Genomic DNA, 231,406 nt, shown 5'->3' with positions numbered 1-231,406 from the left:
GTGGGTCATTATTGTTCACCATAAATATGATCGACTTTAAAGTTCTCTTTAGAGTTAATTCGTTTTCCGTGTCAACTCGCATCCAAAGTAAACATTGAGAAATTGATCGAAGTTATCTAACAGCCCTGTTTGTTGTTCTTATTACTTAAGTCAGCTTAATTAGGAATGAACTATGATCAATCTTTTGGCGTGATCTAATGGAAACATCTTGCAAATGTAAACACTTTAAAACTTATTTATTTTCCAAACTAATAGTCGCATACTCAGGATTTGACGAAAAAGAATGACGACGCAAAAATATAAATCGTCGTATTTTGTTCTGATTTGCTAAACATTGTGTCATGCAAAACCACAGGGCTTAGCATTGGTTAATATTTGTCATCTGAAATCACGGTATCTCATTTTTGATTGGCTGGACTAACGTTTTGTGATATTTTGGGAGAAATGGTGCTTTTCAGGGTTGTTCATGTTTCTGTAATTGGTTGCGTGATTCGTCAATTATTTCGTCATGCAAAGGACAATATTTGCTTGATTGGTTGGTCGGATCATGGTGTGTGAGCTGAAGGAGGGGTGGTATGTTTTCTAGGTTAGGAGCGATGAAGAGGTAGCTAAGATGAGGATTATCGATTAGCTAACGGGTGAGAGAGGTCGAACTTCTGATGATATAGTGTCCAGTGATGTCTTCAAAAAACACTGGGAGAGTTTGCATTTAGGTGCAAATATGGAGATTGTGAATTTGGCTGCAGAGTTTGATGTCGGCAGTCAACGACCTTTATTTTCGTCTAGAGGACACCCCCTGTTCCTTTTGGAACACATTTCATATTAATCATTTAAGCAGTTCTTATTAATAACCATGGTGAAATGAAGTCGTGTATTTACGTCACAACAAGTTACTTAAGTTATTAAAACCAGTAAAGCATTGCTGAACTTTTCAAACTAAATACTTTTGTAAATTCGAAAATGTACCACATCAGTATTGTATTTTTGTGGTAGTAAAGTGAAAAGTGCTACGACCGTATACCTGGACTTTGCGTTGGAAGCTGCAGGACATTAAAGCGGAGACACAAAGGTACCTAATTAATGTTGTATTTATTTGTATTTGTGGACAATACCTCTTAAATGTAAAACCAGAAAGAGGTCAACTTTAACTTCTGTTTTAATAATTTTTTGTTTAATAAATAGTATTAATTTTTAATAATGTTGGCTTGTAAATAATTATCCATCTCCCTTCTCTCTGGTCAAGTGAGTAAGAAACAACCAGGTAGGTTTTATTTATCTTTTTTATCTTTATATACTTTATATTTATCTTGAAAAGATTATTTTTATTTAGTTGCCTTTTAATTTGTTGTTTGTTTTATCTAAAGAGTTTTTCTTTGTCTTCCCTTTTAAAACTAAAAGATCAAAGTGGCGCCCTTTTGGCTTAATATTGATTCATTGTTTATTTAATCCTTTTGTCCATTGTGTCCTAATTTAGCTCTAGTAGCTATTTTCCTTTTTTTAATTTTTTTGTCTATTATTCATATATTTCCCAGCTAATAAGAAACTATAAAGAACCACCCCACACCTCTAACCGATTCTGAGCAACGGAGCCTTCGTTCATCCCATATGTGTTGACAACTTCTTCTCCTTTCCATTTTATTGCCACAAACAATTAAAATTTAATCAAAAATGAATAACCATTTTAAATTTCGTTGCAAAACGAAAACACAGCCGAACCATATTCTAGTCCAATCAGAGAGTGCTGCAAGCACCCCTACCGGTTTCGAAGCTTATTAGTCTCTCACCAGGAGGCACATATGCTGCTCTCCCTGATCCAACCAAAACAAACCCCAGCGTGCAGTCCCGGATTGCAACGAACGAAATGGCATAGATGCCCTAGCGGCAACTGCTAGCAAAAAGACTAAGTTTTCACTCTAATGGCATATAAAACAACATAATGCTATTCTACATCCCACCAGAATGAAAACAATGGAAACCTTCTCTGGTTACACCTCCGAGGCTTCTACAATTTGCAAGCCATATGGATACTGAGACTAAGGAAGATGAGGGAATTCTACAATTTACAATTCACGTCCCATCTGCTCAGCGCGGTAAAGTTCCAACGAAAATGGTTCCCTTCATACTCCACACAGAGTAAATGTAAATCAAAAATGAATAACCATTTTCAATTTCGTTGCAAAACGAAAGCACAGCCGAACCGAAAATTTAATCTCTCTAATGTTCGATTACAAGTTATTTTTACCAACATGAAGGATCTACTAAGGTGCCAGTTCAACCAGTTGCTGAAATATTTGAAAGACATTAAATTTTACAGTGTTTAATAGAATATTTTTAAGTTATATACATTGTAAGAAATTGAATACTTGTAATTTATGTTTGTACCCATTGCTAATATAGTCCAGAAAGCCACTGCGCATCCGCTAGGGAAAATATTCTAATTCGGATTTTTTGCACAATCTTACTCAAAAATTTAACAAATTTGCATGTTTCCAGGACCAAAAGGTGGTCAAAAATTTTTTAAACGTTTTTTCTTGTTTTTTTCCTAAAATTATTTTTTTGCATGGAAAAAAGTCTTTTTTAGGTTTTTTGGATCATTCCAAACAGAAAAGGTCTTTAGTGACTTTTCTCTAAAAATGATAGTTTTTGACATATAAGCGATTAAAAATTAAAAAATTGCGAAATCGGCCATTTTTAACCCTCAAAAACTATGTGAAAAACAGAAAATTTGAATATTGCCAAGGTAGGTAGATATTCTTTAAACATCGATTGATGAAATCCCGAAGAGTTTTTTGCAACACAATATTCAAAACTCCTTTGTTTTTTAATTGCTAATCAAGCGTGCGAGACACTATTTTCCACCGACAGTATGGTGCAAATGAAAGGAATAAATTCGTTATTTCGTAATCCGGCGACTTTAAGGAAAAGTCCCGGAACAGGTCGATTTTTATTTTTATGTTATGATATTGTGGCATATATGGTATACCAGTGACGTCATCCGTCTGGGCGTGATGACGTAATCGATGATTTTTTTAAATGAGAATAGGGGTCGTGTGGTAGCTCATTTGAAAGGTTCTTCAATTCTCTATTCAGTAATATAAACATTTATATAATTATTTATACAGGGTGTCCAAAAATTTTTATTAAATTAAATTATTTGACAAAAAAAGAACTAGAAGGACACCCTGTATAAATAATTATGTAAATGTTTACATTACTGACTAGATAATTGAAAAACCTTTCAAATGAGCTACCACACGACCCCTATTCTCATTTAAAAAAATCATCGATTACGTCATCATGCCCAGACGGATCACGTCACTAGTATACCATATATGCCACAATATCATAACATAAAAATAAAAATCGACCTATTTCGGGACTTTTCCTTAAAGTCGCCGGATTACGAAATAACGAATTTATTCCTTTCATTTGCACCATACTGTCGGTGGAAAATAGTGTCGCGCACGCTTGATTAGTAATTAAAAAACAAAGGAGTGTTGAATATTGTGTTGCAAAGAACTCTTCGTGATTTCATCAATCGATGTTTAAAGAATATCTACCTACCTTGGCAACATTCAAATTTTCAGTTTTTCACATAGTTTCTGAGGGTTAAAAATGGCCGATTTCGCAATTTTTCAATTTTTAATCGCTTATATGTCAAAAACTATCATTTTTAGAGAAAAGTCACTACAGACATTTTCTGTTTGGAATGATCCAAAAAACCTAAAAAAGACTTTTTTCCATGCAAAAAAATAATTTTAGGAAAAAAACAAAAAAAAACGTTTAAAAAATTTTTGACCACCTTTTGGTCCTGGCAACATGCATATTTGTTAAAAGGAGTCCTTTTTGAGTAAGATTGTGCCAAAACTCCGAATTAGAATATTTTTCCTAGCGGATGCGCAGTGGCTTTCTGGACTAAATAACTCTTAGTAGTTGGTGCAGGGACATTTTTGTTTAAATAAAAAAAATATTATTTTTGATAAAATCGTCATCTCCGCGCTAAAAACTGTCATAAGGACTGCTTTGCCTATGTTCCCTGTAAAGTCAATGTGGGACGGACTGATTGACTTATTTATAATATAAATTTACAATACTAACAATAAAGTAATCAAATTTAAAGAGCAATACAAAACTTTCTTGACAACGTTTTTTCTTTAAATAAACCCAAAAATAACTCTAAAATTTCAATTAAAATTTTTGTATAAACTTTTAAAAATGTTTTTACGAAAGAAAAAAATATTCAATACGTTTGTAATAACCTAAAATACCTCGTATTTTACAGTTCCTAAAATTCACTGTTGTTAAATCCCCTGTTGTTAAATCCAACTGTTGTTAAATCCACTGTTGTTAACATGTTAATAATCGCTGTTCCTCAAATCGCAATCATTGAGAATATCGTAATATTTATTAATATTATAAACATGTGTCGTGCGACAGCGGCTGTGAAATTGATATCTGATACTGATATCTGGCCACTGATCACCATTATCGAAGTTCGCCAGGAACTAGAGTTATCAGTGATTTCTAAATCACCGCGACTAAATCCCTGGGAGGTGAAGTCACGTCCCATCACTACTACAAATATGTTACCACACCTACTCTCACTTCTTCACAAGTTGTCTCACGAGATGCAAAAATCTAGATATATAAAACAATAATACGACCAGCAGTCGCATATGGAAGCGAAACATGGACGCTAACAAGAAAAGAAGTACATAAATAAATGGCTGGTGTGGGGACGTTACAAACGAAAGGAAAATATAGTCAGTTATGTAAATGCCAATAGACTAATAAGGGCAAGAAATGTGCTACACAGTAGCGACACTCGTCTTATAAACAATGTATTTTGGGAAAAACAAGATGCAGTAAGAGGGAGAAGGTCTGTAGGACTGCCTAGAAAAAGGTGGAAAGATACAGTAAGAGAACATCTGGAGAATCTACCACCACTTCATATCTTTGTTCAGGGCGAAGCCAGATCAGTGATGCACAGATTAATACCTAGTCAGCTACATAATAAGCCAGGTACATGGTGCTAAAAAAAAGTTCGTGTAACCTGCTGGGTAAGGTCCAGTGTTAGGGTTTTCAGGTCACGCAAGCGGCACTAACAGGACTTAACGACTACTTACGTAGCCGGGACCGACGGCATTACGTGCACTCCGAAGCACGGTGGCGTCTAAATTGAAAAATTTGTCGGTGCCAGGATTCGAACCCGGGCCATCCAGCTTGTAGGTCTGGATCCCACGTATAAAAAAAAGTTGATTAATAGCAAGCTGAAAATTTGTTAATAGCTTAAGGGTGTCTAGTGGGACAAACTTTGATGTATGGGAACACTGAAACAGGGAAAGTTTTAATTGTGGAACAGGTTAAAAATTTGGAACGTCAGACCACGAAAGCGTCCCAGGTATTTTGTCTGACAGAACTTCCAATTGATTTGTTATCCTTTCATTAAACTCTTATGCAAAAATCAAACTGCTATTTGTTACCTGTCATAATTCCTGTCATTTGACATGTTCTACGTGTTCCACTTATTAAAATGCCCAGTTGGTGATAAATAGCAGTTTGATTTTTGCAGAACAGTTTAATGAAAGGGTAACAAATTAATTGGAAGTTCTATCCGACAAAATACATGGCACGTCTTGGTAGTCTGACGTTCTCCAAAATTTTAACCTGTTTCACAATTAAAATTTCCCCTGTTCCAGTATTCCCATACATCAAAGTTTGTCCGACTGGACACCCTTAAGCTATTAAAAAATTTTCAGCTTGCTATTAATCAACTTTTTTTTCATACACGGGATCCAGTTGTTAAGCCAGTAATATAGCCACTGCGCTGCGGTCGCCTGCATGATGCTGACAACAGAAAGCTATTTTTTATAACTGATGAGCTAAAAGCCGATTGTGTGATGGGTCAGCCTATCGATACAACAACAACGAGATACAGCTTTGACAATAAGTTCAAAATTAATATATCAAGCATGGAAGACTGGAAGGAAGGTGTATCCATACAAGCTGCTGCTACCTGGTACACTGATGGCTCAAAAACATTGAAGGTGTGGGAACCGGCATAGTAGTGACAAATCAAGGAATACATTTCCCGGTTAGTTTATCAAAGGATGTCACAGTTTTCCGGGCGGAAATAACGGCAATCCATCACTGCGAGGATGAAATAGAAAGGCAAGAAAGAACGTTCCGTTCAGTTGGGATCTTTACAGATAGTCAGGCAGCGCAAGAAACTTAAATATACCTCCAGAATTAGAAAACAGAAAAATGCTCACGTACTTAAAACCGCAGACGGAAAAATTTGTGATCACGAACAACAGTGCAAAGAATGGGAGAGACAGATCAGTGACCTTTTTGACGATGCTTCTCGAGAAAATACTCCAAATACTACCTGTGACAACCAATTAGACAGAGGTCCCAGTATACTGAAGTCAGAAGTCATAAAAGCAATACAACAAGCCAAAAACAATAAAGCACCTGGACCAGATCAAATCCCTGTTGAGCTACTTAAACTTTTGGATGAGGAAAACATTACCTACTTGACTACTTTCTTTAACAAAATTTACAACGAAGGAAAAATACCAGATGATTGGTTGGAGTCACTGTTTATAACATTACCAAAGAAAAGCAGGCCCACCAAATGCAGCGATTTTAGACTAATCAGTTTGATGAGTCACACACTTAAGATACTTTTACGTATTATACAAAACCGAGTATTCCTTCTGTGCGAAACTAGAATGGGTAATAAGCAATTTGGATTTAGAAATGGTCTAGGAACTAGAGAAGCACTATTTTGTATGCGCGTTCTATTACAAAAAAGTTGTGAATTCCGAAAGAACGTTTATGTTTGTTTCATCGACTTCGAGAAGGCATTCGACCGAGTACAACATGATACACTTTTCAATTGCCTGCAGGCAGCAGGACTTGACCACTACGATATAAGAGTGCTGAAATACTTATATTACAATCAAGTAGCCTCTATCCAAATTGGAGACAGTCGTACTGAAAAACTACCGATAAAACGTGGAGTACGACAAGGTTGTGTTTTATCACCCACCCTTTTTAATCTGTACTCTGAAGAAATCTTTAGGGAGGCTTTGGATGAGAGACAAGAGGGAGTAACGCTAGGCGGAGAAGTAATCAACAATATTAGATACGCTGACGATACAGCCATTCTTGCTGAAAATTTACAAGATCTTCAGACACTACTAAATCTAGTCAGTGAAGCAAGCTATCGGAGAGGCCTTAAAATCAACATTTCAAAAACAAAGTGGATGGCAGTTGGAAAGATTAATATAGATCAAGGTCAGCTTTCTCTTGATGGAGAGGAGTTAGAACGGGTAAATCATTTCAAGTACCTTGGCAGCTGGTTAAATGTAAATTGTGACTCTGATGAAGAGATAATAACTAGGATCGAAATATCACGGAAGGCTTTTATGACCTGGAAACCAGTTTTATGTAATAGAAACCTGTCGATGAATATTCGAAAGAAGGTGCTGAAATGTTATGTGTGGTCTATCCTATTGTATGGTTGTGAGACATGGACGTTAAAAACCACAATGCTAAACAAAATAGAAGCATTCGAATTGTGGTGCTATCGACGAATCCTAAAGATATCGTGGGTTTCGCACACTTCCAATGAAGATGTTCTTCAAATGATGAATTCGGAAAGTCTGCTCATAAGCATCATAAAGAGGAGAAAAACAGAATACTTCGGCCATATAATTAGAGGACCTAAATACCATCTGCTTCGCCTTATAATATAAGGAAAAGTGGAGGGAAAGAGATGGATTGGTCGAAAGAAACTTTTATGGCTGCGTAATATTAGACCATGGTGTGGCTGCACAGTAGAAGAATTATTTCGCGCAGCAGCCGATAGAGAGAGATTTCAGGAAATTGTAAACATGATGACAGCCAACGTCTGAATACAGACACGGCACCTAAAGAAGAAGAAGAGGCAGCGCTTAAGGCACTAAATTCTGTAGAGGTCAATGCTAAGCTAGTATGGGATTGTATGTGTGCCCTAAATAAACTACGAGACCGTAACAAGGTTAAGGTAGCCTGGTTTCCGGGGTACAAGGGTCATAAGAGCAATGAAAAGCAGATGAAATCGCCAAACAAGGCTCATCAATGCCATTCATTGGACCGGAACCCTTCTATGGCGTTGCAAAAGTAGTAACAAGAACGGCTACAAGAAAGTAGGTAGCTCACAAATATTTGGACTGGTGAAGAAATTCACCAGGACAAAGCAGGCGAAACAGTTCATTAGAAACATTCGCCAAAGTTTACGGCAACCCTAATAAGCAAAGACATGAAAATAGCCAAAGCCCAAGTACAGAGAAGAGCGCCAAAAAATTGATGCCTTTGATGCCTTGATGCCAAGGTGCTGAAGAAGAATGCTGCGCATACCTTGGACAGCTCATAGGACAAACGTTTCCATTCTAAACCAACTTGAGATTAAAAAGAGGCTGTCCACAATATGTCTGTAACGAATCCTGCAATTATTCGGTCATGTGGTTCGCAAAGGTGAAGATAAATTGGAGAGATTAACTGTTTCTGGAAACGTTCCGGCGAGAAGATCAAGAGGACGATTACCAACTAGATGGTCCGACCAGATTAAGAATTCAGCTGGAAACTCATTCTGCGAAGCTCTTAGAGTAGCTGAATATAGAGACCAATGGAAAAGAATTGTTAGGAATATTGGAAGAAATCACGATCCTCAGTAATGGGAAACGACAAGAGAGAGAGAGAGAGAGAGAGAGAGAGAGAGAGAGAGAGAGAGAGAGAGAGAGATATTTGGATTCTGATTATTATCTCTTCATTAGGCTCACATCAGTTATTTAAAATAGTGTACACGTTGTATCTCTCCTCTATTCCGAGAAAGCATACCTTATTAATCTGTATCTATTAATTAAATATTTGCCACTTCCATCTACTTTGTCTTTTAATTTTAAGGCATCTACGATGACTTGCTTCACTGACTAATGTTTGGAGATCTTGTAAATTTTCTGCAATTATGGATGTATCGTCACTGTATCTGATATTGCTGTGATTACTTCTCCACCTAGTCTTATCCCCACTTGTCTGTCATCCAAAGCCTCCCGAAAGATTTCTTTATTGGTAGAATTAAAAACACTGGGCGACAAAACACAACCTTGTACCCCACGATTGAAGGGTAGGTTTTCAGTACGACTATCTCCAATTTGGATAGAGGCTATTGATTGTAATATAAGTATTTTAAGTCTTTTTAATTTAATTTATGGATAAGTTAAGAGAATAATAATACATACTTCTAAAATCTAAAATATATGATAAATTATTTTTAATTATAATTGATATATCCGCATATTTAGCAATATTTCTTGTTGCAGTATGAATGAGCAGCTCCTATTTCATTGTACTGAGGGATTATTACGTAATTTGTTTTTTCTACGAGCGCGAGCGTGCTTTTCCGCACGCGTTTTAGTTTGGAAAGTTTTACTTTTCAGCATTACTTTCCCGCATTACTTTTCCGTACTTAATTTACATACATATTGTGCTTTTAATGCCCAATTGCTTCGCATGTCTTCGAAGATAGTTCGAAGCTAACGTAAAACTCAAAATTACTAAATATTAGGTCATACTATTAAATATATATGGCATCAGGAGCTTCTGATAAAAATTTTGAAATTTCTTCAATATTGACATTTTTTTAATAACGCCTTGAGCATGGAATAGCGTGACCACAAAAAAGTATTTGGTTTACAGATTTTGGATAGACTAATAAAATAAAGACTTCTTCTTTTAAGCTATTTATACTTTTCTCTTTACACCAACTCGTAAAAATGTATTCTTTTTTGTACCTGTTTGCTGATTTTTCCGGTAACAGATCAAGATTATTGACAACGTCGAGAATAGAAGGGAAGGGAAGGAACGTTCTTCATCACTTGATGCCATCTATATAGGTGTGTATAATAGGTGTGTTCGCGGGTACAGTTGACAAATTTTCGCCGACAATTTCTAACCTCACTTAATATAAATAATACCGTTAATAGATAAATATACAAGGTATATTCACTTTTAATTAATATTAATAACTGATTATTAAATTATCCTAGGTAAATATACCTTGTATATTTATCTATTAACGATATTATTTATATCATTTTAAAGTGCGCATGCGTTTTGCTGCTAATTTGTCGCCGACTTGTCGCCGACAGGCACCCGCGAACGCACTTAATAACTGCTTTGTTTGACATCGTTGCTATGACTTTAAAATATTATTCATTACTGCAAAACAGGTATATATTTAGGCATCGCATTAACTTTAATTCGGGATTATTATAACTTATTACTATTAGCGTTATTTTTTAATTCAATTAATTGATTAAGATTTGGTCATTTCTTAAACGCTCGTAGAAAAAAAATTGTTCCTAACTCTTGCGGAAACTATCTTTTCCTCACTCGACTGCTTGCCGAACTCCGCTTCGCGTCGTTCGGCAAACTGCAATCACGTGCGGAAAATTATGACTTTCCTCACTAGTTAGGAAAATAACTATTATGTAGTAAAATTAAACAGTCTTTGGCACAAATGTTTGCAAAAGATTTTTAAATTTTCGATTTATTTTATAGCTTTTTATCTTGCTTAGCCTTATTCTTTAGGTCTTTGTAATACGTCACTCGTAAATATTTTTTATTTATTTAAATTACTTATTTAGTAATTATTTTAATTAGCTGTAATGCAATGCAACTTTTTATTAAATAATAATGACTTGTTAATATATTAATAATTATTCTAATTTTACAATTTTCAAAAATTCTTATATTATTATTCTTATATCTATTATTCCTAACTTTCATTTTATATTAGAAAATTTTAAAAATTAAAATGAAACAAGATTTTTAAATGATGTTTCATTGTTTGGGCGGACCCTCAAAGAAAGGGTTCTTCTTCTTCTTTAGGTACCGTCTCCAAATCAGAGGTTGGATATCATAATCACGATCTTTGCTCTATCTACCGTTTATCTAAAGAGTTGTATGGGGCCGCATTTAAACCATTCCCTTAAATTTTTTTTACATTACACACTCCTTCTTCCTATATTCCTTCCTGTTCTTATCTTTTTCTGTATTAACAATCTTAGCATTTCATGTCGCTGTCCCCTCATTACGTGTCCTATATATTGTAATTTTCTTATTTTTATTGTGTTTATTATTCCGTGTTTTTTGCTTATTTCTCGTAATACTTCCATGTTCGTTTTCTTCTGTGTCTATGATATTCTAAGCATCCTTCTATAACACCACATTTCAAATGACTGTTATTCTAGTCCAATTACGCCAGGGAAAAGCAAAATTATACCATGTTCGGGACACTTGTGCAGCCAGGTTGCAAATGGGATTTTTGGGTAATACATATATACCTAATACATTATACATACAAAAATGCCCGTCACAGTTCGGACAAGAATTTTAGTTATTAAAAATAAGAGTCAAAAATGGAAGTATTTTCATTTAAACAGCTACAACTAAAAATAGGGTAAAGAAATATCTTATTTATAGTATTTTTCGAGTTTTTAGTTTTTCGATCGGCCATTAATTTCGCGAAATATTCTCTTTTTTCTTGTGAAACTTTGGGGCTCACCCATTTCCTTACGCCCAGCTCAAATCGTCAGATTTTTGAAATATACACTCTGTTGCATGTACTTAACTTACCTTATCTTAATCTGACAATTTCGAGTTTTTTTAAGGATAGATTTTTTTTGGGCCCCCTTAACGAACTCCCCTGTGTTAAGAGCCAATATATGGTAGAAGTACATCTGCAGTGTACCAGGTTTCTCCCCATATGATAATCTGACGCGCTCGAGTAACTGCAAAAATCCCCGCTTGGGCTCCCCTACCATAATAAAAAATGTCATTTTTCTCACAGATAATTTAATTTTGTAAAGAATGACAAATTTTCTGATTCGGTTTTTTTGTGGATTCCTGTTCAAAAATGTCCCCTTAAAGAAATCAGGAGGGGCCCGGGATGCCGGGCAAAACAATATTTTTATACAAATTCAAAATTACCTTTTACCCCCGAAAATTGTATTTAAGAAAATAGTATCGTGTCATTTTTTTAAGTTGATGGTTTTTGAGTTATAAGCGATTTAAAATCCGAAAAATGTGAAAATACCTACGCGTTTTCGAGATTTGAAAACGCATATGTAAATTATTAGTTTTCAGGTTGCCAGGGTTTGTTTTCCTTATAAAAATCAACTGTTAGTGATATTTTTATCAGACTGAGAATTTTGATAAGATTCTTTTTAAGTTTCCTTTATATCTCCTGAGACTTTATCCCCAGGCTGTAGATTACCTGAACCAAAAAAATCAGTTAAAGCTGGTTAAAATTCTTAAGTAAAATAATCTGTAATAAAATGGCTTTTTATTTAAGAGTTCTTTAGCGATTCGATAAATTTTTGTAAAAAATAACCACGTGTTTTTTGCTTTTCATTTGGAAGTCTATTTCTTGAGATATTAGTTATTAGATCGTTTTCATAATTTTCCTATGGCGGTATCAGGATAAATTCGATTTTCAGCTTATAGCGCCATCTATCAACCAATTGAAAAAGAAGTTCCTAATAAAAGTTACTTATTTTGTAGGTATTAGTAAACGCTGTGTCTAGGTACACGCTAACGTGTACGCAAATAAAAAAGTTAGGTACACGCGAATTAAACTTCATCAAGCCAGTGACGTCATTATTTAGCGTGCGCAGTGACTGTATATTTTGGTACACGCTATTTTGATATGTTTAGTGTTTGTTTGATAGAAAAATATTTGTTATTAATATTAGGGGAAGGGAAGCAGAACTATTCAGATGTTTCAAATTTTCAAACTTAGTAATAATAAATCGATGTGTATATAAAAGTATATATTCAGGCAGGCAAAATAAATATTTAGTTGACACGACATGTACAAAACACTGTTGAAATAATTTTTATACGTAAGTTAATTATACATACCAGTTTAAAAACCAATAAACCAGTGTTTATTTTTATTTATACAGGGAGTTGAACTTGTTACGATTTTCATAGAAAATTGGTTATAACTTTGTAAATGCCCTATATAACATAATAAACTTTAAATTTTTGGGATGGGGAAGTTAAGAAGATTTCGAACATAAAATAAAATATAGGTTGTTCAATTTAAAAAACATAAGTTTGGTCTGCCACTATTCTATCGAACGCGCCCTGTAATATTCTAACAAATTTTGTAATATGAAGCTCAAAGTTTGCTACAATTTTTGTTACCAACTTTTATTGCTATCTATTACTATATAGCGGAGCTACTGAGCTTTATCACATTAATCAATCGCCTTGTATATTTTATCTTAATACTTCTGCTACCCTTAATAACGAATTTTTGTCTCTTATTTTTACATAGGGGAAGTATGCCTGAGACGGCATACTGGCTGAGATGGCATATCACGCGTTTTTCGTAAACTATTCCAAATTTGGTGCCTAGTTTGACAGTTTTCAGTTCCTCAAGTTAAAATTTGTCAACATTGTTGAACTTATGCATGTTAGTTTTATTTTGACAGCAGTAGCCTTTGGAATGTTAATTAAGTAGGACAAAATATTTATTGACTTTTTTTGTATCACATTATAATTCGCGAGTCTTTACACCTGAGTTAAGTGTTTAAATTTTGTGATGTTCCTTTACCTTATGCCTATCACGCCTGTATCGATGTATATCTTAAAAATGTGCTTAAGAAAAATTAAGTTAAAAAAACGGTATGATTGCAATGTTGCCTGAGATGGCATAGTAAGCAGGTGGATAAGATGGCATAGGTATGCCATCTCACCCTTATGCGTTTTTACACTGCATTAATTTTGTTATATGATTGAAATTTGTCGTTACAGTTATGGATCGTTTTAAGAGGAATTCGAACCGACAAAATCGATTCCGTCGATATTGAGACAAGTGACGAGGAAGATGCTGCTTGCATTTTTTGTAATGGCCTCTTTTCATTATCTCGTTCTCGAAAAACCTGACTAAGATGTGCCAAATGACTAACCTTGCCAAATTTGTGGCAAGTGGTCATATTCCGACTGTGCCGGTGTACCCAAGACTACAAAAAAAAAACTATTTGTGACTTATGAGTCGAGATTAGTGACTTTATTTCAAGGGTATGCCATCTTACCCACATGAATGTGGGTGAGATGGCACATGTAATACTTTACAATTTATTTTCTCAGAAAAAAACTATAATATGTACCTTGTTAAAAAATAATGTTATATTTATGTAAATGTTCCTAGCACTGACTTTGATATTTATTACATGTCTAACTCTATCGATTATCGATTACAAAACATTTAAAAAAAGTATGCCGTCTCAGGCATATCTCCCCTACTGTTTTAGAATGTTGTTAAACTCATTAAAAGAACTAAATAATTATCCACATTCCATAGTTCATTAAAAAAACACTAAACAAATAAAAGTAAGAAAACTCTTTACTAATCAATATTAAAGTGTTAAACAATTAGACAAATTCTAAGTACACTCTGACACTCGCGATACTTAAAGATACTTACCACAGCATACACGCGGCTCAAATTAGCGTGTACCAAAAAACCCAGTCAGAGTGCACGCTAAATAGTGACGTCACTGACTTGATGACGTTTAAGCGTGTACCTAACTTTTTTATTTGCGTACACGTTAGCGTGTACCTAGACACAGCGATTAGTAAAACACTTTTAATAATAACGCTACTTTTATTTCAATCTTATTTATTTCTTATCAAAAATACAGTTACAGTTATGCCAATAAAACAAAATGTGACAAAAAATACATTCAAAATACAAAACACACTTAACATATAAATAAAAAAAATAAAACACCAGTAAACCTACTACAATCACAGTTATTATTTATGCTTTTTTGTTAGTTTTCTTTATAACAATCAAGTATTAGGGATCACCTCTTCAGACTGAAAATTTGGATTGACGTACGTTTCTTTCTCAGTTTCCTTTAAATCTTCTGGCACTTTATCCCAAGGCTGTAGATTACCCGATCCAAAAATGCAGTAGAACAATCCTCCGACAAGATATATACCGCCAGCAATATAAAACATTATCCTCCATTGTTCAATGCTCGTCTAAAAATAAACAGTATTTGTTATTATTTTGTTGTCAACCGACATAAACATGAAGTTTAAGAAAATTTTAAAAAGGAAACGGCAGTTTCTCTTTTTATGCAGAAGTGGACCACCATCTCCAGATAGCTATTGCTGCATCTCATGCGCAGTGGCGTAGCGTAGTAGGGGCGGCAGGGCGGCCCGCCCCGGGCGGCACTTTTTAGGGGGCGGCAAAATTTAACAATAAATAATAAAAATATTTTGTAAATATTTGAACCATTTTATATTTTTATCGCAACTACAAATTTGGACTGATTGAAAGAAGCACGGAATTTTTCATTACTTATTTTGTGACGAATTCGGGAATTCTTTTTCTTTGAATGATATATTGTAGCGACTGGCAACAACGTCTATACTGACTTGTGGAAATTCCCCGTTTATGACTAACAATCAGCACCACTTTTTTCGGCACTTTAGAACAGCGGTTCTCAATCTGTGGTACATGTACCACTGGTGGTACATATCATTATTTGCGGTGGTACACAAAACGCAAAACTGTCAAAATCACCACTATTACAGTTAATTAGATTACCTATCTAGATAGGTAGTTATTTCAGTTAGGTGGTACCAAAAATATTAAAAAGTATTTTGTGGTACATGACTCAAAAAGATTAAGAACCACTGCTTTAGAACGTTGCTATTCTTTTTTCCTCATCGACACATCGTTGGGAAGTTCTGATAGAAGCTACAGGCAAAAGAAGGATCCAAGACACACGGTGGAGTGCAAAAGGCGATGCCGTAAATGTAACATGGCATCATTACAAAGATATTCTCGTCACTTTGGAAAAACTGACAGAGGCAGGTGAAAGCTTAAACACTAGGACAGATGCAGGTGCTTTACTAGTTTCGATGCAGTCATTTTCCTTTCTTTGTTTTTGGGCCTGTGGCAACCTGTATTACATGAAGTGAATGATGCACAAAAATATTTACAAACAAGGGGACTTGACATAAGATTGTGCGCTCAGAAAGTAAATGCTTTGCAGATGATATTGACAGAGAAAACAGAGGAATGAGCAAATGGCGCTGTAGGTTATGCAAAAATATGTGTGGAGAACTTGGAATTTCCATAAAACCTCGGAGGCGCATAACAAGAAAACATATTTTTGATGACGGAACTAGACGTGTTAACTTGTCTTGTGAAAATGAGTTGAGACGAAAGCTGTTTTCTTCGTTAGATAGAGTTATTGTAGAAATTCGTGAGCGTTCTCAACAGCTACATAATTCAACAGAAGTTTGTCTATCTAACGCCGACTATATTATTAGATCCAGACAACACTGAATCTAATCTAGACCTAGACTACGTATCTGACGAAATTGACGAGCAGGGTTTCAATGCTGGAAAAACTTCGACTGCGGACTTTTGTTGCTGCTACAGGCAACGAAATTGATTAATGCAGACTCACTTGAATTATTTAAATTTATTGTTAAATCCAAGCTGGAAGATACTCTGCCCAATATTTTAATAATGTTCCGAATATTTTTCACAGTTGTTGCTATAAGCAATGCCAGCTGTGAGATGAGTTTTTCAAAATTGAATTTGATTAAAAATTATTTAAGATCGACAATGAGTACTCTAAGACTAACTAATTTGGGTATTTTGTCTATTGAGCAAGAAGTGTGTGGTGCGATAGACATTGACGGTGCAATAAAAGACTTTGCTGTTAAAAAAAAAAGTAGACGTATAAATCTTTAATTCAGGACGGAGGATTTGTTTTTAATTCTAACAAATACTCATATTACTTTTCAATAAAAATAAAAATATAACATTATATTATCGTTCTACTTAGTTCTAATTAAAAATTGATTTTATTTAATTTTGTCGATCGTCAAGGTGTACCTAATCTTAAGTAATAGGTACCTAAGTTATATCAATGTATCTAATTGGTTAAAGTAAAAGATTTTTTGTATTAATAAACGTGATTGTAAAATTTAGATAAACTTTTTTATTTAATCCAACCTGTGTAATGCAAAATAATGATGACTGTTCTCGCCGAAAAGTTCTCTATAATTAATGTATGTAATGTATATATACACTAAATTAAATTACCTAAATAAGAGGGCGGCAAAATTGTCTTCCGCCCCGGGCGGCCGACACTCACGCTACGCCACTGCTCATGCGTCCTCGGTGGAGCTATGCAGTCACGACTATAAACCAAATATCAACAGGCTGGACCTCGATTTTTGACCCTTCGCTTCGTTATCGATCATTCGCTATCTGTACACTAAACAGATACGAAGCGAATACGTTCGATAACGAAGCGAAGGGTCAAAAATCGAGGTACTGCCTATTTAAGGGAAATCACCGCGAAGCAATGATTACACCTTTTGAGACGCAAAACAGCGACGTCTCTCATAAAACGAGGAAGACGAAAAGCCCTAGATACAAAAGTTTGCTACAATTAAAACAATTAAAATAACTGAAATAAAAATAATAAACAATATTTTAAATTCAAGACTTTTCGTTAAGAAACTGCTTTCTGGCTGCATCCCGTATCTCTGGCTTTTACAATATATAAGCTAGGGGAGTGCATTTAGATTTTCACTTCCGAAAAAATCAAACAAGATAAAACTTTTTGTAATTTCATTAAGAAATGTTTAATAAACAACATATCAAAAAGTTCTACTCGAGAAGTGGGTGCTTCATTTTTTATTAAACAAATGAACAGCGAAGTTAGATGTTTTTTTTAATAACTCCGAAAATATAATTTTTAGAAAAAAATGACTTGACCATTGAAAAATTCAGAAAATTTTACAAAAAAAACCTTCTATAAAGATTTTTCTAAAATTAAATCTCTAGCTTCTGTAATTTTTTATTTATAACGCTAAATTCACCCTTCTCACACACATTGGCGCACTGTAAACTAGCGTTGGAAGAAGTGCACGGTTGAGTTTTTTAAATGTAATTCTTTAACTAATAGATTAAAAGAAATTTTACAAATTGGACATGAAAGAAGATGAAATAAGCTACCTTATGGTTGTAATAAAAAGAAATAAAATGTATGGACATAAGTACGGTGTGGGCGGAAAGTGAGCCTTACATGAATTTTGTTTAAAAATGATTTAAAAATGTGTAACTACTACAATTTTACTTATAAAACTCTCAAACTTGCACAACTTACCTCACAATCATCTTACTAAACGATGTTTCATTAAAAAAAAAATCTCAAAAATTTAATTCAAATAATAGGATGTCTCAAAAAATGTAATTTTTGAAAACTTCGCAGTTTTACAGAATTCCCACCAATTTAAGACAGCATTACTCAAGTTTGAATAAATATAATACAATTTTTTGCTATTTTTTTAAAGCTTGGTATGTAATCTTTAAAAAACACTGAATTATTTTAGTTTAAAAATGAAATAAATAATTTCTTTTTGAGAAAACTAAGAAAGATAACAAAAATGTAATACAAAAACCGAAAATTACCTGCTGAAAAATGTAAATACAGAGTGATCAAAACTTTTTTCTGTAAAACTTACCTAAAATACATTTAATAATAAGCTTCAACAATAATAAATGTTCAACAAAAAAATTTTTTTTACCTCTTATACAGTATGTCTGCGTAACTTGGAACCTATTGATACTTTTTTAATATCAGATTAACGAAAAAAAGTTACTCTTTATAAAATACCCTCCATCGTATATAACATAAGATGCAACCATCAAATATCAAATTTTTTAAATTTTGTACGAGGTGTGTCAAAAAATATGAATTTCACTCAGGAGTAAAGTACCTTGATATTTCACAATATCGAAAATTTTTATGAAGAAAAGTTGTTTGGAATTAAAAACTATATTCCAATAAGTAATTATATCCTTCTAATCGAAAATTTGTTTTTTTTTTAAATATTCTTTCTAATACATTTTAATTTTTATTATTATTGTGAAAATTATTTGTTTATCTTTTTTTTAAGAATGAAATTCCATATTTGTTTGATTGGATTCTACTTGTTTTTCATTTAAATATCAGCCATTTTGGATCCGCCATTTTTAAATTTAAATTTTTAATCTTTAATTCAGATTCAACAACCTGTTAAAAATAAAGACAATAAATGTTTTAGAAAAATGTTCTTTTTTATGTTCTTTTTAGAAAATCCGCATTTTGGATCCGCCATTTTATAGTTTATAATGTTGACATTTAAGTTAGGTTTATCAAAGCTCTCAAAAATAAACATATGTAGAAATAAATACATTTTGTAAAGATATTATGATTTTACAACTATTTCTTAAGTTATCCGCCATTTTGGATCTGCCACTTTATAATTTAAATTATCAAAATTTGATTCAGGTTCAGCAACCTCTCAAAAATATCCACATATATGTAAACAAACACGTTTTATAAAAAAAATTCGGATTTTACAACTACTTTTTAAGGATTTTTAGGAAATAATCCACCATTTTGAATCCGCCATTTTGAATTTGCAAATTGTAATGTCAGATTCGGGTTCAGCATAATCAAAACTAAAATAAAATCATTTTTTATCAAAATAAAATGTTGAATTCACCCATATTCTTAACAATATTTATACAAAACAATTGTTATTGTTTAAACAATTAGCGGCGAAATTTGTGAGTAGAACTTTTTACTTTAACATATTTATAAACTAACAAAAAAAGTTTTAGAAAAATATAACCTTGTTTGATTTTTTCCGAAACATTGTATCTTTTCGTTCTAATTGCACTCCCCTAAGCACAGAGACGACGAATATAGAAGAAAGAAAATAAAGGACACGGTCACGTATGTGCATTCTTTTCGTTTGTGAAAAGGGCCGATAGACAGTTTCTGGTACTCAAATCTGAGTAAAGATGAAAAAGGAAAAGGCAGTTTATATTTGTATTTGATCCAGAGTTGGACCACCATCTCCAGATAGCTATTTCTGCATCTCGTGCGTCCTCGGTGGAGCTATGCAATCACAACTCTAAACCAAATATCAACACCCTGCCTATTTAAGGGAAATCACAGCGAAGAAATGATTACACCTTTTGAGACGTAAGACAGCGACATCTCTCAAAAACAATATTTAAAACAAAATATGGAAAATTGCTAAAAAAATTGTTAAATTAAAAAAAATTATTATTAATTTCAATAAATTATTTTTTTGGTACCTACATACCTACGTTCAGTAACAAACCATAAGGTAGAAAATAAATTCCAAAATATTGATTAATGTAACAAAACTTAAAAATTTACAAATTTGTTTATTCAATACATAAAGAAAACCCAATGGTCATCAGCAAAAACAAAAATATAGTTAATAACTAGGCAGATATTAGAATAAATGGAGACATGGTGCAGATAGTACAAGCATACAAGTATGTAGGCTATGGATGGGACAAACCTACCGGTTTTAACCTATAACCGGTTTTTCCCCTGCAATAATCGGTTTTCCGGTTGTTTTTTGTCTCGGTTGTAACCGGTTTTTTCTTTATAAAATAATAACCGGTGAAAAACCGGATAAGCGGAAAAAATACTGAATTCAGAAATAGATTCAGAAATTTTAAGCTGACTGAAACCAATTTCACAACACTGATGACTGATTTCTATACTGATATGGATTCGAATGAAGTGTCGCAAACTAAAGCGCGATGTAAATGTAACCTATTGGGTATTGGCTATGACTAAAAAAAACCGAAAACCGGTTTTTTTGACCGGTTATATCCGTCTGGTTAAACCGCAGGTAAAAAATACCGGTATAACCGAAAACCGGTGTTTTGTCAACAACCGCCATCCCTAATATAGGCTGCTGGGTGAATGAAAAAAGGGACTTATCACAGGAAATCAAATGCAGAATAGAGCAAGCTAAAAGATTTAGAAAAATTCAAAAGGTAATAACCAAGAAAGAGGTAAAAATTACGCTAAGAATACGCTAATTACGCTGCTATGTGTTCAGCATTTGGTTCTATGTAATGTAAGCATAGACCCTCACGTAAACAATGCGAAAAAGGATTGAGGCTTTTGAAATGTGGGCTTATCGCACAATATTGAGGATATCGTGGATGAACAGAGTAACAAATCAAGCAGTAATGCAGCGGCTAAACTTTCTTTCTCTCTCCCCTTCCTTATACCCTTTCAGGTGTTGGATTTTGGTTTAGTTTAGCTACATATTCACCCATCTGTTTCATTCTTTTCTGTCTTGTGCTATTAGTTTCATTTCTTCAAGCGTTTGCTGTTTAATTTTTCCCACATCTACTATTTGCTGTATCCATTTTTTCCTCGGTCTGCCTTTTTTCTTTTTTGTAATATTCCTTGTTTCGTGAATATTCCTTGTTAGTCTAGATTTCATTCTCATCAGATGTCCATACCAGTTTAATTGTCTTTTTATTATTTTATTCATTATTGATTCCTGTTTAGTTATCCCTCTTATTGCCTCATTTATTATTCTATCCTATTTAGTCTTTCCCGCTATAGCTCGTAGATGTCTAATCTCAATTACATTTTTATTCTACTATTATGCTTTTTCTGTAAAGTCCAATTTTCGATCTTATACAGTATCGTCGGTATAACAATTTCATGGGACAATTCTTTTTTCCTCAGAACTGGCGCTAGTGCGTAGTACAGTTTGTTTGAGTTTTTAGTTCTGTTAGTTATTTCGAGGTCTATTTTCCCGTCAGTGGTAATTATACTTCCAAGATAATCATGTGCGGTAACTATTTCCAGTTGAGTATTTTTGCATTTTATATTTTTTTCATTTTCTTTCTTTTCGCCGATGACCATTATTTTACTTTTCTCGATGTTATTTTTAATTTCTATATTTCTTCTGTCCATATGTTTATAAGTTTTTGCATTTTGTCACGGAATCTGCTATAAGGACTATGTCATCCGCATGCAATAAGGCTTCTATATTAATTTATTGGCTGTAATCTTTGGTATCCTATTATTGTCTATATTTGGTTCGTTCTTTCTCCAGTATCTCTAGTCAATTCTTATGAAAAGTAGCGGACTAAGACCGTCTCCTTGATTGATACCTCTTTCCCAATTGAATTCTTCAGATCATTCTCCTGCTATCTGTACACGTTTTTTTACTGCTCTGTATATACTTTCAATTATTTTTATCAGATTAATTAATACTTTAATGTTTCTTTCTATAGAGTCGAATGCTGCCCTTAGATCTATGAATGCCAGAATGAGCGTTCTCCCCGAGTCAATACTTCTTTCTATTATATTTCTAATGATGTAAATGTTATCGTTTGTCTGTCCTTCTGGTCTAAACGGTGCTCGTTCTTCTCCTAGTTCTTTCTCTACCTCTTGTCTTAGCCTCTTCTCTACTATTTTCGTGTATATTTTAAAACATACTGATGATAAACATAATATTGCTCTATAATTTTCGCAGTTGACGTGTTCTCCCTTTTTGTATATCGGCACTATAAGGTTACTTTGCCAGTCTTGTGGGATTTGTTGTTTTTCCCATGCCTCTTTGTATATTTTCAGCAACCAGTTTATCCCATCTTCTCCCATGTACTTGACCGTTTCCGGGTCTATGTCATCATCCCCTGCAGCTTTACCTATTTTTACGTTTGATACTTCCTGTATTACTTCTTCTCTACTTATTTGCTCTAATTCTTTGTTCTCGTTATCTTGATATATTTCATTTCTATCGTCTATTGTTTCATTTATAAATTTGTTTTCATAGTATTCCTTCCATACTTTAGCTATCTGTTCTGGATTTGTCTGGATTTGGTTTGTTGCAGCGGCTAAACAAAGAACAAGAATTACTTAATATCATAAAACGAAGAAAGCTAGAGTACTTTGTCCACGTAATGGGAAATTCGAAATAGGAAATGCTACATTATAATTATCCAGGGAAAGATAGAGGGAAAGCGCGGTTCCGGACGCAGAAAAACAAGGAACATCCGCCAGTGGTATGGAGTGAGCACCACGATAGTGATGTTGATTATAGTTACTTTCGAGTATTCATTACAAATCGTTACTTTTAAAAGTAATCATTTACAGTATTCGTTACTTTGATTACTATGATTACTTTTGTTACTTTTGAATTTGAGTACCGGTAATCATATCGAAAATCGTATTTCTCAGTAGGTAGGTATTTTGTATAAAGTAATCTATTACAGTTTTCGTTACTTTGATTACTATGATTACTTTTGTATTTGAGTACCGGTAATCATATCGAGAATCGTATTTCTCAGTAGGTAGATATTTTGTATAGATATTCCGGTATAAAAACGACCTTCACCGATCTGTTTAAGGGATAAAAATTATTTGATTACTATGATTACTTTTGTTACTTTTGTATTTGATTACCGGTAATCATATCGAGAATCGTATTTCTCAGTAGGTAGGTCTGTATAGGTATTCTGATATAACAACGACCTTCAACAATCTGTTTAAGAGATAAAAATGATTTGATTACAATGATTACTTTTGTATTTGAGTACCGGTAATCATATCGAGAATCGTATTTCTCAGTAGGTAGGTATTTTGTATAGGGATTCCGATATAATAACGACCTTCACAAAGTACGAAGTAATCAGAGTAATCAAAGTAATCAAAGTAGATACAATAGTCGTTACTCGCTCTGATACGATTGGTACGAAATAACGAAATAATCAGAGTAATCAAATTAATCAAAATAGATACAATAGGCGTTACTCGCTCTAATACGATTGGTATGAAGTAACGAAGTTATCAGAGTAATCAAAGTAGATACAATAGTCGTTACTCGCTCTGATACGATTGGTACGAAGTAACGAAGTAATCAGAGTAATCAAAGTAACGATTTGCCTCTCTGTATAGTAATCGTTACTTTCCGTATTAGTAAGTAACGAGTACTTTGTAACGAATAGTTACTTTTTCAACATCACTACACAACGACACTATTTAGGTCAGCTGTGGACACAGTAAAGATCATGCGACTGAACGCCAATGTTCTGGGGGGACCAGACACTTACAGAAGAAAGTAAATCAATTTTATCGCCAACCGTCACTAAAGTCATTCATTATTGTACTCATTTGCCCTCATTTGAGGCATTAAAGTAACACTTTATTGTACTGAAAGAAGAATTTTACTTTACCTGCCGCGATTAATCAAATTAACCGAGATTCAATGTAAGTGGTCGATAGCAGTAATCGATTATTTATTTGAGTGAACTTAAAATTTATTTACATTAATTATTAAAAATATTGTACATAATTTACGTTATTATTAATTAAATTTATGCCAAAAAGTGAAATTCTGTAGTATTTTTCAATTATATTCATATAAAATTAATCAAAACTTTACCGATTTTGTAATTATTCAATATTAATATTTATCTATGGATTAAAAATCGAAAGCGGCATGCAGAAGTCATCTGTCATCACTGTCATATTTAAAAAATTTAAATTGAAAATTGTATTTAGTGTATAAAAGTGTTAAAACGAATATCAAATTATAGTATATACAGTAGTGCTGCTTTGGAAATGGAAGAAATTACATGTACGCCACCTAAAATACGCAAGAAATCGTTAGAGGCAATTTCAGAGCTTCTCCCAGCAAAATCCATCGAAAAATACAATAGGCAATATGACATATTTGAAGCATGGCCTGAAAAAAATAGTATTACTAATTATAGTGAAAGTGTTTTACTAGCATATTTCTCTAAATTGTCTAAAGAATATTCTACATCGACTATGTGGTTCTATTATTCAATGTTGAAGGCAACTTTGACCACAAATAAACACATAGGTATAAGCAAGTTTACGAATGTCTTGTATAATTATTGTACCTATGTAACAAATGTTACAAATGTTTCTGCTAAAATTTAGGAATATATTAATTTATAAGTATGTAAGTAGTAATTTTCTTTACAATTTTTACTCACCTATTTCTTTTTTTATATCTAATATCGGCCGTGTCTAGCAAGGGGTTGCGTGGGGTAGTGGTATGCGTATCTAGTTACGGACGTGTTAGTACTTGGTTTGAGTCCCCGGTAAGGAAAAATTTTTTGTTTAATATTAATGGTTATTGACATACTTAGACTATTATAAAGACTTAAAAAATGATTAAAAATAATTAAAATAATTAATCGGGCTGTTGCCCAATGACGTCACCCGAAAAGTTACCCCAATGACTTCACCCCGACAAGTCGGATTGTACATTGTACAATAAAAAGATTAAACAAAATAATACTTATTTAGATTTTCTACGATTAAACAAGGAAAAAGCAAATTCGAAAGGCTGTTATTTTTAGTTCTTACATGCATACAAAGTACACACACTCTTTTTTCATTAGAAGGATGTAATTAAGTAAGTGTTAATGTTTTGTATGATTGGCGATAAAATCTTGTATGCACCACGTCAGTAAAGACTCTTTATCGAACTCGTCTGTTACTGGCCTCGCTCGCTAGGCTCGCTCGGCTCATAATATCAGACTCGTTCGATATAAAGAGTCACTTTACTGACTTGGTACATAAATAACCATTTTCTTCTTGGAAAGGGACCATTTGTGCTTTTCCATTTATGGCCTTTGTATTTCCAATAAAAATACTAAATAATAATAAAACGACACAGAGAATAGCTTTAGGATAATACTTTGCTAAAAATATCGTCACTTACTTCATCGGTGACCAGATATCCAGTTAAAATGGGACTAATGATTCCTGGCAAAGTTGCAAATGTATTCCCAATGCCTACTATGACACTCGCAAAATTTGGACTCAGATCCAAATTGTTGACCCTAGAAAACCATTAATATCAAAATTAATACATTATATCCGGAGAAATATAGGTCGATAGATGTATCTGAAACTGCCAAGGTCAGACGGATCGAAAACTTAAGTTAAGCGATGTTGTCAGATCAATCGGGTTTCAAAGGTTTTTCGGATTTTTATTTGTTACCTGTTTCACAGTAAAATTTCCTACTGCCTCCTCCTGCGTAAATTGTAAATATACTTTGTCTAATTTACTTATAGTCCTGTCGCCAGGGGGGGTACAACGGCCTCGTTAATTCAGATGGACTTACCCAAGTTTTTTTTATGTATTTTGACCCGTAGAACACGAATTTTTTGGGTAACAGTTGATCCGGATGTCGATAAGATTGTTATAGACCAAGAACTTGAGGAATCAAATAACAGCGATTTTTGGCAAAACAAAACAATATTTTGTATTTTTTGGGTCATTTTAAGCAAAAAATATTTCTACAAGTTTTTTAGTAGGATGCACAGTTTTCGAGATAAACGCGGTTGAACTTTCAAAAAATCGAAAAACTGCAATTTTTAAACCCGAATAACTTTTGATTAAAAAATAAAATAGCAATTCTGCTTAGCGCCTTTGAAAGTTCAAGTCAAATTATGTCGGTTTTGATTATTTGCATTGCTAAAAATTTATTGTGTTATTGTTAAACAAAGCTACAAACAACTAGTGCGTGAGTGATGTTTCTATGATTTCTCATTTAAAATCGAACGAGTAGGTAGAATAGGTACTAGTGCAATCAAGACTATTTCTACGTTACATGCGTTAAAACACATGTAAAAGCACGGGAAACCCTACGTGTTTATAGCTTTGTTAAACAATAAAAAAATAAATTTTTACCAATGGAAATAATCAAAACCGATATAATTTGACTTAAACTTTTAAATGCGGTAAGCAGACTAGCTATTTTATTTTTTAATCAAAAGTTATTCGGGTTCAAAAATTGCAATTTTTCGATTTTTTTAAAGTTCAACCGCGTTTATCTCGAAAACTGTGCATCCTACGAAAAAACTTGTAGAAATATTTTTTACTTAAAATGGCCCAAAAAATACAAAATAGTGTTTTGTTTTGCCAAAAATCGCTGTTATTTGATTCCTCAAGTTCTTGGTCTATAACAATCTTATCGACATCCGGATCAACTGTTACCCAAAAAATTCGTGTTCTACGGGTCAAAATACATAAAAAAAACTTGAGTAAGTCCATCTGAATTAACGAGGCCGTTGTACCCCCCCTGGCGACAGGACTATTACCATTGCACGTGATCCGTATCATAGCCTGTGGCGTCACATGATACCAACACGAAATATTTAGGCGGTAGGTGTGTCCTTTTTTAGAATCATTTTGCCTAGTACACTGGAATTACAGCCAATAGACATATTTTATTATATACGCGTAGAAATAATATTTGAAAATTTCTATTAATGTTAACCTAAAGGAATAGGTCTGGATCCCGCGTATGAAAAAAAAGTTGATTAATAGCAAGCTGAAAATTTGTTAAGAGCTTAAGGGTGTCTAGTCGAATAAACTTTGATATATGGGAACACTGAAACAGGGGAAGTTTTAATTGTGGAACAGGTTAAAAATTTCGAACGGTCACAGCACGAAAACGGCACATTTATTTTGTCCGACAGAACAGACTTAAACTCTCCGAACAGAGATTAAACTCTCATGAAAAAATCAGACTGCTATTTATTACCTGTCATAATTCCTGTCATTTGACATATTCTACATGTTCCACTCATTAAAACGCCCATTTGGTGATAAATAGCAGTCTGATTTTTGCATGAGAGTTTAATCTCTGTTCGAAGAGTTTAAGTCTCTTCTGTCGGACAAAATAAATGTGCCGTTTTCGTGCTGTGACCGTTCCAAATTTTTAACCTGTTCCACAATTAAAACTGCCCCTGTTCCAGTGTTCACACATATCAATGTTTATTCGACTAGACACCCTTAAGCTATTAACAAATTTTCAGCTTGCTATTAATCAACTTTTTTTTCATACGCGGGATCCAGACCTAAATACACAATAATATGTTTCATTTAATTTGTATAAATGAATTATAAAGCGTTTTTATGAAGCACATTTGCTCGGATCACACTGTAACTGTAATCGAACGAAGGTGACATTTTAGAATAAATTGGTAACATTTATTTTGACAGTTGCGGTGATGACACTTCATATTTGTTTATATTTTTTACAATAAGTATTTGTTTTATTATATTTACTCTTTTTATTATTTACTTTTACGTAAGATTATAACTAAATTTTCTTGTTCTCTATTTCCAAAGTTTTTATTTATTTACATTGAATATTAATTATTTTTTTATTTAGCTAATGCCTCGACAACTAATGGCCATTGGGATGGTAGGTACGGTAATTTTGAACAGTTAGGTACCTAGTGTCATGTGTAGTGTGTGTGTTGAGTAAGTGTCTTGTTACTTTGCAAAGTCGACGTCATTGTCTTTGCAAAGAGACGCTAATTGTATCCGAACGTCTGCGGTCCCTCCGGTGAGTACCGATCCCACAAGGACAGAAACTATATTCATTTATTAATTTATAATAAATGAAAAATTTCTGACCCTGGTGAGATTCGAACCCACAACCTTTCGGATTTTTTCGATCCAAAGGCAGGCGCTCTTACCACCGAGCCACGGAGGAGGCGAATATTAATTTGTTTTGTTGTATAATCCACGTTTACAATAATTACGTGATCTATTTGATTTAAAATGGATTCAGGATGTTTTTATACTTTGGCAACTATGTCAACTTAGACCTCTGGCGTAGATAATGACGTGCAACGGTAAGTAAATTAGACGGACTGTATGTATAATTTCACGGGATTGTGCACTTATTGTCCTATTTTTCACGACACTTGTAATATTCATGTTTATTTAAAAAATATTAAATGTGTTCTAAATAAACAACTATTCGACGATTTTATCTGACAATGTCGCAAAAACTCTGATTTCGAGCACACTGCATTTTAAATGGATGTTTATTCTTTGCACCAACGCATTCAACTGTTTGCTCCTCTCTCCTTGATTTGCTACTTAACTGACCTTCGCGGTTTCGAATATTTCTGTACGCTTGTACTTACGTAAAGCCAGCCATTGCAAAACCTCCAAATCCAATTGCCAAGACGAGACAAAAAGTCGTAGTAACTGTGGAAACCCAATGAACAGAGATTATCATGAATGTGCACTGCAGTGAGAAACCGACTCCAAGAAAAATTTTTCTTAATTGACCAACTGTGAAGAGGTTTTTAGACTGCACGTAGTCTCCAAGGTGACCTGCAATTTGGATTACAAACGCAACTGCTAAATAGGGCAATGCTGATACGAATCCTGAATCACTGAGATTAAATTTGAGAGCGTCTAAAACAATAAAAAATTTAAAATAAATATATAATTTTTAGTACAGGAACCGAAGCTTTTCACCTCGCAATTTTTACAGAATGGATCGATTTGCTTGAAAATTTGGGAATAAGTAGTAGATAGTAAAAGGATCAAAATCTATATGATGCCCAAAGGCGCTTTTATCATGGGGGTGGTTGCCACCCCATCTCGGGGGTGGGAATTTTTTATTATATTTTTTCCACAAAAGTTGATAAAAGCATTCATTCTAAGCAAAAACTGCTCTATACATTTTTTTGATAAAATTCACAGTTTTCGATTTATTCGCTATCGAAAATGTTAGTTTTATATCGAAAAAATCAATGTTTTTCGATAATATACTTATTTACGATTCACTCAATTTTTGCAGTAGAAAAAATGTTTTCACACCAAGTTCTTGGGAATTAAATAGACTACAATTTTATATTTAAACATATTTTCGTATCTCTGATGCTAATCTGTCTATTCTGAAGAAAATGGCATTTTTTACTAAACTACAAAAATTTGTTATTCGCTTTTAACTCCAGTTTTTTTAAAACTAATCATTCTAAGCCAGTCAAACTTCTAGAATCTATTATTAATACATAAATAAAGAAGAAGGAATAAAGCTAATGACTAAAAGCAGCCCCAACTTACATTATTATGCTTCCAATTGAATTTCTCCTTTTTTGAAGATATTCTTCTTTAGCGGCGAATCGATTGAGGGTAAAATTTTATTGATCCGCGCGCATGCGCATACCGACAGTATGGTATTAGTCGTTATACGGGCTCTGATTGGGTGTTGAAATGATCTATCAATAATTGTTCAATATGGAGGTTATCGGTAAACAAAAATGTTGTATACATTAGTTTTTATTGTTGTGAGGACAGAAATAAAATCAAATTTATATATATAGTGACTTTCTAAATAGTTTTGAAAAGCGGCAGGTACGTAATTCTAAATGTTTCAGTTGGAAATACCTAATAGCTTCAATACCTATCTATTTGGAAAATGTAAAAAAATAATGTAGTTACCTATTAGTAGGCGATGCTTTAATTTACATAATCTGATTACGAACAAACTTTCTACAAATCTTCATCTAATATATCGTTTTCTTACTCTATATTTTGTTGTATTTTAATGCGACAAAAATCAAACTAAGTAATAATTTTATTAAATTCATATAAGTTTATGGTGTAAACGTTTAGTTTGTGTATATTCCCACATGACGTATACGCGAATGTGGTGCAGTTTGAAATGGCTTGAACTTACCTACGGCGCGGTAGACGTGAAATGGGTTCAAGCCCCAAACAAGTTGTTGTTTTTTTATTTTCTTTTATAGATTTTATGATTCTAAGTATATTATTATATAATTTTTGAAGATATTCTAATTTAGCGGCGAATCGATTGAGGGTACAATTGTACATAAATCTGGCGCCTGCGCACACTGACAGTATGTAGTTCTGATAGTATGTAGTTCATTGCTAATCTTTCAAGATAGGTATGTATGTATCTGTAACCGTGCAAATAAGTCATTAAAAGAATATGTTAGTGTTTTTAGGAAATGTATTATTTATTATAATTCTTGTGTTTTTGGATTTGTGTTTCTCTGTAGTAAAATAATAAAATATTATGTAAGCATAACATTTTTACACTATATGTCGCCGTGTCGTGTAATTATATCCGAAACTTACATGTCAATTCCTAGGGCCTCGCTGGAGTAGTTTGTAATGCGTTAGCTCTGAGATTGGAATGACGCGGGTTCAATTCCTGGGCGATTCATATATTTTTTTTATTTTTGGTTGTTTTAATAAAAAATTTTTGAAAGTGGTAGATAAGAAAGTTAGTTTGATTTTTAAATAAAATACAAATAACTTTTTAAGTATATTTACTTCGTTTAAATTACCTATTATATAATAGAAGAATATCTTCTTACGTGCGTACAAAGTACACACACATTCTTTTTTTTTTTCAAAAAAATATATTGATTTTTTAATTGTAACTTTTTTATATTTTATCCTAGAAAGTTTGGTAAAAAAAAATTTTGTAGGTTTTTACATGATCTATAAGGCTATTAATAACAAATCCTTTTAAAATCCTCAGTAGCAAACTAGTTCAGAGAAATAAGGAAAAAAAATGTCCTGTTGGTGACACAACCCCCTCCAGGCCGGAACCAAATTTTTTGAGTAGTACGGACATCTATATTAATAACCTATATTATGTTTCCTGCAGCCGATTTTGATGATATACATAGTTATGAAGAAATAAAGATCAAAAAACCGTAAATTTCCGCTTTTTTTGTCTATAACCAAAAAGTTTAGTATTTTAAACAAATTTGAGAGTGAGAAACTCATAAATCGAATAAAAAACTTCAATACGGCGTTCGCTGAATATGTTTATCCTTATTGGTTGCTTAGAAAATTGCAAAATAAATCATAAATTTTGAAATATAATAAAGGCAGTTTTTGTTTTTATTCGACTCAGAGTTGGACCACCATCTCCATATAGCTATTTCAGCATCCCATGCATCTTCAGTGAAGCTATGCAGTCACAACTCTGAAGCGAATATCAACAACCCTGCCTATTTAAGGGAAACCATCGCGATACAATGATTCCACCTTTTAAGACGCAATCTAGCGACATCTCTCGCAATACGAGGAAAACAACGAAAAGCTCTAGATTCAAAGTTTACTACATTTTAAACAATTAAAATAATTTAAATAAAAATATAATAAACAATATTTTAAATCCAAGACTTTTCGTTAATATACTGCTTTCTGACTGCATCCTGTATCTCTGGCTTTTACAATATATAAGCACAAGAGACGACGAAAATAGAAGAAAGCAAATAGAGGACACTTTGGCCACGCATTTGCCTTCTTTCCGTCTAGGAAAAGGACCGGAAGACAGTTTCTAAATACTCAAATCTGAGTAAAGATGAAAAATAATAAAGGCAGTTTTTGTTTTTATTCGACATAAATTTTGAGTTTTTATAAATATTCATAACTTCTGTAAAAATTAACTTAGAACGTTCTTATTACACGGAATGCTGAAACTTCTGGTGCTTAAATTATACGCTAAATTTCAAAGCAATTAGTCAAATTGTTTAAAAGGTATTTGTGTGGTAATTTGTTTATCCCAAATTAATTTTTTTTGCTACGCTATAAGTCAGAAAATGATGAAGTTACACTAATACTTTGGATAGTTTATGAAAGAAGATTTATACTACAAATTTAATTAAAAAAATGACAACAAATAATTCTAAATACTGCAAAATTATTTTGCAAAAACATGTGAATTAAAAAAAGGGAGGGCTAACTTCGTCCCTAATTGTCATAGGACAATTGTTTTTCTTTCTAAATGTGTATAAAAATTCAGTCTTTCCAAATATGAAAAAATAATTTTTCTACGGGTAACGGTTAAAAAGTGATTCTAATTGTTTGTAAGTAAGCAAAAAATCGACGTGTTTTTGAAAATAATTTTACACTGTTTAAAATTTCTTTTTCTCATTTTTTTTAATTAAGTTAATAGTATAAATCTTCTTCTTCCATAAGCTGTCAGAAGTCTTACTGTAACCTCATAATTTTCTGACTTATAGTGTTACAAAAAAAAATGAATTTGGGATAAACAAATTAAATAATTTTAAACTATTTGACCAATTGCTTTGAAATTTAAAATATAAATTAAGCACCAGAGAATTTAAGTCTCAGCAATTCTTGTAATAAGAAGGTCCTAAGTTAATTTTTACATAAGTTATGAATATTTATAAAAACTCAAAATTTATGATCAAAATTTATATACAAAATCATGGAAGAAGTTGTGGCCAGATTTACAATTTGAAGAAGCTCCATTACAAGATGATCTAGAAGTCGTAACACAACTTCCAAGATGTGAAAACAAAGAAGAAAGTGCAATTACAAAATGTATTGTAGCTGATGACAATGGGCACCAATAATTTACGGATGAAGACATTTTAGACTTGGTTCAACCTTAAGGCAGCCCTAATGAAGAAGAAGAAAGCGAGAAAGAAGTTTTTCTGCCACATCGAGTGTCATACGCAGTTGCCACTAAAGCTCTGGATGTGGCTCTACGTTATGTGGAGCAGAACCCTTCTGCGTTACCGGTCGATGTAATGTTCATGCGTAAATGGTTTAACATCGCTGCGTTAACTCGCTGCACCTCCATGCGTCAGACGAAAGTTACCGACTTCTTGAAGAATACGCCTTATTAATCCTACATTGTTAAATTTTCTGGTTTTACTATGTTGTATAATAAACAAGAGTAAAAAACCGCTATACGCCGTAAAAATTAGTGGCGCACACAATATTCCAGTTACAAAAGAGCTGATATGAATATTACGTGGCGCGATAATATATTTTCCTTTTGATGGAAAATAAAATTCAAGTTTTATTTTAAAAGATTTTTCCATAATATTTGCTAAATTTGAAGAAAAATGCGATGTATGAAGTTGAATGCAATTTTATAAATAGTGTCGCATGTAGGGATATTATGCGCCACTGGCAAGAACTGCCGTTCTCTGGTAATAAGTTTTTAACGTACACCATAAAAAAACACCACTAACTTACATTATTATGCTTCCAATTGGATTTTTCTATTTTTTTTTAACAAACTTTATTGGTTTTTTAACCCTAACTTTTTTATTTTTTATACTAGAAAGTTTGTTAAAAAATTTAAAGAGTTTGTTAAAAAGATCTATAAGACTATTAATATTAAATCCTTTTAAAATCCTCAGTCGCAAAAAGAGGAGACTTTGAAAGGGTTTGTAAAGGTGGTTCTACTTTGAGAGGAAGTTCTACTGAATATAAAAAAGAGAAAACTTGAATACTTAGGCCACCTGATGAGGGGACAAAAGTACACATTCCTACAAAATATAATGCAAGGAAAAATCCAAGGACGAAGATATCCAGGCCGTAGAAGAATGTCCTGGATGAGAAATTTGAGAGAGTGGTTTGGCTGTACCACTAACGAATTGTTCAAAACAGTAAATAAAATTAGAATCGCCCTAATGATATCCAATTTCCGATAGGAGAGGCACTCAAAGAAGAAGAAGTAAAGGTGGTTTTGCATGTTATTACAAGTTCTAATTGTCTGTAGCTCACTCAATTTTTGCCGTAGAAAAAATTTTCGTAAACCACGTTCTTAAGAATTAAACAAGCTACATTTTCATATGTAAACATTTTTTCGCATCTCTGATGCTAATCTTTCTATTCTGAAGAAAAGGGCATGTTTTACCAAACTACAAAAATTTGTTATTCGCTTTTAACTCCAGTTTTTGAAAAACTAATTTTTTTAAGCCGGTCAAACTCCTGTAATCTATTAAAAATGCAAAAATAAAAAATACGGAATAAGGTCGATGACTAATTTTAATTAGGGTGGTAATTAGGAGGTTGTTTCCGATAACTTTTTGACTGAAAAAATAGGGACTGACATTCTTTTCATTATAAATCACTTACTTTTTAAGCTACAGACTTTATTTTTTATTTTTGAACGTAGATCTTTTTAAACATTTAAAATTAGTTTCTATAAGTTATCCTCGAAAATGCATAGTTTTTCCGTCTTTTGACTTTGAAACTATAATATTTAGTATTTGACGAAGAAACGCTAACATATAATAAAGTACAGCTCGATTACTATTGGTCTTAAAGAAAATAAAAAAAAAACACTTTGTTCCTTTTTTTAAAGGTATATAGTCGTTAACTAAAGTTGTTTTCATAAAACAAAAACTTTTTGAGTTATTAGCAGAACACTGATTAATAACATTGATTTTTTCGATATAAAACTAACACTTTCGATAAGATAAATTTTATAAAAAAAATGTATAAAACATTTTTTGCTTACAATTAATGTTTCACCAACATTTGCGGTCAAAATATAATAAAAAATTTCCATCCCCGAGATGGGGGGCAACCACCCCATGGTCAAAACTTCTTTCGGCATCATATGAATTTTGATCCTTGGACTATCCACTACTTATTGTCAAATTTTAAAGCAAATCGATCCATTCTGTAAAAATTGCGAAGTGAAAAGTTTCTGTTTCAGGACTAATTATACTTTTGGAGCTCTATAACTTCTGAACGGCTTAACTGATTTTGATCAATAAACATGAGTTTGAAACGTATTGACAAGTAGTATCTGATGCATCTAAGATCAAGTATAATAACTGAACGTATTACAGGAATTATTGAGCTTGAAAAACCGTTTTTCCCATAAGAAATAGATTTGATCATATTTATGAAGCCTATAACTAAAAAATTCAAATTTTTCCAGATATGCGATATACTTCGTTAGACGCGACTAGAAACCTCCTACAAACGCTCAGTTATTGGCGCAATTCGTAGGTTAAAATTTTGAGTAATTGTGGAAAACCCAAAATTTTCAAAGTTTAATTTTTTAGTTTTTCGGCTATAGTTAGCAGTGTATATGTCTCACGTTGATAGCTTAGGCTGATTAGCGTTGGTTGATAGGTTGAGTTTAACTCAACCTTATTGATTTGGCGTATTTGCGGTTTTCCTGTCTCTCCTTGAACCTAAGATATATACGCCCAAAAAATATGCTATTTTGTATCTCCCTAGCCCTCTAGCTGGCTTACGGGTAGTCAGAAGTCAAAAATTACACCGGTTCTGAATCGGCCCTCACACCGTCTTGAAACACAGAAAAAAATTCAGATCGGTGTAACTTTTCCACACACATACATACATGCGTACATACATACATATATGTCATATAGTCCGTCCGCTATAACTTTTCCCATGCGGTACGATTCAATCAAATTAAGTCAAAACATAAATTGAAACGAACGTCGATGTGTATATACATTTTGTATACTGTATACTATATACTACACACATCGGCGTACGTTTCACTTTCTGTTTTGACTTAATTTGATTGAAAATGAATCGTGCATGGAAAAGTTATAGCGGACGGACTAAAACATATCCACAAACATTTTCCCCTTGTTAAATAAAAATTGAGTCATACTTGTGAGCTCGGTAACTTTTGAATGGTATAACCGATTTTCAAAATTAGACATCTCTTGGAAAGGTAATGATCAGTATTATCAGAGTCGGTAAAGATCGGACTTAAATTTTTGAAATTTTTGGGAGTTTTGGGGCCGAGAAACAGACCCTAAATGGGAAGGGCCGTAAAATCCACACCCTTGGACCAAAATGGAAAATTTGACATATGGATGGGTGAGTCTTTTCCTAAGCTTTAAGATGGGATTTGGTCCAATTTTCAATTCAGTCAGATTTACAAAATCGAAAATTTCGTGTACATATAGTGTCGCTTGTAGGGGTATTGTAGTTGGGGTTGTGCTCCACTGACGAGAACTGCCGTTCTCTGGTAACATGTTTAAAGTTTTTGTCTTGAATTTTTAATTTTTTTTAACTTTCCGTGGGTTCGGATTTGCCGAACGTTCGGATTAGGGGGTTCGGATTTGCGGAGTTTTACTGTATACTAACATTTCATAAATTTTGGTAGCTGTGTCAGCATTGTGTAAAACCCCCAAATTTCGCTAGAAGCTGCAACGATCAAAGCCCACACCGGAGGAGATGTTAGAATTGACCATATAGGAATATTTCTATTAGTATCCGGTTTGCACCCTTCCAGAGAATTGGTTATATATTTCAGTTCTTCGCTCGAAATTTTTGGGTCTTCCGTAGGAGAGTCCTTTATTAACCATAACCAGAATACGCACCATATACAGCCGACGGCACCTGTAAGAAAGAATTATTTATAGGTTTTGTAATATTTATTTCATTAAATAAATTAAGCATGAAATCAAAAATCTAAAGGCACGTATCCACTACGTTCGTGAACCTCTTGGGCTCCGAGCTCCCTGCAACCGTTGATTGAAATATTAATATTTAAATCCATCCTATAGATTACGCCTATGGGTATTTCTAAAGTTGTTTTACTATCTAGTGCCTTACGCAGTGATTCATTATAATAGCCAACTTAGGGAACTTGCACATAAAAATATGTTTGCATAAAATTGTTAATTTATGTTTAAAAATGATAAATTCAAAATATTACGTCTTAACAAATAATAGTGTACGTACAACAACTGATTATAATTCCGCGCCCGAAATTACCGTTTCAAACAACTTTAAAAGCGCGCGCTTGGGTCTGACGTCACTAACCATGATATTTACCACTGTTATCGTTTGGCTACTGCCTAGTGCCAGACGTGCACTCTGCAGATAATATCTTGTAAAGGTTTTCATGTATTCATAATATTATTTTTAGTTTAGAGAAATACATTTTTATTTTACAACATAGGTATCTCAAATGCCAAATTATATTATAAAGTTTGAACAAAATTAAATACATACATTAATATCATATTTCTTAAAAAATGTAAGTACATAGATAATATATACTACTAAAAAATTACTTATAAAAAGAAAAAGAAAGAATGTTTTATTATAATATATAAATATATATTTAGTTTAAAATATGAATTTCATTCTCGCATAAAGAAATAAAAATATTTTATGGATGAAACTTTATTTTATCAAATTTTTATTCAATTTATTTTTAATAATTATCAGATCCAAATAGATGCGGGAAAATATTTACACTCCAAAAGTCTTGTGCTATACTAATCAAACTGTCGATAAGATCTGCGTCCTATTCTATCCAAATATAAGTAAATTTTGAATTATTTTTAAAGTGTGTATCTGGTACGCAAAATCAACACTTTTTTTTCAAATAGAAACATTATTTGCAACTGTACTTTTGCATTGTACATTGTAACATTGGTTATTTGGTTGTCTATTGGTTATTAAATGTTCCAAATATATGTACTTCTAGTCGTAATATTTTGTAATAAACAAAACTAAAACCTATAATTTATAAATATTTTAAATTCATAACAAAGAAGAAAGAAAATAAAAATAACTTAAAAATAAACAAAACTTTTAGTAATAAAAGTCAGAGTAACTAAAAACTATTGTTATAAACAATTTAAACGTGTTTATTAATAATACTTATAATAGGTACGTACTTATTTGCCTCCTCGCATTTCTCCAATAGAATAACTTTCACTGCTTTTTATAAAATTTGCCACCATGAAGACATCAACTACTGTAGATTGTCAGATTAACTTTTTGAAAAACCCTAGTCAGTCATATTATACATTTAAAAACACTACTTTATAAAGTAGCACTCAAAATGATCAATTTCAGTTTAAAACTAAATATACTCATTATGGAACTATACAAGAACACAAATACCTTGGAATTTCCAATTAAATAATATGATTAAAATGGAATTAATACAATCCCCAAAACAACCTTTTTTTGAACTTTTATTTACAATCAACTTCTACATGAGAGTTTTAAGTAAATGTGAATGAATTTGTAAATAATTTCGAAATATCCTAGCTGCTTTGTTGTCGACTCATAGAAATCTAGCAGGTAGACGTGGGTCGTGACGTCAGACCCTTTTACGCGCCTCTGAAGAAATTTGAATTTTATAGCTTTTTCAATGTCTCGTAATAAGCCTATGGGTTAACAATATTTGTTTTTTTTTGCATGCATGCGTTTTATGATCATGTTACCTTATACTTTTTAATATTATTTTAATATTTAAAAATATATGCAAGTTCCCTAAGATAGGAGGTAGGTTGTCTCGTAACTATGTGGGCGGTAGCGAGGGGGTGGGGAATGACTACGTCACTCGTACGACAAAGTCAAAGTTGACACTTGACAGTTTTTGTTTGTGGTTCAAACCTAACCCTCTTTTTAAAACCTTTTTATATACTTGGCTTGGTTGGTGTCACAGACTCCGCAAATTTTGTAATCCATTTTAAAAATAGTTCTAGGCTACCTAGACACCTGAAATTTTCAGGATAGCTTAGAACTAGCTAACAATGCAATATTTAACTGCTATTATACAGGGTGATTAACTATATAGTGGAGTAAAGTTCCGTAGATCCGTTATAGTAATGTATAGCGATAAAACTTAATAACAAAAATTGTAGCGAACTTTGAGCTTCATATTACAAAATAAGTTAGAATGTTACAGGGTGTTCGATAACATAGTGGCAGACCAATTTTTTTTTTTTTTTAATAGAACACCCTCTATTTAATTTTATATTCGAAATCTTCGTAACTTTTCGATTACAAAAATATAAAGGTTTGGTATGTTATACGGGGTATTTACAAATTTATAACCAATTTTATATGAAAATCGTAACAATTTTCACTACCTGTATAAATAAAAACAAGCACAAGGTCAATGGTTTATTGACGTCATATTTTTTTATTTATTGTCAAAATTTTCGTAAAGATTTGTTTTGCTAATTTTCTTTATATTGAATACATGGCGAGTCAAAACACGAGTACATTATTTTCTCAGTAATTTTAAATAGAACAACCTGTATTTTATATCATTATCGAAAAGTACCATTACGATACTATAATTTTTGTATAACATTCCCTATGTGTAAATTTATTAGTTTTCGAGATATTTTCATTTTTCAGAGCTAAATTATTAATAATTACGGATATAAATCTTTCCAAATTTTAAGTAAGCCATGGCTGAATAATTGTCTAAAACTTACAATTTACGATTACTGATTATCAATCTGTAATCAAAGTTGGCTACAATTTTTGTTATTAACTTTTATTACTCTCTATTACTTATAAACGATCTACAAAGCTCCACTGACCAATCTATCTGACGGATCTGACGTATCTGACCACTGACGGATCTACAAATCCCCACTGACCAATCACACTGTATGGATAAATCGATTTTTTTTAATTTCAAACTATTTTAAAAATGTGACTAATGCAATGATAGTTTAAAGTACGTTAATAAATCGATATCTACAAATTGATGGTGCCTCAGTGGCATTAGAATGCAGATCGAGAGGTCCCAGTTGGAACCCAGCTGTTGCTTATCTGTTTTTAATTGTTTTAATAAATAATTAAAAGTTTATATACTTAAAAAATTATATATACCATTTTAAACAACCGTGGTATTATAAAAAATACTATTTTATACTAGTGTAATTTTTGGAATCATAATTATAAATAACAGTTAATACACCTACTAAAAATTCATATTTTATAAGTTAATTATTCTTTCCAAACATGTTGTGTCCTACATATGTACATGTACAATAACAAAACCGTGATATTTTAAAAAGTACTTTATCTACTCTATGTCATATTATTATGTATAAGTTTTTAGTTTGTGAAAACGGTCATTATAGATAACAGTGCGTGAAGAGTTTAAAGTGTGCGTGAAGTAACAATGTATTTTAAATGGGATTTACTTTTTTGCACACTTTCAATGGGTTTTTTGGCACACTTTCATATAATCAAATATCCTTAACTTTCGCGTTGTCATGGTGATGACAGTATGAGCAATGACTTACAACAAAAATTTTGACAGTTTTGTGGTTTGAAAGTAGTTAGGATTTTTAAATGTCAAAGTTGTAAAAATTGTAGAATAGAAATGAATTCCAGTGACGAAGAGTTACAGTTTTTATATTTGTTTATCGTAGATAAAATATTGTATGCGATAATAATATGTAATACTTACGCGATGTATAAGCACTTGCTCCGTTGTCGCTCGTGCTCTAAATATCGCGCGCGTTCGCAAAAAGCATACTTCACGAACTGTTTCATAAATAACTATTTTTATTAGAGTGTAATTTATGAAATTTTAAGCATTTTATCGTTAAATCGTTTATCGTTAAATTATTTTATATTCTTTCCTATAAATAATAAAAAGGTTTTATTATAAAAAAGTTCTTTTTTATAAAAGTGTAATTATTTATGTTAATGTTGTGGTTGCGTTTCCGAATATTTCTGTATAATTTTTTTTAATATTGTTTATTTGTTTAATTTTTCGTAAGTTATTTAGTGTATAAGGACAATATTAGCTATAGGGACGTATTATTTAGTTTTGTTTAATTTTTCGTGAATTATTTAGTGTATAAGGACAATATTAGTACAATAAAGAAACATTGATATAATTATCAATATAAGAACCACTTAATATATCTACACCCAAAAAAATCTCAAAATATATTGCAAAACCTAAGTTTTTGAACCTTTTATTAGCATTGAAACTTATGACAATTTCAAGAGTGTCGTACGAGTGACGTATTCCCGCCTTTAAAAAGCAAGCATTTGATTGGTCTATAGTTACGAGACAACCTACGCCCAATCTGTTATCCTTGCGCAGATACCTATCGGCGACAATTTGTCCACGACAACGCATGCGCTTTAAAATTATATACATAAATAATATAAAGCAAATAATAGAAAAATATCAGCAACAGGAGAAAAAATTGTATATGGCTTACATAGATCTAGAAAAGGCTTTTGACATGGTACCAAGGCAAAAATTATGGGAAATATTAGATAAGAGAGGTACAAGTAACAAAATCATAAGGGTAATTAAAAACATTTACAACAATAATGTGAATTATATCATCAGCCAAAACAGAACATCAAAACCATTTACTACGAACGAGGGACTGAGACAAGGAGGAGGATTAAGTCCAACACTGTTTATAATTTACATGGATGAGATAATTTAAGAATGTAAAGTAAAAGTAAAAAAATAACAAAAACCGATTTTAATGGAAAATGCTTAAATTCTCTTGTTTTTTTACAATGTAGAAACTTGGAACTTTTACGGATTGTATGCTTCATAAATAAACAATAAACTTTCAAATGAACACTCATATATTTGTTTATATATAAATCGGCGTTTATTCGTGTCAAATTTCAATACGATACGAAACAAAACTTCACCAAAAACTCGAATTCAAAAAATTCGTGTTTTTATCGTAGTCTTAGAAAGACCACCGGTAGAGACGTTTTGTGGTACAATTAACATTAGGTTTGTTCGTAGTACGATCCAATCGATCAGCAACCGTTGCCAACCATCAGACGCATGCGCAGTGAACAGTTAGCGTTGCGCAGTTAACAGTTAGCGTTCGTAGACTACGAACGCGCATGCGTCTGATGGTTGGCAACGGTTGCTGATCGTTCTACGAACAAACCTATTAGAATTCGTTTTGTCGTATTAATTAATTAAGTAAACGTTTTTCTTTAGTTCAATCGCTTGAGTCAAATCTTTGGACGTTAATTTGACTGCCTTTTCTTCAATGCAAATGATTAAAAATTTGCAGACAATTCGCGGGAACAATACACGAATAGTCAATAAAAAATGTTTTTGTTTATTAATTGTTTAAATAAAAAAAAACGATTTTAACGGAAAATGCCTAAATTCTCCTGTTTTTTACAATGAAGAAACTTGAAACTTTTACAGATTGTAGCTAATTATATGAACTATACATAATTTAAATTTTTACGTTAATTGTTTACGTTATGCTTCATAAATAAACAAAAAAGTTTCAAATTTTTTGCCGATTCCGACTACTTTTCATGTTTGTAAATCATTAATATGTTTTATACATATTTTAATAAACATGACGATATATTTTATTGTTTGAAAAGTGTAAGACTAAAAAGTAAAAAATAAAAAAATATGAAAAAAATATTTTTAAGAAACGCTTTTCTTTAGTTACGAGTGACTAAAATTAAACATATAAAAAAAATCAACTAAAAAGCAAAAACTAAAAAAAAATTTGAAAAAATCTAACACATTCGTTAAAGAAAAGCGTGATGCGAAAACCGTTTATTCGATGAAGACGAGCCACGATTTTCTTTGACGAATGTGTTAGATTTTTTCAATTTTTTTTATTTTTTGCTTTTTAGTTAATTTTTGTTATAATATGTTTAGTTTTAGTCACTCGTAACTAAAGAAAAGCGTTTCTTAAAAATATTTTTTTCATATTTTTCTTTATTCGATTTTATAATTAAATTTTCTTACCAAAAACGTAGAATATGCTCTCCCAGCCAAGATGTGTAGAAAGTTGTGCTGACAAAGGTAAACAAATAACTGTGCCTATATAGGTTCCAGATATGGCTATTGTTATTAATCTACTCCGTTCTAGCTTTGGAGCCCAGTTTTTCCAAATTTGCTGACTACATGGTATAATAACCCCCTAAAAAAAGAGTAAAATATAATCACTCCATGTAAGTTTTACAAAATATCAATTTATCTAATGGTAGGGGAGCAAAGTATGCTAAATGTGCAGTCACTCGAGCGTTATGGGGACTTATTGGATTGTAAAGAGTAGGTCCTAAAACCAAAAAAAGTTAAGTAAAGTTTTCCATTTAGTGTGGACTTTCTATTTTTAATTTAATTTTCCATTTCCAACAATCGTTTTTTTAGATTATAGCGCCATCTGTCCATAATTCGAAAAAATGTCTCGAATAAAAGTTACTTATTTTTACGTAAGGAATCCAAATCTGCAATAAAAAATGGGGGCTCTCATTTAAGATTTCAAAGTAACCCCCCACCTCTCTGGGGGGTCGTGTTTGGTGCCATTTGATAGATTTTTCAAAAATATTGAATAAGTGTATTTTTCAGTTTTTCGATCTGATGTTCATTTCGCGAAATATCGCGGGATTCGTATTTAAAATTTTAAATTTACTCCCCACCCCTCTCCGTGGGAAGTCGTGTTTGGTATCATTCGATAGATTTTTGAAAAATATTGAGCACATATAATTTAGTTTTTCGATCTGTCATTCATTTCGCGAAATATTCGCTTTTTCCTTGTGCAAGTTTGCACTGTTTTGCGTGTAATCAACTTACCTTATCTTAATCTGACGGTTTCGAGTTTTTCTAACGATAAATTTTTTTTGGCCGCCCCCTTAACGAACTCCCCTGCATTAAGAGCCAATATATGGTAGAGGTACATTTTCAGGGTACAAGGTTTCTCCCCATGTAATAATCTGACGCGCTCGAGTAACTGCAAAAATCCCCGCTTGGGCTCCCTTACCATAAGTATTAATATATCCACCCAATAATTGTGATCCATATTATCTCTTCTTTATAAATTTTGAAGTTTTAAGTTAAGTAATAATTATTTACTTTTTGAATAATTGCATATTTTGTCGAGAACCACAATTTATTATTTTCACCCAATTTTGAAAAAATGTGAAAACGTTAAATTATCCACGTTCGTCTGTCCGTCCGTTTGTCTGCCCCTATAAAGCGGTCTATTCACATGCGTATCTGTCCGGAGGATATGTCCGACGGACAGATGCTCCGGACAGATCCGCATGTGTGTATCCGGGTATACGCCGTATGTGTCTTGCTCGCCGTCTGTGGTTCAAGATGACGAGCACATACAGCGATCCAGACATATAATACGCATGTGTGTGAATAGTTTCACGGATTTGTTCGCCGGACGAAGAGTATCTGTTAAATTTGTATCAATATTCATTCTAACCACGGTAGTAAGCGTGTATTTATATTAAATTAAATTGGCATTTGCGAATAATAAAGTATTTTGGGAAAGTTTCATTTTGTTTTATAAGTTGAAGCCATGCTTGTGGAATGTAAAAAGTAAAGAATATTCTAACAGGCAACTGCAAAAAAACGCAATGAAGAATTAGTGGAAAATGCCAAGAAATTTGCTCCAATTATTGCTAGTTGCTTTTTATTATTCATAGCACAGTGAAAAACAGATAAACACACAACGCGGGAACCAGTACAACTGAGAGATTTTTCCGTGAATGTGTATCACCAACGAATTTGCCTGGAGACACATCTGCCTGTATATAGCTAACAACGGATCTGTCCGTCGGACATATCCGCCGGACAATAGGGCCCTTGTCATTATACCAGGTAGAATGACAAATGAGTTGTCGAATGAAAGCTTATAATCCAAGGATGGTACTAAATTTGACAAATTTGACCCAGGAATTCCAGTTTTAGAAATACAACCGGAAGTACTGTTTTAAAGTCACCTCAAAAGTACAAGTGGTATATTATTCGACGCGCCTTCGCAAAACGCAACAAATATATCCTTCCGGTTTCGTGACTGTCTGTCCGTCTGTCCGTCCGTTCGCTAATATAACTCCTCCGTCACTATACCAGGTAGAATAACAAATGAAGTGTCGAATGAAAGCTTATAATCCAAGTATGGTACTAAAGGTGAGAAATTTGACCTTGGGCTTCTGGTTTTAGAAATACGACCGGAAGTACTGTTTATAAGTCACCGGAATAGTAGAAGTGATACATTATTCGACGCGCCTTCGTGAGAAGAGAATAAATATAACAAATTTATAAGTGTATTATGCTTCCGGTTTCCTGACTGTCTGTCTGTACACGAATATAACTCCTCCGTCACTATACCAGGTAGAACGACAAACGAGGTGTCGAATCAAAGCTTATAACCCAATGATGGTATTTAAGATGAGAAATCTGAATCATTTTTAAAAATTATTACTACAAATGTGACCGAGGCAACCATAAAAACGATAAATGAGCTTGAAAAAACTGTAAACAGCTTAAGTGATAAGATAAAAATAATGGAAAGTGAACATCAAAATTCTATAAAGCAGGTTAACCAAGAGTTTTCGGATATGATAACGGATAATCATAATTTGAAAGGAAAAATTAATATATTGGATCAAGCAAATAGAAAATTTAATCTCAGAATCTTTAATTTAAAAGAAAAATCAAATGAGAAGGTAGAAGACGAAATTATTAAGCTTTTAAAATCAAAAATAAATATCGATATAACTAATTATATTGAAGTATGCTACAGGGTTGGACAAAAACAACAGAATAAGGATAGAGGAATTTTCCTCAAGTTAACAACGTATGAAATGAAAAAGAGAATTTATGCAGGAAAAAAATTATTAAAGAGTACCGGCATCGTTGTTAGAGAAGATCTAAGTGCTACGAACATGCAATTATTAAACCAGGCAATAAATAAAGTGGGCGCAAAAAACGTTTGGACTATGGATGGAAAAATATACATACAAAAAGATAATAAAATTATTAGTTTAAAAGACTGTACTCATCTGGAAAAAGTATTTACGTAGTAATTGTTGTTGAGTTTGTTATGATGGTTCACTAGAAGTTATTTAATTTATGTTAAAGAGTAATATTTGTTTTAGGTTTTTAGTTACAATATAATATATTATGAATAATTAAGGCTTCTTGTCTAAATTCATTATAGGTTGGCGAGCTGGAGGTAATTAAGCATGCCATCAAAACAAATTCTATGATTGAATTCCTTAATCTACTAGATTACAATTTAACAATTGATACAAATATTATTAGTAATATGGAACAGTTTGTTGGTGAGAGAGACACGGACAAGCTATCAGGTATGGGTATTGCTCATTTTAATATTCGTGGGCTCAGAAAACATCTTGATGAATTAACCATATATGTAGCTACTATGGAAAAATATTTTGATTTAATTGTTCTCTCTGAAACGAGAAATCTTTTTGAGGTAAGCAATTACAATATTCCTGGATATAATCTGTTTTATAATGATTCTAAAAAAAATATATGTGATGGTGTTGCCATCTACATAAAAAATTCAATTAATGCAGACGTTAAAGTAATATCAATAAATGATAACAAATTTCTTAGAGTTACATATTTATTAAATTCTACTTATTCTAAGTATTCATTTGGTGTAACAGCATCATACCGATCACCTTCTAGTAAAATTGATACTTATATTAATGATTTAGAATCATATTTCTCGCAAATTCAAATGATGGATATTGAAATACATCTAGGTAATATCAATATTGACTTACAAAGTCAAAACTCTCCCGAAACAGTTATATATTTAAATATGCTAAATATGTTTGGCTATACTTCTTATATTAATAAACCTACAAGAGTAACTAAAAAATCAAGTACTACGTTAGACCATATTTATATTTATTAGACAGAATAGCGCAAGACAAAATTCGTTTAGAATTGATCCTGTAATTTTTACTACTGATATGACAGATCATTATACACCGTTTGTATATTTTAATACTGAAAATGATAAACCGCTGTCCAATTTAAACCATACCGCCCAGATAATAGATTATCAACAATTAAACGTAAAATTGTCCGGTGAATCATGGAATGACTTATATTCAAGTAATACAACGCAAATTGTTTATGATGAGTTTATAAATAAGTTAAATAATTTCATCATAAACTCAACAAAAACTATAAAAAGAAAAAATAAAGAACAATGTAAAAAAATTAAACCCTGGATTAGTTCTGGTTTAATAGTGTCTATTAAAACTAGAGACAATCTAAAGCGAAAACTATTAAAAACTACTCTATTGAACTAGACAAAGAATATAAAACTTATCGAAATCATTTAAGTAATCTAATTAAAAAGACAAAAAATGATTTTTATAAAGCTAAAATTAATGAAACAAACGGTGACTATAAAAAATGTGGTCTATTATAAATGAAATTTCAGGTTGCAAAAGTAAACAAAACAATCAACTTGAAAATATTCCGTTGATTAATACACAAGGAACTCAAATAACTAATAATATTGAGAACTCAAATATGTTTAACAATTATTTTACAAGTATTGGGCAAAAAATGGCTGATAGTATTACAAAAACTACATTACCACCGGGTTTTGAAAGAGACTTAGAATTACAATCATCAATTTTTTTGGAACCTGTAAATATAAATGAAATTATTTTACTAATATCTAATTTAAAAAATAATAGTGCGCCAGGACCAGACGGAATTACTTCGAAATTAGTTAAAACTATTCATGTGCACATTGCTTCTCCATTAGTTCATATCATTAATCTCTGTTATACAACAGGAAAAATCCCAACACAATGGAAAGAATCACTTGTAACACCTGTTTTCAAAGCCGGTAATCAATAACAAGTCGACAATTACCGTCCTATATCAGTCATTAATAGTTTTTCGAAAATTTTTGAACAATCTCTCAAAAAGAGACTAATTACATTCTTTGATAAATATAAAATTATAACCGAAAGGCAATTTGGATTTGTGAAAAAAGCTAACACAGAGAAATCGATCTTGTTGATCAAACAGTACAATGTCTAGAAGAATCAAATAAATGTCTAGCAATTTTTCTGGATCTCGCTAAAGCTTTTGATACTATATCACATGAGATTCTTCTAAACAAATTATATAAAAATGGGGTAAGAGGTATAGCTTTAAATCTTATTAGTAATTATTTATCTCAAAGAACACAAAAAGTTAAAATAGGTAATTGTATTAGCTCAACTAAAGAGATTACTGTTGGGGTACCCCAAGGAACAGTACTAGGTCCGATTCTATTTATACTGTACATTAATAGTATAACCGAAATTCACGGGTTTTCAGGGCGAATTTTATGCTATGCTGATGACACAGTCTTAGTATTTAAAGATTCAACATGGGACCGCGTATGTAAAACAGCTGAATCTGGCATAAGTAAGATACAGTTATGGCTTAACCACAATCTGCTCAGTCTGAATATAAAAAAAAACTAAATTTACTACTTTTTCTCCCACTATGTCTGATCAGCCAACTAATATTAGTTTAAAAATTCATAGTTCAGATTGCAACAGTGTGCAGGCATGTCCATGTCCCTCTTTAGAAAAAACTGAATCTATTAAATATTTAGGAGTTATAATTGATCAGCATCTGAGATGGCGTGAGCATGTGGCACACGTTGCAAAAAGAATTAGATCCTTAATGCCTAAATTTTACTTATTAAGAGACATTCTCTCAAAAAAAACCTTGAGTATCCTATATAACTCTTGGATTGAATCTATAATACGATATTGTATTGTTGTTTGGGGTGGTACATTTAGTAATACCTTACATATTTTACAGACAGCTCAAAATACACTTCTTAAAATAATATTTAAAAAAAGTAAACTTTTTTCCACATCACTTTTATATAAAGAGCTAAAACAAATGAGTGTCCGATCTATTTATATACAGCAATCATTAATTTGGGTATTTTCCAATTCAAGTAAGTTAAAAATAAATCAACATCAAAAGTATACAAGGACAACTCAACAACTTTTGGTTAAAGTACCATTTTTCAGCAAGACAATTACAAAACGATCACTATTTTATTATGATCCAACTCTATTTAATTTATTGCCAAAAAATATAAAAACAATAATAAATTATAAACAGTTTAGAAGAACCATAAAAAATATGATATTAACTAAAACAATTGAATTCAACATTTTCTAAAAATTAATTTTCTAGCCAAACTGTCTTCTAGTAAATATAGTTGCGCCATGCCGATTAGGTCTTCTCTCCTCTCACTTTCAATTGTATTTTGTCAATCATAGAGTATGTAAATTATACCAGCCACAAGTACTTACTGTTTAAAATTGTACAATTGGATTGTACACCTTCAGGGATTAAGGTTACAATACAGGTATTAAGTTGCCTAGTGTGCTTTTTCCCTGAAGTGGGTGCATTATATTAAATATAATATTATTGTTAATTACAATGTACAAAATTCTTCTTTGGAAATAAAATTGAATTGAATTGTACATTCTAATAAATAAATGCATTTAAGTTTATTATTGTTTTAATAATTTTATTCTAATAAAAATATAATTTTTTTGGCGTTATTGTGCTCCTTACCTCAAACAATCCTTCCAATATCCTTACAGCTAACAGGAGCCAAACATTTATATATGCAGCTACTGGTGTAAGAATGGTCAAAATGGATGCCATGCCGAGTCCTACAGCAAAAACAATTTTTCCTCCGAACCTGATACCCATATATGCTCCAATAAACTGAGTAAATATATAGCCATAAAAAAAGGAACTCAAGAGATAACCCTGTATTTTGGTATCCCAGTCAAAATCTCGTGTCTAAAAAAATTAAATAAATTAAACAACTGATGTTGATGATGGTATAATATTATAATAGAAAATCAAATATGTGAATAGAGGAATATAATGAGCCATGGTATAATTCTACCACGGATAAGAACAATCGTGCTCAAATAATCCAAATTTTTTATCAAAATAAGATTGAAGTAGTAAATATTATGTACTCCGTTTCACTTTTTTGGCTGATTTAATATTGAGAATGACTAAAACATAACAGACCATTTATAAAACTTGCATCAGACCTGTTAGGACCTATGGCATTGAATCAAGAGAAGACACCAATAAAACCAAAAGCATGCTACGAACAGCCGAAATGAAGACACTAAGAGCCATAGCAGGGAAGACAAGAAGAGATAGAATACGAAACAACATAGTCAGGGAACAATGTGGCGTGCAAGATGTAGTCAGATGGGGCAGGCAAAGACGAAGAGAATGGTTCAGTCATATAAAAAGAATGGAGGAGCACAGCTGGAGGAGAGATAGCTGGCAGTCTACCTCTCAAGAAATGCTTCAACGCCGGAATTAACAGATCGATAGATCTACAACAAGTATAAAAAAAATAAGATAAAACATAGTTTAGTAATGCTTATAGGCGAGGCAATGAAGCAAAAAGGCCAAATTTTGCAGTTGGACGGATCTCAATGAAACTTTGCTTGCGATTCGTAACACCCTAAAGGCACGTATCCACTAAGGTTGCGCTCCGCGCTCCTTGCAACCGTTCCAATCGATACGGCATGCTCTCATCTACATATAAACCGTCACCAATTTGAGCGCCAAGGCGGACCGCGCACAGTCCAGTAGCGCCAACGTATCCACTGTGTGGAGCAGTTGCAGGAGCGCGGAGCTCAAACATAGTGGATACGTATCTTTAGGAAGCTTTTCGAATCGAAATGATGATAATGAAATGAAAATTAAATTATTGAACAAAAAAAATGCACTTTTCAAAATGCATATAGAAGTGATCTTCTTAACCTTCTATCGTCCACGTTTGGACATAGGCCTCTCATAACTCTCTTCATCGCTCTCTATCCTGAGCAACATATTATTTCCAATAATTCTCTAATTAAATAATCTTGGTTTACAAATTTGGCTAAAACCCCAAAACAGCTCTACCAACAATTTCTATATTTATAAAAAATATATAATTCAAAAAGTTAGTAAACAGCAGTTATTTAAAAAATTATTAATAATGCTAAAATTATTATATTATTATAAATGAGTATTGCAGTTAATTGTTAAAATTAAATAATATTTGTTTCATTCGGGGGAAAAGTACAGGTGACAACAAAAGTCTAAAAAAAGCCGAGTTGAAAAGACATGAGTAAAAGAACAAGCAAAATAATATGAACTGTAATAGTAATAAGATACGGTACTGAAAAATAAAAATATTAAGGATACAACAAATAAACTTCTAGATCGGTCAGTTCTAACATTATTCTCTTATACTGAAAAATGTCAATGCCATGTTCTTAATTTGGATAAAGTTGGACTAGTGATTAACATTGACACTCACTCCACTCCATACTCATAATAAATCTCATAGCTAAACTCTAAACACTCTAGTTTTTTTGGTTGCAAAATTTTTAATCAAATCGTTAAAATCAAAGGCTTAAAAAAGCTCAGCATTGGAAACAAGACTAGCCAAACTAGACAATCTAGAATCATCGTCAGAAGTCGAGTTCCTCAAGGAGTTTTTGATTCTTTTTAACACGCTGAATGATCTTTCTCCAGATGCATTAGATGGCATCATGCATAATAGTAGAATGCGCAAAGCCGTGTCCATAATCGAAAATAACGTTGTTAACTGTTTTTCACGAATGAGTTTCAGATATTCCAAAAGTGTATTCCTCGGAGGATTGGTAAATTGGTAATCTTGTTATCATGAGATTATCTTTCTTCATCAAATACAGGGTGTCCCAGACTAATTTAGCCACGCTATATCTCTTAAACGAATAGAGATTTTCGAATGGGACAAAAAGTGGTCTATTCTACTTGTAATAGACTTTAATATGGCGTACAAAAAAATCATCCCTTAAATATCCATCCCTTAGTTACAACCCCTAACTTTGATTTTTTTAATAGCACCCTGTATATTTTTTTGTAGTTTTGGATGTGGTCTTTTATCGTCTATTCAACACATTTTTGGAAATAAAATCGGTTCGTAAACAACCAAGAAACTATCAGTTTATTTTTGTTAATTGTGTGTCCCAGACTAATTTATCCAGGCTATATTTCTTAAACAAATAGAGATTTTCGAATGGGACAAAAACTGATCTATTCCATTTGTAATGCACTTTCATATGGCGTAGAAAAAATTCATCCCCTAAATATTCATCCCTAACTTACAGGGTGCAATTTAAAAAATAAAGTTAGGGGTTGTAACTAAGGGATGAATATTTAGGGGATAATTTTTTTTCTACGCCATATTAAGGTGTATTACAAATGTAATAGATCAGTCTTTGTCCCATTCGAAACTCTATTCGTTTAAGAAATATGGCCTGGATAAATTAGTCTGGGACACATAATTAACAAAACTAAACTGATATTTTCTTGGTTATTTACGAACCGATTTTATTTTAAAAAAATGTGTTGAACCACATCCAAAACTATAAAAAAATATACAAGGTGCTATTAAAAAAATTAAAGTTAGGGGTTGTAAGTAAGGGATAAATATTTGGGGGATAATTTTTTTCTACGCCACATTAAAGTCTATTATAAGTACAATAGATCACTTTTTGTCCCATTCGAAAATCTCTATTCGTTTAAGAGATATAGCGTGGCTAAATTAGTCTGGGACACCCTGTATAGTTTCAACAAAACCTTTGAACTCTACCTACACACTCTTCTCCAAAGTCACCGTCTATGTCGATTCGATACTTTTTAGCCAAAATAGAAGCTTTTCTCCTGATTTCTTCATTGGAAATTGACGATAAGTTGTTTAAAAATCCAAATTCTTCATTAAGGCTGAAATAAACTTCGGATCTTTCCTTCAATTCTGAGTAAAGCCTGTCAATTACAACATTGAATGTATTAATTCAACATTAAGTCTTATTTGCCATTAAAGTGAGGTTAGAAGAAGTGAGGTTCATCTTCTCTATCTTCGCCAGGGAGAGCTTTTCTTTTAGGACGTTTTTTTTTCAAGAAGATAGGTTTTATTTTTAGACAACTCTTTTCCTCTTTTTTTTTTTTCATATGAATCAAAGTTGTCTCTCAGACTCAAATCACTTATGGATTTGTATATGTTGCAAGTCACATTCAAGTCTGTAGTAGTCTTTTGCATTGTTTTAGTACTCTTGTCAAAACGTTGTAAAATATCGTGTTACCACATGTTTAGTAGAATAGCATTCTCTAATTTTAAAAATTGTTTACTGATTCCATTAGCTTCAGCTCGACTCACATTTGTTTCCCCTCTATCGGCTAATATTTTTTTAATTGCATCGTAGTAGCTCCAGTAGTTAAGTAAAATAGCTTTTACAGCATGCCATTTGGCAGTCCATCTTGTAACGTTTACTCTTTTTGGAGTTTCTTATCGTCATTGCTATTTTTGACAATGTTGTGACAATTTTTTACCAAAAAAGTTTTTTTTACAAAACGCTGTGGCCCCTTTTGCTTGCGGCCCTAGGCCGCGGCCTAGTCGGCCTAGTGGTAAATCCGGCACTGTTTCCAATTTGTTTGTTCGATGTGATGAAAAATGATAAATTTGTAATTCGGAAATAATTGACAGAAATAAATTTAAAATCAAAAGAATCAAATAAAAATAGACGGTTTCGTTTTGATTCAATTCGAGTCTTTTGCCATCCCCTAACACGTGTTTCTAGGTTTACCGGTTATCAAAGAGGCTTTGCAAAAGACTGAATTGAACCAAAACGCACCGACTCGTTGGTAAATATATTTAAATATTCTACCAACGTATGCCTTTAGCGACCTCTAACGAGGTAAGATGAAGTGAGTTTCGATAACGAAGAATTAAACTGTGAACCTGAGCATTATTCATGACATCGGGCGATGCTGAGAATTCATTCCGTTAGTTTAGAAAAGTTTTTTGATAGCTCCATAATTGCATCGACTCCTGGGAACACTCACAATAGACTAGGACTGTGAGAAGAATGCCGTATTCCCGGACCATCAATGTCAAAAAATATTCCAATATTGTAATAAAGTCATTATATCATTAAAGTCATTAAAATCCTTCGAAAAATTCCTTTATGTCTAAATAAACACCCTGAATATAAATAAGAAATACATATTTATTTATTCATTTTAAATGATATTTAAACAAGATGTTCTAAATTTCAAATTAAGTTTAACAGAAATCAATATATACGAATACATTCGTATACAGGTTGAACTACAAAAGAAAATTACGATTTCCTCATATTTTTTAATATAAAACTCTGTATTATATTTTTTCAAAATATTTCATTTATTTAGTACTTTACATTATTTTTTTCTATATCAAAACTCATTACTTTCTGAGCTATTTTTAGTTTTCTTTAAATGTCGGGATTACCCTTAACTTTTGTAAGCAGAAATAATTTGGTCTTGTGTAATAATAATAATATAACAAAATATTTTTTTTGTAACTGATATTCAAATAGCCGAACCACATTTCTTAAAAGTCAATATTATTCAAAGCTTCTCTTTGATGATTATGAATAACATCAGTATGATGAATTGGAGCACCGTCGTGTAGAAATCACATTCTTTGACGAATATAGAGTGGAATATTTTGCTGTAGTAATGGCAAAGATTATTCAGAAATTCCAGATATATCAGCATTCACAACGCTATTTCAAAAATGTAGATGTAGACCAATCACATAGTTGCCAAGAATACCTTCCCAAAACTATAGTCCGATTAGTTTGACTATGATAGCTAATAAAGTAGGGATTGATTAATGTATAGTAAGGAATACTGTGCCGATATTGCCCATTTACTATTCCTTTTTTGTGAAATGTAGCATAATCTCTAAAAAGCATATATTTGAAAGAAAAAGATCGATATGCACTTGTTACTGAGACCATTTACAAAAAGCTAATCTACGATGATAATAATCGACAGTCAATTATTGATGTATAACTGTATTTGGTATGGATGCAATTTATGTTTAGGGGAGATTGTTGCCACCGAAGCTTGACTAATGTTATGTAGACAGAGTAGTAGCTGGCAGTACATCATACTCCTTTTCTTCACTTATAAAAGCTGGTTTAGACGCTGCAATAAATGCGAGCAGTTTATCGTAACGATTGAGTTGTTTCGATTTATCGTCGTGTGTAAACGGTACATCGTAGCGATTTATCGCTGCAATGTACCGTAATAAAAAAGTCGATAAATCGTTGCGATTTATAATCGTCGCATCTAAACGAGCTTTAAGGCCATTCCTTCTAAAATATAACGGTGAATATCCTCTCTCTCAAAAATTTCTTTACACGTAAACGTTTACGTGCAGAAAGCCCAGATCAAAAATTCTGTTCACCTGTTATCGAGCCGATAGACACATAGGCGTAACCAGGGGGGGGTTTTGGGGGTTGTAACCCCCCCCCCATTGGGATGTACTTTGAGCTCTCTACGCTTAACACCATAGCCCTCAGAGACCTTCCAGTAGTTGTAACCCCCCCCTTTCAGGTAGTTGTAACCCCCCCTTAGGATCATCCTGGTTACGCCTATGGATAGACAAACCGGACACCCCCTGGGTGGCAGTTAAGAAGCTAAACAATAAAACGATTAACTTGTGGTCATTCTTTTCTTCAGTGGGATTATGGGTAGGTAATTAGAATGTATTTTGTAAATTATTGTAGAAACGTGCAAAGTTATATTTTCGAGAACAATATTAATTTAGATTTCAAATTTTTAAATAAAACAAAATTAGATAGGTACAGCGTACACCATGATATTTTTAGGTCACGGTATGGCTGAGTTGGGTTTTTTTAAATATAATGTCTTATATTTTCTTTTGTTTTTAGGTCATTTTTTTAAGGACAAAGTGGCTGTCTTAACTTAAACGTTGATTAAGGCTTGGAAATGTAATACATTTTTGTGAAATGTTGAGAATGTGGCGACACGATACTCTTGCCTCTTGACATATCCTAGACATATAAGTCTTTGTGACTTTATTATTTTAACTATATAGGATCTGGTTGGTTATATAATTCTTTCAATTCTTGGTTGGTTCTCACTGTCTAAAGTTCTCTGGTGCCATCCTTAACTGCTACATATATTCCTCTTAGAATTCTTCTTTTTGCGATTTTTAAGTTTTGTTATTGTCCATGTTTCACAGGCATTCGTCATTTAGATCTTATTACAGAATGGTAGATGCTTATTTTCGTACAACTGGATACATAATCTAATTTCAATATTTTTTTGTAACGCAAACCAACAACGATTGGCACTTTGTATTTTGTTGTTAATCATTGTTTATGAGTAATGTTATTATCAGATGTGATCGTAGCTCCCAAATGTTTAAACTGATGAACCCTTTCCTTTCAAAGTTGTTCTGGTGCATTGCAACGTTTTGCCCTATTCTGTCTCGATGTCCCGTTCATGTTGTAGCTATATATTTTGTTTTATCCTCATTTATTTCTCGGATTGTTTTGCGGAATTTCTCAGTCTAATCAAAGAATACTAACACACCCACAATGTGGGTGTGTTAGTATTCTTTGGTCTAATAAAGTCTTCCTTGACACTGATCGTTGTATTTCCTACTACTATATCTATATAATCGCCTAATCGGTGAAAGCTAGTATAATGCGAAGCACTTTTGTTATAGGTATATAATGTGAGGATAATGTAATATAATGCGAGGAGTGTTTCTGTGCTCGTTTTCCTCACAATACGCTACAAAGCGATACTGAAGGGAAGTGAGGATAAGGTATCTCCCTGTTTGAGACTACCGTTTATTGTAAAGAATGTCGACTATTTTCCTTCAATTCTACAGCAATCATAACTCCGTCTACATATATATGCTTTTGTGATATTTATCGATTTCTTTGGTATTCCTAGTTCTACCATGGCATTCCACAGTTCCACTCGTATACTACTATCATATGCCTGCTTAAAATCTATAAAAAGCTGGTGTAGTGTCTTGATGCATTCCCAGTATTTATCCATTAACTGCCTAGAGGTATAGCACAAACTATACCTCTATAGTTTGTGCAATCCATCTCATCATTTATCACCTTTTTGTGTATCGAAATGATAACACTCTCCTTCCAGGAGGTTGGTAATTGATCTTCTTTCCAGTTTGGCAAATCAGCTTACGAAAGGCATGTGTGTCTCCTCTATTTTTCAAACATTCTGCAGATACAGTGTTGGTTCCTGCGCTTTGTGGTTTTTATGTTTATGGATAGCTCTAGAGTCTTCTTCGACTGTAGATTCTTCTACTATGGGTTCTGCCGTAGAATACACACATTCCTTTCAGGTTCCAGCTGACATGCTCCCAAAATTATGTCTATGAAGCATAGCCTATAATAATTATGATTAAAATTAATTTGAAATCGCTGCCTACATAACTGCTGGGCGAATTGAAACGGATAATGAATTTAGGAACATGAAATATACATGAAATAAATAACAAACATGAACTGATAGTTAAAGATATGGAAAATGTAAAATTGAATATAATATATTAAATATATGTTAAAGACTAAGTTTTCACTCTAATCTAATGGCATATAAAACAACATAATGTTACTCTACATCCCACCAGAATGAAAACATATGAAATATATGTTCTCACGGAAACAGAAAACTGCTAAGCAAGGTGATTACATTGAATCAATAGACGACGAACTGAACTCCTTATATGTGGCACCAAAAAACTAATTCGACTGATTACAAAGATTGTTAATATGTGTATAAATGGATACCCCGTTCCCAGCTAATGGAAAGCGGCATAAATTTCCTCAATGTACAAAACAAAGAAAAGCAAAAAAAGCTATAGGATGCCTTTCTCTGGAACAAGAAAATAACAGAAAAGATATAATTTAATATCTATGAAACTGGTAAAAAGCATGCTTTTATACGATTGTGAAATGAGGCGATTAACAGAGAGAAATATAAGAAAGACAGAAGCCGCGGAAATGGATGTAATAAGACGAACGCTAAGTACTTCGCTAACGTCTGGAAATTAACACAGAAAAAACAAAAATAATGACTCAGAGGAGAAGAAATATAATCCCACAAAACATTATACATGAAGATGACATTGAAACGGTTGAAAAGTTTACATACCTGGGAGTAGAAATTGAATATATGCCGACGGATCAGAAGATGGAGAAATACGGAAGAGAATAACGCAGGCAAACAGAGCTTATTTTGCCCTCTCCCATATATTTCGGTCTAAAAGTGTCCACCGAAATACAAGGATGAGAATCTATAAAACCTTAATTCGACCAATAACATGCTATGGAAGTGAAACCTGGGTCCTGAAAGAAACATCCAAAAACAAGCTCGACACATTCGAAAGGAAAGTACTGAGGAGGATACTAGGACCTGTGAGGGAAAATGGAATCTTCAGAAGTAGATACAACAACGAGCTTTCTCAACTTTATAAGGAAACACCCCTGTCAGACTTTATTAGAATACAAAGATTGCAATGGGCCGGACATGTGATAAGAATGGGAGAGGATAGGTGACCAAAAAGAGCACAGAATGCTAGAATGCTGGGAAAGAGACCGGTTGAAAAGCCAAGAAAGCGCTGGGAAGACATAGTAAACAGCGACGCACAAGTCCTTTTAGGAGTCCGTGTATGGAGAAGAGCAGCCACAGACAGGCAAGGGTGGAGGCAAAAAATAAAGGAGGCCAGGGCTCAATTTGGGCTGTAGTGCCGTAATTTCGAAACGGGAGAGGATAAGAAATGAAGAAATTAGAGCACGCATGAGAATACAAGGTACAGTCATGGATGACAGACAACGAAAGCAGCTCAAATGGTTCGAAAATGTCCAACGAATGAAAAACAGTAGACTCCCGAAACAAGTAATTACATTGTCACCTACAGGAATACAGAAGAGACAAATACCTAAGAGAACATGGATGAAAAGAATAAGAAACTCAATGAGCTCCAAATCCAAAGAACTTAGAGAAGATCAATGGAACAGCCGAATTGAATGAAAAATGGGATCGGATAACGTCGAAAGACGTTCTAAACGGATTATGCATATCATATTATACATGATAATACATAATATAATGAAAAAGTTTATACAAGTAACACGTATTATAAGAATTTGAGTAGCATCATGAGCAAGATCGATAAAATGAAATTACGTTTATAAATATAGAATTGTGTAATGTTTCTTTAGAGGGTGTTTTGAAATAAAAATTATAATAAAAATTTTGTCAAAAGTCTAAATAATCTTTGTCCATTCATAAGCACTAATTCGTTTTTGTACCTGTAATAACATTATTGATAATCCTACCGACAGGGTTCCTTTATCTGCTGGCTGGCCGCGGGCTGGATATCGACAACAAGGACAGAATGACGGCCGAAAGAGATACCTTTTAGCAAAACTTTGAGATTTATAAAAAAGTTTAAACAAAATAGCTGCTTTGTGTTACCCTTTATGTTAAAAACAAAAACAGATTCGGAAAGTGGGAAAAATTCTCTAGTGCCGTATTTAAATTTAAATTTTTTTACGTTAATTTTAAGCAAAATAGTTAAAAAAACATATTGTTTAAACAATTTAATAATTGATAAGCAAATAGTGCACTAGAACTTTTTAATACCTTTCATATAAAAAAAGAATTATCTTAATATCTGCCATAGTTTTTGCGTTATTTTGTTTAAACTTTTACATTGGAATTTAGCTATGCTCAGAATCGTGAGGAACAGCCTTAACAGTTTTGATTCCCCCAATTTTTTCATATGCAATTGACCCACTGCGAACAAAATGATTTATTAATTTTTCAAAATTTCTTTGGCAAGGTTTAAACGCTGCGATAAATGCGAGCAATTTATCGTAACGATAAATCTCTACGATTTATCGATTTTTTTATTACGTAGTAGGTACATTGCAGCAATAAATCGCTGTGATGTTTCCTTTACACACGACACACGACGATAAATTGAAACAACTGTGTTGTTACGATAAACTGCTCGCATTTATTACAGCGTCTAACTAAACCCACGGTTCTTAGACATTACTACGGTTGCCCAGATCGACTAACCAATGAACATTAAGGGTGATCTTACATCACGAGAGTACTGTCATTTGAATCGTAATATGATTTTTTTCGAATCCTGAGAAAACTAGTAAGTATTTTTAAAAAATTTAAGCTCAGAATGAAAGACTACATTATTACCGAGGGCGGAAAGTCACTTAGAATAAACAAGCAGTTTCTTTTGAATGAAATATTTGAAATTAAATATCACACTTATCTTTTATTTTCAGCCCTGTAACTTATTAAAATAAACATTATAAAAGTTTTCAGGGACTTTCTGCTCTCGGTAATAATGTAGTCTTTCATTCTGAGTTTAAATTTTTCAAAAATATTTATTAGTTTTCTCAGGATTCGAAAAACATGAATACAATTAAAACACATTGAGAATTTTGACTTGCGTCAAAATTTTGCATTTTGGTAATTCCTCTTAATCGATATTTTTATGTCTTTTATGTATGGAAAATAGTCAAGATAGTTAAGAAATAAAGATGTTTAGTGGATTATAATACCTAATTATGGAAAACTGTTGACATTTATCCATGCAATATTTACGGAAATCTAGAACTTCAATCTCCACTCTACACTGAAAATTTGTCGATGATTTTCCATTAATACTATCCTTAGAGGTCAGCTAGGATTACGTGAATTAGAATTACTTGTATAATTTATTGTAAGAATTTAAATAATAGGTACCTAATAAATTTGGCCACACTACAGCCTGTACCTGGCATTCTAAAATGTCATCAACATTATTATTATGTTAATACTTAATGAACTTTTAACGTTTTAACCTACCTTATAAATATATATTCTTTTCTAAACTCCTACAATAGGTACGATCTACAACTTTCATGAATAATTCAAAATAAGTTTTTACGGGAAACAACACCAAAATTACAAATACAAAAATATAAAGTAAACTAGGAATAGGTACCGCGTTGTGAATTGGAAAACGGGCCATAGGAAACTCAATGTAAAATTCTAAACTGTTGAATTCCAGCTTCCCTGATTATTTTACATCAAAAGACATTAGAAACTGTTAAAATTGGTCTACGAATTAAATATACTTATTCCAAAATTTTGTAAAAATGTAATACATTTCAGTTTTTCAGCCCAAAATTAGGCCACACAGAGTGCAATAATCACATGCAAATGTCACAATGAAGTTATTATTTTCACATTTTTGAACTGTCAATATTTTTATTTTATCATTTATTGTTTAAAAACAATACAATTGATAAGATACCCTCAGTTGCGGAGAAAGTATTAATAATAAAGATTTTTTATTCAGTCAATGGTGTGAGCACTGTCAGTTAAATAGTAACGTGTGGTCTAACTTTTATACACATATCTACTGTGGCAAATGTATCAAACTTTTCAAAATTTTGGAATGCATTTAAATCGTAGAACAATTTTAACTTTTGATTTTAATACAGTTTCAATTCTCTACAAGTATTCTCTCATAACTTTTGATGTAAAATAATTAGGAAAGCAGGAATTCAACAATTTAGAATTTTACATTGAGTTTCTTACGGCCTGTTTTACGATTCACCACCCGGTATAAGATAAAATGTGTATTATTTGTCTTATTATTTAATACTAACACAAATAATACACATATATACACAATAACACACATTCAATGATCGAAAATCATTTAAAAATATGGGATTGTGTACTCTTGTGACGTAAAGTCAAAAATATATGTCTCCCCACCACCGTCGGTCAAGGCAACCGTAATAAAGTCTAATAACCGTGGTCTAAACCAGCCTTTCAAAATTCGTCATTTCAGAAGTCAGAAAACGTCATTTTCAAAATTAAAGACAAGCCACGCAGATATATAATATATCTATAATAATTAAAAAGGCAAAAATAATATGAAAACTGTCTTTTTTCAAACGCTACTGTTTCACAGTTATGAAGTGATAAAAGTAGCCTTTTATTTCTTAATAATTTTGCTCGTCGTAATCGACAGTTGGGCAAAATTTAAATTAGATAATAAAATTACTATTAGTATTAGTACTCACCACAATAGTAGTACCATTTGCCAATGTGACATTGTAATACTGAGTCATAGCTACAATAGCAACGCTGAGGTTAACTCGTAGACAGTAGGTGTTGAAAAATCCCAGAAAGAGCATAAACGTCACTACGTATCTTCTTGCTCTCCAAAACTCCCATATTGAAGGAGATTTGTATTCACTAAAAAAAGTTAGTTATTTAAAACATGTACATAATATGTAAAAATACGAACATTGGGAACTCACAATCAATATAAATAAAACAGAATATCTTACAATAAAAGACGAAGAAGGAGACCCACAACTCTCGATTAGAGATATAAAAAAATGCTATAATTTAAATACCCGCGGACAGTGATAGAAAAGGAAGGACATCGAAACAGGACATCCAGCAGAAAATACAACAGGGCCGAAATGTGGTACAAACACTAAACTCGTTACTCTTAGTGCAGTCACTGAAGGTTTTCACCTCCGATTTCGTTGAACCTCCATCGATTTTCATAAAAATTGGTGAGCAGTTAGACGATACCTTAAGGAAGAAAGTTGACAAAATGCCAACTAGCGTTTTTATCATGGGGGTGGATGCCACCCCTTTTCGTGGGTGAAAATTATTTTATTAAAAATAATTCCATAAATCGATAGAGGGACAAATTCTAAGAAAAATTTGTTATATCAAGTTATTAACATAAATCAATACTTTTTGAGTTATTAAAGATCAAAGATTTTATTTTTTCGTAAAAAAATGCATGTTTAAAGCTGTTTTTCACGTATAACTCAAAAACTACGAGCTTTTACAAAAAAGTTATTATTACCAAAATTGAAGGCAATAAAAAATTTAATACACTTTTCACTTAAAGAACTAAACTAATGTTAATTCAAAGTGAGTTATGGGTAATTGAATGTATATTTTTTTCGACCAGTACTCAAATCTAAGTATTCAAGCTAAACACTTGTCAAAGTACTTGGGATTGCCTATCAAAGGAACTCCAGAAGAAGTTGATAGCATCAAATTTAAGCAAGTTATGATGAAAATAAGAGAACCCTTTCGATTTTTTTAGGAAAAAGTGAAAAATAAAACATACGCAATTTCCACAAAAATTAAAATTTATAGTAATCCTTACAAGAATTTCTTTGTATTAGCATAAGTAATGATTTCAACAATTTTCACCGGTTTAGACTGCATATTTTTGAGAAAAAGATATAATTTAAAAAAATCAGAATTTTTAAAATTATCGTCACTTTCATTTTCATTTGATAATAACTCAAAAAATACTCAATATACGTAAAATGGTATACAGTGAGCACGTAAAGGTTGGAATAAATTCATTTTCCCGAGAATGGACAATTTTGGAAAAAAATACCGAAACAGGTCAATTTTTATTTTTAAATTACGACTTTTTGGCATATATCATACTAGTGACGTCACCCATCTGGGCGTGATGACGTCATCGATGATTTTTTTAAATGAGAATAGTTGTCGCGTGATAGCTCATTTGAAAGGTAATTCAATTCTCTATTCAGTAGTATAAACATTTTCATAATTATTTATACAGGGTGTCCAAAAAAAATTTTTGTGAATTAAATTTATTGACATAAAAAGAAGAATATATGTAATTTATTTAATTCAAAATACATTTTACTGCTCTCAGAAAACAGAAAAAATGTATATTTAACAAATAAATATTGCTTTTGCTTAAATTACATATTAATGCAGCCACCCACCTGCCTCTTGACAGTTTAAACATTAAATTTAAGCGAAAAGCGATGATTATTTTTCAAATAAACATTTTTTTCTGTTTTTTGAGAGCAGTAAAATGTATTTTGAATTAAAAAATTACATACATTCTTCTTTTTAGGTCAATAAATTTAATTCAAAAAATTTTTGTTGGACGCCCTGTATAAATACTTATTGTTAATGTTGATACTACTGAATAGAGAATTGAATTATGTTTCAAATGGGCTATAGCACGACCCCTATTCTCATTTAAAAAAATCATCGATGACGTCGTCACGCTCAGATGGGTGACGTCACTAGTATGATATATATGCCAAAAAGTCATAATTTAAAAATAAAAATTGACCTGTTTCGGGATTTCTTTCCGAAATCGTCCATTATCGAGAAAATTAATTTATTCCAACCTTTACGTGCTCACTGTATAACCAAATTTTAGTTTTTTATATATAAAATATTATACCTTTTTACAATTTCTGTAGGGTGAAAAATAACCGAAATAGAAACGTTAAAAGCTTAAATTTTGCTGCGAGAACCATGTACAGTTGAGTCCGGGAATCTTTACCCGTGCGTCATCATTTAAAGCATACGAAATAAGTCGATGATAAGTCGGAAATTGAAATCTACTAAACGGAACAGCGAGTCACGTGCTTCAGGCATTCAAAGGATATTCAAAGAACACCATAAAAAGAAAAAGAGGCAGTAGGTCTGGATACCGCGTATGAAAAAAAAAGTTGATTAATAGCAAGCTGAAAATTTGTTAATAGCTTAAGGGTGTCTAGTCGGATAAACTTTGATATATGGGAACACTGGAACAGGGGAAGTTTTAATTTTGGAACAGGTTAAAAATTTGGAACGGTCAGATCACGAAAACGGCACATGTATTTTGTCCGACAGAACAGACTTAAACTCTTCGAACAGAGATTAAACTCTCATGCAAAAATCAGACTGCTATTTATCACCAAATGGGCGTTTTAGTGAGTGGAACATGTAAAATATGTCAAATGACAGGAATTATGACAGGTGATAAATAGCAGTCTGATTTTTGCATGAGAGTTTAATCTCTGTTCGGAGAGTTTAAGTCTGTTCTCTCGGACAAAATAAATATGCCGTCTTCGTGGTGTGACCGTTCCAAATCTTTAACCTGTTCCACAATTAAAACTGCGCCAGTTCCAGTGTTTCCATATATCAATGTTTATACGACTAGACACCCTTAAGCTATTAACAAATTTTCAGCTTGCTATTAATCAACTTTTTTTTCATACGCGGGATCCAGACCTAAGACCAAGAAAAAAATTATTACAACATGTAGTAGAGGTGGGAAAATCACAAAAAAAGACAAAAAGCACTCCATGAATTCAAAATAATGACAGGAAGTAGAAGAGAATGGAACAAATGGCTGAATGGAAATTAAAATAGCTAGCCCAAATCCGACACCCTGATAGGGTAAAATGAAGGGGATAAAGAAAGCAGGAAAGAAAAAATTCACTCTCTAAATTTTACGACACTTACCATTGAGTAGACTGAGCTAGCATTACGCACTTGTTTACAAATTAAGTTATATTTAGTGTAGTTATCATATAACAATTATTAATTTTAAAACAATTTTTCAAAGTTTAGCTGTTTTATCCGGTTTTATTTTCACTCTACTCATTTTTTCATTTCGTTGGATTTCGTTAATCCTTTACTAAATATAATAACATTACATCTATTACATCCGGCTATAGTCAAAAGTAGATATAATTCTAACAAAAAAAATCACAATAGTAAATAATTATAGGATGATTAGAAATAATCTACCTGCTATTAATGGTCATTTTAGATATTTCGTCCTTGTCCTTAGTTAAAAACCATATTAAATTGTTCCGCCTACTATTTTTCTCGAGATATAACTCTCATCATGATAATTTTTAATTAAGATTGCTACATTCGCACTGTAGATGATTACTTCAATTTCTGAAAAATAAAGTTGTTTGTTGTTTATTTGGGTTTATATGACTGCGGTCACTAAATCCATTCGCCAGAAAAATAAAGTTACAAACATACAGTGTGTCAATTTGAAAAGTAGCCACCCTCTATAATTCGGTCCCTATCGAAAATCTAAAAATATGCAAAAACACGTCAAACAAAATTACATCAATCCTCTAGCGGGGGCGGACATAACCCCCAAAATCTTTAATGAAAAGAGGGGTCAAGTGACACCTCATTTTAAAAGTCGTTTAACTACCTTTTTAAAAATACCACATACATTTTTTTTTTCACTACTTTTGGAAAAATCAAGTAAAAGCGTATCTGGTCAAAATTTTATTCTTCTAATATTTAGGGGGGCCAATAGTAGTGTAAATTTAAAATCGAGACTGAATCGCGGTCTAAGCAGCCATCTTGATTCTAAAGGAAAGCCAAGATGGCGGTTTTTGCTCAATATCTCCACCATTTTCATCTTTCCGAGAAAAAACAGTCCTCGCACTTTTTGTCTAGAAGTTGAAAACATCAGAGATATTGACCAAAAACGGTTCTCCTATAAAATCAAGAGAGCGGCTAACGTAACGGCAGAATTCAGTCGCAATTTTAAATCTACACTACTATATTGGTCCCCCCTAAATATTAGAAAAATAAAATTCTGGGCAGCTCGGCATGTAAGGTCAAATTATGCTATTCCGACTGGACTGTACGCTTTTACCTAATTTTTCCAAAAGTAGTGAAAAAAATATAATGTATGTGTTATTTTTGAAAAGGTAGTTAAAAGAACTTTAAAATGAGGTGTCACTTAACCACCCTTTCCATTAAAGGATTTAAGGGATTGTGTCCGCCCCCGCTAGAGGGTTGATGTAATTTATTTGAAAACTGGTCTACAAAATGGCCCCATCACAAATAAGTTTGACGTGTTTTTGATTTTCTATAGGGACCGAATTTAGAGGGTGGCAACTTTTTAAATTGACACACTGTATAATGTATTCATTAAAAACACGTAGCTGCATAACATTTTACATGAAATATTTGATTTTTAAATTTAACTTTTATTTTTATATTAAGACACTCCTTATCAAATGCGTATTACATGCCGATGACTTATTAATGTATGGCTGCGGCCATTGAATATTTTACATCCTTAAATATGTACAGTTCTTTTATCATGTCGTGTTCTTTGAATTAAAACAAATAAATGCAAAAAATATTGTTTAGTATAGAGACCTAAAGAGAGTCTAGAGTCTAGAGAGAGTTCCAAAAAAGAATTGTTTTATGCAAATTGGCAACGTATTGTAAAATTTGTCTACTGTATGGCATAGGTAATGCTGCAAATATTGTAATGGGCATGCTCTACGCAATTTAGACCTCTATGACTTTACTGGTGGTCGTCTCCGTCGCTTTTCAAACGTTGAAATGTGTGTACACTTCGAAGTGCAGTAACTAAATATTTTACAAATGGATTCTTTACCAGTGAAGGCAGCCCAGGCAATCGTATAATTACAAGAGGGCTAGAGTTAAAGGACTGTCGACCATCGCCTCCTTATGACGCGGTCTGCAGTCTCAATACCGATAATCTCGATACCAGGAGACCGGCAGCTTTAGTCGAAGACCAGGTTCAGGTCTCTTCTTCTTCTTCTTCTTATAATAGGCCTCTTGGCCTGTTCCTTACCGATTTTGACCTTGTATTCGTAGCTGTGATGTTGACTGCCAGCTATCTCGCCACCTTTTAAAGGGCCTTCGTATTGGTCTCTTGGCTGTTGGCTTCGAATCCCTGGCTATACGGGCTATTCTCTCTTTGTCCATTCTCGTCACATGCTGATTCCACTCTGGTTGTCTCTGTCTTCCCTACCGTAATATATCTTGTATGTTACAGAGATCTCTTATTCTGTCGTTCGGTATTCTGTCTCTCAGTGTTTTCCCAGTTACTGACCTCAGCGTTCTCATTTCTGATGTTCTCAATATCCTCTTGGTTCCTGCTGTGTCACATCTTGTTTCTATCGCGTACGTCATGATCGGTCTTACACATGATTTGTATATGCGTACTTTCCCTTCCAGCCTCATATCTTTGTTTCTCCAGATGACATCCCTCAGGCATCCTGACACATAATTGGCTTTATTTACTTGCTTTCGGACGCTCTCTTTACCATCTCCATAACTACATATTTCGATTCCCAGATATTGGAATCTCGAGACTTGTTCAATTAGTTCGTTGTTAATTACTAATCTGCATCTTATGGGTTCCCTTGACACTACCAGGGATTTTGTCTTGGCTGTTGATATTTTTATGTTGTAGTTCTTCGCCACTGTATTGAAAGTTTGTGCCATTCGCTGTAGGTTATCCTCGTTATCGGAGATTAAGATTGCGTCGTCAGCATAACAGAGGATTTTTATTTGTTTTTTCGCCATCTTATATCCTTTTCCAGTACCTTTAATGTTTTCTATGATTTTGTCCATGACTAAATTAAAAAGCAATGGGCTCAAGCTATCCCCTTGTCTGATTCCCGAGTTGATTTCTACTTCCGATGTTAGTTCATTCTCGGCTTTTATTCTGGTTTTGTTCTTCGTATTAATGTCTTTACCCTATCATCTTGTTGGGCTGATTTTTCTCCTTTATCAATCTTAGCACATGGGTTCATGTCGGCGACGTATAATAACTCAGAGGGATGATTGATTCATTGTCCTGAGTGCCTAGCAGAATAGGCACGCGACAGGAGTTGATCTTCAACAATCCTTGAGGAATGTCCGAGGTGTCACCGTCCCTCAGTAGAGTAGAAGACTTAAGGCTACCACTTTTACTTTCAAACAACCTAACACAGTTTTATTTTCTAATGAGGGTGGAATGTGCGTGAGTGAAGCAATGACAGAAGGCAACGCGTCTATCGGAGGCCCGGAGAACCATTGGTCCAGTACTGCGGTGTCAAAAAAATGAAATATGAAGGCGGTTCGTGTATGTTTTGGATGCTATATATTTAGAAGGGAAAACAGAGCATGTCTTCGTGTCCTGTGGTGGTCGCGGAAGGCGTTTTCGGATATTCTCCAAGACCATGTTGTTCTTTACGCAGGCTACATAGGTAAAGACTTGATTCTAATGCATGATAACGCTCGATGTCACACAGCGCAGATTACGAAAGATTCCCTGGCCAACACCAACACCAGAACAACAATGGACTGGCCTCCATTGAGTCCAGATATGAATGGGTTGGCAGGTGGAGGTGGTCCACAAGGAGGAATTCTGTCACCTCTACTTTACCGCCCTTTGCAATACTGAAAGGTTAGAGGAGGTACTTACAATTTATGGAAAACTCCAAAGGTTTCCTGTGACATTTTCCTATAAAAATTAAATTTTTCATGAAAAAAAATGAGGTGGTGCAATGAATTTCTGAATCCTGCCATGTCCATAGACTGGCAGGATACTATCGATTTTATGAAGAAATTTTCTTAAATTACATGAAAATTTCATTAGAAAATCGTGGCTGAACTTCTATTTAATATCTCCCGGTCTATTATATCCCCTTGCATATACGGAAGCATAATATAATATACTTATTATGGTTCCGTGTAAGCAGGCTCACAATACATGAGATATATACAGAGTGGGCCAAAGAAAACAGCCCGCATCGATATTTGGCAGTATTTATTAGATTTTAAGGGGGACACATTTTTACGGTACATGCATTTGTCATTTGTCAACCTTCTCCCTTCCACTTCCCCAACCCTTATTTTTAAATAGGGAATAGGGGCCGTGTGCTAGCTCATTTAAAATTTTATTCAATTCTCTATTCAGTAATATAAACATTAACATAATTATTTATACAGGGTGTCCAAGAAAAAAATATTTTAATTCAATTAATTGACACCAAAAGAAGAATGTATGTAATTTATTTAATTCAAAATACATTCTACTGCTGTCACAAAACAGAAAAACATGTTTTTTGATAAATAAACATTGCTTTTCGCTTAATTTCGATGTTCAAGCTGCCACCCATCTGCCTCTTGGTAGGTTGAATATTGAATTTAAGCAACAAACAATGTTTATTTATCAAATAAACATTTTTTTTTCTTTTCTGTCAGCAGTATTTTGAGTTAAATAAATTACATTCCTACGTTCTTCTTTTTGTGTCAATTAATTCAGTTCAAAATAATTTTTCTTGGACACCCTGTTAATGTTAATATTACTGAATAGAGAATTGAATAACCATTCAAATGAGGTAGCACACGACCCCTATTCCATATTTAAAAATAAGGGTTGGGGAAATGGAAGGGAGGGGGTTGACAAATGACAGATGTATGTACCGTGAAAATGTGTCTCCTTTAGTGCGATGTCACATTATGCGTTTTGACCGGATGCGGTGAAAACGCATCCGTTTTCAACGCAACCGGACCGAACTGGCACACTATGCGTTTTGACTGAATGCGGTGGAAACGCATCCGGTCAAATCGCAGAATGTGGCATCGCACTTAGATCAAAAATCGACCTGTTTCTTCATTTCCTTAAAATGTAATAAATACTGCCAAATATCGAAGTGGACTGTTTTCTTTGGCCCACTCTGTATATTATAGTCGAGCACCCCTTGCGTAACAAGCTTTAAAGTTATGACTAACTATGTTTCTTATTAATTAAAAACGACTTTCTTTGTTGAAGCGATAGTGGAAAAGTTTAGAAAAAGTTTTAACTACGACTGCTACCAATTATAATATATTGAGTCAAATTAAAATATATAATTCAGGTGGTTGAATGTTAATTTATTATTATCTTTTAATAATTATGATAGTAATGCTAAATAGCAATAGCAAGCAATATTTTAAATGACCAATAATAGTCACGCAAAGTAATATTTTAAGTATAGGTAGTAGGTATTTTTTTATACAACGGATATAACCTATCAAATGTCGTAAGGATCATCAAAATAATATGCAGAAATATGTGACACCTGTCGCCAGTAGTGGGGCAGTATGAAGTTATTGCTAAAAACTAAACAAGATAAGGCAAGTGCCTATGCTGGAAAAACAAAGCTCCTAGACATTTTAACAAACGTCACTGTATTCTACAGTTAACTTCTTGTCAAATTGAGTAGGTCACTTCTTCCTCAAGTCAATCTCCGTGACGGAGGTCGGCAATCATCATTGCTATTTGGACTTTAGAGGCAGCTGCTCTGAAAAGTTCATTTGATGTACATCCGTACCAGTCTCTCAGGTTGCGCAGCTACGATATTCTACGTATCCCTATGCTTATTTTTCCTTGAATCTTTCCCTGCTTATTCCCTTGTTTGACTTCTAGTTTTAGTAATTAACTGTCAATATACAGTGGATCCCAAACTCTTTTTTCAGTGCGTCATTAATTTTGACGTCATATAGGATTTTAAGAATGTCGCAAATCATTAAATGACATTTTAGTTAAGTATTCCCAGTTTTCTTGTTTTGATGGTATTTAAGATTTCCATTTTTTTACTCCTCTTAAATTAACCCTCTTGAATACAACGATGAAACTTTTCACAGGTATTCTTAAGGACAAACTGGAAAGACAAATCCCCAATGCTGAAGAACAACAAGGTTTTACAAAGGGGCGATCTATAGCAGACGCAGTATTTATAATAAAACAAATAAAAGAAAAAGCTATAGAGTTCGGCATGCCAGCGTATATTTGCTTCATTGATCTGACGAAGGCGTTTGGCAGAGTTCGCCTGGGAGACATTCTACATATATTAATAGAAAATAAAACACCGACCAGCATAACAAATATAGTCCATAACCTAAATAACAACAACGTAACCAAAGTTAGACCAGAAGACCAGTTCACTGAAAATATTCCAACACCGGGAGGAATTACACAAGGAGACAGTTTAAGCCCCTTCTTGTTTAACTTTTTCATGGGCAAAATTATAAACAAAGTAACATCTCTTAAGCTCGGATATAGAATGAGCAACAAAAGAATTGGTATGGTGTGTTACGCCGATGATGCAGCAATTATTGCTGAATCAGAAGATGATCTTCAGAGACAGCTCTTTCAGTTCTTTCAAGTAAGCCGCCAACTAAATATGAACATTTCTACCATCAAAACTAAATGTATGACAGTAGCAAAAGATCAGCTCAGATATAAGTTAGTGGTTGAGAACAACCCCATGGAGCAGGTGATGCAATTCAGATATCTGGGCCTAGATATATCAAGCACTCACGACCCAGTAAAGGACCTGAGGAGTCAGATCAACAAAGCAGCTGCATTGTCAGGATGTCTGCGAGAGATAGTCTGGTCAAATTCGTATAGGCGCACAGATAGTTAAATTATAATTTACAAGACTTGCATAAGACCGACCATGACATATGGCATAGAAATGCGCTAAGACACCAACAAAATGAAACAGATGCTAAGAGTTGCCGAAATGAAAACCCTAAGAACAATAGCGGGGAAAACGAAAGAGACAGAGTAAGAAATACAGACATTAGAGAGCAATGCAAAATTCAAGATATTTTAAGATGGGGAAGGCAGCGCAAGAGGATGTGGTACAACCATGTAAGACGAATGGATGAGAATAGACTCCCAAAAATTGCCCTAGAAACAACCCGCCCGGTTTAAGACCCCCTGAAGACCACCTAAAAGATGGAGGGATAGTTGGCAATCTACCTCCCAGGAAATTAACAAGAGGAAGCTTCAGAATTAAACAGATCGAAAGATTTCCAAGAAAAAAAGAAGAAGAAGAAGATTTCTTTATTCATCTTTCTCAGAAAGTCTTCGTGACGTGTTCTGTCCCCAATATTTCAGAATTTTTCTGTACACCCACAGCTCGAATGATTCCAGTTTTTTCATTGATGCTGCATTCAAGGTCCAATCCATTCCATAAATCTTAACTTCAACTTCAAATCTCCGGTGCAGAGACTCTAGTAGATCACTAGATTATTTCAATAAAATGGTGCGTGGTAACTCTATTGAATCAAAAATTCGTCAGTGGTCATTAAAATTTATGGCCGCTATAAAACAATTTCTAAAATAATAGTATGGTATAGTTAGACCCAAACCCAGACATCCAAAGTGAAAGTTATCCTCCAACACCAAATTGTTCTATATGGTCCACATAATGTTCAGAAAAAAGTCACACCATTTTGAGCGTCGGGTTTGGGGGGGGGAGAGGGGGAGAAATCTGCAAATTCGTAGTTTTTTACGTTTTTCGTCAATATTTCTAAAACTAAGCGGTTTAGCATGAACAACCCTCTACACAAAATTGTTCTACATTAAATTTGAAATAAAAAAGGCCCTATGCATAACCCTTCTAAAATGAACGGTTCCAAAGTTACGGAGGTAGTATAGTATAATTGGTCCAAAAAAAAGGCCTAACCCAGACATCCGACGTAAAAGTTTTCCTTCAACACCAAATTGTTCTATATGGTCCACATATTGTTCAGTAAAAAGTTACACCATTTTGAGGGTCCGGTTTGGGGGGGAGATGGGGAGAAGTCAGTAAATTAGTAGTTTTTTTACGTTTTTCGTCAATATTTCTAAAACTATGCCTTAGCGTAAGGAATGTTCTATAGAAGAATGTTCTACATAAAATTTAAAACAAAAAAGGTTCTATACATAATTGTTATAAAATCAACGGTTCCAGAGTTACGGAGGGTGAAAAGTGGAGGTTTTTGATACTTTTTATATTTACCGATTTCTCCCCCCCCTCTCTCCCCCCCCTCCCAAACCGACTCTCAAAATGGTGTGACTTTTTCCTGAACATTATGTGGACCATATAGAACAATTTGGTGTTGGAGGATAACTTTCACTTTGGATGTCTGGGTTTTTGGTATAGTTATACATATCATAAATATTGCCCAAAAAATATAAAAAGTATCGAAAACCTCGACATTTCACCCTCCGTAACTCTGGAACCGTTAATTTTATAACAATTATGTATCGAACATTTTTTGTTTTAAATTTCATGTATAACATTTTTGTGTATAACATTGTTTACGCTAAATCATAGTTTTAGAAATATTGACGAAAAACGTAAAAAACTACTAATTTACCGGCTTCTCTCCCATCTCCCTCCCAAACCGGACGCTCAAAATGATGTAACTTTTTACTGAACAATATGTGGACCATATAGAACATTTTGGTGTTGGAGGAAAACTTTTACTTTGGATGTTTGGGTTAGGCCTTTTTTTGGACCAGTTATACTATACTACCTCCGTAACTTTGGAACCATTCATTTTAGAAAGATTTTAATAAATATATATTTACTGGTACGTATGTATTTACGGTATAATTTGACTTAAACTTTCAAATGCTGTCAGCAGAATTGGTATTTTATTTTTTTAATCAAAAGTTATTCGCGTTCAAAAATGGCAATTTTTCGAATTTTTGAAAGTTCCACTGCGTTTATCTCGAAAACTATGCATCCTACGAAAAAACTTGTAAAAACATTTTTTGCTTAGAATTACCCAAGAAATGCAAAAAAAAATGTTTTATTTTGCGAAAAATCGATGTTATGTAATTCCTCAAGTTCTTTGTTTATAACAATCTTATCGACATCCGGATCAACTGTTACCCAAAAAAATCGTGTTCTACGGGTCAAAAAATACATAAAAATCTTGGGTAAGTCCATCTAAATAAAGGAGTCAGTAGCACCCCCTCCTGGTCAAATGACTAATTTGTTTATAAGCCAAAAAATTGTTTATAAATTTAAAACATTGCTGAGGCTGCTTAAACAATCCGATTTCAATTCTGTAAAGTGCATTAGATAGGTGGAGTGCTTCTTTATATGTAAAAAAATTGACAAATCTTTGTATGTTCTAGTTTTTGTTGTGCAAGATTTTAAAAAATTTTAATTTAAAAAAAAAAGTTTAGATTGCAAAATTATTATGCAAAATCTAGTAAGTAAATTTTAATGAAATTTGGTGTACGGTTTTGGCACATTACAAAAATTTTCTAAGCTAATCAGGAAAGTTCCAAGTGTAAACTAATTGATGGAAAATCATTGAATAAAGACAGGCTTGTTTTGCCCCCTTATTTTATATTTATTGCTATTTTGCGGCAAGGGTGATAAATTAAGACATTTTTAACCAATCGCATCTGATAGAAAATTTAATTATCTTTGTTTTATTCCTATACGACTTTGTTCCAAAATGAATCATTTTAAAGTTATAAGCAAAAAATTAGAAAAAAAACGAAATTTTTTGAAATTTTTAAATATTTTATTTTTTTTATTAATTTTCCGGGCACATTTGAGAAGGAGCATAAATCAATTATTATTAACGAAGTTATCACCTAACTTTATCCGCAAAAATCTGAATGCCACCTCTCACATCCACCTAAAAACAGATCCTTACTGGTTTATATACTATAAGGGGTGAACTTCATTTTCCTAAAACTACTAGTCTAAGAGCTGGGAGCGGATTTTGTGCGAGATAAGTAATACGGAAAAACTATTCGGGGATATGTTGAATTAGTTGTGTACATCATTTTCCCCAACGGGCGTAAACCAGAGTGGGGGACGAGGGTAGTTATAAGGGGTCAAAGTCGCGGTTTTTATTATTTTTTTGTGACGCTTATGATCAAGATAGTGCACCAAAATTTGGGAATAAGTAGGTCATGACGTAACTAAGTAAAATGGGGGCAGGGGTGAATATAAAAATCACAAGGGGTTTTTGTGACGTTGCTGATCGAGATAGTGCACTAAAATTTGGTAATAAGTAGAACATGACATTTTACTTTAGTAAAAACTGGCAACAGTCAGCACAAAACCGTGAAGTTTGGAAACAATTGGGGGAGACCTATGTCCAGCAGTGGACGTGAATTGGTTGGATGATGATGATGATAATTATGACGAGACTATGACATAACTAAGTAAAATCCCCAGAGGCGGAAACCAGAGTGGGGGACGAGGATAGTTATAAGGGGTCAAAGTCGCGATTTTTATTATTTATTTTGTGACGCGCATGATCGAGATAGTGCACCAAAATTTGGGAATAATAGGGAAAAATAGTTCAAACACTTATACAAAAGCAATTTTATAAATAATGTTAGATTGCTCTCGTTATCACCGCACACCACTAGATGGCGCTATATTGTTTGCTTCCTCAAATGTAATGGGAAATGTCAAGAGTTGTATGTATTACAGCCAATAGTATTTGGTATAACCGTTCAAAAGATACGAGGGGGATGGACTTTTGACTAGCACTGTATAATATTACGCTGAAAAATATTATTAGAAAAAATAAACTGTCAACTATCTGAATTACGCGTCTATTTCATTTTCTCCCAATATAATAATAAACTACATAATTTATTCACAAACATTATAACTGACCAATCCAAACAATATTATTTATATGCACCATTTTTAAAAGCTTCAAAAAGAATGATTAAAATAATGTAATTAATTATTTTAATCAAAACTGAGAAAAATATAAAAACTTGTTTAATAGGTTAATGGTGTTTTAATATAAATAAACAATTTACTTGAGACACACGAACCAAAACAAGATCTATGAACCAAGCATTATCTTGATGACCTTTAAATCAAGAACAAATACTTAATTGTTTTGAACCATATAATTGACATTTTACCGCATTTTGGTAAGTAAGTAAATTTATTAACGTATCAACGGTATAGTCTAGGGGTAAAGGGGGTTTCGAGCTGGCCGATTGAGGCCCATGTTATTTTATAACTCATTTTTAAGTCTTTTGAGCAGCTGAATCTGAATCTTAAACATGAATTTTTGATCAAGAATATTTGTTATTAACAATTTAAATGTTTAAATACTTATAACTAATAAAGTAATAAAGATATAACCATTTTTCAAAGCATATTTTGTTTCTTTTAAAAAACAAACCAAACTAACTTTGAAAAATTAAAATCGAACCATTAGAAGCAGAGATATTGCAAATTTTTTATCAAAAAATAGAAATTCTGCACTTTATCAGACATTTTTGCTTATAACTTTTCTTTTCCTACACCTAGAATAAATTATTTAATGCACCTTATTTTAAAGTAGGTATTTAAGTACTCATTGTCACAAAAACTAATGGCTATAGCGTTTATTGAAAAATATAGGGGTATATCTACATAGTATACCTATTTATCAATGAACGGTTATTGTAAAAAAGTGCAACTTCAATGGGTAATTCTGCACGAAAAAATAATGACAGTATCCTGTATAACCGTATGTCCTCAAATGCTTCGTTTCCGAGATGCGGTGTGTTGAAATTTTTCTTACAAACTTACAAACATATTTATTGCAAACTTCTTTTTACAAACTTATTTATTGCTTTGAAACCGGTTGAGATAAATATGCAAATTCAATTTTGTAGATTCTAAGAGGTAGTTATTGCGAATTTTTTGACATACATTAATTAAAAATGTTATGTTCATCATAGGCGCGCATACGGGTAATGATCTGATTAAAAGAGTACATTTAAGAAACAAACGGCTGACTGCGGGTGCACTCGAAAAGAAAAACTGGAAAACTAGAAGGCCGATGCCGCACTGCAGGAAGTTTGGTAGGATGGTGGATGCTAGATACCTGCCTGGCGACCATCCAGCTTCTTATACCACGAATAATACAACGACGGTAGCCGCAATGGCCTCCCACTACCATCTAACCATCCGGTGATCCGCCAGGCGTCTATCCACCCATATCAGTCGTGTTTGATAATCCATCCGGGTAGCCTCGCTATGGAGGAAAGCGTGATAAGTGCTGTGTATAAAATAAGGGCAATTTGGTACCTAACAAACCCACTATGTGACGAAACATGGCTTAAAATATCTGTTTTATTTATTCTTTGCAGTTGCATTAAAAAAATCCAATATTCAAGTCAGGTGAATTTAAAAAGCAATTTTTGCCTTTAAGTCTATTTTTCTCCATTTTCTGAAAAGTTTAGTGAGTGAGTTTTACCTCTAATATGACGATATGCTAAAAACAAACCAAATGTAACGTAACAAATGAAACAAACGATTCCTCAGTAGTCAGTTGGTTACTGACTTCTGACTTCATTTCACTCTTTCACTGCGTCCAGGATGCAGCGACCCTCCACCATCCATCCATCCAGTGGCACTACAGCCAAAATCGAGCCTTGGCCTCCTTCAACAAGCTTCTCAAATCATTTCGATTTACCGCTGTTCTTTTCCATGAACGCGTTCCCAGGAAGTTCCTGGCATCCTCATCGACTTCGTCTTCCCATCTCTTTTTAGGTTTTCCAACAGGTCTTCTTCCCTGCATTCTTGCATTCAGCAATTTTCTGGGGATTCTATTCTCATGCATGCGGACCACGTGCCCTGCCCACCGTAATCTCTGCAGTTTAGTCTATTGTGCTAGAGTTGGTTCGCTATATTGCTCGTATATTTCTCTATTATACCTAATTCACCAGTTGTTATTTTCACTTATTGGGCCCAGTATCCTACGTAATACTTTTCTTTCAAACACATCTAATGCATTGGCAGATTTCTGTGTCACCACCCATGTTTCGTAGCCATAACTTACTATGGGCCTGATTATTGTTTTATATACCCGGAGTTTTGTTTTCCGGTGTACGTCTCGCGATTTGAATATGTGGCCCATCGCGAATAGGCTTTATTTGCCAGCACAAGCCTTCTATTTATTACCGGTTATTCTTCATTGCTTGCAACCAGATCCATTCCTAGGTAGGTGAATCTATTCACATGTGCCTATCCATTCTCGATGTTAGCGATTATCTTGGCTATTCTAACTTTGCTTGCTGTTATTCGGAATAGTCTGATTCTCGATGTATTTAACCACTTTCTCAGGTTTTACTTACTTACATTCCGTGTCCGGAACACCAACAACTTCAAATTCTGTATTTCCAATGGTTGGCCACCTAGATGGCCCTGTCATTTGCTATAATTAGGTCTTCTTCTGTGCAGTTCTCTCCCATCTCTGTGCATGATAGTAGATGCCGGCTGGTCTGAACCGCGCCACAGTCGCAGATATCGTTCTCCTGGTATCCCCATTTTTTCAGGTTACTAGCACAACGTGAAACGCCGGTTCTTAGTCTATTTAGCGCTTTCCAAGTCAGATACGGTAAATTGTATCTAGCAGCCATTTCCTCTTGGGGAGGAAAATGTGTTGCGGTAGCTGAAGCTTGCCACAGGTGTATTCGGCGCGTCTCTGGCGCGTCGGGGATGGGTATGGATGTTTTCAGAAAGCTTTTCCGAGATCTTAATCTACTTGGCTGAGTTTGGTGGTCATATAAGGGGTATCTTCGGTCCGTGTCCTGCTGTTTTCGTTCTACCTATGAAGTGATTTTCCTCCTGATAGATGGTGGAGCAATCCCAGCTATGAGGTATACCTCTTCGATAGGTATCGGTTTCAGGAAACCCAATATTATACGAACCGTTTCATTTAGAGCCACGTCAACGTTTTTTGCGTGATCAGAGTTTGCCCATACTGGTGCTCCAAACTCCGCGGCCGAAAAACATAATGTTAAGGCAGAAGTGCGGAGAGTGTGTGGTTGTGCTCCCCATTTTGTATTAGTTAGCTTGCGGATGATATTATTTCTGGCACTTACTTTCTTCTTGACATCTTGACAGTGGTGTCGCTAAGACAGAGTTCTATCCAGATGTACGCTGAGGTATTTTGGCATCTCGTTGTGTTCCAGCATCTGACCACGCCATTCCAGCTCCAGCGGCCTTCGGGTATGCTTGTTTCTAAGGTGGAAAGCACATACCTGGGTTTTCGTGGGATTGGGGTTTTAGATGGTTTTCATCGTAGTATAGAGCTAAGTCTCCCAGGGCATCTGTCAGTTTCACTTCGACTTTAGAAGGTTCTTCCCTGAGCTGCCACAGCTGTATCATCAGCGTAAATAAATTGCCTTGTTTGTTGGTGTATGGGTTGGTCGTTGGTGTATATGTTGTGTAGAATCGGCGTGAGGACACTTCCCTGTGGGAGTCCATTTTTTTGGTCCCTCCACCGACTGTTCTTGGACTGGAGCGTTACGTAGAAGCTTCTATTCTGGAGGAGACATTTCACTAACCTTGTTAGTCGAAAATCGTTTGTAGTTTCGTAGAGTTTTGCGAGTAGCCGTTGATGGTTAACTGTGTCATAGGCGAGAGTTAGGTCTATGAACGCTACTACTGTTATTTCTTTCCGTTCAAAACCATCTTCTATATGTTCGGTGAGATTAAGAATTTAACTGCAGCAGCACTTACTGGGTCTGAATCCTGCTTGTTCTGGAATAATTTTAGTCTCCACAGATTCTCCCTGGTCCTCGCTTTCCAAATACCTTTCCCTGAAGAATGAATTGCAACAAGCCATATCTCTGTTCATTCCTCATAACATGGCCAAGATATATTCTAGTTTACGCTCTTTGATGGTGTTAATTATCTCGCTTTCCTTGTCCATTCTACGTAGGACCTCAAAATTAGTCACACAGTTCACATATGAAATTCTTAAAATGCGTCTGTAACACCACATCTCGAATGCCTCGAGTTTTCATAAAGAAGCTTCGGAAAGTGTCCAGGACTCTACCCCGTGTAATAACGTAATAATGGTATTATTATACAACATACATCAATAAGGACAGAAATCTCGAAAGTGTTGTATAATGTGAAATCAAGTTATATGTTTAGACAAACCATTAAAAAATAAAACTGTGTGTGTAATAAGACTGATTAAATTTCTGATGTAAAAATAACATTAATTAATTTCTGATGTAATTAATTTATTAATTTCTGATGTAAAATTGATGGTGATAAACAAAATATTCAAAATATTAAAGGTCATTTGTTACGTATAAACAATATACAGTGGGCTGGAATAAGAGTAACCCCCCTCTTATTAACTAATTGATTTTCAGCACATAAGCAAAACGCTAGGACAGGCCAATTTTTAAAATAATCATAGTATATTATAGCATCAATGTTTCGAACTTTACTCGATCCATCTTCAGGTGACAAGCATAACTTTGAATTTTTTTATGGGAAAGTACATCATGTGACACCTCATTTAAAAGCTTTTGAAATACTGATTACAAAAATATATAATACTTTAAGCCTATTTGATAATATAGGCGTAAAATTTCGGTCGAATTATTTTTAAACGCATTTATTTTTTTCGAATACTGAGAAAACTGATAAGTATTTCTGAAAAATTTAAACGCAGAATGAATGATTACATTATTACGGAGGGCTGAAAGACCCTTAGAATAAACAAAAAGTTTCTTTTGAATGATATAATATTTGAAATTAAAAATCAGACTAAATTTTCTTTTTTCACTCCTGTGACATAAAAATATACATTATAGAAGTTCTCAGGGACTTTAGACCCTCAATAATACTGTAATATTTTATACTGCGATTAAATTTTTCAAAAATACTTATTAGTTTTCTCAGTATTCGAAAAAAATTAATACATTTAAAAAGAATTAGGCCGAAATCTGGCACCTACGCTCTCAAAAAGGACTGAAGTATTATACATTTTTGTAATCAGTATTTCACAAGCTTCTAAATGAGGTATTGCATGATGTACTTTCCCATTTAAAAAAATCAAAGTTATGTCTGTTACCTGAAGAGGGATCGCGTAAAGTTCGAAACATTGATGCTATAATATACTATGATTATTTTAAAAATCTACCTGTCCTAGCGTTTTGCTTATGTGCTAAAAATAAATAAGTTAATAAGCGGGGGGGTACACTTATTCCAGCGCACTGTATAAACAATGTAAGATCGCTATTTTATTTTAAATACAAAAAGTAAAGACGGATAAACTATACGGAACATAAATACGATTTTGCTAAAAAACAGCATAGAAAAGTCTGTAATGAGAGTTTGTAGATATTTTTGTTAATTTGTTGCTGAATTACTGCAGACATATCTTTAAAAGTCGAGAGAGAGAGAGACATACTTTATTGATACAATGTACCAAAAGGCCATCGACCCAAGTCTTTCAGCCAAATCAAAAGTCGATTTTTGGAAAATTATTAATAATTTTTTTAAAAATGGTCAAAAAATTTTAATTTAATTTCTAGTGAGAATAGAAACAATATCACAGTATTCGGCTATACAAATTTCAAGAAGTTTCACTTTATAGTTATTGCAAAATTGAAATTGGTTATCCTAGAAAGTTTATAACGTTATTATGAGTAAGCCATTGGATCTACATGAATTCTGAAAATACCAAATTGAAGTAAAAGACCTATAGTATCACATTAAATAATCGAATGATTAAAAGTTTTATACTAAATATTGTGAAAAAATTTTTACAAAAGTACCGTGATTTTATTTTAATCTTAAAAACATTTAAAATATCTAGGAAGTTGATTTATGTTTATTGCAAATTATGGTAACGAATTAAAAAATATACATAATATTCTACGACCCGTAGAATCCGAGTTTTTTCCAAAAGCTTTTTTCGAGCTGTTCAGGCAAGACGAGGATAAGACTTAGTGGATAAAACTTAGTGGAGCCCTTTTTTCGAAAATTTGCCGAGGCTTTATTTATAAACATATATATATCTCAATTTTGCAATAACTGTTAAGTGAAACTTCTTGAAATTTTTATATTTTATGTGAAATTGTCCCTATTATCACGCGGAAATGAAGTTTTTTGTGCACTTTCATAAAATCGACTTTTGAAGCTATTTTAAAGATTTTCTATGCTTTTTTAGCAAAATTGTGACACTTTTCCATATAATATACCGGTCTTCACCTTCAGAATTTAAAATCAAATAGCCATTTTACATTGTTAATATATTCTTTATAAGTAATTAATAACGTTTAATTTAATGTTTTTCATATTTTGTTTACTATATTATATTGTTATCATCAAAATCCATAGCAGTTTTTAGAAACCTGTATCAAAGAGCATCACGAAAGGGTTTATTTGCTAATTTTTCTGGTCTAATAACCCGTTTATGCGACAGATTTGTAAAATAACTATGAAAAATTTTCATAGAAAAAATGTTTGCTATATTTATACTTACTTATTTGTTACCAAAGTGTATTACCGAACTCACACCAAACAGTTTAAAACACGTCTAAACATAAAAAGATGTAAATAACCTTATAATTTATGATAGATGCAAAAAACCATAACCAGTATAAAAAACTAACCTTGTATGTTTATTTAAACAAATGAATATTCACAACAACTCTTTACCAAAAACAAAGCCAGTGCTGAAGTATATTATTTTGGTATGAAGATAATGTCACAAGTAGTAGGATATCATCGGTTGGCTTTCTAAATGCCACCACGCCACCAGTAGCGTATCAACAATGGTATTGTTTGTTTATATTATCTATTTTAAACAAATATTATGTTTATTTACTTTTTCGGAGTACTAGACATAATAAAGAGTGTAAAACATAATGAAGCGCCCAGTCAAAATGGCATCATAACAATAACAGAGTTCCTAAAGGCAAGTGAAAAGGAAGGTTCTCAAGGAGCACATACCAAAACCGTTAAGATAATCCCTGCTATACCCAATACACAAAAAAGGAAATATTACGGTCTGTAAAAACTACAAGGGTATAGCATTACAAGACACAACGTTCTAGCTATAATATCGATCAGAAATATAATTAATGCCAAACGGAGCTAAAGATAACCGGGGTGAATTCCAAGCTGGTTTTACAGTAAACAGCTGGTAGATAATACACCAATTTTTTACAATTAAGCAGATCCTGGCTAGCTCATATGAATTCAATATATCACTAAACATGTTGTGTATTAGACAAGTTTTCAATCTAATAGCACATAAAACAAAATCAAAAAATGTTACTCTACATCCTTCTCTGGTAACACCTCCGAGGATTCTACAATTTGCAAGCCATAACTGATGCTGAGACTAAGGAAGATGAGGGAATTTTACAATTTATAATTCACGTCTTATCTGCTCAGCGCGGTAAAGTTCCAACGAGAATGGTTCCCTTCGTACTCCAATCAGAGTTAACATGTAAATCAAAAATGAATAACCATTTTGAATTTCGTTGCAACACGAAACTACAGCCGCATCATTATTTTAATTCATTCTCTCATCAGGAGACTTAACTAATAAGTTTCGAAACCGGTAGAGGTGCTTGCTGCACTATCTGATTGGACTAGAATAATGATGCAGCTGCAGTTTCGTGTTGCAACGAAACTGAAAATGGTTTTTTGATTTACATGCTAACTCTGATTGGAGTACGAAGGGAACCATTCTCGTTGGAACTTTACCGCGCTGAGCAGATGAGACGTGAATTATAAATTGTAAAATTCCCTCATCTTCCTTAGTCTCAGCATCCGTTATGGCTTGCAAATTTTAGAAGCCTCGGAGGTTTACCAGAGAAGGTTCCCATTGTTTTCAATCTGGTGGGATGTAGAGTAACTTTTGTTGTAGATTTTTATATCATTACAAAGGTAATTTTGCATTCTTTAAAAATGTGTGAAAATATACGGGCGTGTCTAAAGGATTAAGATTTTTTTTTCATTTCCGGTTCCACCGGAAGCCATATTGTGGGTAAAATTTATTGTTATAATAGACAATAAAGTACTATATATGTCAGCCAAATTTAAAATTTTACTTTCTATTACAGAGGAAGTTACGGGCACTCGAATATTTTTTTATAAAAAATACATAACTCCCCTCCTATGAGGAGTTAAGAAATCTGACTAATGTTATTCAATTTACCGATAGGATATTAAAAATATATGAAAAAATAAATAAATTCCTTGGAGCCATTTTTGAGAAAATCTAGTTCAAAGTAATGTCAAATTTTGACCCCTTAAATATAGGCAACCCATAACTTTTTCTGAAAAACGATAATATTATTGTTATATCCCCATCTTTAGGCTATATAAAAATTTTTTCAAATTAAATTTATCTTAAACAAGTTTTTAGATTGGTACGGAAATATGTCGGGTAGGCGGTCAGCCATGCTGGCCGCCATTTTGGATTTGGAAATGTCAAATTCCGTATTTCTATTTACCTATCGATGAGCTAACTTTGAGTTAAATTTCATTCGTTTCGGTCAAAATTTGCAAAAGTGGGCCGCAAATAACCCCCCTATTTCGGCCCCCCTTTGAAAGATTTTTTTCAAAAGCTTAGTTTCTCGACAAAATTCTCTTAAACTTACTCATACCGAATTTCATCGAAATCGGTCTAGTAGTTTGTGCTGGGCGGTGGCGACATGCGTACGTACATACGTACGTACATACTTCCGACATGTTTTTTTTATTTGCTTTATAGACTCAGGGGGACTCAAAACGTCGAAAAAAAGTGAAATCTGAAAATTTTTTTTTTCACGATCCTATAACTTTATCTATTATACTCATACTAAGTATGTAGTACGATAAAGTAAAAAAACTATAAAAGAAGGTATATTTTTCACATTCTGCGAATAGTTTAACTTTGTATAATAATTCCAGCCCTGAAAATCCAGCATTGTATTTTAAAGGGTAGTGACTTAGCCGCTTTTCCCCCTGTTCAATAGAAAAACAATTGCTTTATAGTAATTTTTTAATTCTCCGGATTAAAGAAAATAAAATAACATTCTGCTTATGTGGCGTTGTTATGACTGACCGTCTGATTGATACCGAAAAAGGAAGTTGTCGCGTCTCGATGTTTTGGACTTAGCTTGTTGTTTTCCTGTACCACGTGGACTTAGCTTATTTTTCTCGTGTTTGGGCATATATTTATGGGCTTTTTCTCGCGACTTGTCTTGTTATTGTCTTGTTTAAAGGTTTCAGAAAATGCAAACTGGAATTTTCTATAAGATGGAGTAAAAAATGCAATTTCTACAAAAATGGACTTAGCCGGTTTTCCCGTGTACCCTTCGCATGACATAAATTGATCGACACATTAAAATATTTTCGCTTTTTGAATAAAATAATACGATTAACTAAATCCCCTCTGAATGAAACCAAAAGTAAAGTTATGATAGAAGGTCATGTCTATGACAGCTTTAACATCACTAAAGGCCTACGAAAAGGTGACTCCTGTCTACTGTATTTTTCAATCTAATATTGAAAAGAATTTTAATTGAAAGCAATATTCACACTAAAGGCTCAATCTACCACCAAGGACATCAATGCGTAGTATACGCGGACGACCTTGCCCTAATAACAAGAAAATCAACAGAATTAAGAGAAATTTTTAAACAAACTCGAGAGAAAAGTCAGAGAGTACGGGCTGAAAGTAAATGAGGAGAAGACAAAGAATGTGGAGATGAGGGGAAATAATGAACAGTTAGGACAGTTTTGGAAAGTATCTAACCCAGACAGGAAATATCCCTAATAACACCAAACATTCCATGTATGTTCCTAGAATGTACACACATGACATTGAAAACATTCCTGGAATGTCCTCAAAAGCACAAGAATGTCCCCTAAATATCCCAGGAAAGTCCTCTATCAGCATTTTAAACATTCCCTGAATGTCTTATTGGTCCGGTTTACTTAGGTCCGGTTTCACCAACAACAAATAAATCAATGACTAGTTATTCGTCAAATAAAATTTGTTAGATGTTTATATTTTTATTTTGTTTCAATATAATTTTGATAATTTAAAGTTAAACTGGCAAACTTACTTTCTTATAGATATTTACAGCAAGATTAACTTTCCAATGTATCCGAAGAGTAATAACTTATTTGATAAATAAATAAAATAAGAAAAGGAAAATGTCAGTTTATTGGTCGAATAACTTTATTCATAGAATAAACTACTATTTGTCGTTGGTGAAACCGGCCAGAAAGGAAGTAAAAGTGCTGGAAGTCTAAATAAGATGCTAAGATCAAAGAAACTATCCAAAGTAGCAAAAAGAAGAATATATACAACAGTTATCTCACCAACGGTTCTTTATGCTAGCGAGACCTGGATCTTGGACAAAACGATAGAACTGAGGGTGGATAGATAAGAACGGAAAATACTCGGAAGAACGGAAGAATATATGGAGGTATAAAAGATAAGAATATCTGAAGAAGAACAAATAATGAAATAATGCAAATGTATGGACAACAAAACATTTCAAACATTGCGAAAGTAGTTATAATGCAGAAAGGAAGAGTCTCCGACGAATTAATAAATACTGAAGCCGGCACAAAAAGAAAAAAAACGACCTCGAAGAAAATGGATTGAATCGGTAAAGGAAGACGAGGTAGAGTCAAGACTACAAAACAGGAAAAATCTAGCACAAGATTGGATTATAACTTAGGCCGCACCTACATTGGATCCGATTTTCTCCGATCAGATCAGATCCGACGTCGGCCGACGTCGGAATAGAAAATAAACCCATAGTATTAAATGGGGGTGCCTACATTGGATCCGTTTTTCTCCGATCCGATCAGATCAGATCAGATCCGACGTCGGCCGACGTCGGAATAAAAAATAAACCCATAGTATTAAATGGGAGTGCCTACATTGGATCCGTTTTTCTCCGATCCGATATCGGCCGACGTCGGGAGTAGCTTCTCCTATTCTCATCGAGAAGTGTTTGGTTTCATTCCGATTGGTTGCAAGTTGAGTTGCAATTTTAGTTGCAAGTTGGCTGCAAGTTGGTTGCAAGTTGGTTGCAAGTTGGTTGCAAATTGGTTGCAAGTTGGTTGCAAGTTGGTTGCAAACTGGTTGCAAACTGGTTGCAAACTGGTTGCAAACTTGTTTCAAACTGGTTGCAAACTGGTTGCAAGTTGGGGGTTGCAAGCTAACGTGTTTAAATATATTCAATTCATCATCTCCTTAAATCGGAACTCATTGTCGGTGGTCGGTGGTCGGAAGATTACTGAACCAATGTAGGCACCCTCGCCGGAAAACCGGTCTGATCGGATCTGATCTGATCGGAGAAAGACGGATCCAATGTAGGCACCGCCTGTCGGATCGGATCGGATCTGATCTGATCGGAGAAAATCGGATCCAATGTAGGTGTGCACTTATTGTGATAAAATTCATTACCTCAATTTTCTAGCGTCTGTGAAAATCCAAGACTCAACTGCGTAGAACAATGTAGGGTAGATATTATAACATCGTAGTAACCTGACTTTTATAGGTATTGATAAATCGTGACATTTGAATAGCTTATCCATTTTTTTTAATGCAGATCTTACTTTCCATTGAATGGAATGGTCTCAATTTTCATTGTTCAACGGTTCAATTTTTATTCAATCTCTTAAAAGATTTTCTCAGAGCATATGAAGGGTCAGAAGGAAGAACGATGAATGTCTATCTGCAAGCATTTTTAGTAAAATGAGAACCAAAGTTACATATTCATTGTTTTCCCCCTTGCGTCCAATCTTGTGACGTGATTTTAAGATGATTATCATCTTTATTTCCCCTTGGCCATTCACAGGTTGATAGTACTCCTAAGCTAACAGATTGCACAAAAATCGCAAAATGACCAAAAATTGACATTCATCGTTTTTCCCTCTGACCCTCCATATGTTTTTTTTTATTTAATTTGATAAAAAAATGACCCTCCATATGTTAAACAGCAGAGATGATAGTATACATCCCTGTCGGACCCAACTTTTGATTTTGATATTATCAGATTCTCCTCCCTCTATACGGATCGATGATTGATTAAAGTAAAGACTGTTAATAATGTTTATTCCAATATTTCTCAATATCTCCATCAGCTACATTATCAATTTCGTGCTTCACTGTATCGCACGGTTCATAGTTGTCGAAGCATACATAGATATCGCATTTCACGTCTCTGCATCATTGAAATAGCATTTGTATGCTAAAGAGAGTAGATTTATATGCTCTCTCGTACCCACCGCATTCAGAAAACATTTAGATTCAGTTGCAATGCGAAGGCAAAACAATCTTACTTTTCAATTAGAATACGGAGTGCAGTCCAGTCCCTTGAATCGCGATTTTCGGCTCTTATTGGAGCCTTCATTGGAGCCTTTATTGAATAAAAATGATATACATTTTTATTTTATAGTCGTATTACTCCGTAGAGTAACTAAGTGCAGTTTTCCGTTGGAACTTTACCAGCTGCAGACGGGGGATGTGAATTGCATAGTGTAGAATTCCTTCCCTCTCGTCTTCACTGCATTATCCATTTGACTTGCAAATTGTAGAAGTCTTGGAGGTGTCACCAGGAAAGTGTACCAATAAGTTTTCAATTTAAAAATCTTTTAGTAATATTTTTAATATTTTCGATATTAATAATTTACTATTAGGATTGAAAACTACTTCATCTTTCAATGCCAGATGGCGCTAGCCACCTACTATCATCACTTCAGTTGCAATGGGTGGGAAAACCTCTCGATGCGAATCAGTTAAAATATGGAGAACAGTGCCTACGTTCCTTCCGATGAAGGCTCCAAGAAGAGCCGAAAATCGCGATTCAAGGGACTGAACTGCACTCCGTATTCTAATTGAAAAGTAAGATTGTTTTGCCTTCGCATTGCAACTGAATAAAAATGGTATACATTTTTATTTTATAGTCGTATTACTCCGTAGAGTAACTAGGTGCATTTTTTCGTTGGAACTTTACCAGCTGCAGACGGGGGATTTGAATTGCATAGTGTAGAATTCCTTCCCTCTCGTCTTCACTGCAGCATTCATTTGACTTGCAAATTGTAGAAGTCTTGGAGGTGTCACCAGGAAAGTGTACCAATAAGTTTTGAATTAAAAAATCTTTTAGTAATATTTTTAATATTTTCGATATTAATAATTTACTATTAGGATTGAAAACTACTTCATCTTTCAATGCCAGATGGCGCTAGCCACCTACTATCATCACTTCAGTTGCAATGGGTGGGAAAACCTCTCGATGCGAATCAGTTAAAATATGGAGAACGGTGCCTACGTTCCTTCCGATGAAGGCTCCAATAAGAGCCGAAAATCGCGATTCAAGTGACTGGACTGCACTCCGTATTCTAATTGAAAAGTAAGATTGTTTTGCCTTCGCATTGCAACTGAATAAAAATGGTATACATTTTTATTTTAAAAAATAAAACTACGTAGGGAATAATATAATTTACTCAAATAATGTACACATATATTTACAATACTTACTGGGATCATAATGTGTTTATTTTAAAATAATCTAATTCGAATAAAGCTGGTACCTAGTGAGATTATTTCAATATCATTTAATTTTATCTTGTTCAAAACTCCTATTTACGTATCCACCTTGTCCGTTTTCAGTTGATGAAGCTCCATAATTTTCGTTGTCAGTGTTCAGCTGTTCAGTTTCCTTTGCCCATGGCTGAAGTTCACCTGAGACGAAAATACCGTAGAATAATGCTCCGAAGAGGTAAATCGCCGATGACATGTAGAAAACGATTCGCCATTCGTCAACATTGGTCTGCAAAAAAAAAACATTTAATTATAAATCGTCTATATTTATTTGTGTTTTAATTTGATTTGCTAGTAGTAAACCAGTAGGACCAGATGATATTCCTGGGGAAGTAAGGAAAGCATTAGGAGAGACAGAAACAAGGTGGCTAGCAGGTTTATTTAATAGAATTATGGAAGTTGGACAAATGCCAGACGAATGGAGAAGCAGTATACTAGTACCTGTCTACAAAAACAAGGGAGATATACAACAATGTACAAACTGCAGGGCTATAAAACTGCTTAGCCACACCATGAAAATATGGGAAAGAGTAATTGCTAGACAGACACGTGAAGAGACCGAAATATCCGAGAATCAGTTTGGCTTTATGCAAGGCAGATCAACAACAGATGCAATTTCCATTATAAGGCAGTTAATGGAAAAACACAGGAGTAAAGAAACAAACGCTCACATGGTATTCATTGATCTTGAGAAACTATATGATAGAGTTCCTCGAGAGACTCTGTGGTGGGCACTCAATAAGAAAGGAGTCCCGGGTGAATATGTAAAGATTGTGAGGGATATGTATGAGGGAGTAACGACTAGTGTTAGGACAGGTGTGGGAGAGACTGATAAATTTCATGTGAAAGTAGCATTGCACCAAGGCTCGGTGCTTAATCCGTATTTATTCTTATTAGTTTTGGACCAGATAACAGCGAAACTACAGGGTAACATTCCATGGTGCTTAATGTATGCTGATAATGTCGTGTTAGTAGGAAATAGTGAAAGAGACTTAGAACAAAAACTGGAACAGTGGAGACAAGCTCTGGAGGAAAAAGGTTTAAAACTTAGTAGGACAAAGACAGAGTATTTGCAATGTTCATTTAAAGATGGAGTTACTACAAATAAAATGGTATCTTTGTATGGTGAACTGATTGTAAAAAGCAATAGTTTTAAGTACCTGGGATCGGTATTATAGAGTAATGGAGAAATAGATGGAAATGCATGCAGTAGAATTAGGGCTGGATGAATGAAGTGGAAGGAGGCGCGTGGTGGGTTGTGTGACAGGAAAATTCCAATGAAGTTCAAAAGAAAATTCTATAAAACAGCCACAAGACCGGCTATAATGTACGGAACTGAAAGTTGAGCAGTGAAAAAAAAAAGAGGAACAACGAATGCATGTGGCGGAAATGAGAATGCTTAGATGGATGAGTGGAGTGACAAAAAAGGATAAAATTAAAAATGAGTATATTAGGGGAAGTCTAGGTGTGGCAACAATTGATGCCAAAATGAGAGAGCATAGGTTGAGATGGTTTGGTCCTGTTCAACGTCGAGACGCTAATCACTCAATACGAAGAATTTCTGAAGTGCAGATTCCTGGAAGGAGTAGGAGAGGAAGACCAAAGAAGACGTGGGGGAGACGATTAGGCAGGACATGTTGGTAAAGGGGATTAATATTGATATGACCCAAGATATAATTGTATGGAGAAATGCAATTAGGGAAGCCGACCCTGCATAGGCATAAGGCAAAGAGAATGATGATTATGATGATTGTTAGTAGTAAATTGTAGCAACTCTGGAAAAGACTACTTCATAAATTTACTAGGATATGTAATACTGAATATGTGTAACATTATATGGAGCATTGGTTAATGGCTTAATGGATCATGAGAATGAACCTGTATCCCTATACTTAAAAAACTAACCGTGTGCAGCAATTATAGAATCATGGTCCTTATTTCTCATACAAGCAAAATCCTGCTACATACCTATATAATCAATGAACTACTAAATACCTTTCTACTTCTTAGACTTTCGATTCAGTAAAATGATATCCCTTCTGTACAAGAGTATAATTGAAAATATGGGAATACCTAACCACCTACTTACATTAAAGCATTAGAAAAAATAGATCCACATTTCTATGTTTGATCGATTTAAAGAAGGCATTTGACACTTAAAAGATGTAATATATCACTTATATAATTAATAGGTTCCACTGGATAGTATAAAAACAAATAAAAACATATATCAAAACAATAAGATGAAGTCAGAATAGATTAATAACTTACGGAACCTATAGATACAGGCAATAGAATAAGGCATTAACAAAATATATGAATCACTATATAAATCCTATATCCAACAAATTAAATGCAAAATCATGCGAAGACTACAGGACAGTTAGCCTAATGAGCCACTTACTTAAAACGTTTTTAAAATTGATACACATCAGAATACATAAAAAATGCAAAGAATAACAACTTATCATTGACACAATTTGGTTACCGCGATGCGTTAGCCACCCGAGAGGCTCTATTCACTTTTCAAGTGCATATGCAGAAGTGCAGGGATGTCAACTGTGATTTATAGGTATATTTGTTTTATAGACTACAAAAAAGCATGTGATAGAGTCAAAATGATAAGCTCATAACCAGATTGAAAGAAGTGGGCTTAAATGATGGAGACTTAAGAATCATATGTATATTTAATTTATATTACAACCAAACTGTCAACATTAAAATGGATGACCAGTTGATAGAGGCAGTCTCCATAGATAGAGGAGTGAGGCAAGGATGCATTCTGTCCCCGGTGTTATTTCATATGTACTCTGAATATATCTTCGATAAAATACTGGGATAACTAGAGGAAGGTATATTAGCTAATATACCTAGATAGGTCTAAACAACATAAGATATGCCGATGACGCACTAGTTTCTCCAGATAGCTTAAATGGTTTGCAAAGAATGATGTCGCGCATATCAGATATAAATAGAGAATATGGACTTGATCTCAATATGAAAAACAAAGTAGGTAGTCAGTAAGCGCGAAATATTAAATTCGCGGCTTTTGGTTTTTTGGTTAACCAACAACCAATCGATAGGGTGGACAGCTACATATACCTTGGTACCAACATAAACAACCAGTGAGACCACTCTTCTGGAATAAAACAACGCATAGGAAAAGCGAGATCAGCGTTCGTAACGATGAAATCTCTTTTCAAAAGACACGATTTACCACATTTTGACAACTTAACTATGTTATGAGTAAAGACCGGATTATATGTTTTTTGCATATCGATAACCATCAAAGATACAATCAAACGCTTCAGGATGTGGACGAATTATGATAATTAAAGGCGTTTGACACTAATTTAATTTTACATATTTAGAATATTTTCGGTTTTTTAACATATTTTGATGGTTTGAACATATTTTCGACCGTTTGACATATTTTGGCATATTTTGACATATTTTTGGCTGTAAATAACTTGACACAGTTAACCATGTAACAATGGTTAGGTTTATAAATGATGCATTCATGAACTTTTTCCTTCCCGACATTGTTCCAGCTAACAAAATCTTGCTATGGTTTCCGATGCTGCCTCATACATGGTCAAATCTGGCCAACAACTAAAAGTTTTATATTCCAATTTAATTCATGTGACGAGTTTGGCGCATGGTTTAGACAGAGTGGCGGAAGAAATTCGAAATTCATTTCCTACATTTAATAGTTTAATTAGCAACGTAAAGAAAATATTTTTAAAATCGCCTTTAAGGATTCAGGTATATAAAGAAAAATTACCAAATACTCCTTTGCCACCGGAGCCTATAATCACAAGTTGGGGAACATATTTAAAAGCTGCCTGTTTTTATGCGGTTACATTTTCTCCCTATAAAAGAACTAATTTTATGTTTTGAAGAAACTAATATTGGTGCGATTTCAAAATGCAAATCAATTTTAGAAAACAGATCACTGCACAATGAGCTTTGTTTTATTAAATCGAATTATGAATTTGTTTATAAAACCATCCTCAATCTTGAAACTGAATCGTTTCCACTACAAGAGTCCCTTAATTTAATTCAGAAATTTAAGGAAAACGCTGAAGAAGTTTCTGGAAAAATTGGACAATCAATAAATAAAAAATGGATTGAAACTTTACAGAAAAATAGTGATTTCAAATTATTATTACAGGTAGCAAACCAAATTATTTGTGGCGATTTTGATGTCAATACCAATTTAAATGCGGAGATTGTTAATGTTATAAAATTTGCTCCAATCACATCACTTGATGTTGAACAAAGATTTTCAACATACAAGTTACTACTAACGGATAGGCGACATAATTTTACTATTGAAAATATTTAAAAACATTTGATTGTGAATTGTTTTTATAAGAAGGAATAAAATGTAGAAACGTAAGTAATAGTAATAGGTACTAGATAGGTATACATTCGTATATTTAGGTTAATTTTGTCAATATATGTACTTACCGTTATTTAATAAAACTTTTATACATTTTTTAATGCACATTTTCTTGTTACTTTAAAATGTTTTTCACATATTCCCCATATTTGGAACATATTTTAAACTTTTAGGGAATATTTTCAACATATTTTACTCATATTTCAGACATATATATGCACATATTTCAGTCAAAACAGGAACATATAATCCGGTCTTTAGTTATGAGGAATGAACAAAGATATGGCTTGTTGTAACTGATTCTTCAGCACAATCTATTTGGAAAGAGGGGACCAGGGAGATGATCTTGGCTTCAAAACCTAAGCGAGTGGTTCAATACATCTACAAACCGGACTATTCCGAATAGCAGCAAGGAAAACTAGGCTAGCCCTGTTGATCACCAATACCCGGAACGGATAAGCACACTAAGAAAAAGCTACTTACCTAGTTATTACCTAGTAATTTTTATTACATTAAGCACTAAAATCTTTTAAATAACCAGTTCTTTTACAAAAATCACTGTGTAGTTTAAATATTGCTGATGTAGCCTCCAAAGATCTCTATAATCTGTATTTTTATTCAAAATATTCTCAAAACTTTTATCTATACACGCTTTTCTAGAAGTACCTACTACTATTATTTTTAATGCTCAAGCTACTGCTGTAGTTTTATATTACTTACTTCGTCTGTTACCAAATATCCAGTTAAAATAGGACTAACAATTCCAGGTATTGTCGCAAAGGTATTACCAAAACCCATAAGTATACTGGCATACTGAGGAGCTATGTCTAGATGATTAATACTGAAACAAATAAAAATTATACTTATACACAAGTCAAGCAGTCAATATTCATTCAGTAAAAGGAAGAAATGGTAATCACACAACAAGGGAAGAAGCTTCGAATAACTACTTTGTTACTGTAAGAAGCAGAAGATGGGAACAGACGAAAAACTCAAGGAAAAATAGCCAGTAGGGTGGTTCGAAAAAAACTTTTTTTTTTTATTTCAGATCGTTATAGTGCGCAAAAGTTGCCATTGGTATAGACTTGAAGAAAACACTAATTATTATTTTTTTATTAATTTGTCTTCCGGTCGCGCAATGCCATCGAAGTTAGCAAAAATTGTGAAAAACCTTAATTTTTCATATTTTTTTTAAACATGCCAGATGGTTTTAATTGCGTTCTTATACCATGAATTAACTACTAAAAGTATGTAAAATCAATATAAATGCACTTATTATACATTTGTTTCATATCTCCCGGTCGCGCAAAATAATACAAAATAAGTAAAATTAGTAGTTTTTGCAAAATTTCAAAGTTTGACTGTTTGGTACAATTTAATCATACGACTTATAGAGATGCTATAGTTTAATTCAATTACAATGATATATTTAAAATCCAAGCATATAAGATAAATTTTGATATTCAAGTGGAATTCGGTCGCGCAGCTTCGTCAAAAATAGCAGATTACCGAGAGGCGAGGCGAAAGTGACGAATGCCAGCGAAGCGCGCGCAGCCTCAAATTAATAAAGATACATGTAGAGATACCTCTACAATGGAGTATTTGTCTTCTCTATTACAACGAACTGCCATTCCACCACCTTTTCCAACACTTAGATGAAAATACAACAGGCCCAATAGGATATTCCGGACCAATTGGAAAGGCCCTACCTAGTTGTGAAAGACTACCACTTATTGATTTTAATCCTATTGATTATGAGATTCCAAAAGTTGACAAGCGTATTCTTAGCAAACACCTACCTAGGTGCTTGCTATAATATACTTGCTTGCTATAATAATTGTACTTGCTTGAGATATCAGAAGTCATCAAGTCAGGACATTGTTCAGAAAACTTTGTAGTGGGTACGTGATCCTAGCCCAACGTCACATTCAAGATGGCTTACTACTGCAAACCGAATTTTGCTTTTCTACATCAGCGTGTCCAACCCTTCTGAAAATCTGAGAGAGATTGTCACATCCATTCTCAAATGTTATAATATGCCTATGTGGTTTTCCACAAATTCACAGATGGGCCTAGACATGATTACAAAATCATTGAATCTTCAAGGTACTTACCAGAAGAGCTTCTTGCTAATCCCGTTTTACAACGGAATGCTTACTTTGCCCATCCAGAAAATTTACTTTGGGCTATGGTAACTGATAAAAGAAACCATATCCGAGATTTGGGCTTTAGGCGTATCATGAAGCAAAAGCAAGCAATATCTGAAAGTGACTCTATCAGAATCTTTAAACTACCAAACTTAAACTTTGAAGCTAAATAGTAAATTATCAAATGGAACACCAGTACACTGACTCCCCTCCACTGATAAGAACATTGACTAATGAAGAGATAAAACAGTATGTGAGCAATGACTTCAAGCCTGTTATGAGTATAGATACTTTCCCACGCCATACACAGGCAATTGAAAGATGCGTTAAGCTAGTGACTGAAGCTTCAAGTAAAGTGTGTGGACACAGTTCCAGAGACGGCTATATTAGAACCACATTATTGCACCGCTCAGCGATGCCAACTTTGACATTGGGCCAGGATCACGTACTACAAAGTCTTCTGAACAATGTCCTAACTTGACGACTTCTGATATCTCAAACAAGTACAATCGGTCCTTGCTATGAATACGCTTTTCAACTTTTTGAATCTCACAATCGATAAGATCAAAATCAACAACAACTGATATAGTCTGTTCGCTAAACTCAGACGCAACTTTCTAGATATTTTAGTCGGTAATTTTGCCAATTTTAGTAAAATTGGCAAAAAATAATTACTAAATAGTTAATAATCACTAAATAGTTAGTAATTTTGCCAATTTTTGTAAAATTGGCAAAAAACAAAAAATTACCGACTAAAATATCTAGCCAGTTGCGTCTGAGTTTAGCGAACCAACTATAGTCTTTCACAATCATGTAGGGCCTTTCCAATCGGTCCGGATATCCTATTGTGCCTGTTGTGTTTCCATCTAAGTGTTGAAAAAGGTGGCGGAATGGCAGTTCGTTCTAATGGAGAAGACAAAAACTCCATTGTAGAAGTCTTCCCACATGTATCTTTATTTGTGTCTGCGCGAGCTTCGCTGGCATTCGTCACTTTCGCCTCGCCTCTCGGTAGTCTGCTATTTTTGACGAAGCTGCGCGACCGAATTCCACTTGAATATCAAAATTTATCTTATATGCTTGGATTTTGAATATATTATTGTAATTGAATTAAACTATAGCATCTCTAAAAGTCGTATGATTAAATTGTACTAAACAGTCAAACTTTGAAATTTTGCAAAAACTACTAATTTTACTCATTTTGTATTATGTTGCGCGACCGGAAGATATGAAACAAATGTATAATAAGTGCATTTATATTGATTTTACATACTTTTAGTAGTTAATTCATAGTATAGGAAAGCAATTAAAACCATCTGGCCTGTTTAAAAAAAAATATGAAAAATTAAGGATTTTCACAATTTTTGCTAACTTCGATGGCATTGCGCGATCGGAAGACAAATTAATAAAAAAATAATAATTAGTGCTTTTTTCAAGTCTATACCAATGGCAACTTTTGCGCACTATAGCGATCTGAAATAAAACAAAAAGTTTTTTTTGAACCACCCTAATAGCCAGTGCTGGAAATGTGGTCGCCCTCATGAATTTGTAAGGGGTCCGACATTCGGTGAGGAACAATAGTGTTCTTCTTATAACTATTTCGAGAAAATGTGTAACAATGGGATCGTAAGAGAAGCTCAAGGGATTCAAGAAGTAGATATGGAGAGTGAATAGGAAGAGAATAGGAGGAATCGTTTGTATCTCATGGTTTCCAGAGAATCGCCTTTATTTCCGCCATATAAAGAGACGAAAAACGTTCGCCGACAACAGTGAGTAAATATGGCTCGACTTTCCCACTGACAAATAATTTTCCCTAGAGGTTTCTTACAAATAAAATAACTACCTCCCATGATGGGCTCTTACAAAAAACACAAAATGCTTATCTAATCACAAAAATATACATTTTACCCAGAAGACTCTTAATAGTATTATCTATTAAACTCAAAATACTTTTCACAATTTGTAATACGACTGCACTATACTCACTTTTATACGACTGATAATAAGTTAAGTAGAGGGGGACCGACTGCTGTGCCACGTATAATAAATTATAATAATAAAAGTAATAGCAGGGAAACATTCAGTCCGGTACGGAAGAAAAATGACGTAACTGCAAATTTTGACAATTCCTGTTTATTGCGCAATTAACTTCTAAAATACTATGTAAAGATGATACAAAAAGACTGAACTCTAAAAATGTGCTGAGCCACTATAGGGTAGTTACGTCGTTACTGAAATACGTAGTATGTTAGACCTTGTTTCAGATGCATAACGACGCAACTGTAGAAAGGATTGAAAATGGGACGATTAAATTAAGATAATGAAATTCGAACCAATATCGATGAAAATAAAAGCCATTGTTGTCAAAAAACAAACGCCAATGCTCCTGGACGATTACTCTTCATTTAATCCCTAGTTTAAATATTTAAAAATCGTTTTTGCTCTTCAGAAGAATTTTGCATTTTGCGGTTGCGTCAATCTTCTTCTGGATCGGCGAATTTGTCCTCCAACAACCTCTTGGGCCTTTTCTATATATGCTTAGGGTTTTAAGTTTTAAAGTGGGGAAAAAGGTCAAAGGAGGATACGCTACTGGTGATTGTTTACACACGTGTGAATTTGTGCTCCGTATTAAAAACTCGAAATACCGGGATAATACGGACTGATAAAATACGTACTAGTGATCATTGGCGAATTAAATACCCAAGAAGTGGATTGCAGGTGAGAATAGCCTAGAGAATAACTTATAAATATAATAATTACTAAAAAGACTTGAAATACAAATTTAGTTGATAGGCAACCAGTTTTACCAAAAGTGTCTGGATAGGTAACGAACCTCTGAAGAGCGAACCTCTGTGGACGTTATCTTACGCTAGACATATAGACAGCACACATTACAGCAGTGGCGTGCTGAGATAAGGGCAAATAAATCAGGATGAACATGACTAATGAAGAAATTATGCAATTTAAGGAAATTATCAAGGAATTAATAAACGAGACTACAGCTGAAATTATGAAAGATACGAAGGAACTGATTAACGAGGTAAAAGAAATGAATAAAATATACAGAGAAGAAATAAAACAGCTAAAAGAGGAAAATTTGAAGATAAAACAGGAAATGAAAGAATGGCGAGTTAAAATGATTAAAATTGAAGAAATAGAAGAAAGGCTAGAAGTAGCTGATAGGAAAGACAGAAAGAACAATATTATTATAAGTGGTCTGGAAATTCCAAATGCTACAGAAAAGGAAATGGAAGATAATGTAAAACATTTTTTCGAAAACCAGTTAAAGATAAAAATTTCTGTCCCAAAAATAAAGGAAATAAAGGAGAAGACATACCTGATTAAAGTAGAGAATTTTGCACAAAAATTGGAGATAATGAAAAACAAAGCTAAATTAACTAGGGGGAAATATAATCAAGTATATATAAATAACGACTTGACCCAAAACGAAAGAAAAATTCAACAAAAACTGAAGGAAATTGCAAAACAAAAAATAGAAGAAAGGAAAACAGTAAAAATTGGATACCAAAAACTTATAATCAATGGGCAGAAATGGACTTGGAATACAAAAAGCAGCGAATTGGAAAGGGATAATGCCAATACAAAAAACTGGACAAATTAACTGCAAGGAAAAGCAAGTGCAAGGACCATAAGGAAACGACAAGGCAAGAAATAGGTAATGACACTGGCAAACAGAATAAGAAAAATATTTGGAAACTAGCAACGTGGAATATCAGAGGACTAAATGGTAAAGAAACAGAATTGAGCTACGAGTTCGATAAAAACAAAATAGAAATATTAGGTATTACAGAAACAAAAAAGAAAGGAATTGGTGAAATATACCTAGAAGGCGGTCATTTGCTTATATATAGCGGGGTTCCACCGGAAAAGAGAGCAGCTGCAGGAGTAGGTACTATAATTAAAAAAGAAAAAGTAATAAATATACAGGACTGGAAAGGCTGGTCAGAAAGAATAGTCGCTCTTGAGATGAAAGATGAACAGGGAGAGCCACAGACAATAATTACGGCATATGGACCCGATGAAAATGAGAAAAAAGAAATCAAAGAAAAATTCTGGACAGACCTAAATATAGCAATAGAAAACAGTAAAGGGCGGATTTACGTCATTGGAGACTTCAACGGAAGAGTAGGAATCAAAGATGAGACAGTAACGGATGTAATTGGAAGGTACGGTGAAGAAGTGAGAAATGATAATGGAAAACGGTTAATAGAATTCTGCGTACTAAATAATTTAGTAGTAACAAACACACACTACCAACACAAAGACATACATAAATTTACTAGGCAAGGACCAAGAGAATCAGAAAAGTCAATAATTGATTACATACTAGTAGAATGCGACAATCGAAAGGTAATTCAAGACGTTAGAGTCAGAAGAGGACCAGAAATAAGTAGTGACCATTATTTGTTGGAAGCTAGAATAAAGAATAAAAACAAAAAACCCCAGGAATATACAAAAGAAAACAAAAGAAAAATTGAATACGAATCAATCAGAACTTACAAGCTCAGAAACAAAGAGATTGCCCTAAGATACAAAGAAATGGTTGATTTAGAAATAGCAGCTCTGGAAAATGCAAATGATAGTAACAACCTAGAACAAAAATGGCAATCATTTAAAAATATATTACTGGAAGCTGCGAAAAAAGTATGTGGCATTAGTAAAAGGAATGACAAGGTGAAACAAACAAACTGGTGGAATGCCGAAATAAAACAACAAGTGAAAACTAAGAAAAGACTTTGGAATAATTATTTAGGAAACAAAACAGTAAACAATTACAACAAATACAAAGAGGCAAGAACTGCAGTAAGAGATATGATAAAAACAGAAAAGGAAAAGAGTTGGCATCAATTTGGACAACAGCTGGAACACAATAGCAAAGAAAATCAAAAACTTTTTTATAGAACATTAAAATCTCTGAGAACAGACAAACCTAGTAAGGATATGAGAATTAAAAACAAAGAAGGAAAAATAATCACAGAAGAAAAAGAAATTATTGAAAGATGGCGACAACACTTCCAAGAATTATTAACTACCACAAAAGAGGATAGGAATAAAGAAAACAGTAACGCGACACGTAGTGAAGAACAGAGAACAAGCATCGAGATAACAATCGAAGATACAATAGAAGCAATAGGCAAACTTAAAAACGGAAAGGCACCTGGACACGACCATATACCACCGGAAATGCTGAAGTACATGGGAATGAAAGGCGTAAAACAATTAGCTGAAATATTCAAAGAAGCAAGCAAAAAAGAAACAATACCGAAGGACTGGGAGATAGGAGTAATAGTGCCGATATATAAGAAAGGAGACCACAAAGATTGTAACAACTATCGAGGAATTACACTGTTATGTTCTTCTCTCAAAGTCTATGAAACAGTACTAGAAAAAAAGCTGAGAAACATTACAGAAACAACTTTAAATGAAGCACAGAGTGGCTTTAGAAAGGGACGAGGAGTGCAAGACCATATTTTCACGGTAAAACAAATAATTGAAAAAACGTTACTGTCTAAAAAGAAAGCATATATGGCCTTCATAGACCTGGAAAAGGCATTCGACAGGGTGAAACGACAAACTGTGTGGGACAGCTTGATAAGAAGAGGGGTTGACGATAAACTAGTTGAAATCATCAAAAGTCTTTATAAGAGAAATAGGAACTACATAATACATAAAAACATGAAATCAACAGAATTCGAAACAACTGAAGGACTAAGGCAAGGAGGTGTCATGAGCCCAACCCTCTTCAACATCTTTATGGACGAAATCATGATAGAGTGCACACCACAACTAAAGAAATTGCATGTAGGGTACAGGAATCTCCATAGCGTAACCATTTCGGAATGTGCATTCGCAGATGATGTAGTAGTTATCTCAGAAAAAGAAGAAGACCTGCAAAATAACCTGCAAGCATGGAATCACGCATTATGTAAACAGGGTATGAAGATAAATACACATAAGACGAAGACCATGGTAATATCGCAAGAACCAGTCGTAATAAATATGCAAATTAATGAGGAGGCAATAGAACAAGTAAACCATTTCCAATACTTGGGCGTTACAATCGAAAATAATGGAAGGCAGGACAAAGATGTTGAAGAGAGGATAAGTAAAACATCAAAACTATTTCATGCAATAAAAAATAGCTTCTTAAACAAAAAGGAAATCACAAGAAAAACCAAACTAACTGTATTCAACACCATATATAGACCAGTGCTCACATACGGCTGTGAATCATGGATACTAACTAGAAAACTAAAAAGCAAGATACAAGCCCTAGAAATGAAGTATTTACGAAGAGTTAGAGGAGTGACAATGAGAGACAGAATAAGAAGCACAGATATACGCACATATCTTAAGACGAAATCTGTACTTGAGTATATTGAAGAAAAACAACTAAGTTGGTGGGGACACATGAAAAGAATGAAAGATAACATACCGGTGAAGAAAATATGGGAAGCCAGGATACAAAAGAAAAGAAGTAGAGGAAGACCTAGAGAAGATTGGGATACAGTAGTCGCTAAAATCATCCAAAGGAAGGGGAAAACAATAGCAGAAGCAAGCCGATTAGCATACAATAAGAAACAATGGTCAACATTTGTACACACGTGAAAGGATGTGCCAGTCCCGACACTGAAAAGTAAAAGGGACTCAAAAGACTATATATATATATATATATAAAAAGGTCAAAAATAGATTAATATTAGTATAGTAATGTTAAAATCATAATAAATTGTATGAATAGAAAAAATAATACGACAGAAAAGTAAGCCTAACGATTTGTTTTTATTGTATTCCTATGAGCATTCGAGAATCTGGTCAAGTTTGGAGCGCTGTAAAACCTAGATAAATAAATAGAATTAAGCACCTTTATAGTACAAATTGTTCGCTGAAAAACTCTGTACAAAATGGCTATAATGTTATTTTATTGTAAAATGAACTGGAAAAAAGTAAAAGTTATAACCTCCAAAAGGAATCTTGTTAAAAAATTTTTACTTATTTTTGTTTATATCTTTTTTGTTGGTCACTTGACGATAAAAAGTAATAAAAACAAAATTGTAGAACATTTAATTTGCTACATTTTATGTTTTATTAAATTTTCCGTAGGGTTGTCAGTTTACGAGATATAGCGCGAAACCCCTTTGCACCCCTTTTCCAAGATGGCGGCCGGAGGGAAAGGTTTTCAACCCCAAAGACTTGAAATTAAGCTTCTACTTATCCCCCCACATTTCAAAAAAATAAAATTGACTCTTCTTACAAATGCAAGGTATGGCCTAAAAAATGTAACATTTCAATGGACTACTATAAAAATCTTGAAATAAATTAGTCCAAATTGATGTAGAAGCTTAAACGGGGCATTCACGCTCTTATTTGTAGTACCACTAGTGGTACGACAAGAGAGAGAGAGTGATACTACTTTGTGGTCCCTCTAGTCGTACTACAACACCATTCACCACCCAACATTTTATCTTTCTAGCCGCCAAAAAAGGTCTTACCTTTCAGCCATCTGTTTTCACGGTGGTGTACACTAAAAAATGTATCCAGTAAAGTCTATGCAAAATATAATTCGGAGGATTTTGGTACATAAGTTGAGGTTTCATAATTATTAAGCATGCCATAAGTTTCGTTTCTCTATCATTTGTCTAGGGCTGATATGAACTAATTAATTTTTACGACTCTTGTAATTTTTACGACTTTTTAAGACGTAGGGTAGTTATATTCTATTTTAGTAAACTAAACTGGAGCTGGGATTTGCATTTAAAAATGAATAGTAAATTTGCATAAGATGCCAAAAGAAAATAGTTTTAGATTAATAAGAAACTGGTCTTTATTTACAGAAAGGAAAATGATTGGTCCCAACAAAAAGTAGATAATAAATAATCGTGTATTTTAATAAGGGTAATTTTGTGACAGTTTATTTTCTATTAAATATTTGCAAAATAGAAATGTTTGCGTAAAGAAACTTGTAGACATCCCATACGTAATATACTGCGAGGCATAAGTTAGGGATATAGAAAATGTATGCTCATTTTCATAGTTGATTTTTTCGTGAACGGATTAACGGATCCCGCTAATTTTTTTTACTCTTTTAGATATTTCTTTAGTATTGTTTCGCTATAACTTTTCCCATGCGTCACGATTCATTTTAAAACAAATTAAGTCAAAACGTAAAGTGAAACGTACGCCGATGCGTGTAGTATAATATACATAGTATACAGTATACAAAATGTATATACACATCGACGTTATGTTTTGACTTAATTTGTTTGAAAAAGAATCGTGACGCATGGGAAAAGTTATAGCGGATGAACAATATTATCACAGTTGTGCAAAGATTTACTCAAACTTCTTTTTTGTACTTATACTGGGTGGAGGAAAAGAAATGTTTTTCTTATGTTAAGTTTGAAACACCCTGTAGAGAGGACCAGGTACTATACAATAATGCATCGGAATCGTATTATAGTCTTATGTTTGGTGAAATTTTTTTTGAATGTGCCTGATATCTTCAGAAACAAAGAAAATAGACGGTTTTGTATTTTAACTTGTGTTTTAACCGAAACTAAAGTTTGAGACACCCTTTAGGGAGGAAGAGGTAAAATGGTGGTTATGCATCGATACTATGTTGTAGTCTCATATTTTGTGAATATTTAATTTTTTTAATTTCTCTAATATCTTTAATAACAAAGAAACTTGACCGTTTTACTATTTAATATGTGTTTTAACTGACGTTTGCGATACGTGAGGAGGTCATGTTCTTATCATACCACTAAGACGACATTATTTCCTATATATAGTGCGAAAGAAAAAGAGTGTCCAAAGAAAAAGAATATGTGTAATGTAACTCTCGATATTTAAAGAGCCTCCAGGTAGACACCGAATCCGTATTACTTTCAGGGAAATTCCACCTCAAAACATCATAGAGCCTATATTAAACAATCTCGTCTCTCGTAAGTTGTGCTGTTCATACCACTTACCTGATCGACAATCGTTTACGTTATGTGCCTTTCTGTTTTTAAATTTTTGTTAACTGTTATTTGTTAGTGTTAATTTAGTTTTGTTTCAGTAAAAATACATGGTAAGGAGTAAAACCACCTATTTTCTTTGTTATTTTCTTTATCTTTAGAAAGCTAAAGATATCAGGGAGATTCAAAAAACAAAATGTTCACAAAACATAAGACTACAGTACGATTCCGATCTATACACAGATTTGTACCTCGTTCACTCTACCGGGTGTTTCAAACTTAACATAAGAAAAACATTACTTTTCTTCCACCCGGTATAAGTACAAAAAAAAAGTTTAATTAAATTTTTGCACAACTGTGTAAATACTAAAGAAATATCTAAGATAATAAAAACAAAAATTAGCGAAATCCGTTAATCTGTTCACGAAAAAATAAACTAGAAAAATGAGCATACATTTTCTATATCCTTAACTTATTATGACTCTCAGTGTAGTGGAAATTTTTAATCCAACATCCAACATCGGCATTCACGCTCCAACTTTCTTTGTAATACCGCTAGTCGTACCACTAGTGGTATTACTAGTAGTACTACAACCCATTCACGGTCTGATTTTAGATCCAACATATCACTATCTCTCTCTTGTCGTACCACTAGTAATACTACAAATCAGATCATGAATGAGGCCCTTAAAGGAGGATTTAAAATAAAACTAAAATGTTTGTTTAGAAAGAAGATATTTCAACCAGAATTTGTTGTAGGTAAAGATAACATTAAGCACCTATGCCAATTTTAGGTTTAAAATCATGTTTAGTGTTATATTTAATATAAAAAGTAGATAACGTAGACTTAAATAAAGGATGGCTTTATTAAACAAAATGTTGATGTAAACTTAAACCTAAATATGTAATTAGACTAGATTGTTATTATAAAAACGATCAATAACAGAATACAACAATCTTTATTAAACAATATTATAGATGTCTTTGTAGTAGTTAATTATTCATCAAAATTACCTGAATCCGGCCCATGCGAATGCACCTAGTCCCACAGCCATACTAATACAAAAGGTAGCTCCGACAGGTGTTAGCCAATATGTGGCAGTCATCATAAAGATTGTCTGAGCAACGAATCCACTGCAGTTAAAAATTCTTCTAACTTGAGTCACCGATAAAATACGTTTCACGATGAACCAATCGGCGAAATGGCCAGAGAATTGAGTCATGATTGCCATGAGTAAGTAAGGCAATGCTGACGTGAATCCAGCTCCTTGTAGGTTGAAATTCAAAACACCTAAAAGTAAACAAAATTACTCAACTTGTATATAGCGTCAATATTTCGAATAATTTAAAGAATATGTCATAATTTCCATGGGAATCAAATGGTTTCCATGAATCACGGGTTGATACATCAACCATGAATTCATGAACCATGGGTTCAAATTCTATGGGAAGCAGAAGAAATGCCCGATGATTCGAAAGAAGGCAGAATTATACTAATATTTAAGAAAAGAGAATTAACCTTTAACTACACGCGCTGGCGTATTTTGTATGCCAGATTTAAAAATTCTACTACAAATATATTTAAAAATTTAATTTTTGACCTTGTTGATCTCTCTAACCTATCACGGGAATGTGCTTTACAATTTGGTTTTAGTTTCGTTATAATCGGCGTTCGAGAGACAAAAGAACCTTAGATGACATAACCAGACAAATTGAAAAGGAAGCGATGAAAAGAGGCTTAACAATAAATGAAGAGAAAACTAAATACATGAAAATAGAGAGGAAAAACAAAGATACAGAGGAAAGAAATATAAAAATCGGGAATTATAATTTTGAAATAGTCAGTAATTTTCAATACCTAGGAGTCACAATTAACAACAAAAATGAAAGAAACATAGAAATTACCAACAGAATACAAGCGGGTCATAGAGCATATTATAAGTACAAAAGTATTTTAAAAAACAAAAAAATCAGCAGGGTTACCAAAATCCGAGTATACAGAACAGCAATTCGAACAGTGGTGATATATGGGGCAGAAACCATGAGCTTAACAAAAAGGGAAGAAGAAATGTTAAAAATATTTGAAAGAACAATGGTAAGAAGAATTTATGGACCAAAGAAAACAGTGCACGGAGATTATGAAAGGCTCTTGAATTTAGAAATAAGAGACATACTAGGAGGTGAGGACATAGTGAAAGCTATAAAAACCCAGCGACTACGGTGGTATGGACACTTAAGAAGAATGGGAGAAGAAAAAGATGTAAGAAAAGTTACAATGTGGAACCCAAATATAACAAGGGCGAAAGGAAGACCAAAAAGCAGGTGGGAAGACCAGGTATTGGAGGACATAAAAAGATTGGAAGTGCCAAAATGGAGACAGAAAATACAGGACCGGGATATATGGAGGAAAATAACAGAGGACGCAAAGAGGAACCCTAGATTAGACTAGTTAACCTGAGAGAAGAAAGAATGTGGAGTGACTCACCACAATAAATGAGTCAATGAGCTCAATAAGAGTGGCTCCAACTCCGCACGGAGTGTATAGCCTGTATATATATATATATATATATATATATATATATAATCGGCGTTCTGGGAAGATCGTAATTTACAGTTTATTATTTGTTGTTTCCGGTGGTGGACAATATACGCCACGATTATATTAATATAAGTCGTAATATAAGTACATATTTCAATTGTTTTTTAGTAATTATGGCACAAAATAAATTTTTCTTTATAAACAATACTTTTTCTTCTGTAAAAAATCACATTTCAAAAAATGTTTTATTAGTAATTTTATTTAGCATGGAATCCAGTTATTCCATGATTCCAGTTATAAATCCCAATTGGCTTACTGAGAAGGAACTCCAAGTATTCGCTGATGCCGAAAAAGGTTTATAACAAACAACTAATTGTATTTTTCAAAAAAAAATAAACAAATCCGCTGTTTTTAAGTGTATTTTCTTGTGGCGTATAAAGTACGCCACGTGTGTAAGTAGATAGGCAAAGCGGTTTCTGGCGCAACCCCTAAATCGCAACCCTTAAATAGCAACCCCCGGTCGTAAATGCCAAACGGCTTAACGTAGGATGACGTGTGACGTATCGTTGGAAAGGGGATGAAAAAGGGGGTTGAACTCAGTATGTGGCGTGCGCATCGGAATATGCCAAAAGGGCATTACGTCATATCTTCTTTTCTATTGGTCCGATTGTGACGTAAGAGGGCTCGTCGGAACGGGGAGGGGGTAACGAACACATAAAAAAGATGGCGGCAGTGCCAAAAGGGCATTACGTCATATCTTCGTTTCTATTGGTCCGATTTTGACGTAAGAGGGCTCGTCGGAACGGGGAGGGGGTAACGAACAAAAAAAACAAAGATGGCGGCAGTGCCAAAACGGCATTACAGCATATCTTCGTTGCTATTGGTCCGATTTTGACGTATGGGGTGTCAAATGAAAGCGGTGGCGACACAGAAGCCAACTGTCAATTCTTCTTCTTCTTTTCGTTTGTCAATTCTTCTTCTTCTTTTTTCGTCCGTTAAATCTTATGTCAACGATTGCGTGGAAAAGCCAACTGTCAATTCTTCTTCTGTCAACGTTCAATATTAACTGTCAGTTCTTCTTCTTTTCCGTATAGTGCCTAACAGAACGTGAGATTTGACGTATGACGTGACATTTATGTGTGACGTGGCAAAGCGCTGACATTCGACGCAGAACGTGACATTTGACGTAGATATGTGACATTGTTCAGTTTTCCGTCCGACATTTGACGCAGAACGTGGCATTTATGAGACATTGTGACACTGAGCATGTTCAGTACTGATATGAATCCCACCGAGTACATACATAGGGTTATGGAATTTCAAACTAAACTTAATCAGTTAAATAAAGATATTAAATCATATGAGGATATAAAACAAATTAAAAGACATTTCGATAGTTTGCATATTGAGGACAAAACGTGGAAGCCTGAAGAGTTGAATTTACAGCAGCAGCAGCAAGGTCTTTACGCTTTTAGAAAACTACCACAAGCTACATATCCATTGAGACGTATTCAGCCTACACCATGGGTGCCAGCAACAACACCAGCGAGTATGTGAAAAGTGAAATAGACAATGTCTTTGCAATGTCTTGTGTAATATTAGCATCTATATTTATCTTAATTTTAAAAATTATGTTTGAAATTGTAAAGAGAAAATTTGAATCTTCATGTAATATAAGACTTGATCAGTAAATAAGGTGTTTAAATAAAAAAGCAAAAATCTCTCTCTAAAAATATTTATTTATACATAGAAAAATTACAATGGTAATATTGTATAAGAAAACCAGTGACGTAGACGATCCACATTTCTTTCTGTACACGAAAATAGTCCAACGGCGTGACAGGGGTTTGTAGCAGGACCAACGTTTCCAGTAGCAAGAGGCGTGCCATCAAACTTGCAAACATCAATAATAAGGGGAAAAACTCCAAAAATGTGACATTTCTTGCTTAAAAATTCTGCTTTTTGTTCTCCTCGAACGTATATGTAATCGGCTGCATACAACAACTTGGTTTCTAGTATTTCATTTATTTTGGACAATTCTACTGCTCCATCAGAATATCGAATGCCAAGCAGTTTTTTCTCCACGTATGATGCTGTCTTCTTATCATCATTACTTAGCGCATTGAATGGTTTCGGAGGTAAAAAGATGTAATGACTTCGTTTAAAACCTATTTCGATGGTAAGTTCTTTGGGAACAAACCACCCGTCCACAGCGAATCCCTGAATATCTACGAATGCTACTCTCATGATGACTGCTCTTGTACTACTGACACTTTATGCGTCTAATTTAGACTTTTTACAATTTCGGTAAGTGGGTAGTACTCCATTACGCAGTCGTGAATTATAATGCAGTAGGCCTTGGTATTTTCGGGAAAACCATTATGTGCTTCAATATCTAGTTTTACGTCAACAGTGGATGCTTTCATGCTTTCTTCTTGTTTTGAACAGTCGATGACGAACAATGCACGATTCTTGAAAGCTGAGAAATCGAGTAGAGGTCGCTTTTGGTGGGAATGTACGTAGCTGGGATAAAATTCGGTATAGTTGAAATAGGCCTCGTTGTAGTCAGTTTTGCTGAAATCCAACTGCATTCTCTCGTTTGGCCAATATTCTCCATTTAAGGATAATCTAATACTTTGGATGCTAACATTGTCAAATAAGGTAGGATCAGCTGTAATCGTGTTACGTTTGCCTGTTTGAAAGAAAACAATGACATAACGTGGTCTTTCAACTGATGTGCTAGTTTTGACGGCCCAAACTTCACGCCTAGCACCTTTGGTAATGGTAGGCAATTCGTGCAATTCCCACTTTCTAAATGGAATAACTATAGGTTGATCTTGTTGAATGGACTTCATTAGTTCTAGTTTAATTTCGTCATTTGGAAATATGTGCTTCACTCTGAGTTCAATGTTGGTGATGTTAATCTTTGCTTTTGTAGTTTCATCAGTAATAATTAAACAATCGTTGTCGTTTCGAGCTCGAACTAGTCTTATTGTTTGACGACCACACGTAATCATTGGATAATCGTTGAAAATGTTAAAAATATGCTTAAGAGGTATCTGTATGTTGAATGAATTATCTGCATCGTGTAGAATGGGATCATTAGGGTAATTCCAACCCGCCATAACCATATAATGGGAATCTTCTTGATTGTAACACGTCATGGCACGTACAGCACTTACGATACCAGGATCCCGCACTGTTTCCATCTCCCGTGCGCTTTCGCTGTACGTACACGAATCGAAAAGAAAAGCACCCACATTGTTGGCTAGTTTGACTACGCCAGATCCTTCTTTATCGACGAGTGATCCTTTAATGCACAACAAGGTTTCGCTCATTGCAAAAAACGAGTCAACTTGATTAATGCTAAATTCTACAATATCATTACAGTTGAATGATTTGATGAATGGTGCATAAGTTCGGTATTCGGCCTTTCGAATCGACTCATCAAACATTGGCTTACGATAAATATCGAATATTGGAGGCATTACGCTGCTGTCGTTTGAACGAGCTCGTTTTCCATACATTGTTGTCATTTTTTAGTTTAAAACCAAGTGATTGTAAAAACAATTTTTTTGCGAACGTAAGAGGTTTCCGCTTCGACACAACTAATGGTGTTCTTTTAATACGATATTGTCGCTTGGATGGTTGCACAACTAATGGTGTTCTTTTAATACGATGTTGTCGCTTGGACGGCTGCACAACTAATGGTGTCCTTTGAGCAGTAGATGACCTTATTACTAGTCCCATTTCCCTCTTGATCTAAGTTCCAGCACCAATGTGCTCTCTTCTCCTCTAAAGTTTACAGGTCGTCCTTCTTGATCGAGAGCCAAGACAGTGATATTGGTAAGTTCACGCTGCGGCACAACGGGTAAATACAACAAATTGTGAGGAGTTTCGTCAATTGCGTACCCAGGATTTGATTGTATGACAAATTCGTAGATCGTATGAGCAGGTCTGTTACCGTCGAAGGCTCCAGTACTAATGTTACATTCAAAGCGTATGCTAGATACTTTAATAATCCTAACAGGTAGATTCGAAGTATGTATCCGTCCAGGATTGAGTATTGCCGGAGAAAATCCCAATACTGTACCAAGGCTATCAGGTTGCTTAAACGAAATCCTATATTTGCTAAATATTTGACACTGCAACGTGTTGTGGTTAGGTTTTAGACTAAATATCGATTCTGGTTTAAGCTCATTGTCAGCACCCAGTTTCTTTTGTATGTATTCTTCAATATCGGCAATTTCATAACATCCATCGGGAAAAGCAAAGTTTTGCCATTTGTTTTTGTCATTGCAGTAATAAAACTTGTTATTTTCAATGTTCGGTATACTGTTGTAGGAATGGAAGGCACGAAGAGCTATTTCGTAATCTTTTTTCGGATCCAACACGATTGGTGTGGGTGGTTGAAATGAAAATGTATAAGTGGTGCTAACTACTCTCAACAACTGCGACATGATGACTGATTCAAGTCGATAGATTAATAGGTTTATATATATAGTTGAATAAACACCAATTTTTTTTTTCACATATTTTTTATTTGTTCTAAAGCAAGTTTACATAAATGACAAGATGCTTGAGAATCGGGTGGTCCATCCCAGTGAGTCCTCCAATCTGGTCTGTTGTAATGTACGAAGCACGGAAGTAGTATCTGCAAGTTAAATTCTCCTCGATATTCCCCAGGTAATTTATGCCATATACTTAACAATTCTGAAGGTCTAACAGTCCGTATAATATACTCTAGCGGTATGTGTTTTAGTTCTTCTTCACTATATTCCGTAAAACATTTTTCGCGAAACATATGGGACATAAGCAATCTACTACTGTCCATTATATAAAAATTTTAAACATAAATGCCCACAAACGATTTGATTGTAAGTTTGATACTGGTGATTATTGTAGAAAATTCTGGCACGTGCACCCAGATATTTCACAAGTTCTTTGGTCGGCTTCAAATTACCAAATGAATCGAAATATTCCACGTCGTTGTTTATCTTTCTATATGCTACCCAATGTGTTCCGTTATGCGCGGACACATCCAAGTTAACTATTGCACATTCTCGTTGTCGAGGACCGTCTCTAGGCAGAGCGTCATTCATGAAAACTCCTCGAAAATGTGGTATGTTAAGTATTTTCGCGTAATGTGCAATGTCCAAGTCGTACAGCGGACGATTGGGCAGCTTTATTGGAAGTTTTTTTTCAAATACAAGCCGAATCCGCCTCTGGGTTTCTTACGTAGGTACAGACCCGAACCGATATGTTCCATTGCCTTATTATGACGTATATCCTCCTCCAATTTCTTTTGGGCATTTTTTGCGTCGACCACAGTTTTTGCCACCCCCGCAGCACCTCCTGCTAAAGCCCCCAGTGCCGAAAGACCAGCAAAGAGAGGTATGAGGGGTAGGAAACCTCCAGATTTTAGTGGTAGTACGCGAGGAACATCAATTTCTTTTCGGCCGCCAAGTCTTTTGATTATGGATTTTGCAATTCGTACAGCAGTCAAAGCAGTATCGTGTAACGATGCTCCTCTCTTCATGGACTTTGCAATTTTTGAGACAACATCGCGATTGAAAGAGTAACGCCCCTTTCTTCCACGACGTAACTGACATCCCATTCCCAATTTTCTTTTCGTCTTCATTCCACCGGTTACAAGTAAGGCAGCAGTTTTTTCACCAAAGCTAGCGTCTTTCGACTTGAATCGCTCCCAGGCTCTATTTTCCAATTCTTTATCGGCCTTGTGACGTTCTTCGAGAGATGAATGCTGCGAGTAAGCGATATCGTGTTGTTTACAAGCTGCGTCTAATGGATTAATACCTGGATCTCCACGTGCAAGACGTTTTTGTAGTTTTGTTCCAGCTATAAAGAACGTATTTTTTTTTACTTATAAAACACAACAAAATTGTCGCAAAGTTACTTACGTCCACAGTACTGATAACCGCCAGGAATATGTAGCTCAAATGGCAGTTTATTAATTAAAGAGTTCACGAGACCTCCTCCTTCGACGACCAACATTGGACTGATGCCATGCAAGTGATGACATCTATAATATATTGCCGTACTTATGTACTACACTTGCCACACGATGAAGATCGTTCAACAAGAGCAGACGTTGCCAATTGATAATCTGGACATTGTCCAGAAAGTGACAGTCAGTAAACATGGTAAATTGCTACCAAACTCATTTAGAGCCATTATTTGCGGTCCAAGTGGGTGCGGAAAAACGAATGTCATGCTATCACTATTATTTAATCCGAATGGCGCCAAATTCAAAAATGTCTATGTTTATTCGAAATCCCTTTTTCAACCGAAATACCAACTACTGCAAGATGTAATAGCCCAAGTCAAAGGTGTTGGGTACTTTCCATTCAAAGACAATGAAGAAATTATCAGTCCAGATGAAGCACAACCAAACTCAATTTTTTTATTTGACGATGTTGCATGTGATGGCCAACAGAAGATTCGCGAGTATTATTCCATGTGCAGACATAAAAATATCGATGCCGCTTATTTATGTCAAACATATTCAAAAATACCGAAGCAGCTAATAAGAGACAATTGTAACATGATTGTATTATTCAAGCAGGACGAGATAAATTTGAAGCATATATTTGATGAACACGTATCGCCAGACATGTCGTTTGATGAATTTAAAAAAATGTGTTCAGAATGTTGGACGACAGACCGCTATGGTACTTTGGTCATTATGAAAGATTTTCCCCTTAACAATGGCCGATACCGCAAAGGATTTGATAAATATATAAAATTGTAAGTTGATGTATTGTTTAGTTGTCAACAAAATGTCTTATGATGCGGTCGCCATTGCCATGCGCAAGAAGAAAGTTGCCGAATTGGCTAGATCAATTCGCAAAAAATATTTGGCATTGAAATTAGGCAAGACAGAACAAGATGAGTCACTAAATAAACTTTTTAAACCAATCTCGAAACCACTCAAGAATATTGCGCAATCATCAAAAACGTTGCATCATGCTATCGATAACAAGTTTAGACAAGTTAAAAAAGAAGAAGAAGAGGTGAAAAAGGAACAAGTAGGACTAAAAAAAGAGCCAGATAGAGAGGAAAATCCTACACCACCATTATCATTTATAAGTGATGGAGATGTGTTTGAAAACAACGATAAAGAAGATGAAGAATACGAAGATAACATAGAAACAAACCAATCGCAAGATGAAGTATCCGAACAAGTATTTCAAGATTACCTAGACCAATATCATTCTCTAATTCAACCTTACGTGATAAATCACGGGATATCTTCAGATCAAATAGATAAGGTATACGGTCCAACCTATGATAGCAAAACGGCAAAATGGGCACTTGGTTCCACTGATATTAATTTCACTCGGGATGGTAGGATTGTAACGAAAGGAAAATATGTTAAAGGGACACGTGGACTATATGAGTTAATATTTTACAAAGACCCTGATCATTTTAAAGAAGAAGACGTTAAAGACTATATTTCATTGTTGGATATAACCGGCGCTCATAAAAGACGGGATGGTACACTAAAGGGAACCCACGGCTACAAGTGGAAGGAAATTATTAAACCTAATCTTCCATCATTAATACCTCAACGTCGTCATACAGAAACTAGTAGAGGAGATGTCGGTTCTGGATTACCTACGCATTTGACATACAATGATTTGCCTAGGGAATATATTTACTGGGACGACCCAAATGAATTGGTGGATCGTCTTCAACTCTTGGTGGCTTCGAAAGACGCCGGCAACACATCTCTCGACAACGAAATTGTAGCCATCATCAATGAACTAAAAGAAGCTAATATAATAGAGTAACTGGGAATGACAATATCATTTCCATTATGAGTGTCGACAAATTCGGTCATCATTCTCGTGGTGGTGGTGGTAGCGCTCAAAAGGTGACGCGAGTTACATTTCCACATACTTCTGACGGAAATATTAATGCCGAAAATGTGAAAATTTGCAATGTCAAGGATCCATCAGAAAATGGTGATGCTGCAACGAAAAAATACGTCGATGCACAAATAAATGAGTTGCGTAACATACAGTCACCATTAATTCAAACACATGGTGAGTTGTTGCAGCAAAAAACTGGGGAGATAGAAGGTTTAGCCATCGGACTAAATGAAGTAAGAGAAGAGCTTCATAAAACTACAGTTCCACTTCTCGAGCAGAAGTTGCAGAAAATAATGAAAAATGATTTGAATACACTAAAAAAGGACACGGAGAATAATGTAAATAAGTTGTTGCAGCAAAAAACTAATGATATAAAGAATTTAACCATGGAACTAAACGAAGTAAGAAAAGAGCTTCATAAAACCACAGTTCCACTTCTCGAGCAAAAGTTGCAAAAAATATTCAAAGATGATTTGAATACACTAAAAAAGGATACGGATAAGAATATAAAATCGGCTGCAGAAACCATTGCACATCATGCGATATACGATATGAAGATGGAAAAGAAGATAAAAGAAATGAACGCGGCATTACAGGATGTAGTAGACAACCTTCATTCGATGAATATAGATACCCGCCTAACAGCAATTGAAAGTCGTTTATAAAAATGTCTAAAGAAAAGGAACAGGTGGTGTATGAGTTGCATAAACCATCACGAAAAAACTATCCTCGTCGACGAACAATAATCAAAGGAATCGATGACTTGTGGCAGATGGATTTGGCTGAAATGCGTCCTTATGCGCACCAAAATAAAAATTACAAACTAATACTAGTTGTAATTGATTGTTTTTCAAAATTTGTTTGGACACGTCCTCTAAAGAACAAAACAGGTGAGGAAATTACTCGCGCATTTTCGGATATTCTCGCCCGTACTCAAAGAGTTCCGAAAAACCTACAATCTGATCAGGGAACCGAATTTTACAACAGAAAATTTCAAAATTTAATGAAAAAACACGAAATTAATCATTACAGCACATACACGGTTAAGAAGGCTGCCATTTGTGAAAGAGTTATTAGAACGTTGAAAGCAAAGTTGTACAAGTATTTTAGTTTACATGGATCATACAAATGGCTAGATGCACTACCTACAGTCACTGAGGAATACAACAATACAAAGCACAGTAAAACAGGATACAAGCCATCTCATGTCAACAAATCCAATGAAAAAGCCATTTTAAACAAAAATTATAGTCATTTAAAGATTGCCGGTCCACGGAGATTTAAAGTTGGCGACATTGTACGTATATCAAAGGCAAAACATTTCTTTGAAAAGGCCTACACGCCCAATTGGACTACAGAATTATTTAGAATTGTACAAGTTAAGATAACGAATCCTATAACGTATTTGCTCGAAGACATGCAAGGTACACCGATTAGCGGCGGGTTTTACGAAGAAGAATTACAGAAAACAAAAAATCCCGACATTTACTTGGTTGAAAAAGTACTTAGACGAAAAGGCAATAAAATGTATGTTAAATGGTTAGGATTGGATAGCAAACACAACAGCTGGATTACTAGTTCAGATGTAGTTTAAGGATCTATATTTCGATACGCCGCGTAGACATACATTTTTTAGAAAATGCTGACAATTACACGCAAAGAGTGGGGGATTGAAAAAGTATAAATTCTCTCAGCAACCATCCGTCACATTCAGTTCAACCGACTTGTGTATTCAGTTGCAACAGCAGTACTATGGCTTCTCAAGATAGCGGATACGAAAGTGAAGAGACAATTATCTACGACGCTGAATTAGATCGAGTACTGGAAAAATATGAAGAAGCTGCCAAAGATGAACCATATTATTTATTGGAAACTACCTATCCAATAGGATGTTTTCACATAAAAATTGGCCTATCTCCAGCTCGACAGTTTTCTCCATCCATTATTCTGTACCAACATGGTAAATTTACAAGAATCAGTTTAAACACATTCGAGTGGACTACCCTAATTGAGATGTTTATACAAATTATGGAAGAATTTTTCATACCACCTTTGCCGACCTATGCCGATGAGTATGATCCAATCGAATTTGAGTGTGGTGATTTCTGCAAACTAAGACAATTGGTAATGGAAAATGTAAAGTTCCTGACTATCGAGAAACACGGAATCGAATATTATTTATGTGAAGATGATGTAAGCCAGATCCTGAGAGCAAACATTGATTTAGTGTCTCAACGAGTGTCGTTATTGGACAATTTACAGTTTTTTTCGTATTATAGAAATGTTGTATACTTTATTCAGCAAAATTGTCATAAGAGTAACAGTTTATATAGTCGACTTCACGCTTTAACTGCGTTTTGTGGAATTTTTCCAGATACTTTGTTAAGTCAAACTTTGAATGAATATGTATGGTATTATAGCAATAAAGTTGTAAATGATTTGGATAGTTGTGAATAAATAATATTAATAAATATGTTGTCTTTTATTTTTACCTAATATAAATAAAACAAACAAAAATTAAGATTAAACAATTTTATTAATAAAAATTACATTATACAATGGATAATATTTTTTATATACAATTTACAAAAACTTTGCGATAAGTGATCTTTTCTTTTTTTTTAAGTAACCATATACTGCGCAAAAAGAAGAAAATTATTTATGCATTGAGCATCTACATTGAAAGGACCAAGTTGTATCAAACAAGACGTGATCAAACGAATTTTGACACCAATTATCTGTTAAATCATACAAATATTTTATTTCATATTCATGATATTCATTCCAATTAAGAACCTGTTCATAACCATAACATTTATTTTTTGATTTAAGTACGTTTCGGAAAAGTTTGAAACAGCTAAAACAAAAGTTTAAAGCAATAGCATCTGCTACAAATGCAGAAAAACAAACACAATACATATTAAGTTCTTTCTCTTTATAATAATTTGACTCACAAAGATGATTTCTTTCTGCTTCGTTTTCACGTTTTGTTTGTTCAAAATCTATTTGATCACATATTTGTATTTTATGCAAATAATCAGTTTCATATAATTTTCGAAAGCGATAAATACTATAATTATTACAAATTTCTACAGTAAGGCTCCACGGCAGTGGTGACATCTCAACAAATTCAGTTATGTTCAAGATATTTTCACAAATAGTTTTTATAGATTGTGTGCGTAATGTTGTTACCATCTTTTCTTTTGCTGTATTTCTGCAACAACAACAACAAATAAATGTTTAGTGATGACACTGCCGTTTTATGTATTATAATGCCCCCACGGAAGCGTATTAAATGATTTTGGTATTAAGTACCGCTTGTCGTCATAAGGACTTAGAGCCGTTTTGGATTGTTCGATGCTAAATACTGAATGTTGATATGACCGAATACATCTTTGGCTTGCGTTTTGAATTTTGAATTCTTTAAGACATTTTTCATAGTCTTCGTACGTAATTTTATTTCGAACGACATTATATTTCACTCCTTTTGCCTTTTTGGTTATTCCCAAATTGCTTACGTCGCTTTCAATTCTCTCTTTGTTTAGTTGTTTTCGTTCCAGGCGTTGTCTTTCTTTTTCCCTCTCCACGTCTGTTATTTGCATTTTAAATGTGTACATTTTTGATCTTAGCCCAATAAAATGTGTAATTATTTTCCCATTTGCCTCATCCTTCATTAATCCAGGGATTTTTTTATTTAATCGTTCTATGTCATATGGGTTATTTTCGGCGTAGTCGGAGGTATCGAATTTGCTTGGATATGCTTTTAAAACCTCTCTATATGCATCTGAACATTGCAGTTCATAAATAAAGCTGTCTGTGTCCATGTACAGCAATGAACAGTTTTCTTCTCCCATCGTTGGAAGCATAAAGTTATAATGAAAATCGTACATACATAATTTGGATATATCAAGGATTGCTGCGCCTATATACAGGGGTTTATTAAAGCATACTTCTGATTTTTTCAGTTCGATAGCCACCAAATTCTCATGAAAGATCGTTCGACTATGAAATCGACTACTTGCAATCAAATTTTTAGCTCCGTACCTTCCATGCCATTTTTTACATAATTTTACGATACGATGACGTCTTATGTTCTCCATTGTCTTACCGAACACAGCATTATTCATTAATTTAAAGAGATTTTTTTCGAAGCTACTTGTGGCTGCTGTTCGTAAGTTGGTATTTAACTCAATATATGGTCGCAGCCACGCAGATTGTTTAAATTTCAACACTCTGTGTATCTTTGTTAAAATTAAACCGTTCTCTAATGCCTGTTTAAGATTTCTATAATGAATAATATATTTTGTTTTGTGATATAAGGTTGGTATTAACTTTGGCAATTTTGAACCGGGCGGAATGCGGTGTTCGGCAGCAAATGGAAAATCTTTGTGTTTATCATGCAATTCGCGTGGATACTCCAAGTCAACTTGGAAAAAATAGCCCTCTTTCGCATCATTTGGTATTGACATAATATCAATATGACCTTCGGGAAGATTAGTGGATTTTGATGCAACACCAAATTTGGTACCATCTTCAATCCATTTGAATCCTCCTATTGGTAAAGCCTCACTCATGGCCCAGCCATACAGATTATTCACGTCTAAATACATGATGTATTTAGAGGGTTGTGTGGGGTCATACGTCGACATGTATTTGTTGTTGGCCTCCGAATACCTGTTGCTGCAAACAGATATTCCGCCTCTTATGGCTTTTTCCATGAACAAAATCATATCCACATCTTTTAGCAATTCTAATTTACATTTTGTGTATCTCAGCATACAATCCCACGTGTATCCTGGCATGGTATAATACCAAGCAGGATCTAGTTTATACGTGTCTCGACATTTTTGTCGAAACTGCTCAAACACATCAGCCAGCAGCAGAATATCTGTTTTCAAATACAAATCGCTGTATTCACCCAAATTTTTACAATTAAATTTATTCCAAACATTCTGCGCATGAGCATACTTCTCTTCACTAATATATTCATTATTTAGCTTATTATAAAAATGCCTAATGTTGGGTAAAGAAGTTTCATCTAATTTTTCCACGCTATCGATATAATCGTAACAAAATACTCCTTTACAAGTTAACAAATTGAATGTATCATCATCTAAATTACTAAATTCTCGTTTTAAAATCTTCTTTTCCGATGTGTCTAAAATTGATGCTAATTCGTCGAGTGAAGCTCCCATAAATCTTAGTGAATCAATAAATCGTAATTTAATTTGATGTTCGTCAGAGTGTAATGTAAATGAAATATATTTTTCTTTATTAATTGGAAGTAGACTCAAGTGCCCATGTTTGCATAAATCAATAATCATAAAATGCGAATCGTAACCACTAAAATTGTGAAAAACCACGGGAACAACAAATAATTTTTTAAAGTTCAAATTACATGCTTGGTGTGCAAATCCACGTACCTCTCCGGTAAAATGGTTGTGGTCTACTACAATTGTATCTGTAGCCAAAAAGCGTTTCTCACAAATATGACAAACAGTCGCTCCATTTGTATTAGTCTTTTCGGCTATAGGTATAATTGTTTTCAACTTGGAATTTACAAATTTGGAAATTTCAGCCATTTCTTTTGCAAACCACTCCATGCAATTTTCACCTCTATAGCTCTTAAAATAAGATAAACTGTCATCGTAAGCACATTTAAAATAATAACCTGCACTAAAAGGTACATGTTTCTGATATTTTGCTGTTTTACTCAATTTGACATTGGAATCCGTAAAATTATGTAATTGGCATTCAAAATCGGCATAAACTATAAACGGAGTTGTTTGTTTGTACGTAAAATTGCGAAAACCCACATGATCATATTTAGGAACAGTCATTTTGCATTTATTCATATCCGAACACATTTCTTCATGCTCTGCTAGTTTGATTTCACTGCTAAAGTGGTTTAAACAACGATCGCAAATATATTTTTTACTTTTGCTCTTATTCACTTGTGACTGTACTAATTTTCCCAAATCTTTAATCCAACAATAATGAAAACGTATTTCCGTCTGATCGTCATCTTCTGGAGGAGCATCGTAATCATTTAATTTTGGAAAATATTTATCTTGCACAAGAAGCAAATTAACATGCTTTTCCAACTTTGTTGGTGTCAGTCTGGCAGGTACTACTTCGTAAAATTGTTTGTCCTTAACTATATTTAATTCTAATACGAAAACATTGACTGATATGGCGTTTAGTTTTTCGAATTTTGAAATTTGATTTAATGGCATTGGGCTTTCTAATTTGTCCGTTTGAAAAATAGTAGAATAATGTGGATATTTGGATACTCTTTGAGCATCTTTGTTAGCAGGATACAAAGCACTAACTATTGACCAATAAAAGCATGCTTGATCAAAATTACGAACATTGATACAAGCCTTTTTATTACTAATCTCTTTTGGCAAGTCAATGAAGGACGAACCGTTTCCTATGTCCACTCTATTAATATTAACCTCTAATGAAATTACTTTAGACAGCGCGGCTCCTGAATCTTTTTCTGCAAATTCGGACAGCTTTGTATAAATTTTATCTTTAACATTTTCACGAAACCAAAGATGTAAATCGGTCGATGTATCTATAATAGCATTTTTCGTATTAAAATATTTTAAATCTACACTTTCACTATCACTTGATTTTTTAATGAACTCCCCGCAAAATGCAGTATTGACTTTAAGTATTCTATGTGTTTTCAAAATAATTTTAATTTTGTTGCTAAAAACAGTATAAGCATCCTCTAAAAATTGGCCAATGTCCTTATGAGTTAAATTTACTATTACACCGGTTTTAATTCGACTGGCAAAACACGACATAACATTTTCCCATTTAACTCTATTGCGTAATTTTGAACTAAACCCCATCCCAACATGTTTATTATTGAAATTTAAAATAATTTGTCTAAAATGCTTAAAATGACCTATGTTAGTTTGCAATTTTCTAACTGTTCCAATGGGTAGCTTATTGTTTTTAATAACTTTATTGCATCTCCAAATTTGACTATTTACACGTCTTGTCCACACTTTACGGTCCCTATCAGTGAATTTGTCAAACATTATTTTACGAAGCGTTTTAATAATGTGAAGCAAATCATCAGACTGTTTGATCACTTGTTTATGTTGCATGGCTACTCAAACACAAAAGATACAAGAAAGAACAAGATCACTTACCCTTTTTCCTTTATTCTAATAGCTAGTTGTCTATTATCTCAAATTTTGCTGATGGGCGGTGGTATCCGGTATCGATCAGTCCTCGAAATATAATGGAATACTTCTTAGTTGCAAAGTCAGAGATGAATGGAGTATATACGTTTGTGACTCTATTTGGCAGGAACACAACATTCTCCTCCAGTTCCAGCAAAACTACTTGGCCAAATTTATTTTTCACCAGCTTGGCGTCTATTACTTTTTGTGGCTCGTTTATTGGTAGTTCGTTTAATTTAATTATTGGTTTACGGTCTGCAACCAAAGAAACGGCATTTATTTTTGTTAAATCCATCTAAAACAATAAGAAACAATTGCTAGAAAACGTGCACAAATCTTACTATTTTCCTATAAATAATAGTTTAGAGAAAACAAAATCCACAGAAGTACGTAACAAAAACAGAGACATTAAAAACAAAAAATCGATAATTTACATTAACAAAATAATGTGATCGTGTAAAAATAAGAAATTGTGAATTGTGAAGACCGACAAAAAATTGGGAACACAGAGAAATAGAAAACAGTAATCCACAAATTATTAAAGAAGAGGAGAAGGGAAATTCTTTGCACGTAAGTATTTTAAAAATACATAGATAAAAGAAACACAAGTATATAGAAGGCCGGCAAAAGAAAATTGGGGAGAGAGTAATAGAAATAGTCCACAATTATTAAAGCACAGTAGACGTGAATTTTTTTTTTGCACGTAATTATTTTAAACATAGATAAAAGAACCACAAGTACATAATACTAACACAAGAACTTATTTAAAAAATATTTAAGACATGAAACACAAGTACACAACAAATACATACAGAAAAAATATTTAATATGAACAACAAAGATAGCTTACCTTGATTCAGTATTTATCACTGCACTGCGAACTAACTAGCGACACGTTCAGAAACTGTGGTTCGGACACAATTGGTGTACTTTATGCCTGTCGGAAACTCAATGAACTGGCTATCCCCCGATTTCTATTTATATAGTAGGTTAATCTGATGACGCATTAAAATTTACATGTATGTACTTGCAGGATTCTTTGAAACGGCATGTGCATATTATTGCTAGAGTTTGCGGTTTTGATTTCCGTTATTAACGCGTCGGGTAGAATGTGCTGTGTCATAATAATGAAATCGTATACTAAAAAATATAATTGATGCTTTTTTTTTTTGCGGTCATTGCCATATTATACATTCTTATTTATTTTGCAATATCAGGTTAAAATGCAATATTAGACATGTGAATATTATTTATATAAGTTGCAGTTTTAATTTCCGTTTTAACGAGTCGTGTAAAATTTGCAAGGTGTTTCTGGCGATGTTGCAAAAAATATAATCGTTGCTTTTTTGCGGTCATTGCCCTACATTCTTACTATTGCAATATCATGTTACAGGTGTAATATGAGATTGGGAATGTGCCTTGCTTCCGCTGACACATTCGTTTTGTGTGACTAATGAAATTCTATTTAATACTTAGTATTAGATGTGAATTTTATGAATAATAAACTCGTATTTAATTTCTTCTTCTTCTTTGTGTCAAGCCATCTGTCAATTCTTCTTCTTTTCGGTGTGTCACTTCTTCTTCTGTTTTCCGGTTTGTCAATTCTTCATTGTGCTGTGCCATTGTTACTTCTTCTTCTTCTTTTCGTTTGTCTTGTTGCTATCAATTCTTCTTCTTTTCGGTTTGTTAATTCTACTTTGGGTCGAGCCATCGTCACTTCTTCTTTTCGTTTGTCACGTCACCTTCTTCTTCTTCTTCTTTTCCGCAGCCGTCAATTCTTCTTCTTTCCGGTTTGTCAATTCTTCTTCATTTTGTTAAGACATTGTCACTTCTTCTTTTAGTTGTCATGTTGCTGTCAATTCTTCTTCTTCTTTTCGTTTGTCATGTCAACTCTTTTTCTTTTCCGCAGCCGTCAATTCTTCTTCTTCTTTCCGGTTTGTCAATTCTTCTTCATTTTGTTAAGCCATTGTCACTTCTTCTGTTAGTTGTCATGTTGCTGTCAATTCTTCTTCTTTTCGTTTGTCATGTCAACTTCTTCTTTTCAGTTTGTCATGTTGCTGTCAATTCTTCCTCTTCTTTTAGTTTGTCATGATGCTGTCAATTCTTCTTCTTATTTATTTCGTTTGTCACGTCATACGTCAAATGTCACGTTCTGTTATGCACTATACGGAAAAGAAGAAGAATTGACAGTTAATATTGAACGTTGACAGAAGAAGAATTGACAGTTGGCTTCTGTGTCGCCGCCGCTTTCATTTGACACCCCATACGTCAAAATCGGACCAATAGCAACGAAGATATGTTGTAATGCCCTTTTGACACTGCCGCCATCTTTGTTTTTTGTCTCAACTTATTCGTTATCCCCTCCCCGTTCCAACGAGCCCTCTTACGTCACAATCGGACCAATAGAAACGAAGATATGACGTAATGCCCTTTTGGCATATTCTGATGCGCACGCCACATACTGCATTCAACCCCCTTTTTCATCCCCTTTCCAACGATACGTCACACGTCATCCTACGTTAAGCCGTTTGGCATTTACGACCGGGGGTTGCTATTTAAGGGTTGCGATTTAGGGGTTGCGCCAGAAACCGCTTTGCCTATCTACTTGTGTAGTTATGTTATAACTTGATGCGCGGGTAGTTAAAGGTTAACAAACTGTAACAACTGTAGAGGAATATCTCTACTGAGTACAACATATTATATAAAATTCTAACAGCCCTCATCAGAAAAAAATTCACTCAATTCACAGAAAAAAAAATAGGGACTACCAGCAAGGATTGAGAGAAGGCAGATCCACTACAGATGCGATTCACATAAGGTTTGTTCCAACACAACGGAAACCGTCATGTAACGATTACATTACTATAAAATAATACGTTCCATGCATTCTGTGTCTGTAAATCTTGCGTTCCATGGGTTATTTTGTTTACTGCGCAGGAGAGTGATTGTTACATGTAAACTTGTAAACTCCACATCCTCTTCGTAGACTTCAGACAAGCCTTTGACTGTATTGGAAGAAATAAATTATTTATTGTAATGAAAAATCAAGATATAGGTAGGGGAGGGAAGGGTAAAGTGAAATAGTGGGGTACACTGAAAAAGCTCGTTTTCAAATTCTTCCGAAAACGAAGCCATCACTGTTTACAATCCAATCAAAGTTTGGAAGTAGTGCGTGCTTATCGACCATTTTGTAACGGTCGTCATTTGATGTTATTGAAAATATCACTGTTATTACATTTTTGGGCGACTTTTTGTAAAATCTGCCGGTGAGTGTAATTGCTAATTCTTGTATCTTATTTAATTAAACATATTTTTGAAAGCAACACACAAAGGCAATCATACTTAACTATCTTTTATGTAAAATATAGATTGTTAAGTTAGGGTTAAAATTTTTTACTGGGCACATTTGCTATTAAATCCATTTGGGACAATGTGAAATATTAATAGATGGGACAAAGTGAAATATCGTTTTACTTTGCCCCACATTTAATTATACTTGATTGCCACCATTAAAAAAGAATATCTGTATTTCCAGGTGTAAAATGCGAAATTATAAACGAAAAACGATCCCACAACAATAGTCTGTGGAGCCAATGACATCTAAAGTCATATCTTTGCGAACGGGCATCCTTTGCCAAAATCAAGCTGCTATGCAACACAGAATTTCTGTTGCTACGTTAAATTGGAGAATTAAATACGGAAAAAATGAGGAAGAAGCGCCAAGTAAGAAGCTAGGCCGATTTCAAACCGTACTCTAGCGGTTCTCAACCACCGTGTCGCGACACACTGGTGTGCCGGAAGAACCTATCAGGTGTGTCGCGAGATTTACTGCATTTTCTGCGATGAAAAATATAAAATTTAGCTACCGGTCTCGACTACTTGATGTGGACAGCGAGCTGAGAGTGTGTCTGTCTACAATTCGTCCTCGGATAGATATACTTTGCAGAAGTCATCAGGGTCAAATTTCACACTAATTTTATGTATTCTTTCTGTTTTGTTTTTTGCTTGTTATGTTCTTACGAAATAAAAAATAATATGCTTAATATATTCATCTGTACTTACCTACCACTAGCAAAAATTTGTACATGTAAGGGTGTCGCGAATCTGTAAGGAGTACGTTAGTGCGTCGCTGAGTAAAAAAGGTTGAGAACCGCTGCCTAGACTAGTTCACGTTACCTAACCATGTGGGGCAAAGTGAAAAAAAGACAATGCCTGACAAACCCAAGCATAATAAAAAAAATTACTGACTTAATGTTTCGACATAATGATCTTAAACTTTACTGTAATAAGATATGTTTTTTACAAAACTTTATTTCGAAAAATGTAAAATTTACTTGATTTCAAAGTTTAGCTATTCCACTTTACCCTACTCTCCCCTACCAGCAAAGTTAATCCGATTAACAAAAATGACTATGGATAGATATTGAGCTAAAATAACAACAGATCAATTGCAATAGAAAATCAATTGCAATAGAAACAGGAGTGCGACAACGCGATTCCCTGTCAACTACATTATTCAACATAGCAGAAGAAGGAACAGTCAAGGCCAGCAAAATTAAAGGAACTATAGCCCATTCCTCAACACAAATAGTTGCATCTGCAGATGATTCTTATGGGAAGAGACAAGGAAAGATTAAATTAAGCAGTAACAATTCGGCAAAGGAAGCACGGAAAAGAGGTCTATAAATTAACGAAGGAAAAACAAAATATCTGCTCTGCTCTAGAAGAGAAGATAACAGGACGAGAGAAATCAAAATAGAAAACTACACTTTTGAAAGAGTCCAACAATTTAAGTGTTTGGGAGTAATAGTGAATGGCCAAAACAAAAGAAGTGAAGAAGTAACGGAGCGAATACTAGCAGGCAACAAAACATACTGAAGATATCCTAAGCTTATCAAGTACAAGAACTTATCCAGAAATACAAAACTTAAAATATACAGAGTTGCAATGACACCAGTAGTTACGTATGCAGCTGAGACAATGTGTATCACGGCAAAAAAATGGAGAAAAATTGAGAATATTCGAAAGGAAAATCTTCAGACGAATTATGTGCCTGATAAGAATGGACAACGGAGAAATGAGAAGAAGAATAAACCAGGAACTAAGAGACATAATGAGAGACATAATGAGAAGATATAGTTAGATTTATTAAAGCTCAGAGGCTGAGATGGCTGGGACACATAGAAAGAAGGAAGAACCACCTACTGATTACGAAGTTCACCCGATGGAAATCAGAAACTGAAAGGCCAAGGGAAGGCCCAAAGAGAGATGGGAGGACCAGGTCATGAGAGATATCAAAATTCTGGAAGTGAGAAACTGGAGGGAATTATGCACATATCTAAATGAGTGGAAGAAAATTGTAATGAAAGCCAAGTCATACAACAAACTTTGACAAGACACAAGTGGAATTCGGAGTGATTCACTGCAATAAGCGAATCAGAGAGCTCTAAGTAAGAGCGGCAAACATTTCTTCCGGAATGAACAGAAAATTGAGTCATGATTGCCATGAGTAAGTAAGGCAAGGCTGACGTGAATCCAGCTCCTTGTAGGTTGAAATTCAAAACACCTGAAAGTAAATAAAATTACTCAACTTGTATAATAGCGTCAATATTTCGAATAATTTAAAACATTTGTCATAATTTCCTGTCCTGGTAGGAAATTATGATTGGCAGGGATAATCACACCCATAAACTCAAGAGAAGAATAGGTTTTTGGTAGGCAGCATTGGCAGCATTGACAGCAAGACATGTAGCCAGGAACGCTCTAAACAAATGGCACAGAACAATTCTAACCTGGAGACCATAACAACACAAAAGACCCAGAGGCAGACCTCCTATGAGATGGACAGATGATTTGAAACGGACTGCCGGGAAAAATTGGCTACAAGTAGCGTACAACAAAAAACAATAGAAAGGAAGACTTGAAGAGGCTTATGTTCAGATGTGGACGTGAATGGCTAGACGAAGAAGAAGAAGAAGAAGGCAGCATATAATATGTCGAACGAGTCGACCAATATGCATAACTTGGAACAATGATCCACTCCTCAGATGATTAGATTAGATTTTAGAACAGGGCTAACAGGGCACTGTAAGCTGAATAGGCACTTAAAGCTGATGGGATTGGCAGATGATGACCTGTGCAGATTCTGTCACCTCGAAGAAGAAATAGCAGAGCACATTTTATGTCATTGTGACAGTCTGGCAAATGTGCGGTTCTTTGCATTAGGAGAACAAAATCCAACGGCAAATAGGTGCATGGAAGGTTCAGTCTCGAAGCTATTAGACTTTTTAAAAAGGGCCAGGCTAGAGCATGTTAACTAGGACTAGAGGGGCACAATAGATCTGAAAAGGTCGCAGTGGAATAGGCCAGAAAGCCACCTCTCTAAATCTAATCTAAATCTAATCCTCAGATGATTACTTCCAGGAAACTAAAATCAGAATAGAAAAGGCTTGAACAAATTTTAGCAAAGTGAAAAAGTTCTCTGCACAAGAGATTTGAAGCTGGACCTAAGAGTAGGTTGGTTAGGTGCTAGTTTTCTCGACTTTTTCTGCCCTTCTTACGATTTCCTCGTTTCTAATCCTGGCTCTAAGAGTCAGTCTAAGTAGTGACCGTTTCATTCTTCTGGCTATTGAAAGGTTAGCCAGACTAAAGTAGAGATGGACAGAACAAATTGATAGAAAGACAGATGGACGATAGACAAAAGGGTTATTGGAATAGAGACCAAGGGAAACAAAAGAAGCGTCTGCATGGCTGTTTTCTTTTTATTTAGTTAGGTGTTCCAAAGGTTATTAACAAATGATGTATCAGCTGGCTCAAAACCAGGGATTTTAGGCAAGAAAAGGTAAAATGTGAAACTTGATGGAAAAACGCTACAACTTATATGTCAAATATTTATCTCCGGGACTTACATTTTTATTAATGGCCTAGAATACTTAGCTCATGCTTTCACTCAGGCGACCCGGGTTCAATTCCTGCCGTTGAAAAATTTTTTTGTTTTTAAAATTGACATTTTATTTAGAAAAATAATTATTTTTTAATAATACCACGTTTTTATTATTTATACGACACAATATAAGAAGTCTGTATGTCTTTTATAGAATCGTAAACTAAGCATTTAATCATAATAAGATGACCTCATCAGGCAAAGTTTTTATTACAATCTAAAATTCATAAATTATACTTTTTAATCTTTGCCACACTAGTCCAAGAATATTTTTTTATTATTAACTAGCTGACCCGGCAAACTTCGTATTGCCTTAGAACTAAATAATGTTTAAAAGTTCAATACCTAAAAATTACCAGAAAGCCAAAAACAACTCAAAATATTGCGTATACTTTTTTCTACCAAATTCATAGTTTACGATTCTATAAGGGACATACAGACAAACATTCATTTTTGTATACTATATAGAATAGGGAAATAATTAGATTGCTATTAAAAAATGGGGGTTGGTGATAGAAAAGTGAAAATTTAGGGTTGTATCTTTCGGTTCTAAAACATATAAAAAATTAAGAAAAAACAGTTCGTCCAAAAAAATAAAAAAGAATGTCGCGGGGGCACTCCCTTTTTCACTTAGATTGGTCGTACCAACTCAGGAACCTTCAGGAGTTCATGTACAACAAATTTCTCGTATAAATAAAAAAAATGTGTGTATACTTTGTACGCACGTAAGAAGTTATACTTCTATTAATAGGTTTGTTCTAGCAAACAGTCAAACTAGTCAGAAACCGTCAGCAAACAGTTGGTCAGTGAGAGAACATAATACAGTCACCAGTGCTATTCCCTCTACTCGTGCTGGTCCACTATTCGCTGATGGTTTAAAATCGTTTGAAACTGATGCTAGAACAAACCTATTATGATTTCAACGAAATTAATATACTTAACAGGTTATTTGTATTTTATTTAAATATTAAACTAACTTTCTTACCTACCACTTTAAAAAAAATTATTAAAACAATACCAAAAATAATAAAAAAAATGAATCGTCCGGGATTTGAACCCGGGACCTCTCGATCTCCGATCACACGCTCTACCACTGAGCTATATTCCCTTTGCTTTGACAGGTTACAAGATTTCTCATACATACTGACAAGTTTAATAGACCAAGTGAAGTATACAGAAATATCTTAAATATACTTACTATTATTATAAAATATCTTATTCCCGAGGAGACAAATCCAAAGACACAAAAATTATAATAAATAATACATTTACTAAAAACACTAATATATCCTTTTAATGACTTATTTGCGCTGACAGCGCTGATACATACATATCTTGAAAGATTAGCAACGAACTACATACCGTCTGTGTGCGTATGCGCCCGGCAATATAAAATTTCACTCTCGATCGTAAAGAAGTATAACTTCAATAAAAACGTGGTATTAAAAAAATTATTATTTTGCAAAATAACATGTCAATTTTAAAAACAAAAAAATTTTCAAAGGCAGGAATTGAACCCGGGTAGCTTGAGTGAAAGCTATGAGGCAAGTATTCTAGGCCATTAATAGATGTAAGTCACGGAGATAAATAATTGACATATAAGTTATAGCGTTTTTCCATCAAGTTTCATATTTTACCTTTTCTTGCCTAAAATCCCCGGTTTTGGGCCAGCTGACACATCATTGTTAATAAGCTTTGGAACACCTAACTAAATAAAAAGAAAACAGCCATGCTAAAATGCTCCGGTCAAATTTGACACTACCTCCCGGGCTATAACTAACCATACTAATTTTAAAATCTGGACTTATCTCAACATACTTTTCTACAGTAACGTATTTTAAAGGTAATAAGAGTATTGTTTAATGCATACGTTTCATAAACTTGGGTAGCTGCGTTAACATAGTGTAGAATCCCCAATTTTCACTAAAATGCGAAACAGTAATAGCCCATACTGGCATAGAAGTAACAAAAGAACCCCATGGTATCTTCATTTTTTTGCTGCTCTTTGCTTCTAGAGAATTTATGATATACTTTAGTTCCTGTTCAGTTATGTTTCTGTCGTCTTCTGGAGAATCAGTTACAATTACCATCCAAGCCAGGCACCATATCAAACCCACCGTTCCTATAAGAGAAAAGTAAAAAATTAATATTATCCGAATATAGTCCATTCTTTGACTATTTTTGCGGTATATTTTAAAGAACCTCTTGGATTGACTTGAAATTTGGCATACATATAGATAATATGTCAAAGAAAAAAAGTGATATTGTGTCGATGTGTGCTTTTGCTCTGGGGTACCACCCTTCTCGGGGTTGGAAATATTTAACGTCAAAATAACCTCGGAAATTGATATATATTTCAATTCTGAGTAAAAAATCTTATATACGACTTTTTCGGTAAATTGATATTTAGCAAGTTATTCACGATCGAAATTGATGATTTCCTACACGAAAAATGCATGTTTTTGAGTGGATTTTCAAAAATATTTCTAAAATTATGCATTTTTACGCAAAAGTCATTATAATCAAAAAGAAACCTATTAAATTAGTGAATGGAGTGGTTTTCTTTAAATTATTATAGCAATAACACAACCTAAGTTACAGCTTACTTAAAATCGGGGTTTTTTAGAATTAACCTTGAATCAAACATTTTATCATTAAATAACGCAAGAAATAGAGATTTTTAGAAAAAAATTATGGAGACATCTTTTAAATATTTTACTGATACCTTTAAAAGGTGCTACGATAAAAGTGATTTGGATAAAAAATGGCTGAGTTATTACAAAAACAAAACGATTATGTCGTTAAAAAATCAAAAGAATAATTACTTAAATTGGTGAATTTTCCACAAAAATAAAAATTAACATTATTCCATACACAATTAGGTTTATTTATAGCCTGACTACGCGTTCTGAGATTTTAACCAGTTTAAAGTGCTTAGGTTTGAAAAAAATTTCAATTTAGTATTAATTATTTTTTGTTATTTTATAAATGTTTTCCATTTTTCCAAAATTACTTGAAAACTAAAAGAAATCTGAAAAATATATATCAATACTAAAATGCAGTTTTTTTTATACTAAAACTTATTCAGTTTTTTCAATGTCTCTATGGAAAACACTGAGTGAGATATTTATATTTTAAGTTTGCACTATTTTAAGTGTGAGAAGCAGTTTTCTAAGCTCTTTGAATCGCATGCTTTAAAAATCAAAGACCTCCAGAAAGTCCAGCTTCTGAATACTTTTAGCACTTACAATTTCCCACAAAATAAGCTTTGGAACAATGAAATATCTTGAAAGTTACAGAAGTTATCGTTAAAAAACCATATTGAAACTTACGTCGAATACTTTTTAAGCGTTGATATAAGTATTTTATTTTTTTTTTTTTTCATGAAAAAGGCGCATCGTATGAAAAAAAAAGGGAAGATATATTTTCTGTCATAAATTAAATAAGTAACTCAAAAATGCTTTTTAATTTGAAATACCTCAGTGGTGTACTATTTTTTTTTTTTTAATTCAGACTAGTACCCGTATGCGCGCCAATGGTGAATATAAAATTCTTAATAGTAAGTCTGTCAATAAATGCGTAATAACTACCTCTTAAAACCTACCAAATTTCATTTGCATATCTCAACCAGTTTTAGAGCAATCAATAAATCTTCACTTTGTAAGAGAAATCTCAACACCCCGTATCTTGGAACTTCATGAGCTACGACTCTGGTTCTACTAGGTCTCCAAACTTCATACATACACAGATTTTTTCAGTTTTTCATAATCTATATATTTCTGCTTGGAATATTTTTTCGATAAAATACTTACTTTTTGAGTTATTTGCGAAAAACCGTCTAAGAATGTGGTTCTTTTGTTGAAAAATGAACATATTCACTCACAAATAACTCGAAAAGTATTGACTTAGTGAAAAAACTTTATAGAACAAAAGTTGCTTAGAATTAGTCAGTTTATCCATTTTCGGATTTATTTTGGACCTATACTTTTCACCCCTGAGAAGGGGTGAAACTCACCCCCAAGGCAAAAGTACACATCGGTACTATATCACTTTTTTTCCTTAACTTATTAGCTATGTGAATGCCAAATTTCATGTCAACCCAAGCGGTTGTGTAAAATTCGCAGGTTTTGCAATATTTTACCGTGAGTGAATGATCTAATAAATCTATATGTAGGGGTAATTTATAAGGGTTGAAAATATTAAATACTTAATAAACTAAATTGCAATATTTTTGACATTTCTGAAAGCCATTCTCTTTATTTTTCACATTTCAAAACATTTTGTTGTATTTATAGTAATACTACTAGGCACTACAAATCGATTATTATTTATTCAAAACAATAATTGAAGAAGAAATTACGTCGCTTTTTAAAAATATCCCTAGTAGACAAGGCGGAAACGGCGGGTTCGTTGGGAAAAATATTCCCATGAGATATTTTTGCATAATCACATTCGTGAGACATCCCAGAATAAGGTTCAAGAAGTCGCCCACGTGAAAAGTGGGCCAATTTTTTTTTAACAATTTTTTTTTAATCAAATTGAAAAAATCAATATTTTTGGACCGGACTAATTTGTTTTAGGTTTTTTGGACCATTCTCGATAAAAAAGGTCTCTCATAATTTTTCTCTAAAGTTGATCTTTTTCGAGTTATAAACAATTTAAAATTTGAAAAACGCGATAATGGCCATTTTTAAGACTTAATAACTCGGTTAAAAATTATTATTATGAAAGTCAGAAAAGTGACTAAATCAAAGTTTAAAGTCGCCGCTACATGATCCTGAAGGAATCTGTGTCATTCATTTACTACTAAGCTGTTATTTTTAATTAATAACATTGAGCGGTTAGATCGTATTGACGCCACTGTAAATGTGAGTGTGAGTAAGATGCACAATTGGACTGCTAGAATGGCTTCTCTCTCGCACTCAGAATTTACAGCGGCCGCACACGTGCATGGCGCTTATTATCGTTACTTAAAAATAACAGCTTAGTAATAAAATAATGACAAAAATTTCTTCAGGATCTTGTAGGGAGGGCTTTAAACTTTGATTTAGTCATATATTGACTTTCATAATAATAACTTTTAACCGAGTTATTAAGCCTTGAAAATCGCCATTTTTCGTTTTTTTCAATTTTAAATTGCTTATAAGTCGAAAACGATCAACTTTAGAGAAAAATTATAAGAGACTTTTTTTGTCTAGAATGGTCCAAAAAATAAAAGAAAAAATTGTTCGGGCCAAAAATATTGATTCTCGCAACTTGATTAAAAAAAATTGTTAAAAAAAAATTGGCCCACTTTTCACGTGGGCGACTTCTTGAACCTTCATCATCATCATCATCATCCAACCAATTTACGTCCACTGCTGGACATAGGTCTCCCCCAATTGTTTCTACACTTCACGGTTTTGTGCTGATTTTTGCCAGTTTTTACTAATCCGCCTGATATCATCTGTCCATCGTGTAGGCGGCCTTCCTCTACTTCGTTTATCTTCTCTTGGTCTCCACTCCATCAGCCTTCGTGCCCATCTTGAATCTTTCAGCCTGGCGACGTGTCCTGCCCAGTTCCATTTGAGCCTGGTGATACGTTCTACAACATCTGCGATTCTTGAACCTTATTCTGGGATATATCACGAATGTGATTATGCAAAAAAATCTCATGGGAATATTTGTCCCTTCGAACCCGCCGTTTTCGCCTTGTCTATAGAGTTTTCCGACTTGTGTACTTGTCGAAACAGTTTTAAATTAGGTATGTGCACATTGTTTATTAGTTTTGATACTTAAAATATTATGTTTAGTTCAGTATTAACGATAAATAACCATTATTCATCACTTTTTATGTCCACTCTAGTATAATAAACGATGGTGTGACTATTACAGTTTTACTTGTTTTCTTAGTACCTACAAACCTACATAATTGTTAAAATGAAAACACAAAAATTTTATTGCCTAATAATAATTAGTCTATTTTCCACGGTAAAATATTGTAAAATGTATTTTTTGATGAACTCAGAAGTTCTTGTAGTTTTTATAGTGAAAACCCTACGTTGTGTTTTTTTGCACGCCAAATCATCGGGTCTTCAATCTACTCTTTATTTCCTATCAAGACCAGTCTCTCTTAAAACATGCATTAACACATTTCTTAAATTGTCAAAAGCTTTTTGGCAATCGATAAAGCAAATAATCCTTCCTCGGATCATAGCATATCTACACCAATAACTGTCTGCAAAAAAGTACCTCTAGTGTTCCTAAACCGTTTTTGAAACCAAACTGACTCTCTTACTTAAATTAGTTAAATAATATTAAATGAAGTAAAAGTCAGACTTACTCTCAATCTTTATTATAACTTCCGACGACCGGTTTCGCTCTTTAAAATATGTAGAGCATCTTCAGGTCAAAGGTAACAAGTTACAAAATGCTACAAATAAAAAACCAGAGTTAGAACAGTGTCTGGTTACAAAAGATGCTAAAGATCCATAAGATCAAGCCAGTGTTGAATAACATACATAAAAATAGCTAAATAGCATACAACTGCCTATGTATGCAAAACGGGGGGTGGTAAAAAACGTCCCCAAACTCACAAACCTAGGCAGATGTATGCCATATATAATCATGCAATTAAAACGTGTCGTACTTACATTCGGATACAAGGAGCTACTAACTCGGTATTCATTTTCATGACGTTTCTGTTAAAGTTATGTTAACGGGATATGGTGGAATAGACGGAGGATGCAGCAAAAGTAAATAAACTTATGGGATTTGGGAATTCTTGAGGGTGATGAGATAGTTGGTGTAAGACAACCAATAAATCTGTGCTTGTTATTATGTTTGTGTAGTTAAAAAATAGGTAGTGAATAACGTATATACAATTTTAATGTGTGTTAATTTTAAAGATTTTATTTCTATGTATTAAAAGGTTTTGTTTTTTATTTTATTTATAACTATTAAAAGAATTCTATTTATTAGTAAATTTAAGATTGACTACGTTCGGATAAAAGAGTGGGGCGAGTATTTAATGTCTATGTTAGAACTAGATGTGCAGTTATAAACTAAATAGTTAGCCTACGGCTCCACGGGCGAGAAATTTACGCTAGCAGTAGCAGTAAAATGAACTTAAAGAGTGAATGAATAAACTAATATATTATCTGCTATAACTATAATAATTGTCTAATAAACTGTCTAATAATGGAGAAGAAGAATTAGACAACTAACCTAGCTTGTTCTGACACTTCATAATTCCCACAAATTTAAAAAAAAAAAAACACAAAGTTTAAAAAACTGATACCATGAAATAATAAAAATCAATACAGTTAAAATAAATTAAATTAAATGCAGTGCTCGTGACCAACCAAATTCCCTCATTTTCTGTTGTATCGTCTTTTGTCCTGTGTGTTTTCTGTTTTATTTAATTGTGAGGTGAATTTACTTCATTAGTCATTTATTTATGGACGAGATTTATAACACAATGTAGGTATACCCTAAAAAATATAATTTACTACTAAATTTCCTTTATCTGGTTCAATAGATTATTAATATTTATCCATTGCTTATATCACTAAAACACAGTTTCAATCTACAATCAATTACTTATTTTAATTCCTGTTTCTATCTATTCCAATTCTCCACCCTTTAATTTATAATGGTGTTTCATTTACCTACGTTGTTGTTATTTAACTCACATTCACATTTATTACTATTTATTATATGACTGCTAATACAGTATTTTAGCTATAATTTTAAGCTTACCGATCTACCAACTCTTAAAGATCAAGTACTGACCCTAAGTATTTAGGTTATAACTGCACATCTAGTTCTAACATACACATTAAATACTCGCCCCACTCTTTTATCCGAACGTAGTCAATCTTACATTTACTAATAAATATAATTCTTTTAATAGTTATAAATAAAATAAAAAACAAAACCTTTTAATACATAGAAATAAAATCTTTAAAATTAACACACATTAAAATTGTATATACGTCATTCACTATTTTTTAACTACACAAACATAATAACAAGCACAGATTTGTTGGTTGTCTTACACCAACTATCTCATCACCCTCAAGAATTCCCAAATCCCATAAATTTATTTACTTTTGCTGCATCCTCCGTCTATTCCACCATATCCCGTTAACATAACTTTAACAGAAACATCATGAAAATGAATACCGAGTTAGTAGCTCCTTGTATCCGAATTTAAGTACGACACGTTTTAATTGCATGATTATATATGGCATACATCTGCCTGTGTTTGTGAGTTTGGGGACGTTTTTTACCACCCCCCGTTTTGCATGCATAGGCAGTTGTATGCTATTTAGCTATTTTTATGTATGTTATTCAACATTGTTTTTTAACCAAACACTGTTCTAACTCTGGTTTTTTATTTGTAGCATTTTGTAACTTGTTACCTTTGACCTGAAGATGCTCTGCATATTTTAAAGAGCGAAACCGGTCGTCGGAAGTTATAATAAAGATTGAGAGTAAGTCTGACTTTTACTTCATTTAAAATAAACTCTCATATGCAACCTATTCAAGATTTAAATAATATTGTTAAATATTAAATAAAAATGTATATCATTTTTAGCCAGTTGCAATGCGAAGGCAAAAGTCTTAGTTTTCACTTAGTATAGAGAGCACAAACCAGCACTCTAAATCGACGATTTTCGACTCTAATTGGAGTCATTATCAGAGAGGCGTAGATTTGCTGCTCTCTGCCCCAAGTGACGAAACTCCGAGAGTTTATCCCCGCATTGCAACTGACATAGGTCCTTTGAGTAACATAGGTCCATTTTCTGTTGGAATTTACCAGCTGAACAGACGAGGTCGTGAATTGCAAGTTTTTAGAATTCCCTCTTGTTTTCTTCGCTTCAGCATCCATCTGGCTTGCAATTTTTTCAAGCCATGAAGGTGTTACCAGTAAAATGGTCCAATAAGTTGTCAATTAAATATATTTTAAAAATATTTTGGATATTTGTAAAAATTTTAAATATTTTTATTAGGTTGAATACTTTAACTCTCATTGTTAAATATTGTTGTTAATACATTTTGTTTATGTAATTATTTACTCCAATTTATTTTAAAACCGCAATTCACGCATTTAACATATTTATGACTTTAAAACCTCAACCTTTTAGAATATTTAATTGATATTATGAAAACAAATGTTTTGGATATATTTTTATGTTTTGTTTGGATATAAAATACCTTTATTACTACCAATTATAAAAGTTCATAAAGATAAAAGTTAATTGTGACACCTAAATGATAAAATTATTTATTACCTACCAAAAAAATAGAAGATACTGGGCCATCCTAGTGTTGATGCCAAAATTGAACAGAGTGGCATCGATACAACTGTTCCGATATAACTTCCAGAGAAAGCTATTGTAGCTAGACGACTTCGTTCTAGAGGTGGCGCCCATCTAGCCCAAATAGCGTGGATACACGGATATGTAACACCCTATATAAGAAACTTTTTTGTATTATGTGTTATGTATAATATAATATTATAATAATTTAGAAATACGCCAGTCAATGGGAGCAAGAATAGGATATTACCTCCGCATTCTATCTTACTGCATGGATTTTAATGAAATTTTGGGTCTAGCCTCTACTTATCTCCAAATTCAAATTCTACCCTATGCTGATGTGTGCTTTTATCTTGGGGGTGGTTCCGACCCCTTCTTAGAGGTGGAAAAATGTTTGGTTAAAATTACCACGGCATTCGCTAGAGAACCTAATTCTAAGCAAAAACTGTTCTATATTTTTTTTAAACTCAATACTTTTTAGATATTCGTGGTTGAAAATTGGCCATTTTCATTGAAACATAATACCTTTTCGAACGGTTTTTTGCGAATATCTTAAAAACTATGAATCTAACTAAAAAAACTATAATAACCATTTTTGTAGGTTATAAAAAAAAAGAGACACTTGCCTTCATAAATCTTCTAGGTATAACACAAAACGAGATATGGTAGGTGAAAATAGTTTGTTTTTTAATACATTTTCAAATTGGTGTATTCAACTTGAAATAACAGAGAAACGGTCGATTTTATGTGTATAATGCTACTTATACCTTTTATAGTGCTTGAAAAGACCTTTGAAATGAGCTATATTAAAGGTCCATTGCATTTAAACTAAGCGAGATATGCTGCAAACAAAATTGATAACTAATGTATTTTAAGAAAAAATGAGAAGTAATTTTAACCCCCATCCACCAAAATGTAAATGCATGGTTTTACTTCTACAATACCTTTTACTATAGTTTTATTTCTATGTTCAAAAAGTTAGATGGGTTTAAAATGAATGGTTTTCGAAAAAAAAAAATCAAATTAAAAAGAGTATTTTTAAATTTTCTTAAAATTCTTCCTTTTTCTCCATGTAACATGAAAATGATAAGAGATACGGTAATGAAAAATAAAAAGGAAATTTTTATCTGAAAAAGCCCTACATTTTTGTGTGATATCTTTTTTCGTATCTCTTATCTTTTTCGAGTTACATGTAGGAAAAGGAAGATTTTTAAGAAAATTTAAAAATGATCTTATTTTTATATTTATCTATAACTTGATCTTATTTTTTTTAAACCATTCATTTTACTCCAGCCCAACTTTTTGAACATAGAAATAACACTATAATAAAAAGTATTGTAGAAGGAAAACGATGTATTTAAATTCTGATGGATGAGGGGTTAAATATATTTCTCATTTCTTCTTAAAATACATTAGTCATTAATTTTTTGCAGAATATCTCGCTTCGTTTGCATGTAATCGACAATTAGTATTGCTCATTTTAAAGGTCTTTTCAAACACTACAAAAGTTATTAGTGTCATTAAACACCTAAAATCGACAGTTTCTCTGTTATTTCAAGTTGAATACACCGATTTGAGCATGCAGCAAAAAAACAAACTCTTCTTACCTGCCATATCCCTCTTTGTATTTTAACTAGAAGATTTATGAATAAACGAATGAATCTCTTTGTTTTTTTATAAGCAACAGAAATATTTTATATAGTTTTTTTGTTAGATGTATAGTTTTTAAGGTATTCGCAAAAATCCGTCCGAAAAGGTGTCATTTTTCAATGAAAATGGCCAATTTTCAATCACGAATAACTCAAAAAGTATTGAGTTTTCAAAAAATAATCATAGAACAGTTTTTGCTTAGAATTAGGTTCTATAGCCTTTTCCGTGGCTATTTTAACCAAAACATTTTTCACGCCCGAGACGGGGTTGGAACCACCCCCCAAGATAAAAGCGCACATCGGCATAGGGTAAATTTTTTTTGAGCTATTTCCTACTTACTGTGAAAATATCAAATAAATCGATGTAATTGGATGGAATTCGGAGCCAAATACCTTCATTGACTGCCCTAAAAGTACAATTAAAATACCTATATAAAAAATGCCAAGAACAACTATAATGGACACAGCTTGGATTCCGCGATGCCTTAGGCACCCGAGAGGCTCTATTCTCTGTCCAAGTGCTTATGCAGAGGTGCAAGGATGTCAAGTGTGACGTATATATTTATTTTATCTACTAGGAATTTGATAAAGTAAAACATGATAAGCTCATAACAATCTTAAAAGTGGATGACAAATTAACAGAGGCATTCTTCATAGAGTGAGACAAGGATGCATTCTGTCCTCGGTGTTATTTCATACATACTCTGAACATATCTTCGAGCAAACGCTGGGAGAACTACAAGAAGGCGTATTAGTCAACGGAGTGCCTCTAAACACATTAGATATGCTAACGACGCAGTGGTTTTTATAGATAGCCTAGCTAGATGGTTTGCAGAGAAGCAAGCGCGAAATATTAAATGCACGGCTTTTGGTTAACAAACAAGCAATTGACAGGGTGGACCGCTACACATACTTTGGAACAAGTAGCCAATGGAACCACCCTTGTGAAATAAAACAACGCATAGGAAAAGCGATATCAGCGTTTAAAATCTCTATCGTCAGATGCTATGTATTTTCTACGTTATTATACGGAGGCCTGGACACTTTCAGGAGATTCTTTAAGAAAACTCAAGGCATTTGAGATGTGGTGTTACAAACGCATTTTACGTATTTCGTAGGAGATCGTCTCACCAATGTTGAGGTCCTACGTAAAATGGACAAGGAATGCGAAATAATTAACATTATCAAAGAGCACAAACTAGAATATTTTGGCCATGTTATGAGCAATGAACAGATATATATGACTTGTTGCAACTCATTTTTCAGGGTAAGATATTTGGAAAGAGTGGACCAGAGCGAAGAAGAATATCTTGGCTTAAAAACCTGAGAAAGTGGTTCAATACATCGACAACCGAACTATTCTGAATAGTAGCAAGCAAAGTTAGGGTAGCCATGCTGATCGCCAACATTCGAAACGGATAGGTACCGTAAGAAGAAGAATCAAAATGTTACAATTTTACAGGAGGAGCTTTCCATTTACTCGATTACAGTGGTTACAAAAGATTTGCTAATCGCCATTTTTCTTTATATCTTAAGATTTTATGCTAACAATAAAAAAATATTTACTAAACACCATAGATATTCATCAATCAATCAGGAAAAGTTCTAGGACAACAAAAATGTCATGTATCTTAACCTGAATAAGCTAGGTCTAAAATATGTGGTAATAATAATGTTCACTCAGCCAAGAAAATCTCATTATGAAGTAAAGTCTAACCAGTGGCGCACCCAGAATTTTCCTATAGGGGGGTTGACTTGGGTGGGGTTTGGACAAATAATCCCTGACAAAAATCTCCACAAATTATCCCTGGACAAAAAATCTCCTGACAGAAAATCCCCGGGCAAAAAATCCTCACAAAAATCCCAGACAAATAATCCCCACAAATTTTTTTCGACAAAATATCCCCACAAAAAATCCTCATGAAATATTTGCTACCGAATAATTCTCTAAAAGTTTTTTAGTGAACTCAATCGACTCTAATGTTTTTCAGCCTCAGTGCATAAGAGTTATAACAATGGCCATGAAATCGCTTTTCGGCACGACAATAATGATTAAGTAATTAAGATTAAGCATGAATTATTGTAATTTCGATTACCAAATTTCGAATTCCAATTACATGACATCCAAAAATTTGGAAAAATTTTGAAAAATTTGGTTTTTTCAAAAATCGTGGAAGATATGGGAAATAAGCTAAAGCTGTGGGAATCATGTTGTAATTATTCGCTTAACTCTTTTGCTCACTCTGCCTTGAATAACTAAGTTCAAAACGTTGTCTATTATCTGTGTGCATCCATGAAAAATTTTTGCGCTATTAAGAATGTTTAGCTTTGTTATGAAAACGCAGAACAGATTTTTGACATAGCTTTTGAAGCAGGTTTCTGAAATGTTGCTTGTAGTAAATTGAAACTGATGACTAAATATTTTTCGTTATGTATTACTAAAAAGATTACTACGATACGCCGATTCAGGCCCGGAAGATCGATTGTTGATCAAATATTTACTATTAGACAAATGCTTGAAAGGATTGGGAGTATAATCAAGACGTACATCAGATATTTATAGATTTCAAACAGGCTTATGATTCAATTAATCATCCTACACTATGGAATACAATGGTCGAGCTGGACGTACCCAAGAAACTAACTGCGGTAACGCAAATGTGTGTAAGTAACTTCTATGCACAAGTTAGAAGAGGTGGGGAAATATCAAATGCTTTCTGCGTAAATTCTGGACTGAGACAGGGAGATCCGTTGTCCCCATTGTTGTTTAACCTGGCCTTAGAATATGCCATGCGAAAAATTTATCCAAAAATCAAACCAGACATAGCTGTTCGGGGAGAGGCCAGATGGGAGAAAGTCTGTAGGACGGCCTAGAAAAAGGTGGAAAGATGCAGTCAGAGAAAATCTGGAGAAAATGGGAATGAGACAATAGGAAATAGTGGCACAGGACCGGCACATGGAAGGCAACAGTAAACCACTCGCCAGAGTTATAATGCCATTGATGATGATAAAAACAAAATATTTTTGACGTTAAATTTACATAAAGTAACAGGTTTTTTGCATTACAATCAAGATTAGGTATCGTTTTCAGGACCAGCAGTTCTCATCACGAATAGGCAATGTTTTGAACGTAGTTATTCAAAGCAGAATGAGTCAAAGATATAACCGAATAGGTAATTACAACATGGTTCCCACAGCCTTAGCGCATTCTCCATATCTTCCACGATTTTTGAAAAAACTCACAATGGTTTGTCATGTAAAATTTGAAGATTTCGGCATGGAATTGAAATTCGAAATTTGGTAATCGAAATTACAATTCATGCTTAATCTTACTTGCTAATCATTATTTTCGTGCCGAAAAGCGGTTTCGTGGCGATTGCTATAGTTCTCATGCACTGATGCTGAAAAACATTGAAGTCGATTGCATTAACGGTAAAATTTTTAGAAAACTATTCGGCAGCAATATTTCTTGGGAATTTTTTGTCCGGAATTTTTTTGTGGGGATATTTTGTCCAAAAAAATTTATGGGGATTATTTGTCTGGGGATTTTTTTTCCAGGGATAATTTGTGGAGACTTTTTGTCAGGGATTATTTGTCCGGAGATTATTTGTCCTAGCTTCTATTGGGCACCGAAATTTTTTTGTATAGTTTTTGAAAGACAAGTTACATTTTCCTACTATTCTTTATATTTTTTTATATGCCCTGGGAGGGGTTTTAACAACCCCCAAAACCCCCCTGGGTGCGCCACTGAGTCTAACATCTATCTTATTAAAACCTTACGAGATTACGAGATCATATTATTATATCACGTATTGAGATTATAATAATATATTACTATATCATCCCGATTAAACATAATTACGCCAACGCTGACCATTATGAATTGATCTGCCTTGTAATATGAACTGAACTGCAGACAAAAATAATATCATGTTCTATTTTTATACCAATCACATTTTATAAACTGTCTGTAGTAATGCTTAAATTACAAACCTCAAATATACCTTCAATAATCCTGACAGCCAACAGAAGGTAGACGTTAGTCCTAGCTATCCAAGGTGTCACCAATGTTAACAAAGCAGTTACCGCTATGCCGATCCCGAAGACTCTTTTACCTCCATATCTTGCAGCCAGATAACCACCGAGGAGCTGCGTCGTTATGTAACCATAGAAGAATGAACTTAGAACGTATCCTTGGAGTTTGGTATCCCAATCAAAATCTCTTGTCTGTAAAAGAAAAGTATGTTTATGTATATGTAAATGTCTTGAAATGCACATGTGTTTGAAAGAAAATATGCTCCGTCGTTTCCGTGTTTATTTCAAAACTATCCTGTCTTGAAATGAACACGGAAACGTAAATACGCCGCCGGGACTGATTGTATAATGACGTTTAATCTTTTGCATATTTTGTTTATTATCTACTATTATGTATCACTTTATCAATCAAAGATAGAGTAAACATTTTAATTTTTTAATTATAATGCGGGCACATAAATTTGATACACCCTGTATATTGATTTGTAACTATTTAGTAGAAGGTAGCTTGTACGCAATGGGATTATCCTTAATGAGTTTTTCCCTGAAGGCTTAAAGATATTTGTAAATAAAGTGATTTGGAAAAGACAATTTATTTAGGATTCTAATTTAAAAAGATTGTTTGTTACGTGAAAGGTAAAATCCACAGGTAGCTGTAATTATTAGTTTTTAGAAAAATAAAGGGAGAGAGACTTGGAATTTTAAGACTGTTTAAGCACAGGAATATCTGTATAATTTCCGGAAAGTGATTAGTTTGAGTAGAAGTATTGTTTAAAAGAATGCCTGGGTTTTTCGAATGAAAAAGAGGAAGGTGGAAAGAGAAATGTTTCTGATTGGCTTGGCAATTTGGAATGGGGAAAGAGAGGTTGGAATCTCGGGACAGCTTGGAAAAGAAAGATTATTGTGTGGCCGCATCCGAGAAGGGCAGTCGAAAAGTTTTTGCGGATAGTTCAGAAGCAAGTACTAGTGGTGGTTTGTTAGTGGAGAGTAGCTGAAAAGTGGAACGAGAGACAAATCAAATCGAGAAGAAATACCTCTTTGATTCTGTAAAGTCCAAGAGAGTAAGTTACAAGAATTATCATTATTAAAATTATTTGTGACACCAAGTAAAAAAGATACTTGGGTCTCAGGAGATTATTGTTGAAAGAGAGGAGAGAGTTTTGGAGTTTATTGAACGAGTACTGGGCAAAAGAGGCCTTGCTTGTGTTTTGGAGAAATAATTGCTGGTATGCTGCTGGATTGATGCTGAGAACGGAGAGGGCTTTGATTGATAGCCTAACATAACCAACAAGGAAGAGCTTTTTGGGTCAAGAGGAGACATCATTTTGTGTGAATCAAAAAGGTCAGTCAATAACTTATGTGATAGATGTTCTTTATAATCAGAAGTTAAAATTTTTGCGTAAAAGCATATGAATTAAGATTCCAACATTTCAAAAATTTAATAGGAAGTATAAGTAGTTTTGCAAATACCTAAATTTGTTTATTTATTTTAATTTATTAATGGTATCAGGAACAAAGCGATAAATATTTGTTTAAATTAGATTAATTATATGGTAAAAGTTTCATTTGGACAATTATGCCCACAGGATTTAATTGATAGATTTTCAGAGCATCGCTTTTGATAATAAAGGTATTTGTATGTGCTTATTTATGGTTGTTCTATTTATTTCCTTTTCCTATTTTATCCCGATAAGGATCAACTAAGAGATACTGAAGCCACGAGAAAGGATAAGTATAACCTAAGATAATTTAGTTATTTTTTATGACAAAAAGGCACCCTGAGATTTTTTATTACTTTATTTTGTATGATTTGCGTCAATTCAATAATTAATTAAATAAATAATAATTAATATAAAAATAAGAGAAAGCAGATCATAACACTACATATTGTTAATACCAAATTAATGAAGTGCAGTGGTTAAATACCTACCTGTAGCGCAAGGAGTGCTAAAACTTAAAACTGCTTAAAACTCTAGGTAAACGGTAATAGTATTTCTACGCTAATTTGTTTCTCAGCAAGGTATCAATAAAACAATAAGTATCTAACAAATTCATTATTTTCAGTGCGTCAAAAGTTATTTATGGAAGACAACAATCTATGGGCATGTTCATAAAAAAAGTAAACAAAGATTATCGCGGATACCTCCTTAATATGAGTGGTGGCAATCAAAAAATCAATATCGGCTTTACTCATATATTAGCACTAATCAGGATGAGATAATATTACACTCGATGTCGTTAAACTACGAGAATATTAATTTTATCATGGTAGTGAGAATCAATATTTTTTTTATAAAGCGTTCAAAAAATGTTGAAATAAATTATTCTAGAACAGGCGGTATATGTTCTCAAAACACCCTCATTTGGGTAAATCACATATAGTCCAGAAAGCCACTGCGCATCCGCTAGGAAAAATATTCTAATTCGGATTTTTTGCACAATCTTACTCAAAAAAGACTCCTTTTAACAAATTTGCATGTTGCCAGGACCAAAAGGTGGTCAAAAATTTTTTAATAAAAGTTTTTTTTTTGTTTTTTTCCTAAAATTATTTTTTTTTGCATGGAAAAAAGTTCTTTTAGGTTTTTCGGATCATTCCAAACAGAAAAGGTCTTTAGTGACTTTTCTCTAAAAATGATAGTTTTTGACATATAAGCCATTAAAAATTGAAAAATTGCGAAATCGGCCATTTTTAACCCTCAAAACCTATGTGAAGAACTGAAAATTTGAATGTTGCCAAGGTAAGTAGATATTCTTTAAACATCTATTGATGAAATTCCGAAGAATTTTTTGCAATACAGTATTCAAAACTCCATTGTTTTTTAATTGCTAATCAAGCGTGAGCGACACTATTTTCCACCGACATGACAGTATGGTGCAAAAATGAAAGGAATACATTCGTTATTTCGTAAACCGGCGACTTTAAGGAAAAATCCCGAAACTGGTCGATTTTTATTTTTAAGTTAAGATATTGTGGCATATATGGTATACTAGTGACGTCATCCATCTGGACGTGATGACGTAATCGATGATTTTTTTAAATGAGAATAGGGGTCGTGGGCTAGCTCATTTGAAAGGTTCTTCAATTCTCTATTCAGTAATATAAACATTTACATAATTATTTATACAGGGAATCCAAAAAAATTTTATTAAATTAAATTATTTAACACAAAAAGAAGTAGAAGGACACCCTGTATAAATAATTACGTAAATGTTTACATTACTGAATAGAGAATTGAAGAACCTTTCAAATGAGCTACCGCAGGACCCCTATTCTCATTTAAAAAAATCATCGATTACGTCATCACGCCCAGACGGATGACGTCACTAGTATACCATATATGCCACAATATCATAACTTTTAAAAATAAAAATCGACCTGTTTCGGGATTTTTCCGTATAGTCACCGGTTTACGAAATAACGAATTTATTCCTTTCATTTGCACCATACTGTATATGGAAAATAGTGTCGCGCACGCTTGATTAGCAAGTAAAAAACAAAGGAGTTTTGAATATTGTATTGCAAATAACTATTCTGGATTTCATCAATCGATGTTTAAAGAATATCTACCTACCTTAAAAACATTCAAATTTTCAGTTTTTCACATAGTTTTTGAGGGTTAAAAATGGCCGATTTAGCAATTTTTCAATTTTTAATCGCTTATATGTCAAAAACTATCATTTTTAGAGAAAAGTCACTAAAGACCTTTTCTGTTGGGAATGATCCGAAAAACCTAAAAAAGTATTTTTCCATGCAAAAAAAAATAATTTTAGGAAAAAAAAAAAACTTTTAAAAAATTTTTGACCACCTTTTGGACCTGGCAACATGCAAATTTGTTAAAAGGAGTCCTTTTTGAGTAAGATTGTGCAAAAAATCCGAATTAGAATATTTTCCTAGCGGATGCGCAGTGGCTTTCTGGACTAATATTATGATCCTATTTTTTGCTTAATCACTTCGAAATATTATTAAAAATCATAATTTCACTATTCGGACTGTTCAAAAGGCGGTCTAATTTTTTTATTAAACAATTTGTGAAAAAAATGTCTCTGTATTTCTCATTTTCTTTGCTATATCTCAGCATCTATGAATTTTAGAAAAATTTTGCAACTACAAAAAAGTTTATAATTAAATTTCCTACAAGAGAGAATTGATTTCAAATTGAAAAAAAAATTATTATTGTTGTTGTAAAATTAGCAAAAACCATTAGAAAAGAACAAAAATATGTTTTTCAATAATGTCTTTCTGGTATTTAAAAGTAACATAGAACCTTCAAAAGGAAATCCACGAATCCAAGAAATGTTTTAATATAAAAATACTAAGTACACAAAAGGACCCCGCAACACTCCTTATTGAAAGTGGTCCCGGTCAAATTTAACGAAAGTTTGGTCAATGATACTTCTCAATGTGTAGATTAAAAATGTCCAAGGGACCTGGGTCTGAATAACTACTATTCTAGAGCTACAGCCTTCTGAAGTTATTGGATTCGAGTGCTCGGTTTCCGTTAAAGGTACGTATAGATATGCGCTCCGAACAGATTGAGGATATATCAAATTAAACTATCTTATTAGTTCATGTGGTGAGACCGGTACCGTCTGGAAAAATTTCTGATTCGGTTTCTTTGTGGATTCCTATTCAAAAATGTCCCCTTTAAACAAATCTGAAGGGTGACGGGCGGAATTTTTGGGCAGAAATTGTTTATACAATTTTTTTAAACATACAAAAGATCACGTTTTTTTTGCTCCGGAACCGGAACATATATTTTTGAGTTTTATGGGTCATTCTGAACAAGAAAGGTATCTTGTAAATTTTCTCAGAAATTGATAGTTTTTGAGTTATCGGCGATTTAAAATCTGAAAAATGCAAAAATACGCATTTTCGAGGCTTAAAAACTCATATTCAAATTAGTATTTTTAAGGTTACCAGATACTTAAATTGAAGACTAAATATTCAGCTTCAAGATTGTGAAGAGTGATCGCGTCTAACTTTAATTTATACCGTTGTTTTTTAATTGTTAAATATGCGTGTTTATCCGATTTATTTGTCGGTGAGGCGCGCTTGGGTTCAAAAATCTCCTATTTTCCTCCGAAAAATATTTTTTCTAGATTGTTTGGGATATTCTAAATAAAATAAGTTTCTTGACATTTTTCTCAAAAGTTAATAGTTTTAAAGTTATAAGCGATTTAAAATCCAAAAATGCGTTTTTTGTCATTTTTCGGATTTTAAATCGCTTATAACTTAAAAACTATTAACTTTTGAGAAAAATGGCGGGAATCTTATTTTATTTAGAATATCACAAAGAAAATAGGAGATTTTTGAAATGGAGCGCGCCGCACCGGCAAAAAAAATCGGATAAACACGCATATTTAACAATTAAAAAACAACGGTATAAATTAAAATTAGACGCGATCACTCTTCCGAATCTTGAAGCTAAATGTTCAGTCTTCAGTCTAAGTATCTGGAAACCTCAAAAATTCTACTTTAAATATGAGTTTTTAAGCCTCGAAAATGCGTATTTTCACATTTTTCAGATTTTAAATCGCCTATGACTCCAAAACTATCAATTTCTGAGAAAAATTACAAGATACCTTTCTTGTTTAGATTGGCCCAAAAAATCTAAAAATATATGTTCCAGAGCAAAAAACACGATCTTTTGTATTCGTTTAAAAAAATTGTTTAAACAATTTCTGCCCAAAAATTCCGCCCGGCACCCTTCAGATTTGTGTAAAGGGGCATTTTTGAATAGGAATCCACAAAGAAACCGAATCAGAAATTTTTTTCAGACGGGAGCGGTCTCACCACATGGACTATACAGGGTGTCCAGAAACTCTACCGACAAACGAAGACAGGAGATTCCTCAGACAATTTTAAGACAATTTAACCCAATTCACCTAGTCTGAAAATGCTTCCTAAGGGAGCTAGACCTCTTTGAAGATGCGCCATGTAATTAGTTTTTCTTAAATACCTCCAGTGGCGGCCCGTGAGGTAGTGCCATAGAGCCATGGCACTACCTTGCTAACTATGCAGAAACATATTTTTTATCTTAAAAACATTTTTATGCCTGTTTATTTTTTTTGTGAATATTTCTCTTTATTTTTATAAATTATATCAAATCTGGCAACTGTGTAGCGCAATGCAAATCTACCGACTCTGGCCACCCACAGCTGACCGGATAAAGGATGAAAATCATAAAAATCCCAGTGCCGAACGGCATAGTGGCTCGTGAGAAAAGAGAAAGATTGTATGAGCATCCTGTGTAAGTGACAGAGAGAGAGCGGTATTGCACTTTTAACATACGTTTAAATTGGAGTCTCCGTGCCAGGCTCGAAATCTCGAAAAGGAAGTTAGTGGATCTTAAGATACAATGTTTTAGATCTACATATTTCTAGTTTCTTTACGCGTTCGCTTGGCGCTATTGTGTTTATTGTCTACTACTGTATTGTATATTTGTGTTTATACTCTACTATATTTTTTAATTTGTAATTATTAGTTAGTGCGTTGTGATCGTGGGTGTCGTAGGTATAAAAATAATATTTTGATTATTTTCTACGTTTAATTTATTTATTGACAATGAATCAAATTCGTATATTAAAAAACTCTTTTGGTGGTTTTTCGTTAGAAAAAAAACTACAAATTAAAGAACTCGGTCGGCCTTTACCCGATTTAAAAATTGAAAAACAAAGTGGAAATGGACAAAAACTTCGCTGTCGTTAGTTTAATAAAATTATTTATGATAAAAATAGCTGGTTGTGTGGTTGCGAACAAACTAATAAACTCTTCTGTTTTGTATGCGTTTTGTTTGGAGGTGACGAGACTTGGTCAAACAAAGGCACCGATGATCTTGTACATATATGGGAGAAATTGAAATCCCATGAAAAATCTAAAGTGCACATGAATAACGTTTTTAGCTTTTTAATGCTTGGTAAGTTAAATATAAAACCCAATTAAATTCAGCTTATCGTGATACTCTAATTAAACATAATGAACAGGTAGATAAGAATCGATATGTCTTGAATCAAATCATAAATTGTATAAGGTTTTGTGGAGCTTTTGAGTTAGCTCTAAGAGGTCACGACGAAACGAAAAATTCAGACAACAGAGGCATATTTAAGGAGCTGGTCAATTTTAGCGCTGAATTAGACAACGACTTAAAGGTTCACATTCAAAGTTCCAAATCTTTTAAAGGTACATCAAAAACAACACAAAATGAACTACTGGAGTGCATGTTAGATGTTTACCACGAGGAAATTAAGAAAGAAATTGAAAATTCTCCTTATGTTGCAGTGATTGCCGATGAAACCACAGACGTTGCTGGTGAATTTCAATTAGTTATAGTCTTTCGATATTTGTGTAAAGGACGACCACTTGAGAGATTTTGGAGATTTTACGTGCCGGGCGAACATGATGCTAAGTCAATCGCTGAATGTATTTTAAATGTTTTAAATCCATTGTTAAAACATACTCCAAACAAATTAATCGCTCAAAGTTATGATGGCGCATCTGTTATGAGTGGTGGCTTAAATGGTGTGCAAAAAATTATTAAGGAGACATATCCTCTTGCAAATTACGTTCACTGCTATGCACACCAAATGAATTTAATTATGACAAGTGCATGTTCCATCAATAAGCAGGCTAGGATATTTTTTTCTAATTTATCTGGTTTGTACTCATTCTTTTCAACGTCCCCTCAAAGAACAAAAATTTTGGATGAGGTGGTTAATCGCAGGTTGCCAAAATCTTCCCAAACACGTTGGAATTTTCAATCACGAAGTGTTCATACTGTTCATGAAAATAGAAAAGACCTCATTGCAGTTATGGACATTATACAAAGTACTTCACGTGATTTGTCTTCCATTAATCAAGCAAATGGTTACAAATTAAAGCTCCAGGATAAAGATTTTGTATTTTGGCTATTTATTTTTAATAAAATTATGCCTCACGTAGAAATTATTTTTCATCAATTGCAAAAAGTATGCACTGATTCTGTCAAAGTGAAAAAAGATTTGGAGAATTTTGCAGCAGCAATTCAAGGTATAAGGGAGCAAATGGACGTCATTATGGATAGTATTCAAGAAGAAATAAACACGTCACAGAGACAAACCGATAATGATGAACCAATAAAAAAAAGGCGCGAATTGAAGAGAACAGGCCCAGCAGAAAACGAGAAGCCTTAGAGATATGCGATGCAGTTTTGTTGCAAATAAAAACAAGGTTTACCTTCTCCGGACATTTAGTTGCTTCTCATTTATTTATGTCAGAGAAGTTTTCTGCTTATAAGGATAAGTTCCCCGAATCATTTCTTAATGAAACATGCACACAATTTTTATTTTTAAACAAAACTCGACTTAAAACTGAATTACAAGTATTGTATCAGCGAGACGAATTAAGTACTACCTCTGGGGCTGTTCCGTTATCTGTTTTATTAAATGATGAAGGTTTAAAATGTACATTTGAAGAAACCGTTAAACTTTTAAGTATATTAATAACCATTCCCATGTCAACATCTGAAGCAGAACGTTGTTTTTCAATGCTAAAACGAATTAAGACATTCCTCAGAAATACCATGAAGGAAGAACGACTAAGTGCTTTAGGTATGCTGTCTACAGAAAGACATTTTGTAAATGGCATTGACAATTTTAATAATAAAGTCATTGAAAACTTTGCCTCCAAAAAAGAAAGAAGGATGGACTTCACATATCGTAAACTTTAAAAGTGATATTAAATAACTTTGTGTGTGTGTGTGTAAATAATAGAATAGTGTTATTTTTATAATTTTCTAAATAGGCTCTAGAGACCATATCGTAACAACAAACTTCAAGTACATCAGCAGTGGTAGGAAGAATGAAACATTGACAGCATAGGATTAAAGGACGTGGTGGTCGGATGAGTGTGAGAGACGGAAGCTGATGCGTGATGACGAGCGACTGAGAATCGGGCAAAAGAAGGACATCGGGGAGAAGTCATGCCCTAACGGGCGATTCCACCCTGATGCCCTAGTATGAGAGGGGTGGGGTTTAGCTGGTCCCGGCCACATCGGAGTTACGGAGGGCAGGGAGGTCCGATTTAGGGCCAAACTGGTCGACGTGACACTGATGAGGTTTCAGCTCAGGAACCCAGCACTGTTGGAAATGTTTACCTCCGACGTCTGTTTGCAGATTCCCCACCTAGTGATGAAAAAAAACAAAAAAAAAAGTACATCAGCAGTAAATACTGGTGGTAAGTTGAATTTATTTTATTGCTAATTACTTCATTTACGGAACTGTTTTGATAAATTTTGGTAAATTTTTTGGCATCCCAAAAATAGTAAATATATAGATATAAGATAAAAATATCTGCGCCTATTTTTTTTTATTTATATTTTATATCCTTTTTGACCATATCGTAAAACCGCCACAAAAAATTTAGGCAGCTGCCCGGATTCTGGCACTACCTTCCTAAAGTTATACGAGCCGCCACTGAATACCTCCAGAACACTTCTATCTAGAAAAACGAAAATTTGTATACATATTTACTTTTCAGAAATGAATCGATTCCATCCATTGCGAATTTTTAGTACCGGTCATAGGCGTCCGTTTTGGGTAGGGTAACGGTTATTTTATCGCACAAATTTTTTGTCTTCAACTTTTAAGCATTTTTTATACTGGATTATTAAATTGTGGGATATTCTAGTACTAAAAGGTACTCTTATTTAAGTCGGTAGGACACACCGTTTTCTAGAAAAATCGATTTGAAGTTTTTAGTTTTGGGAATTTGAAAAAAAAAATGAAAAAAATAGAAAAAAAAAACGATTTATTTTACCAACTTAAAGCAAGAGTAACTTTTAGTACTCGAATATCTCATAATTGAATAATCTAGTGTCAAAAATTAAAAATGAAAGACAATAAAGTTATGCTATAAAATAACTGGTAACCTACCCAAACGGACGCCTATGGCCGTTTCTAGAAATTCGCCATTAATGAAATCGATTAATCTTTGGAATATAAATAAATGTACCAGTTTTCATCTTTCTAAATAGTTTTTTTTAATCTTTTTTTTTTAAATTCAAAAAACGAAAAATTTTCAAATCGATTTTTCTAGAAAACGGTGTATCCTATCGACTTAAAGTAGGAGTACCTTTTAGTACTAGAATACCTCACAATTTAATAATTCAGAGTCAAAAATGCTTAAAAATTAAATACAAAAAAGTTAGGCGATAAAATAACCATTGCCCTACCCAAAACGGACGCCTATGACCGGGACTAGAAATTCGCAATGGATTGAATCGATTTATTTCTGAAAAGTAAATATGCATACCAATTTTTGTTTTTCTAAATAGAAGCGTTCTGGAGGTATTTAACAAAAACTAATTACATGACGCCATTTTCAAAGAGCTCTAGCTCCCTTAGGAAGCATTTTCGGACTAGGTGAATTGGGTTAGATTGTCTTAAAATTATCTGAGGAATCTCGTGTCTTCGTTTGTCGGTAGAGTTTCTGGACACCCTGTATATACAAGATAAAATAATTAGAGACAATGACGAAGAGTTTCAAATTGATGAGAATATGGATGAACCGGGACTCATAAGAGTCATATTTTCTAGGTTTGGGCAAGCTACAAAATACCAAATATTCATTTCCTACACGGTTGATGACGATGAGCCTGCAGCAGAACCGATTAGCGGGTACTACTGTACCTGTCAATCTGGTGCGAGAACTGTGGGTAGGTACTTGTGCTCATATAACCAGTTTGTTATGGTTTTTAGGCTTTCCAGGACATCAACCCAATGTTAAGTATACTGATAGGTCGTTAGTTAACATGACATATGATGCATCTAACCGAAATCAGCAAAATCTTAACGTACAGATAATCGAAGATGACTTAAATCCGATTGTTCCATAGACAATTATTGTAATTAATATTTAGCGTTTACTGACTACCTGGTAATTTGTTTTTTTCGTATTGAGATCAAGTCCATGTTCTCTACTTGTCTTATATGTGATAGGCGGGACAAGTTTCATATCAGCTAATGTATTTTTTATGTTTCGACAACTTTTTATTTAGTTCTGGACCGTGTTATGGGCGAATTCCCCCCTAGATCCGCCACTGTTCAGTAATATTCCAAAGATAAGGTGGAACTGCAGCTTTGCTGGTATTGCATAAATGTGAAGCATTCATGAAAACATGGTAATTCTTATATCGCTCTAGTAGCACATTTTATATCGCACTTCTTTAGTTTCCTGACTAAGACTAAAATACGACTAGTCCAGAAAGCCACTGCGCATCCGCTAGGAAAAATATTCTGATTCGAATTGTTTGCATTATCTTACTCAAAAAGGACCCCTTTTAACAAATTTGCATGTTGCCAGGTCCAAAAGTGGGTCAAGAATTTTTTAAACGTTTTTTTTTGTTTTTTTCCTATAATTATTTTTTTGCATCAAACAAAGTTTTTTTAGGTTTTCTGGATCATTCAACAGAAAAGGTCTTTAGTGACTTTTATCTAAAGTTGATAGTTTTTGACATATAAGCGATTAAAAATTTCGAAATCGGCCATTTTTAACCCTCAAAAACAATGTGAAAAACTGAAAATTTCGATGTTGCCAAAGTAGGTAGATATTATCTAAACATCGATTGATGAAATCCTGAAGAGTTTTTTGCAATACAGTATCGAAAGCCTCTTTGTTTTTTAATTGCTAATCAAGCGGGCGCGACACTAATTTCATCCGTTTCATGGCAATACGAGTATATGTGCGGAAAAACATTGTAATTCAATTTTTTGCCATCTTGCTGAAAAGGTCCCCTTTTTAACAAATTTGCATGTTGCCAGGATCAAAAAGCAGTAAAAAATTGTTAAAACGTTTGTTTTTTGTTTTTTCCTAAAACTATTTTTTTACATCGGATAATTTTTTTACGTTTTTTGGATCATTCCAAATAGAATAGATCTTTAGTGACTTTACTCTAAATGTGATAGTTTTCGAGATATAAGCGATTAAAAATTTAAAACTTGAAAAGTCGTCCATTTTGAACCCTCAAAATCTATGTGAAAACCCAAAAATTTCAATATTACCAAGGTACGTAGATATTCTATAAACATCGATTGATGAAATACCGAAGAGCTTTTTGCAATACAATATCAAAAACCCCTTTGATTTTTAATTACCAAACAAGCTGGTGCGACACTATTTTCAACCGTTGCATGTATGTTATGCAATTGGAAAACAAAGTTAAAAAAAGAATTGCTGAAAAAATTTTTGACCCTGGCAACATGCAAATTCGTTAATAGGGAACCTTTTCAAGCAAGATGGTAAAAAAATTGAATCAGAATATTTTTTCCGCACATATGTTTACGCATATTAGTACATACAATTTATACAATGCAAAGGTTGAAAATAGTGTCGCGCCCGCTTGATTTGCAATTAAAAAACAAAGGGGCTTTCGATATTGTATTGCAAAAAACTCTTCAGAATTTCATCAATCGATGTTTACATAATATCTATCTACCTTGGTAACATTAAAATTTTCAGTTCTTCACACAGTTTTTGAGAGTTAAAAATGGCCGATTTCGAAATTTTTAACTTTTTAATAGCTTATATGTCAAAAACTATCAACTTTAGAAAAAAGTCACTAAAGACCTTTTCTGTTTGAAATAATCCAAAAAACCTAAAAAGCTTTGTTTGATGAAAAAAAATAATTTTAGAAAAAAAAACAAAAGAAAACTTTTAAAAAATTTTTGACTCTCTTTTGGACCTGGCAACATGCAAATTTGTTAAAAGGGGTCCTTTTTGAGTAAGGTTGTGCAAAAAATCCGAATCAGAATATTTTTCCTAGCGGATGCGCAGTGGCTTTCTGGACTAGATGCATCTATTTTTGACCACGAATTCATACACAAGACGCAAGTATGCATGAAGAAAATGAGTGTCTCTTCTTCCAATAATAAATATTTTCGTTCACTTGATCGTGAATTAGTGCTCTTAACGTAAACCGAGTACTCGAATCCAATAACTTCAGAAAGCTGTAGCTCAAGAATAGTAGTTAGTCAGACCCAGGTCCCATAAATCTACACATCGAGAAGCATCATTGACCAAACTTTCGGTTAATTTGACCGGGACCACTTTTCCATTAGGAGTGTTGCAGGGTCCTTCAGGAAAATCGATTCAGTAGGTATATCGATTCAGTAGATAAGTTATTAATTTTCAAAACTAGTTGTTAAGAGTCTCTCGGAGAGACCGAATCCCAAACAAAAAAATACAGCATAAAATAAAAACAACAGCCGCTATGGAAAGAATCGTCATCATCAGTTGGCGCTACAGCCCTTCGTCAGCGTTGGCCTGCCTCAAAATATTCTTTCAGCCTTCCCTGTCAAGTCTGTATCTTCTCCATCCCCTTACTCCTTCTTCTTCTTGTAGTATCGTCTTCTATCGGCGGTTGGCTACCATCACAGTAATCTTAACTTTGTTGGCTGCAGCTCTGAACAATTATATCTAACTGCACCCATACCAGTTCCTTAAATTTCGCAACCAGGAAATCCTCCTACGTCCCATCCATCCATCCATCCAATGGCACTACAGCCCAAATCGAGCCTTGGCCTCCTTCATCAAGCTTCTCCAATCATTTCGATTTACCGCTGTTCTTTTCCATGAACGCGTTCCCAGGAAGTTCCTGACATCCTCATCGACTTCATCTTCCCATCTCTTTTTAGGTCTTTTTCCCTACATTCTTGCATTTAGCAATTTTCTGGGGATTCTATTCTCATGCATGCAGACCACGTGCCCTGCCCACCGTAATCTCTGCAGTTTAGTGTATTGTGCTAGAGTTGGTTCGCTATATTGCTCGTATATTTCTCTATTATGCCTAATTCGCCAGTTGTTATTTTCACTTATTGGGCCCAGTCACCACCCATGTTTCACAGCCATAACTTACTATGGGCCATGTTTTATAGACCCGGAGTTTTGTTTTGCGGTGTACGTCTCGCGATTTGAATATGTGGCCCATCGCGAAATAGGCAATATGTATTTGCCAGCACAAGCCTTCTATTTATTTCCTGTTCTTCTTCATTGCTTTTGACCAGATACATTCCTAGGTACGTGAATCTATTCACATGTTCTATATCGTCAATACAGTGTTGTTGTGCCGGTCTATTTGATCTGGTTTGTATGAGTAGTTTTGTTTTACTTTTATTTATTGCTAGCCCTACTGCTTCTGCACTCTGTTTCAACTCAACGTAGGTTTCTTCCGCTGCATTCATTGTTCTGATCATTATGTTTATATCGTCTGCGTATGCTGCTAATTGGGTAGATTTGTTTGTAAGTATGTTATTTCCGCTCACCGTCAACCGTCTAATTACATATTCAAGAACAAGATTAAAAAGCGTTGGAGCCAGTCCGTCGCCTTGTTTCAGTCCTTGCGTTATCGTAAACGCATCAGTTATGTGTCCTTGAATACATACCTGTGCTTCTGTTTCTGTCATTGTCATTTGCACTAGTCGTATTAATTTTGATGGTATGCCAAATTCTTCCAATATATTAGGTAGAATTGTTCTATCTACTGAATCAGGCTATCTACTGAGGCTTGTTTAAAATCTACAAAGAGATTGTAAACGTCCATGCCATATTCCCATGCTTTGGCTAGTATTTGTTTAACTGTAAATAGTTGGTCAATGGTAGACCTTTTTTGCCTAAACCCTGCTTGATATTCCCCGATGATTTTTTCCGTGAGAGGTTGAAGTCTTCGATTAAGGATGTTTGTGAATATTTTGTATCCCGAACAAAGTAAAGAGATGCCTCTATAATTCTGACACAACAGTTTGTCTCCTTTTTTATGGATAGGGCAGATTATACTTTTCTTCCATTGTTGGGGGATTTCTTCTTTTATCCATATCTCTCGTATTAGCTGGTACATCTGTTGTGTCAAATTCCTTCCTCCTTGCTTGAGTAGTTCTGCCGGTATTTTATCTATTCCCGGTGCTTTATGGCTTTTTTGTATGTGGATTGCCGTTTGGACCTCCTCTAGCGTTGGGGGTCTAGTTAATTCATTTTCTTCTCCATCTTCCCCCAGCTCTTGTTGTTGTACCTCCTGCGTGCCTGCTGCTGCCTCTGTTGATTAATGGTGGTTGTGCCCCTTTGTTTAATACTTCCTTAAAATATGTCATCCAGGTTGTCTTAATTTCGTCCATATCGCTAATGATTTCACCCTTCTTATTTTTGCAGAGGCTAGTCTTCGGTTTGTATCCCTGTCTTAAATGTTTGATAAATTGGTATGCACTACGTGTTTCGTTTTCCTTAAACTCCCTCTCTATGTTTAGTATCCGTTGGTTTTCGTACTTTCTCTTTTTCTGCCTGCACAGTGTATCTGCTCTTCGTCTTTTGTTCTCAAATTCTGTTTTTCTCTCTCTAGAGCGTCTGAGTATGTAATTATTCTTATGTGCTTCATTTCTTTCCTGTACAGCTTGTTTGCATTCTTCATCGAACCATGTTTCTTCACTCCGTCGTGTCTTTGTTCCTAGGACTTCTTTCGCTGTGTTTAGTATGATACTGCTTATGGTGTTCCATTGATTTTCTATTGTGGAGTCTGCTCTGTTTTCTTCTAGTAATTTTTCATCCACTGTTCTCTCAAATCTTTCTTGTACCTCAGAGACTTTTAGGTTATCTAAGTTTAGTTTTTCTTGTTTTGGATATTTTTCTTTTACCTGTCGACTGATTTTGCATCTAAACCGTGTCTGTACTAGTAGATGGTCTGAGTCACAGCTTGCGCCACGTCTGCTTTTTACATCTAATATACTAGTCGCCATTTTTTTTTCCGTCAGTATATGGTCTATTTGATTTATTGTGTTTCCGTCAGGTGATATCCAAGTGCCCTTATGTATGTCCCGATGTGGGAAGATGTCGAACTGATAATCATATTCTTTCCAGCTGCGAAATCTATTAGAAACTGACCATTCTCATTTGTGTCTCTATGTTTCCCTATTACCCCTATGTACTCTTCTTCCTTTCCGATCTTGGCATTTGTGTCGCCTATCACCATTTTAATGTCGTTTCTTGGTATTGCAGTGGCGGCTAGTGACCTCAGTATGCGGGTAGGCTACACATATACTTCGGGTAGGCGACAAAAAATATCCTACAGTTTGTAATACATTTTGAGCCGTCTTGCAATACTAAATGTAATCTATGAGCGCAACAATGTGTAAAAATTGCTTTTGGAGCATCTACTTTAATTTTTGATTGTAATCCGTTTAAAGAGCCAGCCATTACACTTGCACCATCGTAAAATTGAGCAATTAATTTATTTTTGTAATCATATGGCTCAAGCACGTTTGAAATTAAACTATATAGAGCGTCTGCAGATCTATTATCGCTAACATCAAAAAACCCTAAAAATCTTTCTGTTACCTGACCAACTTTGTTAACAAAACGGATTGTTAAAGTACACTGTGATTTTTCGGTTATATCAGTAGTATCGTCAGCTAGTATAGAAAAAAATTGACATTAATTTCTGTTGAAATTTCATTTTTTACGTAATCGGCAAGACAATCTATTAAATCATTTTGTATTGTTTTTGACAATCCCGTGAACACCCCTTCTATTTTTTAACATGATCCTGGATTTCCTGATCGCGTTTAACTACTAAATTAAAAATTTCTTTAAAATTACCCATGTTTGAAGAATTATGGCTCTTATCACGACCGCGAAATGTAAGTTCTTGTTTTGCTAAAAGAATTGTAAGATCAATTTTTTCAACTTCTTCAATCTTTTTCAACTTCTTCATTATATATCTTATTAGATAGAGAAATATGTCCAGCGAAAGCACTGTCAGTAGTTTGTTTATTTTTTTCTAACCGTTTTAAATCTAAGCAATTGTTTAAATGTTCTTTCGAAGATTCATGTTTTTTTACACTAGCTGATAAATTTTTCAAATCTGAATATCCCTGACTCACCCAAACATTTTGCTTCAAATTTGAGAGCAACAGACAAGGCCAACAGAAAAGTGAATTTTTAAAATAACTTCCGCTTAGCCATTTATGATTTTCATACCATATTGTTTTAAACGATCTCGAAAATGGTTGATTGTCTTTTGTCTTATCTGTGGATAAAATTGTTAAATTTTGTAAAGGCCGGCCCATTGAAATAATTACTAATCTTTCTTGATTTTGGCGCCTTGAAAAAGGTGTCTCGATCAAACTGCATATTACATCGTTTAAAATATTCATATTCGATGACTAAAGTTTTTCCACCTATAAAACTAACACACCTACGTTTCAACAACGTCAAATATTACTTATTTTATTTATGTATCAAATAATAATTTACTATTCGAATAAATTGATAAGTTAACAATTAACCTCGCTTTAAATTTTTAATTATCTATATAATCTAATAACACATTATTCAGTTTTCATAAACAAATTTAAATTGTCCTACCTAGTTTTATTCAATACTTAACCTACTAATAACAGCCAAAATCAAAAAACAATTATTTTAAAACAGTTTCACAAGACACAAGAGAAGCAACTGATAAAATTTTGTAGGTCCGGCTATAAGACTCTGTGCCTATCCGCCCGTTCAAAATCCGCCGGCCTGCAGCAGGCCTGCTCGCGTAAACAGAGAGAGATCGCACGTCAATTCGGTATTGGCGTCGATCTATTTGAGGCTACGTTCCCGAGTGCCTGACCAAGGAGAATATAGAATCTATACAGTACTACTGATACTACACGGAGCGTACAATAATTATAACTACGGAGAAAATTTTTTGGATATTTTTAAAAATAATTTGGATAATTTTTGCTATTTTATTGTAGATATTGTGTCAAAATTTATAAATTACAATTTTGAAATAAGTAATTTATATTAATAATTTATATTATTGTACTACATTTGAAGAGGGTAGGCGGCGCCTACCTTGCCTACCCCGACGGGCCGCCCCTGTGGTATTGAGTCATATATTCGTTCTAGATCTTGATCTGTGGTATCTCAATACCTGTGGTATTGAGTCATATATTCGTTCTAGATCTTGATAAAAGGCTACCTTAGTGTCTTCTTCCTGTTCATTTGTGGGACAGTGTACATTTATAAGGGTTACGTTAAAGAAATGCGTTATTATCCTAAGCTTGCAGATTCTTCCATTGATGGCTTGAAAATCTGTTATCAGGTGCTTCATTTTATTATCTACGATAAAGGCTACTCCAAATTCTTTATTTCCTTCATCTTTACCGCTATAGAGTATAGTGTGTGTTTTAGTGTCCCGGATACCTTTTCCCAACCATTTAGTTTCTTGTACTGCAGTGATTCCTATTTTATATCTTTTCAGTTCGTGTAGAAGGATTCTCTGTGCTCCTGGTCTATTTAGCGTTCTGACATTCCATGTTCCCAGCATAAATTCCATATTCCGTTGCCAAAGTCGTCGTCTTGATATCCGTCCATTCCGAGGCCTATCTAAAGGTTCCGTAGTACTTTTTTACAAGAATAGGTTACTGGTCTATCGCCCAACCCCCTTTTCGGAGGACCATTTCTCCCTTCCTCGTCAGCTCTGACCCTACTTTCCACTGGGGTTGGTTACCCAATCTCCGGTAACGTTGCTCAGGTTCTCCGGGGTTCACCCGTGCAGCCCAAACCGCACTTCGTGGAGGTGAGGATAGGAATTGAGTAGGAGAGGCTAGAGATGCTAACTGGAAGCAGCATCATGTATTGCGCTTCACTACCCCATTTGAACCCCCCTCCTACGTCCCACACTTCTCTTTTCCGAGATTTTTCCTTGGATTATGAGCCTTAGTAGGGAGTACATTTCCCCTCTCATTATGTAGCCTAGATATTCCAGTTTTCTCGTTTGTATGGTTTTTATGACTTCGCATTTCTTCCTCATCTTCAGCAAAACATCTTGATTTGTTACTATGTCTGACCATGATGTTTTCCACATTCTCCTGTAGCGCCACATCTCTAATGCCTCAAAGTTTTTGATGTTTATCTTTTTTAGTGTCCAAGCCTCCATTCCGTACATCAGAATGGAGAAAACATTTAACATTCCTTAACATAGCACCTTAACATTCTCGTTCTCAATTTCACATTTATGTCTCGGCAGCATAGGAACTTTTTCATTTTGATAAATGGTTGTCTCGCTATTTCTATTCGCCTCTTAATTTCTCTTGTCTGGTCATTATATCAGAGAACCAAACCCCTAAATATTTGTAGGACATACCTCTTTCAACTTGCTTATTATTTATGGTTAAATTCACATTGGTGTATAACTTCTACGTTACAATCATAAATTTAGTCTTTTTGATGTTGTTTTAGATCATACTTGTTGGTATGAGTGTTTATGTTTTTCAGCAAATACTATAAATTTGCTAGGTGATCTGTCACTATTAGCGTGTCATCAGCGTATCGTATATTGCTAATTATATAATACCTCTTACTCCAATCGCACTTAAATCTTTCTGCACATCGTCCTGATGTCTGAGTTTAGGTCCCTTCTTTTTGTTAAGACCTGCCTATTTAGCATATTTAATTTAGCAGTATCACTTTCATCCATCCGTATAACGTGGCCCACCCATCGTAGGCGGTTTATTTTGATGGTTTTCACGATCACCAAAATGTCTGTCTATAGGGTTCGAAATTACATGAATTGGAAAGAATCATGTAACTAAAATGGAATTAAGAAGGACATGTCGCCAGATTATCTGATATCGGATGGATGAGACGTATTGTCGAGTGGAAGCCAAGAGAAAAAACACTACCAAGCAGATGCCGCTCACTTACCATAGTGACCGACGATCTGAGATGTATTAGCAGTAATTGGATAAAAGACGCACAACACAGAGACAGATCGGCTGCCCCAAGTAAAAACACTGTATATCCAATTTTATTGCATTTTTGGATTTAGGGTGTTGTTATCTAACATTTACCAAGGAAGAAAAAATGAGTAGAACCACAATTTAACATTGCTATGAAACACATTATATCACATTCCATCTTCACTTCACCAATTTAAAACACATTATATCCGTATCCCCAAGTATAAGCACTGTAAATACGGGATATACAGTGTTTTTATTTGGTTTTTGTGATTTACAGTGATTTACCATGGGAATCACAGGATTTACATTTTGTATTCGCCAAGACCATTGATATTGGTATAAATTATTTAAGTTTATTGCATTAATTATTGCAATATAACATGCAACATGTGAAATCAGAACAAAAATGACTCGGGAGAATCATCCATACTCAAAGGTAAGATATTGTTTACAGATAATAAAGAACTTTATGAGGACCGTAACTGTTTCGTGGCCGAGCAAACTACACGTTTATATTAATATGTTTTTTTTTATACGTGTATCTTGATATATATTTTGACCTGCTGAATTCGAATTTCAAACTTTCATTTGCATCGGAAGTGACGAGAATTTATTATAATCAATTTAATTTTTTAAGTTATTATAATTCGTAAACTAAAAAATATAGATCATATTTACAGAATGCATTTTGTTCTTTTAAAAAAATCTACAAAATGATGTTTGGTAAACCTTGACTAATAATTACCACGGATGCTGCAAAATGAGTGCCAACACATTGCAAAATTACAGAATTTAGTCGATTTTTCACTTGTAACTCTGCTGAATTTTGAGTAAGATAACTTTATAATAGCCCAAATATATAAAAAAAATCTCCAAGCTGTAAAACTAAACGTTAATCTAATATATTATAAATATTATATATATACAGTCGGAAAAATGAAAGAATACCCATGAACGAACATATAAAACACGCTGTATTTTCCTGTCACCGTGTCACACAAAAAATTGGCCAGTGCAAGTACATGTAATACTTATTGTTACATGTACTTGCACTGGACAATTTTCTTTGTGACACGGTGACAGGAAAATACAGCGTGTTTTATATGTTCGTTCATGGGTATTCTTTCATTTTTCCGACTGTAACAAAGTTATAAAAATAAACGGAAATTTTTTATTAAAAAATGCATAATATAATTTGTATATGTTTACAGAAATAATAGAGAAACTTATTTCTTTGATCTCTGAAAACGGTGTCAAAGGTCGTTTTGGCGTACTTGGTCAGTCTCTCAGACACTAGTGGACAAGCTTTTTCATAACCCTGGATGGCAGCAGTTACATGACTCAGACATTGACCATTAAATTGTTGCAATTTGTTATATATTTGTTAAGGGAACATGAATAAAGTATCATTTGTAGTACTTAATGTCTTTAAAAAGTGGGAAATTTTATGCTATATTTTCAGGTTTCCCAAATAGAAACACTGTATGTATTCAAAACCTAGTCAGGAAATAAAATGCAGACATAAAAATATTTACTAAAAAACAAGAGTATTTTTTGCTAAATTAATGTGTGTTCACTTTTATTTAAAAAAAACATAAAGGACATCGCACACATCTTATGGAAAATATAATGTCACTCAAATTCAATAGAATTTATACCAATAGATTCGTTTTAAATTAACGATCAAATCTTATCATTGCGCCAACTCTCTATTTTCAAAAATAAGAGCAGAAATTTATATAAATAAATCTGAAATCAAATGGGTAGGTACATAAGTTAGAGAGAGAAAAAATATTTTAAAATACCCAGATTTTCGGTACTCCATAAATCAGCGGATTAGTTTCACTAATCCGCTTAGGCCCAGCGGGATTTAAGCTGTTATGAATAGCACTCAGAGCAATAATGATTGTAAACTAACATTTTATGGACTCCAAAAATGTTATTTCGATAAACTTTAATTGCAATTTGCGCCGTAATTAATCATAATTAAGAGTTGGCGCAATGATAAGAATTGATCGTTATATTAAAACGAATCTAATCGTATAAATTTTATTGAATTTGAGTGACAATTAAAATTTAAATTTAAGTCCTTTACATTTTCTACTCTGGTGAACATTTTTCGAATTGGCGCTTACAGTGTTTCTACTTGGGACAGCCGATGATGGAAAAGGTGTAGGTCCAGTAGTGAACGCGTGAAACTTGAAGATGGTGATGATTTGACATTGTATTGAATAATTTGTATACTAGATCAGTAATTACGCGGATAATGAATTAGTACCTAAATACAAATTCTTGAAATTACAGTTTAACGGAATGCCGGCATTACCAACATTGCAACGACTTGAATGAGAGTTTGGAAGAGCTTCTATGTAGACTCTTCAATCTGTTTCAGAGGTTGTCGACAGTTATAAAATCAAATTTAGTGCATAAAGAAAGAGAATTTGAATAAAAATACTGTGAACACTGTTGAAACTTACCGTAACAATCGTTCCATTTTCCAAGGTGACATTCCTAAATTCGGTCATGGCTACTATGGCTATACTTAGATTTACCCTCAAAGCATAAGATGTAAAAAATCCTAAAAACGCCAATACTGCGACGACATACCTTCTCATCCGCCAGAAAACCCATAAGGAACCAATTGATTCAGAGGAGCTAAAAATAAAAATTTGAATGTAGTTTCATCAATTAAGTTAAATACATTTCGTACATATATTAAAAAATACTAAATTATCATTGGATCATTTTGTTTATATTCCAGGCTGTATGGTCGCCCCCGTTAGGTAAATTAATCCGATTTGTTTTTTGCATAAACTCAAAAATACGTCCTTATAATAAATCAACAGACTGTTCGCTGTTTTAAATATTTCGTTTTATAATAAATCGACAAGCTGATTGTTTAACCATTTTTTTAAAACAAATTCAAAAAATCAATTTTTTACTTCGGACAAATTTTTTAGATTCTTTGGGTCATTTTGAGCAAAAAATGTATGTTGTAATTTTTTTCTAAAATTGATTGTTGTCGAGTTATACGCAATTTAAAATTTGAAAAAAGCGAAAATAGGCATTTCCAAAGCATAAAAACTCGGTTAAAAATTATTATTATGAAAGTCAGAAGCCCTCCCCCTACAAGATCCTGAAGAAATTTTTGTCATTATTTTATTACAAAGCTGTTAGTTTTCATTATTAAAAATGAGCGCTAAGCGCTTATTGAGGCGGTAGTCCGCGAGAGAGATGCACTATTGGACCGTTAGGTAAATTATTCCGATTAGTTTTTTTGCACAAACTGACTCAAAAGGAGGTCCTTATAACAAAGCCCCAAGGGGCCAGGGGGTAGCGTGAGCAGAAAATTGTTTAAACAATTCTTTTAAACAAATTGAAAAAATTAATTTTTTCATTTCTGACAATTTTTTTTTAATTCTTTAGGTCATTCTGAGGAAAATTGATCGTTGTCGAGTTATACGCAATTTAAAATTTGAAAAACTCAAAAATGCCTATTTTCAAAGCTTTGGAGATGCACCATTGGTCGCGCTTAGCGCTCATTGTTAACAATTCAAAATAACAGATTTGTAATAAAATAATGACAAAAATTTCTTCAGGATCTTGTAGAAGGAGCTTTAAACTTTGATTCGGTCACTTTCTGACTTTTATAATAATAATTTTTAACCGATTTATTAAATTATCAAAACATATACACTGCCTGATCTAATGAATATTGAAGAGCAATGATGTGATATTGATAGCTTTCAATGTTTCTTGTCATTGAGCATGCATTGTAGTCCATTGTTTCACGGTTTTTGCTCTAAATTTTAAAGAACCGCTTGGATTGACATGAAATTTGGCATACGTATAGCTTACATGTCAAAGAAAAAAAGTGATATTGTGCCGATGTGTGCTTTTGCCCTGGGGGTGACTTTCACCCCCTCTTGGTGGTGAAAAAATATATGTCTAAAATAAGTCCGGAAATGGGTAAATTGACTAATTTAAGTAACTTTTGTTTTATAGAGCTTTTTCGTCAAGTCAACACTTTTCGAGTTATTTGCGACTGAATATGTTCATTTTTCAACAAAATAACCACATTTTTAGACGGTTTTTCGCAAATAACTCAAAAAGTAAGTATTTTGTCGAAAAAAACGTTCTTAGCAAAAATAGAGCCTATAAAAAAGTAAAAAAAAATGGTGTACGCGTTAGGTCTCTGGATCTCGTAGAACCAGAGTTATAGCCAATGAAAAATAGATTTATATTCACCAAATTTCAAATAGAATATTTCGACGTGAAATATCCAAAAAATTAAGCACTTTTTGGGGAAAACCCATTATAGCTCTTTTTAAAGTGTTTAAAAATAGCTTTATTCCTATTTTTACAAAAAGTCTCTAGCATTAAACTTAAGCAGGTTACGCTCAAAATAAAGTTGGTCCCTTTTGTTTTTGCAAAAAAAAATCGGGAAGACCACCCCCTAATTAGCAACTTTAAATGAAATTAATCGTTACCGCTCCACAAATTATTTTACTTATGTTGTGTTTATATGATCTGTAAGTTTCATCGATTTAAAGTGCTTATTTTTGAAAAAATTTGATTTCAAAGTAAAATTTTTAAAAATTAAAATTTTTAAAAATATGCTTTTTTTCAAAATAACTTAAAAATTGTTAGAGACACCAAAAATCTCGAAAAACAAAAAAGTCAGATTTGCTTTTCTGAATATCATGTATTTTTTTGTTTTTCTGTTAGACAAAAATTGATTAAAATTTGGTGTTTCTAAATTTGCATACATTCGTGATAAGTGACTCGTTCAACCCCTTTTAACTACAGCCCTTTCAATAATAAGGACTTTGAACCGATAAAACTTACAAATTATATAAACAATATATACACGAGTCAAGAACCTTGTGAAGTCGTAACGATTAAGTTCATTTAAGATACTAATTAGGGGGTGATTTTCTCGATTTTTTTACCAAAACCAAAAGGGAGTAACTTTATTTTGAGCGTAACTTGTTTAATTTTGATGCTAGAATTTTTTTTATAAAACAAAAATGAAGCTTTTTTAAACACTTTAAATAAGTTGTAATGAGTTTTCCCCGAAATGTACTTCATTTTTGGTTATTTCACGTTAAAGTATTCCATTTGGAATTTGACGAATATGAACCTATTTTTCATTAACTATAACTCTGCTTCTACTAGGTGTAGAGACGTGATATATACACCATTTTTTTTAGTTTTTTACAGGCTATATTTTTGTTAAGAATCTTTTTTGACAAAATACTTACTATTTGAGTTACTTGCGAAAAACCGTCTAAAAGCGTGGTTATTTTGTTGAAAAAATGAACATATTCACTGCCAAATAACTCGAAAAGTATTGACTTAGTGAAAAAACTCTATAGAACAAAAGTTACTTAAAATTAGCCAGTTTATCCATTTCCTGACTTTCTTTGGACGAATAATTTTTCACCACTAAGAGGGGGTGAAAACCACCCCCAGGGCAAAAGCACATATCGGCACAATATCACTTTTTTTCTTTGACTTGTTAGCTATGTGTATGCCAAATTTCATTTCAATCCAAGCGGTTCTTTAAAATTTAGAGGTTTTGCAATATTTTACCGTTAAAGAACGGACTATTGAGTATTAATACAATTCGAATTGTACTTGCACTATACATGTAGAATTATCATTATCATTTAAGAATAAATTTTTCCTTGATGTCAACATGTAAATGAAATAACAGTAAAGCAATACAATGTAAAGCGCAGATATAGATATAATTATGTGATTTCGCAGTTCCTAGTAAGAGATAAGACATTGTATCTGTCACATATTTACATAAAGTAAATCACAAAAACAAGCAATTTACCAAAAGGAAAGTAAGTTATATGAGATAATGAAAGTCAACAAATAAGTAGCAAAAAGATGATTACCTACTGTTTACAAAATAAATGTATCAGGTGAAAAGACGTTTTAAACAATAATATTATGTGTTCATGGAGCAGAAAAAAATGCAATTGCATCCCAAAGATTGCAATTTTCTAACTTTAATTAATTAACCTTTCTTTCTTTGCACATTCTTCTCAACACCTCGACATTCGTGACTCTATTCCACCCAACTTATTCTTCATATCCTTCTGTAGGTCCATAACTCGAATTCTTCTAATCAGTCCTTTCCATTGTCCCTGACAATGGAACGGGTATATCATCGCAGGTTAGCTTTTTCTTAATGGTCTCAGTAAGAATTGCAAAGTGACCGATTGCTTTTTCGATTATAAGTTTTTTGGAGATCAGGCAATATTTCACAAAAATGGAATAGTAAATCAGCATAATTTTGATTACTATACATCAAGCAATCAGTTATATAAATAAATTAAGTGATCCATAAATGTTTTGTAGTTACATTGTTCCTCTTTCTTTTTACCTTCCCAGCATCCAGTGCCCTATATCATAGCCGGTCTTATGGATATTTTAAAGAATTTTCCCTTCAGCTTCATTGGAATTTTTCTGTCACACAACACATCAGTCGCCTCCTTCCACTTCATCCATCCAACTCCAATTCTACTGCATGCATCTCCATCTATTTCTCCATTACTCTGTAATACCGATCCCAGGTACTTAAAACTATTGCTTTTCACAATCATTTCACCATCCAACGATACCATTTTATTTGTAGTAACTCTATCTTTAAATGAACATTTCAAATACTCTGTTTTTGTCCTACTAGGTTTTAAACCTTTTCCCTTGAGAGCTTGTCTCCACTGTTCCAATTTTTGTTCTAAGTAGTTTTCATTATTTCCTACTAACACTACGTCATCAACATACATTAAGCACCATGGAATGTTACCTTGTAGTTTCGCAGTTATCTGGTTCAAAACTAATGATAATAAATAAGGACTAAGCACCGAGCCTTGGTGCAATTCTACTTTCACATGAAATTTATCAGTCTCTTCGACACCTGGCTCAACACTACTTGTTACTCCCTCATACATATCTCTCACACTCTTTACATATGTATTCACCGGAGTCTCCTTTTTTATTGAGTGTCCACCACAGAATCTCTCGAGGAACTCTATCATTATGCTTTCTCAAGATCAATGAATACAGTATGAGAGTTTATTACTTTATTTCTGTATTTTTCCATTAACTGACTTATATTAAAAATAATTGCATTTGATGTTGATCTGTTCTACATAAAGCCACATTGATTATTGGATATTTCGATTTCTTCACGTATGTGTCTATCATTTACTCTCTCCCATTCTCTGTCCCATCAAAACTCACCCTGTATGTAAAGTAAATAATATTAAGTGATAGATATTAAGTAAATATTTCCGGTTTAAATTAATTTACGATTTTTTAATAAAGCATAAAATATTTAACGAACATAATAGAACCGTATCTTTATAAGTAATTTATGAATTATTATGTTATGCATCAGAAATAAAAATAATGACCATACATTCTTATGACAATATTGTCAAGTGAATCACTTGAATAGGTATTTAGAGTTGTTTCAATTGTTTGCATGTAGTGCAGTAATTGTTTCTTTATGATTTGTTCAATGCACTAATACTGCGATAACAAAAACACATTTTTGTCTAATAGTCCAAGTAATGAAGCTTACAATAGGACAAAACCTCGCAATTTTTACAGAATGGATCGATTTGCTTGAAAATTTGAGAATAAGGAGTGAATAGTCCAAGGATCAAAATCTATATCATGCCAAAAGGCGCGTTTACCATGTGGGTGGTTACCACCCCATCTCGGGGGTGGAAATTTTTATTATATTTTGACCGCAAGAGTTGGTAAAAACATTCATTATAAGCAAAAAACGTTCTATACATTTTTTTTATAAAATTAATAGTTTTCGATTTATTCGCTATCGACAGTGTTAATTTTATATGGAAAAAATCAATGTTTTTAATCAGTTTTCTGCTAATGTAGCTTTTGAAAAAATAAACAAAACCGTTTTTTAAATTTTCTTTAAGACCAATAGTAATCGAGCTATACTTTATTATATGTTGGCTCTTCTTCCTCAAATGCTAAATATTGTAGTTTCAAAGTCAAAGGACGGGAAAACTATGCATTTTTCGAGGATAACTTGTTGAAACTAACTTAAAGTATTTAAAAATATGTATTTCCAGAAATAAAAAAAATCTCTAGCTAAAAAAATTAAGTGACTTATAATGAAAAGAATGTCAGTCCCTATTTTTTCAGCAAAAAAGTGATCGTAAACAACCCCCTAATCACCACCCTAATTAACATTTGTCATTGACCTGATTTGGTTTTCTTGATTTATGTATTGTTAATAGGTTCTAGAAGTTTGTTCGGCTTACAATCATTAGTATTTAAAAAAAATGGAGTTAAAAGCGAATATCGAGTTTTTGGAGTTTGGTAAAAAATGGTTCAAAATAGAAAGATTAACATCAGAGATACGAAAAAATGTTTAAATATGAAATTGTAGCTTATTTAATTCCCAAGAACTTTGTTTGCAAAACTTTTTTTTCGGCAATAATTGAGTGAGCTATTGACAATTAAATCTTGTAATATCATGCAAAAAACCACCTTTACCAACCCTTTCAATGCTACCTCTTTTTCTGACTGAGAACTTTAAAAGGATTTAATAATAACAGCCTTATAGATCTTGTAAAAACCTACAAAATTCTTTTTTAACGAACTTTCTAAGATAAAAAATAAAAAGATACGGTTAAAAAATCAATAAATTTTTTTGAAAAAAAAAGGATAAATCCAATTGGAAGCATAATAATGTAAGTTAACGGTGTTTTTACTCATTGGCCTTATTTGTTCTTCTTTATTTATGTATTATTAATAGATTCTAGAAGTTTGACTGGCTTAGAATGATTAGTTTTTAAAAAACTGAAGTTCAAAGCGAATAACGAATGTTTGCAATTTGGTAAAAAATGCCATTTTCTTCAGAATAGAAAGATTAGCATCAGAGATACGAAAAAATGTTTAAATATGAAATTGTTGGTAATTTAATTTCCAAGAACGTGGTCTGATAAAATTTGTTCTACGGCAAAAATTTAGTGAATCGTAAAAGAGTATACCATCGAAAAACATTGATTTTTTAGATATAAAACAATTTCGATAGCGAATAAATCAAAAACTATTAATTTTATCAAAAAAATGTGTAAACATTTTTTGCTTAGAATGAATGTTTTTATTAACTTTTGCGGTCAAAGTATAATAAAAAATTTCCACCCTCCGAGATGGGGTCACAGTGACAACCACCCCCATGGTAATAGCGCCTGTCGGCATCATATAGATTTTGATCCATGGACTATCCACTACTTATTCTCAAATTTTCTAGCAAATTGATCCATTCTGTGAAAATTTGGAGGTGAAAAGCTTTGGTTGAGTTGACTATAATTGAGAAGAAAGATTTGTATTTTTTTATATAAATGTGAATTTAGTGGGAATTAAGCAAGGTGTATAAAAATATGTTAAAGGATAATTTATTACTATCCTTAAATGACCAATTTTAGTACTTTGAATGGAGTGAAATTAATGATATTTAATTTATAGAGGATTTACGCATTATACAGTGAGCACGTAAAGGTTGGAATAAATTCATTTTTTCATGAATGGGCGATTTTGGAAAAAAATCCAGAAAGAAGTCAATTTTCAGTTTTAAATTACGACTTTTTGGCTACTATCTACTAATACTAGTGACATCACCCATCTGGGCGTGATGACGTCATCGATGATTTTTTAAATGAGAATAGGGGTCGTGTGATAGCTCATTTGAAAGGTAATTCAATTCTCTATTCAGGATTGGACTATGGATGTATACTTTATGGATCGGCAAGTAAACAAATTTTAAATAAAATTGATATATTTCAACGTACTCTACGTACCTGTATGGGAGCAATGAAGTCTACTCCAATAGCTCCATTGCATGTTGAAGCTTTAGAACCTCCCTTGAATTTTAGAAGAGATTATCTGAGTGAAAAATGTATTATAAAAATAATGTTCATGTATCAATAATTCCTTATATTCTAGCATAAGCTTACTAAACACAGATGATCTAAGAAACAGTTACTGGACTCATAAAAATACACCAACCCTGTGTACAGCCTTTAGAGCCATGTGTAACAATAAGTATATCAACACTATTAACAACCTTGATACTAACAACTATTACGCATTTTTTATGAACCTGATATACATTACATATACCGATATATTATAATAGTTCATTATTAGATTCATCCATCTTGAATTCCTGTATAGACAAATGGCCCAAAGCAACTGTAATCTATACAGATGCATCCAAAACATCGCAAGGGACCGGATGTGATTTCTACATTCCATCTAAGTCGACAGAAAAAATGTTAAAATTACGTTCCAATTGCTCAATTTTTAGTGCTGAAGCAATTGAAATTCTTGAATCCTTGATATATTTCGATAGTTTAAACAATAAATCAGTTTTAATAATATCCGATTCATTGTCAGTTTTATTATCTCTTAAAAGTTCAAAGTTACCCAATTATAATTATAATCCTTTCATTTACCAAATTAAGAACATGCTTGTCAACCTTATAAATAAAAATAAAACTACTAATTTTATTTGGGTAAAAGCTCATGTTGGTATAAAATATAATTAGCATGTTGATTCTGTTGTTAAAGCTGCAATAACCTCTTCAGCTAAAATTGTACCAGATGAGAGAATTTGTATTCCTGACACTTTTTGTATCTCTAAAATAAATCAAATAGATCGTTGGAAAACTTCTTGGCAAACTTTTTGCGACCACTCAACAACACAATGTGTGTATATATAACCATACATCCCAAATTCGAGATGGTTTAAGAAATTTAATAACACCCGTAACAACCTTAATAAGATTGAGATTTGGTCACGCTTGTTATCCTGCTCATCTTGCTAAAATCAAAATTTACAATTCAGATTTATGTGAAACATGTCAAGAACAAGGAGATCTTAATCATATCTTTATAAGTGTTCCAAATATATTCACCATTCAGGAACTCTTTTAAACAACTTGCAAACGCTGAAAATATTTCCTCCGTACCAAATAAATAACCTATTGGCTACTAATGACAAAAGAGTATATTATGATTGTCTAATCAAATTTATACATAGTACAAATGTGTGTCTGTAATCAATCTTAGCTAATCTCGTTAACCTTTGTTTTAACCAGAGCCTATTTTACTTTAAATCAGGCCAGGGATACTACTTAATTTTCGGGCCCCTAACAAAAATTTATATAAATAGTAATAATAATAATAACTTTTTTAAATGTACATATTAATTATTTAATAGAAATATAGTTGCACCAAAAATTTAAATTTTTAAAATTGCAATTTTTAATTAATAAAATTTTTAATATTTAATATAATATTGCAATAAATGAAATTTATATTTCAATAATTAAAAATTGTTTGAAGTGCAAAAACTACCGTGGAGTTTCTCTATACTATGTACAGCATATAAAGTCCTCACGTAAGTTTATTATAAACCAGCGGCTCCAACCACTAGCAGAAAATATTATTGGAGAGTTTCAGACAGGCTTCAGACGGGGAAGATCGACAATGGACCAAATATTTACAGTCAAGCAGGTCTTTAACAAATCATGGGAACACGACATTGATGTTCACAACGTGTTTGTAGACTTCAAACAGGCATACGACTTAGTCGAAAGGAAGAGAATATACCTACTTTAGCTGAATTCGCAATACGACACAAGCTAATTAAGCTCATTAAAGACACAATGGATGAAACTCAGGCATGTGTATGAGCACAAAACCACCTGACAGACTTTTTCAAAATCTCGCGGCGATTGAAGCAAGGAGGCTCAACATTGTTTAACCTGGCACTGGAGTATGCGGTTAGGTAAATGCAGACTGGACGAGGAAACCTACTGACCAACAGATCCGTTCAACTAGGCGCTTATGCCGATGATATTAATATTATGAATAGAATATTAACAGGAGCATAAAAAACATGCGCAGAGTTAAAAACGCAAACTAAAAGGCTAGGTTTGGAAATTAACAAAGAAAAAAAACAAAAATAATGATACAGACGAGAAGAAATATAGTCCCACAAAACATTATACATGAAGATGACATTGAAACGGTTGGAAAGTTTACATACCTGGGAGTACTAGAAATATATGCCGATGGATTAGAAGATAGAAATATGGAGGAGAATAGCACAGGCAAACAGAGCTTATTTTGCCCTCTCCCATTCCCATATATTTCGGTTTAAAAGTGTCCACCGAAATACAAGGATAAGAATCTATAAACCCTTAATTCGACCAATGGCAGTGAAGCATGGATCTTGAAAGAAACATCCAAAAACAAACTCGACACATTCGAAGGTAAAGGAAACACCCCTGTCAAACTTCATCAGAATACAAACATTGCAATGGGTCGGACATGTGATAATAATGGAAGAGGTTACGTTACCAAAAAGAGCACTGAACTCTTGGATGCAGAGAAAGAGACCGGTTGGAGAGCAAAGAACGCGCTGGGAAGACACAATAAGCAGCGATGCACAAGCATTTTTAGGAGTCCATGTATGGAGGGGAGCAGCGACAGATAAACAAGGCTGGAGGCGAAAAATAAAGGAGGATAATTAACGAAACGATTACTTAATTAAGAAAAAGTGTTCAAAGAAATTTAATAAAACGACTAGATACTGATTAATGAATAGATTAGTTGAGCTAACTTTACAAGCAATCAATACTTTATCTTTGCAAAAAACGCCATCAAACATCAAACTATATGTATATTAAATTTAAAAGTGCATTTTGAATAAATATTATGACAAATACGTGACTATACCTCTTGTAAATGGTACCTCTTGTTGATCCTTCGAAGGGGTGTTTAAATTTTGCTTATTTTTAAAATGCCGACACGGCAATCTACCTACTTTTATTGCAGTTTTATGATAAGAATCGTTTGGGCCTCAGAGGCCTAGGGGTAAAATAGGCCCTGGTTTTAACCCAATTGTTTATTTACCCTCCTTTTTCCTATTTATAGTAATACAATCATCTTAAGGGTCTAGGATGTTTCATCGCCGCCGTTTCGATGTCGCCAGTTCGATGCCGATGCCGGCCGATTCATCGCCAGTCAATTAATCGCTATCTGATATATTTCCGAATTTTCGATAGTTACAATTATTAGTTATTTTTAGTATTAATTAGGAATTCTAGGAAATGCGAGATATGACAGCGATGAAATGGACTGGCGATGAACCGGCGGCATCGAAACGGCCGGCGATGAACCGGCGGCATCGAAACGTCCCATTCCGCAATCTTAATAGGTCTCTTGTCGATATCGTTTTAGGAATTCTTATGAGATTTTTTTTCTTTCTTTCTTTTCTTTTGACTCTAATGACCTGTTTGCAATAGCAATTAATAGTAATTATAGATAGACACTTTTTTATTTAGTATTAAGTAAATTAGAATAATATGTATTTGAATAATTTGTATCTTCAGAATATTTTGTATTAGTATTAATTATTATCGACATGTATCTCTGGCAAGTCATCATCAACAGCTATTCCATCTATCGTCGAATGTAATCCTTCCTTAGGTGTGTCCATTCATATCTGTTTGCTGTTTTTGCATCCATTCGTGCCCAGCCATTCGCTTGATGTCATCAGTCCATCTTGTTTGAGGTCTGCCTCTACTTGTTTTGCTTGCCCTGGATCGCCATGCGAGAATTCGCTTCGTCTAACGGTTGTCTTCCGTTCTTCCTATGTGTCCAGCCGAGTTCCATTTTAACATGGCAATTTTCTGGATCACATCTGTTACTTTAGATCGTCATCTTATCGCTTCATTGGATTTACGATCACTGAACTTAGTATTGATCATTCTCCGTTCCATATTTAGTAGGTATACAGGTTAAAATTAGTTCATAACACACTACATATTAGTTAAGAAAAACAAGAATTAATACAATTATTCACCTCATCTGATGACACCTCTTCTTCTTCCAGTACCGTCTCCTATCGGAGGTTGACTACCATCACAGCAATCTTAACTTTGTTGGCTGCAGCTCTGAACAACTGTATTGAACTGCACCCATACCACTCCCTTAAATTTCGCAACCAGGAAATCCTCCTACGTCCCACATTTCTCTTTCCCGAGATTTTTCCTTGGATTATGAGTTTTAGCAGAGAGTGCTTTTCTTCTCTCATTATGTGCCCTAGATATTCCGGTTTTTCGTTTGTATGGATTTTATGACTTCGCATTCCTTCCCCATCTTCAGCAAAACATCTTGATTTGTTACTCTTTCTGTCCATGGTATTTTCCACATTCTCCTGTAGCACCACATCTCGAATGCCTCAATGTTTTTTATGTTTATCTTTTTCAGTGTCCAAGCTTCCAAGCCGTACAACAGAAAGGAGAAAACATATAGAACCTTAACATTCTCCTTCTTAAGTTTATATTTATGTCCTGGCTGCATAGGAACTTTTTGATATTGACAAACGATTGTCTCGCGATCTCTATTCGCCTCTTGGTTTCTCTTGTCTGGTCATTAGTATCAGTGACCTAAACCCCTAAATATTTGTAGGACGTAACTCTTTCAACTGGCTGATTATTTATATAGTTAAATTCACATTGGTGTATACGCTGTGAGCTCGTACGTAGAGGGGATATTTACAAATTCGCGAGCGCCAGTAGTGGCAAGTCTGTAAACGTTTACCGGAAATTTGACACAAATGTCAAAGTGATTAATTTAAAATTAAAATTAAAAATATTAATTATAATAAATATTAGTTGGTCAAAGCTGTGGTATATATTTTTACCTTAAATATACTTACGTTTTAAATGCTGAATTTAAGTTTTTTAATGTTCCGTAATATCATGTAATATGTACTTATAAATTAATCTGCGCCATCTACACGATAATTGTGAAAGTATCCGAAGTAAGAAATTCATATTTTATCAATAGAACGTCAAAATGATTAGCAAAATCTTTAAAAAATCGATTACAATTTAATTACTATTTTGCGTTGTAAATATTAAGCGATAACAATTAAATAATAAATTTAAAAATTACCAGTGAAAGTTGAATTAGTAATCCGCCAGGAGCGACACCAGCGAAAGAGCGTATAGCTTCTTTGTTACAATCATATTTTTTTTTATGTTCAGTTTTAGACCATTTGGTATGAGTGTTTATGTTTTCCATCAAATACTGTGTGTCATCAGCGTATCGTATATTGTTAATTAACTCTCCGTTAATGTTCATACCAATGTTTTGCTCTAGGAGCGCTTCCTGGCATATTGTTTCGTTATATATATTGAATAGTAGTGGAGAAAGCACACAACCCTGACGCACACCTCGACGAATCCCAATTTCTTCGGTTATCTCGTTATCAACCTTGATTTTTGCTGTATGTCCTCAGTAAACCTCGATATGATGTTAATGTCACGACTGTGGATGTTTTTGCTTCTTAGGATTTCATACAGCTTTTGGTGTCTGACTTTATCGAAGTCCTTCTCAAAATCTATGAAACCTACGTAGAGGTCTTGGTTTACATCCAAACATCTTTGCATTAACACACTCAGACCAAACAAAGCTTCCCGTGTTGCCAGTCCAGTTCTGAATCCAAACTGTGTGGCGCTTATGTCCTCTTCTAATTTATTAAATATTCTTTTGTAAATTATTTTAAAAAATACTTTTAGTGTGTGGCTCATCAATGCTATAGTTCTGTGGTTTGAACACTCTCTGGCGTTATTCGTCTTCAGGATTGTGACAAAAGTAGAGGAGAGACATTTCTTTGGTATGATGCCTGTTCCATAAATTGTGTTAAAGAGGTTCACCAATATTTCAGGTGTGTCGTCGCGTCGTCTATAAGTTTTAACAATTCTACAGAAATTTCATATGATCTTGCAGCTTTACCCCTTTTAGTGTTCCTTATAGCATATACCTATCTCGCTTTTTAGGATTTCAGGCCCTGTTGTGTCGTCTGTACGTTCTGCCACTGCTATTTCTAGTCTTTCGTCTGCAAAAAGTTCTCAAAAAGGTAAGCAAAATGTCACAGAATATTCTACAGAAATTTCATCTGGTCCTGCAGCTTTGGCCCCTTTAGTGTTCCTTATAGCATATACCTATCTCGCTTTTTAGGATTTCAGGCCTTGTTGTGTCTTCTGTAGGTTCTTCAGTTCTTCCACTGCTATTTCTGGTCTTTCGTCTGCAAAAAGTTCTTAAATGTATTGTGTCCATCTTGCCAGTTTTTCATTTAAATCTGTAATTATCTTACCTTTTTTGTCTTTTACGATGGATGCTTGTTTCACTTTTTTACCTGTTATTTCCTTGACCTTTTTATGCATGTTAAAGCTATATCGTACTTTCTTTCATATTCTTCTATTTCCTTGCAGTTTTCCAGAACCCACTTCTCTTTGTCTTCTTTAATTTTTCTCTTAATCTCACGGTTCACTTCTTTGTATTTTGTCTTGTTGGTTTTATTTCTTCGCCTTTTCTCCATGATGTCATCTCGGGTTGAGTTCTATATGCGTGAAAATTTGACTGTTATTTCAAACATTTGTATTTTCTTCTACCACGATCTTACTTCTTTTGTTTAATCTCAACTTAAATCCATCAGTCAAATATATTTATAGCCTCAGTGTCCAATATTTTGGCGCACACTGTATATACGAAATCAAAAGTTGTTCGGCCAACAACCTTGACTCTGATTTAAAGTGTAATTCTTAACTTGCCCTCATTAATATGTATCTTTTTATGTAGAGTTAAAAAGAAAGCAAATCCAATTCTTTAATTATTTAAATAATTTATAAGAGAAAAAATCAAACAGGGTGAAATGATAAACAACAGGACTGAGTTGTTAAAACATGTTAAAAACTGTGGAATATTTCTATCAAAAACTATACAAAGTAGACTGGACATCGAAATAAAGATAAAAGAGGCAACTGAACAACCATAATATTAAATCAAGGTTCTTCTTCAAGGATCAGACAGTCAATGGATAAGATGAAAGACAATAAAGCACCAAGAGGATCCTCAAAATACAAGGACTTTTTAATTTATGCTTACGAGAAAAGTCAATACCATTTACATAAATGGAATAAGGCTGTAACCATTCTGCCACATACAAAAGGATATAAAACTGACCAGAAAAATTATCGACCCATTAGCCTATTAAGCCAATTAGTCAAACTCCTCACAATTACAAACCTCCCTCCCCTAAATCCTTAAAGAAAAAAGTTGTTGAAACATAAAAATATAAAAATATATTAGCTGCATGAAACTAAACCCACAGACAGGCTAATTCAACCTTATAATAAACCACTAGTTAGGAAAATTAGGGGACCTTCATTTTTTAACACTTAAATTTCTAGATCAGTCACTGAAAGAGGCATTATTCAGCGTGTAGGTAAGTGCTGCTTCAGAGGTGTAGAATTAAGGAAAGCATTCGATAACGTTAGACAAGGCAAACTAATGAAAATGTTTGGACGAGTAGGAATATACCTACGACAAAAATTTAAGGATTATACAAAATCTATACTATCACGGATGACATAATCCTGATAGCTACTGACCTACAAGATAACTGCAAACCGTGTTTTCAGAAGTACACACAGAATCTTCTAAAATAGGACTGAAAATGAATTTAAACAAAACAAAAGTCGTGCACTCCGAAGAAACCGTGATAATAATAAACGACAAAGTTATAGAAAAAGTTGAAGAATACTTACATATACTTAGGTCAAAAAATAATACTAAACAGGGAAATTCAAACGGAAGAAATAAAAAGAAGAAGAAAGTTAGCATGGGCAGCATTCGGCAAACTGGACTATATACTCAGAAATCAGCAAATTCAACTACATCTTAGATCTAAAGTGTTTGATGCATGCATTATTCCGATATTAACATATGGGGCACAAACATGGACAATCACAAAAAAGAATATGAACATACTCAACACGCGATGGAAAGAGCAATGCTTGGCATATCACTTACAGGAAAACAAACACATGGATAAGACAGAAAACCAAAGTCACCGATGTGGTAAAAAAATCATTAAAATTGAAATGGGAATTCGCTGGACATGTAGCTAGGAGCGATCTAAACAAATGGCACAGAACAATTCTAACCTGGAGACCATACCAACACAAAAGACCCAGAGGCAGACCTCCTACCCACATAACAATGATGTTCGTATCATGTTCTAAGCATATACTATCAACATTCGTCGGAGTATATTCTTTTTAGTATATGCGTAGTACAAGCATAGCATGTACCTTAAAAAACATTCTAAATTTCATGTTCTTTGCATATACTATAAAGTATATTCTCGTACCGAATATAGTGAGTACATTCGTGTACGTAGTTACTCGGAATATTCGTAAAAGTTTATTCTTAGAATATACCTTTATCAAATATTCTTAGCACGTACTTATAAGTACATTCTTAACACATACTTATAAGTAGATACTTTTAAAATATCTTAAAAATAATATGTATGTATAGAAAGTATGATATTAGCCTAATAGATTATTAACTTCGTTATTTTTTAGAATAATTAATAAAATTTATGTATGTAGGTAGTATTGGACGAATTTCATTTCAAAATTGTTGTATGGTAAAAAAGTTTAAACATTAATTGTATTAACATTTATTATTAAAAATTCGTTTTCATAATTGAAATAACTTTATCACGAGTCAGTGGGGACGCGTGACTTTTTCTGAAGTGTTACCAAAACCAGATGCAAAAAATCTTATTTAAAAAAATGAAGATAAATGTATATATACACTCACCGGCGCAAAATTCCGCCACCCAAAATTTTTGATTAAGTTTGACAATCTATAACTTTATTATTTGTACTTCGATTTTCAAGACTCTTGCATGAGTTTGTAGGTACATGTATTGATGTCAATTGCTATTATTCCGGTAACAAAAATTTTTTGCTTAGATTTAACTATACGGGGGTGAATGTAAGCGCTGTTTTTCTCCTAACTTGAAAAAATTCTGTGGAAAAATTGGAGGGCTGATTTTGTTTCATACTCCTTTTGTATTATCTTGGAGGTATCACTAAGGTCTTGTTTTTTGAATTATCTGAATATCTCTTTTCTTGTAAGAGCTGTAATTAAAAACACTGCTTTGAAGGTTTATTTAATTAAAAGTATCAAACGCACTAAAATTAACAAAACAAAATAAATTTAACAACAAAACAAAACAATTCAATAGCGGTTATGTCCACCTCTTGCAGCAACGACTGCTCGCAATCTGTTTAGCATCTAATAAAGATGTGTTTTCCTTGGCAGGGGAATAGCCCGATATTCCTCTACCAGGGCCATAACTGTACCAAATTTTCTGGAGGCCTAGGATGACGGCAAATAGCTTTTTTTGTTCATCCCATAAATGCTCAATATGATTGAGATCTGGGCTGCATGCGGGCCATTCTAATCTTATCAATCCAACCTCAATTGTATGAGTCAATCAGTGTTTTTATTTACAAAAAATGGTGCAGCTCTTACAAGAAAAAAGATATTCGGATAATTCAAAAAACAAAAATTTAGTGATGCCTCCGGGATAATATGACAGGACTATGAAACAAAATGAGCTATTCCATTTTTCCACAGAATTTTTTAAAATTAGGAGAAAATACAACGCTTCCTTTCACCCCTGTACAATGACATGCAAGCCAAATTTTTTGTTACCGGAATAATACCAAACAATATGAATACATGTACCTACAAACTGGTGCGAGAATCTTGAAAATCGGAGCACAAATAATAAAGTTATAAATTGTCAAACTTAATCAAAAATTTTGGGTGGCGGAATTTTGTGCCGGTGAGTGTAGCTTCAATCATTTTGTATATCACTTAAAACTCTCGAAAAAACAGATGTTTCTAGATGTTGACAAAATTTTTTATCTTTTTTGGCAATTAATGTTAACAATTCCCTGTAATTGCCTCGATTGTCAGAGTCGTCGCACTCAAAATGACCACGAAACGCTAGTTCTTGTTTGGCCCAAAAACATACAGTATCTATTATAAGTGTACTAAGGATATACCTATCTATTTTTTAACAAACTCATTATGTTTAGCAATATTTGCTTTAAAAGCTTGGTTAGGAGAACTTTTGATTTTTGTTTTGCCAAACTGAATCAAATTTGGTATACATCTTACATGTAGGTAACGGAGAAATTTCATTTCTCCTTTTTAAAAATCTAACACTATTTAAATCTTGAACCTGCTCCACCCATTTTTCTGTAGAAACCAGAGGGCATGGCCAACAATACAGTATATTTTTCTTGCAACCATAATATAACCAAGGATTTTCACTGTATGGTATGTTAAACAGTAAATGGTTAAGTTCAATTAGTTACCACTATAAACAGCCCGGATTAACCGATAATAGTATAAAAGGCCCGGTTTCAGGTAAAATTTATTTTAGGCTTTATTATGGGAGTACCGTCTAGTCAGTGTTAATTGCAAAAGACCAACTCTGTCTATCTCGGTGGCTTATCGCTCCGGGTGGGTCTTAACAATGGGCCAGGTCAGATAAATTTAATAATATTTACGACCGCACTAATTGAACTCAAACCATTTACTGTTGAACAAACCATACCAACTAAATTTAAAATATCGAACTACTTTTGTTGATTCCTTTTTTAAATTGTTTAAAATAGGTCTTTCATTTTTAATCTCATTTTTTTCTTCAAAATTATACAAGGAGAATTACTTTTCAATAGTTGATCGATTAAGAAGCGACACTCATCTATGGTAAACTGCACGCGAACTTTTTATAGGTACTGTCACAATTTTAAATTTGGTAACAGCGCTACTGATACACAGCGCACTTATGCCGTCGCTTCTTCCAAATTTTCAGTAACTAGCCGGTCCCGAGGGCCAGCGTGGGTATATAACCATTGTAACCAGAAATGAGTCTGGTAACAGAGTATAATAAAGTGCAACTGAGTCACATAAACTCGCCAATATTTTCGTGTCTACGAGTAGTTGGCTATTTACTGAGTTAGGTACTATTACCACATAATATAATAATATATTTCTAGTTTTTTAACTGTTACCAATAGTAACAGTGGTTACATGGACGCTTCGCCAGTGTCACGAGTATTTTTACATCGTTGGAATTTGAATTTAGGTACATTCAATTCAATACGGGAGGCTGGGATACGGGCCATTCCAGAACCAAAGCATGCCAAAACCCACAACCGCAAAGGCATTGGTGTTGCCAACCATCGAGTAAGCTTTTTCCGTCAACCTTAAAAATTCCCACTTTTATAAAAAAATTCCTTCCTGTTTACAAAATCTGAGAAGATATGTTTAATTATTTTCAAATATTTTAATTTTTTTTTAATATTTTACAATTTGGACTGGAACAAAAATTCCCTTTTACTTTTCCTTTTATCACCTTTTATGTTGAAAATTCCCGCAAAAAGTGAAATTTCCCTCCGTTTGGCAACACTCACTGGTTCAGCGATGTTGTTATTCCGTTAGAGGATGGAAAATTTTGCAAAAAAATTTTCCATCCTCTAAGGTTATTCCACTTCCGCAATACATATCCCCCTAACCCCGTCTTGTCTTATTCTGACCATTTCTTACCTGAATGGATCAGGGTAGGAAACAACGGTAAAACATGAAATCAAAAATATTATGTATCTATCATAGATGAGGTGGAGGTGGTATCTATGCAGTGTGGCAGTGTTAAAGATGAAGACGAATGATAATAAAGTATTACCTACTAGGACTAAAGAACATACATAATCTCTTTATTTAAATAACACATTTGTTTGCGGTGCTTCAAAATAGATATAATCTATTTTGGTAACTCAATATTATTTAATAAATACATATATAAGTAAGTACATATAAGTATATAAGTTTTAGTTACTCATACGTAGTTTGGTTTAGCTAAATATTATAATATAATAGTTTATATAGACAACTAAAATTTATAAATATGTACTTACTTTTTAAGTAATATTGCAGAATGTAGGTGCTAACTACATTCTCATTTGCCATTAAAATATGTAAATATAATAGGTATTTGGTAGAACCAGTAGAACCTAAGATGAGATTAGGTGATGCTGAAAACATACTTCTGAGCAATATAGCACTTGATAGCACTTTTTTAGAATATCCTTAAAAATATATTCTTCTAATACAAAGATGTGCAGTAGTACGTTCTAAGTATACTTATAAATAGAAGGTTTATAGCACTTCCTTGGAATATTCTAAAAAGTACGTTCTTAGTATAAACTAAAAAGATGTGCGGTAGTACGTTCTAAGTATATAAATAGAAGGTTTATAGCACGTCCTTGGACTGTTCTAAAAAGTATATTCTTAGTATATACTGAAAAGAAGTGCGGTAGTACATTCTAAATATATACATAGAACGTTTAAGTACTGTAATGTAGTATATACTCAGTATGTGCTATGCACATTCGCAATGGTAATTACGCATATTCTTAGTATATACTTTTTCTGAAAAGTATGTTCTATGAATCTACTAAGAACATGAAATTGTTATGTGGGTATGAGATGGACAGATGATCTGAAACGAACTGTCGGGAAAAATTGGCTACAAGTAGCGTACAATAAAAAACAATGGAAAGGAAGACTTGAAGAAGCTTATGTTCAGAAGTAGACGTGAATGGCTAGACGAAGAAGAAGATACTATCACCAGCAAGCAAAATGTCAGAATTGGCCTATAAGTTATAGACAAAATTATAGATACTTCTTAATCATTTGAAATATCTGTAATAGGCTTTTCCAATAAATATGCATAGATTTTACCTTCCGAAAAATTGGAAAGAAATCCTTTGTAAAAGGTATAAAAAAAAAATATATAAAATATAAAATATAAATTTTTTTTTTTTTTACAAAGGATTTCTTTCCAATTTTGTGATTGATGGTATACAGCCAACTACAGGAAAACCTTTTTCTTTTCCTTGTGGATTTCCGAAAAATGACAAATACAAGCAATTTTTTTTCTATATAAACATAAAAAATTTACTATCCTCTTTATTTTACATTATTTGATATCTCTCTATCCCTGATTCTCCTTCCTTCAATGCTAGATCGATAAATAATAGATAAGAATCTTGTATTATATTTGATCAATCAGTTGAAAAAACAAGGTTCCCAAAAAAAATTTTTTAAGACAAAAAACTGATGGTATATATTCCAATTTAAAACAATTTTTCTACTTACAGCTCCCCTTCTGGTGTCTGCATAAAATCTTCCGTGAGCCAAATTTTATCATCTGCCATCATTACACTAAAACTTTTTCTTTGCTATAACTTCCTATCCACTAACTCACTACTGCTTATACCTCTTTCTTCTTTAACGGCCAAACAACAACCTTTTCTCATTCCTCAGTCTGTCACATTTTCAATTTCTCCCCCCACTATCACGTTTTCTTTTCAACCGTTCACATGCATTCAAAGAAACCTTTCAATCTATTTCTCATTTGTAAAATAAACCATACTGTATTAATTAGTCAAAAAAATTTCCTAAAATCCCTAATTACACTTCTATAGAAACGAGCTTCTAAACTTTATTGTTTGAAAGACTTTTTGTTCTCTTCCAAAGAAATCTTTCCTAAGAACTGATTTATATCTGCATATCAGAACTTTTATTTTAGTTAAATAAATAATTACTATTTTTATGGCAATTCTGAATACATATTTTGTAAGCACTGTTTAGCCTTCTCTGAAAATTTTACAAACTTTAAAACTTTTTAAGCTCTTGAAACTAAAATTATCCACACTGTAACTACACCAAAGAAAATAACATTGCCGTTTCTTTTAGTAAAATTGCCAAAAGACTAGAAGAAAAAGAACTGAGGAGGAGAGAATTTATGATACCGAAACGGAAAGGAAAAGGAATAGACTAAGGAAACGGAAAAATAAGCACAAAAGAAACGGAAGAATCCAAGAAAATAATAAACCTTGGGACATGGAATCTCAGAGTTACTTATGAGCAGGGATATTTAAGAAACTTTGAAAAAATTATCCATATGTGATAATTCACATAGTATGGCAGTGAAGTTTGGCCACTGAAACAAAGAACGGAGAAAATGTTACTATAACAGAATAATATAGTATGTTATAGTAACAGAAATGTGCCTCTGGAGAAGAGCGGCAGGCAAATCAAGATCGTGAGAGAATACGAGAAATGATGGGAGTCACACATACAATAATTGATTACATAAAAACGAAACAACTAAGATGGTACGGCCATATTCGCGGTGTGCAAGTACTTGGGGGGGGGATACGAGAAACGATCTTGCGCGAATAGCGGAGAAATCTGGCAACTTTCTTAAATAATTCATATTGTCAATTGAAATTGTCAAATTGACGTATATTTCATACCTACTGTCATTAAAGAAGAAAAATTATATATTGCTCCACAATATTGATATGATATGCAATTATTATATAAAAGAATATTTAATTAACTGTATTTTGCTTGTAGTAGTGCATTTTAATAATTAATTTTATTTACTACATACAATTGTTTACCTTTTAATAACATAACCTAAATCTTACTTTTTCTTCTTATATTTTTTTTGGGCTACGGCCTTGACAATTATCCAGCAACCAGGACCAATATGATTGGCCAATATAATTAAAAGTGCGAAAAAGTTGCCGAGCTATGAAACCAGGTGTCGCTTTTCCGAACTTACACGGTCCCAATACAAAAAATTCCAGATGACAGAATCCTAAACAGATTTTGGCATGAACACCACAAGGGAGAAGGAAAAAAGAAGGCCGAGAAGAAGCTGGAGGGAGGGAATTGAAGAAGAACTAGAGGAAAGAGAAATCCTTTCGAATAAATGTTACTATTTTTACGTAGGGAATCCAAATTTGCAATAAAAAATGGGGGCTCCAATTTAAGATTTTAAAGTTACCCCTACCCCACCTCCAGGGGGTGGAGTGGAGAGTCATGTTTAGTGTCATTCGATAGATTTTTGAAAAATATTGAACACGTATTTTTAGTTTTTTATTTGGAAATGTATTTCTCGGGATATTAGACCGTTTATATAATTTACCTATTAGACAAGACGAAATCGGCGGGTTCGTTGGAAAAAATATCCCCATGAGATTTTTTTGCATAATAACATTTGTGAGACACCCCAGAATAAGGTTCAAGAAGTCGCCGACGTGAAAAGTGGTCCAAATTTTTTATAAAAATTTTTTAATCAAATTTTAAAAATAAATATTTTCGGTCCAGACACATCTTTTTTAGATCTTGTGGACCATTCTGGACAAAAAAGGTCTCTTGTAATTTTCCTCTAATGTTGATGGTTTTCGAGTTATAAGCAATTTAAAATTTGAAAAACGCTAATATGGCCATTTTTAAGACTTAATAACTCGGTTAAAAATTATTATTATGAAAGTCAGAAAATGACTAAATCAAAGTTTAAAGCTTCCACTACATGATCCTAAAGAAATTTGTGTCATTAATTTATTACTAAAACAAAAAGCTTAGTAATTGCCAAAGAACCAATAAGATGCAAATTGGAGTTAGACAATCAAATTATACAACAAGTAATGACTTTCAAATATCTGGGAATTAATCTATCAGCCGACAACAATATCGAAGAAGAGGTAAAAGACCAAATAATTAAAGCCAGTAGAACGGCCGGATGCCTAAACGACACAATTTGGAAAAACAAACACCTAAGATTGGAAACAAAGGCCCGAATATATGTCAGTTATTAGGCCAGTTATGACTTACACGGCCGAAACAAGACCAGATACAAGCAAAACACGAAGACATCTGGAAACCAACGAAATGAAGATCTTAAGAAGGATTGCTGGAAAAGGACTACAGGATAGGGTAAGAAGTGAGGAAATCAGACGCATATGTGGAGTAGACAATATAAATACCTGGGTAAAGAACAGAAAAGAAGAGTGGAATGAGCACATAAGCAGGATGTCTGAATCAAGGATAGTAAGAATAGCCAGGGACAAGTCACCGTTAGGCAGGAGAAGTATAGGACGCCCAAGGAAAAGATGGAATGACAACTTAGGGGCAGAATGAAAGGTACCGTTGAAGAAAAACAGGCAGTACTGCCTATATAAAAGAAGAAGAAGAAGAAGAAGAATTTATTAGTAAGCTATTATTTTTAATTATTAACAAAGAGCCGTAAGATCGTATTGACGCGGCTGTAAATGTGAGAGCGAGTAAGATGCACCATTGACTGCCGGAATGGCATCTCTTTCGCACCCACCATTGCCGGCCGCCTAATACGTGCATGGCGCTCATTATTATTACTTAAAAATAACAGCTTACTAATAAAATAATGACAAACATTTCTTCAGGATCTTGTAGGGGGGCTTTAAACTTTGATTTAGTCACTTTCTGACTTTCATAATAATAACTTTCAACCGAGTTATTAAGCCTTGAAAATCGCCATTTTTCGTTTTTTTCAATTTTTAATTGCTTATAACTCAAAATTTATCAACTTTAGGGAAAAATTATAAGAGACCCTTTTTGTCCAGAATGGTCCAAAAAAACTAAAAAAGAAATGATCCGGGCCCCAAATATATATTATTTGCAATTTGATTAAAAAAACTTTTAAAAAAAATTTATTCTTATGGGAATATTTTTTCCAACGAACCCGCCGTTTTCGTCTTGTCTATATGGTATCACGATAAATTGTATTTTCTAATTATAGCGCCATCTATCCACAATTCGACAAAATGTCTCGAATAAAAGTTTCTAATTTGGGTTTCTTAAAATGGTGGTTTCCATTTAAGATTTTAAAGTTACCCCCACCCCACCTCCAGGGGGTGGAGTGGGGGGTCGTGTTTAGTGTCATTCAGATTGTAAGATTTTTGAAAAATATTGAAAACATATTTTTCAGTTTTTCGATCCAATCTTCATTTTGCGAATTGTTCTATCGTCCCGCGAATTATTTGATCGTCCCAGGCGACGAGTTCCACCCTGGGTACCAGGTACCTCGGAGACCATAGCCGTCATGAAATTCGTGCTCAGTGACCTCCAAAACCCCCAAGAATAAAAATTGAACTCATTTCCGTCAATATTTCCTAAGCTCTAAATTTTTCATTTTCCATCTCTTCGAGATGCACTTTGAAAATGCATTTTCTCATGCACAAAAACTTTTGTCGGAGATCAATTTAGCTCACAAAATTGCCTGACACTCTCTCGAATCAAATGCAAAAAGGTGCATGACGATTCATCTTACTGCACAAAATTCCTAGGTTTAATGCTTCGTTGCCTCACCTATTACCACATTATCTAAGAGTGCATGTAGGTCTTGTATATTCTCTGGTATTAGTATAGTATCATCAGCATCAGTGGTGTCATGGCAAAATTAGTAGTGCCGGAACGCACTGCTAATTTTTGTTTACAAAACCTAAATTCTCTATTTTTTTTTCTTTTCTTAACCAGTGCCGGAACGGCGTTCCCGCACCATGACACCACTGATCAGCATAATATCTGATCTTGTTGATGGGTCTGCCGTTGACTTTTATTCCAATTGTTACATCTTCGAGTGATTTTTTAATTATTTCTTCCGAATATAGATTGGACAATAAGCGGGAGAGTATACAACCTTGCCTTACGCCTCTTTTTATTTCTATTTCCTCCAGAAGTTCTTATCTCCTGAAAAACTTATCAACGAGGTCAAAGTTGAAGGAAGTAAGAAGACCGCGGGGAAGGGGAAAATCTCCAAGCCATTAGGTGTGCCAAACAAAAACACTGATCAATCGAGGACCTTCAATGGCCGAACAACTAGCCCAGAACAGAGAGCGATCGAAAAATTTGATGGTTTCACCACATTCCTATACAGGGTGTTTCCTTAATAATTGTCCATATAGTAATTGGAGAAGCCTTAGCACAAAATACGAAGATTTAACCTAAAACACTTAAATAAAATGTGGTTCCTTACTGAGTTACAGGGCGTTTTATCTAACATTTTAAAAATTATTTTTGCTCAGCATTTTAAAACTATTCGACGTATCATTTTCATACTTGGCAGGCAGTATAGGTACTGTACAAACTACTAAGTTATGTTAAACAAATGTTTCTGTCTATTACCAGAGGCGTACGACGCACGGGGGAAAGTGAATGGTTGACCCTTTCCAAATTCGACGCCACTGGCGGAATTGCTATTTTAGGTCAATTTTTAGATTCTCCAATACTTTCTATGGAAATAATATACTCTTCATTCGTAACGATAAAATCATTAGTTTTCGAGATCTTTGAAGTTAAAAATGAAAAGACACGTTAAAATTTGGGTTAATGTATTGTGTCGCGTCATTTTTAATTTCAAATATCTCGAAAACTAATTATTTTATCGTTACGAATAAAGAGTATAGTATTTACATAAAAAGTATTGAAAAATCCAAAAATTACACTAAAATAGCAATTTCGTCAGTGGCGTAGAATTTGGGAAGGGTCAACCAGCCACTATCCCCTGTCGTACGCCTCTGGTAGTATATAGAAACGTTTATTTATCTTAATTTAGTAGGGTGTACACTGTGAACAGTACCTACACCTTCTGCCAAGTAGGATAAGGATACGCCAAATAGTTTTAAAGTACTATGGTACAAATAATTTTTAAATTTTAATCATATTTATGAATCATATCATAAATTAATCAAAATAACTGTGCCGTTTCATATTTAACTTCAAATATCTCGAAAACTAATAACTTTATCGTTACCAATGAGGAGTGTATTATTTATGTAGAAAGTATTGGAGAATCTAAAAATGGTACTAAAATAGTAATTCCTCCAGTGGCGTAGAATTTGAGAAGGGTCAACCATTCACTATCCCCTGTCGTACGCGTCTGGTAGTAGCTAGAAACGTTTGTTTATCATAATTTAGTAGGGTATATAGTAGTCGCACTTTCTGCCAAGTATAAAAAGGATACGTCGAATAGTTTTAAAGTGCTGAGCAAAAATAGTTTTTAAATTTTTAGATAAAACACCCTGTAACTCAGTAAGGAACATTTTATCTAAGTGTTCTAGGTTAAATCTTCGTATTTTGTGCTAAGGTTTCTCCAGTTACAGTAGGAAAAATGAAAGAATACCCATGAACGAACATATAAAACACGCTGTATTTTCCTGTCACCGTGTCACATAAAAAATTGGCCAAAAAATAATTATTGTTACAATGTACTTGCACCAGGCAATTTTCTTTGTGACACGGTGACAGGAAAATACAGCGTGTTTTATATGTTCGTTCATGGGTATTCTTTCATTTTCCCGACTGTACTATATGGACAATTATTAATGAAACACCCTGTATATGGGATTATGAATCGAGGAAGAGGAACATTATAGACGAAGAAGAGGCAAGTTTGTCACATGAGGGTTTTGCAGATAGACCAGTGGTACATACTGTTTTTATTATCTTTTTTTTATTTATATCATATTTTTTCGGAGATACAACTCAAATTTATATAAAAATAAAATAATTTTTTTTTCAAATTTTTCTTTCAAAATATATTATACTTTAAAACGGACAAAAGAATTCGCCAAATTCAGATACAAAAACTTTAACCTTTAAAAATACTTTCACTTCAACCGTTTGACTTCTTCGAATGTTAATATATTCAATTAATTAAATACCTGAGATCTTCTCGTTTGCTTTCTTCAATCCGTCCAACTGTGCCCCCCTCCGTTTTGTGGGTCATCTTCAGATAAGAACTGTTGCAGCGCCACTTCACTATTCATCAACTTTGAATTTGGCACCAGTTCTATTCTCACTCGCGACTACCATATGGCAAGTGGTGTGTGATAGCTGATAGGCTGAACACTTCACTGACTTCGCGAATGGAATTATTGGTGTTTGCGTTGAAAGTCGCGATTTTAGCCTCGCACCTGCGACAGGTATATTAGTCCTAGAGCTGGGGATAATAGTTGATCAACATGACAATAATTGAGGGGGTCAGACGTAAAAGGGTTTAAGTGCAGTTTTGGTAGTTCTGAGATAATCAGCTTCAAAGTTGTTTGAGTTTTATTAATTCTAGGAGTCATTAAACTAAAATATGTCTAGTGTACAATGTAGGGGACACCGGGGCAAAACGGGAAATGCATCGGTGTGCATAACTTACAGTCGTCATAATATGGGCAATAGCGACATTCGAATGAACGTGGGTTGACTCACTTCAGTCATTAGAAAGAAACTTTTAATCATATTTTACATTTTTTTATTAATTGAAAAAAGGAAGAATATAGTGAGAGTAATAATATACCCTTATATTTTTATCATTTTATAGTAGGGGAGACCGGGGCAGAACGGGATACTTAAGACAGACAAAAATCATAGAAAGAAAACTAAACTGTGTATTAAAAAATAACAAAGTCAGACAGGATCACTTGCTATTAAGCTTCATAGAAATGACTTTATTTATAATCCAAATGGCTTAGTTATTTGGTTATAAAGAACTTAACTTATTAGTGCGAAATTCCCGTTTTGCCCCGGTTACGGGGCAAAATGGGAATGTAGGTATTTTAGTCAAGCTGGCAGAGTTCAGAAATATGAGCACCTTCATCTTCATCCTTAACATATTCACAGAAATTATGAGCCCATCCATGGCAGACACTACACACTACCCATCCTTCATTTTACTGCAAATATAAGTATCCACTCCACAGTGGATGCAACCACAATCTTCATCATCTTCTGATGAGTCAGTGTTCATCTCGTTTTCTTTTTTAGTTTTCTTTGATTTTTTTTATTAGTTTCAGTTTTAGTCAGATTCTTCTTACAAAGTTTTAGTGCTGTAAAATAGTGGCAATTTAGGAGAGCGGAGCAAGATGGGATAATACCCCGTCTTGTCCCGACCGCCTTACCCCAACAGACATAATTTCAAATAAAATTAGTAATTTCTAACGTAAAAGCTATAAAACGGTTCGCAGCACACAATATTCAAATTCAGTAACATATCTATCATATTTGAATGAAAAACGTGATAAAACTTGCTTACATACTCATCTTATAGCACTTCTATAAGTATCACCAAAATTTTTAAGAAAACAAAGGAAAACGGATTTTATGTCTGTAAAGAAGCAAACTACGTGATTAAAAGTTTCTTTCTAATGACTGAAGTGAGTCAACCCACGTTCATTCGAATGTCGCTATTGCCCATATTATGACGACTGTAAGTTATGCACACCGATGCATTTCTCGTTCTGCCCCGAGCCTCTTTTTTCTCCGGTCTCCCCTACATTGTACACTAGACATATTTTAGTTTAATGACTCCTAGAATTAATAAAACTCAAACAACTTTGAAGCTGTAATTGAAAATGTACTTGAATCTGTACATGGTGTTGATAAATGTTACTGGTAAAACGGTTCAAGTGCAGATGCTAACTACATAATATTACTAATCATTTTTGTCCCTGCTGATATCCACAGTGTAACTACAACTGGCACGTTGCATAATACTTAATTAGTCTTCAAAATTGGTCACAAATTTAATATTTATTTACTTGAAATTAATGATGTATTACCATGTGTTTACACATTACATAATAGTAAAAATAGTTTGGTGTTAAAACGGTTCAAGCGCACGGTTAAACCTGTTTAGTTCCAAAGCAAACTGCAATTGTTTTCAGTGAATAACTAAATGTAATGGCGATAGATGGCGACTGTAGGGTGAAATATGCTTAAATCGTTTTACTGCCAAGTTCTAGTATGCGAATCTTTACTTAGAGTAAAATTTAAAAAAAAAGTGCACTTACCAGTGGCGGCTCGTCAGAGGAGGCAAGAAAGGCTTAGCCTCCCCATACATTTTTTACACACGCTACACTGTTTTGTTTATTTTGAATCGCGAAAAACAACAAGCACTCTCACTATTATACAACGTGTAAATTCCATATCATCACTAAATGTCCATATGCACGGAGCATTAGCATTAGAACGCATGATCGATTGCGTCTCAGTTTTTTATTATTATTGTAGGAAGGACCCTGGGTTATCCCGAGATGCATGAACGGAGCTGAGAAGCCGGCCAGCCTCCGTTGCTAATGCTCCGCGTAGCGAAGCAGGCGTTTAAGGAGACCCGATCTCCTAACAGTGGCATCTACGGTGCCATCACACGCATATTATGAAATGTAAATAAAAAATGGTCAAAAAATGGGACCTTAAATTAAATTTTTTGCGCAGTTTTTTGCTAGTGCAAATTTGTCTAGATATTTTAGAGTTAGTTATAGCCTCCCCTATTGTAAAAATCACGAGCCGCCACTGACTTAAACCCTTTTACTTCTAACCCCCTCAATTATAAACGCAAAGGTTTCTAACAGGAAAAGACTACTTATAGGTAAAGCGATATACTTACAAACATAACTGTTACCCTCTCTGTGGCTCAGTGGTAAGAGAGCCTACCTTTGGATCCAAGGGTTGCGAGTTTGAATCTCAGCTGGGTAGGAAATTATTAATTTATTAAAAATTAATAAATGAAAATAGTTTCTATCCTTGTGGGATCGATACTCACCGGAGGGACCGTAGACGTTCGGATACAATTAGCGTCTCTTTGTAAAGACAATGAAGTCGACTTTACTGAGTAACAAGACATTTACTCAACACATACACTACACATTACACTATCTGATTTTGAAAGTACTGTATCATACCAATGCCCTTTAGTTGTCGAGGCATTAAGCTAAATAAAAAACATAACTGTACAATATATGCACAAAGTTATCTGAATAATGTATAGTTAAAATACATAACAATATAGATAAAATATAGATAAAATAAATGCAAATTACAATACACTATAGAAATATACTAAAAACTGTCGATAAGTTAATTAATATAATATTAGTACTTATTATAAATAATAATTGTTGTAGTAAAAATAGATTAAAACACTCTGCCATGTGTCTAATTGAAGGACATCAAAATTACGAACTGCTACTGTATTGCTTTAGTTTATTTTGGTAGGTATTAGATTATAGAAAAATTAATTTAATATAAGTATTTACCTACTGAAATATTCAATCCCTGGCCGGTGGCCAGTGTTCTTAAAAGACACATTTTTCAAAAGTTTTTTTTTTAAGTTTTTAAAGCTACTCCCCGGTGTAGAGAATATTGGAAGAAACTGAGGTAGGCCTACGTCCAGCAGTGGACACTAAATGAAGATGAATCCTTATAATTAAATGTCATATAAACAGTGTTAACTCTAACTCTGAGTTTATTTGGGGATTTTTGCATCAGTGTTAAAGTCTCTGATACATAAGTTTGTACTAGCAAAACACATTGATTATAAACCTTTCGCTTTCGCAGTTACAAAACTAATGATAATTATCTAGTAAGAAAAAGATAACAGGTCACAACGTCAACCAATCCCCAATAGAAAGAGTGACGCACCATAACTACCACGGTACCACAATAAATGAAGAATTGATCACTAAAAAAATAGATTCACCTTCAACAGGATGAGTACCGTCTTCAAGAGCTACAACATTTTTCTTGGTATAAAAGTAAGAATGTTGTGATGCTACGTCGTTTCTGTTTTTCATTATATTGAATCGTGGACCTTGAAGGACCTACGTATGGGCAGAAGATTGGAAGCATTTGAGGTGTGGCTATGTCAGAGAATACTTAAGATCCTGTGGACTGACCGAGTCACAAATGAGGAGGTCCTCAGAGGGATGAAGAATAACCGAGAGGTATTGACCACCATCAAATCTCGAAAGCTACAACACTTCGGGCACATTATGCGAATCAAGATATGCCCTGCTATAAAAGCCACCCCGCAGGGGAAGATATTTGGAATATTTGTCCAGGAAGAAGAACATCCTGGTTAAAAAACCTCAGAACCTGGTTCAACAACATCTGTGCAGTTTTTCACCCGTGTTGAGCTGCCCATCCCCCCCCCCTTGCAAAGATTAAAAAACAATCTGATTTATGAGCTATTTATGAGCTTTCATGTTCCGCAAATTAAAAAGTTTGAGCTCATTACCCTTGGCAGGAATTTAATATTTTAGTGGCCCCCCACTACTTAAAAATAGGGATATTGAATCGAACTTTGCGGCAGAATTACGAGCTATTTATGAGCTCTCGAAGTGACATAGTTTCGATTTTTGAGCACATCCCCTCTACCCCCAAACAACCCTTTAATTGATTTAACTTAAGAGAAAGATGCCGAGAAAAATTAAAATAAATCGTATCGCGGATCTTGAGCTACAACCCCTTCGCAAGAGAACCACCCCATTTTCCCGGCTTAAGAGAGAGTTGTACTTCAAATGATTTAAATTCATTATTTGGCGACTACATATCGTTTAATAATTTATGAGCACCCAATATACGCGCACTTAGATCATTAAATTGTAATTTCTTTTGTATAGTGCAGTCACTGAAGGTAAAAATCATCTATTATCTTCAATTTTGGTGAACCTTCATCAATTTTCACGAATATTGGTGAGTATTTTTCAGAGTAGCAGTGTGCAAAGTACACATTGCCATGATGGTCGCCAACATCCGAAACGGATAGGCACTACAAGAAGAAGAAGATTGGTGAGTGGTTAGAGGATACCTCAAGAAATAAATGTGACATGGTGCCACCTTGCGCTTTTACCCTGAGAGTGGATACCACCTCTTCTTGGGGGGTGAAAATTACTTTATTAAAAATAACTTCACAAATCGATCGAAAGACAAATTATAAGCAAAATTTGTTATATAAAGTTATTAAAATAAATCAATACTTTTTGAGTTATTAAAGATCAAAGATTTTAATTTTTCGTAAATAAATGCCTGTTGTAAAGCGGTTTTTCGTAAATCACTCAAAAACTGTAAGATTTTTACGAAAAAGTAATCGTTACGAAAATTGAAGCTAATAAAACATTGAATAAACTCCTTACTTGAAAAATACTTTTAATATTAATAATTCAAAGTGAGTTACATATTATAGGCAATTAAATGTACATATATTTTTTTATGTAAGCGAGTACTCAAATCTAAGTAGGTATTCAAGCTCAAATAACAGGGAAACCAATATATTATAAAATGTACTTAATATAACTACATTTGTCAAAGTATTCAGAAATACCTGAAAAATAAGCTCCGAAAGAAGTGGACAGCATCAAAATTAAGTACCTAAGTGGACATGAAAATAATAGGCCCCTTTCGAATTTTTTAGGAAAAAGTTTAAAATAAGACGTTCGCCATTTCCACAAAAAAAAAATCTTTAGAAATCCCTATAAGACTTTCTTTACTTTTGCCTAAGTAATGGACCTTAAACATTTTGACCGAGTAAGAATCAGGGCCCCCGTAAGAACTACTGGCGCCTGTGTGCAAAAAAGGATTTTGGCGCCCCTTGTCATTTTATAAGCATAGGTATTTTAATAATGTCTTTTTATTTATTTTTTTGGGGTCCGGACAAATAATCCCCGGACAAAAAATCCCCACAAATTATCCCTGGACAAAAAATCCCCGGACAAAAAATTCCCACAAAAAATCCCGGACTAATATTCCCCACAATTTTTTTGGACAAAATATCCCCACAAAAAATCCCGGACAAAAAATCCCCACGAATTATTTGTTGCCGGATAATTCTCTAAAAGTTTTCCCGAAATTTTACCAAATTTCGAATGCCAATTCCATGCCGAAATCTTCAAATTTTACATTAATCGTCCAACACTACATGGAATACAATTTTTACGTACACCCAATTCGACCAAAATGGCCGAGTTGGGCGTACAGAAGAAACTAACTGCGGTAACGCAAATGAATCTGTAACTCCTTTGTACAAGTTAGAATAGTGGGGAAAATATCAAACGGTTTCTGCGTAAATTCTGGACTGAGACAGGGAGATCCGTTGTCAGCATTGTTGTTTAATTTGGCCTTAGAGTATGTCATGCCAAAAATTTATCCAAAAACTAAACCAGACATAGCTAATCGGGGAGAGGCCAGATGGGAGAAGGTCTGTAGGTGTAGGACGGTCTAGAAAAAGTGGAAAGATGCAGTCAGAGGAGATTTGGAGAAAATGGGAGTGAGACAATGGGAAATAGGCACAGGACCGACAAACATGGAAGGCAATAATAAACGCGGCAAAGACTCTCGAAGAGTTATAACGACATTGATGATGATGACTAAATATTTTTGACGCTAAATGTACAAAAAGGAACAGGTTTTTTGGATTACAATCAAGATTATCGTTGTCAAGACCAGCAGTTATCATCACGAATACGCAATGTACTGGACATACTTATTCAAAACAGATTTAAGCAAAAGATTTAAGCCAATAATTACAACATGATTCCCACAGCCTTAGCTCATTCCCCATCTCATTCTCTCCCACGATTTTTGAAAAAACTCACACTTTTTTGTCACGTAAAATTTGAAGTTTCGACATCGAATGGGAATTCGAAATTTGGTACTTAATCGAAATTACAATTCATGCTTAATATTAAATGCTATTCATTATTTTCGCACCGAAAAGCGGTTTCATGGCGATTGCTATCTACTTATACCGATTGCATTTATGGGAAAACTTTTAGAGAACTATTCGGCAGCAAATATTTCTTGGGGATATTTTGTCCGGGATTTTTTGTGGGGATATTTTGTCCAAAAATATTTATAGAGATTATTTGTCCGGGGATTTTTTGTCCAGGGATAATTTGTGCGGATTTTTTCCGGGATTATTTGTCCGAGGATTATTTGTCCTAGCTTCAATCCACAGGGTGCCAGGCGGTGTCGTGGTTGAAAAATTATTTAAACATTTTTTTTAAACAAATTCACAAAAAAAAATTTCGAACAAATTTTTTTTAGATAACTTGGGTCATTCTGAGTAAAAAAGGTCCCCCTGTCATTTTCCTCTAAAATTGATTGTTGTCGAGTTACACGCGATTTAAGATATGAAAAATGTGAAAATGGCCATATAACTCGACAACAATCAATTCTAGAGAAAAATCACAAGATACTTTTTTTGCTCAAAATGACCCAAATTATCTAAAAAAAATTGTTCGAAGGAAAAAAATTATTTTTGTGAATTTGTTTAAAAAAAATTGTTTAAAGAATTGTTCGACCAAGGTACCGCCTGGAACCCTGTGGATTTGTTATAGGACCTTTTTTGAGTAAGTTTTTGCAAAGAAATCTAATCGAAATAATTTTGCTAATGTGGGCAACGATATAGCCTGGACTATAGCGCTAATTGTTAATAATTAAAAACAACAACTTTGTAATAAAATAATGACAAAAATTTATTCAGAATGTTGAAGGAGGGGTTTTAAACTTTGATTTGGTCGCTTTTTGACTTTCATAATGATAATTTTTAATCGAGTTATTAAGCCTTGAAAATGGTCATTTTCGCATTTTTTTAATTTTAAATTGCATATAACTCGACAACAATCAATTTGAGTGAAAAATGACAAGAGACCTTTTTTACTCAGAATGACCCAACTAAAAAAATTTGTTCGAAATGAAAAAATTATTTTGTGAATTTGTTTTAAAAAAATGTTTTACCAATTTTTCGTCCACGGCACCGCTTGGCACCCTGTGAATTTGTTATAAGGACCTCTTTTTGAGTTAGTTTGTGCAAAAAAATCGAATCGGAATAATTTCGCAAAGGGGGCGACGATATAGTCCGGTCTAATTAGTTATTTGATAGGTATGCGATTTTCAAATATTGTCGATTCATCATTTGAGCGCCGCAGAATCGCTGGCTTATCGATGAGATAGAATTACCGCCCGTACACTATTGCACAACCAATGTGTCTGGAATTTTTACACGAAATCAGCGCATAGTTAGGTATTTCTTATCTACAGTTGGGCGTTTGTTATTTTTATAGCGGGATTTTTTATTTTATGTTTATAGAAAGACTAAAAATCTCATCCAAACGAACAAAATAAAACTGAACTATTTAATTTCTCAACTTTTATTTTAAAATTAATTTTTGCTTTTTTTATTTTTTTTTTTTTGTAAATCTTTTTGCACTTTTTGACCCTCGGTTTTGGCGCCCCTAAAGGACGGCGCCCGTGTGCATTGCGCACTTTGCACATATGGTAGCGGGGCCCTGGTAAGAATGCATATTTTTTAAAGATGTATATATGATTTTAAAAAAAAAATTCAAATTTTCGTAAATTATTTTCTTTTGCTCAATACACGTAAAAATGATAGGAAACGAAATTTGAGTTTTTTTATTGCCTTGTCTTTTTATTTCTGTATGAATCAAAATAACCAAGATAGAAACGTTTAAGCCTAAATTTTACTGCGAAAACAATGTAACTGGAGTCCTTCAATCTATTATCCTAAAAAAAAATAAAGTATGTATTTAGAAATCTGAAAACTGGTGCGTTTATTTATATTTCAGAGATTATTCGATTTTATTAATTGCGAATTTGTAGTACGGGTCATATGCGTCCGTTTTGGGTAGGTCAACGGTTATTTTATCGCATAACATTTTTGTCTTTAATTTTTAAGCATTTTTGACTTTAGATTATTAAGTTATGAGGTATTCTAGTATTAAAAGTTACTATTGCTTTAAGTTGGTAAAATACACCGTTTTTTTTTTTTAATTTTTCAATTCTTTTTCAAATTCAAAAAACGAAAAATTTTCAAATTGATTTTTCTAGAAAACCGTGTGTCCTACCGACTTAAAGCAAGAGTAAATTTTAATACTAGAATACCTCACAATTTAATAATCCAGTGTCAAAAATGCTTAAAAGTTAAAGACAAAAAAGTTATGTAATAATATAGGGGCTCGGATAATCGCGAGTCTACTGTATTTGAGAGACTAGATGTAATACAGTTTTATATCTCTTCAAACTACCTTTCAAATAGTTGGATATGCCTGATATCACAAAAATTAACAGAGTTATTCCAAAAAAAAAACGACATTTTTTGGAAAAATTTTTGGATTATATTAAGTTTTGATGCTATCAACTTCTTCTGGGGCTCATTTGATAGGTATTTATAAGTACTTTGACAAGTATATTATGTTATAAAATGCATCGTTTTCCCGTTATTTAAGTTTGGATCCTTAGATTTGAGTACTCACAGAAAAAATATATATTCTATTACCTATAACTTACATTAAATTAATAGTGTTTTTCAAGTAAGAAATTTATTATATTTTTATTAGCTTCAATTTTGGTAATGAAAACTTTTTTGGGAAAACTTACAGTTTTTGAGTTATTTATGAAAAATCGCTTTAAAGCATGCATTATTTTACGAAAATTAAAATATTTGATCTTTAATAACTCATAAAGTATTTATTTATTTTAATAACTTTATATAACAAATTTTGCTTATAATTTGTCCTTCGATCGATTTTTGAAGTTATTTTTAATAAAATAATTTTCACCCCCGAGAAGGGGTGGTATCCACCCTCAGAGTAAAAGCGCAAGGTGGCGCCATGTCACCTTTATTTCTTGAGGTATCCTTTACCCACTCACCAATTTTTGTGAAAATTGATGAAGGTTCACCGAAATTAAAGGTAATATTTGATTTTTACCTTCAGTGACTGCACTATACAAAAGAAATTGCAATTTAATGATCTAAGTGCTCGTATTTTGGGGGCTCATAGATTATTAAACGATATTTAGTCGCCAAATAATGAATTTAAATCATTTTAAGTACAACTTTCTCTTAAGCCGGGAAAATAGGGGGGTTTTCTTGCGAAGGGGTGTAGCTCAATAATCGAAATGCGCGTAATTTACAAGTTTATTCTTAGAATATATAAGCTATACGAATTATATGCGCGATACGATGTATTTTAATTTTTCTCAGCATTTTTCTCTTAAGTTAAATCAAATAAATGGTTGTTTGGGGGTGAAGGGAATGAGTTCAAAAATCGATACTATGTCACTTCGAGAGCTCATAAAAATAGCTCGTAATTCTGCCGCAAATATCGATTCAATATTACTAGTTTTAAGTAATGGGGGGGGGCACCCCTACTAAAATATTAAATTCCTGCCCAGGGATATTAAATTCCTGCCCAGGGTAATGAGCTCAAAATTTTTACTTTGCGGAATATGAGCGCTCATAAATAGCTCATAAATCAGCGCTATTTGTTTGTAGGGGGGGGGGGCAGCTCAACACGGGTCAGCTTTTCTACCTTGCTGCAGACAAGATAAAAATTGATTGCCAACATTCGTCACGAATAGGCACACTAAGAAGGAGTCTTAAGTTATACCGAAACAAGATTATAAACCTAATATTAACAAATTCATGTTTTAACTATTATATTTTATCTATGTAGGTACTGTATACAGTTGAGTCCCTGAATCTTTACCCGTGCGTCATCATTTAAAGCATACGAAATAAGTCGATGATAAGTCGGAAATTGAAATTTGAAAATCGAAACAGCAAGTGTGTCACTTGCTGTTTCGTTTAGTAAATTTCAATTTCCGACTTATCATCGACTTATTTCGTATGCTTTAAATGATGACGCACGGGTAATGATTCAGGGACTCAAATGTATGTATGGGCACTAAGATCTCATCTCAAGCAGTGTTAATCTACAGTTGGTAATTTTAATACGTTAATATTTTAAGGAAGCATATTTCTAGATGTATATTCCACTAAAAACTAGATAATAATTGTTTAAATTAAAGAATATTTGGAAATTGTTAAATTAAGAATTTATAAAGGAATTTCTTATTTTCTTAGGAATTTCTTATTTCTTATTTTATTATCCCCTTATTTAAGGATTTAGTAGCCGACTCTCGTGCTATTTTTGAAGTTCTGAAGGTAACTGGGTCAATTATCATAAACATTGCTTGCGATTGCTTTGTGTCTTTGATTACTACTACTACCTAAAGGGGATTGTCAGTGAAAGGAAAAGTGTACCTACTTCCGCCCAAAATAATGTAACTAATAGTTACGTAGGTACGAAACCAATATAACAAAATTAACTAAGGTTTTTGTCAAACTAGTAATGGTTATTTATGATATAAGTGCTAATAGTACAATTTTAAGGCACGAGTGTGAAGGAGTCGCTTCGCTTATTCTGCAATTCACAGGAGTGCCTTAAAAATGTACTTTTAACAGGTATATCATACAATATTTTTTCTACAAACGCAGTGCAAGAAATTCATTTTTCAAATTGCGTAAATTGTACTATTAATATTAATTTTAATAAATGAAATTTAAATATTTTGACGTTTGCCTTCAAAATTTGACATTTCACTTTTAACTGCAGTGCCTTAAAAATTTTAAAGCACCCAGTGCTTTAAAGTGACATTTTTAAGGCTCCTCTGGAGTGCTAAAAATTGCATTTTTAACACGTTTTTAGAAAAATATTATTATTACTGCATTGATTTGAAACATATATCCATTTAATGTACGCAAGAGATAGGTGCCTCTAGGAATAATTGAAAGGATCGGAAATATCTACCAGAACAACACAATAAAAGTAAAAATATATGAAGAACTAACTGACTCCATTGAAGCTGGCAAAGGGATAAGACAGGGAGACTCGCGACCCTGAGTTCTCTATAGTGTTCAACCTGATCATGAATGAAATAATAAAAAAACTAAGAAACAAGGATACCAAATGGTAGAAAAACAAATTAAAATAATCAGCTATGCAGACGATGCAATACGAAAATCTCAATGTGAAGATGATTTACAACGTATGCTGCACCAATTTAACATAACTACTAAAAAATTTAACACGTTAATTTCACCAAAAAAGACCAAACGCAGGGTTATAACAGCAAATCTATAAATCTAATAAGATGTAAATTAGAGCTGAGTTAAATAACTCAGAAAATCAAGGCGCAGAGAGTTAGATGGTTGGGTCATGTTTTACGAATGCCACAAGAACGAAACGTCCTAAGAGTTTTATCAGCAGGGGAACAAGGGAAGACAAGAAGAGAGAGACCATGAAGGAAGTGGTATATGATGCCGTCCGGACTGACCTAGAAGAAAAGGATACAAGAGACTGGCAAAGACAATAAGTACAGAACCGAAAAAAGTGGAAGACATTAGTCAAGACTATTGAAGCCAAGGGCCTCTAAGGCCTGCAGTGCTGTTATATATAGGTAAAATTTTCACAAAAAATACCAAACGTAGGGTTATAACAGCAAATCTGATAAGATGTAAATTAGAGCTTGAGGGTAGCTTGTAACGGACAAAGAAATCACTTCATGTGATGACGTGCTGGACCGAACACCAGGATAACCCAAGGACCTCGTTGCTCAGACGGGAGCTTAAAAATGGGGGGGGTTCGAATTCAGATCTTAAATAATAGGGTAGCTGGGAGGTTGAGATGAGGCTAAGACAAGACAAACGATACGGAATACATAAGACTAGAAGTTGGGCGCCGTTTAAATTTTTACCACTAAATTTATAAAGGAAATACATAAATATAAAAATAACATACCTGTAAAAAAAGACACAAAAATATACACATAAAAATAAGAAATTTATATTGGACTTCATAAAAAAATAGTAAATCTTAAAAAAACTTTATTCACGATACTAAATAATTTTAATATGTATTATACAGTGTGTCAATTTTAAAACTTACAATGGCTATATCTCACGAACAAAAGCTGAAAACGAAAAATGCTTGAAACCGTTTCTAGGATAGTAAGGGGGAACTAAAATGGCATAAAAGAGAACTCACCCCCATCAACCCCCTAGGCCCCACCCACCACAACCAAAAAAGTTTAAATTGCAAACCCCTACTTGTGATACATCATTGAAGAGGCTATAAAAAATGCTATCCAATGATATAAACAATAATTATACAGGGTGAAGCAATACTTGTGAAACTTTGGCTTAAATGAAAAATTTAATGAGGTTTTGTTGAATTGCAAATTTGATAAAAATGTCAATTAAATAAATGTGCAAAGTGGGTTCCGTTGTTTTGTAAACAATAATACAGTCTATTTTCCAATTCTGCACGAAATTTGGCAAATGTTTTTCTAGTAATAGGGCGACATGCTTGAGTAATTATTTCTCGCAATTTCCCAAGTGACGCAAGTTAAGTTTTATAAACAACTGATTTAAGGTAAAAATATCAAATTAAGTTTTATTTCAACAAAAAAAGTTCGAGCGGACATTTACCATTTAAAATAATAGTCCGGGAGATAGCATTACAAATACAAAATTCATAGTAAGCCAGCTGATATTAACACCCTGTATAATTAATTTTTATACCATTGGATGGTACTTTTTATAGTAGAATAGTATATTACTTTTTTCTATGGGGTTACCTTAAATCAGTTGTTTATAGAACTCAACTTGCATCACTTGGGGAATTGCGAGAAAGAATTACTCAAGCATGTCACCCTATTACTAGAACATTTGCCAAATTTCGTGCAGAATTTGAAAATAGGCTGTATTATTGTTTACCAAACAACGGAATTCACATTAAATATTTACTTAATTGACATTTTTAATCAATTTGTAATTCAACAAAACTTTAGTAAATTTTTCATTTAAGCCAAAGTTTCACAATTATTGCTTCACCCTGTATAATTATTATATATACCATTGGATAGCATTTTTTATAGCCTTTTCAATGATGTATCACAAGTAGGGGTTTGCAATTTAAACTTTTTTGGGTGTGATGGGTGGAGCCTAGGGGGTTGATGGGGGTGAGTTCTCTTTCATGTCATTTTAGTTCCCCCTTACTATTCTAGAAACGGTTTCAAGCATTTTTTGATATCAGCTTTTGTTCGTGAGATATAGCCATTGTAAATTTTTAAATTGACACACTGTATATATGTATACAGTGAGCACGTAAAGGTTGGAATAAATTCATTTTCTCAAGAACGGACGATTTTGGAAAAAAATCCCGAAACAGGTCAATTTTTATTTTTAAATCACGACTTTTTGGCATATATATCATACTCGTGACGTCACCCATCTGGGCCTGATGACGTAATCGATGATTTTTTTAAATGAGAATAGGGGTCGTCTGATAGCTCATTTGAAAGGTAATTCAATTCTTTATTCAGTAATATAAACATTAACATAATTATTTATACAGGGTGCCCAAAAAAAATTTTTTTAATTAAATTTATTGAAACAAAAAGAAGAATGTGTATAATTTATTTAATTCAAAATACATTTTACTGCTATCAGAAAACAGGTAAAAATGTTTATTTGGCAAATAAATATTGTTTTTTGCTTAAATTCAATATTAAAGCAGCCACCCACCAACCTCGTGACAATTTGAACAAATAATTTAAGCGAAAAGCAATGATTATTTTGCAAATATACATTTTTTTCTGTTTTCTGAGAGCAGTAAAATGTATTTTGAATTAAATAACATTCTTCTTTTTATGCCAATAAATTGAATCCAAAACAATTTTTTTTGGACACCCTATATAAATAATTATGTTAATGTTTATATTACTGAATAGAAAATTGAATTACCTTTCAAATGTGCTATCACACGACCCCTATTCTCATTTAAAAAAATCATCGATGACGTCATCACGCCCAGATGGGTGAAGTCACTAGTATAATATATATGCCAAAAAGTCTTAATTTAAAAATAAAAATTGACCTGTTTCGGGATTTTTTTCCAAAATCGTCCGTTCTCGAGAAAATGAATTTATTCCAACCTTTACGTGCTCACTGTATACAAGCGTTATTTACAAAAATAGCATGCATTAGATGTGTATGTGTACTATCCTATTAATGGGACCGTGGTCTCTAATCGATCTAATTGAGAATGTCAAACGCAAAATTTGAAGAAAAATTACTAAAAAAATAAAGATAATGTCTGGATTAAGTTAGTTAAATTAAGTTAATTAGACCATTGTAGTCCTGTCGCCAGGGGGGGTACAACGGCCTCCTTAATTCAGATGGACTTACCCAAGTTTTTTTTATATATTTTGATCCGTAGAATACGAATTTTTTGGGTAACAGTTGATCCGGATGTCGATAAGATTGTTATAGACAAAGAACTTGAGGAATTACATAACAGTGATTTCTCGCAAAACAAAACATATTTTTGTATTTTTTGGGTCATTTTAAGCAAAAAATATTCCTACAAGTTTTTTCGTAGAATGCATAGTTTTCGAGATAACCGCGGTTGAACTTTCAAAAAATCGAAAAATTGCAATTTTTGAACCCGAATAACTTTTGATTAAAAAATAAAGTAGCAATTCTGCTTACCGCATTTGAAAGTTTAAGTCAAATTATATCGGTTTTGATTATTTGCATTGCTAAAAATTAATTTTTTTATTGTTAAACTAATCTATAAACACATAGGTTTCCCGTGCCTAATATATGCGTTTTAACGCATGCTACGTAGAAATTGCCTCGCTTGCACTTGTAGCTACTCTACCTACTCGTTCGATTTTAAATGAGAAATCATAGAAAACATCACTCACATACTAGGTGTTTACTACAGTTTACAGCTTTGTTTAACAATAAAATAATAAATTTTTAGCAATGCAAATAATCAAAACCGATATAATTTGACTTAAACTTTCAAATGCGGTAAGCAGAATTGCTACTTTATTTTTTAATCAAAAGTTATTCGGGTTTAAAATTTACAATTTTTCGATTTTTTGAAAGTTCAACCGCGGTTATCTCGAAAACTATGCATTCTACGAAAAAACTTGTAGGAATATTGTTTGCTTAAAATGACCCAAAAAATACAAAAAGATGTTTTGTTTTGCGAGAAATCGCTGTTATGTAATTCCTCAAGTTCTTTGTCTATAACAATCTTATCGACATCCGGATCAACTGTTACCCAAAAAATTCGTATTCTGCGGGTCAAAATATATAAAAAAAACTTGGGTAAGTCCATCTGAATTAAGGAGGCCGTTGTACCCCCCCTGGCGACAGGACTAATTGTCCACGATGAAACCGATAAAAAGCTTTTCATGTTTCTTTGGTAACTAAAATAACCTATTATTTATATATTTACAAATAAAACAACAAAAAAATCTTTCTGATATAAAAATTGTCCTTTAAATCTACAACGAACTTTATATTTGCAAAATAAACTGTAAATACGTAAAAGAAAGTTCTTTATATATATATATATAATCTAAACCTTTCTACCTAACGGTGTAAGGTGAACTCCTTCAAAAAAAAAAGGTTGTTGACATGGGTTCAAAAAGGCCAAATTCGTATCGATGGCACGTGCTAAGATGGTTTACTGACCTGGTAATCGCAATGGGTCGGCTTTTAAGACAGAACAGCTGGTTGTCAAAACAGACAAAAGTGATAGTGACTAAAGTAGATATCACTCTAAGCAAGCCTCGCCCCGGTATAGGAACTCAATTAATGAGTAAGGCACTACACTAAAACTGTACTATACTTTTACTAAAACAAACGCCCTACTTCGGACGCAATTAGACTGTACTGATCAAAAACTAAAGGCACTATCAGAATTCAGTGTTGCCAATCGGCGGATAATTATCCGATTTGCGTACCTTTTTGAGAGTCGTCGTATCTTCTTCGTATCTTTAAATAAATCGGATATTTGCGTATATTTTTCAGTGTATCTACTAAAACTTTCTCATCCATATATTCCCAACACCAACAACACATTAATTTTCTTTGGTTCGACCCAAATTTTTATACTGGATGAATGTTAGTGACATCCGATACTTTCATCTTTTGACAAAAGGGACATGTGCCAATTCTTTTGTTTAGAATTTAAATGCACAAGTGCTTCCACTTAAGGCATACTAATCTAATTCAAATTTCAAAAACCGTCTGCCGTCCGACGTTATTTATGAGTTTTTAGTTTTTAGTCTTTAAACTTATGAAATCTAATTCACGCACGATTTAGTTTTATTTTCATTTTATGTAGTGCAGTGATTAAGTAAACGTCTGTTGAAATAAGTTTTGGTTTGTGAAAATACTTTCCGGCACAGAAACGTCACTTTTCGGCACACTACTGTCAGTTATTCTGTGAGAAAATATTAAGTTCGTTAACATAAAATTGTGCAGAAAAATGCATTTGGAATACCTAGTGGTTGTAGAAAAATCTACTTATTTGAAACTAGTAATATCTAGATATCTACTAATTAACTCAAAAATTCTTCAAATTTTTTGCCTATAAAAATGATTTAGTCGGGAATTAAACGTTGAACGCACCACGGGTATTATGGATAATAACCTTGATATCTTAATAACGACAAGACTGTCAAATACATTTCTATTGTTTTAGTTGTAATAAATCTTTAGTTGTTAAAAGAGCGTAGGCGCAAAATTTCGGACCAATAATCTTTAAACGTATTCATTTTTTCGAATCCTGAGAAAACTAATAAATATTTTTTGAAAAATTTGAACGCAGAATGAAAGATTACATTATTACCGAGGGCCGAAAGTCCCTTAGAATAAACAAAATGTTTGTTTTGAATAAGATATTTGAAATTAAAAATCACACTCAATATTATCTTTTCCTTTCACCCCTGTAACTTATTAGAATAAAAATTATAGAAGTCTTCAGGGACTTTCGGCCCTCGGTAATAATGTAATATTTGATTCTGCGTTTAAATTTTTAAATAATATTTATTAGCTTTCTCAGGACTCGAAAAAAATAATGCATTTTAAAAGCATTGACCAGAAATTTATAAATAATTATAATAAATATAACGATCCAAATAATGAAATATTTAGATTTATTTAAATATTAAGAATTTAACACTTACGATAATACAAAAAACGAATAATATAATAGAGGAAAGGCTGCAAATATGGGCTGGTCTTGTAATATGGGCTAGGTGGGTTTCACAGCTATTCGTTGCAGATCTCTACATTTTGACTATTGCAAACGGTATTTGACGAATATAAACTATCACCATAGCGATGGCGCCGCTCTGGTAGATATTTCCCAGTTTATAATAATTGTTTGTCGGTTGGTGTGAGTGTCAAAACTTTTTCGGGTAAGTTGATAAATTCCAGTATTTAAAAATAAACACGAATTTCAAAAAAACGTCTGTGTCACGTTGAAGCTCTTTTATTAGTCTTTGGGATATGCTGATGAGTTTTCTTCAAATTGTCTGCTTTTAGACATAACTTCTTTTGTTGTGCAAAGTAAGCGTGTTTACAATATGGGCTATGCCTCTGTTTTCATTATGGGCTAGTGGCCCATATTTAGAACAATGTAGCAATGTAGGCAAAACGAAGTAGGAAAAGGCAAAGAAAAAATAAAAGGAAAAGAAATAAAAAAAGGAAAACATAAACAGGTTACCGCAAAGTCACAAAGAACCAAAAAAAGAAATCGGCTTCTAGTAGCCAGGATGAGCAGGAATATGTGCATGCAGATGATGAGAGCGATTATTACAATGAGTTTCCTTCTACACAGCCTCCACAAGACGCAGCTGACGTAACGTGTATGTTTTACGAAGCACTTTTTTCAGAGGATAATCTTTGTGAAATATGGGTCAAGTGCCTCATGTGTCATTTGTGGGCACATAACGAGTGCGCTGGGGCCGAAAAAGAAGAATATGTGTTTGACTTTTGCAAATAGTTTTAGCCTATGAGTTATTTGATGTATTTTTTGTATTTTAGATATTAAAATATATTTGTCATGGATTTATCTCATTTCATACAAAGTTAAAACATATTTTTCGGGGTAGCCCATATTTAGGATCATTATTCAAACGGCGCAAAAGTACAATTTTTCATTATTTGTACATTTAAAACAGTTGTATATTTTTTAATCAATTTGGACTTTGGGCAGGTTATAAGTAACTAAATGTAGGTATTCTTACGTACCTTTGGAAATAAAATAGAATTTTTATTCGTTTTTTACAAAGAAAAACAAAATGGGTAGCCCATATTTGCATCCTTTCCATAGTAAGTAAATAGTATTTACATACATGAATTAGGTAATCAGCTAGGATATGAGATTTTCATCTATAAACGAAAATTTTTAAACTGTGAAACAGAGAATCCAGTAGATTAAAGGGCCGGTTGTTCGAACGCTACTCAGAAATGGAATCAACTAATCATTATCAAATATTTAATTACTGTCAATGTCAACTTTGATTGGGTTGCTAAAAACATAATTGATTACAATTATGAGATTAATTAATCAATTATGATAAATATTGTTACGTTAATTGATAATTAATAATTAATTAATTAATGAATTATGTTAATTTGCATAATGATAATTGATTACAATCAACTGATTGGCGTACGAACAACAGATTTTGTTATTTGATGGTTGTAAAGGGGACTAAAAGAATAACATTGGCAACATTGATTTTAATAACAGAATAATTTTTGACCTAGCGTACCTTTTCGTGACAAATCGGATATTTTTTGAGCGATCATCGGATAATCTAGAGAAATGCGATTGGCAACACTGATCTGCCTTTTTATAAAGTCGGGGTAGGTAATTAAATTCGTGGGAAGATTGAGGGTGGATTCGAACAGGACTTCGATGGTGCTTGACTTATCAGCTTGTGAAAGTTAAAAAAACAACGTACCTTTTTGAGTTTTATGTGTCTGGTTTAGGATAAGGATCTTACTGTAGATTAAAACCGTGAGAAGTTAATCCATGGGAACTTAGAATAGCATTATATCACATACTATTTTACATGCAAAAACGTAAACGTTATAAGCTAATAGAACAAGTCACGGCAGTGGCGGCTCGTGACCTCAGTATGCGGGTAGGCTACACATATACTTCGGGTAGGCGACAAAAAATATCCTACAGTTTGTAATACATTTTGAGCCGTCTTGCAATACTAAATGTAATCTATGAGCGCAACAATGTGTAAAAATTGCTTTTGGAGCATATACTTTAATTTTTGATTGTAATCCGTTACACTTGCACCATCGTAAAATTGAGCAATTAATTTATTTTTGTAATCATATGGCTCAAGCACGTTTGAAATTAAACTATATAGAGCGTCTGCAGATCTATTATCGCTAACATCAAAAAACCCTAAAAATCTTTATGTTACCTGACCAACTTTGTTAACAAAACGGATTGTTAAAGTACACTGTGATTTTTCGGTTATATCAGTAGTATCGTCAGCTAGTATAGAAAAAAATTGACTTTCATTAATTTCTGTTGAAATTTCATTTTTTACGTAATCGACAAGACAATCTATTTAATCATTTTGTATTGTTTTTGACAAACCCGTGAACACCCCTTCTATTTTTTAACATGATCCTGGATTTCCTGATCGCGTTTAACTACTAAATTAAAAATTTCTTTAAAATTACCCATGTTTGAAGAATTATGGCTCTCATCACGACCGCGAAATGTAAGTTCTTGTTTTGCTAAAAGAATTGTAACATCAATTTCTTCAACTTCTTCAATCTTTTTCAACTTCTTCATTATATATCTTATTAGGTAGAGAAATATGTCCAGCGAAAGCACTGTCAGTAGTTTGTTTATTTTTTTCTAACCGTTTTAAATCTAAGCAATTGTTTAAATGTTCTTTCGAAGATTCATGTTTTTTTACACTAGCTGATAAATTTTTCAAATCTGAATATCCCTGACTCACCCAAACATTTTGCTTCAAATTTGAGAGCAACAGACAAGGCCAACAGAAAAGTGAATTTTTAAAATAACTTCCGCTTAGCCATTTATGATTTTCATACCATATTGTTTTAAACGATCTCGAAAATGGTTGATTGTCTTTTGTCTTATCTGTGGATAAAATTGTTAAATTTTGTAAAGGCCGGCCCATTGAAATAATTACTAATCTTTCTTGATTTTGGCGCCTTGAAAAAGACGTCTCGATCAAACTGCATATTACATGATTAATTATTTATATGGGAAATAAGCCACAATTAAAATGAAAAAAATTATTTTATTAACGTTTCGACGCCCAAATCGGGTGCCGTTGTCAAAATACAAAATATTACTAAAATAAACTAAAGTGTTGTTGCTAAGTAAAAAAAAAATTCTTCTAATAATTTATTTAATCTCACTCATTTATATTGGCAATTCAGACATATATTATACATTTCAAAGTAGAAGACTTTAAAATGATATTGCCAATATTTATGAGTTGCGTTCCTGGGACGACTTACTGAAAGATAGTTCATTCGATTACATGAAATTAACCCCAACTCAAGAATATCCGTCATAAAAAATTATAGCATGTGATATGTCTTTAAAAAGACAACCAAATGCAACGACAGTAAAATTCTCGCGTTAGAGACTTCATAGTAAATCACAAGGGAAAACCAGGAAAAACCTGTGATACTATCCCGACATCGTAAGTATTTGGTCTTACATTAATTTACTCTCAAAAAATAATACCAAATTCTGACTTGTAACATGTTTAAATTTTAAATAATATTAATAATACTAGATATATAGGTAATACTAAAATATAAAATATGTACTAGCTCGAATATTACTGACTTACTAATCTTGGTATTTTCTTTCTATTGACTTCCTCTTTCAGTATGGGTAACCACATCCTACTGCATTCTACCGAGGAATTTGCGACACAATTGGTTTCATTTAGCATAATTAGAGCCGCTTCTTTGATTTTTCTTATTAAAATTTATTAAAACTTTGCATATTACATCGTTTAAAATATTCATATTCGATGACTAAAGTTTTTCCACCAATAAAACTAACACACCTACGTTTCAACAACGTCAAATATTACTTATTTTATTTATGTATCAAATAATAATTTACTATTCGAATAAATTGATAAGTTAACAATTAACCTCGCTTTAAATTTTTAATTATCTATATAATCTAATAACACATTATTCAGTTTTCATAAACAAATTTAAATTGTCCTACCTAGTTTTATTCAATACTTAACCTACTAATAACAGCCAAAATCAAAAAACAATTATTTTAAAACAGTTTCACAAGACACAAGAGAAGCAACTGATAAAATTTTGTAGGTCCGGCTATAAGACTCTGTGCCTATCCGCCCGTTCAAAATCGTAGAATACGGTCGCTACGAGCAGACCTGCAGCAGGCCTGCTCGCGTAAACAGAGAGAGATCGCACGTCAATTCGGTGTTGGCGTCGTTCTATTTCAGGCTACGTTCCCGAGTGCCTGACCAAGGAGAATATAGAATCTATACAGTACTACTGATACTACAAGGAGCGTACAATAATTATAACTACGGAGAAAATTTTTTGGATATTTTTAAAAATAATTTGGATAATTTTTGCTATTTTATTGTAGATATTGTGTCAAAATTTATAAATTACAATTTTGAAATAAGTAATTTATATTAATAATTTATATTATTGTACTACATTTGAAGAGGGTAGGCGGCGCCTACCTTGCCTACCCCGACGGGCCGCCCCTGAGTCACGGAGGTTAAATATCTAGACATCAAACTATCCATAGCTACGGAAAGCTCGAAACAGAAGTGGAAGATCAAGTGAATAAAGCAAACAGAGCCGCAGGTTGCCTGAAGGAAACAATATGGAGAAATAAAAATATCGGAAAAGAAGTGAAAAGCAGAATTTACAAAACAGTCATCAGACCAATAATGACATACGCGGCAGAAACACGACCCGACACAGAGAGGACAAAAGGATTGCTCGAAACAGCGGAAATGAAAACCCTTCGAAAAATCGATGGTAAAATCGTAAGATACCATGGGATAGAGCTAGATAAGTGCAGATATTTACGATGGATATGCAAGGTAGACAACATTAATAACTGGATAAAAAACAGAAGAGTAGGATGGAACGACCACACATAAGCCCAATGACAACAAATAGAGTAGTAAGAACGACGAAGACGATTCCCAATAGGAAGACAATCAGTGGGAAGACCAAGAAAACGATGGAATGACATAAAAAATAATATTCTCTTAGATTATGTTTGCTAAAAGATAAAAACTGTGTTTATAGGTTCCATATATATATACGATAAATGATTTATGGTCCATGGCTCTTTTACCGAAAAAGAAAAATATTTAAGTTTTATAAATATCCAATAAAAATGACAATCAAAAAAAATTAGTCAAATTGTGAAGTAATTTTTATAATTAGATCTTCTATGCAGCATAGGATACAGCAAGGAAGAAAAGCAACTCGTGTTTTAAATGGTCTACTATGATCTATATAATGAGATTGAAACTGAACACAAAATTAACAATGTACCAGAACAATTGTGGAACCTATTATAAGTTATGGGGCAGAGTGTTGGCAACTCACAACTCACAGGAAAGGAAAGGAGAGAAAAATATAGAAGTAGCGGAAATAGATTAAGTACTTACGTAGAGCATGCAGGGTATATAGATTAGAACACGTACCAAATGAAGAAATAAGACGACGGACAGAGTGTATATATTCTACGGTTGACCGAATAAAAACGAAGAAGTTGCCATGGTATGGCCATGTTATGAGAATGCCAGAGGAAAGATGGCCAAAAAGAGCAATAAGTTACACACCCATAAGTAGAAGAAGAAGAGGAAGGCCTACGCAGAAACATGGAAGAAAGGCATATAATAGTCTATGGCAGATAGTGCTATAGAAGAAAACGAATGGGTGGATAGAAAACGATGGCGAGCGAAATATGTGGGATGTGGAGGAGACCACCCCACTGCTTATATGGGTACGTACAGGTAAAGTAATTTTTAACCATAGAGCATAGGCGCAAAATTTCGGCCAATGCTTTTTAAATTCAATCATTTATCTTCGAATCTTGAAAAAACAAACAAATATTTTTCAAAAATACACGCAGAATGAAAGCTTACATTATTACCGTGGACCGAAAGTCCCTTAGAATAAACAAAGTTTCTTTTAAAAATGATCAATATATTTGAAATTAAAAATTAAACTCAATTTTCTATTCTTTTTCACCTCTGTACTGTAACTTATTAAAATAAACATAGAAGTTCTCAGGGACTTTCGACCCTCGGTAATAATGTAATCTTTCATTCTGCGTTTAAATTTTTTAAAAATACTCATTTAGTATTAGTTTTCTCAGAATTCGAAAAAAAAATGAATATCCGGATTGAGAAGTGTCAGAGCCAGCTGAATTTAAAATTTTTTAACTGCCCTCTGTGTTGAAATTCTTCAGTTATGTTGACAAGTTCGAGTTAACTTCGGAAGTCAGCTATAGAGGGCGCAGTAAAAGCACATTTTAAAATTGGCTATGTCTCAACAACCAACAATCGGAAAAAATTGTTTTCCTATTAGAATCCTCTAAAATTTAAAAATTAGTTAAACTTTATTAGTTTATATTTATATTATATTGTTGAGTATCAAATTTTCTTTGGTTAAAAGTTTAAAAGCTCTCAAAATTAAATAATTTTTTACGGATTTTGATAGTTTCATTATAAAATTAATTTCTCTGTTTCTTGTAACATCAAACCATTAAACTTTTGGTTCTTCTAATTTAAAAATTGTACTCCCTAGGAGAAAAATTGAATGAAGTACAGAAGTACTGAATTACATAGTACAAGTAACATAGTAACAAATACCTATAGTCTATTTTTTATACAAAAATGTATGTATTGCTATTTTAAGAAATTACTCTTGTTAATAGCGAAACTTTGAAATCAAAACTGAACAATATGACCCTTTACGAATTTATCATTTTTTTTCATTTGTAGAGTAAGTTGCCTAGTTGTGGATGCATGTCTTTTAAATATCCGCGGTTTTAAATTTTAGTTATAATCTAACCTATAATTTGTACCGGTCTAAAAACGTTGATATTTTTTGTTTAGTTTTTATTAAAGTACTCTAGTTCTAATATATAACGTTTTCCTTTAATTCTTACTAGTTTTTAAAAAAAGGTAATGGAGCAATTTATTTTAATCTCTTAACCATATAACTAATGTCTTGTATTTTAGAGAATGGCTGAAGAAGTATTAAATGGAGATGATAAAAAGAAAAGGATGTCTGTTGGGCTCTACACGAGCTGTCCCCCAAGTATAAAACAAGGTGTCGACTCTGCTTTTGAACAGGGATACCACTTTGTAGTCACACAACTTACACATCCAAGTTATACCAGAAACTTAAATAACAATAGTCCTAGTGTCATAGGAAGAACAGACAGAGTAATGAGGAGTTCTGATTGGGGCAGACTAGTGGTTGGACAATTAACCCCTACTATTGACTTAGACAGTGAGGTAGAACATATTCGAGAACATAGCAAAATGATATTCGAAGAAGAATTGGGGTTCGCATCTCACCTAGGTGTTCCAGCAATCTGGTTGACCCTTACCAAACCAGATAATGTACAATTAGCTCGTGTTTTACACTCAAAATTAGTTTCAGGATTTAACTATAGTGTATGGGTAAACATTCCAATGACCCACCCTTCCAGGTACAGTCCCGTTGCAGAAACGGAATATGATACTTGGGATTGGTGGAATAAATTCCATACTTACTGTAATTATGATAAAAGACTAGGTTTAGTTCTTGATTTAAGTGATACTAAGCACTTACTTCCGGAAAATGAGCTGAAAAGATGGATTGGGGAGCCTATCAGAGCGATTGTGATACCTACATCACACTTTTTAACGAATCAACATGGAAAACCTGTCCTCTCGAAAGTTCATCAAGAAATTATTAAAAAATTCATGAGTCTGGATGTTCAGTATGTTATTAAAAATGATACTGATAGTGACTTATCTCTTTACAATAGATATATAAGCTTTTTGGGCAAAAAGCTTTATGTATATGATACAGTAACCGATTTTGTCGATGGATTTGAAGATTTTCTCCAGAACCCTCTGCAGCCACTTACCGAACACTTAGAAACAACTATTTATGAAATCTTCGAAAAAGATAATATTAAATATACATCTTACGAAAACGCTGTCTATAAAGCTATTGAAATTTTTCCAAAAGATGAGACACCAGTTGTAATGGTAGTCGGAGCAGGAAGGGGTCCTTTGGTACAGGCTGTTATTAATGTATCGCTAGCTTTAGATAGAAAAATTAAGGTCTACGCAGTTGAAAAAAATCCTTTTGCAGTTAATACATTAGTGCATCGTAATAAGGATGAATGGGATAATGACGTTACTATTGTCAATAGTGATATGAGGACATACAAACCGCCGGAACTAGCTGATATATTAGTATCTGAATTGTTGGGTTCTTTTGGAGACAACGAGTTATCCCCTGAATGTCTAGATGGAGCTCAAAGGTTCCTAAAGAAGTCAGGTATATCTATACCTCAGTCTTATACTTCTTATATAGCACCACTACAGAGTACTAAAATTTATAATGAGATACGAACAAATCGTCAAGTGGATAAAACTCTACAGTTCTGTTATGAAACACCTTACGTCACACATTTGGCTAACTTTTATGAAATTGCATCACCTCAAGCTCTTTTCACGTTTAAGCATCCTAATTGGAGTGAACATATAAATAATCAGAGGTACAAGAAACTGAAATTTCAAGCGGAACTGTCATGTCTTTTGACTGGATTCGTAGGATATTTTGATACAGTTCTTTATAAAGATGTGATGCTGAGCATACATCCAGAGACACACACGCCAAGTATGGTTAGTTGGTTTCCAATTGTATTTCCATTAGAGAATCCTGTTTATGTGGAAGAAGGACAGAGTATTGAAGTGGCTTTTTGGAGGGCAGAATCTAGTGATAAAGTGTGGTATGAGTGGTGCTTGATAAGTCCAGTTAACAGTGGAATTATCAATCCAAACGGGAGATCTTTTTTTATGAGGAAGCATTGATACTGCAACTTTTAAAAAATTAAAAATGTATAAACATTCTAATTTTGTGTATTTTTTTAATTAATTCTGAGAATTTAGCAGAGCTGGGTAGTATCCGGGTACTTCTGTATCCGGATACAATATCCAGATACTTTTTATGTATCCGAAAGCTGTATCCAGATACTTTTTAAATTTTGTATCCTGTATCCGTATCCCAGCGGCGGCCGGCCAGGTGAAGTAGGTGAAGGTGATCTTCACCAAAAAATATATTCAAATTGAGAAAAAAAAATAAAAAAAATATAAGTAGCATTATTATATCTAAATACTGAAATTAATTATAAACCTATTTTTTTTTTAATTAATCCAAAATTTAAAAAAGAATTTTAATGTGTACAGTGAAGCCCCGATAAGTCGGCCCCCCGATAACCCGGAAGTCCGGCTAACCCGGACCGATTTTCATCAGATAAACATTTTGATTTTCAGTACATATTTTGTATTTCGAAAATGACACCCGTTCGAAACAGACACCTGTCTGTAGTATTCCTTTATTTTTTATTTCAAACTGTGTTAGCATTGTTTAAGAAAGACTATTTAAAAAATTCTTTTTTAATCAATGGTCTTAGTTTTCACTGTTCTTAAATACATAATAACAAATCATCGTTCCGATTGTGACTGTATGAATACAGTATTGTATTGTTCGCTTCCGTTTGCTTAGGTTTGTGTCTGCGTGTTTTTAGTAATTTAGATGTGTAGGTACTGTGCATCTTCTTCTTCAAGTGCCCTCTCCTAATCGGAGGTTGGATATCATCATCACTATCTTTACTCTATCCACCGCTGCTCTAAAGAGTTCTATAGAACTGCATCTAAACCAGTCCCTTAAATTCTTTAACCATGACACTCTCCTTCTTCCTATACTCCTTCCGTCTCTTATCTTTCCCTGTATTATCAGTCTTAGCATTTCATATCGCGGTCCCCTCATTACGTGTCCCAGATATTGTAACTTTCTTATTTTTATTGTGTTTATTATTTCGCATTCTTTACCCATTTCTCGCAATACTTCCGTGTTCGTTTTCCTCTGTGTCCATGCTATTCTAAGCATCCTTCTGTAACACCACACTTCAAATGACTGTAGCTTATTTATGTGTTCTTGCTTTAATGTCCAGCTTTCAAGTCCATTTTGTAGTATCGAGAACACGTAGCATCTCAAAGCTCTTACTCTCAGTTCTAAGCTAAGGTCTTTGTTGCAGAGAACTGTTTTCATTTTTACAAACGCATTTCTTGCTATTTCTATCCTGGTCCTTATTTCTGTTGTTTGATCATTTTTCCCTGAAATCCAGGTTCCTAGGTATATGTATTTATTAATTCTTTCTATCGGTACATTTCCCAAATGTATGCTTGTTTGTATGTTTGTTTTCTTAGTTATTATCATGTATTTGGTCTTTTTTATATTCATTTTTAGTCCATATTCTTAACAGAAATATATGTACTGTGCATATTTATATATATTTCTTGTTATTTCAATTCTAACGGAGGTTATCTGTAAGTATACCGTATTTTATTAATTTTTACCATATTCTCCAGCTAACCTGGATTTTCGATAACCCGGATCGGTCGCGGTCCCGATTAATCCGAGTTATCGAGGTTCCACTGTAATCCAAAAATTAAAAAAGAATTTCAATATGTAATCCAAAAATTAAAACTGTAGGTCCTTGACGGTCAGATACTGACCTGTGTCATTTGACTTCTATGACTCGAGCAGAGTTAGATGAAGATGTAGATGAAATTTCGGCTCTCGGCTGCACAAGCGTCAACGGTTGTCATGGCAACGTGACGTCATCATATCGGCACTGGTAGTACCCAAATTAGCAAGTGCAGATGAATTTAAAAATAAGTCCGCCGTATTCACCTAGTAAAATTTTAGTTGGATGTGTGCTATGATGGGCAGTATTCGTTTTTTTTTCGGAAGATGGAAGACCGCAAATCAGTTCAGCTGGCTAAAGGCTTTTTATGAGATTTAAATGATTTTGAGTTTACATTTTTAGCAGTTTTTATCGACATGTTTCATATTATAACAGATATTTTATATGACGTTCTTAAAAAAAACGTCCCTAGATATTCATTTTTGTTTAAACTAGATAAAAAGGACTCGTCAATTAATACGTGATAAAAGAAGTGAATAATTTTTTAATTCTGTTTTTGACAAAGCAAGCACAATGACCGTTATTAATACTTTGAAAAGATCTATAGGTGTGATGATGGTATGAGCACGAATGCAAATTCTACCCAATTTTTTTATTTAATATATATATTTTAATGGAAATGGATTACATTTTCAGGATTGTGATGAATTAAAATTCTTTGTGAATTGTGATTGTGATGAATAAGCTTAGCAGACACAACAAAGTTTGGGTCATACAGTTTGATCATTCCTTTCCGACGCTTTTCAAAATTTATTTTGAGTTTTTGGCAAATATTTACTAAAACTCAAAGACATAAAAGAGAGCTCTGCCTTTTTTATGCTGACGGAAATTTAAAAAATGGTAATTTGAAATGGTTATAAAATTACAACCAATTAAAGACATTGTTACAGAAGCCTATAATTTGTTTTGTTTAATTCTGAAAATTCCATCGAATACCGTATCTGTAGAAAGAGAAGTTTTTCGTGCTTAAAAAGGCTAAAAACTTTTAGTTTATCCTTTCTATGAAGATATAATTGATAGATTTGCTTCCATAAACGATCAAAGACTCGACTTGATTTATAAAAATTGATTAAGTCAGTTTTATTAATCTATCTAATACATACTGCTTTTTTGTTTAAGTATCTCTTCATCCTCGTCTCTAATATAAGTGCCATAAAAAAGTTTTCAAGTTGTTAGGGCCCTAAACTCTAAACATTTTTTAAAGGATTTTTAATGAAATTTGGGCGCGTCATAGGTATAAGTATACCGAAATTTCTTTTGGGTCCGGCAGACTTTCCTCATCTTCACCACTTTTTTAGGCCACGAGCCGCCGCTGCCGTATCCGTGATCAAATTTTAAAGTATCCGGCATCCGGATACTTTTTTTGATATTCTGATACTTTTAAATATTTATCGCCCGCCGATAATGCATCTAACGTAGCCACAACACTGCCATTCCTGCAATCCAGATGTGTCTACTTAATATGTTAAATCGCATTTTTCGTACTCGTCACCGTTATAATATAATATTATATAGCTAATGGAGCTTTGTTTTTACCTAATCAGTTATAAATCTTCATAAGTACGTTGTTTAATTAATTACTTACATTTATTTTTTATATTTTCTATATCTCTCTTTTCAAGAACCCCTTTTTGTACCCTGTATAATTAGAAGAAATTATTTTTCGTATTATAATAAAGTACATCTTAATATTTATAATTTTATTTTAGTGTACCTACAAGTACAAATAAGTACACCCCCTAAAAAGTTTAAAATTTGAAAACTCGGCTGGTCCGACGCTGGCCAAATTCAATATCAAAAGCTCAGGCTGTAACACATTTGAAAAAAGCTTTAAGCGATGAACACTTTGAGGTATTGGTACTTACAAAGGCACTTCACTTCTGACTTCGTCAGCAATTGGAATACTTTCTGTATTAGTACGTTTTTATTTTAATTTAATGTTTCTTTATAAGTTTATGTTCTAGTTTTATTATTCGTAAGCAATAAACAATTTTTTGAGTACTTTCTGATTTCTTTCTCCATCATTTAATGTATTTTTATTATTATATATTACATTAAAAATACATGCACATCACATAGTTCTAATACTAATAATTTATGTCCTTCTTAAAAACTTATCCTTCAAAGTATCCGAAAAAAATATCCGGATACTTGTATCCGAATATATTTTTAAATAAAAGTATTCGTACTTTTTTAAAAAGTATCCGGATATATTTTGAGTATCCGTATCCGGTATCACGTCACTGAATGTCACGTCATGTAAGTCACTGAATAGTTTACACCTTCATTTTTACATTTGTTTTGATTTATTTATTTACCATTTATTTTGATTTTTTAGATCGGCTACTAGATATATGTAAGGATGTAAACTATTCAATGGCAGCAGCTGTACCTCCTTCAATCTTTATTTTAAGTATAATGACTATTTGTCTTTGATACCTTGCAGTTAGTAATTGATGTTAAAATCTTACCATCGCAGGGAATAAGACTCATGCTACCCTTTGTACATCCTTCCTGTTAACATGCTTATCCAGTTTCATTTCTATAACACCGTAAAGTACGGTTATTATTGTTCTGAAGTTATTTTCTTGTTGCATTTTAATATTAATTACTGTTGTTATTGGGAATTAACAACAATTTCAGATTAAATTGCCTTTATTTTGACATTTTTGATTTCATCTTCAGCAAACTCATTCTTAAAATGCAAATTAAGCAAACGATTTTGTTTTTTATTTGGTAATACACTATTAGAGAATTTCTTGTATTGCCAAGTAACGAAACAACATAATTTGTGTTTTGAGAACAATTTCCGAAGTGTAAATTGGAACATCAAAATAAACATATTTTAAATAAAAAATTTCATGAAATTGTGGTTTATTCCGATTAAAGATAGCAAATTATGGTTATTATTATTGTATCTCCTCTTCGTAGTTCAGGACTTAATAATATCTGGCACTTGGTTGCAAGACGTTGGTACCATACAAGATGTTGTACCTTGTTTTCTCCATTAAACTCATGAGTCCTGTGACCTCAACGATGGCCAACAGTTTTCTTATTAGTTGACCAGTGAATTCCTGCCTTACATCACTTAGTACATTGGAAAGGCATAGTGTGTTTACAGGGTGATTGATTAGTAGGGTAAAGCTCAATAGCTCCGCTATAGTAATAGATAGCATTAAAAGTTATAAACAAAAATTTTAGCCACCTTTGAGCTTCACATTACAAAATTAGTTAGAATGTTACAGGGTGTTCGATAACACAGTGGCAGACCAAACTTATGTTTTTTTTAAATGGAACACCCTATATTTTATTTTATATTCGAAATCCTGTTAACTTCTCTATCACAAAAATATAATGGTGTGTTATGTTATACAGGGTATTTACAAAGTTATAACCAATTTTGTATGAAAATCGTAACAAGTTCAACTCCCTGTATAAATAAAAATAAGCACAACAGCAATGATTTATTCATGCCATATTTTGTTATTTATTGTCAGAATTTTCAATAATTATTGACATTGCTAATTTTCTTCATATCAAATACAGGGTGAGTCAAAACGCAAGTACATTATTTTCTCAGTAATGTTAAATGGAACACCCTGTATTTTATATCATTATTGAAAAGTAACATTACCGTATTTTAATTTTTATATAACATTCCCTATGTCCAAATTTCTTAGTTTTCGATATATTTTCATTTTTCAGAAAAAATTATTTAGGTGTCTAAATTTATCTAAATTTTAAGTAAGCTATGACTGAATTGACGATTACTGATTATCAATCCGGTAACCAATGTAACAATCTAGCAAATAAAGAAATAAAAATAATTTATTAGTAATACATTTTACAAAAAAAAAACACAACCACAACATGCAACATTTTTGAAACAATTAAAAACTACTTTTTTATGTAAATGCAACAAATAAACAAAGACAATTAGCAATAAATTTTACAAAAAAGCACACAAACACAAAATACAACATTTTGTGAAGACAATTAAACACTACTTTTGTATGTAAATGTAACAATGTAACAAATAAAGAACGAAACATAATTTATCAGTAATATATTTTGCAAAAAACATGTTTGAAAAAATTAGACGCTACTTTTAATAAAATATTTTTAATATTTAATTACATAAGGTGTTCAAAATTACAAGGTGTTCAAAATTACCTCCTAACACATTTTTGCACGCCTAAAAACGATCATTGAATGAGCTACTTACTCTACGAAGCATTTGGGAATTAACACATTGAAATACACTTAGTATTCTATTCTTCATCTCATCCCTTGTTGTTGGAGGTATTTTATAAACTTCATTAGTAACGTAACCCCAAAAAATCAGTCTAGTTTATTAAATTCTGGTGATTTGGGTGGCCACGCTACTGGTCCATTGAAAAATGAAAATATCTCGAAAACTAATAAATTTAGACATAGGGAATCTTATCTTAAAATTAAAGTACGGTAATGGTACTTTTCAATAGTGATATAAAATACAGGGTGTTCCATTTAAAATTACTGAGAAAATAATGTACTTGCGTTTTGACTCACCCTGTATTTGATGTAAAGAAAATTAGCAATATCAATCATTCTGCACTCTTGAAAATTTTGACAATACGTAAAAAAATATGGCATTAACAAACCATTACTGTTTTGCTTATTTTTATTTATAGGGGGAGTTGATCTTGTTACTATTTTCATATAAAATTGGTTATAACTTTGTAAATACCCTGTATATAATATAACAAACTTTATATTTTTGTGATGGAGAAGTTAACAGGATTTCGAATTTAAAATAAAATATAGGGTGTTCCATTTAAAAAAACATAAGTTTGGTCTGCCACTGTGTTATCGAACACCCTGTAACATTCTAACTAATTTTGTAATGTGAAGCTCAAAGGTGGCTAAAATTTTTGTTATTAACTTTTATTGTTAACGAGCGATCCACAATTATTGGGATCAAAGCTATCCGTGCAAAAAATTATGTATGCCTTGTTTTAATCTGAAAGACCACCGGAGTGTGACATCACGGCCAACTGCAGCTATATTCAGTGTTGTTATGATCACTTTTCCAAACAAAGAATTAAGAATGAAAACACGTTGAAAAGATACCCAACATCAAGACCTTTTAATTCGTATAAAGTTAAAATTTTGCTTCCTCTGCTACTTTTTGTATTGAATTATAGTGTTTTTTAAGTTGACGTACGTACACTGACAAGCATCTGTCAAAGTTGACGTAAACTAGAAAGAATATCTGAATTAATAATAGACATGCCCTGTACAGCTATCTCTGTCGTTCAAAGCCACCTATGGTGAAAGGTAAATACCAATAACGTATGACGTAGATATATTAATATTATGTGACACATGACAAGAGCTCGAAACAAATGACTGTGAATGAAAAGCCCTATTGAGCTTTACCCCACTAATCAATCAATCACCCTGTATGGCAGTCTCTTCTTCTATTTCGCACTTTCTGCACCATGTTTCATTCAAGTTACCTAGTTTGTATAGGTGGTTTCTTAAAAGGCAATGTCCAGTCATCATGTCATGACCATTTTGATATCACTTGAAGGTTCATCAAATTGTTTGAGTTTTTATCAATATTCTTGATTATTTTTTTTAGTGTAGATTTGCCCTTGAGTGGCTCTCCACTTCTTTTGATGATTCTATATCAGCTATTTCTGAACATCGTTTTTCGTAGCAGGGCCGTCTCTACCCGGGGGTGCAAGGGGTGCGAGGCACCCGGGCGCCAAGTCAAAGGGGCGCAAGCCGAACATTTGCTAGGCTCAAATTTACGATTTTTGTCCTTTCAAAATTCTTTTCAAAAAAAACTACAAATAACAAAAATATACAAGTGCACTTTCGATATTTTTTACAAAGTCTATTAATGCTTACTACACCTACGATATGCAAATGAAAAAATATGAAACCTTTAGAGTATTCCGAAAATAGTTTCAAGAAGGTGACGCGTAATTTTGACCAAAATTGAATGTCGAATTTCACTTAAGGAACAACTTACTATTGTTGTGTTGTTAGGTTCGTTTAACTCGATTCGTCAACAAAGCTTGCCGAAGTTAGAGAGAATTTTCTAGGTTTTTTACCAGTTACTGTTACTACCGGACAAGGATTGGCAAATTATTTATTAGAATTTTTGAAATTAATGAATATTGATTCAGATGATTTACGAGGCCAAGGGTATGATAATGGGGCAAGTATGAGAGGCAAAGATATTGGCTTTAAAAAATATATAGACATAAATCCTCGTGCGTTTTATGTTCCTTGTGCGGCTCACAGCCTTAATTTAGTGCTAAATGATGCTGTTAAATGCTCATTGGAAATAACAATTTTTTTTTTGTAATTGTTCTAGAAATTTATGTTTTTTCGCATCAACATTACGGTGGAATGTCATAATAAATGATATACCCACCTTTACATTAAAACCACTTTCAAATACGCGATGGGAGAGTAGAATTGACTCATTAAAATATACTTCGTTTTAATATGGGGAAAATTTACGATGCATTATACTCAAATTTTGAGAACAACTACGACAATGACACAAGAAGCATCGCAAGCTCATTGATGACAAAATTAAAAAACTTTAAGTTTAAAAAACTAAGTTTTCAATCTAATGTCACCTAAAACAACATCCAAATATGCTATTCTACATCCTACCAGACTGAAAACTAATGGTGAAACTGAAAATGGTTATTAATTTTTAACTTCTAAGTTAATCTGCTCTGTCGTGACTGGTAAAATATTTTAGCAAAGGTTATTATTGTCAGTAAAACTTTGCAAACGCGGAATATTATTGGGTAAGTTCGAACGACCACAGCGACTGAACAGCTGAGTAAGCGATAGCGTTCAGACGACACCGCTGGCAGTCAGCCGCTGAAAGATTTACTAAGCTTTCCCTATCAGCGCTGGATACAACCACTCAGCCGATTTGTTCTGACAGTCAGCCGCTGTGGTCGTCCGAACGCATCCATTATTTTGGCAGCTGTTAAGATGCTTGATCAAGTTAGTAAAGATTTAGCCAACAACCAACGGCACTGACACTGCGATTGCAAAACTAAATTTTATGAAACTGTTCGTCCACGTCCCCGAAAAAGACATTTCAATTACGAGGCTGCAGACGAGCCTCTTTTAGACCCAAAACAAAATTTTAAAGTCTATTAAACTTCTATTATTATTTATTGGACATTGTCATTGCAAAATTAAGTGAAATATTTGAAATGTTGAGGGAACATAATCATAATTTTTTGTTCTAGGAAAATATATTGAGTTGGAGAAACTTCGAAGAAAACTTAAAAACACACAATGTTTGAATTTACAAAAAAACTAGCGCATGGAAATAGATCTGATATAGGTAGATGATGGAGATCTATTCCATGAGTTAAAATTGTTACCAATATTTTTTATAAATAAAGACACAACTCCACTCGATATATTAAGTTATATAATCTAATAATAATTTACTCTCCGTTTTCCCAAATATTTTTAAGGATATGTTTAACACTTCCATTAACAGTAGCTGAAGGAGAAAGGTCTTTTTCTAAACTTAAATTAATCAAAAATTACCTGTGCTCAACAATGGGCCAAGACAGATGAACAAACTTGGCTTTAATAAGTATATAAAAGCAAGTAAAAAGTATCACCGAAGTAATAAAAACTTTTGACAGGTAAAAGGGGGAGAAGTGTACTTTTGAAGTGTGTAAAATTAATAATTCTTAGCTGAGCGCTTTCGGCTTATAAAGCCATCTTCGGAGCTATGGTCAAAAAGGTCAAAATACCACTATGAAGAGAGATGGGTTCCATTTATGATATGAAATACTTCTGTTTCTTATGTAGTTTTTTATTGGTTGGAAAAAACCTTGTCTGTCTGTTTAAAAAATTGTTCAATTTGCTGCTGGTTGTTTTTGTATCCAAAAAAGTTAAACATCAAGAACGAGCACAAAGGACTTTCACACGAAAATTACATTATATATAAAACGAATATTTGATCATGGTAAGGTCAAAAAGACCTTACCATTTGAATACTGCGGTGTCAGATAGCAACTTTTCTGGATACAAAAACAACCAGCAGCAAATTGAACAATTTTTTAAACAGACAGACAAGGTTTTTTCCAACCAATAAAAAACTACATAAGAAACAGAAGTATTTCATATCATAAATGGAACCCATCTCTCTTCATAGTGGTATTTTGACCTTTTTGACCATAGCTCCGAAGATGGCTTTATAAGCCGAAAGCGCTCAGCTAAGAATTATTAATTTTACACACTTCAAAAGTACACTTCTCCCCCTTTTACCTGTTGTCATAAGTGTGTACAAAACTTTTTCAGTCTTTACATTTATAAAAACTTTTGCCAACTTTAGAAAAGTGCACTTTGATATTATAGTATAGTGTTATAAGATTGATCTTATTTAAATACTCAAACCATGTTTTTTTAATATATCTATAAATAAAGAAAGCAAAAATAATTTTTCATTTTTGCGTACCTCTAACCTATATAATCTTCTGACAAAAGG

General features: G+C 33.4%; 3 protein-coding genes across 6 annotated transcripts; 1 reads left to right on the top strand and 2 right to left on the bottom strand.

Moving 5' to 3' along the window:
• Positions 1-14,723: 14,723 nt before the first annotated feature.
• On the bottom strand, positions 14,724-83,048 carry LOC126881672 (sialin-like). 4 transcript variants are annotated; one of them, XM_050646066.1, is made up of 9 exons: positions 82,905-83,048; positions 65,693-65,848; positions 62,167-62,341; positions 49,727-49,960; positions 43,088-43,262; positions 36,685-36,939; positions 28,929-29,205; positions 25,699-25,819; positions 14,724-15,108 (listed from the first exon to the last, which is right to left on the bottom strand). In XM_050646066.1, the coding sequence occupies exons 2-9, from the start codon at positions 65,707-65,709 to the stop codon at positions 14,914-14,916; spliced, it is 1,449 nt and encodes a 482-aa protein (XP_050502023.1). In that variant the 5' UTR covers positions 65,710-65,848; positions 82,905-83,048; the 3' UTR covers positions 14,724-14,913. The 4 variants fall into 4 exon arrangements, with proteins under 4 accessions (XP_050502023.1, XP_050502022.1, XP_050502024.1 ...); XM_050646065.1 differs by having other exon boundaries at positions 82,775-82,923; XM_050646067.1 differs by lacking the exons at positions 65,693-65,848; positions 82,905-83,048 and adding an exon at positions 82,775-82,878.
• A 6,689-nt stretch (positions 83,049-89,737) lies between these two features.
• On the bottom strand, positions 89,738-194,582 carry LOC126881670 (sialin-like). Its single transcript, XM_050646062.1, has 8 exons — positions 194,275-194,582; positions 167,182-167,359; positions 144,911-145,144; positions 139,246-139,420; positions 131,834-132,085; positions 106,399-106,675; positions 94,980-95,100; positions 89,738-90,083 (listed from the first exon to the last, which is right to left on the bottom strand). Exons 1-8 carry the CDS (start codon positions 194,337-194,339, stop codon positions 89,865-89,867), a joined length of 1,521 nt encoding a protein of 506 aa, XP_050502019.1. The 5' UTR covers positions 194,340-194,582; the 3' UTR covers positions 89,738-89,864.
• A 24,560-nt stretch (positions 194,583-219,142) lies between these two features.
• LOC126881669 (protein arginine N-methyltransferase 5) lies at positions 219,143-221,236 on the top strand. Its single transcript, XM_050646061.1, has 2 exons — positions 219,143-219,283; positions 219,341-221,236. The coding sequence occupies exon 2, from the start codon at positions 219,344-219,346 to the stop codon at positions 221,192-221,194; it is 1,851 nt and encodes a 616-aa protein (XP_050502018.1). The 5' UTR covers positions 219,143-219,283; positions 219,341-219,343; the 3' UTR covers positions 221,195-221,236.
• The last annotated feature ends 10,170 nt before the right edge of the window (positions 221,237-231,406 follow it).

Source organism: Diabrotica virgifera, chromosome 3 (assembly GCF_917563875.1).
Source record: "Diabrotica virgifera virgifera chromosome 3, PGI_DIABVI_V3a".
Lineage (NCBI taxonomy): Eukaryota > Metazoa > Arthropoda > Insecta > Coleoptera > Chrysomelidae > Diabrotica > Diabrotica virgifera.
Note: the sequence above shows the minus strand (reverse complement) of the source record. Positions and strands in the feature narration are given on the sequence as shown.

Coding starts and splice junctions, on each gene's coding strand:
- LOC126881672 (XM_050646064.1), bottom strand. CDS start 65,427: ATGCTAGCTCAGTCTACTCAATG. Junction 36,940..43,087: donor GAGCATATTCTACGTTTTTG/GTAAGAAAATTT, acceptor TCTTTCTTACAG/GTGCCGTCGGCTGTATATGG. Junction 15,109..25,698: donor GATATCTGGTCACCGATGAA/GTAAGTGACGAT, acceptor GTTTATTTTTAG/ACGAGCATTGAACAATGGAG.
- LOC126881670 (XM_050646062.1), bottom strand. CDS start 194,339: ATGACCCACAAAACGGAGGGGGGCACAGTTGGACGGATTGAAGAAAGC. Junction 139,421..144,910: donor TTATTGAAGGTATATTTGAG/GTTTGTAATTTA, acceptor TTTCTTATATAG/GGTGTTACATATCCGTGTAT. Junction 106,676..131,833: donor GCTACCCAAGTTTATGAAAC/GTATGCATTAAA, acceptor GTTTACTTTTAG/GTGTTTTGAATTTCAACCTA.
- LOC126881669 (XM_050646061.1), top strand. CDS start 219,344: ATGGCTGAAGAAGTATTAAATGGAGATGATAAAAAGAAAAGGATGTCT.